Source organism: Dermacentor variabilis, chromosome 10 (genome assembly GCF_050947875.1).
Source record: "Dermacentor variabilis isolate Ectoservices chromosome 10, ASM5094787v1, whole genome shotgun sequence".
Classification (NCBI taxonomy): domain Eukaryota; kingdom Metazoa; phylum Arthropoda; class Arachnida; order Ixodida; family Ixodidae; genus Dermacentor; species Dermacentor variabilis.
The window spans coordinates 20,122,151-20,398,081 of record NC_134577.1 but is presented as its reverse complement, the minus strand read 5'-3'; the positions used below and the strand labels follow the sequence as shown (position 1 = coordinate 20,398,081).

General features: G+C 45.0%; 12 protein-coding genes and 1 long non-coding RNA gene across 20 annotated transcripts; 5 read left to right on the top strand and 8 right to left on the bottom strand.

Moving 5' to 3' along the window:
• Window positions 1-6,417: 6,417 nt before the first annotated feature.
• Window positions 6,418-40,076, top strand: LOC142560089 (uncharacterized). 5 transcript variants are annotated; one of them, XM_075671891.1, is made up of 10 exons: window positions 6,418-6,631; window positions 6,722-6,810; window positions 21,311-21,358; window positions 23,292-23,383; window positions 24,446-24,618; window positions 27,712-27,962; window positions 29,685-30,013; window positions 33,421-33,550; window positions 36,034-36,362; window positions 39,478-40,076. In XM_075671891.1, coding segments are annotated over exons 3-10 (1,596 nt in total). In that variant the 5' UTR covers window positions 6,418-6,631; window positions 6,722-6,810; window positions 21,311-21,357; the 3' UTR covers window positions 39,769-40,076. The 5 variants fall into 5 exon arrangements, with proteins under 5 accessions (XP_075528006.1, XP_075528008.1, XP_075528004.1 ...); XM_075671893.1 differs by having other exon boundaries at window positions 6,418-6,810; window positions 29,862-30,013; XM_075671889.1 differs by having other exon boundaries at window positions 6,418-6,810.
• A 4,602-nt stretch (window positions 40,077-44,678) lies between these two features.
• Window positions 44,679-49,374, top strand: LOC142560087 (uncharacterized). Its single transcript, XM_075671888.1, has 3 exons — window positions 44,679-44,796; window positions 48,233-48,483; window positions 49,119-49,374. Exons 1-3 carry the CDS (start codon window positions 44,774-44,776, stop codon window positions 49,166-49,168), a joined length of 324 nt encoding a protein of 107 aa, XP_075528003.1. The 5' UTR covers window positions 44,679-44,773; the 3' UTR covers window positions 49,169-49,374.
• Window positions 47,919-60,081, bottom strand: LOC142560088 (uncharacterized). The gene is made up of 3 exons (XR_012823304.1): window positions 59,930-60,081; window positions 58,096-58,228; window positions 47,919-49,017 (listed from the first exon to the last, which is right to left on the bottom strand). It is a non-coding gene; the product is annotated as an uncharacterized LOC142560088 (long non-coding RNA).
• A 7,223-nt stretch (window positions 60,082-67,304) lies between these two features.
• LOC142559931 (mutS protein homolog 5-like) lies at window positions 67,305-71,185 on the bottom strand. Its single transcript, XM_075671628.1, has 4 exons — window positions 71,018-71,185; window positions 69,660-69,797; window positions 68,421-68,494; window positions 67,305-68,328 (listed from the first exon to the last, which is right to left on the bottom strand). Exons 1-4 carry the CDS (start codon window positions 71,183-71,185, stop codon window positions 68,232-68,234), a joined length of 477 nt encoding a protein of 158 aa, XP_075527743.1. The 3' UTR covers window positions 67,305-68,231.
• Window positions 71,186-72,431: 1,246 nt separating this feature from the next.
• On the bottom strand, window positions 72,432-100,165 carry LOC142560083 (mutS protein homolog 5-like). The gene is made up of 17 exons (XM_075671883.1): window positions 99,723-100,165; window positions 99,537-99,619; window positions 99,089-99,134; window positions 98,001-98,139; window positions 97,041-97,103; window positions 90,794-90,874; window positions 90,633-90,689; window positions 88,981-89,053; window positions 88,790-88,899; window positions 85,954-86,019; window positions 85,726-85,771; window positions 85,602-85,643; window positions 85,069-85,165; window positions 83,503-83,592; window positions 80,951-81,077; window positions 74,816-74,965; window positions 72,432-72,699 (listed from the first exon to the last, which is right to left on the bottom strand). The coding sequence occupies exons 5-17, from the start codon at window positions 97,092-97,094 to the stop codon at window positions 72,610-72,612; spliced, it is 1,083 nt and encodes a 360-aa protein (XP_075527998.1). The 5' UTR covers window positions 97,095-97,103; window positions 98,001-98,139; window positions 99,089-99,134; window positions 99,537-99,619; window positions 99,723-100,165; the 3' UTR covers window positions 72,432-72,609.
• Window positions 100,166-100,896: 731 nt separating this feature from the next.
• On the bottom strand, window positions 100,897-103,470 carry LOC142560084 (mutS protein homolog 5-like). Its single transcript, XM_075671884.1, has 6 exons — window positions 103,258-103,470; window positions 103,053-103,179; window positions 102,907-102,987; window positions 102,766-102,843; window positions 102,572-102,693; window positions 100,897-101,500 (listed from the first exon to the last, which is right to left on the bottom strand). The coding sequence occupies exons 1-6, from the start codon at window positions 103,336-103,338 to the stop codon at window positions 101,390-101,392; spliced, it is 600 nt and encodes a 199-aa protein (XP_075527999.1). The 5' UTR covers window positions 103,339-103,470; the 3' UTR covers window positions 100,897-101,389.
• An 82-nt stretch (window positions 103,471-103,552) lies between these two features.
• PolE4 (DNA polymerase epsilon subunit 4) lies at window positions 103,553-104,262 on the bottom strand. Its single transcript, XM_075671886.1, has 4 exons — window positions 103,993-104,262; window positions 103,839-103,923; window positions 103,717-103,758; window positions 103,553-103,633 (listed from the first exon to the last, which is right to left on the bottom strand). The coding sequence occupies exons 1-4, from the start codon at window positions 104,191-104,193 to the stop codon at window positions 103,620-103,622; spliced, it is 342 nt and encodes a 113-aa protein (XP_075528001.1). The 5' UTR covers window positions 104,194-104,262; the 3' UTR covers window positions 103,553-103,619.
• A 137-nt stretch (window positions 104,263-104,399) lies between these two features.
• On the top strand, window positions 104,400-105,480 carry LOC142560086 (SOSS complex subunit C). The gene is made up of 4 exons (XM_075671887.1): window positions 104,400-104,505; window positions 104,624-104,702; window positions 104,794-104,815; window positions 105,214-105,480. Exons 1-4 carry the CDS (start codon window positions 104,475-104,477, stop codon window positions 105,364-105,366), a joined length of 285 nt encoding a protein of 94 aa, XP_075528002.1. The 5' UTR covers window positions 104,400-104,474; the 3' UTR covers window positions 105,367-105,480.
• Window positions 105,481-105,743: 263 nt separating this feature from the next.
• On the bottom strand, window positions 105,744-147,309 carry LOC142560082 (protein Hook homolog 3-like). 3 transcript variants are annotated; one of them, XM_075671880.1, is made up of 23 exons: window positions 147,172-147,309; window positions 146,856-146,941; window positions 141,692-141,764; window positions 141,554-141,604; window positions 141,310-141,442; window positions 139,958-140,025; window positions 137,374-137,517; window positions 136,367-136,461; window positions 133,503-133,582; window positions 133,226-133,290; window positions 132,421-132,504; window positions 132,271-132,313; window positions 131,287-131,372; window positions 130,448-130,612; window positions 129,853-129,922; window positions 129,023-129,107; window positions 124,789-124,806; window positions 122,760-122,900; window positions 121,098-121,288; window positions 118,358-118,458; window positions 115,599-115,769; window positions 112,172-112,296; window positions 105,744-106,568 (listed from the first exon to the last, which is right to left on the bottom strand). In XM_075671880.1, the coding sequence occupies exons 1-23, from the start codon at window positions 147,202-147,204 to the stop codon at window positions 106,550-106,552; spliced, it is 2,127 nt and encodes a 708-aa protein (XP_075527995.1). In that variant the 5' UTR covers window positions 147,205-147,309; the 3' UTR covers window positions 105,744-106,549. The 3 variants fall into 3 exon arrangements, with proteins under 3 accessions (XP_075527995.1, XP_075527997.1, XP_075527996.1); XM_075671881.1 differs by lacking the exon at window positions 105,744-106,568 and adding an exon at window positions 107,084-109,532; XM_075671882.1 differs by lacking the exon at window positions 124,789-124,806.
• Window positions 147,310-147,501: 192 nt separating this feature from the next.
• On the top strand, window positions 147,502-149,723 carry LOC142560081 (uncharacterized). The gene is made up of 2 exons (XM_075671879.1): window positions 147,502-148,544; window positions 149,408-149,723. Exons 1-2 carry the CDS (start codon window positions 147,617-147,619, stop codon window positions 149,617-149,619), a joined length of 1,140 nt encoding a protein of 379 aa, XP_075527994.1. The 5' UTR covers window positions 147,502-147,616; the 3' UTR covers window positions 149,620-149,723.
• A 2,752-nt stretch (window positions 149,724-152,475) lies between these two features.
• Window positions 152,476-177,185, bottom strand: LOC142560079 (pleckstrin homology domain-containing family F member 2-like). 2 transcript variants are annotated; one of them, XM_075671876.1, is made up of 9 exons: window positions 177,142-177,185; window positions 174,253-174,317; window positions 173,509-173,646; window positions 171,842-171,905; window positions 168,347-168,475; window positions 168,015-168,121; window positions 167,077-167,239; window positions 159,607-159,755; window positions 152,476-156,434 (listed from the first exon to the last, which is right to left on the bottom strand). In XM_075671876.1, exons 1-9 carry the CDS (start codon window positions 177,155-177,157, stop codon window positions 156,234-156,236), a joined length of 1,032 nt encoding a protein of 343 aa, XP_075527991.1. In that variant the 5' UTR covers window positions 177,158-177,185; the 3' UTR covers window positions 152,476-156,233. The 2 variants fall into 2 exon arrangements, with proteins under 2 accessions (XP_075527991.1, XP_075527990.1); XM_075671875.1 differs by lacking the exon at window positions 177,142-177,185 and adding an exon at window positions 176,749-176,824.
• A 22-nt stretch (window positions 177,186-177,207) lies between these two features.
• On the top strand, window positions 177,208-182,775 carry LOC142560080 (ribonuclease kappa-like). The gene is made up of 3 exons (XM_075671878.1): window positions 177,208-177,364; window positions 177,516-177,675; window positions 182,545-182,775. The coding sequence occupies exons 1-3, from the start codon at window positions 177,293-177,295 to the stop codon at window positions 182,604-182,606; spliced, it is 294 nt and encodes a 97-aa protein (XP_075527993.1). The 5' UTR covers window positions 177,208-177,292; the 3' UTR covers window positions 182,607-182,775.
• Window positions 182,776-186,084: 3,309 nt separating this feature from the next.
• On the bottom strand, window positions 186,085-262,806 carry LOC142560078 (bone morphogenetic protein 4-like). Its single transcript, XM_075671874.1, has 2 exons — window positions 260,682-262,806; window positions 186,085-190,082 (listed from the first exon to the last, which is right to left on the bottom strand). The coding sequence occupies exons 1-2, from the start codon at window positions 261,034-261,036 to the stop codon at window positions 189,289-189,291; spliced, it is 1,149 nt and encodes a 382-aa protein (XP_075527989.1). The 5' UTR covers window positions 261,037-262,806; the 3' UTR covers window positions 186,085-189,288.
• Window positions 262,807-275,931: the final 13,125 nt, after the last annotated feature.

Below are 275,931 nucleotides of genomic sequence, written 5' to 3'. Positions count from 1 at the left end.
TTATTTTCACAAGCACCATGGTTCCCATGGTGCTTGTGAATACGTATACCATGGTTTGGTTTGTTACATTGTGGACTGCAAACGTAGTGACTGGCAATATGTCAAGCTGCAACATTGCGTCCCTCTACAAGGCACATTGGACTGTCGTTATCCGATCAGTGCCAGGATTTGCGTGTTTTCAGCAGTCTCTTGCGTGTTTTCGGCAGTGTTGATTTGACGGTCGACCGCCTCAGTGTCGCCTGGACCCTGCGGTGCGCTTTAATTTACGCGGCTCTGCCTCTGCACGCCCTGCGTATAGTTTGTCCGCTCGAAATATTTGCATAGTGTTTATTTTTCAGAAATTGTAGCAACGTACTGTTCCGTACCTTGAACTTAAGCTTATCCAGTTTCCCCGCGCACAATTAAAGCGCACCGAATGGTCCAGGCGACACTACGGAAGCAGTCGATCACATCAACGTTTCCGTATCCGCCGCCGCAGCTTTGCAACTGCCGTGGATTTGATCCCAACCACGGCAGTCGCATTTCGGCGGGGGCGAAAAAGAAAAATCACGCGCACTTAGATTTTGGGACACGTTAAAGAACGTCACGGTGTCAAAATTAATCTGGAGTCCGCCACTACGGCTTGCCTCATAATCCGAGTATGATTTTGACACGTACAGCCCCATAATCCAAGTTTAATACTTCTGCCACAATGCGATGTGCCATGTGAGTAAATTACAACGCTCAACTCTCTCAGATGTTATAAAATATGGCGCACAACAACGACTCAAGCAAGCACCTCTCCCTGTGTGTTCTGTGTACTACGCCGATAAACAGCAGTGGTGCATGCAAGGTAATGTTTAACATCAACTCACCACTCCCGTGTTAGCCTAAATGGTGAAGAAATTGAGCTTTAGCCGTCGTCACCGCTAATTATCGTCAATCAATGGATCCAGCCCGGAAAGCTTCGCTTACATCGATTCCCACACTGCATGGGATCTGCATTTTTGGTTCGCTTCCGCCGCTTGCCGTGGCCTCCGTTGGGCCCACTCCCCCATTACTAAAACCCCACAATTATTAAAAGCAGCGCCATCTTTGCCATCATCCCCCGCTTCCCGCTAGTTTCTCCTCGTGCGCTCTTGCTCCTCGATGGTGGCGCCCCCTTGTCCGATGCAGCGTAGCAGACGACGCCACGCGTTAATGCGAGCGGGATGACAGCATTTTTAGTTCGGCGCTTTTGTTCTAGCTCCTACTTATTTCCTGTCGCGTTTAAATTACATGAGAGAACCTTATTTCAACCCTCGGAAGAAGAAAAAGCAGTACTAACGAAATTTTAGGGGGGAAAACATGTAAAAAGTGTGCTTCGGAGTCACAAGGAGGATAGCGTGGAAGCACACGTTCGCGTCTGTGTAGAGGTTTTCGCTGGGTATGGTTTGTGAATGGTCGCAAGTAGCTGTGAAGCACGGCTGCCTCAAAGTGTTGATCAGAAATAGAAAACAGAAATCTGTTTTGAGTACCACTGACTGTAACTGCTTAGTAACTATCCACGTCAAGGCAAGCAGAAGCAGCTACTGAAGCCACCTCATGCATTCGGGCATGATATGGCTGTACAGCGTCTGGCTCCAGATTCTTTTTGTCGAAATCGCCCATAATCAACGGCTCAAACTGGTCATCCAAAAAATGATACTAAATATTAAACAAGACAAAAACGTCCTACATGAATTAAACATCATGGGCCCCGAAAACGATGCGTCGTGGACAAACATTGATAAAGAACACACAGTAAGGATATCGCAAATTTTGATTGAATGAGCAGCGTTTCCCACACAATTTTCAAAGCTGAAACAGCATTTTTTGCTAAACTATTATTGCGTGCAAGTTTGCTTTGTTTCTAGAGTATTCTAACAGTTTAACTGATGCTGCATCCTTTTTTTTCACGGCTAAACACACATGCTTAACAACGCAATGTTTAGTCTGGGTATGACTTCATTTTTCTTATATCAAAAAGCATGCAGAAATTGCACTGGAGTTATCTAAGTATGCGTAAGCATACCCTCGAATTTCAGTTGGTCCACCCCCAAATTTCAAGTTCGCCCAGCCTCATATTTACTTTGGCCCACCCCCAAAAGTCAAGTTGGCCCACTACTCTTAGCATCCCCATGCATTTTTTATGGAGCCCTATGTCCTATGTAGCCGCTATGTATCCTATGAATAGCCCTATGTATCCTAGGGCTATTCCCTCTGATAATTTTCATTTCTTTTTTGGTTTAAATTGTTCCATATCGCTTATAAAGCTACCAATCGTCTACATTTACACTATTATAACGACTATGTGTCGGAACTTTGCAAATTTTTTTCGCCGCTACAAGGCCTTACACTTTTCACGTGACGGTCAATTAATATTTTTGTGTGTGATATTTGGCAAAGAATGATTACGGATTAAACAAAGTGCGCACTACTGCTCACGGAAGAGAAATTGCGACGACGTTGTGCACAACGAAGCAGCGCACGACATCCATGGTAAGATCGCATGGTGTTAAAGCTTGGAAATAAATAGCTCTGATGCAATTTATTTAGAAACCTCCTACTTCACAAGAGCGCGTGGGCGGCAGCCTGTCAAAGTTTACGCGACCAATCCGGTGCATTCATATCTATCTTCGCTCCACATCATGCTTGCCTGATGGCAGCGCAAGAAGCTTTTTTTTTCCTTCATTAAAGCGATTACGGCAACCACAGGCACAGCAACTCATGATGAAGAGTAGAAACACTGCCAAGGAAGCGCGCTGTTCTTAACGACGCGCTCACGACGGAAGCTACCGTCACCATGCGAATCACATAACACGTACACTACGGCGCGTATTCATTCATTGCATCGAAAATGGCGCCAGAAAAACATCTGGAAGCAGGCGCTTTCTTCTCGGGTGAAAAAAAAAACATAGAAAAGCGCTCACTGTGACTTGACGGCGGTAGTCCAATCGGAAGGGGGAAACGGGCGGGCGCGGGTAAGGGAGAAAGGCAGAGAGCCCGCGCGGCGGTGGCAAAGTTCAAAGGACGCTGCTACTTTCAAACATTGAGGGACTTTACATGAGCCACGCACTCGCGTGTTCCCTCTAACACATAGCACTTCCACTCTTGTTACGCCTAAAGTGCCGAGAAATTCGCACTAAATTCCGAAATTGGCAGAGGCATGCAAAGCTGCAATAGCATCTGGCCCATGCGAAGTTTGTCCTAACTATTTCTTTGCATATAGCGTGGTGCCACTTACGCTATACTAGAACTTCCTATTTCTATATTTTTGTAAAGATAACAGTCAATTTCCTTACGCCTTCCTCGATTTCATTGTCTGTTGGCTTCAGGTGGTCATGCACCAAAGGTTATCAGATCAAGTTTACCTTGGCATATGTTATCGAGTTGAGAGCATTTATATGCATCACTGTGAGACTTTTGAAGGATCAGCTTGAGAACTTCTCCAAGTATTCGTGAAGTATTCTAGCTGCCTCCAATGCAACCAGATTTATGCAAAGTTCATTAAAATGAGGGGTGGTGGCCAACGCCCTAGCTACTGCTTTTGTTAGTTTTTACGGTTGTAAGAAGGCCCCAAATGTAATCTTTAAAATGCTTGAGCTCTATCATATACGGGCTGCCGCTTGAATGGTCTAGCGCAGGAATGCGAATGCGAGTGTGTTGGCAGCTGGGCTGGTAATAGTTATTTTTCCTTCCTTGCTTCATTAAGCTCAGCACTGTCAGGTTCTTCATCAGCTTACATAGACTACGTGAGGCACACTACATGATGCAGAAGAAGGAACTGCGACAAGTTCACAAGAACATGGATTTGATTAACAACGGTCGAACAAGATGTGTCTTAGCATGTCAACGTTCCGACAGGGAGACTTGTCCAGACAAGTCCTCTTGTTGAAATGTTGGCTCCAGCCTGACACATTCCTTGTTCAACCATGGTTGATAATAACAAGAAATTGCACTTTCACCCCTGAGTGCAGTGAAGTAAGGCATTAAAAGTAATAGCACAATGTTGCATGGAGTAAATGTGTAACGTGTACTGCAGTGTCATTAGCATTTAATTATTGTTTATCTTGTTTAGCATGTTATTACGCATGGTGGTCCGATTTCTCAAACCAAAGAAAGCATCGCCGACATGTAACTTTGCAGTGGCGTGCTCTCTTGCATTGCAGTTCTACCCAGAAGGGGACCAGAAACCTGAAGTCATGGTTGAAGGTTGGAATGTATGGTTTTTTGATGACATTGAAGTTGTGGTAAGTTTTAGGCTTGAAGTACTGGGCTGCCTAGGGAAGGAAAGAAAGGAAATAAGAACTTAATGGTTGTGCAGCTTTAAAGAAGCATGAAAGGGAAATATAATTTCAGCTAGGTCGGTATATTACACATTTAGTCCCTGGCACACTCTCTGTGAGCAGACATCTGGTAAGCCAGAAAGGAGTAAAAAGATAGCATCGGATGTCACCTTGAAATTCCTATGTCAGCTCCACAATGCGTCCAGGTTTTCTTGGGCCTTTTGCCATTTGATTTGCTTAGTTAATCAGCTCACTTAGATTTTATTTGCCTAGTTTATACTCGGTTCCAGTAAGGCACAGAAGCAGGGTTTTCTTCGTCCTGCTACAGGCAGCCATTGCTTGCTGGTTTGCTTGGGACATCCTTTGATCTGATCAAACAGCTTGAGGAATCATTCAGTCAGTAAAATGCTTTTCTCTTGCAGAAATCTATCTGGAGTGAATTTGGGCACAACAACGAGGACGTTGGTAAGTTGTGGCTAGGCATGCTCAGGTTCTACACAGAGTTCAACTTCCAGGAGCATGTTGTGAGCATTCGACAGAGGGCGCCTCTAACCAAGCATCAGAAGACTTGGACGTCAAAGTATATAGCCATCGAAGGTAAGTCTCACTTAAAGGGACCCTGAAACAATTTTGACGATTTTGTACAAACGTACTGAGTCATTAGAGTAGGTCCTTCTGATCGTTCATTAATTGATGCATCTAAGTGCTCCACGTAAAGCGTGTAATTTATTATAAGGTTTTAAAAATGTACACCGCTACCGATCGCAGCACACTGCTTAGCGCAATTTTCAGCCGTCCCTACCCATATGACGTAAATCACCCAAATGACGTCAGTAGGGCGAGCTATCCGATTGGCTGCCCAGGAGACGTCATCGATAATGTTTCCACCTTTATGGTGAACAAATGATGTTTGTAATAATTGGAATGTTAGTTAATTTGTTTCTATAAAAAGAAAGTAGCTGAAACAGAGTACACAAGAACAATGTTTCACTACACTTAAAGGGACACTAAACGTTAATATTATGTCAACGTGAACTGTTGAGATACCATCCCAGAAACCGCGAAACGCTTGTTTCATGCGAAGAAGAGACTTATTTTAAGAGAAAATGCGTTCTGAAGCGTCCCCGTACCTCTAGCGCAGTTCAAATCGCCCGCCCTCCGATCGAGGAGTGGTGAGGTCATGGTCTCATAATGACGTTGCGCCGTCGGTGAGTAAAACGGCGCCCGCAGACGGCGCTACGGCTTTTCTGCGCAAAACGCAAACGCGCGGCCAGAAACAGAGCCAAGACAGAGCCGAGAGCAGCGCGAAAGCGGAACCATGAGGTCTCCTCGATTTGGCTGCACTTTTTGCACTAGTTCAGAAAAGTGTTGTGCCAGTGCAGCGCCAGTTCTTCAAGTGTAAGTCTAGCGCGACACTAGCGCTCTCAGTGCAGCGGTCAAATCGAGGACAAAAGTGCAAGAACGTACAGGCCTTCGTCTGCTGCGACTGGGCGACTGTGGCTTTTCTTTTGTTGGTGTGTGCCGCGAGCTTAAACGTGTGCGCAATGCCCTTTTTGGTCCTGTGGAAAGAATTTATGTATTAGTACCTAGAAATTAGTTCAACTTCGGCATCATTATTCAGAAAGCATGACCGAGCGCGGTTTCCACACATTTCTGAATCATATATGGCACAACGTTTCAAACGACTGACCGATGTGGTTTTTAACGTCGAGGTAGCGGTAAGCTCGTGAAAATTAATACAAACGACTGTGACCTGAGGGAAAATCCCGGCCTTTAGTGCACTTAGCAATAGCTGAACCCGGAAAGCGCCCTTAACAAGATGCTGCGTACACATTCTGAAGAAAACTGGCGTCCGTGCTGCGTTACTAATAACAGGCGCCGTCGATGCCTTCTACCAACACCCGCATGGCCACGGAGGCGCATGTGTCGTCTGCTATCAAAAGCCTTGCACTACGTGCACGAGAAAAGAACTTGCGGAGAATCTAGTGCCGAAGTGTACATGAACTCGTGCAGCACGACGTCAAATCGAGTGCCGAAGTGCAGGTGGCGCTAGCTGCACTGGCAAATCGAGTGCTAGTGTGCTGCACTCCCTGAACTAGTGCAGAAAGTGCAGCCAAATCGAGGAGACCTATGGTGGCTACTGGAAGGGAAAGCGCGCGACGATCAGCTGGTTCTTTATTTGATGACGCCAACTTTAAAGCTCGTTGCAATGGATGACCCTGACAACGACACATTGGCTCGCGATGCTGGGCTCGACATCAGCGATTTAAGCACTGATGAACGTGACCTGCTGCTGAGGGCTCGCGCTGCAGGGGTCGTTGCGTACTACTACTACGACGGCAACTGTATGTCATGGTTGTGCATATTCGCACATTTGTAGCTTTTCCTTCGTGAAAACCAAATGCCGCACTCACAGCCCCGTCTTCGACCTGCAGTTGTTCTTGCGCTTCGGAGAATGCAGGCAAGACCGACGGAACAGCGCTACGGGAAAGCATTGCTTTGAAAGGCACTCCCCACGACTTCAGTAAGTCGGCGTTGAACTCGTAATCCTCTGGAAGAAAGTGCAGCGAGCACACTATGCGATTTTTTGGTTCTTTGCCAACGCGCTGTGGCAGAGGTACGGCACTTGACCACTTCGAACGGAGAGGTTCACTCGTTGGCACACAGTGATAAGTAATTGCCATTTGTTGGGCGTGTTGGTAAATTGAAAGCATATTTAGCACCAGCAAACAAGGACGGAAGGGAGATGACAACACAATGCGCGTCTCCCTTCCGTCCTTGTTTGCTGGCGCTAAATATGCTTTCAATTTACCAACACGCCCAACAAATGGCAATGCTACAATTTATTTCTAGTACATCGGGCTCTTTTCTGTGTTCATCGTTAAAAAAAAATAGCGCATTGTGTTGTCGTCTCCCTTCCGTCCTTGTTTGCTGGCGCTAAATATGCTTTCAGCTTAGTGATAAGTAACGTTCGATTCGCCGCTGCAACTGCCCTTGGCCAAGTTCCGCGGACCGTTCGCGCATCCCACGACATCACATGGACGTGGCATTCTCGCTGCTTGTTCCAAATGCAAGTTTCGCGAGCCAGCAGAACCAGCGCAGCACGACGCGATAACGAAACAACTGAAACTCCAAAGCGCGCGCGGTATAGAGTACCCCAAAGGGTGTAACTTTGCCTGAGAGTACACTCTCGGGCAAAGTTACGCCCTTTGGTGTGCATCTCTGCCACGCAACGATAATCGTCATCTACCTTGCTTGCGTTTCCTTTCTTGAAAACGCCGCGCCCGCTACTTTCCTGTCGGGAATGCTATGTCATGTTGATAACGCGCATCCATGGCGTTCGTTACTGGAAAGTACCGGGCTCGCCGCGTTAAATAAAGGAAATGCGGACAGTATTAAGTATTAGATCTAGTATTAACCACTGATCCTGACGTGTGCTTCGACTTGACTCATCAAGATGGGCTATCTGACCATGATATCATAACAGGTAGTCTTGCAGTTTCCCTTCCAAGACGTCCGTGCTCTGATAAGTACATCCGATGTTACAATAGAGCGGATTTTGACAGCATAAACTCCGCGCTATCTGACTTCTCCTTACATTTCCTCAATAGATGCCAATTTCAAACCATCGAACATAACTGGGCTGAACTTAAAACCACTCTTACTGAACTAATTAATCGATTCGTTCCTCTAACCAAAATAGCCTGCACCCCGACAGCCCCGTGGTTTACCGTAAAGCTTCGGCGCCTTAATAATAAGAAAAAGCGTTTATATCGTAAAGCCGATAAAGCCCGCGGCTCAGATTCCTGGCACCTGTTGCGATTCGCCTGCGACACGTGGTTTTGCCGGCGCGACTGCGGCGGGGCGGCAGACAATTTTGGCCCGATCGTCGTCGCCGCAACACTCATCGCCAGGTGTTTCCAGGCGCGACTGCGGCGATGCGACCGCATAGGGATCATCCTCGCATTCCAGTCATTGTGCCCGAAACAGGCGATGCCAAAGCAGGGACCATCCTCTCATTCCAGTCATTGTGCCCGAAACAGGCGATGCCAAAGCAGGGACCATCCTCTCATTCCAGTCATTGTGCCCGAAACAGGCGATGCCAAAGCAGGGACCATCCTCTCATTACAGTCATTGTGCCCGACCGGCAGCGCTACAACAGGGTGCTACGAGATCGTGCTCGACAGGGTGCTACGAGATCGTGCTCGTCATGGTGCTACGGCATCGCTACGACAGTGTGCGTCACCATTAGCCCATTGTACATTCACGTGCTCGTCTTTTGAGGGGTTCCTTCTTGCCCTCAACTGCGAGAGTATAAAAACAGCTGCCCCCGGACGCAAAAAGGAGGGCTCCGATTTCTTCTGTTGAGTGAAGTGCTCTCCCGTCTCTCTACTTCGGTCAACCTGACCGCCAACTCTTTGCGATGTTAAAATAAACAAGTTGTTTCGTTGTTACCAGTCGACTCATGCTTTGCCGGGACCTTCGGATGCTTCCAGTTGTACCCCAGGCCGCCAGGCCAACGCTACCCTTGGGGCTTGCGACCCAGGTACAACCACGGGCGTCAGCGCCGAGTTCCCAACAGATCGTACCAGCAGTCCGATCCAAACATCTGGTTGGCAGCGGTGAGATCGCCTCCGACTTCAAACAACTGTCTGCCAGCGGTGAGATCGCGACAACGGAGGCCAGCAGCGAAGAGATGCAGTTGACTGTATGCTGAGCAGCTCATCGACGATCCGGGAGCAGTGCAACGAGCCCTGTGTGACGACTGGTTGCCTGCAGCGGAACGACTGCGCGGAATTCCTGCCTGCGAGGTTTGGTGAGTGCGGGACTTTCTTCTTCTGAGCTTTGCCAGGCTTTTGTTAGTGTCAGAAACAGAGCTGGTAATTGTGGTTGTCGTTGCTGCCGGGTTAGTTTGCGGCAAGACAATAGTAAGCAGTAGAGAAAGCAGCATTCAGAGCAGCCATGGATTTGAAGTCGTTGCGCAAACCGAAATTGTTGGAGCTTGCAAGAGAGTTGGGTCTGGATGTCTCAGACAAACTAAGAAAACCTGAACTGCTAAAGGCTATTCTTGAGTTAGAGGCTGAGGATGACGAGCTGTCGGAATGCCTTGAGACTATTGAGGAGAGGTCAAAAAGACAGGAGCGCGAACTTAAAGAGCAAAAAGAGAAACAGGAGCGCGAACTTAAAGAGCAAAAAGAGAAACAGGAGCGCGAACTTAAAGAGCAGAAAGAAAAAGAAGAGCGTGACCGTCAACACGCTTTGGAAATGAAGCGTCTTGAGGTAGAGATGGAACGCGCTCGTAATGGAAGTCAGGCACACGGTGCAGGAGAACGAGTATTGTTCAAAATGACTGACCTGATGCGGCCGTTTAAGCTTGGAGAGGACATTGGTTTGTTCCTGGTTAACTTTGAGCGAACGTGCGAGAAGCAGGGGTTCTCTCGGGAAACGTGGCCACAGCGCTTGCTCACTTTGTTACCCGGCGAGGCGGCCGACGTAGTCGCTCGCTTGGATAGAGAGGAGGCAGAGGATTTCGACAAAGTAAAATCGAGTCTGCTAAAAAAGTACCGGCTGTCGGCGGAGGCGTTCCGTCGGAAGTTTCGGGAGAGTGAGAAAGGCAAGAGTGAGTCATATACAGAATTTGCCTACAAACTTATGTCAAACATGCAGGAGTGGCTCAAAGAAGAGAAAGCGTTCGGTGACCACGATAAAGTTCTGCAGTGTTTCGGGCTAGAACAGTTTTATAGTCGGTTACCGGAGAACGTGCGATACTGGGTCTTGGATAGGCCAGACGTTTGTACGGTGGCTAGAGCCGCTGAGCTAGCCGAGGAGTTTGTGACGCGTCGAGCTCGCGGAGCTAAGGACGGTCAAAAGGGTGAATTTGGCTCGAAGTTTGAGAGGCCGAGGTTCACGCCCATGAGATTAAAGGGGGACACGCGTAGGGAGGATGCGAGTGAAAGCAGTCCGACCAAACGTAAAGAGACGGTGGCAGCCAAACGCAGAAAGCGGTTCGAGATGAGGCGAGCGGGCGTTTGTTATACGTGCCAGAAGCCGGGTCACTTTTCGGCGCAGTGTCCGGAAACAACACCAAAAGTTGTGTTTTTTTCATTAGGCAGCACTGACGAGAACATGAAGCTTCTCGAGCCTTACATGCGAGACCTCCTCGTGAACGGGAAAGAGTGCCGAGTGCTTCGCGATTCCGCAGCTACGATGGATGTAGTTCACCCGTCCTACGTAGAAACCGATATGTTCACGGGCGAGTGCGCATGGATCAAGCAAGCCGTGGAAGCTCATAGCGTGTGTCTGCCGGTAGCAAAAGGGCTTATTGAGGGACCTTTCGGAGCGCTTGAGACGGAGGCGGCAGTGTCATCTATGCTGCCCCCCCCAGTACCCGTACCTATTTTCAAACAGGTCCGATCACCTCCTGCGCGAGAAGGGGCTTTTGTTTGGTGAAGCTAGTGTTCAGGCCTTAACCAGATCGAAGGTTCGGGAGCTCGCTGCAAAGGCGGTAGTTGCGGGGCCGACGTTATCAAACAACGAAAAAGGGTCAGAGGCGCAGCAAGCTGATATTCAGAGCACGCCCGAACAGAATAAAATTGAGTCTGTAGCGTTGAAGGCGCCAGATACTGGAGAGGAAACGCCCGACGCGGGAAAGTTAGAAGAGCTATCTACTGATTTGCTCATCGCGCCTACGTCAGACGGACTTGATAGGTTGCTAAAAGTCAGCCGGACGGCTTTGATAGCCGAGCAAAAAAAGGATGGCAGCCTGGAAAACGTGCGCTGCAATGTCAAAGAAGGTATCGCCAGGAAAAATGCGCGTTTTGTGGAAAGAGGTGGAGTCCTGTACCGGAAGTATCTAGACCGAAGAGGAGTGGAGTTCGATCAGCTGGTCGTGCCTCAATGCTATCGTCAGGATCTGTTGCGCTTGTCACACGGGGGTTCGTGGTCCGGACACCTAGGAGTTAAGAAAACTAAGGACCGTCTCTTGCAAGAGTACTATTGGCCAGGGTGTTTTCGGGACGCAGACCATTTCGTGAGGACATGTGACACTTGTCAGCGGGTGGGCAAACCAGGGGACAAATCGAGGGCGCCGTTGAAATTGGTACCTATCATTACGGAGCCTTTTAGACGGCTCGTTATTGATACTGTGGGACCTCTGCCGGTAACAGCCACGGGGTACAGACACATTTTGACTGTGATCTGCCCAGCGACAAAGTTCCCTGAAGCAGTGCCGCTTAAAGAACTCAGCTCAGTTGAGATAGTTAATGCACTACTGTCCATATTTGCGCGAGTTGGTTTTCCTGCGGAAATCCAATCAGATCAGGGCACAGTGTTTACTAGCGCTTTGACGACAACTTTTCTCGAAAGGTGTGGGGTAAAGCTGTTACACAGCTCAGTGTACCACCCACAGTCGAATTCCGTTGAGAAGCTCCACTCCGTCATGAAGCGCGTGTTGAGAGCGTTGTGTTTTGAACATCGAACTGACTGGGAGCTGTGTCTGCCTGGGGTGATGTTTGCTTTAAGGACCGCGCCGCATGCGGCTACGGGGTTTTCGCCAGCTGAACTGGTGTACGGTCGCTCGCTTCGATCTCCGCTTCGCATGCTTCGAGAATCATGGGAAGGTAGGGGCGACGACCCAGTCGTGGTGGAGTACGTACTTAAGCTCCTCGAACGCTTAAGAAGGGCACAGGAGTTGTCAGGTGAAGCAATGACAAAGGCCCAGCAGAGGGCCAAGGTTTATTATGATCGGACAGCCAGGGCCCGTCGTTTTGAGGTGGGCGATGAGGTCATGATATTGCGCACATCGCTAAACAACAAACTAGACGTGCAGTGGGAGGGCCCAGCGCGAATTGTTCAGAAACTGTCGGACGTTAACTACGTGGTAAGTCTGCCAGGAAAGCGGAAAGCACAGCAAGTTTACCACTGTAATCTGCTCAAACCTTATAGACAAAGGGAAGCAGTGGTGTGCATGATGGTAAACGTTCCTGAAGAGCTTCCGGTCGAGCTTCCGGGACTAGGCTCAGTGACGAACAGGGAAGACACCGGTCAAGTCATTAGTGACCTTATCAGTAAAGCACCGCTGTCGCCTGAGCAGAAAACCGAACTACACCAGCTATTACAAGAGTTTCAAGGTCTGTTCTCTGAGAGGCCTGGTAGGACTTCTGTACTTACTCATGATATAGAACTTACCTCCACAGAGCCAGTACGATCCAAGGCGTATCGGGTGTCACCCCGCCAGAGCGATATTATGGAGGCTGAGGTAAAGAAAATGCTACAGCTCGGTGTTATTGAGGCAGGTGAGAGTGATTATACCTCCCCTTTGATTTTAGTTGAGGTACCGGGCAAGGAACCTCGTCCTTGCGTCGACTACCGCAGGCTTAATTCCATCACTAAGGATCAAATTTATCCGATCCCTAACATCGAGGAGCGCCTTGAGAAAGTTAGTAGCGCTCAGTTTATTTCCACCCTAGATCTTGTCAGGGGTTATTGGCAGGTTCCACTTACAGAAGAGGCTAGTAGGTATGCGGCGTTCATTTCACCAATGGGAACATTCCGTCCTAAAGTGTTGAGTTTTGGTTTGAAGAACGCGCCATACTGTTTTTCAAGCCTCATGGATAAAGTGTTGCGGGGACAGCAAGAATTCGCTTTACCGTATCTAGACGACGTAGCGATATTCTCCGCATCCTGGTCTGAGCATATGACACACTTGCGGGCAGTGCTAACCCGCCTGCGCGAAGCGGGCTTGACAGTAAAGGCTCCTAAGTGCCAGTTAGCACAGGCCGAGGTTGTCTACCTCGGTCACGTGATTGGTCAGGGTCGTCGCCGCCCCTCTGAAATAAAAGTGGCCGCTGTGCGAGACTTTCCGCAACCGCGCACCAAGACCGATATTCGGTCGTTCTTGGGTGTCGCCGGCTACTATCAGAGGTACATCCCTAGGTACTCTGATATCGCGGCTCCCCTGACGGATGCTCTAAGAAAAACAGAGCCTCAAACAGTCGTCTGGGACGAGACAAAGGAAAGAGCTTTTAGCGCCCTAAAGAGTGCCCTAACAAGCCAGCCTGTGCTACGATCGCCAGACTATACAAAAGGGTTCATTGTTCAGTGCGATGCTAGTGAGCGAGGCATGGGCGTTGTACTGTGCCAACGGGAAAATGGAGAAGTAGAACACCCCGTCCTGTATGCTAGTCGTAAGCTGTCCAGTCGTGAGCAGGCGTATAGCGCCACCGAGAAAGAGTGTGCGTGTCTCGTGTGGGCCGTTCAGAAATTGTCATGCTATCTAGCCGGCTCGAGGTTTATCATTGAGACGGATCACTGCCCTCTCCAATGGCTGCAGACCATCTCTCCCAAAAATGGCCGCCTCCTGCGCTGGAGCCTCGCTTTACAACAATATTCCTTTGAGGTGCGTTACAAAAAGGGGAGTCTCAACGGTAACGCCGATGGCTTAAGTCGAAGCCCCTAACGTAGGAATCAGCCTCAAAATTGTTTGTTACTGATGTTTTTCTTCCTGAGGCAGGATTTTTTTTAACATATTGCTTTTGTTTAGTGTTTCAAAGTGATGATATGCTTTCTAGTGCAATTTTTCAATTTGTGGACGCGTTCTGAGTGATGCTAGACTACTGTAAGGAACTAGGCAGTGGTATAAAAAGGGGAAAGAGCCTGGCAGGGCTTAGTGAGGGTTGTGCCGTGCTTGCTGACTGAGCGGTTGAGTTTCAGCGTAGTTCTAACGCTTACCGGGAACGAGAACAAAAATGTGAACTCTCCCGAAGTCACTTTGCAGTGTCCCGTGCGAACCTGAACAAGAGAACGAGGCCTTCTCTGTGCGCTGCGCTCAAGAAACGTCGAGGGACGCCCGACTTCGGTTATGAGCATCATCGAGCGACATCCCTCCGGACAGCGGATGCAGTCCCCTGTCCATCGGGATCTCCTTCCCCCGGCGGGGCGGTCTGTTGCGATTCGCCTGCGACACGTGGTTTTGCCGGCGCGACTGCGGCGGGGCGGCAGACAATTTTGGCCCGATCGTCGTCGCCGCAACACTCATCGCCAGGTGTTTCCAGGCGCGACTGCGGCGATGCGACCGCATAGGGATCATCCTCGCATTCCAGTCATTGTGCCCGAAACAGGCGATGCCAAAGCAGGGACCATCCTCTCATTCCAGTCATTGTGCCCGAAACAGGCGATGCCAAAGCAGGGACCATCCTCTCATTCCAGTCATTGTGCCCGAAACAGGCGATGCCAAAGCAGGGACCATCCTCTCATTACAGTCATTGTGCCCGACCGGCAGCGCTACAACAGGGTGCTACGAGATCGTGCTCGACAGGGTGCTACGAGATCGTGCTCGTCATGGTGCTACGGCATCGCTACGACAGTGTGCGTCACCATTAGCCCATTGTACATTCACGTGCTCGTCTTTTGAGGGGTTCCTTCTTGCCCTCAACTGCGAGAGTATAAAAACAGCTGCCCCCGGACGCAAAAAGGAGGGCTCCGATTTCTTCTGTTGAGTGAAGTGCTCTCCCGTCTCTCTACTTCGGTCAACCTGACCGCCAACTCTTTGCGATGTTAAAATAAACAAGTTGTTTCGTTGTTACCAGTCGACTCATGCTTTGCCGGGACCTTCGGATGCTTCCAGTTGTACCCCAGGCCGCCAGGCCAACGCTACCCTTGGGGCTTGCGACCCAGGTACAACCACGGGCGTCAGCGCCGAGTTCCCAACAGATCGTACCAGCAGTCCGATCCAAACACACCGTTATAAGACCTGCGATAAGCAATATCAGTCACTGCTAAAATCATCTAAACGACATTTCTTTGCCCATGACCTATATTCTATGCTCACTAACAATCCTCAACGTTTTTGGCGCGTAATAAACCCGAAGAGCTATCCCGATTTAACACTAGTTGATGAGCACGGTGATATGGTCCACCACTCGGAATGTGCTGATTTATTGAATAGCGCATTTTCATCTGTATTTACACAGGAAGACACCATATCTTCACCAACCCTTGACAATCTCATTAACATATCAATGCCAGAAATAATTGTTAGCGAAGCAGGTATTTCTTCTTTACTAAATAAACTTAAACTTTCTTCCGCCTCTGATCACACTGGCATTAATAATAAAGTGTTAAAACATTTGTCACCTAGTTTATCACCTATATTATGTGCACTCTTCTCGCAGTCTTTATCAACTAACACTATTCCGCACGATTGGAAGGTGGCAAAAGTCATACCCATTTTTAAGTCCGGAGACCGAACTCACCCATTAAATTACCGCCCCATCTCCTTAACTAGTACTATTTGTAAATTACTTGAACACATCTTGTATACTGAAATCATTAACTACTTAGAAGAGCACAAAATTATTGTTGATTACCAACATGGCTTTCGTCGTGGTTATTCATGCGAAACACAGTTAGCCGGCTTTTTACATGACATACATTCATACCTAGACCTAGGCTTTCAAGTTGATGCTATCTTCCTGGATTTCTCGAAAGCTTTCGATCGCGTTGCTCACCATAGACTAATACTGAAGCTAATGAACCTTAACATACACTCAACCGTTATTGGATGGATTAAGGATTTCCTCTCATCCAGAGTACAACATACGTCTGTTAACAGCAGTACTTCCTCCTATACCAAAGTAACCTCCGGTGTTCCGCAGGGCAGCGTTCTTGGCCCTTTACTTTTCTTAATCTATATTAATGACCTGCCTAACTGTGTGTCTTCCCACATCAGACTTTTCGCCGATGACTGCGTAGTATATCGATTAATTTCATGCAACAATGACAAAGTTATTCTTCAAACCGATCTTAACGCTATTAACACATGGTGTTCAACATGGTTGATGACTCTTAATACAGCTAAAACGAAGTTATTATCATTTACTAGGCGCAACCACCGTATTCCAACATCGTATGTAATATCTAACAACATAATTGAACTTACAACTTCATATAAGTACCTTGGTGTTCACTTACAGTCTGATCTAACATGGCATCATCACATCCGCCTGACGTTGGCATCAGCTAACCGCTCTTTAGGCCTCCTCAAACGCAACCTTAAGCATGCTCCAGCTAAACTACGCAGACTAGCGTACATCACATTAATACGCCCCAAAATCGAGTATGCATCAGCCATCTGGGATCCTTTTCAAACATATATCACCCAAGAAATCGAATCACTGCAAAACCGTGCGGTCCGTTTCATTTTTTCTGATTATTCACCCTATACTAGCATTTCAGCACTAAAAGCTCGCGCTCAGCTTGACGACTTATCTCATCGCCGCAGAATTGCCCGCCTCTCACTGCTGCACAAACTTTATCATCATCCGCACCTTCACCATATCTTCGAACCAGCGACAGCCTTCTTTCCACGCACAGACCATATCTTCAAGATAAAACGCATCAGTTGTCGCTCAGCTAACTATGCTAACTCCTTCGTTCCCCGAACAATTGTTGCATGGAATAACCTACCATCACACATTGCTACTCAAACCGATTTCGCAACCTTTCAGGAACTTTTACGCAATAGTTACATGTAAATATCCATTATGTACCGTTTCTTCATACGTTGTTCAGTGTATATATTGTTTTGATCATTGTCTTACCATTCTGCGTGCACATTGTACAAGTGGATTCATGTCTCATTAATTTGTTAACGTGACAACTGAAGCAGTTTAGAGCAACACCCCGTTTTACTTCTTTTACATTGTACCTATTTAATTCCCTTAATTTATTTTCTCTGTCAGTTTTGTATTTTCTATCTGAGTTTCACTTGCCTAATGTATTTCGTATATTGTGTTTCGTATATTGTTTACTTGTGTATTTTGCTAAATATCGTACTTTTGTATAACTTTTGTGTTTTCTTTTGTAAAAATTTTGTATAACTTTTGTGTACTTCAGTTGTTTTTTCCGTAACGCGCAAAGCTCACATTTTTTTCATGTATCGGTACCCCCTATGTAATACCCCTTCGGGGGCCTTTAGGGGTATTATGAAATAAATAAAAAAATAAAAAAGACAGCTGACGATTATCGTCGTGTGGCAAAATGGTGTAATTTTGCTTAAGAGTGTACGTCTACACTCTTAGACAAAAGTACACCCTTCGTGGTGTGTGTGCTGTTATCGCCTGCATGTGTGCGGCATGTGACGTCACGACAGATAGTTGGGCGGCAACTGCGAGCGCCAAGCTACTTGTAACACGTGACGCTCCCTGAGTGTATATTATCGGCCAGCACAATAAACGAGGAGCTCTTTCGTTTCCTGGAGCGCGGCTCGTCGAGTGTTCCTTCCGACACGCATACGCGACGCGCACGCGTATGCAGTGTCACCATGGTGTCACTACACGGTGTCAGAAGTGGGCGGTGGTCAATGTATCTCGCTGAGGCCGTGGAGGGCAGCATTTCCCGAAAATGGCGAACAAACCCGCAACGGTAATCCCGGGGCTCCAGCAGCCACCACCGCTGGACTTTGACAAAACGTCAGAATGGCCGGCGTGGATCGACCACTTCGATGACTACCGCTTCGCCACCGCTCTCAGCGAGCGTTCGGGAGAGGTCCAAGTGCACACGCTACTTTACACAATGGGACGCCAAGCCCGCGAAGTCTTTGCTACATTTGAGCTGACCGACGACGAAGCAAAAAGTTATGATGTCGTCAAGCATAAGTTCGACAGTCATATCGTCAAAGAGCGGAACATTGTTTATGAAAGTGCCTGCTTTCACAGACGCCAGCAATGGCCAGAAGAATCGGTGGATTAGTTCGCAACCGCACTTCACGTGCTGGCAGACCGCTGCGACTTTGGGGATATGAAGAAGACTCATCCGGGACAGGTTTGTCGTCGGGCTCCAGGACGTGCAACTATCCGAGGCCTTGCAGATGGATCCGCAGCTGACCTTGGCTACGGCGCTGGCTAATTAAGGCTCGCCTCAAGGAAACCGTGCGTCAGCAGCAGCAGAGCCTTCGACCGGAGGGTGTCCACATCGGGAGCCCGCCAGAACTTCAGGACCAAGGCGCCATCGTGGACGCCGTGGGCCACAAGAAACGACCGCAGCACAAAGAGAGACGGTGCCCCTACTGCGTCGGCGACGCGCACCTGAGGTCGACGTGCCCAGCCAAGGCTTTTAAGTGCCACTACTTTGGTAACAAAGGATATTTTGCGAAAGCCTGCCTCAAGAAAGTTTGGTCAGCGCAAAGAAAGGTACGCGTCTCGGCTGTCGAACATGGTACCGGAGAAACTTTCATTGGCGCGATTGACGCGGCCGGGAAAGCGCGCTATCCGCAGGTTCTGATAAACTCTGTGCCTATCCTTGCTAAAGTTCATTCGGGTGCAGAAGTGTCGGTCTAACTTCTAAATTTCCAGGATTGCCCACCCATTCGGATAACGCAGACGAGGTACTACAGACGAGGTACTAAAGACGGGGGCTGGCGGCAATAAGCTCAATGTGCAAGGCAAATTTGTCGCAGATATTGCGCGGAAACAGGACTGCCCAACAAACATGCTATGTCGTTAGCCCTCTTCGCGACGTACTTCTCGGGCTGCCAGCCTTAGAGGCTTTAGGTATGGTTAAATTTGCCGACTCACTTACTATAGACAAACAACGGTATGAGACACTTTTTTCCGCGCATAGGTCGTAGTCTAGGCACTATCCCAAGAGAATACACTATCGGGCTACAACTGGGCACAATTCCACATGCCATAACCGTTCTGCGGCGAGTGCAGATTCCGCTCATGGAAACGCTAAAGCGCGAAATCGAGAGACTCGTGCGCATGGGAATAATTAGAAAAGGAGACGGCCCCACGGATTGGTGCGCAGGAATAGTCCTGGTAACGAAAAAGTCGACCTCACAAAGTTAAATAAGTGCGTCGTTCGTGAGCGCTTCACGCTACCTACGGTCGATCAAGCATTAGGCTCTCTGGCGGGTGCGAAATGGTTTTCGAAGCTTGACGCCTTCTCGGGGTTCCATCAAGTCCGGCTAAGTAGGGACTCTGAAGAACCAACTACGTTCCTGACTCCATTCGGGAGGTACTGTTTTACCATACTACCGTTCGGAATTACGTCCGCTCCGGAGTATTTCCAGAAAAGGATGTCCGAAATCCTATGTGGTCTGCCAGGTGTTGTCAACGTCATGGATGACATTTTAGTGTTTGGCAATACGAAAGCCCAGCACGACGAACGTTTAGCTGATATGTCTCGACGGCTCGTCGACTGTTCCTTCCGACATGCATACGCGTCGCCCTCGTATGCAGTGTCACCACAGTGTGCATCTGCCACACAACGATAATCGTCATCAGCCTTGCTTGCGTTTCCTTTCTTGAATTAAAACGCCGCGCCCGCTACTTTGATCTCGGGAATGCTATGTCATGCCGATAACGCGCATGCCGTTCGTTACTGAGAAGTAACGGGCTCGCAGCGTTAAAGAAAGGAAACGCAGACGATTATTGTTGTGTGGCATCATCACCATCATCAGCCTGGTTACGCCCACTGCAGGGCAAAGGCCTCTCTCGTACTGATTGCATACATGGTTGCATCTTTACTAGTACTTTACCACTCTTTACAGTACTTTGCCAAATTACTAGGAGCCAGCAGACGTGGTTAAAATGCCCGAGATGGTGGGTGTGGGAACTTCAAGACGTTCTTGCTGCCTGTCTAGTTTTTGCACCCTTTCTAGCTTATCATGCCTCCTCTAAGGATCAGAGTGTCTTATCTGGTAATGCTTCGTATGTTTACTAATAAAAATGTTCTTTTTCCTTATTGTCTGTCTAAGGATTGAGGGGACCATAAACCATTTGTCAGAAGTAACAAATCGTAACTGATAACGGTTTAAGTAGGTGATGATTGTTGAACAAAAACCTATATCTCATTCTTCATTGGTGTAAGTGGCTGCTAACACATTTGTACCTCTAAAATGGTGTAGAGCATGACAATGACATACAAGTAAGCTAGTGAACACAGAAGAAATACACAATGCATTTAACGATTAGATTATCAATTCTATTGGTATAGTACACTAATTGACCCTGGTGAAATTGTTAAGCCAGAATATCGCACAGGTGAGTAAATGAATCAAAGCAATCAACACACCAACGAGAAACATGATATATTGGTGAAACACTGAGGTGCTAATTTAGAAAATTATCATAGCACTACAAATCTCGCCAACAGGGATTTGGACACAGAGACCAGGGGCCGTATTCTGAAACGTTCGCCTTCCGCGATAGTTTCTCCGCCGTGATAATCACGTTCACATAATCGAGTGACTGCTTACCCATGACGTCAGCGTGCACTATCAACACGCGCAGTCGAACGCTTCACATCGCACGAGAGAGCGTACCGTGCGAGTGCAGAGTGACTTGGGTGTGTTGTTTTCGAGTGTAGTGGCCGCAGTACAGGTTTTGCGCACTGACTATGGTTGGTTACGGCCGCTTTAGGTAAAATAAATTGAATAAGGAAGTGTGAAATGCTTTACTTTAAATGAATCGACAGATATCGCCGCGAAACAACGCGCGTAAGATGCCGCCAAAAAGACTACTATAAACTACCACCTATCTTATTTCTACTACACTCCGCCACCAACCGAACGCCAAAAGACGCGTTCGTTTATTCAATATATGTCGAGAGCACCCATCGGCACCAATTGCGTTAAAATGATGCAGGCCGAAACTACTAGATGGTGCTGTTTATTTTCCGGTTTTGCTAAAACCGCCAATCAGCCCGCGCCGCTGGTGGAGGCGTGGCCAAGGAGATAGTTTCGCGGAAGGCAAATGTTTCAGAATATGGGCTCAGTTGATGCGAGTAAGGCAACAAATATTTTCAACAAAGAGAGTGCATTTGTAGCGCTTAGAAGTGACAAAAATGCTGTTAAATGTACATTTTTGTGTTAGGATGCTTGGACAGATTTACTTGAGTTTAAACCTTGTAATTATTGTGGTCTCAAAATATATTTGTCAGAATTTCTTGAAGATTAGTCGCACTGCATCGCAGCATATGGCTCGTGTTTTTAAATGACACCCTGTGACTGGTTTTGTTTGCAGACCCTTTCCACCTGGACTGCAACCTTGGTAGCGGTGTGTATGAGAAGAGTAGGTCTTGTTTTCATTTGACGAAATTGTATGTCGCTTTGTAAATTCAGCTACCTTTATAAAAGAAGTCTCCATCATCGGTATCATTTCTTCCACCTTTTGTACTGTAGTTGGGAACATTGTCAAATTAATGTCATGCCACACATTTTCTTTAAAGCTCTTCAAATATTTTTGCAATATGTATTTTTGTTTGCAGATGACTTGCAGTAATGTGTCCTCTGAATTTAAATAAATAAAATGACAAATAATTGTTATAGAATACTTACCTAATAAAATAATTTTTTTAAGCCAATATGACACGAATTATGAATCCATGCTGTGAGGTGTACACTGCCTCAATGTTGAGAGTCTTATGATGACCTAAAGCAGCACTGGCACAATCTTACTATTAAACAGAGTATCCAACGGCCAAGACGTCCCGTTAAATTCTTTAGCACCGCCAACCAGCACAAGGCGTGGTGATCAGTAACGACCGTAAAGTGGCGGCCGTGAAGATAAGGCCGAAATTTTTGGACGGACCAAACAACTGCAATACACTCTTGCTCAGTAATCGTATAATTTTTCTCTGCAGTTGTTAGCATGCGACTTGCATATGCAACCACACGTTCTTCAGAATTTTGCTGACGTTGCAATATATACGTATAATATGTGTGTGTATATGTGTGTATATATGTGTGTATATATGTGTGTATATATTTTGCGGTACATTCAAGCCATTTATACCATGGAAAGTGTACTGGCAAATGTCAAGTCACAATAAATAATAGACGCAGTGCTACGTAACAATATTGCACTTGTTTCTATTAATCAGTTTTAGATTGATTTTAGACTGGTTTAAGTGGTTGTTAGCCAGCCAAAAACACGACACCAATTATGGCTTATTCATAATGACGCAGTGGTTTTTGGAAGTACAGGGGTAGTCAAAAGTTCCCAGGCCACAGCAGCCTTTACCCTGTTTGAAAAAAACCTTCGGGCTCTTATAATCAGATAAATGACACACCACATGGGCACGAAGTCAACTTGTTCAAGCAAGCTGTGGCCTAGAAACGTTTGACCACCCCTGTACGAGCCCACAGATTATTTTTATTAAATCAACAAACGAATTTTCGGACGTCCGATTTTTCGCACATACCCAATAATTCGGATGCCTTCGTGGCACTGCCACGCACTCCATAGAGTATAGGAACGTCTGAAATTCAGGAGGCAAAAGCCCTCTGCCGTCCGATTTTCCGGAATTTCTGCCGTGACTGCAGGTCCAAAATGGCATTAATCGAAGCAACCACCGCCACCACTTTATTTCACAGCCTCGAAATGGCGCTCTCACTTGCAGAGCTACAAATGCTGGCTACGTTCGCTACAAAGCTTCTTGCTGTACGCAGTTGTTTTTCATTGAAAGAATCCACCAATGTCAGCAATGGTGCCTACTTTGCCTTTGTAATTCTCACCGATGGCTTCAAAGCTCGGAAGGCCAAAGCATCACACAATGCCTGTTCCGAAAAGTGAGCTTTGCCGAAATACAGCACTATTAGAAGTTAAGCACATCAAGAGAGGGAATGGGCAACTGTCACGGGATACAGCTAGTATTCCTTAATTATGCATGCGTGCACCCACCGTCCCTTGCCAAAGTATGAGCACACATAAGTACAATAAGTGAACTTACAGGCCTTCACAGCTATTTCAGACATGTTTGTTGCGACTTGAGCCTCTGGAGCAGTCGTAAAAGGCATGCATTCATTTTTCCGGACGTCGCGGCCCCTAGGGAATCCAAAAAATCGGACGTTGAATTTATTTGTTTTGCAATGTGCGCCGGCTGCTTCCGCTGGTTGAAATTTCATGTTGGTGATGAATTAAGTGTGCGTGTGGATATCCTTCTGCTTAAATATGTGTGGCTTTTCCACAATGGTTATTTGCTTCTTGTGCACCTCATTTGCAGTGGACACACATATCAAGAATGCCTTCATTAAAGCATTGTCCCACTTTGAAACACCCATAGACAACGTTCCTGAAGGCTACTGTTCGTTCCTGGTAAGATGCCAAGTTCTTAGCTACGCCTGATGTTGCATTGGGCGTAAAAGTACGTTTTTATTAGACAATTGACTATAATTGGGCAAGGGCGGGTAAGAAATGCTGAGAACATGCCTGCTTACGATAGCACAAGGTTATTTACCTGCAGTGATGGCGTAGTGGCTTCACCATTGCACTGCTGAGACTGTAGGCGTGGGATCAAATCCCGGCCACTGCGGCTGCATTTCGATGGAGGCGAAATGTGAAAACCCCCTTACCATGCACTGGGTGCATGTTAAAGAACATCAGGTGGTCAAAAGTAATCCGCAATCTTCCCACTACGGCATAACTCATAATAATATTGTGGTGTTGGCACACAAAATCCTGGAATTTTTTTCGCAAGGTTATTTCATGTTTGGTGCAATATTAAGGGTGAGAGAAAAGGCTGCAGTGGAGTGATTTGACTGGGCTCCCACTTCCTTTTGCATGGCGAACAGGGGGCCACATCGTTTTAAAAAAAATAAGAGGATCACGTAATGTAGACCTATGTGGGATTACTGCACATCACTGCACAACATTGGCATAATCAGTGGTTACCTATGTCTGATGTTGAAAACCAGCTATAAACCACAGTGTAACCTCATTGCTGTAGCTTTTTATGTAGTAAGTTGTTTGTTATAATAATCAGTGGTCCCAGTCTCAGCCAAATTGTGAGAATTCTTATTGCAAGAAGGAACCATTTTTAAGCTACAATGCCAAGGAAATTTGCAAACTTTGGCACCCTGAGCATCTCTCTTTATCACTAATGACAGGCCTTGAAAATTAAAGTATTAAAAGCAAGCTGTCAACAGGAATATATGCAAAGGCACAGGTAAAACAGACCTGGCAACACTGCTTGTCCTTTGCCTGTATCATGTTCATAGCGTGTTTTTGCAAGTTCAATGTGAATTACCAGCTCATGCAAGTTTGTGTTAAGCTCGACATACTCAGGGCAATGTCATTTTTCACTTTGCTGTTTAAGGCAGGGACAAATGCAGCAAGCATACGGCTTGTAGTACATTTAAGGACTAAAGTTTTTTGCAGGAGTACTGCTTTGACTGCCAGCATCTTGCTGACAAAATCCCACGGAAGAGTCGGCGATGTCACCAGCGTGGCAGGAATGGCGACTCCAGGAAGGATCAGAACAAAAATTTGGACAAGGAAAATGATGCAACTGCTGGTGGCAATTGTACCATGGAAGTGCTGCAGCACCCGAGGTATGTATGACAAAAACTTGTACGAAACCGTAGCTGCACATAGCACCATTTGCACAACTGCATAATTTATGGCCATGCTGCTGATCTGTGACATCCAGCGCACATGAACAATGTTAACGGCAGTAAAGTGACAATAGAGCAAAACACTCATTGAGATAAGACTGACTAATTCTCCATTCAAAGCTCTGTATCAATTAATTTTGTGGTGAGAAACTGATTAATTGATGAAAAGAATGAAGGCTTCACTGCAAGTGGGACGATGCCCTCAGCGACGGACCTCCCGAGGTCCTCCGAGCTGTGATGCAATGGGCTCGAAACATCGCCGGAATCATCTTAGGGACCCTGGACTGAGGGTTCCTCCCACACTGCTCTCACCATTCAAATATTAATAAAGATGTTTTACTCTCTACTCACTGCAAGTTTTTAAATTTTGCACTGAAACCGCAGCGTTGGCACGTTAATGTGATGCAGATTTCAGAGTATTTTGTCACATTTGCCTTGTTCAAATTTGCTCAAGAGAAACCCGTCCATTTTCAGCAATTTTATGCTCAAGCCTCCGCTTAGTGAAAAGTGAAAGCAAGCATTACAAAAAGGACAAGAGGCCTTTTCTGGCTTTATTGTATTCGTCTGCAAGTGCTAGTTAACCAGTGAGGAGCTACAGTGCATGAATTATGGCATAAAATAAGAAAGTAATTTGGCTAACTTACTATATGTACCTGAACCTAACGTGCCAACGAATCTAATGTGCACCCAACTGTGGTGGGTTTTAATTGAGAAAATAAAAGTGCATCTAAAGGCGATGCGCAGCTGGTTTGTAGAAGAAAATATAGCATTCAAATATATTTCACCGAAAAGAAATTATTTTAGAATGAGCGTTCAATATAAAAACCGTGCATTGTCGCTATTTTCGCTTCATTTCCCACCGATAACAAGCACTGTGGGATGGTTTATCTCGACTGATCACCTTTAGATATATGGTGGAATCATGTTAATTCAAATCCGCTTAATTTGAATGTCTGTCAGTCCGAATAAACCAAAGTGGTCCTGTCAAAATTATGTCCATTTCCATGTGCAAGAATCCCCAGCACTTTGTATGTGTAAGCATTTGTGGCTGTTCATTTTAACACACCACACCCCGCCAACTCACACAATCGCGCTTCTGACCTGGCAGTGCTACTGCTTCTTTCTTATAGATCGTATTTTGACGTGCATAATCTGCACCAAAAATCCATAAAAGTTAGCTGTCAAGTCAGAATGTGGGTTATTTGTATATGTTTTATATAGGTGATTTGGTGCCTTGAGGTGCAGCTTCACAGCAGTACAGCCATGTGGTTTCATGGCAGCAGGAACCGCTCTGTCGTGAAGCCACACTTGCAGAACTCGAGCAGGAACCGCTCTGTCGTGAAGCCACACTTGCAGAACTCGTCAATTATGTTAGTTTGTGCACCGAGCTCCGCTATTCAATGAGCTTTCTCTAATTTGAACACTGAACTCAAATTTTTGGCCCCCTTTGAGTTCGAATTATCGATATTTGTAGTCCTATGACTTTCACAAGATTTTACGTAACTCTGCACCGAACTTAGCGTAATATGCAGCTGACAGCATTCCTGGCACTATATGCAGGTATTGCTATCAATGCTTGGCACAGCGCCAGAAAAGCTTGGGCTCGTATACAATGATGCATTGGGTGCTGAGTTGTGTGAAATTTCTCAAAATTCATTGATCCAGAACACTGCTCCAGATGTAGTAGAGCACAAAATGAATATACAGCAACCACCACGAACATGCGGCCTCCGATGATAATTCAGCACAATGCGTTGGCGGGCTAGCTGGTGCGAATCCATAATTACTTTGTTTAGCGCGAAACAACGGAGCAGTTGAGAGTAGTTTAAACAGCAGTTGAGAGTAGCGCCTTGTCCTGGTCGTCTTTCTTGTGTCCGTTGTTTTGTGCTAAACAAAGTAATTATGACTGCGACGATATGCTGTTGCCAATGGCATGAGCACAGCCTTGCTTTCGTATTTAACTGTAACGGCACAGGTAATCTTCGGATGCATTTTTGCAGCAGCAACGCTACGTCTGTTAGAGTGTGACTTTTCTCAGTGTCGACCAAAATATTGTGCATTATATATGAAAGATATAGGTGGCTTGTAAAAAGTAATATTTCGTGCTTCAGTGCTGCAAAATATGACGTACGTATTACATGGAAAGTATCGCAGACCTGAACCTATCTACCACCAAACATGCAAAATGGCACATTTCTGAGACCAGCAGCTACTTTGCACCACTTGTGCTTGCCACCAAAACATAATATCTTGCATACAGGAAGCAGAAAAGTGCACTAGTAACCCAGGATTTGACGTGACATTACATCTACAAGTTGTAGTTATAGTATATGAAGTAATTAATCCATAGAAAGCGTTTCAGGCCAAAAGCAACTGCCCTTCAAGACATGCTGAATGTGTATTCTATCACTGCACATCTTGCTTATCTTCCTTAGTGCTGCCTGCTAAGTACGAAGCGGAGCACTATACTTCTGTGCTCTACTCTATTGGCTCCATTTGTTGGCTCCATGTGGTGCCCAATATGTGCTGCCCTTGAACTAAGAAGTGGTGGCAATGTCTGCAAGATGCCTTTTTAGACTGGTGCCCACGGTTCCTGCACTAGGCAACCTGACAGAATTCCGGTACTGTTGTGGGGGCACTTGTAGATGACATTCTTGGAATAAAATGTATGCTTTTACTTAATGATTTGGGATATATTCTGGATTCTGCATTGTGACTTAATTCCAGTTATCTTTATTTTCATCCGAAATGACTCAAAATGCTTCAAAAATTTAAAGCTCGTGTGACCCCCTAGTCCCAACTGGAATATCAAATTTTGCTTCGCTGCTGAAGCATGTAGATTTGTAAAGCATGTGCAGCCTTCTGGCTAGTAGCATGGTTAGACATTGCTGTGACCCACTGACAGTGTTTAAAGGCTGCAAATGTTGTACGGCCCATGTACAGTTGTTAGTCCCATTGTGGTCCTTTCCTATTCTCTTGACTGGTCGAAGGTGCCTCGAAGGTGAGCTAGCCGACCGCTGCCCTTTGCAGTGGTGGGCCTAGGCACTTCAAGTTTCGGCCGCAGCAGAATCCGCAGAATCTGGACCCAGAAAACATGGATTCGGAGATGCTGAAACCTCTAAACCCACAGAGGCCGAATCTGCCGCAGCTGGGCCCAATGTTGCACCAGAGGCTACAAGCCGCACAGGGAGCGCGATTGCGTCAGGCCAGAAACCAGCGGCATTCTTCGAGTCACCAGCAACAGGCACAGCACCAGCAACAACAGGGTGCTCAAGCAGAGGGTAAGCTTGCTGGCCGAGGCCATCTTGGCTTTGGTCTATAAAGGCTGCTGTCTTGAAAACGCTGACCTCATAAAGAAGTGCTAACATGCCATTCTGAGAGGAATAAATGTCTCAGTTTTTCCTGCAACAAGATCTTTCAAGCAGCCTTTTGTATCCCTGCTTTCCCATGTTGAGCAAGGCGCTGGGCACTACAAACAGTACTAATGCCAGCCACTGACACACCACCCCGGATGAGTCATAATGGTGTGGTCAACAGTAGAAGTTTTGGTGGGCTCTTGCCCCACTAAAGATGATGCTGGTGTAGCTAGTGAGCACTGCTGGTATTATCATCTTTTTGTCTTGGTGTAAGAACACACAGCAGGATCTACTCCTCTCTGAAATATTTTATTCCACTTTCTCCTGCCTATCCAGAGTAGATTGTGAGCAATCATATTGTTACGTGGTACTGACGGTTTAGGACGCAGCAACAAAACTGCAAATGGCAAAACTAACTTTACTGGGCGAACCTGTGCCTAGAAAAAACAGGGTATACTCAATGCTCAACAAAAGTGGCGAACACAGTCGGCGATCGCCGAAAATCTGATCAGCGAGTCAAGCACGTCGGCTTTTATACATCAGTGGTCGAATATTCCAGCGTAATCGCTGGGACCTGCGTGTCTTCCACAAAGTTCTACACCATTCGCGTCGGGCCTACATGCAATCAGATTACTCAAGGTTCGGTGACAGAGAGTGAATGGAACCATCGATAACATTCCAGAAACTTCCTACACATGCAGGCACGTCCTGCGCTGTGCGATAACATATTGTTAGGCAGTGAAACACGGTCACACGATAAAGATAAACGTGTCAATATGTATATCAGCTGAAATTTCTGCCTTCCTATGAAGACATATGAAGACTTTTCCTTTTTCAGTGGTAATCACTAATAACTGCCTGTGAATCTCTGGCCTTGTTTAGAAACTTGCGTTTATGTTATATACAATGACAATAAGGATGAAACTAAGGACAAGAATGACGACAGTGACCAAGATGTGAAACATGCCCTTAGGCTTTCCCTTGTGTGGGCGGGCGCGCTACCATTTTTCTTTCAGCAATAAAAAAATTGGCTCGCCATCCCGGCCCAGCAAAAGTGGATGTCCATCAAAGCTGTTGAAAACCACCAATATGATTGCTGAGGGGGGTACGCAATGCTTTATTGCTTTAGAGTAATGGATAGCAATGGTAATGTAGAGTAATGGGAGAAAAGACAACTTTCAACAGCACCCCGCCACCCACAGATGTGCCGCAAGATTGAGACTGGTTACTAGCCTGGTTTGATCGTTTATATACAAAAGGCTAAGGATCTCACTCTCCACGTCGCAAGCTGCCATCACTGTGGTAGCTTGCACAACAGTAAACTTTACCGGGAAATGTATATGGGGAGCACTACATGCTTCACATTGTTAGCAGGGGTGCCTTATCAATTATGTGGTTTGGGTGATTGTATTGTGCTTGTTTTTTATTGAAAAACCTGCTGTTCTGTATGTTGTATGCATGATTCTAAAGAATATATATGCACTGCTTGGTTAACTTTGCTGACTGCTTGAAGCCTCTGTCCTACGGGGGTATGAGCCACTCCTCCTGGCCCTGCATTGCCTCAAGTATCGGCTACAAAAAATGCCAACCGACTAGATGCTAACAGCTTTGCACTAAAACATATGGGCACATCCCCACATTCTGCAGGTCAATCAGGCCATCCCGGTCTCGCTCCTAAAGTGCCACATGAGGGAACTGCAGTACTGGGGATTACCCAGGCACAGTTCCAGAGGGTGCCACAGAACATGGGAACGGCAGGCCTCCATATGGGAGCTGCCCCCAGCTCCTTTGTCCCGCCTATAATCGCGCCTACGCCATTTGCAGTAGCACCGCTCTTTCGCCCACCGAAGTCCCCGGGAAGCAGCATCCAGACGGCACCCCACCCTGATGTGCAGGCCCGCCTGCTGGGGCTGCATCAACAGCAGCCAGCGCAACAGCTGTCAGAATACATGAGACACCAGCGATATGGCCAGGGGGTGAGTGTGAATCAACTTCATCATTGACAGTCTACTAAAATTAGCTCCTTTGCACCACAAAGCTTACTACAGAAATTAATATACTGAACTCTAATGAACAAGAAGGGGAGCCAATTAGCCTGATTTTTGCTAGTCACAATCATATAAAGCCAACAGACAATGACACCAATGAAAACATAGGATAAATTACTTGTTTTCAAGTGAAATTAAGGAATTGTTAAAAATACGGAAATGAAAGGGGATTATAAAGCAAACCTGTGGGAGGTGGGATACAAACACATGTCTTCGCATTACACGTGCAATGCTCTCGCCAACTGAGCTACTGTGGCACTACTTTACCGTCCACTTCCTCAAGTATTATATGTGTATTAGATGTAGGCCTGGGAGTGTTAGCCAGCGCTGTCGAAGAAGGAACTAGAAGGAATTCCGCCACTAGCCTCTATGAGAGCTGCAAGTGTTGCAGTTCATCCAGCATTGGAAATATGGGTAGTACTGCATGGGCTTGCCAAAGCTCTGTCCTTCTAGCTCCAAGCGATTTTGTGATTTAGCAAAATGACCATCTTCAGCAAAATATTGTCACGTTGTAGAAAATAGCAAGAACCACACAGCGCCAAAACTTTCAGTTCCGAATATAACTCTTTATTTGGCACACCTGTGCCCAGAAAAACAAGTAACGTATGCAAAGATGAGCACAACCAATTGCGATGAGCACAATGCACATGCATAGGCTTTTAGAACTTGGATGTTAACCTGTGACCTGGAAGTTATCGGTCAAATCACCAACGCTGAAGAGGCATATACAAAGTTCATAGATATAATTTTTGGTGTATACGTACCAATCTTTAAAAAAAAGAATTACCTTAGGCAAAAAAATTTGTAAACCTTGGATAACGCCTGAATTGCTTGCAAAAATACATCGCAAAAACGAATTGCATCATAAATTTATTAAATACAAGGACCCAGATACACTGAAACAATTCAAACTATATCGTAATAAACTGAATAAGGAAATAGAACTAAGCAGAATGCGACACATTCAGTCTGAATTTGAGTGCTCTACACCAAAACCTGACTTCTTATGGAAAATGTTTAATACTGTCCTAAATCATAATAAATCGCATTCTTGTATAGAAAAGCTGAACATAAATGGCAATGCGATATCTGGCATCCCTCTCGCTGCTATGTTTAATGATCACTTTGTTAGGAACTATCAAAACAGTTAATCTGGGACATTGTTTAAGTTGAAGCCTGTTGCTAGCCCCTTTATATTATTTCTTGAGCCTGTCTCTGAACATGACGTTTTCTCTGCTTTTATGTAACTGCAAAATAGTTCCTCGTGTGATTTTGAAGGAAAATTAGACCGGTAAAGCACGTGTTAGATATTGTCACACCGTACCTTACATATATATTAATTTGTTAGTCCAGTGCAACTTTTCCAAAAAGAATGCAAATCGCTAAAGTGAGTGTTTTATTTAAAAAGTGAGACAGAAATGATATACAAAATTATAGGCCTGTATCAATATTGCCTATCTTTTCTAAGGGTTTGGAAAAAATCTTACATCACCAATTTAATAATTTTTTCGATAAGAACAATATAATATCACCTGCCCGATTCGGCTTCAGAAAGCTTAACTCCACCGAATATACACTGTTGGAACAAAAGGAATTCATTTTATCCCAGTTCGAAGAAAGAAGACTTGTGCTTGGCATCTATGTGGATTTCAGCACGGCATTTTATAATATTCACCATTTAAAGGGACACTAAAGCGTAACAATAAATCAGTTTAGACTAATGCAGCATTGTTTGAGAACCCTGCAGGCAGTCATTTCAAAAAGATAGTTTGATTATTAGATGAGAAAATTAAGTTCCAAGTATCAGTATTTGAATTTCGCGCCGAAACCCCAGCGCCGGTACGTCAGCGTGACGTCAGCGATTCCAAAGTATGTTTTCGCATTTGGGCGGCGTTGGCTTGATAAAGGTTCCCGAAACTTGCAATGTTTAATATTTGGTTCCTTTAGAACACAATGTAGTCAATCTATACCACTATATATAATTAGTAGGCCCTAGAAGATGCCATCGAAATCCAAGACGTCACAGCCCCGAGGTGCGGGAACTTAAGTAGGCGCCGCCACCCGTATTTCGTTTTTGCGCTTTTTCTGGCTTACTAAACGTCTTATCATTGTAAGAGTGGTGTTTTTCGTGTTGTAGAACGGTAATTTACTGATGCAGAAGAAATCATTTTTCACTTTAGTGTCCCTTTAACATTGATTGAAAAACTTGATAGCTATGGCATTTGAGTTCATTGTTTAGCACTAATTAAACCTTACCTAGCAAGCAGAATGCAATTTGTTCAGATAGATATGCATTGCTCAAGTATGAAGCCAATTTCGAAACGATTTCTGCAGGGAAGTGTTTTGAGGCCCCTTCTTTTTAACGCTTATATCAATGATGTAACGAATATTTACCTAAACGCGAAATATGTCCTGTATGCCGATGACATCAGTATATTTTTTTCAGGAACAAACTGTACAGATATAGAGTATGAAACAAACCTCATGCTTTCTAAGCTGAGGGACTGGTCAATAACGAACCAATTAGAAATAAATACAAAAAGAAACAAAGCTGCGCTCTTTAGGCCTAAAAATAAGCCAGTAAGTTCAAATACTAACATTATGTATGGGGAAAAAAACGATAGAAATGGTTACTAGTATGAACTCTCGGCGGAACGTTTTCAAGTAATATGCTTTGGGACGAACATATTGACGCAGTCACAATCTAGTTATTTAGGGTAATTGGCATGACGTGGAAATGTAAATCACTGTTGCCGTTTAAAGTTAAACTTCTCATTTATAACTCACATTTTTATTCATATCTCTATTATTGCTTATTGGTTTGGGGCACAACGACTTTTGTTAATTTGCATAAATGACTTGTCTTGCAAAAGAAGCTTGTTTGGCTGCTCTTTAATGTTCCCTACAACTCCCATACCATAAACTTATTTCAGGAAGCCAACATCATTTCTGTGCTAAAGTTATACCAGTACAAGTTAACTGCATTTAGGCGGGAAGTAAAACTGAACTGCTCCTTTCTACGAGAACTTTCCAACCTTGAACTCAATGACAAATTTTATGTTACCCGTCAAAGAGATATGGCGGGTGGTCACACCCAGAACAAATTATTTAAGAGAAAAGCTGTCATACACAATGCCAGTGCTGCTAAATAAATATAATAATCTAGGCTTTGATGTCACGCAAATAACGGCCCAACAACTGAGAGACTTGTATGTGCAGGATTTTTAAATTACTGGTTAAGTGTACATCCTCTCGGCTAGTATGTAGATAAAGTGTGTGTATATATGCTTCTGTATATCTGCGTGTATATATGTAGGTATGCTCTAAACCCACAGAGGCCGAATCCGCCGCAGCTGGGCCTCATGTTGCAACAGAGGCTACGGGCGGAACAGGGAGCGTGGTCGCGTCAGGCCAGAAACCAGCAGCATTCTTCGCGTCACCAGCAACAGAGTGCTCAAGCAGAGGGTAAGCTTGCTGGCTGAGGCCATCTTGGCTTCGGTCTCCGGTGTCTTGAAAATGCGGAGCTCATAAAGGATTGCTAACCTGCCATTCCGAGAGGAATAAATGTCGCAGTTTTTCCTGCAACGAGATCTTTCAGCAGCCTTTTGTATCTCTGCTTTCTCATTTTGAGCAAGGCGCAGGACACTACAAACAGTACTAATGCCAGCCACTGCAACACCAGCCCAGATGAGTCAGAATGGTGTGTTTTGCAGCAGGAGTTTTGGTGAGCTCTTGCCCCACTAAACATGATGCTGGTGTAGCTCGTGAGCACTACTGGTATTATGATCTTTTTGTCTTGGTGTAAGAAGTACCGACGCACAGAGCAGGATTGTAGTGTGTGCTGGAATGTTTGAGTTGGTTCATCATGGGGCTGCACTGGTCGCATTCCAAATATCTCAAGTTTCGTACTATGTTCATCGTCGACCTCTTTGTCATTCTTGTCCATCGTCTCGGGCAATGCTGAGCCACCCACTAGGTGCTCAGCAAAAAACAGATGCCGGTAACGAATTCCAATCTTGCACTGTTCTAGGGAAAAAACTGTATTTAAAGCTGTTAGTTTTGGCGAAGAGGGGAGCAAGTGAATGCTCATGAACGCTCAGTCCTTCGCACTAGGACGCTTAATGCACTCTGGAAGCTGGAGCTTATTTTTTCTGTTCAACTATTGAACAAGAATATCAATCTATTAATCTTTCTGCGGGTTTCTAGTGCAGGAATATTATTTGAGATCATTAACTGCAAGGGAGAGTCTTCCCTTTTGTATTTTCAGTATATAAACCTAACCGCTTTCCTATTGACTTTTTCAAGGATCATTATATCTTTTTTCGTGTATGGGTCCCACACTACTGAAGCATATTCAAGTAAACACCGCACACAAGTTTTGTAAGCCAATTTTTTTGTGTGTAGGGGCAGTTTTTAGCTTTCTTCGTAAAACTCATAGCTTTCGAAATGCAGCTGTAGAAATGTTAGTAATGTGAGCCGACCATTTTAACTTATTGTCAAGTGTTATACCTAAATATTTATATTTCTCAACTTCCAAAATCATGTTGCCGCGAAGAAAGTAAGGAAGCAAACTGGGAGACTTTTTTCTAGTTATACGTAAGAGAACAGTTTTTTCACTATTAAGTTCCATAGCCCATTTCAGACACCATTCTTCAATGGCAAAAACTGCTTTTTGTACAGAGCTGTGGTCATGTTCTGATGAAATTTGTTTAAACACAACACAGTTGTCTGCGAATAACTTAACAGACATCTTCAGGAACAACCGTAACTAAATCATTTAAATATATTAAAAACAATGGTCCCAGCACACTTCCCTGAGGAACTCCTGAATGAACATTAACAACACTAGAAGCAGTCTTATTAATTTCCACGTATTGCCATCTGTCTGTAAGGTAGGCTTGAATCCATCGAATGGTAAAAAATGGTATACCCATACATTCCATCTTATAGAGAAGTTTGCCATGTGACACCTTATCGAAGGCCTTGCTAAAATCAAAGAAAACGACGTCCGTTTGCCCGGACATATCAAGCACCCGCGCAAATTCATGTACAGACAAAACAGTCTGAGTAACTGTGGATAACCCCTGCCTAAACCCGTGCTGATTATCAGACAAAAGATTCTGATCGCTCAGGAACTTTTGCAGGTAACCAGCTACAATATGCTCTAACATCTTACAGCAACTGCATGTTATGGAAACAGGCAGATAATTTGAAACTGACAATCGATCACTTTTCTTATATATGGGAACCACACGTGCTATTTTCCAATCTGAAGGAATTTTTCCATTTGCTGTATGTAAATGTATGTATTTATAACATATACAGTTACAAGGTTGTAGTTCAGTAGTCAGGGTAACACCATTTACCGATCGTTGATACGCTTCAACCTCCTCCCAACATCCTTTTGTCCACAGCGGCACAAACTCGTACGTAGCAGTATTGTGATGTTCTGTATGTTGTATGCGTGATTTTAAAGAATATATGCACTGCTGACTTCACGCGAGTTAATGACATCTTAGTTGAAATCAAGAAAAAGAAATGGGCATGGGCAGGACATGTAATGAGGAGGGAAGATAACCAATGGTCATTAAGGGTTACGGACTGGATCCCAAGGGAAGGGAAGCGTAGCAGGGGGCGGCGGAAAGTTAGGTGGGCGGATGAGATTAAGAAGTTTGCAGGCATGGCATGGCCACAATTAGTACATGACCGGGGTTGTTGGAGAAGTATGGGAGAGGCCTTTGCCCTGCAGTGGGCGTAACCAGGCTGATGATGATGACTTCACTTTGCTGACTGCTTGAAGCTTTACAGGCCTTGCAGGGCTCATGCCTAACGGAGGTACGAGCCACTTATCCTAGCCCTGCATTGCCACCGAGATTACACTAGACTAGACCAACTAGAGGCTAACAGCTTCGCACTAAAGCATATGGGCACTTCCCCATGTTCTGCAGGTCAAACAGGCCATCCCGGTCTTGCTTCCAAAATGCCACATGAGGGAACTGCACCACCGGGGATCACCCAGGCACAGTTCCAGAGGGTGCCACAGAACATGGGAACAGTAGGTCTCCAGATGGGAGCAGCCACCAGCTCCTTTGTCCCGCCTATGATTATGCCTCCACCTTTTGTGGTAGCACCGCCCTTTCGCCCACGGGGATCCCCGGGAGCCAGCAGCCAGACGGCACCACACCTTGATGTGCAGGCCCGCATGCTGGGGCTGCATCTACAGCAACCAGCGCAACAGCTGTCGGAAGACATGGGACACAAGCGATATGGCCGGGGGGTGAGTGTGAATCAACGTCATCATTGACTGTCTACTAAAATTAGCTCTGTTGCAACACAAAGCTTACTGCAGAAATTAATAGACTGCAGAGCTCTAATGAACAAGAAGGGGAGCCAAGTTGCCTGATTTTTGCTAGTCACAATCATATAAAGCCAATAGACAATGACACCAAGGAAAACATAGGATAAATTACTTTTTCTCAAGTGAAATTAAGGAATTGTTAAAAATACGGAAATGAAAGGTACAGGCACAGCTCATCAAAAAAGTCAAGGATAAGTGAGTGTTGTCCAGGGGGGGTATTCTGTGAGAGTCCACCTAGTGGACTGTCCATTTCGGCCGCTACTAATTGGCTAGGGCTGCTCGTCTCCTCCTCTCTCGTACAGCTGCAGCTAATAAGCAGCGGCCGAAATGGACAGTCCACTAGGTGGACTCTTACAGAATAGCCCCCTGCACTGTCATTTTGTAAGCAATCTTTGCTCGCTTGTTTTGTGTCAATGGGGTTGCATCAAGGTTAACAGGGCACCCAAAGGCTAATGTTGAGGGAGGCTAAGGTTATAGGTTACTGCCTCAAGATGTCGAAGAAGTCACTTTTAAGAAGACAGAGTCGTGAGAAAACAATGCAACTGGAGGACAAAATTGACGCCGCCACCACAAATGTAGGCACGAGTGTCTAGTATGATGCACTGTCTCTTCCAGGCTTGGTGCATCATAGCCAACCAATGATAATACATAAATATGATAACTAGGTCACATTTGAAGATGAAACAGTATTAATATGAGAGTGTGGCGCCCGCTCTGTGTGAACTGCAAGAGAATATTGCAGTTTCCTCTGTCATTTCGATGTCATTGTCGACGACTCTGCAATTGAGTCATCGCCTAGCCTGAAACAATTGTAAGATTTCTAAAAGGGTAAGCCTGTAATAGAATGCTCTTACAGATCGAAATAAGCTTTCCTTTCCTTTGCTTTTGCATTCAACCACATGTGTCTGCAATGAGGAATCTGCAAAACAAACAATTTCTTTGTAGCCTACGGATCCAGTCACAAATTTAGGCATAGGCTCTGTGCACTTTTGTGTGTGTACTTGTGATATTGCAATGAAAATAATTTGTCCTAACCTCTTCGTTTAACAAGATTCTGATACTAGCTGTAAACCAATCTACTCAGTAACTTGAAAACAGATGTCGCAGTAGTCTTTACTTTAAAGCAGTGTCATGCTACCGAAATTACAGCCTGACTGGCTATGATGAAGTGCCATAACCTGAACATGCAGTCCGGTTGCACTGTGTGCACTGCAGTGGCATTCTGGGAGAGCGCTGGACTCGGATTATCACATTTCATTCATTTTCTATTTTCATAGTAGATGAATAATGATAGTGACCGAAAATCTTCTGTTGTTCACTCAAGAGATGCTGTTATGCAAGCATCACACCACTTGCCTTTGCTTTCAGTGCCAGCATCTCTCATATGTAGTACAGTGAAACCTCAATATGGTGTAGTCAGTAAAGCAGGCAATTTGCTTAGTTATATCGAAATAAGTCATATTGAAAAAGTTATATCGCCTGTCGACTTTTCATATGTGGAAGGTGCTGTAGAATTTTATCTATTATGGGGCTATCGGAATAGGGCAACTTTAACGAGAAAAAAAAAATAATTTTGTTGAATGTGAGAGTCGGTGACGAAAGATGTAGTTTTATGCCACATCAACGATGTCTTCGAATTGGCGGTATGAAGTGAATCATCCACTCTGCACCCCCCACACCCCGGGCTAATACTTTCACCCGCAGTACGACAACGCTATCATGAAATGCGACGAAAGTTGGGAGCGAACACTTCGCTTGACTCGAGGTTACGCAACCTCCAGAACTAAACATGCGGGAAGACAGCGCACATGATGCACCTCATCTCGGCACACTGACTCTTTGAATACGCGGCAAATAACCTCTAAAACAGGACGACCGGGCTGCAAATGCACTCAGCCATCATGACAACCATGCACAGCCATGGCCGCACTAGAAGCGACCTCCCCCGCCCTCGCGCTTGATTGCGTTACTGCAAGCCCACCTTTCCCCTTACTCGCAGCCTTCGTCAAGCCACCATCCTCCTCACTTTCACTCGCACCCAAAGGGAACAGCAGATGGAGCAGGGTGGAATGTTATCGCACTTGAACATATGGAACATGACGCTGCTCTGCTTCGGCGGTTGCTCTTGGTTGCGTGGTTGGTCCAGTTGGTGAACAGTTGCGACGTGCAATTTGAGAGGTGCGCTTGCGGGCAGCCGCCTGTAACTCAATCACTTAACCATCTGCGTCGGTAGAAGTTTCCATTTATTGTCCCGGTATTCCTTCGAGATCGCAGGGAAACTTCATTACAATGAATTCGTACTATATTGTTCTAAAACCACGGTGTTCTATGGACAGAAACTTGTAAAGAGACATATACTTTGTTATCTCAATTTCGTTATATTGAAGTTTGATATATCAAGGTTTAACTGTATGCACTATATCCTTTAGCAATCTAAGAGTGCACCAACACCACACACCTCCATCACCCGCAAGTTTGCACATGTACACATGCACAATAAGCATAAGTATACTGGATAGATACACAATCGAAGATCGATATAATGAATATGGATATAATATAAAGAATTATTGATTATACCAAAGTAAGTTTAAGATGTTTCTCACGGATATCATAGTGTAACAAATACTATCAGAATAACAAAGGTATTTTCGTCTTAAGTCCAACATTGGTGTAATGAGTTTCTTTTACAGTGTGTCAGCAAAACATGAACAAGGTAAAAGCGGGAGCCAACGTTTCAACAAATGCACTTGTCGAGACATTGGCTCTCGCTTTTACCTTGTTCTCGTTTTGCTCATTGTCTTGAATTTCCATCTCCCGTCTTCCCCGTATCTACCCTTGATTTCACAATCTGTGTATGGTTGTAGTTTGACACCACTTAAGGAAGTGACATCATTAATTTCGATCTGCCTTGAAACCACTGTGAATGGTCAAAGGTGGGACTGTCAAAATTATTGGCTCTTGCCCCCAAACTGGCCGAACTTCAAGCTTGAACGATACTTTTATTTCTGGCCCCACCCCTTTCCTCACTTAGCCACAGCCCATGGGTCCACCGTCATGGCACATGCCGTCATCGTGGCACCATTTCAGTGGCTTTCTTGGACCGAGGGGGCCCCACAACCTCCCGCCACACCTGGAAGTAATTCCCTCATCACCAAATCAGCACCAGCCCTTCCTCTGCGGGCCCCCTTCGATGCCGCCGTTCATTACGATGCCAAGCCAGCCAGTCTTCCCCAGAGCACTGTGCAGCGACCATCCATCACAGCAATGGGACCCCTCACCACATGGGAGCCACGAGGTTAAGTCTGTGCCACCGCAAGATTAGGAAATCTCTGAAAAAGCTTTTCTTGCACCCTACATTTATTTGTGAGAAAATTCTCCCTCCTATCCCTTTCCTGTGCTTGTTCGCAAAAACTGATGCAATGGGCATCCATTGACAAGCCCCTTAACTCGCACATTCATCAGGATTCTACGATGGACATCTGTGTGCCATGATGGCAAGAAAAGTGTGTAATTGCCATTTCTTGTAAATATGTGCAGAACTGAAACAGCAGATAAGTGGCCTAAACAATTTTCGCCCTGCCCATAGCTCTGTACGATTGCAGTAAAATTTGTAAGTAAAGAGAAATTCAAGCATTATTTGTGTCCTGCCTCGTTTTTGTTTTTGGAAGTATGTTCTGATGGACTTTTGTTATCTTAAAGGGACATTAAAGCAAAACGCTGAATAAGTTTAGATGGATAAAGCATTCTTTGAAAACTCGGTTGTCGTTAGCTTAAAAATACTAGGTTGATCGCGAATTTCGAAGAATTTCTTCGTATTTTGCTGAGCCAATATGGCCAAAATATTGGCTCAGCAAAAGCCCACGAAGCTCAACACCGCTGAAGAAGCATCATACCCTAGAAGACACTTTCAAAATTTATGTCACAGTGAGCTGGTGCAGGAAGTTAAAAAAAAAAAAACGAGTAACAGCACTGAACAATGGGATCTGGCTGATACAAAGCACTGATTTTCAAACAATATTTTATTGCGCTCACAGCATTATGTCGACATACACCTTATGCGGTTCTTTGAGTACAAGAAACAGGAGGCACATGCTTTAAATACTTCTGCAGAAGCAGCAGCCTCTGAAAAGAAGCCGTGCTACAGATCACTTGGGTGAAGTACACCAGCACTCTTTAAAAAAGCTGAGCGTGATTTAACATTAAGAGCAGGTCATTGCCTAATATTACCAGATGTAGTAGAGGTTGTTGATGGTGTGGTAAATGAAAACTTTTCTTTCTGTGAAACTATAATTCACGACATTCCACCAAAACGTGGGGGATACAACATGCCACATTTACCACAGTTAGGCGGCTCATCACCAGTCAAAAGGTAAGAGTGTGTGCCGTAGGTGCATCTAAGTCGACACATGATAACCTTGGTTCACCGAATTTTTTATATAAGTGACCATTTTTCTAGCAGTGGTTTAATGACATGCAACCTTTTGGATTTTTCAGTGTCCCATAAGCACTGCCAGTAGCTCCTAAGCTTTCTCTGTAAGAAAGGTTTCAAGTCTAATGTAGGAACAGCTACTGAGAAGTTCCTGGGTTTTGTGAATATGGGTTTGTGGGTTTGTGAATACCTGTATGTCCAGGTACCCAGCATATTGTAGTATGCTGCTTAGAGATATAGCTTGTACAAAGGAGTGAATAAAGCCCAGTAAGTACAGATTCGTATGTTAAGTGGGTACATAGCATAGTACAGTACATAGCTCTTTTAGTCTTCGTTTTCCAAGTGAGTTTAACAGCTGTCAATACCACGCATGGCTCGATCCTCAGATTCCTCACACGTAGCAAGAAGGGTTTTGATAGAGCCTGGTAGAAGTCATATCATTTATGCTTGCATAGAAAGGGTGGTCACTGTTTGCATATACTGTAACAAAAAATTGGGGTTGATCCCTCTTTCATAGGAATCGATAGAACACGAAAGTGAGACGTGTCTTCACAGAAGCTGCTGCATGTTTTCTTTGAGAACTCGTGGTCCGCCGTGACGAAAGGTACACAATTTAGGGGGCAGTGACCGTGTTTCAGGCTTCCTTGGCGCTCGCGATCCTGTAGGCGAGTGGCATCCAGCTTCGGTTCGACTCCGTAATGTTTTGGGCAGCCAGTTGAGTTGCGATGTGCTCAGCTTGAACAATGCGAGTGGTAGAGTGCGCCACAAATGCACTACTGTGCACCACACAGTGCCAGAACTTTCAGTTGCAAATATAACTCTTTATTTGGCACAAGTATCCCCAGAAAAACAAGTAACATGCAAAGATGAGCACAACAAATTGCGATGAGCAAAATGCACATGCACTGTACATTCATTGTACATTCCAGAATGAGCACAACTATTAGCATCGCACCCGTAATCTGACTATACAAGATGCTTTGAAAGCAGAATCCGCGGCAAAATTCGAGAAAGTTTAGGTACGTGAAGGCACATCTTGAACAGAGCAATATATAACTTTGTAACAATGGCTAGCTGGTGAAAAACGGTCATTGCAAAAAAGAAAATAAACAGTGATTGTGGATTTGATGCTTGCTTTGCTGATTTGATTTAATGTGAAGTCTAGGAAGGTAAGGCGTAATAACACTACAAAAATGTATAAAGCACAAAGATGAGACAAATTCATGTAGCAGTACATGTGATTTCCAGGTAGCTTGACGAAGTAGTGTTTTTTAACGCTTAATGCGTCACACCCATTCTGTGAATGCATCTTTGTTGCTCTTGGGTGTTTTTGTGGAGCACCATGATTGAAATACTGTAAGAATGGCACCACCGTAAGAGAAATGGGTTTCCATGGTCCCTTCAAATTCTCAAAGTAAGTCTTCTATGACTACACTGGATGTTGCATCGGGCGTAAAATTATGTTTTATGGGACATTTGACTATAATTCGGCAAGGGGGGTAAGTAATGCTGCAAACATGACTTTTTACGATAGTATACAAGGTTATTTACCTGCCATGATGGCGTATAGGCTTCACCATTTCACTTCTAAGACCGTGGGTATGGGATCAAATCCCAGCCACTGTGGCTGCATTTCGATGGAGGCGAAATGTGAAAACATCGCTCTACCGTGCACTGAATGCACGTTCAAGAACACCAGGTGGTCAAAAGTAATCTGCAGTCCTTCCACTATGGCACAGCTCATAATACTATCGTGGTGTTGGCACACAAAATCCTGGAACTTTTTTAAAAAGGTTATTACAATCTTTATGTAAAAAAAAAATGAAACAGCGCAAACACATGCAACCACAAAATAACAAGGACCAGACACAAGCGCTGTGTCTCGTACTTGTTATTTTGTGGTTGCATGTGTTTGTGCTCTTACAATTTTGATGTCAAGTATGCACCAACTCGCCCAAAAAGAAGTTTTAATGAAGGTAATTTTATGTTTGGTGAAAATTAAGCCTGAGAAAAAAGGCTCCAATGAAGTGATTTGACTGGGCTCCCACTCCCTTTTACATGGCCAACAATGGTCCACGTTGCTTTTAACAAAAATAAGAGGGTCATGTAATGTACATCTATGTGGGATTACTGCACGTCACTGCACAACATTGGCATAACCAGTGGTGACCTATGTCTGATGTTGAAAACTAGCTATAAACTCCAGTGTAACCTCATTGCTGTAGGTTTTTATGTAATAAGTAGTTTCTCATAATAATCAGTGGTCGCAGTCTCAGTTAAATTGTGACAATTCCTATTTCAAAAAATGAACTATTTTTAAGCTAATATACCAAGCAAGTTTGCAAACTTTAGCAGCCTGAGCGTCTCTTTTTATCGCTTATCGCAGGCCTTGAAAGAAAAAGTAGCAAAACCACAGAAAAAACAGACATTGGTAACGCTCCTTGTCCTTTGGCTGTATCATGTTCATAGCGTGTGTTTGCAAGATCAATGTGACTTACGAGCTCGTGCAAGTTTGTGTTAAGCTTGACATACTCAGGCCGATGTCATTTGTCACTTTGCTGTTTAAGGCAGGGGCAAATGCAGCAAGCTTATGGCTTGTAGTACATCTAAGGGCTCATGTTTTTTGCAGAAGTACTACTTTGACAGCCGGCATCTTGCTGACAAATTCTTACGGAAGAGTAAGGGATGTCACTTGCGTGGCAAGAATGGCGACTCCATGAGAAAGAGTCCGAAGGATCAGAACAATAATGGGGACAAGGAAAATGTAGAAAGTTGTTTCTCATAATATTAAGTGGTCCCAGTGTCAGTTAAACTGTGACAATTCCTATTTCAGAAAAGGAACTATTTTTAAGTTACAATACCAAGGGACTTTGCGAACCTCTGCAGCCTGAGCGTCTCTCCTCATCGCTAATGGCAAGCCTTGAAACTAAAGGTAGCAAAACTACGCTGTGGATAGGAACGTAAGTAAAACAACAGGTAAAACAAACCTGCTAACAATGCTTGTGCTTTGCCTGAATCATGTTCTTGGCGTGTGTTTGCAAGTTCAATCTGAATTACCAGCTCATGCAAGTTTGTGTTAAGCTTGACATACTCAGGGCGATGTCATTTGTCACTTTGCTGTTTAAGGCTGGGGCAAATGCTGCAAGCATAAGGCTTGAAGTACATATAAGGGCCCATGTTTTTTGCAGATGTACTATTTTGACCACCGGCATCTTGCTGACAAATTCTTACGGAAGAGTCAGGGATGTCACTCGCATGGCAAGAATGGCGACTCCATGAGAGTCCGAAGGATCAGAACAAAAATGGGGACAAGGAAAATGTAGTAAGTTGTTTCTCATAATAATCAGTGGTCCCAGTGTCAGTTAAATTGTGACAATACTTATTGTTGAAAAGGAACTATACTTAATCTACAATACCAAGGGACTTTGCAAACCTTAGCAGCCTGAGCGTCTCTCTTGATCGCTAATGGCAATCCTTGAAACCCAAAGTAGCAAAACTATGCTGTGGATAGGAACGTAAGCAAAACCACAGATAAAACAGAAATTGGTAACGCTCCTTGTCCTGTGGCTGTATCATGCTCATAGGGTGTGTTTGCAAGTTCAATGTGAATTACCAGCTCGTGCAAGTTTGTGTTAAGCTTGACATACTCAGGGTGATGTCATTTGTCACTTTCCTGTTCAAGGCAGGGGCAAATGCTGCAAGCATACGGCTTGTAGTACATCTAAGGGCTCATGTTTTTTGCAGAAGTACTACTTTGACCGCCGGCATCTTAATTGCTGACAAATTTTTACGGAAGAGTCGACGATGTCACCTGCGTGGCAGGAATGGCGACTCCAGGAAGGATCACAACAAAAATTTGGACAAGGAAAATGATGCGACTGCTGGTGGCAATTGTACCATGGAAGTGCTGCAGCACCCGAGGTATTATGGAAGAGTCAGGGATGTTACTCGCGTGGCAAGAATGGCGACTCCATGAGAAAGAGTCCGAAGGATCAGCACAAAAATGGGGACAAGGAAAATGTAGTAAGTTGTGTCTCATAATAATCAGTGGTCCCAGTGTCAGTTAAACTGTGACAATTCCTATTTCAAAAAAGGAACTATTCTTGAGCTACAACACCAAGAGACTTTGCAAACCATAGCAGCCTGAGCGTTTCTCTTCATCGCTAATGGCAAGCCTTGAAACTAAAGGTAGCAAAACTACGCTGTGGATAGGAACGTAAGTAAAACCACAGGTAAAACAAATCTGCTAACAATGCTTGTCCTTTGGCTGTATCATGTTCATAGCGTGTGTTTCCAAGTTCAATCTGAATTACCAGCTCGTGCAAGTTTGTGTTAAGCTTGACATACTCAGGGCGATGTCATTTGTCACTTTGCTGTTTAAGGCAGGGGCAAATGCTGCAAGCATACGGCTTGTAGTACATCTAAGGGCTCATGTTTTTTGCAGAAGTACTACTTTGACCGCCGGCATCTTGCTGACAAAGTCTTACGGAAGAGTCAGGGATGTCACTCGCGTGGCAAGAATGGCGACTCCATGAGAGTCCGAAGGATCAGAACAAAAATGGGGACAAGGAAAATTATGCAACTGCTTGTGGCAATTGTCTCATGGAAGTGCTGCAGCAAAACTTGACAAAAACTTGTACGAAACTGTAGCTGCACATAGCACCATTTGCACAACTGCATAATTTATGGCCATGCTGTTGATCTGTGACATCCAGCGCACATGAACAATGTTAATGGCAGTAAAGTGACAACAGAGCAAAACACTCATTGAGACAAGACTGACAAATTGTCCATTCAAAGCTCCGTATCAATTTTTTGTGGAGAGAAATTCATTACTTGATGAAAAAACAAAGGTTTCACAGCAATTTTTAAGATTTCGCACTGAAACCACAGTGTTGGCATGTTAATGTGATGCAGATTTCAGACTATTTTGTCATATTTGGACTGCTAAAGTGAAATTTGAAATTTGCCATGTTCAAATTTGCTCAAGAGAAACTCGTCGATTTTCAGCAATTTCATGCTCAAGCCTCCACTTAGTGAAAAGTGAAAGCGAGCATTACAAAAAGGACAAGAGTCCTTTTCTGGCTTTACTGTATTCGTTTGCAAGTGCTAGTTAACCAGTGAGGAGCTACAGTGCATGAATTATGGCATAAAATAAGAAAGTAATTGGGCTAACTTACTATATGTACCTGAACCTAACGTGCCAACAAATCTAATGTGCACCCAACTGTTGTGGGTTCTAATTGAGAAAATAAAAGTGCATCTAAAGGCGATGCGCAGCTGGTTTGTAGAAGAAAATATAGCAAGTCACCACATTCGCTATCAGACTCTAAGATGTGGAGAGTTTAACTTCACTGAAGGGAAATCATTCTAGAATGAGCTTCCAATATAAAAGCCGCGCATTGTCGCTATCTTCGCTTCATTGGGCACCGATAACAAGCACTGTGGGATAGTTTATCTAGACCGATCACCTTTAGAGATAGGGTGGAATCATGTTAATTCAAATCATCTTAATCTGAATGTCTGGTTTATTCTGACTGACAAAGTGGTCCCGTCAAAATTATGTGCATCAACATGTGCAAAAATCCCCAGTACTTTGTACGCGTAAGCATTTGTGGCTGTTCATTTTAACATAACACACCCCGCCAACTCACACGGTCCCACTTCTGGCCTGGCAGTGCCACTGCTCCTTCCTTATGGATCGTATTTTGATGTGCGTAATCTGCACCGAAAATCCATAAAAGTTAGCCGTCAAGTCAGGATGTGGGTTATTTGTATATGTTTTATGTAGGTGAATCTTGCCTTGAGGTGCAGCTTCACTGCAGCTTCACTGCAGCATAGCTGTGTGGCTTCATGGCAGCAGGAAACGCTCTGCCGTGAAACCACGCTTGGAGAACTCGTCACTCATGTGTTAGTTTGTGCACAGCTAACACAGGGCCTGCACGTAAGTCCTACATTCAATGAGCTTTCTCTAATTCATACAACTTTCAAACAAAACTTTCGGGCCCCTTCGAGTTCGAATTATTGATACCTGTAGTCCTATCACTTTCATAAGATTTGACATAACTCTGCACCGGACTTAGCGAAATATGCAGCTGACAGCATTCCTGGCACTATTTGCAGATATTGCTATCAATGCTTGGCACAGTGCCAGAAAAGCTGCGTGCCATATATGCCGATGCATTGGGTGCCGAGTTGTTAGAACAGTGCTCCAGATCATAGTTGAGCAAAAATTGAATACAGAGCAACCATCACGAACCCGCCACCTCCAACATTAAGCTGTTGCCAACGGCGCGAACACAGCCTTGCTTTTGTATCCAATTGCAATGGCGCAGGCAATTTTCGGACGCATTTTCTCAGCAGGCAACGCTACATATGTTAGAGAGAGACTTCTCTCAGCTTCGACCAAAAAATGGTGCATTACATATGAAAGATATAGGTGGCTTGTAACTTGATGTACAGTTATATTTTGTGCTTGTATGCTGCAAAATATGGTGAACGTATTACATGTAAAGTATCGCAGATGTGAATGTATTTACCATCAAACAAGCAAAGTGACATTTCTGAGACCAGCAGCTACTCTGCACCGCTTGGGCTTGCCACCAAAACATAGCATGTTGTATACAGGGAGCACAAAAGTGCACTGGTAACATGCAATTTGACGTGACATTACATCCACAAGTTGTTGTATCATATGCAGTAATTAATCCATAGAAAGTGTTTCAGGTCAAAAACAACTGCATTTCAAGACATACTGAGTGTGTCTTCGATCACTGCATATCTTGCATATCTTCCTTAGTGGTGCCTTCTAAGTATGAAACAGTAGTATACCTCTGCGCTCTGCTCTACTGGTGCTGTTTGTTGAAATGCGGTGCCCACTATGTGCTGCCCTTGAACTAAGGAGTGGTGGCAATGTCTGCAAGACTGGTGCCCACGGTTCCTGCACTAGGCCACCAGACAGTATTATTGTGGGGGCAGGTGCAGACGAAATTCTTAGAATGAAGTGTATGCTTTTTACTTAATGATTTGGGACATATTCGGGATTCTGCATTGTGATGTAATTCCAACTAGCTTTCTTTTCATTCCAAATGACTTAAAATGCTTAAAAAATATAAAGCTCATGTGACTCTAGTCCCAGCTGGAATACCAAATTTTGTTTCACTGCTGAACCACAAAGAATTATAAAGCATGTGCAGCCTTCTGGCTAGCAGTATGGCTAAACATTGCTGTGACCCACTGGCAAAGTAAACAGGCCGCAGATGTTGTACAGTTGTTAGTCCCATTGTGGTCCTTTCCTGTTCTCTTGACCGGTCGAAGGTGCCTCGAAGGTGAGCTAGCCGACCGCTGCCCTTTGCAGTGGTGGGCCTAGGCACTTCAAGTTTCGGCCGCAGCAGAATCCGCAGAATCTGGACCCAGAAAACATGGATTCGGAGATGCTGAAGCCTCTAAACCCACAGAGGCCGAATCCGCCGCAGCTGGGCCCCATGTTGCACCAGAGGCTACAAGCCGCACAGGGAGCGCGATCACGTCAGGCCAGAAACCAGCAGCATTCTTCGCGTCATCAGCAACAGGCACAGCACCAGCAACAACAGGGTGCTCAAGCAGAGGGTAAGCTTGCTGGCTGAGGCCATCTTGGTTTTGGTCTATAAAGGCCGCTGTCTTGAAAATGCTGAGCTCATAAAGAAGTGCTAACATGCCATTCTGAGAGGAATAAATGTCTCAGTTTTTCCTGCAACGAGATCTTTCAAGCAGCCTTTTGTATCCCTGCCTTCCCATGTTGAGCAAGGTGCTGGGCACTACAAACAGTACTAATGCCAGCCACTGACACACCACCCCGGATGAGTCATAATGGTGTGGTCAACAGCAGAAGTTTTGGTGGGCTCTTGCCCCACTAAAGATGATGCTGGTGTAGCTAGTGAGCATTGCTAGTATTATCATCTTCTTGTCTTGGTGTAAGAAGTACCGATGCACAGAGCAGGATTGTAGCACGTGCTGGAATGTTTGAGTTGGATCATCATGGGGCTGCACTGGTCGCATTCCACATGTCACATGTTTCGTACCATGTTCATCATTGTCCTCTTTGTCATTCTTGTTGTCATTCTTGTCCATCATCTTGGGCAATGCTGAGCCACCCACGAGGTGCTAGAAATCAATAAAAATTTATAAATTTCAGTTCATTTTTTTCGGCAGCAGTGGTTGCGGCGTAAAGTACGGTCCTAACTATTGCCCGAATTCTTGTGCAGATCACGTAGCATCTGAGCTCAAAGAACAGCACAGCAACAGCACCTACTGACAAGGTGGACAAGTGTACAGCTGGCTACCATTGCATCGTCACTACTGCACGACAACTGCGTACATCGGAACAATGGCGCTGCGTGCGGTGACTGCCGGCGGAGACAAGCTTTCTTACGCGGCTGACTCTGCACGGTGTTAGTGCTTCAGTAATTTTTCATAACCCTTCACAAATAACCTCGGTGCCGCCACCACTGCTGCCTTTTCGCTCTGTGTTTTACTGCTTGTGTTTTTTGCTCTGTGTGCTTAACTGCGATGCCGACTAACGCTGAGCTGGCAAGAGAAATTGAAGTACTTTGTTATGAAGTCGCAGAGATGCGCCAAAGCCTTATGGCTTTTAACGACTTGTACGAGTCTGTGAAATCAAGGAATGACAGTCTTGTGCAAAAAAAGAAATCTCTGAGGGATGAGAACAAGCCCCTCGTGGATAGTAACAAGAACCTTACGCAAAGAGTTGGCGACGTGGAGCAGTACTCACGGCAAAACAATGTGGAAATTAAGGGCATCCCAAAAACAGACCGAGAAAACTGCCTGTCAATTGTACAGGTCTTGGGCGAAAAGATTGGCTGTCCTGCGGCTGCTGCTGATATAGATATTGTTCACCAAGTACCTGCTAAACAGGGAACCAACATCATAGCCCGATTCTGCTCTTGGACAAAAAAGGCCGACTTTGCATCCAAAGCGCGAATGGCCTGACTCACTACGACCGCTATTGGGCTCTCGCATAAGCCACCGACATCTATTTTTGTCAACGATCATCTAACACCGGAAAATAAGTGACTTTTCGCGCAGGCGCTAGAACTTAAGGAATCTAAAGGTTGGAAATTTCTGTGGACCGACAACTGCGCTATCAAAGCCAGAAAGTCGGAAGACAGCCGTGTGCACCGCATCTCCAGTGTGACTGACCTAACTACACGTAATCACATGACATTTTCTTAGCACTCTTATCTTTACAATTAATCATGGCAGAGTCTTTTTTTCACTTGATCAAACTAATTCTCTGCTGAAAAAAAAAAAGTAGCCCACGTTATCTTTAGTACATCTTAGCATCCGCAATATTCGTATATAGGCACCATGATGATCTTGTCACGTTTCTTTCCTTTCTGGACCACGCTTTCTCTTTCATTTGCCTGTCTGAGATGTGGTTGTCGTCACATGACAGAAATCTGTATGGTCTTCCCGGTTATACTTCTGAATACCGTCATCGCGAAGGACATCGTAGTGGTGGTTCGGCCATATTTGTAAATTCAAAACTGTCATAAAAATGCCGTCATGACCTCATTTTGTGCATGTCTCTCTGCGAATCTGTTTGGTTAGAAGTAGACCAAAGTAACCTTCAGTCAAGCGGTAACTTGTTGCCGACCAATCATAATATTATTATTGCGTCCATCAATCGCTCACCTTCGTCTTCTTATAGTGAGTTCTGCAGAGAATTCAAGCAGTTACTGAACAAGTTAATTGACGAGAACAAGGATATTATAATTTGCGGTGACATTAACCCTAACAGTCAGTCATGCTCAGAGTACATTAGCACTTTCCTTAGCTGTGGATTTTCTTCACTAATTCATACTCCAACTCAGTGCAAACAAGGCGGTTCTAGCACTCTAATAGATCATATCCTTTCCAGCTTACCTACTGATAATACCACGGCCAATGTAGTAAACTATGATATAACAGACCATTATCCCATATTTTTTAGCACAGGTTCCGTAACATCTAGTCTCTCTGGAAAAAACACCAGGTCATTCTTTGGTTCAAATGAATTCATTCACCTAATTCATGCAACTGACTGGACTGACGTGCTTCAGGAGCAATGTGCAGAAAAAGTTTTTGCATCTTTTTCGCTGAAGATATCAGAGTGCACTAATTTATGCATGAGTAGCTTCACTGTGACGCACTGGTTCAGTACACCAAGAAAGCCTTGGATCAGCAACAGTTTAATGCGGTCCATAGTAAAAAAAGACAACCTTCGCAAAAAGCTCAGCCATTTAATAACACATTGTGTTCACGATTCAAAGCATATTCAAATGTTCTTGCAGCCACTCTAAAATGTGCTAAGCTATGAAAACAAGATTAGACAAAATGGAAACGACACCAGACAAAACAGGCAAGTTATTAAAGAATTTTTAAACACTAATACCACTGATAATGGCATATCATGCGTCAGCTACAATTCAGTTAACGGACCCTGAGGACGTCGCTAACGCTTTCAAGTAACCATTTTACTGCTATAGTTTATCTACAGCATGAACCGCCCTTACCTAGTTTACCACGCAGTCCCCATTCATTTTACTTATACCCTACAACTTCACAAGAAGTTTGTAGTATCATAACAGCACTCAAAACAACTGGGCCTGGCCTTGATCTCATACAACCATCGTACATTAAGCTTGTGCATAAAGAAATTTCACCGGTACTTGCCGACGTAATAAATAAATTATTTAACCCTTTTGCTGTCACGGACGTACCGGTACGTCATTGCGCTTCCCCCCCACAGTGTCACTGACGTACCGGTACGTTCTCTACCGTGCATTCAAAATTTCGCACCTGAGCGCAAAGCTGGAGCTCCTAAACTGGCCACGCCATCTGTTGAATCTTTCTACAAGTTCGTATTTTCGCCCCGACCTGTGTTAATCTATGTGTTGAGTGCGGTGCGACTGCCACTCCCCACTTTCTCTTTGCTGAGTGGCGCAGGGGCTCCGCGTTCGCTGGATCATGCGTCGCGCTTGTGGTTATGGGTTCAAGGGTTGTTCTGCCATCTCCGCTGTTTTGAAGGTTTTTATTTTTGTTCTGTTGGTGTGTCTGCTAAGCGCGGCAAGTTCAGACGCACATGCCGTTGCCTCTCCGAAAAGGGTGACTCAATTGCTGCTTTCGCTCTCTCGCCGCACCCTCGCTTCCGACTTGCAGCAGTAAACGTAAAGCCCTTCAAACTTTGTCTTAGCCTCTTTTCATCCCCCTCTGTCTTCTTGATCACACAACCTCCCATTTCTCTCAGTTGTGCGGGCGAGTGAAAGCGCATCCTCCCTGCGCGCGGTTACTTTCGGATGGCTGCGCGCGCGGGACCTTCGTCTGCTCTTTGGAGCGGTGGCTCTTCCAATTCAGAATGCGAGCCGAGCTCGGATTTGGACTTGGACAGCGTCTCACGCGAGGAAGAGATGAGTTCCGCATTGTCAGATTTGGATGTTGAACGGATGTTATAGTCAGGCTGATGATGATGATGTTTACTAACAACATCTGCAGAGCACTGAAATGTGCATATTGCATTGACTATGTTATTTGTATACCAATCATAATCAAAAATAAATTGCTATGTCATGTTATGCTCGTTCCCTGAAACCAAGCCGACACTGGGGGTGCGTCACGGCCAGAAAGGTCCGACAGCGAAAGGGTTAAAGATGGTGTCTTTACCAAAAGCCTCAAAATGGGTAAGGTAATCCCAATTTTTAAAAAAGGTAATCGTGAGTGTTTGAATGATTATCGTCCTATTTTCAGTTTGTCTTTCTATAGCAAGGTAATTGAAAAACTTATTCACAAGCGTTTAACTAATGATAATAATAATAATAATAATAATAATAATAATAATAATAATAATAATTTAAGTTATTATCTCCTTATCAATTTGGTTTTAGAGAGCATTCCTCAACAAAACTTGCACTTATTACGTTTACTGACAAAGTTAAGTTAGCTATAGACGAAGGCCTCTTAGTCGGTGCTCTCTTTATTGATTTCACTAAAGTGTTCGATAGAATTAATCACCTCATCCTCCTACACAAACTACAATCTTATGGCATTTCTGGCCTGCCTTTGCCGTTAATTCGTGACTACCTAACAGACCGACCACAAATAATCCAAGTGAATAGCTCCTTCTCTTCACCTAAAATTATTAATAGAGGCATCCATCAGGGATCGATACTTCGGCCATTGTTATTTTTATTGTTCATTAATGATTTGGCACAAGTAGTAATGCATGCCCATTGCCTTCGCTATGCTAATGACAACCATTTTCATATCCGACAAAAATTCAGTCACACTACTAAACAAATTAAACAATGATCTCGCTAATGTTCATGCATGGTGCCTGAAAAGCATGTTGTATATCAATCCATCGAAGACAACATTTATGGTATTTCATTCCCCTCAAACAGTATTCATAGATTCCTTAGTTGTATCCCTTAATAATTACATAATTACAAGATCTGGGTCAACCAAATTTCTAGGCATTATCTTAGATGAGCACATAAAATTCAACTGCCCCCCCCCCCCCCCCATGCCCAATCTCTTGTTCAAAAAATTTCTTTTGGCATTCATGTCATTATCAAATCGCACTCCTTTTCTGAACCAAGTATTTTTTTCTGTTTGTATTACGCATATATTTACAGTCATCTTTCATATTGCCTCTCCCCATCATGGGGTAATACATAATTCACTCATCTCCACCAACTAGAAGCTTTACAAAAGCAAGTGGTACGATTGATGACATTTCAACCTTTTACGTCTCGCTCTGCTCCCATTTTTCGTTCCCTAAACCTTCTCCCCTTACGCATGTTATTCAGCCATAAGCTGTCGCTAATAATGTTCCGCCTCATAAATATGCAGCTAGGTATTGAAAGTTTCAAACGATTTAAAATTCACACAAAGAGAAATAAAAATTGCTGGCTCTCCCTTGATCGAGAGTAGATGTAAGCATCAAATGGCAACCAACAAAGCAGATTAGTTGGAGATCATATTAACCACAATCTTAAAATGGGCATAGTGCATGTTCACAACAGCACACCTCACCCGCCACACCACGCCACACTGTGCACTGGTCCATATGGACACTGCCCAGCTAGAAAAAAAAAAAAAAAAAAAAAGGTTGAAAGCTGCATGACAGGCGGCGAAAGATGCCAGGGAGACAGAGCTCACTGCCCAGCTGGAAGAAGAATGAATTGAATTTTGGGGTTTTACGTGCCAAAACCATGATTTGATAATGAGGCATGCCATAGTGGAGACTCCGGATTAATTATGACCACCAGGGGACCTTTAGTGTCCTCCCAACGCACGGGACACAGGTGTTTTTGAATTTCGCCTCTATCAAAACGGGATTTGATCCCTAGACCTCATGCTTAGCAGCGCAACACCATAACTGCTAAGCCATCGCAGCGAGGCAGAAGCGCCAGGAGGCACCACGCGGCGTGGTGCCATCTCTTGAGGCGGCACAAAACCCGCACCACAGAACTAGTATACCGCTGGCGTTCAGCACCAAAAGAAGCAAATGAAGCTTATGGCATGCCCTGTATCTGATCTAGCTAAGGTCAGAGCTAATAGCCGTCTATTGTAAGCTGTGCTCTAGACCTAGACAAGCCAGCTGGTAGCTCAGCTAATGCTCCCTCCACTTACGACTAGTAGCCACATTGGGAGGAACTGCTGTAGCTGCAGTGTAGATATTCAATGTCCAGGCTTGTTCCAGCTTCACAGGTGCTATAGTTAGCTCTGCTTACCATGTTTAAGACCCTGGAAGGTTGAATTCTTACTTTATGTCACTACGAAGGCACAAGGAAGGCAATGATCACAGTAAAATTCTCACTTTGACAATGGTCAGTAATTCTTGTGCCAATTTCTAACCAGATGAGCTGTTGTCAAGCCCTTGATTTCATGCTACTGTAACACTGCACAGATATCAAATTGATAATCATTCAAAGAAGTAATAAATAGAGTGCAACAAAATACTTTATGTGAATACATAGCACCAGTACCAAAATAGTTATCTCAATGTTCATAAAGAAAGGTATTTGTGCTCTATGTATTGTTCTCCTACTCCTTGTAAACTGCTCCTTGTAAACTGCAAGACTACAGTTTTCACTTAAGCTCGGGCAAGTATATGCATTTCTAGTGATCAAATGGTGTCAGCACTAAGAAACTTGGATGTGTACCAAAGTTGGTAATGAAGCATTATTGGAGGTTTTCATACAAAGTACGACATCTGCCACTATGCATGTGCAGGTCAACAAGCAAATTTACATTATTTCCCCTTTATTTTTAAGAATTTAAGATACAGCTTAAAGAAGTGCAGCATTGCATTGCACTCATTTTGTTCAACAATTCGCAACGTTACAGCACCATGCCTGTAAAATAGTTCTGCATTTTCAGAGTCAGAAAGGAACATTGTTTTATGATACTAGTGGATCAGTATTAGCCTACTATACCATGCATGCTGGCTATAGCAGTGCACTTTATGAGCATGTCTGTCTGACATAGTGCAACAAATTCACGATTCTATTTCCATTGTTCCACAGGCCATGAGTAGGTTCCACTGCATGTGCATGTTATGTGCCAGTAGACTCGCACTGGCATGAAAATGCATGGATCCATATGCAAAAACCACATATACCATTTCCACGACTGAATACAGCCAATAAATACCACTATCACCTCAGGTAAACTGCACTCTAAGTGGTTGCATGTAGTACTAATGGCAGCACAGCTGAGTGCTAGTGGGTGGACAGTGCATATTAAGCAAGATAAAACGGCACACCAGAAAGGCTGCTTCCTGTCTCTACACAGACACAATCTTGCATAATTGCTCACAGACGCATAAGGAAGCAGTAAAAAAAATGCTGTTTCTTTCACAAACACAAATATCATTCAGCGTGGTTGCTATAAGTATGACTTATGGAGCAGGTCCTTAGTAAATGCAACTTCTTTACAGAGAAATTAGAAATCGTAATTATAAATGCAAGAAAAAATAAAAATGTCTTAGTTAAAATGGTAATTCAAATGTTTATAAAATGGTTACAGGGACCAATTAGCTTTTTTGACAGCGTCACTAAATGTAGCAAACTTTATTTTCAAATAAAGCAAACAGTGCAGAGAAAGATTGGCTGGAATTGTAAGCTTAAAAGGCAGCAAAGGTGCATTCACAATGCTCTCTTGAATTCATTCATTCATCTTTCCAGTAATTTCCAGTAATTATTCCAGTAAGCAATGTTCTAAAGGATTTATTTTACCGAAATCATGGCTGCAAAAGCTATACCATTGTCACACCACACACGCACACAGACAAAACTGATTTGTGGTGCTTTCAAAAGTTACCAATTGGAATCGCAATTGGACTGTGGCTAGCCCACCACAAAGAGCTCGTTGTGGGCACTGGAGCTGTGTTTTGATTAAGAGGTCCACCATATTTCTTTTTTTTTTTCAGTATCCCACTTTGTGCTCGACAGCATTTTTTATATTGATAAATGTTTTTACTGTGCATGCGCTTAGTTCCTGCGTTTTTATCATGCCCTACCGTTGTGCGTCTTTGTAACAGTGCCAACTGTTCCTGCGCCTAGCATACGCATATTTGGCTATCTTTGGTTGCAGTTTCTTTCCTTTTTACTGTCGTCATTGTGATTGGTATACTTTATAGTTCTTGTGTGCAGTTTTGTCATATGTATAATGCCAGACCAACATTTTTTCTTTCTTTCGTGCTATCCTTTTTCCTGCCCAACCTTATATTTGCCGTCATACCACATTATCATAGATTCCTCTCGATTTCTTTGTGTTAAATTGCAAATTTGAGCCGTATATTTGTACACTAACGAGTTACTTTGCTGCACTTTTATTACCCCCTTACTCAATGCCCTGTCAAGGGGCCTGTAAGGTATTTTCAATAAATAAATAAATTTCTGCTAACAGGGAAGGCTCGATTTTCACCCTGAAATATTGTTGCTGTCTTCTATGGACAATTGGGACTCTCATGCAGAAAGTTGGTCAATGAGATGACACCTATGGAATGCGCTTCTTCATGCCACCTCACGGAAAAATGCAGCTGCTTGCACAGGAATTGGCGGACTCAATAGTTTCAAGTATTGTGCACGAGTTAAAAGAAGACACCAACAGAGTAAAACAAATTGTGCATCAAAATTATTACTCTCTCTTAACATCAATCAATGCACCTAGGAGAAATTCAATAAGGGAGAGTACAGAAACAAAAATTTTGTGCCCCACTTCTGTGCTTTTTTTAGGTAGCTGCCAACCCCACAGTTATGACATGGAGACCTAATTCCTTGAGCAGTACAAATAATTATTACATCACATTTTATTCAGCTAGATTAAGACATACTCCAAGCGCAGCACTATTTTATACGTGAAACAGGAGACTATTCACATCACTGAAATCACAGTTGGAATTCATGCAGTGTCACAAGCAGCTCAAGCATGAGACAGTTAGCTCAATGCAGTAGTTGACAGTAATATAATGACCTTGTCGCTAAAAGCCATCACATTGGCCCTTCCGATTGCGCACTTCTTTTTGAAATGCAGGAGGACTCTCTCCCCTGTTATCCTGTCGAGTGTTAAATGATCTCCGTTTTCGCAGTACGGCCATAGTGTATGTGTATACGTCAGTTGCGTCTGGTACCACAAGACCACCACATCGAGTGTTGATGACATGAATAGACTTCTGTTTCACGCCCAAAGCCACATACACTTTGCGCGTGTTTTGAGCTGTAACACTAAAACGTAATGGAATTATTCATAATATTTCTCTATTATTAAACAAGTAATTGAGGCTTCATAGCATAATTACCGAGTTGACAGATATCCATTCTTGGTATAGAAACGAGACAAAAATTTTGTGGTAAACTCATAAAAAAAAAAAAGAACTAGGTACTCTCTCATCATCACAATCAATCACAAATAAACTTATTATTTTGATGTCAAATTCACATTGTAAATTTCAAAATGGAAAGGACATTTAAGGAAATGACATTTAACAAAATGGAAAGGAAAGCATTTAAACATTGCAATTTGGCAAGCTAAAGTTGAGACTTACTGACTTTTATAACTATATTAAAAAGCCAGAGGTTACCCGCCAATAAATGCAAGCACAGCTCACTTTCATATATGCCAGAAAACACAGTAAGAATTATACGTAATCAAGGTTATAAAATGCATCACATTTACCTTTGAGGCACAGATAATGCTCAAGCATCAGTGTTGTCAGCCAGTATACCACTGTTTTGATGGAGTGTGACAGCATATTAGCTCATGTTGAGTTGTTTGTAGCCGCCTCCAAAATTCAGAAAACATTGATCTGCTGATGCAAGAAACATAAACAAATAGTTAAATTAGAATAGCAAAATAACAGCACATTGATAAGCTGCACCGGCTTAAGTGAAGGAAAGTTTATATGTGATAGCTCACTATTCAACAAACAAAATGGACCTTGTTTCATGTTTCTTGTCTCACATTTATTGTCACTGCTTTCTCCCTGCAGCCAAATTAACCATACATTACTTCAAGCTCATATTCCATGACAGCAATGAATCACTTCATCCAGCTAAGGTATTCCGCTTACAGTGAGAAAGGCAGAATGTCATATGAACAGTGGTAGCTTACACAGAACTTCAAATGCAACCTCCGAGTGAAGACAGGTGCTACAAAATAAAAAAGATTCATATGCTAGGGACAACAAAAATGGAGAAAAGAGGTGCAGACTACATATTGCCTACACACTACTTTGTGACAACACTGCAAGTGACACAGTTGTCTTGAGTCACATAGGATAGCGCAGCACAGAAACCATTCAGTAAAAACAGAATAGAGGCCAACTGATGCTTAAGGTATCTTACGTAAAGACATTTCTAAAAATAAATTATGCTTATTCAACCAAAACAATACACGCAAGAGTACTTTAAAGTTCAATGAGTACTTTAAAGTTTAATGATTTACGGAAATGCATTCTACAATTCACACAAGAACATTGAAATTGCAAGTTTCATTTAGCTAATGTGTAAAAGTGATAATTCTTTCATTCAGAATAGCATGCAGCGCCCGACAGATTTTGAACTGCTTTAAATGTTCAATTTTCATGAAATTTTGCCCATGCATGTATGCTTATGAGCTGCTGCTGATCTTGTTTTGCTCCCTTGTGGCTTCCCTTGAAACCGCACCATAATCTTCTGCTTTTTACTGTCATCATTGTACAAAAGATACCTCAGCTGCAGACGGCTGTTATTTTCGGCGACGGTACTTGTTTGCTGCCTGTCGGTGTTATTTGCATTGCCTTCATGTCTAGTAGTGGAGTAGACACTTCCACGAGCTAAATGGGGGTGGGGGGGTGGGGGGGGGGGCTTTAGCAGTTTTTTCCCGTTTTGGAAGGCCAACGAACGGTGCTGAGGCAACTTTCATGCAATATTTTTGGGGGGTTTCGCTTACTTTTCCTCAGTAGTCACAACCTGCGAGTGTCATATATTTACGCGATCATGTTTAATTAGAGCGCACAGTGATTAATATAGTAGCGCAACTGCATATCGAGTCGGTAACGGAATTGCACAGTTCCCGTCATAACCCGAAAGCCAGTACCATAGTCAAGTTGCAAAGAGGCAAAGGGACCCGCTTAGTGGCTATGGCGTTGGGCTGCTGAGCACAAGGTCGCGGGATCGAATCCCGGCCACGGCGGCCGCATTACGATGGGGGCGAAATGCGAAAACACCCGTGTACTTGGATTTAGGTCCACGTTAAAGAACCCCAGGTGGTCGAAATTTACGGAGTCCTCCACTACGGCGTGCCTCATAATCAGAAAGTGGTTCTGGCACGTTAAACCCCATAACTTAATTTAAAGAGGCAAAGGGAAAAAAGTGCTGCTAACAAACCTAAAAAAAATAGCACTCTGAAACAGGCTCCGTCAATAACTGCATGAACACCACAATCTGAAACGTTAAGTGCCGTTCAAGTAGTGCAAGTACTGGTTCCAAGCAAAGTGGGAACCCTTCAATTATATAAGAAAATCACTTACCGAATCGAAATAAAGAGGTGTTGTTGCTGCCATTCTTGCAAACACGATTCAAAGTTCTACACATGGAAACTCGGTGTCACTTTACGCAAGCGAAAGCGCGAACAAATCGCTGCCACTGCTGTCGTAAGTTCCAGAACCGGCAAGGGCACAAAGCGGCACCGTTCTTCTGGCGCGGCTGCCGCTGCGCTTGAATAAAGCTGTCTGTAATCCCTTTCTCATGCTTACACATTTTCCCTTTAAAATAACTTTAATGCACAGCTATGTTTTTAAAAGAGGATAAGTTTTATTTGTAACTCGCTCTTTATGTTGATTTTAAATTGCCCGCCCCATTTGTCGGCTGCAAGTCGGAGCATGCTATCAATGTGGCGCCAAATTTGAATCGGCATAGGTGCGCGCTTCAGAATGTGCGCAGGAAATCTACGAATAATGTTTCCGCGCGCTACGTTTGCGGTGCTAATTACGCTACAAGTGGTTTCATACGCCCTGTCAATGTAACTATCCCATACCTATGGCGTTATTTCCTCACCTTTTCTGAAGCATGCCGGCAACATTTAGGTTTTTAGCGCACAAAAAGGGACGAGAGGCAGAGGTACGTCGCGGACACAGCGCTAACTTCCAACAACTGTTTCATTCTACGAAGAGGTACACATATATATGTAGGTAACAGACAACAGCATACGCATGCGCATATGTACTGGTTTCTAATCAAATGATACAGCAACGAGACATGTGTAATGGAAAGATGATATCGAAGATGAAAAAGCGACTATGCATAGGCAAAACATTTTTTCGTAATTGCAAGGTTAAAATGCCATCTCCGTCAAGCCACCCTCTGTGACACGTTTAAAAAATCGAATTCTTTTTTTTTTTTTTTTTTTGAAAGATCGATTGAAGGCGCGCTAACACAAGCGTTCCCCAAGATAGCGATCTTCGCCGCTTCAATAATCTCACGTGTTGTTTGCGTTGGGCTACTTCCTATCATAGTGCAACCCGCCGTGGTTGCTCAGTGGCTATGGTGTTGGGCTGCTGAGCGCGAGGTCGCGGGATCGAATCCGGCCATGGCGGCCGCATTTCGATGGGGGCGAAATGCGAAAACACCCGTGTGCTTAGATTTAGGTACACGTTAAAGATCCCCAGGTGGTCGAAATTTCCGGAGTCCTCCACAACGACGTGCCTCATAATCAGAAAGTGGTTTTGGCACGTAAACCCCCATAATTTAATCACAGTGCACCGATTATAAATGGGACTGCACCCATCTTTTCTGCAGTGATGCCCCACTCCCAGTTCGCACATTTGCTTGTTCACGCAACCTATCATTTACGGAACTTCCCGTTTGGCCGATGTACTTTTTGCCGCACAACAGGGGCAGTTCATACACGATATTGTTCTCACAAGGAACATAGCTAGCCTTCCTTGTGATTTTTGCGGCAACTGGGCTTCTCAGAATCACAGTAGCTGGCCTTGCACAAGTTGGACAGCTTGATTGGCGCTGAAAATATGACGCTTACATTTGCGTTATTGCCAGTATGTTTTCTTCAGTCTGTGCGAGATATCGTGGATGTATGTACGGTATTATTGCGCGTTTCTGCTTCACTCGCGCAATTCTCGGTGAACTGCTCATCCTGTCGCCCGCGTTTTGCAGTCTTGGGGAGACCTTCGGCCACAGCTGTGATGATATGCTGCGGAAAACCGGCCTGTTTCAGGCGATCCACTAATTGCGCCATAAAACTGGACAAACACTTGCGAGGACATGAGCGGCGAAGCGCATTCATTAGGGTTGACTGCGATGCCCCTCTTAATCAACTTTTTGAGGGACACCAGGTGTGCTGGGCACATGAACCGCGGACGAACAAGCCGCTACTGCCACTTTCATCGGGCCACTCTAAGTTGGTTAAGAGGGGCATCGCAAAGTCAACCCTAATGAGTCAACCCTACCTCACATGTAGTCTTCATATACCCTACAGCAGCATCATGCAATACAACCACATGCGTAGAAGATGCAGCCCGGGTTGGCTATTAGACTTCTATTTTTGAACAAAATAGTTCAGCTCGTATACTGCAACTAAAGCCCCTCCATACACGTTTCCGCCGATCAGGCGCGTGGATGGAGGGGCTTTAACTGCAACAGGCTAAGTTCTCTCGTGCATATTAAGTGAGGACTCTGAAACGAGCAAGGCATGCTTTACCTTTTGTGCTTTCTAACTTGGAAGGACTTGGCGTTTCGCACCACTGCGAGCAGCCAGGCGGAGTCTCTATTCTACTTGCGTCTATGGTTGAATTCGTCCGAGGTATACCCGGCGGGGCACGAAGCTCTCCAGACATACCACAGAATACCGCCACACACGCCAGAGCCAGTTTGCTGCATTATCTCGCTCTTCACGCAGGCTGTACGCCACGGCAAGAGCAGACGCTGCGTCATTGCAAATTACTAAGAACGGACGAAAGGTACTGTCTTAATAATTCGCTTTGTAGTAATTCACTTGCGGCACCTTTCTGTTCCGCTGCGGTTTTTTTCGTCGCTCTCGAGTCCCGTCAACAGAGCAGTCGTCGAGAGCGTTTCCCGCCAAGTCATCGTGACACAGCGCCGCCGCTGTGGCCGACGGTCCACTGTACCTACTGCCTGCTGGCATCTCAACGGACACTCGTTCCGCCTGCGCGTCCCCGCTTCTCGCGGCAGCATTGGCACAGGTGAAATCGGTCATTTACTGTACTCACGTGGTTTCGCTTCTGCAGTTTCATCCTCCAAGAGCGAGTCATACGTTCTGCTTGCGTGCTTGTCCTCAGACTTCGAACAACGCCGGATTTGGAGGCGACCATGTCAAAGATGCGATTAATGCGCATGAGAAAACTGAAAGCCTCTTGAAGTATCAGGCGATGGGCAGAACTACTTTGTAACTAGTACGATCGCGCTGCATTTCCTGAACCCAGGTGGCTGGATTCCAGGATGCATGATGACGTGCATGCCGTCGTTGGCATGCCGTCGTTGGCCTGCGAGTACCGGTCATGCAGTGCTAAATAAAGGTACGACACGGAAGATGACTCTTATTGTTTGGGGACAAAATAAAATAAACAAATTTCACTGAACAGTGGAAACTTTTCTTAGAGCTGTTCTTCCAAGCTGTCGCTCATTCTTATGTCGTCTCTACTAGTTGTTTTGCGCGTTATATGACAACAGAGTAGTGCCTACTGATGCACGAATTTTGCGTGCCGGTCCGACGTGGGTGCCACCGCTCACTCTCTTCGGTTCTTCCTGCAATGGGTTTGGCCCGGTGCAGAATGACCTCGGCGTTATCCTCACCTTGGAGAACAGGGCACATGCCAGGGTGAGCTGCTGTTTAGCTCAGCAGGCATGAGAACGACCGGTGAAACAGCGTGAAGTACGCAGACAAAGGAAATCATAGAAATGTCGCCATGGTTTGTTCCTGTTTTGCTGATACAGTGAAGCTTCAATTTAATGAAGCGGGTACATTACATTTGCCGAGTTTGATGTGTGTAAAATTTCGAAGCAATGAAGTGAACTCAACGTTCTGGGCAACCTGTGCGACAACCCTACATGCCTTTATTAGGAGTGATGGCTTCATCGACTGCAAAGAATTCAATGGAGTGCTCTAGGTCGCACTGTCAGAGAGATTATGGGTGACAATCCATGCAGTAAGACGTTCCATATGACCAAGGAATGCTGCGACCGGGCTAGTGGTTCAAACTATTGAGATTGGTGACCACACCCTACACATTCAATGCTATATATTTGTAAACATATTTGTGACTACTAAATTTCACTGTTCCTATGGCCACTCAGTGGCCGTGGCTTCTGTGGCAACTCACTTTGGTTCCATTTTTTTTTTCTTTTCTTTACAACAAAGCAATGTGCAGATTCTCCAAGCTGCACACAGGCTGGGATGAGTGAGCAGAGTGAGTAATACAGGAAAAACTAATTTTTGGTGAGTGTTGGGCTGAACAACGAAGCTATTATTTATTGCATGATCAGTACTGACCAAGTAATAAAGTTGGTGATTAAGCAGGCCAAGGCAAAGATGAACATTGAATATGCGAAATGACACTTCAGCAAACCCAGATAGCTTGCTGGAGTAGAAGACAGCTCAGCCCAGGCACAGTGATGGCTACAGCACAAAAAACATGCAGAGTTGCATAACCTACAAGCTCTGAATTAAAAAAATTAAATCATGGGGTTTTACACGCCGACCCCACGAACTGATTATGAGGCACGCTGTAGTGAGGGACTACAGAAATTTGGACCCCCTGGTATTCTTTAACGTGCACCTAAATCTAAGTGCACGGGTGTTTTCGCATTTCAGCCCAATCGAAATGGGGCCGCCGTGGCCGGGATTAGATCCCGCAACCTCGTGCTTAGCAACCCAACCCCATAACCACTAAGCAACCATAACGGGCAACTCTGAATGCTAAACTTTTACTGCAGAGACACTTGAAATAAATATGTTTGTGACAGACAATTAGAAAATATCAAGAAACGAAAGGCACAAACAGCTAATCACATATTAAAATGTCCATTATTTACAGCAGTTAGCTTTAGGACTAGTATGATATTTTCCTATCGGTTTTTAGCCTCATAGCACCTCCATATTAACATAACTGTTTACAGACTACAGGAAATGTAGACAAGAAGCAGCACTGGTACCAATATCTGGTGATGCTTTTTACGATCGGACCATGTATTAGCGCAATGACTGTGTTGTCTTTAGCAACAGTTGTGAAGGCTTTGGTAGTGATATATATCACTGTCATCAAAGCATACGGGATGGCTTTCTTTTTTGTTCCCACCAACGAGAACACCCAACACAATGTAGTAGTTGAATACATAGCTGCAAGGTGTAAACCCCAGTGCTGCTCCCCTCTATCTAGTATGCTGCAATCACTAATACATATACTGAAAGCTATATCAAGGAATGCTGCGCAGGTTTTGTTATGTAATTATTCACCCGGGTAGCCTCCATGTCTTTCAGCACCACAGCGTGTATACAGGTTCTTCTTCATTCTCTCTGTGTTGTGCACAGTAGTCCAGATGGCGTTAGGCATTCTACTACTGATTTACTGGGCACTGAGGGCATGCATTACTCTGGTTCTGTGGCCTCAAGCGAGCCCAAACTATGGGAGAAGTTCAATCACAGAGGCATCGTCGTGCTGCTGCTAAATGTTGTCACACTGCAAGGGAAAACAAATAGAGAAAACAGAAGCTGAAAGCAAAACGAGAATGGCAGTGTGCTCTGACCACTGTCAAAACGACAGTAGAGTGAAAACATGATGCTGCCAAGAACATACAAACAAATATGTCTTCAAGTGTTGTCACTCACACATCAACATTTGGAGTTCTCACATTTCAAGCATCGTTCAAAATATGTTTGGCGTGGTGTCGTGGTGTTTGAGCACTCGCAAATTACTACAAGAACACATAACTGTTGTTGACATGAGTAAAAAAACAGGCAATACACAAGTGAAGGACATAAAAAATTAGAACATCCAATTCAATCATATGCAGCTGAATACATTACATTAACATAGATTACCATATTGTGCAGGATCTGTGTAACGGTATTTTTGTATCTCAATGGTATGCTGGTATTTTCTGCTTTGAAGAATTGTGCAACTCAATGCTGCAGCGTGTTAAAGTCAAAACCAATTTGATCCAAATTAAGCTCTTTTTTTCAACTCATTTATGCTTTTCTTTATTAGAAGGAGGTTAATTATGGAAGGGAAAGAAACACAAGCCGAATTTCCGCTGAGTTTTGAGGCCGAATTGCAATACTTGATGATGTCAATGTTACATGATAGATTTCACAGTATTTTCACGACTCTGGGCCCTTTCTGTGCATGAAAAATGCACAAATGTTGCCAGGTTATGTTTTGGTTTGCTTTCAAATGCAATGTAAATCCCCCCCCCCCCCTTTTTTTTTTAAATCAGCAAGCTGTTAATTGGTGTTGCACAATGCTGCCAAAATATTGCTTTCTCAGGCAGGTGATGGTAGGATTCCAAATTGACGTCGCCACCAGTACGTATCTTGTATTCTTTCTGGCTTACCAAGCCCCTGTGAGCAAAACTGATAGTTGAACCTCAATTAAACGAACACAGATCTGATGTATTATTGGCCATAACTAAGTAAAAAAGGAAATTTGATTGACCATGCCTTATTTCAGTGGAGTATTTTACTGCTATAACGAAATTGAAGATGCATCTGACACGGCATTGATTACAGTGAAGCAAATTTTTGTTTGCACGTGCCTCAAGATGTATGTTCTGGCTGCAAAAATGTCAAATACAGTAGCCGATAGATTTTTCATACACCTGATCTTCCGGATCTGCGCAATTCCTGCAGCACCACCACTTACCCCTAGTACCAATGTAGAGGGAGATAATTTTTAAACTTTTTGGAATTAAAAAAAAATTGCCTGTGGCAGATAGCATCATTCTTGTCCTTGACTGAATTATTAAAAGGGGTGGACATTACTAGCACAAGAAATTGAAATGCATATTCAACTAATTTACAAACATTCACTAATTAACTCCTTAATTTCTTTACGGCACATATTGCAATTTACGAACTGTAGCAAGTCAGTTTGTAAAACGTATCCACCTAAAATGAATCTCCAGTATGACACGAATTTCGAGATATAATTTCCGAAAGTGTGGGACAAAATACATGGGCATTTTAGTTACTTTTGCGCTTCAATACATAAAAGGGTGTTTTAAAAAAGTAAGTGTAACAACAGTGCACTTTTATGGCAAGTTTGATGGCGCATATCTCCTGATTGGCATCATTCTGGAAATTTATTCCAAGTGGATATGCCTTGCAAGCTAGCCAACTACAATTTGTAAATTGCAATATGTACTGGATAGTAATTCATTAGGAAGTTAATTAGTGAATATTTGTTATATTTGGTAAAATATGTGTTTCAATTTCTCGTGCAAGTGATGTCCACTTCTCTCAATAATCCAGCTCAACGACTGAAATTGTTACTTTGAAACGGGTGACCTATAAAAATACCAGAAAACTTGAAGATGGTCACGCTGTATAATGGCAATAACTGAAATTTCAGACACTGCACAGTCCTTTGGGCAATGTTTTCTTTGCCACAAACATGGTGGCCATGAAAAGAAAGTTGCTGGCATTTTGACTGGCACAAAACCACAACTGTGGTTGCCAACAAAACGGCGCTGATTAAGCCTAGCGGCCCAAGCACTACAGCCAGCAGAACGGCACAAGCCATCGCAGGAAGCTCGCCGCCAATATGTTCATACTTGTAGGCCTTATTGACAATCGAGCATGGGATCAGATACACAGGGTAGACTGACAGCCGTAGCAGCAGAGTATGAATCCCTCTGTGTCCTAAAGCACGGAAAGGTCTGTCGGCAGAGTGCAGGTTTTGGCCAGCTGCTTGGCTTGGTTGGACTGCATGCAGTTGGCAAGACAATGTGCCAATCCCGCGTGATAACACTGATCACATGATTATGTATTTGTGGAAGTGCAGAGCACGTGTACATAATTTATTGCTGTTCTCGTGCCTTGAATCCACATGGCATGATGTCAACGAGCCACCAAAATCCACAGAAGGCCCCTTGCTGGCACATCGGAGGCACTCCAGTTGCGTTTCTTACACACGGACTTGACTGCGATTTTGTTTTTGCAGACACTGGCATATCTGCTTATAAAGAACATCAGACATAACAAAGGTATCTTCACGTATGATGCGACTTCGATGTATTCGCATTCCATAAAAGAAATCTACTATTAGCTTAGGTGAGGCTATCAGTACTTTCCAGTTAAATGAGAAACCTCAACACTGCCCTTAAAGAAAGCACACAATCTTGTTGAGACTTCATTTATCATGTACAAAGCAATTAATATATTAGATACTATGCCAGCACTGTTTACTGTGCAGCAGACTTTATTGAGTGAGATTTGTTGGCTGGAAAAAAAAAAAAAACACATACTGATTATATAGTGCGCATTTCTTGTGACATCATGTAGGGGCAAAAATAGGTAAGGACCACTTGTAAATGTGTCACAAAGCACATGCAAATGGCCCAAACACTGCTGTCCCAATACATTGAAGGATTATTGTCCAATGGGTATTAAAAGAGAAAAGAGAAAGTGAAGCAGTTCCCCATGTCATGTTCGAAAACACCCTCTAATCCTTTTTCACGAGCATACTGCAAGCACGAAAACATCCTTCATGCGGTTGCCAACAATAACTAACATGATGTGACTCCGCATCTTGTCAAAGGCCATGGCTACATACTTCCGAAGGATATGCAGGTCTCATTGAACTAGTTGAGAGCTGTGGCCATATTTTTGAGGAGCTCTTCAGCGCCTTCTTGAGTAGAGAGGTCAGCATCCAAGAGCATCTGGACCAAAGGCAATGCCCTGCATATAAGATGAGATAGAGACAGGCACAGGTTGCAGTGAGCCGTTTTCACTACAAAGATGCAACACAAAACTGATGATGTTTCACCAACTTGTTCCACACAGGCTCCTTCCGATTCATCAGCTGGGGTAGCAACTTTCTCTTTGAACTGAATGCCTGCATGATCTGCGGGGAAACGGAAGAAATCTGGGTATTCCTGATCAAGAAGCCATATATTTTTGTTCAATGTTACTGGCATGGCAGTAGAAAAAAACAAATTTCGGTGCATAAGATATGCCTGCTCACTTCCAGAGCTTCTGAGGCAACCTTTGTGGGACAATAATTCGTTGAGTTCCATTTCATTAAGTTCAGACATCTTTTTTTTTTATTTCTTACTTTGATGTGCACCAATCAGCCAAGCAGTATTACCACAATGACACTGCAAATGAACATGCCCATCCTGAGTGTACAGTATGAACCTTTTAACGGGAACACCTAACTGGAAATAAAAGCACACTAGCTGCAACATTCCCTTCTCAATGATGGGTAAAAATGGCTGATACATTGCACTGGCCAGACATCCATGCAAAAAAAATATTCCATATGTGCACAGAGTGAAGTGCGACTCAGGATGTCGAAAAGGAGACTCACCATGGCATCAAAAATGAAGGTGGCGGTCATGTGGTATCACAAACAGCTCAAGAACCCGCCAGTCTGCCTGATGTGGCGTTTGAAGGCTATATAATGACCGCACTGCTGAGCGCTGTCATTTGAAAACGCACGGGGGACACGCTATACCCTCATGTCTTGTAGATTGCTGAATGGACTCAGCTTTTCGCAGCACACCCATAGTGTGGATGTATGCACCAATGGTATTGCTATCACGAGACCGCTGCAACAAGTTTCAACAATGTGATGAGTCTCCATTTTCATATCCTAAGCTGTGCTGCTGCTCGTGCATGTTTTGAAATGTTTGCATTAAAAGGTGATGTGAATATTTGTTGCACTCTCAGGAAATTGAGGCTTCACAGCATCATTACCGCGTTGACAGCTATGCAATAAAGCAATAAAAACAAGACAAAAATTTCCTGTCAGTACACCTTTAAAAAACTTGGAATGAATCTGCTCGTGACGATTCAGTCGTCTACTTGTGATGATTCAGTTTGCTTGCGATGCAGCTTATAATGTGCCAGTAAGGGGGCAGTATACTGGCAGCCAGCGCCGTAAGAGAAAATCCGGCCAGGTGGTAACCCTACTTGTAGATTTTACCTTGAGTAACCCTTCATCTATACCAAGCTATGTTCATACAAACTGAAACAAGGACATATCGAAACGCAAGGTTGCTCCTCACCTGCTGCTGTCGTCGAACAATGTCATTTGAGAGGCCAGCTGCTTGGCCGACCAAGCTGGCATAGCTGCTGCTAGCACGGCCTTCCTTGAGCTGATACAAGTACACCAGTTCACCTTCGTGGCGAATGCTTTCAAAGGTCTGCACAGATTGTGAGGTACATCTGGCTGTGGAAGATCAGTTCTACAGAAGCCCACAAGGTGGAGGAAGGTTCACAAAAGGAAAAAATTATCATCCGCCCAACTTCAGCACGAAACTACAAAGGAAACCCAATACGGATTCCTCAGAAATAAAGCTTCATAGCTGGAGAATCAGTTCTGCTTCCATGGAAATAATGCACCATATTCAGTGTCCCTCTGCGTCAAGCTACCGAGTAATTCGGCCTTGCTCCGTGCTCTGCTAGCCTTCTGGCTATCTCATATGGTAGAGCGATCACGTCGGAAAGGCGCTGGTTCCAAGTTTGATCAAGAGAGCTAGACAAATTTTTGTTTGACTATGACGATTTCTTTATAAGAAGCCCATATAAGGTTTCCTTTGTAGTTTCATGCTGTTATATATTGCGTGGATTACAATTTTTCCTTGCATACACCTGGTGGTGACTGCATCACAAACAGCTTTGCGGTTGTATACGAGCATGGTCCACTATCATTGTGCATAAACAAGCAATTTCTGGAAGTCAGAAATGTCTACACACAAAAGACCAGGCAAGGGCAAGCAAACATATGGAAGTATTTTTCGAACACATGAAAGCGAAGGTACAACGAGCAAGAAAGAAATATCAGGATGCTTCCTAGAACAAACGTTAAATCCAAATTATTGTCAACTCTTCTTTTAACATCCACCCAAGTTCAGACAGCAGTAGTTGCAACGATGGTGCAGCACCATTATCAACAAGAAGCATACTGTATTTGGTGTGGAAAAAAATGAGTCCGAAGTAAAATGAACGCACTATGGAAACACATATGTGCAACTTCCGTAAGGGTTTTATACGAAGGGTAAACTGAATAGTGTATACAAATGCATGTACAGAGGCACACAAGTATGCAGACATACGCACATCGTGTGCGCCCTCGTGTTGTTAACTGTTATATACCTAGTGCCTTACATGTAAAACAATTATTGCTTGTGATAATTTTGATCTTCCTGTGCCACTTAGTGTGTTTTAAGCACTTCTTATTTTTCCTACAAGAACTTCTGTTACTGTGTGGCCAGTGTTTGCCACACTTGGGTCCCTGAAATTTTGCAGATTGATAGCCAAACAAATTAGTTTAACCTTCGACAAGGCATTGGTGTTGCAAATGCACCAATTTCCACGTAATGGTGCAAGCACTTACTCCCACTGTAAGACATGACAAACTCACCAGATACATGATGTGTGGTGTGGCTGGAAGGTGGTTGTGTAGTGTGTGAAAGTGGGTGGCCAGCAGGGTGTGGGGACAAGTGGGCGGGTCGTTAATGAAGGCTTGGATCGTGCCAACCAGAAGTCCAATGCCATTGGCCTGCAATGATGAGGGTGTGTAACAATGCATTTTAGCTACACATCTATGCTGATCAAGCCATCCCCAGAAACAGGACATGAGGCACATGAGACGTCTAACACCTTCTTTCAATGGACGTCCACTCGGTGCAGCGTAACTGAATGGACATCACAGTTTAAAAAAAGTGAACATTCCCAAATGAATGAATCATGAATCACAATCATGAATCACAATTTGATGAATCAATGAAAACGACCTACTGAGAAATATCATTGGCAAACTTCACCTATGCAGTTTCTACGCAGCTTGTTGATCTGAAATATCTGCACAGGAATCTAGAGATTTAGTATTACAATATGATGATGAATGTGGTGTTTTGTGGTGCAAGGGCCAAATGTGGCCAAAGAGCGCCAGGCTGGTGGTAATGCGTTCGCAATGGAGGTATGAATAACGAAGGGCAGACGTTACGGTGGCTGTAAAGGGGCCTAAAAACAGTCGCTCTAAAGTGCATAAAACCTATACAAGATAAGACTATGCCGATGGTTAATGGGCTGTACAATGGACACGAAATACACATTGTGAAATAATGATGATTTAGTGATATATCTCACAGATATACTTTTTCCAATAAGCACTACTGCCTTAACAGAGTCCTTGGGATGCAAGGGCCTGTAGGCATGTGCTATGCTAGACTACCGTCACAGCGGCATCCTCTAGAAAGAGGATGTGCTATGAATTTCTGTAGCTAAAAACTTGCAAGTCGACATCGTTCAAGAAATTTAGAACTGCTTTGGTGTCAAAGAACGGTTCTTCACCAAGAAACATTGTTGGATGGAGAGGGGTGTGCTGGCGATATACAAGGGGAAAATCTCTCTCTCTCTCAGCTTCGGCTTCCTGACACTCGAGGAGGACGTGGAGAACGGTCAGCCTCTCACCACATCTACCACACGTTGGAGGTTCATTTCCGGTCAGTAAAAAATTGTGGGTGTCATAGGTGTGTCCTATCCTGAGTCGACAGAAGAGGACATCAGTTTGTCGTGTTTTCGTTTTCAGGGGCCAGAAACCTAACTTTGGCTTAATCAAGTGAAGCTTATTCGTAGCTTCTATGTCCCACAAGCGTTGCCAATGGCTTCGCAGATTCTTCCGTAAGAGAGGCTTCAGATCTGTGACAGGGACAGCAGCCGTAGGAATAATAGCTTGCGAGGTGATTGATGTAGCCATTTCGTCAGCTAGTATTCCCCTTGATGCCTCTATGGCCAGGTACCCAGCCAGGTACCAATGGAATGTAATAAAAAATAACGAGTTTAGAAATTTTGGGGGATTTACTTTTGAGGGCCAGTCCACAGAGAACTGTCACATTATTACGGCCGACTATTAGGGAGGCAAAGTCAAGAGCTCAATTGGTTTTTCTCTATTAGTTCTGCCTTTGAGGTTTCATGAATCATGATACCTGCACTATAAACTACAGTATTGCTTCAAATGCCACTTACCACTTTGGTTCCCTTGCCAAATTCATCCATAATGACAAGTGACTTCCCACTTCTTTCTTGGAAGATGTGAGACATCTAAAAGTAATTTGGGAATCAAAAAAAAAAAAAAAAGGAATGTCCATGCATAAAATTACTCTGAGCCTAAGAAAGCAAACAAGTGGGGGAAGGGGTGCACAGTATAATTTATGTTCAGAATAGGAGTAGACAAATGCAGAAGCTAAGGGCTTTCAGATTGCTTCAGATTGGTTTCTGTGAACCAAGCTAACGGTAAAAAAAAAATTCAAAAGTGCACAGCATGGTGTAAAGCAAGGGGCAAACTTTAATATTGCAATTGTACATGTGTACAACTACAATGGTAAGTTAATTGCCATATAACTGAAAAGCACCCTTTGCTGCGCCATATCAGCCTAAATCACAAGATTCAAGAACGTATTGACAGTGTTCATATCAGTGCATATCAGCAGAATCTGAGACTAAGTTGGTGGAGTGATTTGCTATAAAGTTTTGAGTCAAAAATGCTTTTTTTACAAACACGTTTACAAGTGGTAGTTTGTTCACACCTGCTTGAAAAAGGAAGGCATCAGAGATGCCTTAGGCTGCAGATGCCAGCTCAAATCTGTATCGGGTGGAAGGTAGTGTGTAAATATGCACACACACGCGCACACACACGCGCGCACACACACACACACACACACACTGTACACACAGACTTGGTTCGTCAAGCGGTGAGTGCAGACGATAAAGCAGTGAACTTGGCAGACGGCTTTCAAATGAACAGTGCCTGAACCCTCCATTTTGGAGTAGTGGCAGTCTGGCTGATGAATGTGTTGCCTTTTTCTTCAAACGAAATGCTCCCAAAAGTTTGAGTGGAATTGTAATTGCTACCTACAATACTAAGCCCAGAGAAGTATACCCCAGACTTCCGTCAAATCGACTACGATTAATTCGTTTTTTTTTATTAATTTGATCCCGACCAAAGGTCCCGGCTGCTGCCTGTGCATTTCGAGGGGCCCTGCCTTTCATTATTTCGATCCTAAAATTGGCCTCCGTCAGAGAATTCGAACTTGACCCATCAGCATGCATGTGCTTGACCCATATGGTAACCAAAATAGTGACTCATTTAGTGGTAGCGTCTGTCGCGGCGGATCTTACGGGGACAGTGAATGCATTGAACACGCGTCGTCTCCCGTCGAAAACGCCTATTTTCGGCCTGCCCTGGGAAGCTTTTCAAGCAATAACCGTAGCTCACAATGTCTCATTAAAGTATGTACTCAAATCTAACGTGTACCTTTCTTTTGGTCAAGCAAATTGGACCGAGAATTGCCTGCATGGTGCAATCAGACACGAAACCAAAACCCCCTTCGAGGTGTTCGTGTGCTTTAGCACTTAACACGCCTGTATTGCGGCGAAGCTGGCTTTAAAATATCCTGCAGAGAAGCTGACTTTAAATATCGGGTGCACGTCAAATTTCAACTTTTTTTTTGCAAGCTTTATTGTCCTTTCTACATTGGGTTTTTACTTTGGACCCATAGAAAGTGGGCTCACGTTCGAGTCAGGGTCATGTTAGAATCAGGCAAATACTGCCAAGTGAATCAGCGGTGCATTTTGGCATTTCTTTCTGCATTGTGTTTAATTTGACCCGTCGGGTCATTCGATCAATTTTGTCAATCCCATCAGGATCAAATTAACGGGAGCCGACTGTGCATACATTCTGCCTTAGGAACCCATTTGCCAGATGTCACCACCTTGTTTAGAGCTCATTGCTGGATGAAGACATCTTCCAGAGATCTGTTACTAATTACCAAGTCCTATGCCAACTGCAGTTATGCTTATGCTAGCAATGATCTTGTTACTTCCTCAAATTCTCTGCTTTGCTAAACCACACTTCCCTTTCCTTGCTCCACAGTCTTACAATCCTTGCCCCACAAACATGAGACCACCTGTTATCTGCTGTATGAGTTACAAGACCATAACATCTGGTATGTCTGGCAACGATTCTGTACTAGCAGGTATGGTACCAAGGCAGTACCAGACTTGCCTAACAGAAACATTTGTGACTTATCAAATGTGTCACGCAGGTGGGCATTATTTCAAATACCTTTTGGCTTGTCCTTAGAACACGTCAACAAGCACAACAATTTCTTTAACTGAGCTCTCCACCCTGGTTAAAAGTGCTGGCTGCACCATGTACCTGATTGAGTTGCATCCCAAAGGATGACAACCCATGCAGCAGTGACTCCTCCAAGTACATGCAAGTGAGAATGGAATCCACAGCGCCAATCTGTGCGGACTCAGCCGGGACAAAGCTTCCGATGTGAGCCATGTAAACTATCAAAGCAACCTGTGAAAAGATAGATATCGAAGCCTTATGGACTCTCGTGTACTGAGCACTGTTATACTCTACAAGTAAAGAAGCTCATTAATGTCATGCAAACATTCTGTCTGGACTTTGACCTTGACACATAGTAAGCATATTTCTAGGGCGCAAAGACAACATATATTTTCTTGCACATAACTTGCACCAAACAAGTGTTCCCCAGGCCTGTACAAACTATAGATTGTACATTATACATTGTACTAACTATACATTGTAGATAGTCTCTTCATGCACTGATATCACAGTATCTTTTTTTTTTTCTTAAAGACCTCATTTAAATCACAGCCACGACAACAGATTGCAGTTTCAGCACATTTGTGCTTGGCCATCTCACGCATGACATTGCTGTGACATCCAGCAGAAGCAGCTAACATAATTTGAACGGCATTTTACATGCCGCATGTTTGTCTTTCACATGACATTTTTTTAACCAGTTGACAATGTATTACACAAATTACAGCTGAGTATGCACTGGTTTGTGGCGATTTGTACCATCCCATTGCATGTTGCAGGAGTAGTTTCAGGGTAGAATGATCTCACAAACAGTGGAATCGGCTTCTAGTCTTTGTCAAGGTGAGATTAAGTTTCTTTACAGCCCATGGCCGACGACAATGCTGAGTGCACAGAGGCAATGTGTTAAAATTTATGCTATATTACCCAACTGTCAGGTGCAAATATGTCAAGTTTTGGAAAAGGTCCCTTCTTGAGAAAGTTTCATTAAGTTTACAGAATGTGGCGTCCATGTGAGAACTCTTTACAAGAACGTTGCATATGAAAACAAACTATTTCGCATATAGATTACTTGAAGATCATGTCCAGCCACTTGAAAAAATATGGCTGACACAAAGCACAGGGTAAAACAATGAAAGAAGTGAGCCCACTAAACGATGACACACTGACACCGAGAGCAAACAGCCCGCTATCTACCTTCCAACTAATTTTACTGAAACGCTTCGCATAGGTATATTGTTCAAACTTGCAGCACAGCTTCAATCGAAAGTGATTTATGCAACACATTTTAAATATCCTAACTTTCATCAGTGCTTTTGCTTTTGATGCACTACTACTCACTTAAAACCAATTTAGGTAGGGCTGTGCAAATATCAAAATTTTCAAATATGAATCATATCAATCAATAGGTGTCCTCTGTTTTTAGAACCTATCACCACATTGGAAAAGTTGTTTCAGCACTCCTAGAATTGAAGAATAGCACCTCATGCAATGCAGACAAAATACAGATACATTTGGTTAAGCATGTCATTCATGCCATTTTGGTACCTCTCGAATATATTAATAATCTATGCATAGAAACTGCCACTTTTTCACAAAAAGATGCGAATAGCAAGAGTTGTGGCTCTTCATAAAAAAAAGGTAACAAGAGCATCTTAGGTAATTATAGGCCTATTAGCATTCTTCCAGTGTTCACAAAACTTGTCGAAAAGTTCATTCTAACATTATTCAAATGGTTTTTAGACAAACAAAGTGCTATTGCCGACACTCAGTATGGCTTCAGAAGAACCAATCAACAGAACTGGCACTGCTACACCAAAAAGAATATATAGTAAGTAATTTTCAGCACAAGCAGATGGTACTAGGGACATCTCCAGATTTTACAAAAGCATTTGACTGCACAAAACATAATATTTTGTTTAAAAAGTTTTAGTATTATGCAAAAGAAGCAACATGTTACTTTCAATGATGTCCTACTTGTCATGCAGGCAGCAATATGTACAATTGAATAAATACAAGTCAACAATGCGAAATGTCTTATGAGGCTTACCTCGAGGGAGGGAGTATTCTAGGCCCACTATTGTGCACACTAAATATTAATGACATTGTTTGCACGAACTCTAATTCTAGTTTTATCATTTATGCTGACAATACAACCTTGCTCCTTTCTGGAGATTCCGGCAGAGATCTAACAATTAATGCAAATATTTGGCTGGTACAGCAAAATGTTTGGTTGCATGAAATTCATGAAATGAAGCTAGAAGGTTGCATGAAAATTCACTTACAGTTAATTTCGATAAACCCCGAAATAATAAGTGCAGTGAACTTGGTTCTTCATCTTATAATTCACAGAAAATTGAATGCATAATGTCATACAACTCATTCAGGGTAATATTCTCAGAAAATATGCAATAGAATGACCACAAAACCATATAGCATTGAAATCTTATCAAGCCATAGGTTTCATGTCATGTTATAGAGATATTTTGCCACAAACAACAAAGTTGTTACTGCATTATGCTTTAGTCTGATCTCATATGAATTAATATAGACCACTGCTATGGGGGACTACTACACAAACCAACCTTCGAAAACTAGCTGTCCTTGAGGAACATGTTCTTTGCATTGTTTTTCATTTACCCTGGAGACACTTGACAAAACAAGTCATTAGAGACCAAGGAATTATAACCATATTTAACTTGCACACATTTAAGTTATTACGCACAAACAGAAATGAACAAAAGAGGCACTTGAAAAATATTTGTCACTTAGCTCTGCTGTATTTGTATGAATGGCTGTACCCACACTGTTACAAACCAGTGTTCGTCTTGTCCACTTCTCTTGTGTACTGTCTGCACGCCTCACCTTTTTTGCATAATACTACAAACCACACTGGTTCTTACCAGCAGTCAGAACAAAATATGGATACCAAAAATTACCACTAGCATTAAACAAATTATATGAGGCACACATTATTATAGACAGCATCAGTAACTCAGCCGTGCACGAATTCTTTTATTTTATAAGGTTAGCCACATCAGTGTCCCTTTGTTAAGTATTGTCACCTTGTAGCGACATTGAAGAACAAAATTGTGAATCACAAAATTAACTACTTATCGGGCGAACTTGTGACCCCGAAAGCAAGTGACACTCGAAGCATGACAGTGGCGAGCACAGTCCGCGATCGGCGAAATCTGATCAGTGCGGCAAGCATGTCAGCTTTTATACATGACTAGTTGAAAGTTCCAGTGTAATCGCTGGTGCCCGCATGCCTTCCATAAATTACTATACAAGTTGTGTCACGCATACTATCACATTACAAAAGATTTGGTTACAACACAGACAATGGATAGAACTATAAATAACATTCAAGAAACTTTCGATACACGCAGGCATGTTCTGCAACAAGTGATCACATTTAAAATTTGTTAGCCAATGAAAAGCAGTGACTCGAGAAGGATGAACAAGTACACGTGCCAATATAATCAGTCCAAAATGTTATTAATCTCCTTTATAAACAATGTTCTTACCAATGCTCTGCTTTTCAACTATAAGCTAGCCATATGTCTTCTTCGTCTTCTTTTTTCTTTTTGTCAAGTATGCCAGCTGATATGCAGTTTCCTTTTTCATTATTATCGTATACTGCGCAATTTCAGCTGAATTTACTTTGTTATTCACAGAGAGAACGCCAATTGCCACCTGCTGCTGCCTGCTGCAAAGGGGGTGGAAACCACTTCAAGCAGCTTTTTTTTCCTATCTTGTCTATCTTAATATATTGATGAAAATAAATAGTGTTGTATCCTACATACGAATCTTTAACATATAATACTGATTTGAATATGGAATAGTGACATGCAGATGCATTTACAGCAAGTTTCTTCAACATTAGAACACTGCAATTATGTAGCGAACAGTAAAAAAAAAAAAAAAAAAAAAAAAAGAAGGAAAACTAGTAAGCCAATACAGTAAAGTCCTGTCTATTTGACCATTGTTAATTTGTAAAATTGTGTAATTCACACAATCTGCCTGGTCTTGCCAACAAGTGTGTTATTGTACAGCATCGAATGCCTGTCAACTCAGAGGCATTTGCCTTTGTGACAGCTGTTACTTAGTGCATTTGTTGTCAAGCAATAAGCTCAAGACGGATGGAGAACGCTGAAAAAGTAACGAAAAATTAGCGAAGTAGAAGTTGTGCTAGCAACCAACCAAAACGAAGTGTAGCATTCGCTACAATGATTGTCTAGAAAAAAACTACGAAAACACTTCAAACGTTTGAAGGTTGAGCACCCATTACGAATTAGCAGGCTCGAACACAGTGCATTTTTCTTTTCCTCATTTTTTATGTCACATGCATGCCGTACGGTACGCATGGCAAGCCCTTTCTATACTGTTTCCTTCAGTCTGAGACATGCTACTCAATGTTGTTGAAATAATTCATTTGCAAAAATATAATGCAGCTACGAATATAACACTGGGTGTGAAATGGTAGGCAGTACTTAAATTGTGGGAAGTACACACACACACACACACACACACACACACACACACACACACACACACACACACACACACACACATGCACGCATACACACACACACATGCACTCATACACACACACACACCATGTTATATGTGTGTATATATATATATATAAGCACACACACACGTATATATATATATATATATATATATATATATATATATATATATATATATATATATATATATATATATATATATATATATATATATATATATATATATATATAACCTGAACAAAGAATGCACAATGCACATGTGATCGTATGTTTACATAACAGCACCTTTTTAGCTCAGTGTGATGCATGCGAGCGTCATGGTAACGCCCATCGCAAGTTGCCCATCACTTACTGGCAACGTTACCATAGTGAAAATGCACAGGCGGGCACCGCAGCAGTGGACTGGCCAATTGGACCTGTATTCCTTAGAAAAACTTTCTTATTCCAGTTGGACTCATTTTAACAGTCACATCTGCTCCCTTTCGTTGCGCTAAGTTGTGCCCCCACTCTTCGTAAACCCGTGCTACATGCCAACGAGAGGTTGGCTTTCCCAAAAAGCTTTTCCCATAGCTTGGTTGTCTGATGGTTGAGCTTAAATTAAAGTGCTAAATTTCGGCATGACAGGAGCATGCTATGTACACAAGATCGAGCAGCCCTTCACAGGTCAGGTAAAAACAAATGCAAAATGTTCTGTATGTTAAATATAGATTTGTTTTGAATAGTTGGCTTTTGAATTGAATATGAATATTAAAAATATAATATTCAACTGATATTTCAAATTTTCAAATATTTGTGCACCCATAAATTTAGCCAAAGTGAAATTTCGTTGCAGTTCGCCTTTCCTTGTAGAGCTTGAAGACCTGCTTAAAAATATTATGGAACGTCTGGTTAGTTAACTTACACCTCTTTACGGCAAATGGCAGAAGCCATTTTATATTTCTAATTGCACAGTTACTGTCACATAGATTACATTGAACAAGAGATACAAAGCCATTCAACACAAGTCGTAAGCACTACCATACGCTGTCACATGAAAAAAGAAGTATGCAGGTGGGTACGTAATGTACAAAAAAACTGTTGACTTTGTGAACTTTTGTCATAGAGTTAACAGAACTCAGATGGCCGATGGACAAGCAAGAAGCATGGTCATCCACCATCAAATCAAATGACAAAGCTTACAATCAGACCCTATTTACTGGGTGTAGTCCAGTGCTTAAAATCAGGGGGGGGGGGGGGGGGGCGGCCCGGGGGACCCGGGCACCTCTTCCATTTTTTAAGGAGGGGCTCGAACCTCCTCTGGCAGGTCAACTGTAGCACTGCAGAACCCATTCGATAAGCGCTGGAAGTTATTTTATTGCCAGTAGTACCATTTGCAGGGCAGTTAAATTTCTCCAAATTTTCGAATAATGACTTAATCACGATTTGTGGGTTGATATATACACATATACAAGCATGCGTGAGTACATGCGCACTATATTGGTCACCACCCTGTGAGCTCCCACCCCCCACTGAAGGGAGACTTTGCAATGTAGGTTAACCAATGGTCCTCTTGACAACTCAAAGAGATTACTAAAATAAAACAGTATATGCACAACAGTACCAAGGGATGTTCAGCTGGTGAAGCAAGGGAGTATTCATCAGTCCAGCATTTGCTTATCCTCAGGTGAATGCACACACAAACCTGCTTGAGGTAGATGCTCTTCCCACAGTTGTTGGGACCAGTGATGACCTTGATCTTAGAGTGAGGGCCACCACTGGAGAATGTGTTTGGCACAAAGCTGTTGCCTGCACTCTCAACCAGAGGATGCCTGCACGAAATAAAATAGAGCTACGGGGCTGTTATCATGACGAGCGAAAGAAAATACACTGGCATTAATAGCCAACCTATATTTATCGCAGCGTATTTCAAGCCTCCGCATCACAATGCATTTGACTTGGTGTGTTCTTCTTTCTTTTTTCCCCAGTACTTTAGGTTTGGTGTTTAGTTCACACTGTGTGTTGGCTATTTGGTGGCCACTTCAAAAGGTGCAATGAGTTCATACTGGCACACAAACATTTCTTATTGTTTCCTGGTGACCATTTTTCACCAGCTAACTACTGTTATAAAGATATTGCTCAGCACAAGCTGTGCCTACATGCATCGAACTTTCATGAATGTTGTTGTGGATTCTATAGAGAAAAAATCTTGTTTAATCAGATTGCATGCACAAAGTGAGTGGGAGAGTACATTCTGGAAAGTATGCGAGTGCCAGCGATAAAACTGGAATGTACACTTAGTTGTGTACAAAATAGCTGACGCACTTGAACCACAGACGATGATCAATGACTGTGTTCATCACTATCATTGCGCCTTGAGTGTAAATTGTTTTTCTGGGCACAAGTTCGCCTAATAACGAGTTAGATTCGTCACTCAACAATTTGGAACATCCCTGCTCTGCACCGCCACCGCACTGCGACAATACAGTTCTCGACGACTTCTCACAGGCACTGTGCTCTGTGCCACCTACGCTGCCGAAGTCTTGGCTAATATTGGCCACCACCATTTGATAAGCTTGTGCGAATATTAATTTCTTGGTTCAAAGCGTCGTCCAAATGAATAGTAATAAGTGTTGACTAATTTCAAAGCGAATAGTTGGAATAGTAGTGGGATTTGCATACAACCTTGACATAAGAGCAAGATATTAACAAAACTAAACAAAGTTGGTTCTTTGCTTGCAAAACAGTAAACAATTTCATCTCTGTTTTCAAAGTGCCGTTATCACTAGAACAATATTTTTGTGCAGAAATGCAAGTTCGACAATTCTGACAACTCCAGCTACACACAAAATTTGTTTGGAGGCTTTTGCTTACTGTTGTGCTTCAGTCTACTTAATATATAGTGATGGTTGAGGCTGCAGGAGCATTTCACGCTTGCCCGCTGTGTGTCATTGCGATTCTGTGATTTGTGACCTTGACTGCACAACAGTGAGTTTATGTTGCGCTGCACAAATTCAGCTTTATGCTTTCCGTGTACATGCGAGCTTAACAAGTTCTTCAAGAGCACAGACACACATTTTTGATTAAATTTAACAGTAAAATCTGATTGCGAGTCATATGCGAATTTCAACTTGGGGTGTCTTTTTACAGCAGCACGGTCCCCACCGATGTGAAACCACCTTTAGGCCAAAGTTCTATGCCGTCAGCGTCACCAGAGAGGTGGGAAACAGAGTAGCTGGCTGAAAATATGACGTTGGCAATTTGTGCATCTGAAATTGGGGGCTGCCTTTACAGAGATTCAGGTGTTGCATGCAGTTATTCCCGTGTACGCGCATATTTTTAAATTTTTTTCGGGTAGGTGTAATTAGAGGTGCAGCTTATACGTGGAAAAATATGTAGATTAATTTGTTTCAAACTTTTCTAAACTTCGAATACTGAAATTCAAGTCAAAGCGAATATCGAATAGCATATTATTCGTATGGATATTCGAAAACATAGAATATTCGCACAAGCCTGCTACTTGCCCTTCAACATCTTGCAGTGCCTGGCAAGATGTTTTTGCTGAGCCCCTACATAAATGCACTTTATTTTCGCTACTTCCTTCAATAATGAATACACTGCAGACAATACATAGCAAGCATATAGCAAGCAGGCTAACACTTTATTTCAAGGTACCAGGTGTAGCCGGCTGTGACTTGTGACATGCAAATATTTCAAGGCACTTCCAGGAAGGTTATTTTTCACTCATTGGTGCATACAGTCAAACCTGATTACAACGAACACTGGTACAGCAAATTATGCTCTATATCAAACAGGCAAAACATCTTAAGCGATATTCAAGCGAAGAAAATCCACTAAAACAGAATGAACAACATTAGACATATTGAAAATTTAGCGTATCACCCCCGACTACTTCTTCATTTTTCTGCATGTGCTTTTTTTTAACATGACTTGTTCCATTCATGCAGTCGAGCATGCTTGTCAGCATGTTCGGATTGAATCTGCTAACATGCAATACTACACAGCCCGATGAAAAGGTAGACCCTATCGGAGTTGCTGCGTTACATGTGCTGTTGCGAGAGATAGGTCACCCCGGGGTGTTTCAGCACTGTCACGTGGCTTTGTTTTATTCAGGTGTAATGGGCTCCTTATAGAAGCTCGATATATCAGAGTTCAGACAGATCCAAATTACTTGATATATCAAACTACCCTAGTGCACGAACTTGTTCATTATCACAGAGTTTGACTATATCTTACCTTCCGTTATTGATGATAATGGCAGTTTCGCTATTGAGGATGGGCCGCACGTAGTTGTGCTCACGTGCGACGAGAGCAAGGGAGAGCAGTCTGAAAATTTGAAGGGTAATGACTGTTGGGTTTAACATATTAAACGTATGCCTAGGCTACCAGAAAATCTGCAGTAAAAGGCTCCAAATTATTTTTAAGTACCACGCGTTCTTCAATCTGCACCTACATCTCAGCGCACCATCTGCATACTGGCCCCAACAGAATGTGGCTGTCATGAGAAAGAATTGCTGCAACATTGCAAACTGAACAGCTGAACCCACCGGCCACTGCACAAATACGGAAATGCTAATTTAAAAAACAAAACATCCAGAGTGCTGCGTAAGCAGCATGTACCGTATGTGTTACTTCAAATGTACATCAGTCAAGAAATATTTATGTGGCAGGCACCTTATTAGGTCTTGCTACATTCTTATAAGGTTTGACCATGCAGAGGAGGCACAATCAGAATTTCAGAAGGTGGCTGATACGGTTTTACAGTGATGCGATCACAGTGCATTTGAGCATGCTCGTTATGTAAGCAAGCTACGGTAAAAATAACTGAAAACTATACTTTGCAACTTAGTGAAACCATGTTTTACCAAAAGTGTGGCACACCACTTCCAAGTGCATTCAGTTGAACATGGTACAGTGATTGCATGTATTGCACAGTCATCATAAGTCACTTGAATTTAATGCTTGCCACCTTTGTAATTAACAAGTATGGTTACACAACTTTGTCAACAAATTCTTAAACAGTCGCATTTCAATTCCTCAATGCCTCTGACATTTTTTTATCTGCTTAAGATAGCGTCAACCGTGGCACTTACTTGCTCAGCAAATCACTGTATTTTCCCTATTCGAAAATGAAACTGAATATAAAAGTGACAAGCTATCAGTGACACTAAAATTTCTACAATCCAATCCAATACACATGTCCCTACAGATGTGTGAGCAGCAGTAGATCTGTGCCTGTATGAGTTTATTAGGACATAATATATTCCAGAAACTATACATAGGCTGCCATGGTGCACAGAGCATTTAAAAAAATATAGTATTTTAAACGTCACAGATGGCATCAAAAAGGTCAGCATCTGGACAGTTGACAGTGATATGCAATCCTTTGACAGTGACAATGAGTAACGCCCAGTCTACTGTTGCTCGGATACAATAAATTTTCCTTTTAACAGCGAAAGTAAATTGACGTAACCCTCACTCTCATCGAGAAACTGTTAAGTAAATAATCAAGGGCATTGCATCTATAATGAATTATGAAAATCGGGATGTGTGTTACAATCAAGGACATAAAATGTTTTTATTTCTGGCTGTAAAAAAATTGGGTGCATGTTTCAATAAAGATCACGCCAGAATCAAGTACTTGAAACAACTAAAAACTCCATTGGAATGAAGCAGCTTCGAAATAAATAGTACATGGTACTTTGAAAACATAGTGGACAAAACAAAATTTTGAGACTTGCATGAAATAACTGCAGTACAGGGTGGTTGCTGCAAAACAAGCGAAAGCAAATGGCAACATACGCATCGAGTTCCCCACAGACGGAGACGGCCTCCAGGAATGACTCTGCAACCTCGAGGATCATGTTCTGAACTTTGTGCATGATCTCTGTTTCCCTGTCTGCATAGCGACCAGATAAGGTTAGCCATAGCCATTAGAGAGCATTTTAATTGACATTACAATGTTCTGCCACAATATACAGCTACCATGCATGCGTGGAAATAATCTTTGCACAGTTTGCTGATAGGTGAAAAAAAACCTCACTTAAATGAAGGTGATTGTCTTGTTTCTTGTGTTTGTTTTGAGTTAACTTGAGTTGTTTCATAGCAATCGCAACAGATAATTCAGTTCCTTTTATTGAACTACATAATAAAACAGCAGGTAAAATTGAGTGCTATCATAGTCTGAAGTATTACAGTTATCATATAAGTATAAAGTATCATAACTTGAAAGGACCTTGCCTGGAAATTTGTTGAAATGCTATCTATAAAGTTAGTGCCAAGGCAATAATCATTTTAAAGACACAGTGCAATATAATGAACTACCAGACACATACCAATTATCTCATAAAGAGTATCACCCAAGAGCCCATCCAGAGCTGCGAATAAAAAATTCATGCTGTAGGCCACACAAACAAGGAAGGATTTCTAGGCAAGGAAAAGCAAACAATGCCAACTCACTCTTCATTGTTCCTGTCTTAAAGTAACTTTTGTTGTCACACGAAAACTGCAATGAAGTGAGAGAAGTGAATGCATACGTCTCCTCATTGCCTTGCAAGTAGTAATGCTTTTAAAGCGCACAGCATAGTACGATACCATACTGCATAGTGTATCAAATAAGTTACAATTATTAGCTAAAGTAAAAAAGCAAGGCAACATCAGCTGCAATGATGTGTTGCATTCGCATACCATGAACTGGAGACCAGGCTCGTGAGTTCCTGGTGCACCTTGGGCAATAGTGAGCAGATAGCCAATCTAAATTAAAGGAGATGGGGGATTGTTTAACGTGACGAAGAGCATGCTCTGGATGAAATTAACACTGTTGGCTTCATTACACAAGCTTGAGGTGAACTCTGCAGACTGCACATGTTTGTGGAGTAAGGCGGGTCATGTGGAAAGTTGGACTGAATGCAGAAAGGCACTCGAGCAAAACATCTACAATAATAAATTTCACACTAAACAGACATTCAGTGTGTTTGCAGACTCATGTCTGACATTGAGACAACGGCAGCAGTAGATGGCATTTGCATTAGGTGGCATTAGAACACGAAGAACTAAATAAGAAGGCTTATCATAGCAGGCCCTTAATATTACTTCCCATTAGCACATCACTGCTGTGTGCCAACAGTGCCTGTACACTACACAGTGACAACTGTATTTTTCCATATTCAGCCAAGTGCCTTGGTCGAATTACGGTACACAGAAATACTACATGAAAACAAAATAGTAACATATACAGTGGTTACTAAGCAAGAAAAAAGGTCGCTGCAATAAAACCAACAGAAAATCAATAACATCAGCATCACAGAAACCACACTAATAGCCAAATAGCCATGACAATGAACTCATGAACTGCAGGAACTAGACTAATATTTCAGTAATAAATTGTTTTATGGGAGAAGGAATTCGCAAGAAAGGTTTATTCTGCACTTATATTCCCACATATTATGCTTCATACCATTGCAGTTTATCACCCACAGCCCTCGTGCTGGGAATTAATTAAAAAATGTGCAGTAATAGTCTGTACAAGATGTTCTGAAACAAAGTGCGACTAAAAAGTGCTTATCAAGAAAAGAACTACTAGGTTATGCACAAGTGTTGCTACACAGTGCCCCAAGCAATGCCATGTTCATTAGTCAAAATTCAGCCTCACTGGCCAAAACTCAAACTTGGAACACTAGCTCCACAGAAAACTCTGCAACTTTGGATGGCAGGAGCTAGAGGTTTTGCTATGTTTTGATGCAACTGTACTCTGAAACCACTGTCCATCATCTTACTCACTCAAAGAAAAAAAAGAAAAAAAGGAAAATCGTGCAACACTTGTGGAAGTTACAAAGCTTACAGAAAGTCTCTAGAGTGCAAGAGATGTGGAATGTTTTGGCAGCACTTATAGATTGCAGAGTTGTGTTCAAATCATCGAAAGGCATTGAAATATCATTTGCTGCATCTCACGCTGTAACATGCTTTCAGTGAGGTCCTACATTTATCAAACAATTGCACCAGCATGGAACGTAGCTAATCATTTGGCATTGTGCCAGTGAAATGCAAATATATGCAATGTAGGTGGTGAACTGTGTAACACTAAAGAAAGCCACGTAGTTAATTTTGTCACACTCACTACTAGCTGACTTTAGCCAATCAATGGGTACCAAAAGTGATACCCTCAATATTGATAGTTCGGGAATACAGCCCTAAAGCACACAGTGTGATTGCAGATAAGTGCATCATAGAGTAACACACTTCATTTGTTCAAAGACCAATGGCAACAAAATTTTACTTTGACTAAATGAGTTCAAAGTGAGCAGTATATTCTATTGAAGCAATGTTCGCAAAGTTGCAGGGTTGGTAATTGTCCAATTTTCTTATTAACAGTCTTCAAATGGCATCTAAGAAGATTACACAAGCACTTGCTGTTTAGTGTATACGACGCAAATCTCAGACCGTTGCCTCTGAAGTTTTTAGCACAGCAAAAATGTTACCTCATCTCAGAGGCAACCACACTGGATGTCACCATTCCAGGTTCTGAGCCACTTACAGCAACCAGCAATGGCAGCATTTTATTTTATTTATTTATTTTTTGCCTGTTAAGATATCAAAAATGTCTACCATTGCAAGATCCTTGTGACACATCCACATGTATTTCAAAAACAAATTTTTCATGCAGTCTGCTCTATAGATTTACACTATACGAGTCTAGGCTATTTATGCAATCCGAAATTTCATAGCAGTTTGGCAGCAAGACAGCACAGAGGCTCAAAATGCATCCTCTGTTGAAACAAAATGTCACAGCCTTGTCCGAAAGGCAAAGCACTGATAGCCTTAGCAAGTACTAGACAACTACATGAAATAAAGTTTGTAGTCTTATCGGCACTACAAACTGCAGTAAAGATTCACTTACTAATTAAATAAACAAAGCAGGGTGCGATGCACGCACAGGCAAACATGAACAAATCTCACTCGATGACTGCAAACACTCGCTGCCATAACACTGGCGTGACGAAGAGTGCCAGCCTCAGGGAGCAATCGCTTCAGGCTGCCTCTTGCTCCAATGCGTGTCAGACACTTGACATTATGCTACCTCCAAATTCAGCGCTATGTGCACGAGAAGACAGCACATATGAGGTGACCAGATCTCGGCTCGCCCAACCTTTCCACCCGCTGCTGATTACCTCCAAGATAGAGCGCGTGACCCATGTATGGACTCCGCCCCACGACCAGCCATGCGCAGCCACAGCCAGGGCAGAGGAGAAGGTGTGCGCTCACCCCCGCACCCCAGTACGCATTTGATCACGTGACCTCCAGCACCGGGCATTCGGGAGGACAGCACGCATTAAGCCACCATCCTCCTCGGCTCACCCTCGTGCGCTTTCCCTCACACCCACAGCAAACAATGCGCGAGGCATGATCTTGTCACACTTGGACTTTACATGGAATCTCACGCCTACGGCGAAAATTTGCTTGGAATTTACATATAAATGCTATCGAAATAAAACACAAAAGCCAGATGCCCATTAAAACCCAGTACCTGTGGCAGGTAAACAACCTGGCAATCTGTGATCTCAGGGTCCAATTTCTCCAGCTCTCCATAAGCAATGCGAGTCAACAGGTCGGGAAGGCCATTGTAGACACGCTTCTCTGAAAGATACGGAGGCTTCAACAAAGTGCACTATTAAAGTCTGCAAGCATTGCACCCCTTAATAGAAACATCACACTTACTCTCGTCAAGTGTGCTGTCAATGCCCCTGTTGACAACAAACCGCTCTGCGGCCTGCGACTCTGCAAAGTCAAGCTGGGGTGAAACAAAAAGAAGGCCAGTTGAATTTTGATGCCACTAACATGGAATCATGCAGCATCATCCACCATTGACAGTGCTGGTTACTGTTAAATGAAACATTAATTATTTTTGCCACAAATTTTGAAGACACTTCTCAAGACAGGCTAAGCACAGGATTTTCATTGAATGAATACAAGTAATGAATACAACATCATACTACTTGGCTTGAATTCTGCTATTGTGACATATGCTCTAAAGTTACTAATTACAGAGTTAATTAGTACAGTTTTGTTAATTAGCTAACATCCCTATGCATTTTGCCTGGCACGTAGTGTCTGCCGTATCAATCCAGCTGATGTGACCAAACTGTGACATCTACCACAGGAGATCTTTAATAAGTCTATTTTCCATAAAATAGATAACCAGGTATAATGCACAAATTGCACCTTCACTTGTACTAAACTGAACATCTAAAAATTCATCGGAAATGTTTCACTTCAGCTGGATTACTTCTTCGACAAGACATTGTGCTTATCTGGGTATGTTTTTATGTTTTCAGAGACCTATTTATCTGTCACATAACACCATAGCCAGTAAAGAAGCACCCAGCCTGTATAAAGCCAGTAACACAAATGCAGGTGAGCTTGGAAGTGCACTCACATAGTCTAGTCGTTGTAGTTTTTGACATTTTAATTTATGTTGATAGTACATGTGATTTTTCGTGTATTTAGAATGAAGTATTTAAAATGTTGCACTTTTACCAGTAATACAACGGGGTGACAAGAGAGCTGGCACAATATTATGTAGAGTAAGTCTTGCAATGTTTCGTGCTCACAATTTCCTTTTGAAAGAAGGATACTTTATCCAGATACAACTCTAGTTCAAGTTGGACTGGCACTTTTTGGTGGGGAAGTGGAGAATATAGATTTTTCTTAATTCTATCCTGCCTCTCACTTCATACCACTGGCTTCGTTTCAATTCTTTAGCCTTGGTGCTGGTTTACAGATAAACTGCAAAGCACGGCGTCAGCCAATCATAGCGTGACAATCAGTCACAGAGTCTGGCAGCTCAAGTTCTCTAAGCTCAGTATTCTTCTGTGCCATACCATCAGCAGTGGCTGAAAGGTAAAATCTTAGATCGCCAACTTGCAAGCCCCGAGTTTGAACTCTTGCAGGGCACTGGGATTATTTTCTTTGTCTTTTAAATTCCTTGCAAAGCACTTTGAGATTCCTGCAACATACACCGGCAAGCACTGACAACTACGGCAAGCTTCAAGATGACTAGAAGAGCAAGCCCCTAATAGCTATTGCTGTAGAAAGTGCAGCGCAACTGGATGATGCTGTCCATGTGCCTAAATTACTGGGTTTTGCATGCCAGAACCACAATCTGATAACGACGATGAGTAAAACGAGAACAAGGTGAAAGCAAAAGCCTGCTTTCATCTTGTTCTCGCTTTTCTCATCATCTTAAATTTTCATCTCCCGCCTTCTTCGTGTTTAATGTGATAATGAGGCACACTGTACTGGGGGACTGGATCACAGCTCACGCTTTGCTTTAGCCAAGTATGCCAATGACAGTGAGCTTGGCAACCTACTGTTTTCTTGATGAGGGCAGTGATTCTGAGAAGGTCCTCGACTTGTAGAGATGTCATCTGCACAGAAAATGATGCAACACAACAGTGAAACAAGGGCCCTGCCATCCCCACGAGACTAAAGTGACACAGTAGCGGTGGCAGGCCAGCAGCAACGCACTCACCTTCACAAGGATGTCGATGCTGCTTTCAGACGAAAGGCTGGAGTGGCAAATGCCGATGAGGGCCACAACATTTACAAAAGTCTGCAACAGAAAAGAAAGGAAAGGTGTTTTCTATCGTTACAAAAGCTGCTTGATGTTATGTTATTTGAAGTTTATTATTATCATTCTTATGAAAGTCGAAGAGATCTTCTACCCTTGTTTGAAGGTTCAAGGAAACATATTTTTAAAATATTACCACTTGGTACATAGCAACATGTCCAATCGCAAAAAGAATGCATAAAATTACAAACATGATTAACACAGAAAAATAATATTATTTCACAAATGCAAGTGTGCATGAGAATTTAACTCTTTTGTAACAGCGCCTATAGAAATCGATCAATTCAATCCTAGTATTTCTACGCATTGTTATAGATTTCTGTTGCAATTCTTCTACTAGCAACACAATGCAACCTCTCAAATGATGACTGAACTTTAGCTATTTTTCAGATTTCACAATTTTGGTAGATCGGGGAGTCTATAAAACTTCAACTGGAGGTACCGCCGAGATTAGCCTCCAGTGCTCCTAGCACTCGTTCAATAAAAAGACACAAAATTGGCACTATGGTCGACTCTGCAACATAATTTTTAAGTGACAGCAGCAGTGAAGACACAGAAGCTTCTCTCAGGTTGACAATTTTCTGATCCTATATACAGGCTGTTTTAATGATGTCTCATACAATGGTAATGCTCATGAGTACGTGTTATTTTGATAATTGTATTTGACTATTATCAAATGCAACTTTATGTTATTCCCCGTGGGCTGCTTTTATCCATCAGAGCTTCAACAGTGCGTGCTCAAATTACTATGAGCAATCTTTCCCGTCATGTGGAGTTTTCATTCACACAAGAGAATGCAGTCGATTTCAGACCAACCTTCAACTGAACCTTCACTGGCTATCTAAGCTCTTATTAGTCATTACTGTTCACTACTAAGCATCTTTAATCATTTGTAATCAATTGTGGTCATTACATGCTATTGTTAGACAAGTTAATCATATCATAGTCATCAGTAGTCCTTAGAAGTAATTTCAGTGATTAGTAATTACTGCTCATTACTAAGAATTTTTAGTCAATTCTAACCAATTGTAGTCATTACAAGTTGTCGTTAAACATATTGGTCATTTCATAGTCATTACACGTCATTTCAGTCATTATTGCTCATTAGTAAGCATTTTTAGTCATTTGTAATCAATTGTGGTCTTACAAGGCTTCGTTAGACATATTGGTCATTTCGTAGTCATTAGTAGTCATTTTAGTCATTACTACACATTACTAGATATTTCTAGTCATTTCTAATCAATTGTGGTCATTACAAGCCATTGTTAGACATATTGGTCATTTCAAAGTCATTAGTGGTCATTACTAGTCATTATTAACCTTTACCAATCTATATCATAACGTTATCATTCACTAACTGTCACTACCAATAATTTTTTATTCTTTAATCTGTCTTCATATGGCGTGACAACGCTTAGGCGGACACTCCGGCGGTCATGTCTGCCAACACAAACTTCACCATGAGCCTAGAAAGGCATTCGCCTTAATAGAATGTTAAAACATAAAAGCACTCAAAATGAGCACATTTCTCATGGTAACGAAAGAGTCATGAGACTACTTTAAAGACACATTAAATTTGCTTTTAAGTTTGATGATCAGCTACAAAGTTCCAGATGAGAGCATTGGCAAGTTCTAACTATATTCTGTTGGATGACTTTCTGGCCCAAGGAAAATTAAAACATGTATTGCACACAGCATAAATATATTGAAGTGTAATGGATCATTATGCACCATTGTTGAATGCATCAGTCGAGCTATTTCTAATACACATGCGTCAAGTCCGATGGAAGCAGGTGAATATACTCAAATAAAGGTCTGCGGCATTTTGCTGTTGTGTTTAACATTTTGAAGCTGCACATTTGGCTATGGGGAATGGCATAGCCACAGATTAATTTTGGCCACCTGTTGTTCTTCAAAAATGTACTCACATATTTTTGACTCTTCACTCTTTTGCATTAAAAGAAGGTCCGGGACCTCTACACCCCAGAAAAAATACTGGCAAGCCTCTGAGCACCCTAACAATTTAATGCAACAGCTTTTCTACAGCCCCAATTTCGGTTTTATTTCTACTGTATCGTGACATCATGACGCAGAAAGTGGTCATGGGGGGAGACGGATATTGTGACATTTTGACACTCGCTGGGTCATCCGCTACGCTACTGAGCGAGCCAAAGCGAGTGTTAAAACATCACAATGTCCTGTTTCAACATGACCACCTTCTGCATCGTGACGTCACGACACAGTAGAAATGAAACTAAAACTGGCTGTAGGAAAGCTATTATAATAAATTATTTAGGGTGCTCTGAGGTTTGCAAGTATTTTTTTCTGGGTTTTAGAAGATTGGGATCTTCATTAAGAGGAAGGTTTAGCTTGAGGGCACCTATCTAAATACATGGAAATGCAAAAATAGTTTCTTTTTTTTCAGCAACCACTGCTCCGAATATGATGTGGTTTGTTGCATCTAAAAGAAAATGTTAACTCTAGTATCCGTTAGAAGTGGATTTTTTGTTTAGACTGGCAGTTCTTTATAAAAATTCTTGAATACAGCAATATTTTGAAAAATGTAACTATGTAGTTCCCAACTCTAACTCAGAATTGAAACACAATGTTACAATTCTGAAAACTACACATAATAATACATTTAAAGCCAGAAAAATTGATACATTATACACTGCTCTGGAATATACTAATTTGTGAGTAAGACTTTTGCAAAACCACTGTAAACTTAACAACAAATTCACATAAGCTGCAAGTTCATATATTAAATTCACTAACGAGCTATTCACATACATAGACAATGGTTTCCAGATTAATAGTATCGTTATTGACTTTGCCAAAGCCTTTGATCGCATTCTCGATTGATAGCCAAACTATCATCATTACACTTAGACAGCCTTACAATATCATAGATAAGGAACTTCCTCACATCCCGCAAACTGTTTACGTTTACTGACAATCATTCATCTTCCTTGACCAATGTGTCATCTGGTGTACCTCAAGGTAGTGTGCAGGCTCCGCTATTGTTTCTCATCTACATAAATGATTTGCCGCGCAACATAACATCAGCAATCAGATTATTTGTTGACGATTGCGTAGTTTATCGCCCAACTAAGACCCCCGGCGACCACATTGCTCTTCAGTAAGATCTAGATCAAATTACGAACTGGTGCACGCTATGGCAAATGTCACTAAATACAGAAAAATGCAAATTAATTATCATCAGCCAAAAGAAAAACTCTCTTTACACTTACTCACTTAATAACAATGCTGTCACTGTCACCACCTTGTACAAATATCTAGGTATCCATATTACAACAAACTCATCATGAAAGGTACATATAATACATGTTACAGCAAAAGCATCTAGCACACTTGGTTACCTAAAACGAAACCTGCGTGAAACCCCTTCAGCCACTCGTGAAATAGCATACAGAACCTTTGTTCGTCCTCAGCTCGAATTCACTTCCGCCATCTGGTCACCACATCAGGAATATTTAATAAATTCTCTCGAATCTATTCAAAACCGTGCCGCACGTTTCATCGCGAAATATTACAGTACGCATTTTAGCGTTACTGCTATAAAGAAATCACTATCACTACCATCTCTTGAATCTAGAAGGATGATAGCTCTGCTTTGCTTACTGCACAAAATCACTCATAGTTAACATGCAACTACATTGCCCCTTTCCCGCCCATTTCGCACATCTCGATGCTTATATAACGCATACAGTTTCACACGTGTGTTTGGCCACACAAATGCATTTAACAAATCTGCATTACCTCTGGCAGTAGCAGCTTGGAACCATCTTCCAAGCCACATTGTTGAAATTAATAACCTGGAATCATTTAGAGAAACATTTTAAAAAATGATTCCGTAGTCATGTGCACACGTTGTTTCATTGGTACCATGCGACTTAACTGTCGTCATTCTCGTTTCTTGCAAGCAGTTTATAGGTATACATGTGTTTTGCAGTTCTTTGCCAGGAGTTCGATGAGCCATGCGCATTTCTGATTGTCCAGAGTGTCAATTGTTGTTGTTCTTCATTTCCTTACTGTTAGACGGCGTCTTTTTCGTCTCTCTTTTTTTTTCGATTGTTTGATTTATTGTTAGTTATGTTCTCCTGTTTTCGCTACATGTTGTTTCTTTTACCCCCCTCACGCAATACTCCAGTTGGAGCCTGTGAGGTATGTGTATAAATAAATAAAATAAATAAATAAATAAATAAATAAATAAGTAAGTAAATAAATTTGCCCGCTTTAGATATTCTAACAGATGCAGTTTACAGATATGCAATATTTGTTTCTGATGCTGAGTTACTTATTTGTAATCATGCTTCTATTTTTTTCAAACTTACAAATTACGAGCAATCCATTTTTTTAAATTTGAAACCCTATACCAAGGTTGTGCTGGCTACAGTCACTAGAATTTAACTTTCTCTCTCAAATGCAACAAATGTAATTTAGATCGGTCCAGCGGCTGTCTCATAAAAGCATTTGCGTATTTTACATGTATTTGAATAAGCAGCATCGGAGTTATGTTCGGGCCGAACCCCGATGGGTGCAACTCTAATAAAAGGAAGCTAAGGATAAAATTAAAAAGAACTATGTGGTCCTCATTTTCGCCTTGCACAATTCTACCTAAATGAAATTGAGAGTTACATTCTATTCGGTAGTTTATACAGTGCCCAAAGGAATAACCCCTGCAGTCTATACTCTAATGTTTAGTCTTTTTTTTTTGCTTTTGAGCGACATTATAATTTGCAGAATTAACGTGAAATAAACACATCACGCAGCCAATTAATACATACGGAAATATGGCCATCAACATGGCTGTACAGGAATGCTGCACTAAGGTACCCCACTTAGGTGTCCTTTGAATGCAAAATTTACAGTTGAAAAATCTGTAGGGGTGTGCAATTTTCGAAACTTTTGAATATCGAATCAAATAGTATCCCATTTGATTCAGTCTTTGAATTGAGTAGCCACTTTTCGTAAGTGCGAATATTTCTGGAATACTTTTTGTAAATTTGAGACTGTCAACAACACTCAGGTAAACATAAATTTGGAGCAAAAGTATGGCACAATATCACCCCGCAGGTATCAAAAATGACAAACATGAGACATGAGTGTAGACATAAAACACGAGAACCTGCACAGAGGAGCACGCTATGTCACTTAGGCAGCCATACTTTACAGTCTGTACAGTGATCATTCGCACTTCTTGACGAACACTGTGCATGTGAAGAAACTACTTGTTCACTTCTAATGATCGATTTGAGCTTTTTATTAACAACGCTTCATCACACAGAGTCACACTATGTAATGACAGGAACTTGCTTGTTTGGAACATTGTTTTCAATTGTGATAATGACTGCTCATCATTCAAAAACTATTCGAAAAGTATTCCATATTTGATTGATTCACTTCTTGTGCTATTTGACTTGTATTCGATTCGGTTTCAGAAATCACTATTCGCACACCCCTAAAAGTTTGTGCTCGTCCAAGGGGGAATGTAACAATATTTCCCTACAAGAAACTTCCTCCAAATTGCACATTTCTGTGGAACTTATTTGAGCAAGGCATCAAGAACAACCATTTTGCCAAACACACAAGTATTGGTTGCAAATATGGCTAATCCATGCTTATGCTTTATATATGCGGCTGGTACCATATGCCATGCGAGACACCCCCAAGTTGTTTCCATAAAACGATATTGTCTTTGTTACCTACTGTGTGATCTTCCTCATTGTGAATCTCCCACATACAAAGGAGATTCTCAAGCCTTAAGTCACTAGCTGCTTCTTATTTAACCATTTACCAGAAAACTGTCATGTCATCACGCACACACCTGCTTTGAGAGAAGGATTGTTTTACACTGCACTTTTATGAGGAGTGCAAGGGGGGAGGGGGGTGAAGACAGCAGCAATACACAAACACAGTCCTGTTGGTTCCTCCAGTGTTTGTCTCCAATGCATTATTCGTCTAAACCAAAATGGATTACTCAACAAGTCCAACTTGTAACATCTTCAAAGCACTACTCCCATGACATTTGAGGTCACTGTGATGCATGCGTAACACCCAGTATTGCCAAAATGGGTAACCATTCTAACAGAGTGCATTATAGTGTATCAGGAGGCTGATTTCACACCTTGTAGAATGCCTTCCATTCATTGACAGTGGCAGCTGCTTTGCTCATCCGCATGAGAATCCCCTACCAAAAGAAACAAAAGAAAGAAAACAGTGTTAATATTATTTTTGCAGTAAGCTCTATTCTGCAAAAACAAAGGCCTAGACATTTGAAGGTTGTAATCATGGAGCACTAGCAGTGTTTAACCATTTAAGAAGCAGGATTGAACAAATACACTGACTAGACTGTTCACACAAACAGCGCTGACATTCACTGAAGCTTACTGAGAGAATGCATACGAGTTTGCCACAAAAAGATTGCTGAAAGAGCTTGAACCCATGTCCTCAAGTAACGGAAGCATTGCTACATAATGTTCTTTATCACTGTGAATCCTGTGTACAGTGCTCAGCGATTGAAACGCGATACTCGAACAGCATGGCAGCCGGTGATCCTTGCGCCACCGGTGATTCTTGCGCCACCGGTGATTCTTGCGCCACCGGTGAGCACTGGGTGATCACTGAGGGGGCCCAATTGCGTCATGATGACTCTTGTTTTCATGTGACACGAAAGTGCACAAGCTCAATGTCCCCAGCAACCAACAGTGCCACAAAAAAGTGCCGGTCGCCATGCTGCCTGGGTATTGCATTTCAATCGCTGAGTCCTGTATTCATATTATACCTTGAATTGCGACTTATGTTTTCCAGTCTTGGTGACTGGATCTATTTTCGTCCCATTTGCATCTTTCTGATCATAACAATCTTCAGCTGGCAGAAAGCACTTTGCGTGTGACCCTCCAATCTGTCTCTGTCCTCACTGTTCCTTTCCATAAATTCAGTACGGTTGAAACTGTTGTGGGTTCATACAAGTGCACGGCAATTTCTTGCAATTTGTCTTTTCTGCATATAGTCTTGCCCCCAAGAAAACAGAGAGTTACTGACTATTGCATGCAGCATGTACAATAGTTAACTGAAGCAGACATACCGACACATCCTTGACGTTCGCCAAGCACTCTCGCAAGCTGCTGACAATGGGTTGGTTGTGTGGAACAGTGAAATAGGCGACAGTAGCCTGCCGTGACTGGAGTATGCTTAGATCTCTTGTGGGTCGGCAGAAGAGCTTTCTGGTGGCCAATACAAGCAACAAAGGTTACTGTATTCCACAAAGCCAGGAGCTTCTAGGAAGTCTTTCCAGCCCACTCCAGCACACAAGAACTGATTTTTATTTTATTAATAATAGCAAAGCTTAAGAATCACAACCTCACAGCTGTTGAAATGAAGAACCCACACTTTGGTTCTTATGTCTTTAGGTGGCAGAGTATATAGACAGTGCTATCAGAAGCTAATGCCACTTGTAATATAAATGCATCTTTATACTAAAATATGTTTCCGGAAGAGATGTGCACACTTTTGTTACATCTATACATCAGATATATGAAGTTTGTCTCGCTTAATAACTAAAGACTGCTCTGAGAAACAAAGCATGGTAGAGCAGATAGTGCATGAAAGAAGTGAAAAAGATCAGTACAAAGTATGCCCGACAACATTGCTACAGCGCTTGCTAAAAGTAATAATTAGTGCCACCCTATCCAAAATAAAGTGGCACCTCAATGATAATCTCAGCTAGGCACCTTTTCTTTTTTGTCATCTTATATCCCATGAAATCACGAATTCGTCATTTTGCAACTTCAAGCAATTACTACTTTTCTGCACTGAAGTTTTGTGAAAGCTCAACAATCAGGATGGCCATATCCTTGAGCAAAGCAGCAATGCCCTAATGCGCGACTAGCTTGATTGATTCACTAAGATGCAACAATTTTCCTAGTTTGCAATAATCCAGTAATAAACAGTGCTTAGTGTAACTGTACTAGTACGCACCAACCTCATACAAGTACCTCATACAAGTAGGTCATCCAAGTACTTTCAGGTTCTGCTATAATTCTTTAACATTGCTTTTAGTATAGATTAAGATGCTTTTGGCACTTCCTTGCTTTGTCATTTCGTCTCATGAAAGATTTCAGATAGCTAGCTGGACAAACAACATGACAAAACAATTCTCAGTGAACTCCTTACCTCAGCTCCCTTGCTCCAACCTTTGACCTGCAGTGGTTGAATAACCCTGTGAGAAAAAAAAAAAAAGGCAAGTTAAAGTGATCATGCTCTCGAATGCCCAGTGTGGAACTTTTTCCAAGAATAGAGCTTTCATAGGCGAGATAAAATTACATATACGAGCTCCCATGATGACTGTAACATTATACTCAATTACTGATACTAAAAATATTAATCTTATTGCACTCCAGCACGAAATAAAATGCAGTTGATCGAAATTATAAATAGATTTTGGTACAAAACTGCTTCCTCATGCAGTATCCTCATGGCACGTTGCCCATCACTACTGCGCTGCAGAAGTAAGACTTCTATTACCACAGTACATGCATTGCCTATCAAGTACACAACAGAGTGTAGTAGTCATAAGTGTCCCTTTAAGCAATACCATGATCAGAGTACTACAGTGCCTCACCAAACAAGGAAAGACCTTCCTTGCCAGCAATGCCAAACTTGTAGACAGAAGGGTGCCACTCCTCCTTGAATATCTGCAGGCAGCTGTTGGTTGTAAGAAAGATGAAAGGCACAGTTGCCAGCGAAACAAATGGGAGAGTGTGGCACTTGAATTAAGACTAACTAGTCATAAACTGTTTCACCTTACCTGAGTGTTGTTTGGCTGATGCGAATGCGATCTTTCCTAAAAGAAAATTTTGTACTGAGAAACTCTTGAGATTTATTTGTTTATTTATTTTCAATACTGCCAGTCTCTTTCCAAGACCATAGCAGGTGGGCGTACAGATTGTACGTGCAAGTATAATAATACATCAGCACCACACAGCAAAACAGAAAGAGGAATCCAATGCAGTGACAGTCATCACAAACGTATGAGAGCTAAAGTTAGACACAGTTAATTTCCTTAATGATAATTAGGAATGAAATGCCGAGCTGAAATTTTATGAACAACACACTTGTAACGCTCATAACTTATACGCACTTAAAATAGAAATCATATACAAAGCAGATGTTTTTAACCTCAGATAACACAAAGTGACCAACAGCAAAAGATAACAGAAATTATACGTGAAATGGAGTGGTACACAGGCAGATAACAGCTAACCTGAAAACATTGTTGCGAGCACTCAGCCAGTAATATGCTTCCAATGATGGCGAAATGCCTCTGGGGCTGAGAGCGTTATTGCATTAACAGATGATATTTTCTATTTTTGAGGAATGTTCGATAATGAATTGACATTAGTAATCGAGGGATCTAAACAATTCCATTCCCTGACAGCAAATGGAAAAAAGGAGTGCTTGAAAGTGTCATTGTGGTAAGAGTACTCTTTCAGTGTGTACGAATGTTCGTGCCGGGTTATGCAGGATTCTGACGGACGGATGTGCAGTCATGTGTCAATTTTATAATAGTTGTGAAGTAGCTGAAAGAGAAATTTCAGGCACGCTTGTTTTGCTCTGATCGCCAGTGCTAGGAGGCCAGAGCTTGTCAACATATTTGTGGGAGAATCAGTGTGCTTATATTTGTTGCAGATGAATCTTGCAGCCTTCCTCTGTACATTTTCTAGTTTTTTAATGTTGGTGACTGTATAAGGAAACCATACTGTGTTAGCGTATTCTAATACCAGTCTAACATAAGAAGCATAGGCTAAAAGTTTGGAAGATTGAGGGGCCAGCCAGAGGCATCTGCAAAGATAAAACAGCTTGCGCACAGCAACTGAAGTAATATTAGAAATGTGTGCATCCCATGTGAGGTTTGAAGCAATCGTGACACCTACATATTTTTGTTCACTTTTTGAAGCCTAGTGCCTTTAATGCTGTAATCACACTTGATAGCTTCTTTCTTTTGCATTCTCATCACAGATACAGCTTTTTTTGGGGTGGGGGTTAATCAACATTTGCCATGTGTCATACCAGTTCGAGAGATGGCTTAAGGAATCGGTTAGTGCAAGGTGACTTCAGTGACTGTTAATTTCTTTGTAAATAATGCAGTCATCGGCGAAGAGCCTAATGCTGCAAGATATTGTCTGTGATATGACAGTGAGCAGCTATTACCCAAAATGTTATTGAACTTCGAATAAGGAAGTTACAAATACTTCACAGTGTGTTATGCTTAACTTGAAGGCTCAATGCAGAGAAACACAATTATATGAAAACAATAATAGTGATTCATAATTATGGTCTCTAGAGCCACTAATTCAGGGGCTCTGTGCAGATTCTACGGAAGATTGCTGCGATTTCCAGGCATAAAAACACAGGAATTTAAATCGGCGCGGACAGGTACTGCAAAATCAAGAAAATGTCACACTGCCCCCTCACTTACAAGCTGCATGTCACAATGCCACGAATCAGATGGCCGTCCTGGGAGCTTTGGAGACAATCAAGTTTGCATTGACCAAGATAGTTTATCAAGGCCCCGGCAGACCTAACCTGCAATGGTCGAAGCAAATCCCTTTAGTTTTCATTTGAGCCAAGAACAGCACACAAAGTGATTTATTGATTGACTGATTGTAACACGCTAAAGCAACAGTAGAGATGCTGTAATAGAAGGCATTGTAATAATTTTACCCCCCCTCCCCTCAAGGTTCTTTAGAAGTTGACTTGAACTGGCGACTTCATGTTCAGCAAAAGAGTGCCGTAGCTATTGAGTCATTATGACAGGTGAAGCACACAAACTCGTGATGTTTAGATAAGGATAACGTCCTGTTGTATTTATTCCGTGGAGTGTCAGAATATGCTTATTGTATGCTAAATACTATGTAGGACAATGCGCTATGTGATAGGAGCCCAGCGACACTCACTAATTAAATTTTGACACTTCAGAGATGAAAGTGCACTATGTCGTGAATCTAGTGAAAAAATTTTACCGATGCATTTTTGCATCAGCAGAGCCGCAATGCTTCTTTTATAAAATGGCTGTCCTCTATATTGAAGGCTTCTCTAATGGCAACTTTGGCTTTCCAATTACAACTAATGGCAATGCCTCACGCAAACACAAGGTGTCACATTGCACTTTTGCAGCTTCTGTTGCCTCAGCCCATTCAGTTGGTTTCTTCCACTACGATGTTATTTTTCGGACGTATCCTACCTCCTGCATGCTACTTGTCAGCAACATTTGAAATTAACCAGCCAATAGCCATTTGGTGGTGGTTTTACATTAGTCCATAAAATGAAGGACGTTTTTTTTTTATTTATTGAAGGAAAACCTCTTTTTCAGCATGCAGGAGTGGTAATTTTCAGATGAACATAAAGGTACACTTAAGATTTTTCTGATGCATTCATGACAACATTAAGTAACACATGCCCTAATTTAACACATTCACACAGTTTCCTGGATGTCCCCTCGATTATAAGTTTTAAGCACCAATCTTCATATGTGGTGCTGTTTGACAAGCACTTGCAAAACGCACGTGTAGCATAAACTTGCATGCTGCTTAAGAAAATTAGTTTCTCTTAAAGTGATTGAGATACCAACCATAATTGCAAGTAATGAAGCCTTACCATAGCAATGGCATTAAAATCAACTAAGGATGCCATGAAGACATAGCGTGCCTCGTCAGAAAGTCCACTCGGCATGTCGGGTAGTGTCATATACAGGAGCCTATGCCTGCTGGGTTCGTATGCTGTTGGAAGCAGAAGGACTCAGTACACAGGCATAAGTGATGCCATTAACGATTAATAAATTAATTTCTCACCAAAGTCCTTGAAAGGAAGAGTACGAATAACCTCCTTGTCATAGGACCTCCTGTCCGTTGAGGTATTATCAGATGACACTATGAAACAAATTGGGCATTTCAGTTCATACTCATTGCTGTGAAAGCTGAGCGGGCACTTACAGAAATCATTAATGGCTTTCATCAGCTTCTCATCAGATTTGGCACTTAGCAGAACACAAGACGGTCTCACTTCTTGCAGCACTGGGTGTAGGAAGTCCCATTAGTAAACAAACAAAATTTTGTTAAAAGTAAAGCAACCTGATTACCTGAGAACAAGAGGGAGTGTACTGGTGGCAGATCATCTTGGTCAGGAATAAGGTACATTTTGCATGTGCTGCTGTCATAATAAGCAGCTCCAAACCTTCTTGATGACCACGCGAGGCTGAGTATGACCTAAAAGCGGGTAAAAATGGTGGCGTGAGTGCAGAAAACGACCAATCATGGGATACAAATCAACGGGCGTAACCATACCTGCGAAGGGTCATCGTCACTTGTGCTGAATTCATTCCGCCGGTCAGCAGTTGCCACAGTTGACAGTGTCGTGCTTTGCATGACATTAGCGAATCGAAATGCACCATAGAATTCTTTTATGATTTAACCATTACAACAATACAGCACGCGCTACACAAACGTGACCCAGCTGCTACATAGAGAGCGCTATCTCGATCTTAAGTTGCAGACGAAAAAAGACCAGAATCGGCAAGCATGAAAGATTGATCAAATTTGTAAGAATACTGTAAGATATATTTAAAAATCATACTCGAAGTTTTTCTAGCGTTAAAAACTGGCAATTTATTTACAAAATGTTCTGCAGCCAGAAGTGCGACGGTCCATCAGTCCAGAGTCCCTGAAAGGATCGTTAACGCAAAATTAGAACTTTCGCTACTGTTACCTGCATACAACTTCAAAGACTACAATGTTGACACCAACCTTCCAAAAAGGCGAATGCTTCGACGGCTTCGACGGAAGAATCTGCGAAATATGAAAACGACACTTGGTTTAGTACATTGCTAACTCTCACCGCACTGATGCAGAACGGAGGTTGTACGCACCGACGTCTTTCTTCTGAATAGTTTTCTTTTTTGCTTGTCGCGTATATGTGTAAGCTTCTTTTGCCAAGGCGGCGACAAACATTTCCTGAAATTACCGAATGGCGGTACACTACAAGTGAGAAACGTGTCGAACGAGGGAGAATCTATAACTCACTGTAGCTTTTGAGACGAGGAACACAGCCTCTTGACTAGCGAGCACAACATCGGGATCGAGCTTCATGATGTTCTTGACTCGTGACAAAGGGAAGCGGCATAGTTTCTCTCCTTTTTCAGCGTTATTAGCGCTGTCTTGCTCGGTATTTTGCTCGGTTTCCATACTAGCGGACATCTCTTTAGCGCGCCAATTACACACCATGGTTAGCGACACGTCTTTATTTCAATGCTCCGAGTCTAGCCATCAGCAAGAACAGTCAGCTTTATCGGTTTTATCTGATTTTACCCCATAATATAATAATTTTGCTTTCAAAGATGAGTTCACTTATGTGTCTCTAAACTCAGTAATGCCCTGTAATGGTTGAAACGGTTAATGAACGCGCGAGTTCCTTGTACGCAGCGTAAACATGATCACTTCATGAAAGACGGCAAGCTTACGCGTTCGCACGCTCGCCAGCGACATCAAACCGAAAACAGCGCAAGATGGCTTTTCAACCACCGACCGCACGGCAAGGTATCGCAAGAACTAAAACGTTTTTCAGCGTCGCGTCTAGCAAATAATCGACAAATGTCATCGTCCCATCGAGGCGTTTTTCAACTGTTGTACGACCGTTGTTTTTACTCGATTCCAGAGCTTCAGAACCGCAAGATCATCGAAGAGCTTCAACAGAAGAAGCAGCTGCTCCTCAAGCAGGGCCAAGTGAACGCAAGGTTTGCCCACAATTGTACGCTCGGCAAGCGAGTTTTATTGTCCCATGAAACATGAGAATGACAGAAACATTTTTTCCTTTCTTTATTACAGCCCACCGGCGCTGCCTTCCGCGGTACGTTTGGATAGAAGACGGCGTAGCTGTTAGCGCGTCTTTCGTCTGTAAAACTAAACGCTTACGTCCAATACGTTAACTCGACTAAGGACTGCTGCTAATAGATCAAACAGGAGAAGCTGTAGAGGTCTGGTTGATTTATACTCGGCGCAAACCACTCTTGGTGAAGATGGTGGTACGTCAGCGATAGCGTTCATTGGTAGAAAGCAATATCAGAACGATGATGTTTTACAGTAGCTTGTGTTTGCGGCACCGAACTACTAGACGTGAAGCATATTCTTTGAGGGCCGAAAGGACTACGAGTAGCCAGGCAGTAACAGTTCTATTGAACTTGAAATATTAATTGTTCTAAGTTGACTTATTTATTGAACGGCCGTGTTTACCCGTACGTTTTCCAGACGACCGCCAATGCGACGGATGCCCATGCGCTGACCACTTCGCAGAGGACAGCACTTCAACACGCACATTCCAGTTCCGTCGGTTTCTTCATACCCCAGGACTCTTCTTTTGGCAACCTAATACTGCCCGTATTGCCGCGGTTCGACAAGTGACAGTCGTTCGCTAGCACTACAACTTTCAGGACAGGTGTTTGTTTTTGAACGGCTTCTTTATTGTCTGGGATTGGAATGCAACATCGCACATAACTGATAAACACGTGTGCTGCAGCGTTGCCTCTTCATTCCGCTGTGGCACTGCAGCCGAGATTTAACTCTTTGGCACTCCTTGCTTGAGTGTGCTCTAAAACAGTAGTCATCATGCTCCATACTCACAAATGTTCCTCGACGCTAATCTCCTTTTCAGCTGTACCTAAATTAAAGTAATCGCTGCTCTTCAGTAATGCTTCTCGCCAATCCACAAGTTTTTTTGTAACATAGCACTTCCAGGACCTGTTCGAAGACATTGGTGCGGAGGGGTGTTTTTGAAGCAACTCCTCACAACAGGAATTGCCGAGAAGTGTTGCCGAAGCATAGCTAAATTGGTCAGAGAAGTGCAGAGTCGAGGTTGTTTGTAAATCTAGGGAAGTAATAGCTTTCTTGTGACTAGCGAGCGAGAGTGTTCACTGCAGCTACACTTATCGAGTTCCCAATTTCCTGTGCATCATAGCCCTCAGCTGCACCACAACCCACTGGTGAGTTGCAAACCTTTGCAACTGTCTAGTGAGCCGATGCCACCAGATGTGCAGTCTGGAAAAAAAAATACATTTCGCCGCAGTTTTTGCATGCATGGTTTCTGCGCTGCAGGGAAGGCCTGTATATTTAAAGCCACACTAGAGAGGTAACTGCTATGATGACCCGCCAGTCTACCCAGGTTGCAGTGAACAATTTCGAAATGCCTGTAATGTTAGGCTGTGAGCATGCGACAGCTTGATGCACAGTTGAAGCAGTACAAAGTTTACTTTTCTAAAATAAAGAAAAGAAGCTTCCGTGTCTGTTCTTTTGTTTCTGTGCATGTGATAAGCAGAACACGAGTGCGCATGAAAGATGCTTACACGTCCAGGTGAATGAAGCTTATTTTCTAATGCAGTGAATGAAATGTGAATGAAAAGCTCAAAACTAAAATGTTTGTATAGCACAGAAAGTGTGCAGCTGGACGTTGTGTCCTTGAACATGCCAATGCAACAGTGGCAGAGATCTCCCCATTAACCGTATTTGTACTTTCTGAACATGACTAGACTTTGCAGAAATGCTAACGTGCACAACCAGTGACTTGGGCACTACACACAGCGAACCAGCATCAGTGTTGTGCCCGAGGTCTGAAAGGAAAAAAAAAAAAAAACGTTTTAAAGCATTGCAAAGGGGGGTACACACACAAGTTATATCTGGCATCACATACAAAAAGAAAAGCAGCTTTAGAAAAGTTTTTATTTCTCTCCATAAATATTGCATACACAATAACCGGGCAAATCACCCCATTCAGAAGCTAAATATCTCAAAAGCAATGTAAATATGTACAGATATGCATAAGCACTTTTCACCACTGCAAAGCCTTATGCTATCATTATGTCTAGATTAAGACCAGTCGCTTAAACAGAGAAGGGCATTGTGAGGCACAACGTACAGGCAAAATTGAAGCCTAACGTGAAAGAAATCCTTACGAGTGCAGAGACACATCATTCATTCAATTGCACTTTGGTAGAGAAAGCACTGCGTCTCAAAAGTACAAAAAACACTGGCAGTGGTTGCTGAAACCTCGTCTGCGGTTTCTAATACAAGAACACCAATGTAGATGAATTCTGCGCATAAAACAGAGGAATACATAGGGAACATGAGTGCTCTTCCCTATGTCTGCCTGCTTATGCACCATATTTTTCCGCATTATTTAAGATCAACTACCTCAGTTCACTATTCTTAAGAACGCTAAAGATCGTATACATAAAAGCAATGATTCAGCCTTCAGCGAATATAGACTGACGATATTCTCAGCAGCTTCTCGGATGACCCGGACTGCTTCGGGCAAATGTGTTGCCTGGACACGCAGAAAGATGCTATGTGCCCTCTCGCCAACTCTACGCAATGAAGCAAAAGCTAAGGCTCGTGTCAGCCAATTGGCTATGTGGGCAGCTGTGTGTTATAAGAAGTGAAGGAGGCCTTGCCCATTGGAGCCAATGATCCTTTCATAAAATGTTGCGTAGACAGTAGAGGAGTACTGGTTTAACAAAGACGCTGGGCTAGCTGGTTCATGGCATAAAGTTAAGTTCAAAGATAAGTGAGATGAATAAAGTCCTGGTTCTCTATTCTAGTTGGCTGTCGTGACCTGTAGCTTTCACTGCAATGCATGCAGTTAGCGAGATGCAGTACAGTAAGAACTGGTAACATTTTAAAAGCTATGCCTCACTTAAAATGGTTACATCACCAAAGATACTGTGTACAATTTAACAATGGAGTCTCGAGAATATGAAGACCAACAGGGCAAAGAAGGGGACAATGTGGGCGATGTTTTTTTGAAATGTTTGCACCAGGGTGGGGCTTGTTTTATTTGCCCACTGCTGTGCCATATAGTATTATTGCACAACTAAAGAAAGACAGCACCTGGAGTACTTTGTTGTGGATGTGAGAGATTCGAGTACTATAAGTGAAATCCTTTGCAAGTGAGCAATTTTCCACTCTTATAAAAAGACAAGGCCTTCAATGGCTGGGCAGGTTCAAACACATTATGGACATTTGCAATGACAGCCTGAGCTCCAGGCAGAAAAAGATTACCTCGCAAAATTGGGGGTACAGCCAACACAAGAATACTTTCACCCCATAGTGGTTTTACCGCTGCTTGACTAAACAGCAAGACTGAACTAGGAAAATTAAAAAGGCTGGGGTCATATTTACATGCTCTGGAAATGTCAGATGGGTAGCCACTGTGGCCGTATGAAAAGACACACACAAAAGTTGTAGAGGCTGCTTCTGCCCAGTGAAATGCTTTGCACAGTAGCGAGGGTTAAATGTTATGAAGGCAATTTCGTGCATGCGCATGACTGATGGCTCAACAAGTGCCCTTTGCATAGACCAACTGCTGCTGTGTCACACAATGTGCGGCACAAACCTCCTAAGGTAGTGAATATTTTAAATACCCGCAAGCATTGCTGGGAATAAGGCTCTTGGAGATAAGCCTCGTGTAGTAAGGCGGGCTGTGCGGGTGACAGACAAGGACACAGGTGACACGACATGTCCCGTGTCAACAGCTGTGACAAGGCTGCCAACACAGTAGAACATTCCCAAACCCATCACAACGTACTCTTTAACTTAAGAGTTCAAAAGAAGCTCCGCAAACTCAAGCATAAAATCAAACATCAGCATTCCTCTATGCTCCAATATGCTCTAAAACATATTCTCCGAGATATGTAAAGTGTTTAAAAGAAAATTCACCTTGCCTGTGCCATCATGGAAATGAGCTAATCTACTGTATTTACCCGACTGTAACACACCCTCAATTGTAATGTGGACTTTGATTTTCATACTTAAAGGAAAATGCAACACACCTGATTGTTCTCTCACCACATTTTTACGGTAAAAGAGGAATAGTGATTTGCTCTCCCTCGGAAAAATAAAAATGTGTTGCATTTCAGACACACGGGACCAGGCATCACTCAGAGGCGCCATCCAAGGCTTCCAGTTATGATGAACTTCTGGCGCTTGCACGAGCTTCTAGCAACCACAGTACCACAATGTTCAGCCTTCAAAAGTGGGAGCTGGTGTTTGGTCACTACCTACAGCAGCTTTCGTTTCCATCTTAATTCCAACTTTCATACCATATTTTAGTTAATTTCCCAGAAAACAAGTTCACGTTACAATTGAGCAAATGTGGTAGTTAGCTGGCACATCTACAAAAATTACCTTTGAATTGCAGCTATGTATCAGCCACTGCATTCTTAGGTTGTCAATGACTATAGGCACAGGTCGCCAATCAAGGCAATGGAATGTTGGTACACGCAAACACACACCACGTACAGAGAAGCAGCGGCGGTACTGCAACAAAATGGTGTAGTGGAAATAAAAAGAAGGATGGGGTAGGGAACTAAGAAGCTGCGCGATGACGTAGGTATGTAGTCTTCGAGCTGCAGGTCATCATGCCGAGCAGAAGGCGTGGGACGGGTGGGGGACCGAGCACTTGCAGTCGCTATGGTGTGTCGATTGCGGAAAGCGCTCATGCTTTTTTTTTTTTTCCTCTGCCTGTCCGGTTATGTCGAAGACACACAGGCTGATGACATTCTCACTCAAAGAATTCACTGCAAGCACAGAAAAACAAAAAGAAAAAGGCGCTATGGGGCAGGATGCAAAAAATTAAAAACGCGCAGTTGAATATGAGAGCCAGAAGCCTACTTTAATGCACATAACATGCAAATTTAAAAAATTAAAATGGAACAGATGCTGCTGTACAGTTTGCATGACATTAAAGAATACATGATAAGGGGGGGAACAATGAAACAGTATTTCTGCCTATCGTGTCGAGGTGACAACTTGTCTGAGTTTCTAGCAGTTCTTTTAGCACAATCAGCACATTTTTTTCTCCTGGCCAACTCTTAACGTTCCAATATAACATGAAAGAAAAATGAATGAATCCAAGCCAATTAGCTCAGCGTAGGTAAAAAGCATGGAGACAATTTCAAGAAATCTTGAACAGATTTCTTGAAGCGCCCTGTAATTTTGCCCATACGTATGAACTGGACAGTTCATTGCAATTCTTCCATGTCCCACAAAAGGCGCACACATGAAATGGACTTAGTACAGTAGAACCTTGTTGATACATTTAGGTGAAAAAAAAAAAAACATGAGAATAAACATACGAACCGGGAAAACATGTGACCTGAAATCACTAAAAAATCTGGCAGACTCGGCTGCAGTTGGCATTTATGTAATGCAAAGTGTTGCACAAATAGTCTCAGCACGAGCAGCCAGAGACGCACGTTGTTGTTTTTGCGGCTTCGGCAAGCTTATGTTTACACTCCTCGAATTTGGCCTGGGTGATGGGCGTCTTCAGGTGGCGTATTTTAGAATTTGATTTTAACAGCAAGTTTTGTCGTGTCCCCTCGGTGAGAATAGTTGTGGCACGAGATGCTGACACACGTCAAGCTGGCGGGTCCCAAGCAGCCCAAGCTGTGGTCCCAAGCTATGGCATTTTCTTATTGTGTAGCATTCTAAATGGTTACGAGAAACCGAAACGAAATTGAGCTGGTAGGCAATGGCATAATACGATGCTGTCGAAGCGAAACATGGTCCTGACTTCATGCCACCTGCAGCAGGGAATGGAGGCGCATTTGGGTTATCACCTATTACCAGTGCACAGCACGCTTCCAATGGCACTCCGTGAAACATAGGGGAAGATGCTTACCGCAATAGGTTTGACAGAAATAACTGTGAATGCTACGCGGAATGACGCTTCAAGACGTTTCTGACGCTTGAAGACGTTTGCTGGTGCTAGAAGGGCAAACTGAGTATGTGCCAACATTTTTATCTGAGGCAAGCGGGCGAATACTGCAGGCAAGCTACTGTGGTGGGCACCTACTGCTCTCGATCGTGCATGCCTCGTTCCTTTTCTTGTCTCGACAAGAGATCTAACGGTTGGAAAACGTAACATAAGATCGCAGCTTAGCGATGCACGGAATGTTGGTGCTGAAAGATTGTGTATTTAGGGAATGTATCAATGTTAATAAAGAAGAGTAACTGTATTTGGTCTCTTCTGTGTTCTCAATTGCAAGTATTGGTGCTGCGAAATCGTATGAGATGGGATCATATCAACGCAGTTCTACTGTATTATGTGATCATAGCTCCAGTAAAATGGCTTTTGGGACACAAAGTGCAAGTCGTCATGCACTTGCCTTCATGCAGCACTACAGCACCTAGAATAAGCATGCTAGCAGCACGGTGTTATGCAAGGCTAATGTGGCATGCTAACCGTACACATGCAAGTGACAATGATAACTTTGATAACACAATCCATGAGCAAATGCAAAAACAGCACATTCAGAGACATGGATACAAGCTGTCTGGCATCATGGCACTTTTGTTAACAACTGTACAGCCATTGTGGTCGAGTTTTACTGGATCTAGAGGATTTGAGGCTTGTTTAGTGACAAATTAAGTACTTTAAGGATACAGCAAATTTTTCAGCGGGTTTCCAATGTAGTGCATCATTCCATCTGCCCAACAAGCTGGTTCTAAGCAATGCCAGCAGTAATTATAGCTTGATGAAATGCACTACTTGAATAACCAGAACAACACAAAATAAAAGGAAAGAATGTGTTCATTGTTATTCTAGTAGCACACGTTAATCAACATGTGCAACCAAATAGGTATCAAACCCCTATCTAGTTACTCTCGGCACTTTCATTCTTATGACTCAAGCTATATACATCCTTTGCTGCTCATGTTCAAGGATGTGGACTGTTCTAAGTGAGAAAGATGCAACTGATTTTTTGCAGAATCTGAATGGCAATACCCTGGCCAAAAAAAGAAAGAAAGGAAGAACGATAAATAAATCCATTAAATTTAGGGCTACATGCCCAAGCTGAGAGGAAAGTCAAGCTCTTTGCTGGTAACTTGATCCAGAAGCCTCTTGACAGCTGTTGGGTGAACCTGTGTGAGTAAAAGACTGGCACGGAGTGAAAAACCTGTCTTTTCTTAGAAAACCTTGACCAACCCCAATGCAGTGAGCATGAGCAGCAAGGAATCAAAGGCGTAAAACAGTGCAAATAAGTACAGAACATGAGCTGGAAAAGTCGTGCCCCAGTTAAATGGTCTTCAAGCCACACAACTAGACACAACGAAGCCACTGAAAAAGACAGAGCGGTAGGCAATGGCAGAATACGATGCCGTCAGCGGTAATGCAACTGTCTAATTTCCGGAATGGGTTACTGGAGACTCTTACCTTGTCTGAACGCCAGGCAAATTGTGGCGCTTAGAAGTGGCCTGACGTTGCCTTGCCAGGAAAGACTGGCCGCCAGTCAGTTGGACGATGCGTTCCTCGGCTGACCTCTGCTGTGACTTTGCTCCCTGCAATACATAAGGCCGGTCACGAAATGTTGCAAGGAAAACATAAGGATTGTGCATGGATACTTCTCGTGCAGCTATTGTAGAGATTTGAATGCAGCCAATGTATTTATCTTTCTTTGTATACCTGGCTTTTCAGCAGAAGTGTTAGCACATCTCTCACCAACAAAACATGATGCACTGTATGGAACAGGCTGAATACAATGACATCTTTAACACGCTGAAAAAACTGTTTTATTTTACGGCAGTGTTTTTCACAACACCAATAAGCGAAGTTGAGTGTGCCATCTGATGCACAACCAGGGGCCGTATTCCAAAACTTTCGCCTTCCGCGAAAGTTTCGCTGCCGCGAAAGCCACATTCAATACACCAAGCGACTGCTTACCCGTGACGTCAGCATGCACTACCAACATGCGCTCTCGAACGCTTCACATCGGATGAGAGATCGCGCCCGGCGAGTGCAGAGCGGCTCGGGTGTGTTGTTTTCGAGTGTAGTGGCCGCAGTACGGGTTCTGCGCACTGACTATGTTTGGTTACGGCCTCTTTAGGTAAAATAAATTGAATAAGGAAGTGTGAAATGTTTTATTTTATATGAATCAACAAATATTGCCGCGAAACAACACGTGTAAGGCACCACCAAAAAGACTACTATAAAATACCACTTATCTTATCTCTACTATATACACTCCACCACCAACCGAACGCCAAGAGACGCCAAAAGACATGTTCATTTATTCAAGATATGTCGAGAGCACCCATCGACACCATGACGTTAAAATGACATAGGCCGGAACTACTAGATGGCACTGTTTATTTTCCGATTTTGCTGAAATCGCCAATCAGCGCGCACCATTGGCGGAGGCGTGGCCAGGGCGATAGTTTCGCGGAAGGCAAACGTTTCAGAATACAGGCCCAGTATTCCCAAAAATTTCCTTTTGTAAGTTCTGTATGCGACTGGTGATCATTGGTGCCATGATCACCACGTTATAGCTGGCAGTGGTGGCATGAGCCCGAATGCTGGCCAACAGGGAAGCACTCTTATGTAGGCAAGTTTTGTGAACATGGACTCTGATTGAAGGCCCTGATGTATTTATTACCCTCAAATGTAACCACACAGCCACAGGTTTTCAAGAGACCTTTTATTTAACTCCTGGAAGCAATCCTGATAAAATATATAGAATTTCCAATGTTCCAAATAACATCTATCATTATTAAGTATCATTAAACATGTCATGAATTACCAGTAAAGGCCCTTTCAGCCAATACTTACACTCCTGATCATGCAATCACGCATGGACTCTAATATTAGTGTGGGGACGCCGCAAGCTCTGGCAAAAGCAATAAAACACAAAAACATCAGCAAGGCCAGAACTATCTGGGTGCTGCTAACTTCTGCTGCTACAATGGCTCAGAAGGGATGACACCTGGTTTACGATGGTAGCAGAGCTGTTCAAGAAATCTTGAATATCACAGCACAGAGGACGACATGTTGTGGCCCAAAGCAATAAAGAGCTGAGAGTGATGATAATGGATATTGAGTGTGAATAAATTTCTTGTAAAAGTAAACTCTGCACGTTTCACCTAGTGTGACCTTTCTTTTAATTGTGAGAATCAGTTCCAGGATACATTTTTCTTGTTATAAAATTGGGTGTGCATTACATTTGGGTGCACATTGTTTCCTACTTTTGAACTCATAGCAACTGTGTGCAGATGAGATTAGAGAGCAGTTAAAATTGAATAAATATTGCCTCTTCTTTAATTTTGACCGGCAGGATAATCCGATCAATTCCGTCAGTTGTGTCAAGGTCAAGCTCATGAAAGTTGACTGCACATATAACAATACTGCCACAATAGTACAGCAGCACATTCCAAATGCCGACTACTGTGGCTGGCTTTGAAACTTACGCTCCATGGTCTTTGACCGAAAAATTGCACATTCGGCCTATCCCGACGACCCTGATAAGCCGACAATAGAGAAAAGGATAGAAAAAAAGAGAGAGAGAGAAAGGTTTTACTTTCTGGCTGATAGCTGCACAACAGTAAACAAGATGAGGCAGATGTTTCTCTACAACAAGAGCATTCCACACACAGTAATGCAGCCGGACATTGTAATGAATCGTCAATTAGCCCAGCATACAACACTGTAATTAACTGCTGTAACACAGCATTGCAGGCAAAACTGATTTGGTTCAGTAACAGATAAATGACTACTATCTGGATTCAAGAATGTATACACAGACTCTACAAATAAAACCTAAAAGAAACATCAATTAGTAACACTGCTCAAACAGAATACACTTGAACCACGTCATAACAAAGTCGCATCCAACACAAAGACCTTTGTTATATTCTATATTCATTATAAGCACACACGCCGTTATCGACCAAACAAACAAACAAGCAAAAAAGGCAAGCATATGTGACACTTCCCAAAGGCTAGCAAAGGATATTCTGTTAATGCTGATGACCTGTCAGCAGCTTGCTGTGCTGACACATGGCATGCGATCGCTAAATTGCAAACACTCTTTCCACTATTGTTAATATGCAGCCATGCAATTGGTCTGAACGCACAGGACCAGCATACTGGCTCACTGGCTACTGGCCTACCTCACTCATATCCAGAATATGCTGTTTCAAGTTGCTCATACTGAGTATTTTGACACTCTTGCTACTGGAACACGTACTTGGAGCTCCTGAGGAAATATTCGCTTTGCAGCGACCCAAATTGCCTCCCGATTTTGCATTTCTGGTTTCGTTATAGCAACAGAGTGCTCATTAAAAGAAAGAACGGCTAGCTAAATTATACATTTACTTTATTATGTACAATAATTCGTTATGCTGAAGTCAGACTAGTGATCGAATCCTTGTGTTCCTTTTAAACTTTCATGGCAAGAGTCCCTCGTCATTTTCTTTCTTCACAATCCCTGCTTTGTAATCAGGATAGGTCTCTTTCGAACTTCCTTAGACTTCAGTGTGCATGCACCCAAAGAAAATGTCACTGATGGAAATCTTAGCAGTGAAATGTGTTTCACTGTTGCGGTGACAAATGGCATCACCATTCCATCACAGCAAACTCACCATTCTTCTGAGTAGCATCGGCGCAGATGACGCACACTTTGACTCTATTTTGACGGTAACGAGCAATGCTTGCAGATGTGGTATCAAACAGAACCCATTGAAAAACACCACCTCTGAGTAAAATTTGAGTGACAATCAGCAAGCAGTTTAGGTCTGGGATTTATGCATACCTGGAACTCCTATTATGCAGCATTCGATATAGTTCATGAACATGGCCAGCGACTCACAAAGTTGTAGAAGGCAGTGCTGATGAGGCGCTCCTCCTTCTCCCACTGTGCCTTGAACATCTCCAGCTCCTGTTGCAGCTGGCTAATGTGCTTGGCCTTGTCCTGAAGCTGGTTACGCAGTGCAACCACCTCGGCGCTTGATGGTGATCGTGTGTCCAGCGTGCGGATTACCTGTGAATAAAGTTGAGATCCTGGGAAATGTAGTTGCTATTCAAGCCGTAATGATGTAAGCAAAAGAGAGAGAGAGAAACGATGCCAACCCTTTGCAAAACTTATCGTTATGAAAGCACATGACTAAAAGCTGCCTTGGTACAGAGACAATGACATTCATCCAAACTCAAAATACTAGGACTGAGTGCTTCAATAAAATGAAACTTATCGAATATGCCAGTGTAATATAGCAGCATGACATTTACCAAGGGCAGGGTAGAACAAGATATATCATGCACATTGCGAGATTTTTCTTTAGATCACTCATGTTCAAGAATGTGAAGAGTTTATGCTTTAAGTGCAAGCCACATGAAGCAATTATTTCCGATGCAGCATAGCTGTACCTATTTTGCTCCATGCAATGCCTACACCATAATCATGACTGAGTTGCAATCTGTGTTGAAGCTGCTAAAAGCAGCTAGCAACTACATAGAATACATTCCAGTTGTGACTAAAACGTGAATATTGCATGGCACTAAACATATATGTGGCAATGCAGTGCGGAAATTACGTCAGAAGTGTATTCTGTGTTATGGCTGCTATACATTACACGAAAGTACGCCGAGAGATAGGCCTGAAGCCATTTATAACAGCCCCACAAATGATCCACTAGTAACAGCTACCAGACTTTAGTTACGCTACGAGTTCAAGAGCCAACTTACTAAAATATACATAGAGATACAGCAAGCCATATTCCAAATCGTCGTGCCATTGCAAAAGAGCTACAGGCCAGACAGTTTGAAAAAGAGCCAAGAAAACAAGCATGTCTGGAGAGACTAAGAAAAACAAGCTCCTGGAAAAATGCTCAAGCATCCTTAAGGCATTTACCTTGATGCATAGGGTTTTCTACAAGAATTATTAGAAGGACATCTAGCAACCTGTGTTTACGAGAGGTTCAAGTACGGCAGTTCAGCCAGGGTGGAAATGATGGCTAGTACATGTTTTTTTTTTTTTTTTTGCCTAAACTTTGTTCTTTTTGCTTCCGACTTTGACTTGCAAGTTTACAATTTTCCACAAAATACTGCATTATAGATGTGACAATTCACAATGATTATGCATGTACTCTAAGTCTTAGTGGTTTCATGCATTTAGAAATATGTGACTCGTCAGAAGTTTAGAAAGGCAAAAAGGCACAATAGACAATGCCACAAGAACATGCCAAACGTACGAAGATTAGACAAATCTATGTATGAGGGACGTTCCGAAAGTAAGTTTCATCATTTATTTTCACGTGGAAGCTTTATTGCAAAAAAAGAAATAACACCATAGCATCATGAACTATACACCTAGCACTATTTGTCCACATAGTCACCACCGATACTGTGACATTTGTCGACGCGTACAATCAGTTTGAAGAAGCCACTCTGGTAAAACTCGGTGCCCTGCGATGCAAGGCCTGAGGCATGACCTTTTCAACGATCTGCAGGCATTCATGGATGATGGTCACACTAGTCCTATGTGCCCATTCATATGGGATAACAGCACACACTTCCACTGGCGACCATGCGGTCAGCACACATCTGTCTGCCATCTTTACTTATACTCGAATAACCTCAGGCACACCGGTCTGCTGCTACTCCCCCTCTTCTTGGGCGGTCTTTGCATCATTCCTCCTCCACTGACGCTCCTTGCTATGTTGAATCAGCAATGGGCATGGATTCCTATGGCAATTGTTTGTTTCACCAGGTGTACCATCCTCTCTTCCATAAAAATCACGAGACTTACTTTCGGAACATCCCTTGTACTAGCCACCATTATACCATGATAGCTGAACAATCACAGCACCACAGTTCCCTTCAGTAATTTTAGTAGGAATGTATGGCTTCACAGGCCTCCTTCCGTAAATGTTTTCAAGGGAGAGGATTAAAAAAAATAATAAAGACATAAAATCTATGTCCTGCACATGAGGGTTGTGCATCTGACTTGTTCAGTAACTCAGTTATACATTAGTGCAATTATTGTCTCCAACTGAAATAGGAGCAGAAGCACTGCACCTATCGTGAAGACTGTGCTGGCTACACACACTACTATTGGTTCACTGATTGCGGTGTCTGCTATTTATTTGCTTGGAAGTGCTTGCATGCCCCCTCCCCCGTTTTCTTTTTATGAGGGGAGTGAGAGCCGTTAATGCAAAATGCACCCTTATGACAAGCTCCACTCGCAATTTTGGGGCAGCTATAGACATAAGATTGTATCAAGTACTGGGACAAAATGAAAAGGTTTCTGGTAAATTTTTAAGCCATGACACAGTGATCACAACTCTCTTTCTGCCCATTATAAGCAAACACATCAACAGCCAAAAGAACATGAATGCACATTGCTATAATGAAGAATGGCACACATTTCCCCCTCTACCAACATTAGCACACATTGGGTGAGATGGTGCAAGTTTTACAACATGTTAGCTTCAGTGCAGCAAAGACAAGAACAATAAAAATACAGTGCATCAAATTGCTGACGTCTCTGTCTTTGCCTATGTTGCTCTGAAACATGTTTCACATGTTAACTCCACAATCACTATCATGCATTGCCATAAATTCACTACGTACGTTCTTGGCCTTTTCAAGGTACTTCTGATATCGCTCTTCCATGACCCTCGTCTCTTCCGCTTTCTTCTCAAGCTGCTCTGTCAACTCGGACTGGCTCTCGCCTGTGGAGAGAACCATATTTGGTTTTTTAAAGCTGCTCGCAAGTTGGTACAAACATTAAGTTATATTTAAAGATTGGCAGTCTCGCACAAAAAATGAAGCATTGAAAGTGATATCAAGGTTTAGCATTGTGCTGCAGCTCCTCGGACGGCATTCAAAAATATGTGATAGCAACATGTTGGTGCAACACGGCATGCAAGGCAACAATGCCCTGGCAGGTACCAGGTGTCTCACAACACTGGCCTTTCTAGAAGATGACTGCCAGCGGCGCTCATCATCGCACCAGTGCCTCATCGTCCCCTCTGGTAGCTACCAGGCATCTCGCAACACTGGCATGACGAGCGCCAGCAGCTGCGTTGCAGGCATCACACATTGATGGTGCATGAGATGAAACCGAAAGAAAAAGAAACGCCGGCATTTGTAGTTAGAAGTTTACTGTCGGCTCTCTTCAGACTACCGTGAGCACCGCTGTGTGGTACACACACAGCTTCCCAGCAGGAATGCTACCGTTTGTGCGCACAAAACTCATGGCAGCAGCAAAGGGCAAAGCGCTACCCTACCTCCACCGCCAAGCTGATTGAGCAGAGTGCGACGGTACGTCCATTTGGCTTCGTTGTTTTTGCAGCCGAACGCATTGCACATTTCTACCATCTCTGGAGACATTATAAACCTCTACGCACAGGCCACACATGCACTGTCGATACTGTGACAGCATGAAAGCATGCCGACAATGCAACCACGCCTCGAGTGTCCACATCATTGCTGTGGCAAGAAAGCTTCACAGAAGAGTGAATCATGGTAACAACAAAGTGCTCTCTCACACAAACTCAAAGTGCCAGAGAACTAAATTCGTAGTGCAACACGCAAGTCAACAAATGCCAATCCGGAAGCCCGCCCTACTGATCATTCTCACGGTAACTCAGCAATTTCATTGCCGCACGCTTCACTCCAGTCAGAGTTTTTCATCAAAATTATCAGAAACAGACCTGGCACTAAAATCATTCAGCTACCATGGCAATGATGCTTAGTGCACAGATTTGTCTAATCTTTGTACTTGTGACTTCAGATGTTCATGTGGCTTTATTATGCTTTGTTCCTAAACTTCCAAACAATCATAGATTTTTAAAAGGACACTAAAGTGAAAAATGATTTATTCTGCATCAGTAAATTACTGTTCTACAACACCAAAAACACCACTCTTACAACGATAAGATGTTTGGTAACCCAGAAAAAGCATAAGAATGAAATACGGGAAGCAACGCCTACTTAAGTTCCCGCACCTGGGGGCTGTGACATCTTGGATTTTGATGGCATCTTCTAGGGCCTACTAATTATATATAGCAGTACAGATTGACAACATTGTGTTCTAAAGGAACCAAATATTAAACATGGCAAGTTACGAGAACCTTTATTCAGCCAACGCAGCCCAAATGCGAAAACATGCTTTGGAATCCCTGAGGTCACGCTGACGTACCGGCGCTGGGGTTTCGGTACGAAATTCAAATACTGATACTTGGACCTTTATTTTCTCATCTAATAATCAAACTATCTTTTATTTAAATGACTGCCTGCAAGGTTCTCAAACAATGCTTCATTAGTCTAAACTGAATTATTGTTTCGCTTTAGTGTCCCTCAAGTACATTAAGCATCTGGGCACATGTATAATCATAGTGAATTATTGCTAGGGCTAAACATTGGAACTTGGGGCTGGAAATTAGATGTTTTAACTCAATTAATAGGCACTTTTTATTTTATTAATTAATCGATTAAATAGGTTTGTGCATTTACATAAATAAAAAAAATCAAAGCCGTTGATTTGTTACGATACATACACTTATAAGAAAAAAACATGCTATACAAATTGACAGTTGCCTTTATTGTTGATTGAACGACATTCTGCTCAAATGGACGTTCACGCACGTCAAACTCAAACGCAATCACAGGTTCAGCTGCAGAGGCAAAGAAAAAGAAAACGACACAGCCCCCAATGTTAAAAAGTCAAACAAGGCAGCGTCTGTTTTCGTTCTACGCCATGCCTCTCGTCTTGTTCAAGCACCAAAAGAAAGTAAGATGCCAATGGCTATCTCCCCTTTTTCTTGCTAAGAAATACTGCTGCACAACATGTGATACAAAATGGCATAGGAAAACGAGAAGTTTTGACATAGTTTTGCCACAAGTGCAGCGCGCCATGTGTGGGCGCAGTCAAAACTCGTTCCCAATATCTTCCCGCTGAGAAAAAGAAATTAGAGGCATCAATGCTGGCGCTTGCCAAATTTTGGTAATGTGAGCTCAACTGATTAATCCTTTTCAGGAACATTAGCTGCAATTAACTTTTAATTGACTATTTGGCAGGTTACTCAATTAATTGTTCAGCCCTAATAATTGCATTTACAATGTTACATTTTGTCGAAAATTATCACTCTGCAAAGTCACAAAGTAGTTTTAGGCCAGAAGGGCAAAGTTAAGCAAATCAATGTATTACTACCCATCAGTCTCATGTTGGCTGGACTGCAACACTTGCAGCCCCCATAGATGGTAGCACCAGACATTCCTGTAGTAATTTTTGTAGGAATGCTACGACTCCAGTAAGCTTGCATGAGACTCTACCGACTGAAAAGGGGAAGGGGAGGCCTGCACTCACAGGACTCGGCTAGGCGTGTCGCCATGGCCTCGAGGCTGGCCTCACGCTCGCGCAGCTGGCCCTCCAGCTCCTTGCAGCGGCGCTGTGCCAGGGCTAGCTGCTGTCGTGCCTCGGCCCCCTCGTGCGCTGATGCTGCCTCCCGGCTGTCCTCCAACTGGCTCTCCAGCTCCAGGTTGCGCTGGCTCAGAAGTCTGCACAGCAACCCCGGTGGACCATCAACAACGGCACTGGAGTTCACTCATGGAGTTAGAATGCCAAGAACGTCGGGTGATAAAGCAAGGGATGTCTCAGGCTGAAGCAAACATTTCGAGAAGGGCACTTGTCTTCAGCAATGTGTTGCTGATACCATGATGAACCCTACCCACACATACTGTGCAGAGGAAAGCGTATGTCGTCTTGAAAAAGCCAAGTACATTGTCGAAACGATGGCTCCTGCTTTTACCTTGTTCTCCTGCCTTTCCCGTGTATTCCCTTGAGAAGAAACTTGTCTTCCAAGCAGCACGAGACTTGTCCCCAACGCAATTTGACAGAGAGATTTGCCTTCAAGCAAGATTTTTTTTGCTGGGCTAGTTGGTGCATAGACGTGATGGAAAGTAGCACAAAAACTTAGGAAAAAAGAAACGATTGAACAGAGCGTTATGAAGTGCTCTGACGTGTCATTCCTTTTTCCTCATTTTTTTGGCTACTTTCCATAAGATTTGCATTCGTCAAGGCAAAAACTGCTAAGAAGCTGTTCACCAGTCTACCCTTCACACCCCATTGTCTCATCACACTCCCTCTGCCTCCAGATGCTAGATACAAGAGTATGACACTGTATCCTGTTCTAACATTACATGTTTTCTCTATTTAAACAGTTGCTAAGCAGGCAAAGCAACTGCTACGCAGTTGTTACCCTGTCTGAGACAAGTCCACTAGTGAAAACATTGGCTCCAGCCCTCGACAACCCTTGTTAAGCCAATGTTGATCACTTAAACTGTCCAGCTGTCTGCAGCACTGTGCCTTACTAGGGTGCCTAACAGTAAGATAGCTTGCCAACAGTGACTGCAATTTGCTACAGAATCTCTCTGCACAAACAAGCATGCAAACAATGAAGTTGCAGTAATTCCTGAAAACATGTCCCACAGGAGCACACTACATAGCAGCAGTTCGGGGAGTTTAGTACGTTGCCATTTTCAAACTCTCTGATTTCTCCAGGTTTTCCTTGAGTTATATCATGAAACTTCTGGGCCATCTACGACAGTAGAGTTTCAGGCATAAGCTAAATTTGGTGCTTCATAGCTTGCCACGTTACTATGGCAGTCTATCATTTTCAGCAACAATTACTAGTAAACTGTAATTCAGTTGGAGCACACTAATGTGTTTCACGACCTTCCAACCATTTGGCAAGGCCCACACTCTCAAAACTAGCAAAAGACACCACTATTTGAGTAGCTTTCTTCTGGCATACAAATAGCTTTGTCACAAACATTACAGTGACTAATCTCCATTATTCAAAGCAACCAGAACTAAAATTCCCAGTTTTCTTCCATTAAGTGCTCCACAAGTGACAAATTAGCTGAAAATACCAGGTTTTTTCCTGATGGTAGACACCTTAAGTTCAGTCATGCAAAGAGCACCTTTGTAACCAATGTCAGAAAATCGTGGGCATTGCGAACAACCCACCTGACTTCCGTTTCCAGGTCGTTCTGGCGTGACTGTGCATCTTCAAGCATGGTCTTCAGCAAGGTCACTTGCTGGCCCTCACTCGAGCTCCATTCCAACTTCAGCATTTTGTTTTCATGCTGAAGCCTGATGAGTTTCTCCCTACAACCATGCAAAATGCAATCTTGTTTCATATGCACACACACAGACAAAAAAAAAAAGAGCGGACGTACAGCCAACCACAGAAGTATACAGAGCACACGGGGCCTATTCCGCAAGTGTCCACCTAGTGGACTGTCCATTTCGTCTCCTGCTAAAGTGCTGATTGGCTGGGCTAGGATAAACACGAGAGCGAGACAGGTACCCTCAGCCAGTGACTTGCTCACACGTACAGCTCCAGTCAATCACTGACGGCCAAAACAGAAAGTACACTAGATGGACACTAGGCACACTAGCAGAATAATCCCTGAAGTCACGAAAAAATAAATTTCATGGCACTTGTCTACTCGGCTAGGAATAGAGGTTAGAAATATGATTGTATGAAGACGTATCCACTAAATCTTTTTTATTCGTGGATAGACAATGTTTGTTACAATTTTCGCCCTCGCATTTTGTGCTTTCGGATTTGTGCTCCGTAAACCCTTGAAGTGGAGATACAAGGTGACCCACTCCAAGGAGGAATAACTCATCTGTATTCAAAGTCTGACAGGACCATCAATTTGGAATGAAAGCTGGAGAATAACTTACTGTTAATTATGTGCCACCATTATGCATCATATCTGCCACATATTTTTTCCCACAGAGTATAAGAAATGTTGAGATTACATCCAGCTGAATATTATGTGTTCCCCTTAAAAGTAGGCAACCTCATACGTTAAACTGTTATATGAGTTTACTTTCTTGTACATGTCAGCAACCGGGACAAAGAATTGTTTTGGTCATGCTGGTGTAATCTCCTTAAACATTCCTTATGCAGCCCTCAAAGAGGTCCTGAAACACTTTTGAACATTAAAGGAAAATGTTGGTGACTGCAAGGCTCCTGTGAGCGTGCAAGCCAAATGTTATCGCACTTCATGCAACAGGGAATTTACAATCTCGCGTCATAAGCAGTACAAGATTGCTTGCACTCTCCTTCAGTGTTTGTCAGCAGTTATGTCTCAAGCAGCCAAGCAGTCAACCAACTGGTATTGGCGAATCATGTGATTGCAAGAACCTTCTCAATAATACTATAATTGCTAACTTTGAGTTAAATAAATGAAAAGTACACATGTCCATGACATAAAAAAGACCCAAAAGTATGTAATCCTTGTACTTCCGGTCTACACATGATGGTAGCACGTAGCTGTGTCTGCTGTGCATGGCCTCCATGATGTGCTACACAGTGTAGATACCGAGGCTACCAATGGGTGCTGTGACAAGAGCTCTTGCCAGCGAGACGCTTTGTAACTGCGTGCTTTGCCTGGTCTCTATAACTGACATAGCTCTAAGTGCCTGAATGCCAATCTCACATCGAGATAACGCTGCGCACACTGTAGCATTGTAAAAAACAAAAACAAAAAAAAACATATTAAAATGCCCAACTTTTGAATGGGGCCTTGCCCCTTTGCCGTTCCCCCTGTGTAGCTTCCAGTGTGCTAGTGGAGACAAAAGGAGAGATCACATCAGTGTTATAACTACTGCTACCTCCATTTATACTTGGAGGATTCTAAAACGTTTTGTGGCAGAAGATTCATGAGGCGATGTTCTTTAATAGTGAGGCCTTTGAATGGGTTAGTTATAAAAGTTTTTCAGGTCCCCCTTAAAGTAAGACAGCCTATAGAGATACACAAACATGAGTACATCCCTCTATGATGAAAAGTGCAACCCACATAAAGTGCAATAGCAGCAGTGGCACAAAACACAAACAAGCGAATGCCACAGAAAATGAGTGTGGAATGCCGAGATGCACATGCAAGCCCAGTAGTGCACCTATCAATGCATCGAAAGGACAAATCACATTGCCAAATCACACCGAGAGTCTGTCAAAAAGTCATGCACACTGCATACTTACGTCGCCATCTTCGTATAGCTGAAAAGCAAGCATCTGTACATAAAATGGTATGCAAGGTGATGTGTAAATAAGCCTTGGATATCTATGTTATTTCAACCCTTCACTGAGTGCCTTAAGCCATAGAGTTTCCTACAAAAATTACTGGAAGGAACTCCGCCGCTAGTGTCTACAGGAGCCGAGAGTATGGAAGTTCAGCCAGAATGGGAATAATGCCGAGTGCATGTATTTGCCTTAACTTCTTTTTCTGAACTCAAAAGGTGTTGTGGCTCAGCAAATTGATCACTTACAACAAAATATTTCTATATAAACACAATGATTGCACATGTGAACAGAAACTGATTGCCTTCATGTGTTTAACAGATATCACGAGGGTTGATCCAGAAATAAGGTTCCCATCAATTTTAGAAACAGACAACATTGTTTATTCTCATAGAAATTTACATAATCAGAAAGATGAAACTTTGCTCTATTTTTTCTACATAATCCCCATCTTTTTCTACGCATTTTTGTAGACGGTGCTCCAATTTCTGTATCCCCATGTCGTAAAACCCCGCTGCCAACCTGTTGAGGAAGCGTTGCACCTCTTCTTTGGCTTCATCGTCGCTCTGGAAACATTGGCCACTCAAATGTTCCTTTAACTTGGGGAACAAGTGATAATCACTAGGCACGAGGTCTGGACTGTATGGTGAGTGGGGCATGACAGTCCACCCAAAGTTTGTCAGAAGTTCTTGGGTTTGACGGGAGACGTGACGTCGGGCATTGTTGTGAAGCAGTGTTACACTGGCTGCCAGTCGTCCTCGCCGGCGGTTGTGGATAGCTCGCCTGAGTTTTCTTAGTGTTGCACAATAACTGTCAGAGTTGATTGTTGTCCCACGTTACACGAAATCGATCAGCAGTATCCCCTTGCGATGCCCAAAAAACACTGGCCATGACTTTGCCAGCAGAAGGAGTTTGTTTGAACTTCTTTGCAACTGGTGACTCTGGGCGGTGCCACTGTTAGCATTTTGTTTCATTTCGAGAGTGAAATGAAACACCTGCATTTTGTCTCCTGTAGCAATGTAGTCCGACAATGCTTCCTTATCTTCTTCACACTTTTGAAGAAACTGGCGAGCACAGTCAAGGCGTTTCTCCTTGTGGTCTGATGTCAATAGCCACGGTACCCATCGAGCAAAACACTTGTGGTACCCCAATTTTTCAGTCGAAGCTTTTTCCACTGTATCGAAAAAACTCCCAGGAACCTGAGCAACAAGTTCACGGACGGTGACCTTCCTGTTTTGAAGCACTTTGCGTTGGACCATCTCGATAACCACCTCCGAAACTGATGGTCTTCTACACCGTTCTTCATCGTGGACTTCCTTCTGACCGGCACTAAACTCCCTGCACCACTTTCGGATGTGTTGAACGGATATACACTTGTCGCCATACACCTATGTCAACTGACGATGAATATACGAGTCTTTTTGGCGTGCAAAAAGCGAATTACGGAAAGAATCTCACACTTGGTGGGATCAACAATGGGAACCTCCATATCAGACGACTGCTGAGCCAAAAATTAGCGGCGCAGTGAAGCGCAGCCAGAGGGAATTGAGGGTGGGGGAACAGCCGCGCAGCAGTGTAGCCGGATTTCGCCTCGGACCTTCCTATGCGGCTGGAGTTCTTTGGAAATCTTATTTCTGGATCAACCATCGTATTTCATTAAAATTTAGAAATACAGTAGACTTTCATTATATCCGAATCCAGTTAATTCGATTTTTTGGTTAAGTTAACCCTGACCAAAAGTCCCGGGTGATGATCATGCATTTCTATGGGCTCAATTTTTCCTTATTTTGATCCTAAAATATGCCTTTGCCAGATAATTCGAACTTTACCAGTCAGCATTCACCTGCACGACTCCTATGGCAACCTCAATAGCAACCCCTTTTATGGCAGCATGACTCGGCAGAGCTTTGATGACAGTGAATGTGTTGAATAGCACATGTCAAAAAAATTTTCTATTGAAAACACCTATTTTCAGCATGGCTTAGAAAGATTTTCAAGCCCTAACGGTAGCTCACAATGTTCGATTAGGGTACATGCCCGATTCTAACGAGCACCTTTTGTTGTCCAGGAACATTAAACCGAAAACCATGTTTTTAACATTTGCATGTTTTACTGCATAAATATATTGCAACAAAGCCAACTTTAGGAAATTGGCCACAGTTTCATTTCATTTCATTTTTATTCCTTAAAGACCCCGTAACGGCGTATTACATAAGGGGGACACATATGCAACACATATTCGGCCCTTGCTCATTTTTCTTGGTAAAAAATTGGGCGCGCATTAGAATTTTACCTTGTTTAGGAGCTTGAATGTAATTTCTACGTTATTTTTCTACTGTGGACACGTAAAAAGTGGGATTAAGTGCATTTAATCCTGAGGTTTGTTATGATCAGGCGAACACTGCCGCCAAATGATTCAATGGAGTGCTTTGGTGTTTTTTCTGCATCTTGTTTAATTCGACTCACCGGATAATTCAATCAAGTTTGTCGGCCCCATCTGGGTGAAATTAATGGAAGTTGACTGCATAAAGCATAAAAGGTAACTCCACAAGAACATCTGAGGCCACAAGCGCAAAGATTAGACGTATCCATGTACTAAAACCCTTCCTTCCCTTGGCAGCTGAATGATCACTGTGTCAGAGCTCCCTAGTATCTTTATTACAACAACAATTACATGGACAATCTAGGTGCATTTTTGCCATCGGAATCGACAGCGGTGGTGCCCTGAGGGTCGGTATAATGTGCAAGGGCAATAAAATTGTCACCACATGCTGTGTGCTGTATGTGCGAGTGAAAGCGTGCTAGGGTAAGCCAGCGATCACGGCTCCATTTCGCACACGCAACAGAGAAAAGCGGAAAGGAAGCACACAGTCTTCTGTCGCGCGCAAGGCTTCCGGGGGAGGGTGAAAGGGGGAGGGGGGGGTGAGGCGCATTCTACTCTGGGCGGCCCAAGCGGCCATGCGCACTCGGCCAGGCCACTGTACCTTGAAAGCCTCACTACAGCACTTTGACAGCGAGTTTACGTGGTGTTTGAGTGAGATTTGTTCATGTTTGCTTGTGCGTACGACACCATGCTTGCTAATTTAGTTAGTATGTCTATGTTTACAAGTTTATACGCCCGATAAAACTACTATTCCTACTTCGTATAACTGTCCACTAATTTGCTAACACAATTGATGCTTTGCCTTTCGGCCGAAACTGCGACTTATTTTTGAAAATCTATGCCCAACAAACATGTAACACTAGGTCCTCTTGTTTCAGCACCAGGTGACAAACTGCAAGCAGAGTTTGTTTTCCAGGCAAATTCAGCACCTCACAATAGAATCAAGGCAGAAACTGCTGTAGAGGGCAATTATGATATGAATCTCTCAGCTCTTTCCTATTCCATTCTTATCGTCAACTGCTTGGACAAGCCTATTCTCATGGTCATTTAAACAGATTGCCACAAAATACATGTCACCTCAACGTAACTTGGCACACAGAGAGGACTACAGGCTACCATGGTTAACACAAATTTACTAATTTAAGAGCAAGATTTTACGTGAAAGGTATTTCTTAAATTACAGTTTTCAATAGAGCTCTTTATTTCGGCAGTTTTATATAATTCAGCTCCCTTTTAGCACTGGGCGTCATCCTTCTTCTGAATTCACAAACAAGCAAGCTTAAATCATGCGTAAGCAAGCCAATATCATAAGTTTCCTTGTTTGATTTAGCACTTCTGCATTCGCTCGAAGTTAGGCGCATAATGCAACACACACCTCAGCAATAGTTCTTCGCACCAGTTCAGCTAATAGATGCAAGAATCAACATGCATGGTCTCGCATTCTGTTCTAGCAAAAGCAGACAGAAAACTGGGCCGCTATCTTGTACACGTTCGAAAAGCCGACGTTCGGTTTCGCCTCACGCAATTGTCCAAGCTGCGCCAATATCGCAGCCTAGGCTAATCTAGTCTAATCGCATGAGGCAAAATTGAACGTCGGCTTTTCGAACGTGTACAAGATAGCGGCCCTGGCTGAGAAAGGAAAACATACGAAGACGCCGCTTGCTTTCACCTCATGCACATGCTAAGTTAATTTGGAAGCAGTTGAGCGACCATTCACCGTACCCTCACTGGCTTCCCCTGCTCGTAACTTTCCCAGTCCTTTAGCCTGCAGCGAGCTAAAGTAAACAGCTATGGGTGAAAAGTATTTCTCACTTGATTTCGGGCGGAACTGTCTCAAGCATGTCAGAGTCGGAGATCGTTCCAACGGCCTTGGCACCACTCTGCACGTGGGAGCTCTCTGCACCAACAGCAAAAACAAAAAATCAGCCATCAGGACAATGCATGCCTCAAGTGGAAACAGTACAATGCCTGACACAGATCTCAACACAGATTCTCAAACTGTTTGACCCCATGGAAGTCCACGCAGGTTCCATGAAATTCTGAGATGGCCGTGTCTTGATTCCCTAACATGCAGTCAAATGTGCATAGTGTTGAATAAATAGGAGCGCCAGGTATATGTGAACGACTACTGCAGCTAAACTGCTTGCTGATTTCAACTAAAATTTTGCAAATAGCGTTTAGTGGTGGATTTAATTTAATACCACGTCTGTGAGCATTACTTGCCTGTTCCGTTCACAATAAAGTCGACACGTGTGTTGTCTGAGGTGACGGCACTAAGACAATGATGATTTTGCTGCAATGAAACATTGACAGCATTTGTCACTGCTGTGACGAAACGTGTCTTACATTATAGCTGTGACAGATGGCACCACCATTGTGATTGCACCAGAATTGATCTTTTGTGTGTGTGTGTGTGTGTGTGCATGTGTGTGCATGCGTGCGTGTGTGCGCGTGCATGTGTGTGTGCGTGTGCGCGCGCGCGCGCGTGTGTGTGTGTGTGTGTGTGTGTGTGTGTGTGTGTGGTTGCCACAGACAGGCTTGTTCTAAGTTGGACATTTTGCTGTGAACATAAACGAGTCATACAAGCTCCATCCACTACACTGATGCAGCAAAAATGCTGGAATTGCATCTGCGTAACTCGCCTTTTTGGAGTTGAGAGCAGCGCAAATCTTCCAAGCCTTCTTTCAAGGAGTCTCGTTCAGCAACAAGTCGCTAGGAAGAGAAATAAGAAGTCTCAAACAAGGAATTATTATTATGTCTAAATTTACTTATCGGGATCAACATCCCCGAAATTCAAGGTAATGGGAGGCTCCGGATTAATTTTGACCACCTGGGGTTGCTTAATATTCAGCTAAATCTAAGCACATGAAGCTTCTTGCAAAACGGCCCATCAAAATGCAGCCACCATGGCTGAGAGTCAAACTCGTGACCTCGTGAATAACAACACAAAGCAAAAGACATGAAAATTATAAAAAGGACATCTAATTTGAGCAATGACATATGACTATGGCTATAGCTTGACATAGCCAAGCTTGGCTTATCACTCACTGCACAATAAGATGGTGAATTTCTCCACTCAAAAGTCACGGTCATGGCTTGTATGTAAGCAATGTCTGAAGATACTTTTTTGAACTAGTGAAAGTTGGGAGCCTGGCTACTATGCGAGTTCATGCGGTTAAATTTTCAAGAAATTGCTAGATTTTGAAATGTAGGCAATGGCTCAAACGCAACAGGCACCTCCTTCTCAGTCTGCAGTGAAGCCAACTTCTCGTGCAGCTTCTTGGCCTCAAATTCGGCACGATTGGCCTTCCGTGTCTCATCGGCCAATTGAAGCCGCAGCTCCTGCGTCTGCTTCTTGTACAGGTCTGCTTGCGACTTGAACGCTGCCATTTTTTTCACATCCTGCAAAATAAAATGAAATGTGGTGAGAATGAAGAGTGCCACAAAAAAGAGGTGATCTTCATTTATCGTATGACACAAATCAGTTAGCACAAAGTGAAGTAGATTAGGTAAAGAAAGAAACAACAGAAAATATAAGTATGAGGTACACAGGAAAAGGAAAGAGAGTCAAGATTGACTGATAAAAAAAAAAGGGAGGGGACGAGAGAAAAGAAACATACAACCTTGTGCACAGCATTTTGGCACTAGAGCTATACATAGTTACTATGCCCACACCAAGAAAGTAAACAAAAGCTAAATTGCTAAAAGACTGTTAACACACGACAAACCTTAAAAGACAGCCAAGGCTGCATTGATAGAGAGATTAGATGACCAGTTCAATGCAACTACAAGTACTTTAAGATTTTTTCAAACACTCATTTTTAGTGACAACTTTGAAGTCAGACTCGGAGAAGATATTATTTAGGTTGTCGATAGCAAAGAGATACTCCATTATACCTGGACATTAAGGGGAGTTCTTGGATAAGAAGTACTAAAAGAAAAGAAAGAAGACAAGATCACCTCATATCTTTGAACAAGTGAAAGAACAATAACAGAAAAGTAAGAACAAAGACAGAACAGAATGTGTTGATGGCATTTCTTGCAAATGAGTTCAATGGCCAAAGAAGGACACCAACCTCCTCAAGCTCGATGTTGGTCTGCATGTACGAGGTATTCTTTTCCTCCAGTAACTTGAGCTGCCTTTTGAGGTCACTCATGTCCTCTGAGAGCAAGCAAAATGCACAACCTTCAGTTGTCAACTCTGCCGCTTAGAATGCCTCAAGCTCCTTCATGCACGAATACTTTGTTTAGCGCAAAACAACAGACACAAGAAAGACGACCAGAAGACAATGTGGCTCCACCGCATGGTGCTCACTGCGCATGTTCCTCTAGTTTGAGCGGTCTATAAAGGAGTGACGCAATAAAATGATGTCAGTTGAGAGTAGCGCCTTGTCCTGGTCGTCTTTCTTGTGTCTGTTGTTTTGCGCTAAACAAAGTATTCGTGGATTCGAACCAAATAGCCCGCCAACGCATTGTGCTGAACTATCCGTCATGCAAAAACCTTATTCTGTCCAAATTTTCTTTCACAAATGGTGCTACTGCAAGGCATACTGCAACAACAGGACGAGTTGATGTGATCCTCATGTGATCTCGCTCTCTGCCGCTTTCTGTGAATAAACCAGTGCTGATGTCACTAAGTCCAAAATAATGGGCATCACTCCAATTTTCCATTTCCATCATTTTCCCACTTGCAAAAGCTCTGTTCTCACTACAAATGACGAATTCATTATTGCATAAGCCATTATTTAGTCTAAACCAACTTTATATTTTCCTTTAGAGTCCGTTTAAAGTTTGTGCGACAAGATGGAATTATAAACTTACTATCTGATTGCCTGGTATTTTGTAAAGGGTAATATGCATACGTACAGACCAAATTCTCTGCTACTTCTCCATTTCAGTTTTTAAGAACACAGTTAAATTCCTTCATGTTTTTCTCGGATTCATTGTCTGCTGGCTTGACGTGGTCGTTAAAAACTAAAAATTCGAGCCCCTCAGTATGATTCCTTTCTCTCACACAAAGAATTTCAGTGAATTACGTGCAACTAATCCCTTCTACTCACCCAACTTCTTTTTGTAGGTTTCGATTGCAGCTTCATAGTGCTCCTATGCAGTAAGAACAGAAACACAAGGACCAAACGTATCATCATCAAAGCACAAACACTATACAATGTGCATTCAGGAAGCACCAATGGCACTCTGCGAAAGCGTACCACTTTGTCTGATGTGTGCCTCAAGACGTCCAGTTCATCTTTCAACGTCTGAGCTTCATTCAACGTTTTGTGCAACTCTTCATTCTGAAAAAAGAGAAAAGCAGCTTTGGAACATGCACAAAACAATCTGAATGTGTAATGCGGATTCGTAAATCCATCATAGCCATGCACAAGGTTAATCTGTATCCACGCTAACTATTTAGTTAATGTGAGGGAAACAAATATTCAACTTTGAAACTGTAAATTTGCTATATATGGTGCATATATTCTTTTACTTGACATAGCAGCAAGAGGTCATGACACGTTTTCTCACTCTGCAAACACAAATACTTTAGTACTTTGATAGCATTAAGGAAACGATAACCACTGTCCTAACTACTGACTGTAATAGCACAAACACGCTGTATATTCGACATATTAAATAAACTTAGGCTCACAGATTAGATACTTTCAATTAAATTTGCAGGTGCAAAATATTCTTGAAAAAGCATGTGAATTGTTCAGAACGTTCAGTGCTACAAGCTCCTTGGACTGGACTGCAAACACCATTCTTATCTCGGTATGCTCCCATAACGCAGTCTTTCCCTTAGCACCTTAGTAAGGCAGCCAAAAATTTGTTACAAACTGAATAAGACGTGCATGTTGTGCATACCTGCAACTATATAAATATACACTATATAGTGCTATGAAGTCAAATCAAGCCACAAGCTCCCACTGCAACAACCTAGATTTCCTGTATACCTGAAAATGACTGCAACGAACATCAACTGCATACTTGTAAACTCTGCAAAGTGGCGCATCTCACCTTTTCCTGAAGATTCAGAATCTCCTTCTCTTGAAATTCCACCTTGATTCGTAGTTCATCTTTCGCTGTTTTTAAAATAATGCAAGCAAAACTTAATACAACTCGCAGGTGGATGGCACCAAGTAAGAATAATGTAGAACACTTTAATAAAAATTCAATGAACTAGCCTTCAGAACACAATAAACACTGCAAAAGCTCTACAATGATAACAGTGTGATCAATACCATGCTGTTTACTCATAGCTTATTCTGTTATGTATAGACAGATGTGCACATACCAGTTTCCAGCTTGAAGACTTCAGCCTGCAGTGCATCTATCCGTTGCTGGGATTGCTGATATCGCCTTCCTGCTGGTGTGCTGAAAGTTTCAGACTGCATGAGAAAGCGCTAGTGGGCTGCCTTCGTATATTCAGTCCCAAAATGATTAAATAAAAGAAAGCGCTGGTCTTCTAGGATGTGGGATAACGTCTATTGTTCGAAAACTGTGGACTAAGTGCGTGTTCCCTATTGCTTATCACCACTGTATTCAGCAGTTCTTGCCACTGTTGTGATATCCTCTAATCAGCTGCTGACCAGGGTCACTGTATCAGTGTGGACCAGAGGAAGAAAAAGGACAGCTAAGAAACCTTCAATTTTAAGTTTTTCACTAGGGTATTTAGAATGACATGCTAGTTGGCTCACAGTTATATTGAGAGAAATTATTCAGCTTGCAAGACATATGCAAAGAAGCAGACGTAACCTGAGCAAAGCCAGTCAGAATGCAACACGGGCGCAAAGGATGAAAACAACAGCAAGGCCAGCTTTTTTCTATACTCTGTTTCAGTAGTTCCTCACAGCACAGCGAAGGCTATGCAACTTGCTAGTGCAGATTCTTGCGCAGCAAGATGTAGCACCATAGTTCGGAACCTATTGCATGACTAAATGAACAACAGCACATAGCATACATTGGCTTCTGTAACTGGTCCAAAGCATGGCAAATGAATATCAACTTTTCCAAAACTGTCTCCATGTCCTTTACATGACGCTCATGCCCTTCCTTCTTTGCCTGTGCCTTTAACCATATTACTTTAAATAGGGACATCGAATTCAAATATTTAGGTATCCTACTAACACAATTTGTCATGGTCGAAACACATTGATGTCACCTGTAACAAGGCCCTTAAAAGACTTGGTTACTTGAATTGCGCGCTGCATCTTGCTCATCAAGAAACTGAACTTCTTACACATAAAACCCTCATTCGCCCCATCCTCGAGTATAACTGCCCATTGTATGGAATCCATACAAACACTGCAACGTCAAAAAACTAGAATCAGTGCAAAAAAAGCAGTGCGCTTTGTTTGTTGGATTTATGACAAGGAATTTTCACCACCTAACTCTCTTCCCCTACTCGGTCTAACTCCTCTTGCAGAACGTTGCAAACTTGAATGCCTAAAATTCCTTCACATGTTAATCAATTCTCCTCGTCTCTCCTCTCTAGATAATATTTGACTTCTTACAACCCCTCATGGACGAGGAGTCACCATGCTCTAAATATCTCAACATTTTGTGCCCGCACTGATTTCTTTAAATGCAGTTTTTTTCCATCAACAATTGAAGTCTGGAATTCATTACCAGGCAACACCCGTTCACTACTACTGAAACAATTCACGCAAGCTTGCTTATAAATGTTTGTATGTTTGTTGTTCATTGAGCTCCTGCAATAGCCTCATTGAGGCTGCAATATGTATAAATAAAATAAATAAATAAATAAAATAAAATAAACAAGTGGTCTTGTCAGCAGCTCATTACTTGGAAGCTTCTCTGCAGGTCACAGCTGCGGTTTATTGCATGATCTTGCTTCATTTTGTTAAATAAAATATTTATCGAGGCTCTATGATACTGAAAATCGAGTTCTTCATTTGTTCCAGTGAAAACGGGGCAAACAACAAAATTAATGCAATGCTGCTGTATAAACATTAATTTGCATTTAAATATTACAGATGATTATTTGCTACAACAGTGCTTAAATTCATATGCGCAGTCGGCACAGCCACAACACCGCGGAGGACTCCCTCCTGGGAAGTACTTCGTCTTCCACAAAAATACCTTCCACAGAATTGCTTGCACGGTATTGTTTCAAGCTGTTTTTTTACACGAAGGGAACAAATAAGATGGCGTTGAACATGCTTGGAACAGTGCAAAAGGAGAGTGGTAAATGCGCAGGAATACTAATTAAGAAATCGGCTGCACTTGTGAATGTCAGCCAGCACACCAAGTACAAGTGGATGCTACAGGAGGTATCAAGAGATGGCGCCACCATCATGTGTGACACGCTGGCCTAGTGCTCCTTCCGAACCCTCCGCTTCTGCCGCCTCTGCAGCCCTCCTTCTCCTTTATATCTCGAAATATCTTGAAGACGCATGCCTGCTCAGTGTTGGAGCAAATATGGGACATATTTTCTACCGCCGCTATCACAACAGTTTATCTTGCGGCACAGTTTCAGTCTTCGTAGATGTTGCTGCCGCCTGCGCTGCAACACTTCCTGTTAGCAGACAACAGGGCACAGAAGGGCACATTTAATATGTGTTGGCCCTCCTGATTTGTCAAAGAAACCTGTAGCTTCTACGGTGCTACAGTTCTTTTGCTGTTTTTTTCATTTTTTCGTGAGCCCCCTGAATTCTGTTTCATGTTTTGTGTGGCAAAACCTTTCATCTGCTGCGTTTTAGTGCACTTGAAAAAAAAAAAATACTGTGCAATTAGCTGCTGAAATGCAAAACTGTGCATACCTTTATGAAGCTGAGGAACGAGCAGCTTGAGAACATTTCTATTACTGTTTTGCCTCTTTGGCTGTGCCCTGTCTGTATCCTGATGGCAGCTAATCAACTGATAGCTGACTGATTGAGTCATTGTTTAAAAGCTGCACTGGGGCTACGAATTTTGCCCATGTCGGATTCTTTAATGCATTCTATATCTACGTACACAAGTGTTGTTGCATTTCGCCCATTGAAATGGAACCACCGTTGCCGATAATTGAACCCATGGCCTCGTGTTTGGCAGTAAAATTCTGCTGAACAAGAGGCATAGCGCCACTACAGCAATCCACTGATTAATCAACTCTCAAGAGAGAGGCAGGCAGAGTGAGGAAGAAAGTGCTCGACAAACCTGGGATCCTCCAAGTTTTCAACATGGTTGAGCTTCTCCATCAGCTTCTCATTTTCCTGCATCAGGCTCACCTTCTCGTCTTGAAGCATCGTAACCTAGACAAAACATGATGGGCGTCAGTAAGACCATGTGTGGGGTTATCATATGGCCCTATGTGAGCCCTGGCAAATGCATTTTAACACACAGCAGTGCAAGTTAGCTGTATGACAAACGTTCTGCACATAAGTTATATCACGTTGTCCTCCTGACCTTGCCTGCAGTATTTCAAAAACAGCAAGGAAATAAACAAACAAAAGAGCTCCAAGAGGCAGACCTGGTAATGAGGCACACAAGAACTGTTCTTGCTGATTTCAGAGGGCTACATTTTTCAGCTTGTGCAGTAAACTATGCAATGAGTTATGGATATGTAAGGGCTCAGCTAGCAAAACAAGTCAAGCTTATACGAGGGTCAGCTAGCACTACATTTAAAAAAAACTGCATTTTCGCATGCAGATTTAGCTGAGACTACCTATATATTCTACTCATTTAAGTCACTCTTGGTTGATGCTGAGTAAAAAAAAGTTTGTTATTATCACCATCACATTTCTAGAAAACACATCACCATAATGATGGCATAATTATCAAGAAGGATACTTTTAAAAAGGCAACACAGACCTCCCCCAATGAAACTACACTTCACTACACTCATACTCAAAGCAATACATCTTGGCTGCAAATAGCCAATCAATGAAGCTTTATGCCCTATGAAGCTATGAGAGGGGTGTGATTGGGCTATGAGGGACAATATACATCTAGATTCATTTCACCACCCAGGTTTCTTTATAGTGCACTTAAATGTAACTACACAAACACTTTTGTATTCAGCTTTTATTGGAATATGGCTACAGTAGCAGAGAGTCAAATGCCCCCCAATCTTAAAAAAAGCTCAACAGCAAAATGCCCCAGCCAGTAAGCCAGTGCAGTGAGCACTTGCAACAGCAGCTGCGCGCAACTTGCTCCCCGCCTACCTGCAAGTCCAACTCGTGGCACCGTTGCGTGATCTGCTCCTTTGCCTGCGCAGTTGTGTGCAGTTCATCCAGTGCCTTCTTCAACTGCTCATTGAGCTCGAAGTTGTCGCCAGTGTAGCTGCTGGGGCTTTCCTTCGTTATAAGCTGGCAGGATGAAGGCAGGACCGTACTGTTACGGCAGTGAAGCCAAACAGGGATCTACATATCATCCAGCCTTTAAGCGGCAAGATGCACAGCTTTCAAGGTTCAAGGAGAGCAGAAGCACTCATTTTGTGTCTTGCATATCAGTTCAAATCCTGCCCTTAGCCTCGTGTCACAGTGCAACATTCCACCATGTGTTGATTGGTTCAAGTGCCCTGAACTCTTTTTAAACTACTTCATAAAGCAAAACAAGGTGTGTATTCCAATTGTGGCCAGCATTGGAGACAGTTGACAGCTAAGAAGACAGTTTCAAGCCCCAGTAATGGAAAGCATTTTGAAGATGTCTCTGCGACGTGCCACCAACTCGCGCGGACAAAAAAAAAAAGGCTAAGAAAAGCACATATTGTCACTATATTTTAACCCTTTGAGGGTCAAAGATGTAAATATATGATGCCGCAAACAAGTCCCAAATGATCGATGCTGTATATTTATGATGTGGTCTGTACATTTGAAAAATGTGCCAGTTTTTCAATACTCTGTTGCCCAGCAAGTGCTGCCACCCCATGTATATACAAAGAATATTTTTTGCTCCACAGCCTCTTGGTTTTCATTCCACAGCTTCTTTATGCCAGTCCGTCAGTGACCACTCACACATCTGCTTGCGTGCGCGACAGTTAGTTTTGGTTTAGTCTTGAGGGCTGTTTTCGTTTGTTACACTTAAAAAACTGATGTCTATTTGGTTTCTACTTTCTCAAAGGGTCAGTGCTAGATGCTCCCTCGTTTATTGCTGACAGGTGGGTGCTGGCACATACAAACAATTCTGCTATGTCTGCATTTCTTAAGACTCACGAAAACTGACAGCCACTCGTTGGCGATGGGATGAAGGATTACCGCAAGTTTCTGACTCGTATGGTTTTCTGACAGGTGCACAATCATTGAGTTTTCTTGCATGCACTCATATAAACGGTTGATTACGCTATGGACATGCGTGCCAGTAGCTCTTCTGCAAGTGAGTCGAGTGACGATTCCTTCAATGCGGACTACTGCCCAATTGTCAAGGCAGAATATATCTATTCCAGTGTATCTACTTTTTTAATCTTATTATACATATGAGGAGCAGTCAAAATATTCCCAGAATTACTTTGCCCACGCCAAATTAGCGATAAGATAGTGTGCACATGCTTGTGTAGGGAGCTGGGTATGTTTGCATGCAGGCAGAGCAGGTCTAGACAGGTTTCAGGACGTAGTTGTGTCACTGCGCCATGTGACGAGGATGTGCATGGTGGGCAGTTGGTGCAAATGTCACAGTTGGAACAGTGTTCGAGCATCAAGTTCATGTGCAAATTGGGAAAATCAGCTTTAGAGATGCTATCGGCCCAGTAGTAAGTGTACAGAGATAATGCACTAAAGAAACCCACACTTTACTACTCGTCTGCACGGTTTAAGAAAGGGCAGGAGACGTTAGAGGATGACGAGCACAGCGAGAGACTATCGACATCCTGAAACGACAAAATAATTGCTAAATTGGAACAACTAAATTGCTGCGATCACAGAATGACAATTGTGGAGTTAAAGCAAGAAGTGGCTATCTCACATGGATCATGCCATTTTATACAATGATTTGAAGGTGAGGCACATCAGTGCAAAATTTGTTCTGAGGCAGCTGAACATGGACCAGATGGGATGTTGCATGACAATCGTTGGTGAGCTGTTGGAGATGAGTACGTAAGACCTGACGTTGCTCTAACTGATTGTCCCTGGTGATGAGCCTTGAGTGTTCGCCAACATCCCGGCGAGGAAACAGCAGTCACCGGAGTGGCATACACCAGCATCTCTCAGACCAAAAAAATCATGCATCGTCAGATCCAAAGTCAAAATGATGTTAATTGCATTCTTTGACATCGACAGTTTGTTACCTGGACAGTCTGTTACCGGCCATTTCTATGTGCAAGTTTTGCAGAGGGTGTGTGATGTGGATCGAAGGACACGATGGGACAAGTGGCAAGGCCAGTGGTGTCTGCATCACGATAGCACACCAAGCCACACATAGCCAAGAATAACATTCCGGTCGTCCCTCAACCACCGTACTCCCTGGATCTCGCTCCAAGTGGGTTTTGGCTGTTCCCTACTCTGAAAATTCACCTCAAGGGGACATGCTTTGCAACTATGGAGGACATCAAAGCAAATGCAATGGCTAAGCTCCGACAGATTTCAAAAGAAGCCTTCTACTGCTGCTTCCAACAATGCCAGGAGTGATGGAGCAAGTGTGTGTGTGCGCAAGGGTCCTACTTTGAAGGTCATTAGGTAAGCTTCGAAGGTAAGATTAGGTAAGATGTTGCCTGCCCCTTGTATTTATGCAAGCCCATCTGCATTCATTAATAAAAAAAATGCATGCTTACTGACAGGAAAAAAAAAAAAAAAGAAACTGGAGATGTTCACAAACCTCCTGAATAGCTTTCATCACAACATGCTGGACAGCCTCCTCGAGACCCATAATGACTTGAATATATTCTGGAACGAAACACAGAATTTAGCACCACACCTACACATAATTTTCTTGTACCTTTATAGGAACAAAAGGAAACAAGCAAGTTCCACAAGATCTCCTTTCTGTTGCACAAGTGGCAGAATTTCATACCTATGTACTAGTGTACTGAAAAGCAAAAAGAATGCCAAAGGCTATCAGAATGTGTTTCACAAATGCATATAAGTTCACTGCAATATGTTAGGCAATTGCTATATGTTCAATAACAACATACAGTCAATTGCACTGATAACAAACAAGACCACGCCATTTTTTAATATTAGCCGTATTTTGGGTAACAAATGCTCCATGAACAATCATTGTTCACAGACCACGAGATATGAGAAAGCAGTGAATGTTCTTGACTAGCCAGCAAAAAAGCACTACATTATATTGCCCTCATATGCTGGCATTAGTGCAGGCGGAACTTGTGTATATCAGGCAGCTTGCACAGAGTGCAGAAATATTCAGCTTTCTTTTCAAAACTTTTGATGCTAACTGTACGTTGTCTACAGAGCTTATTCTCATGACAACAGCTGACACAGCCTTGCTCAGGGAATCAAATTCAGAGACTTCATTGAATTAACCAAAAGCTTTGTTTCAATTAAGCAGTCTTAAAATGTATAACCATTCTTGAGAGGCGACCAAAATACTTATTTTGTTTAAACCAACTAGAATTGTGATGTCTCTGGGCTTAAAACGTCATGAGTTGACTACAGCTGTGTGCTCAACGCGCACATCTGGTTCAATTTCAGAAGACTGAAATTGAATGTGAAATTTCTCACATTCTCTTCATTCACACCTTCATTTGTTCATTCACCTTCAGACCTTGAAGTGAGACGACCCTACGGAATGATTCTTGAGCAGCCTCTCACGAGCAAGCAAATGCAACACACAGAACAAAGTAACACCTAATAATATTAAATCAAACTAAAAGCACAACGTACCAGTATACAGTTAAACATGGTAAATACACCAAGAAAGACATAAACTTACACAACGATGACACGTGCTCAAGAGCTATCCCTGGACTCAGGAGGGTGAACACCATACAGAGGCTTGCTTCCTACAGCAGTCTCCCTGCTGAGCTTTTCCACTGTTCACATATAAAGACTCAACCATCGTGCTTTCGTTGCAATATTCGTAATATCAAGCAATTGGTCCTTTGACAAACATGCAGCCGCTGGATTATGCATGCTCGTAGGCATGTCACAATGTGGTGATGTCGGTGATTCCAACAAACTTTTAGGTTATTTTAGAGACTAACTCACCCTGTTTCCTGGAGCAGTTTACGGCACACCCAAGGATCAGTTGCAGGAGGCGTCCCATTTCGTCTCGGCTTCCCCGCTCCGCGATGGCACCGACGTCCGGAAAGCGGAACTCTGTGATTTGCTGGAACAGTACCTGAAGGAAAAATGGTTTTCTCCGAGAACTGCTTCCAAAGGTCTTCTTTTTTTTTGTTTGTTTTTTACAGTACCAAGCACCATAATTTCCACATAAAGTGAGCCAACGTACCTCATTGTAATAGTCGATAATCGATTTGAGAATCTTCTTCAGGTTGCTGAACTGAAAAGTTTGAAAAAAGGAAGTGGACATCCATCTTAAACTTCCACATGGAATTAGTATGTTTGAAGATTGAGCACAAAGACTCACTTTGAGTCGCCAGTTACTTCCCACGTCGGTTTTGACCTTCGTCAGCCAGGATGAGTCGAAGAAGTCTGGATCACTGTACGACATGGAGTGAAGCATACCTTTGACACTCCACTCAAGCGTTTCAGCCATTAAGAATTGTATCCATCTACCATCACTAGAACTTAGAAGAAAAATTTCCAACATGTTTTCACAAACTTTACCATAACCCAACTAAATATACAACATGATTAATACAACCAGTGCACATTACATTTTGCTGCATTGATCACAACCACAAGGTTCAGCACCTGTTGGTGCAAACAGATCTTAAGCGCTTTACTTAACCTGGCCATTAAAGGGACACTAAAGGTTACCAGAAACTCAAGTTAAAGTGGTAGAGCAATGTTCTAGAACGTCTAAGGCGTCAATATAATCGCGAACAGAGCTTTAGTAACCGAGAAATTGAGGTAAATGCATGACACGATTTGAGACCCCCCAGCGACATTCCGGTACTAGCCCGATGACGAAAGGTCTCCTCATAATTTGTGTTACTAATACTCAACTACTCGTATTAAAAATATCATTTCATTCGATTATAAGCCGGAAAAAATGCTACTTGTCTACGTCTATTCGATTCTAGGAAAAAATAACATTTTGACGTTACCCTTCAGTAATATGGGTGTTCGAAAGGTTTCGTTTTCGCTCGACTCTGCGCCGCGCACGCTTTGGAGTTTCAGTAGTTTCGTTATCGCGTCGTGCTGTGAGGGTTCTGCTCGCGAAACTTTCATTTGGAACAAGCAGCGAGAATGCCACGTCCATGTGATGTCGTGGGAAGCCCTCGTTGCTTTCCCGCTCCGGAGAGCCGGTGTCGAGGCCGCCGTCGTAGTACGCAACGACGCCGGCAGTGCGAGCCCTCAGAAGCAGGTCGCGCTCGTCGGTGCTCAAATCGCTGAAGTTGAGCCCACCATCGCGAGCCAATCTGTCGGTGTCAGGGTCCATTGCGACGAGCGTCGAAGTTAGCGTCATAGAATGAAGTACCAGCTTATGGGCGTCTTGCGCTGGAGTGTGAGGTATAGTAGCGGCACCTGGTGGCGGTGCGGGAAACGACATCTGGGTCGTGCCAGCTTGGGTCGTATTGAGCCCTGGCTGTGGCGAAGCACGTTTCTAGGCCGAGTTTTGCGTCGATTCGCACATTTTTATGCCCTGTTGCGAGTGCGAAAAGGCTCGTCGCTTCTCATAGACCACGCCGACCACGCTGCGAGCTCGCTGCAGCCTATAGTTTAACGAAAACGGACTCTCCGTGTGCCGTGGGACGTAACGTGGGACGTAATTCGTTTCTCCTTCCGCTAGCCACCATACTCCCGCTTTCGCTCTGCTGTCGGCTCTGTCTTGGCTCTGTTTCTGGCCGCGCGTTCGCGTTTTGCGCAGAAAAGCCGTAGCGCCGTCTGCGGACGCCGTTCTACTCACCGATGGCGCAACGTCACTATGAGACCATGATGTCAGTTCTCCTCGATCGGAGGGCGGGCGATTTGAACTGCGCTAGAGGTACGCGGACGCTTCAGAACGCATTTTCTCTTAAAATAAGTCTCTCCTTGGCACGAAACAAGCGTTTCGAGGTTTCTGGGATGGTATTTCAACAGTCCACGTTGACTTAATAGTAACCTTTAGTGTCCCTTTAAAGAGTGGAATTCCTTTCCAGGATGTGTAGCCTCTATAAATGACCATTATGCATTTGTTAACAAACTTACATTGGCAATAACAATTAAAACCACACCTGACGAAGTATAGAGAAAATACGGGGAAGGCGGAAGATGAAGTATGTGTGCCATCCGAAAATTTGCATGAATTCATGCATAGCAATTTGCATTTGTTTCCATGTACTTACGACGTGGCATTTACTTCTGTGCATTTGTATGCATAATTTTGATTGGAGTGCTTCATATTTTGCTATTATGTCATTACTGAATTGATATGCTACACTTTTCTGTATATATAAGTCCCAACCTTATGTAAAGCCCCCAGGGGCATTTAGGATAAATAAAATGAAAAAAGTTGCCACTTTGCATAGTGTGTGCAAATGAAAGAATGCCGAGACAAGAGCCCATACTCATAAATCTTTTCTTATGTGATCCGAACAAGACAATGTATTCACATGAAGATGAAGAAAGGGAATATTAATGCAGAAACTCCTCGGGTAGTTGTCTAAGCGTGCATAAGTATTGTGCCACTTGATCATCTCCACGCAGCCTATTGTCATTATCAATGTTACAGAACTTGATCTGACCACCATAAATCCTTATCAACCTACAGCTTTAATTAAGATAGAGTTCACTACGGCATTCAAACCCATGACCATTTGTGTTAATTAAGGTGAAGTTAATTAGCTACAGTTAATTGGGATATAGTTAAGGCACACAAACTCACTACATTTGGTGGGAGTCGAACCCACAACCATTGGTGTTAATTAAGGTGAATGAAGGTTAATTTAGCGAAGCCGTTGCAAAACCACCACTACATTTGCTGAGGAGAGTATGTAATGCTTTACTGATGGTTTGGATGCTTGTTTTGAGCTTGTTCTTTATTGAAACGTATGCTGTTCTGTGTGTTGTGTGGGCAATTTCAATGAATGTATGAACTGTTCATTTTACTTTGCCGAGCGCTTGTAGCCTCTGCCTTGCGTGGGTATGAGCCATTGCGTTTCAGCCATTCATTGTTTTGCGTGACCAACAAATTTCTCATTGGGTAGGCATTGAAATGCTTACACATTTAAAAAAGAACCAAATAGAAGAAAGGTACAGATTTTAATCAGAGTAACCATCCAGTTGGCTATTCTGCACTGGGGGAAAGGATAGAAGAGATGAGAAGAAAAGAAGAGAAAATATGAAGAGAGTTCATAAACACTAACATGAAGAAGGTGCCCAACAACAATTACAGTCTTTCATATATTCCCTACACTTTTGAAGAACAAAACAGTGCTCATATCGGCTGGGACAGGGGGGTCCAAGTATTCGGTTTTCTGTAAGGGGACAGTTGTCGAATTTGGTGCTTGTCTTGTGTCCGCATGTTTTCTTTCATGCTTGGGCTGTTTCTTACGCTCACTAACTATGTCAAATTTGTCAAGAAAGACTGAGACTTACATCAAGAGTGGGCAAACCAGAGAAACCTCAGCCTGGAGCCAACATGTCAAAGATGGGACTTATCATCACCAGAACAATGCCAAGTAAACTTTTGTTCAGCCACTGTTCCCCACATCTCTCATGCAAAGGTTTGCCCATTGGTCAGCATTCAGCTACCTGCTACTCATGACAGTAATTGGCACGATAACGGAACAACCGGTGAAACAATGGCCTATCTGGAAAGGCAATTAGGCTGATGAACAGAGAGCCATAATATTGTGTTTTTCCATGAAAAGCTACCTAAGTTTCTAAGCTATCAGTGGTGTTCTTTCGATATTGACAAACAGGATGCACATTGCTGCCGCCAGGGGGAGGCAGAGAAGGGCAATGTTTTATTCATTGCCAGCACCATATAGCTCCACTATCCGTTTTGTCCATTTCATGTGCTAATTGTTGCCTATGTTTCCAAGTTTGTACACAGTTTTCTTGTCTTTATTTTTTCTTTAACGCTTTATCATGTATTAAACATGCAGTAGCGTGCCAAAGCCTATCGCTTGGCTAACCCCTCCAATTACCGCTAAATGTTCCCTCACTGGCATTGGCTTAAACGTACATATTTTCGGACATACTGGTTGATGCATTACAGCTTCCTTGTGATACAGAGCTGGAACATGAAAATTGAGTGTACGATGGGTAGCCCACGCAGTGTGAATAACATGGCGGTGTAGTTGTGAAGAGGCCGTTGTCCAACGCTACCAGTCTGGCATAACTTTCTGAGCATTTATAGCTCAGAAGACCAAAAATGCAAAATACTGAATATTTTTGTCCGCTACTATATGCAAAAGAAGTTCTGCGAATAAAGCCAAGGTGGCTGCAGTAGAAGAGCAGTTGCTTTCTGTTTTGGCAGAAGCAGAGGGAGAAAAGACTACCGCAACAGTCATCTGCTTGGTTTTTGATAGGTGAGTGTGGCTTTTAGCAGGCAAGGTGCTGCTGGCTATCGCATTTTTGCCAGTTTTTCAGACTATGTCACAAGAGCAATAACTGGTTGTACAAAGCGAATCAAAAGACCAAAGTTAGCTGAGTAAGCTAAAGTTCTGTGCTCTCATACTAATTTCAGCAAAAATATGCCATGAAGCATTTTTTTCTTCTTTGTACTTAGTAGTGCTACTTAGTGTAAACATTCTTGTACTCTAGTGTGTTTGCTATTTTGTAGTGTTCACAACTGCAGTGCACATTGTATGCAGCTTTTTGCATAATGTTACTAAAATTTCTCGTTCTCTGCTGTTATACTAGAGAAATTGGTATACCAAGTTCCATATAATGTATCCCAGGTTTGTTATTTTGCTTCCACTGAAAAGTTTGCTTACATGTTGACAACAACGTACGCAACTCTAGACGTCGGTACTCACTCTTGTCGTTTACAATTATTTTGACGGAAAAGGGGAGCAATTCGATTATTTCGGACAATTAGGGTCATTGCAAGCTTGTATTGTAATTGCGGGAGGCAATGAAACTGATGGCGTTCGAGCACCGTTTCAGTTTCGTTACGGGCGACAGCGGTTTCGTTTTCAAGTTTTGTACACAAATGCTCTTGTTTCGGTGAATATGAAATGAATTCAAATTATGCTGTTCCTTCTTCTTGTTTTTGATCACTTCAGCTTTATGGCTATATTGTTATTAATACTGTTGTCATTACTCATCAAGTCAGGTTTACTGTTTATATTTAATGAACAAAAACCAAGCTTTGTTTAAGAACTTGAGAGGAACATAAACGCGAAATGCTCTAACTCGGTAGCACTTTGCTTTGTCACTCACTACGACATGACACATGATCATTACAACACCGCGCTTCTGAGGAAGCACGCAAAGTTAACGTAAAGGGCAATCCGGAGCGAATGCCGCTTCCTTAATTCGGTGCAGCAGAATAGCGTCATCATAGCTAGAACCTCCGCAGTGGCCGCAGACGTGAAAGCCATACGCACTAGAACCAAATTTTGCACAACAGGAAAGATAACTTAAGAGATTACTGCGACGGTGTACATGCCAAAAAATTACCTCCATCAACTTACATTTTGTGCAATACTTGGGCGAGCGCAACTCCATCGGACAGCTGATCGACGGTCTTGTGCGGGGCAGAAACGTTGAACGTCTGAAGCTGCACAGAATTTCACGGCAAACGCATCAAAAGTGAGGCGTGCGTTCAGCGCTGTGACAAGATCGGACACTGGACGTCAGCTTAGAAGTTAGACACGCCAACTACGTTGGCCCATATTAAACAAGGATGTGTGCCACAGGCCCCCATTCAACCTTAAAACGGGATCTGTTAACGGATGGAAACAATTACAAACGTGCAAAACAGCGATAACGAGAGCGTGTGCTACGTACCCAACTTATCAGACTGTCGGTGATTGAGTTCATGGCTGAGTTAAAATAATAATAACACGTTAAAAGCCGACGTTCACATCGACGCCTTTGCCATTTTTTTCACACTCTCTTCTCTTCCTTGACGTTTGACACTGTTTTATTCGCGTTTCTAGAAACCGCACTTGACGTAAATAAACTGTGTACTTACGTAACAGCAGAGATTAAGCTCTATAAGAAATCAAAAGTTATATTTACACATTGCAAAATTTATCCAGAATTTTAGGTATGTGTGACGCTAGTGACACGATTATGACACCGTTGTGCGGGTATACATTTCAACTACGGCTACAGCTGATTCAACACTAAGCGCGTGTGAGTCTGCTAGCAATAGCTTTCGTCCGTGTATATTTGTCGCGCACTTGGCGGTAGGCGGTAGTGATGATCTCTGACCATCAAAAGAACTGCCATGCTCATCATAAGGCCGATATGTACCGTTCTTAAGCACACCAACCTTTTCAACAGCCCTGTCATTGACCGGGTAAAGTGGATGTTGTGTCTACGACTTGCGCACATCTCCACCGCAAAGCACAACAGTGAAACGACTCACGAAAACGACAGCAGCTCAGAGAGCATAGCCAGCAAGAGGAACGCTCACTCTAACTCGGCACTCTCGCACGAGCAAGAGTTCTGCGACGCGACCGTCGACGCCCAAGTGCTGCAACTGCTTAAGGCATTGCGACTCGCCGACGCCTTGGTGCTGACCGTGAAGTCGTTCGCCGACCACCGCAGGTTTCCGAGCTCTAAGACAGCGACGGCCCTGATTTCCGCGCTAGCCCGAGAGGGCGACGTGGTAGGTGTGCGCAAGACGCGCGAAGTCGTCGACGTCCTCTACCCGAGAGTCTCCGCCGAGGAGCTCCGCTTCGAGCACTACCACGCCGAAGCGCTGTCACGCGCGGGCCGCGCGGACGAGGCGATCCTCAAGTTCGAGAGGCTCTTCGTCTCGCACAAGAGTCACCGCGCCAAGATATGCTCTCTGCTCATGTTTCTGGCCGCCTACCTCGCGAAGAACGACATGGTCGAGGAGGTCGCGCTTCTGTCTCAGATGTGCGAGAGGCTGGCCGACCGGGGCTACTTCCATCCGCTGACCAATGTGTGGAAGGTGCTGTTTCTGAATGAGAAGCGACGCTACCACGTAACGGCCTCGGAACTGGTCGAAGCGGCTCGCCTACGGCCCGCGGCCAAGCCTTTCTTCGAGAAGAAAGTCAGTTCTGTCATCTCGCACGCCGTGGACAGGTGCGACGTGGACGTGGTGCAGAGGTTGCTGAACGTTGTTCTCTACTTGGGCATGCCGGAGTGCTGTGGTCTCGTGCTCAGCTTCCTGCTCGAATTTCACTGTGAGTTGCCAGAGTTGTCCTACTACGCGCTTTACATAAGGGTCTTGACTGAGCTAGTTTTCACAGAAGTACGAGAAACTCCAATAGGAATTCTAGTTGTGTGTTGTGGTGGGAAGGGAATTAATGCAGCCTGTTATGCCAAAAGGGCACAAAAGTACGTTTAGGTGTTTTTAGAGCCTTGGTGGTTACTTTACAGTGTAAAGGTATCACCTACGTGACTCCGTTCCGTTTCACAGTAAAACGTGACGACTCGGTAAAAGTAACGTACACGTTTCTAATGCATCTAGTGTCGACTTTGATTTCATCGGCGAGAGCATTCTGTTTGCTTCTATCGCGTGCAGAAAAAGAATGGCCTGCACAGTTTAAACACTAGCGAGAGCCACCTTCGAGCAAAACACTGCCAAACATGGCTGGAAAACCAATTCGTTACATGCTTTCTATGCTGCATGAAATAGCAACAAATGTCCTTAAACGGTGTACTTAAGTGCCGTTTCAAGGAATGGCAGCAGCACGTACATGATCTCTTATGTGGACATAAAGAGTTGTAAATTTTCTCAATGCTGAAAGTTTGAAAAGGCTTTACTGCATGCAGTAAAGGCAATGAAATATTCCATGTTGCTTGTCAAACATGCAGCCCGTGTATAACAGCTCAGAGCTCTCAAATGCATTGCAAAGTTTCAGTATCAAAATTAAAACTTGTTTTTCTTACCATGTCATCAGTAATGGCCCTTGAGCAATGGACTGGCTTGACGACTTTACACATTGACTTGTGTATAGGCTGGCCGGTCGCCTTACTTTTACTCAACCACATTTTTACAAGCGTTGTGGAAGAATGTAAGGTTACCTGCCGTTTCTTCTTCCAGGTGATGCAGATGACCTCAAGAGTGCGCAGAAGACATTTGAACACTCGGAAGCTTATGGCATTGAACTGAACCCAGTAACCTTTTACCGTTACACATGTTTTTTGAGTTCTCGAGGAATTCAAATACCACATGACATGCTGCTCAAGAAGTACAAGATGGACCCCAGAAATGCTAAAGATGCTGCAAGGCATAACGTCAAGTTTAAGTTTTAGCAACATTACATGCAAAGCATGCTTTCTGATAGTTCTTGGAAGCGTGCATAAGATTAAAACATGACACTGCAGGGTCATTAAACTTGATTTTGTTGACAAGAGTGGATGCTTGGGTTTGCCCGTATTGCATTGTTAAAACCATAAGTGCAAGAACAATACACACACAGAGGCAGAGATGGACACCACAGTGCTCTATTTTCCCCAAACATTTGGGGAAAAAAAGGCAGTACATATATTAATCATTCCAGCCGTCACACGTGTGTGGGATTTTAATCAAAATTTAATTTAACAAAATTAAATTTTTTTTTTTTCATTGTTAGATCTCATTCACATATGTGCCAGCTGGAAGGATACAGTGTGTCCATGTGACCCACATAACTTGTGGCAAAATTTAAAAATATGAAAGCGCCATGTAGCTGGACAGAACGAAGGTAATGTTTGCCGTTGCTTAGAGCAAATTACAATTTTTTTTATTTTGCCTAATTACGAAAGTAGTTATTCAATCAACTGCTCAAATATTATATTCATTTCAAAATTGTCAAAGAGAAAATTGCACGCCATGGTGAAAAATTTCCAATCCAGCTTTCTGCTGCTCAGTACGTGTCACTTTTTCATATTTCACTGGCTTTCTTTCAGGGTTGGAAAAAAACATGTACCACGTATTGAGCAACGAAAACCTGGACCGGGAAGATTGCAGAATGGTCTACGATTTTCTCATTGACACTTTTGCTCTGAATATGATCTATGATAAGTTGATTGATGAATAATAACCAATTATGTAATTGGGAAAAACAAAACATCTAGTCAGACTTGTTCCAAGTGACGGCAATAACATTATTTTGGTTCTGTCCAGACGTGGCACTTGCATATTTTGGCACAAGTTATGTGGGACACATGGTACATGTAGTGCCATTATTTCCAAATAAAATGTATTGGAAGTAGAGCGCTGTGACATTCAGATCAGTCTTTGCACTCTTTGTTTTAGTAGTGATTTTGTCGTTTTTAGAGCCAGGACATAGGTAGTGGTTTCTCTCATTAAGTTTCTCATTTCAGAAGTGTAAACATGATATTATCATACTCATCATCCCATGTTACGTTCACTGCAGGACGAAGGCCTCTCCCTGCGATCTCCAATTACCCCTGTCCTGCACCAACCGATTCCAACTAGCGCCCACGAATTTCCTAATTTCATCGCCCCACCTAGTCTTCTGCCGTGCTCGACTGCGCTTCCCTTCTCTTGGTACCCATTCTGCAACCCTAATGGTTCAACGGTTATCTAACCTGCGCATTACATGACCTGCCCAGCTCCATTTTTTCTCTTAATGTCAATTAGAATATTGGCTATACCCGTTTGCTCTCATTCTGTCTCTTAACATTGTGCCTAGCATTCTTTGTTCCATCGCTCTTTGTGCGGTCCTTAACTTGTTCTCAAGCTTCTTTGTCAGTCGAAGTCTCTGCCCCATAAGTCAGCACCAGTAAAATGCACTGATTGTACACCTTCCTTTTCAATGATAATGGCAAGCTTCCTGTCAGGACCTGACAATGTCTGCCATATGCGATCCAAACCATTTTTATTCTTCTGTGAATTTCCTTCTCATGATCAGGGTTCCCTGCGATTATTTGACCTAGGTAAACATACTCTTTCACAGACTCTAGAGGCTGGCTGGCGATCCTGAGCTCTTGTTCCCTTGCCTGGCTGTTCATCATTATCTTTGTCTTCTGCTATTAACCTTCAACCAGACTCTTGCACTTTCTCTGTTAAGGTCCTCAATCATTTGTTGTAACTCATCTCCAGTGTTGCTGAACAGAACAATGTCATCGGCAAACCGAAGGCTGCAGAGATATTTGCCGTCGATCATTACTCTTAAGCCTTCCCAGTTTAATAGCTTGAATACTTCTTCCAAGCACACAGTGAATAGCATTGGAGAGATGATGTCTCCTTATCTGACCCCTTTCTTTATAGGTATCTTCCTACTTTTCTAGTGCATAATTAAGGTAGCTGTGGAATCTCTGTAGATATTTTCCAAGATATTTACATAAGCGGTCTGTACTCCTTGATTACGTAATGCCTCCATGACTGCTGGTATCTCTACTGAATCTAAACAGAACGTTATCTACGCTGTTATAGAGGCACACACGAGGAATCAATCAAGGTTGTCAGATTGACTCGCCTACTAGAAACCTAATGTTTGTTTTGTGCCATGAAAGGACTTAGTTGCACAGAAAGCAACTGAAGGACTCGCAATTCTTTAACAATTCAAATGGCCCTTGAGGAATGGGCTCGCCCGAGTAGCTGCGGAACCGATCTCGGAGTTAATGATATGGGAGGTTCTCTGTGCTATAGGTGGTGGCCAAATTGCAACGCCAACGACGACTCCCTTGTAGTAATGGAAGCCAATCTGGAAGGCCATGCTTTTCTGCACTTCAAGCATCGAAAGTGATTGCCGGAGCCAGAAACAAGTCATGGTCACCATGTTTTGATCCCCACCTATCGTTAGTTTGAGGTCCACACACACTGGGTGCCACAGGCCTATAAAAAATTGCTGATAGAGCAGTGCATGGAGGTAGCACAGAGTTATTTCGTTCCAGTGGGATTAAATGGGATTGGCCAGTCTGCACTTGTATTTCATGTTGAAACGCAATACTCTTTTAAAGCATTATTTTATGTAATTCCACATGCCCAACAAAATGTTAATTCTGATCCTCTCTATTTGAATTTTAAACTATGCTAAAGATTCCACCATAAATTTTCAGTCAAGCAGTTCTTTATGCTTACACAAGCAGGATCTGCGACGACTCTGCATAAAGTCTGCAAGTGTGTGTCGCTGCATGCACTAAAAAATTCAAAGACTGAGGTAAGACCCATACACGATTTTATTAGATCAAAAGTTATGTGGTCAAGAAAAAAAAAAAAAAAAACAAGAGTCTACCCACAAAACAATCGATCTTCCCTGTGGTCACACTAGTAAAAAAATTTTCTGTAGCTATTTACATCACACTCACTCAACACATACATACACAAGTGCTGTGCTTTTCAGAACCTATGTAATCTCTTTCTACCAGTAGATGAGTGTCTATTCCCTCATAGCAAAGGCACTTGGAGAAAAACTTTTTGAGGGCCGTGCTTACATTTACCCACCATGAAGCCCAGCCCCTCAATGTAATAGCTTTAGCATAGTGTAGTAAAGGCCGTGTTCTGCATCAATCACTTTTCAAGATGTCGCAGAACACTGACATAACCCCATTGAACTGGACACATCGTCACGCTGAAGTATCCCCAAAAGTGACGAGTCAAGAATACTGGCCCTGGATACAGGAAGCCATATCAACACAACTGGTGGCAACATGCGGTGGTGCTGTATGGAATCAAAGCATGCAAAACTACTGCTGTTATGTGCAGTGTTCTGCTTCTGGGATAAACATTTTGGCATTGAATAATCACAAAGGTATTTTCATATCTGTTTTTTTCCTATACAGAAGTTTCTTGTAACACGTTTTTATCTTACAGTAAAACTCAAACACAACATCATATGTCGCCACCAATGCTGCTATTCCTGTTCTACACTGTCTCCCTGTATTTTAATGTACAGTCAAACCTCGATAAAATGAACACAGATATAACGAAATAAATCTAAAATATTTCTAACCAGTACCCAGCATGTAACAAATATATGCTTATAACAAAAATCAGATATATTGAAGGTATTTTCATGTCTGATGTGACTGTTATAATGAAATTTGATTCTATGTCTCCACTAGGCTAAAGCTCTGGTTATAGCACTGACAAGAAAAACTGTGCAGGCAAGCATCACCAGCAGACAGGCACCAAGACAACGAATTATTTCTGAAAATCTAAAACTCCCTTTCTTTTTTTCTATTTTGCCTTGCCATGGACAGCAGGCAAAGCTTTGAACCCACATTCATAATTTAAGAAGGCAGTGGACGACACAAAAAAACGAGAGGCTAGTAAAAGATACAAGACAACTTTACAACGTTGGTATCTGCTGCTGTAAATTAATCGCATATCTCAACATGAAATTCAAATATCAGTTTCAATTTCTGTCAAACAATCATACATGCCCTTTTCACACACGGCAATCAATTTCAAGGAAATGTGCACAAAACGTTACACCTTGATTTCAGATTGTCCGACTGTGCAGTACAAAATTGATGTTTTACCCAAGCTGAAATTTACATTCCCGATATGAATTACGTACTTGACAAGTTTGGCCTTCTTAAAAAGTGTGAGCAATGACTGTCATGATGCATCTTGTACAAACAGTAAACATTGTGCAGTGATGAGTTTTCAAGCACTTGAAAACAGCTTCAATTGTATCCTAAAGCTAGACACATTAATAAGCAATGCAGTTCCATCTGCATTATGAAAAAGACCTGGCAAGAAATGCTGGACAGTTCAATTTGGATTCTCTAAGCATCTCCGTATGCATTAGCTTCACACACACAAAAAAAAATGTCAGCAAACCAAGTCTGAAAGCAGTTGTTCGAGAAGCAGCACAGCACAACTAAAAATGCATCAAGCAATACAGCTATAAATTAATGTCTAACGGGAAACAAACACCCCCCTCCCCAATTGGGAAATCCCCTCTACATAAAAGTTGGCCTGGAAAAGGTGTGAAAGCGCAAACACAGTGCAATTGACCAGCCAGGCAAAGCTAAACTTTTCCATGGCTCATGCTCCGCATGGCGCATTTCTCAATAGTGGCATATTGCTGGCCCCCACTCATGGCCTGGACTAACAAACAAATGCTAGCATCTACTTTAAGCACAACTGGAAACCTTGAACATTGTTCTGGGATCGAATAAAAATATGCAGCAGTGGCACCCCTGTCAAGGCATACAAGCATTGCATAATTTTTGCTCTGGCACATGTATACACTAACAGAAAGCACCACTTAACATGCATAAAAAAACAAGGAAGATATCCCACTCTGCCAACGTGAATGGAACCTGAATGGCAACTTAATATCGGTTGCAGTTCTGTAATCTTCTCACGAACATCTGCTGATAGCGGTACTATCCCTGCTTAATTGTCTTCGCATGCACACAGCCTCTTCAACAATGTGCAGCTACAAAGTCAACTCCGTCCTAGTCATGTCAGGACGAAGCTCTGCTCAGCAGGCACTTATGACTGGCAGCAAATGATGAGTTTTGGTGCCAAGTTGTGCGTAACATGACAGCACGCTGCCTATGTCGTTGCCCTATGATGTGTCTCAGATGAAGTATGTTACACTCGCTGACAACTGTCAAGCGAGCTTCACACAGTTTTTGCCATGTAAATGGTGCTATGACAAGAGATTTTTTGCATAGCGCAGACCTGTGTCACAATACTGGAAGACCTAGATGCGAAAAGCAGTACAAGCAGAAACATCCTATGACGCCGTGTTCAAAGCGTACACAACGCTTATTGCAATGACCGCTTAAAATTTCGTGGCTTAAACATGTCAGCAAGCTTGTACTTAAGAAAGTAATCGCGCACCTTTCGTTTGTCAAAAAGAAAGGTAGTGGAATACAAGAAAGCAAGCTTGTAGCACATTATAAATTGATCATAACGTCATTACTGGTCTCGGAACATGTCTTCCAGTATAGAACATCCACGCTACGCTAAAGCACGCTAATACTGTTTTAGTACTGCTAGAAACAGGTGGTCACCTTTGATGCACCGTACCAAGCAAATTTCTTCCAACAGAGGCTTCCAATGACTACCCCCCCCCCATAACAAGCTCTCTCTCAACTGACTGTCACGAATAGGTGTAACACACATTGACACAATCCTGCTTATTTGCACTGCGAAGTGGTCCCATCTTATGGACATTTGAAAAATGCAACAAGCTATCCACTGCTTTAAAGCAGAGGCTTGCAAGTATACCTTCAGTTCAGACAGCATAGCTTCAAGATTCAACCTGTACTATACTCACGGAATGAGATGTTTTAACGCAGCATCTAACTAATGTGCATACTTTCATTTCCACCATCTGCCGTTCGTGCGAAATCAGTTTAATTTTGGCTCGTTCACTCAAGATCACAGTCCGCATTACCTTTAATGACCAGATTCGTAACGACATGACACAGCACTGTCAAGTAACTGCGTATATAGTGTTATACTTTGAAGTCTCCCTGTCACGTTTCATTCCGCAAGTATTGTACAACACAGCAATACTTGAAAACGCCACAGGCCTTATTCAAAATTACGAACTGAGAAAGGAGCTGCATCGTCAAGTATACTAGAAGGACCGAAGCAACAATAAGTCACACCTGTAGACAGGCCACGCACCATCAGAAGCACTAGACAAGTATTCTATCTGCCTTAGAAGAATGCAGTTTGAAAGATCCGTGCCGCATTGCACAGATGCAACACTGGGCTTTCGTAAAATGGGACAGTTTCTCAGTGTGATGTTGCAGATATCTCGGGGGAAAAAAAATTGAACCCCAACCCTGGATGGCCCACATCAAAAGGCAGCCGCACGAACGCAGGAAACTAGCACCACACGGCAACAAGTGCACGAGTAATCCCAAACAGTGTAGAAAGCACCTTCGAACAAAAGATGCCCTGGGGGCAAAGGATTTCATCGCATGGACAGCAAAAACAGGCAGCCTCAGTGTCCGTCCGGGTGGGGTTCTCCTCCAGCCATGGGGTCCACCGCTGGGGCATCTCCTTTTGCATTCTCGTGAGTGGGCAACACGTCTTGCAAGCTGCTTGACTCTTCCAGATGCGTCGACACCGGCACTGCTTTGGCTTCTTCGGCAACCTCCAACTCTGGGCTCTTGGCTTCCATCATGTCTCCATAGAATGTGGGCTGTGGAAAAAAGAACTGCAGCTTCAGGCTTACGCTCCACAAAAAATATGCACCCTTGAGGCTTATCTTGTCCCCAAACAAGAATCGTCATCTATCGTGCACGTATTTCCTTGACTATGTTCCCAGTACTTTCAGATCATGGCATGCACGTATCATGAAGAAGGGTTATCCAGGGGCTTTATTTTTGTTAATACTAACAATCATATGAAGCCGACAGCAAATGAAAACAAGAAAAGCATAAGATAAATCACTTGCTTTAATTGAAACATGTAAATGAAGTAAAGGGAAATGAAAGTGGACAAAAAAAGCAACTTGGGGTAGGTTATTTTGTCATCCACTTTCATTTCTCTTCATTATGTCCACATTTCATTTAAAACAAGTAATTTACCCTATGTTTCCCTTGGTTTTAACCTTCGTGTTTGCAGTGCAGACTTAATAAACACTCATACAGGAAGAGACAAGTAAACTGGACGAGCACGGGTCCAAGACATAGAAACCTTGGTTTCCTTGGTTTCATATATGCCTATCACTGCAACAAGGCGTTCCTGACAGGAAATTAACAAACACCGAGTGTTAAATGAAGGAGGTGTGTGCAAGCTTGACAACAATTTTAGCTTGGGTACAAGATAAAACCCCAAAGAATATATAAAAAAAATTTTTTTTTGGTTTTTAATAGAAATACTGATGACACAATCAGCGTGGTATTGTAGTTCCTAAAATCTAAATGCTCTCATTTTCTTTTCATGCCCATCACAGTCAAAGTGTATGAGCACGGTTGTAGCCCATCTCACAAGAACTGTGAAGTATACAAAGAAAGCTGTGAGTCACGTCAGCCAATCATACACAAGAGCCAGCTGCATGTCGCAGAAAAAGGAGGAAAGGCTCATCCACTGTCTGCAACTAATCTTGTCTGTGATGATGCTGAACAGAAGGCTCACGGAAGGATTAGCTGTTCGCAGTGGACAAGCTCTGCTCTTTTCTCGCTAACATGCAGCTAGCTTTCATTCCCGATTGGCTGATGCGACACAGTTTTCAGTGCACCAATTTGAGTCAGTGTGGTAGAGCAAAGCTAATAAAGCAATATTATTACAGAGTGTGGAATATACTCAGCTTACTGATACCAACCAAGACAAAAACCGGCAAAAAAAGACTCATACATAACAGGAATACACAGTACCAAATGCTGGACTAATAACACTTGCGAGTCCAGCAACCGTCCTCTGTACTCCTTGTAGAAGGTTTTTGTCTTCGTTGATCACGTGCTGATTCGTCCAGCACTTGATCTCATTGAAAACAACTCTCTCGGAGGTAATCATAATTGTAGGAATAAACTACGGTCATCTTAGTAGATTACTTTTTGCCATCGCTGCATTCATAATCACTCCAACATGCTTCCATCAAATAGAAAGTCTTTAGCACTATTGCTCAAGCCTTGGCTTGAGATGTACCTTATAGTATCAGCATGGGATAGTATGATAGTACAGTGAAACCTCGTTAAACCGTACCCGCTTAAACAGTAGTTTGGTTTTAAAAGTAGTAAAGTCCAATACCTGACTCAATGGCCATTGAACATAATGTGTTTTGTATCTGCATAAACCGTACCAGCCTACTGCATATGTATCAGTTAACACGTAGTGTTTCCACTTTTCGTCGCGCAAACACGGCGATGCGTCATCTCCATCGGGCGGCCCGGCAGAACAACAAGCCTCAGAGATCAGCACAACGGCCTTCAAGCGCCCTGTGCGTTTGCACGTGAAGCCGCGTCAACATCAATAACATTTCAGCACTGTGCCAGAGAGCGTTGTGGCTTCATGCAAGCGAGGACTTGCGTCATGCCGAAGCTCGGATGAAAAAGACGCCAGGTGCTTAGCATAGAAGAAAAATTAGACATCGTTTGTGCTATCGAACGTGACGCGAAAAGTCGGCGCTGGCACACAACATGGGTCTACTGTTAACTATGGTGTGTGGCATTTGTAATGCGAAGAAGTTGCTCAGCAGCGCTGCTGCGACCGCGAAGAGATGTCGGCTACGAGGTCCGACTTTTCACCATCGTTGCCTCTGTCGTTACCGAAGTGTCGGCTAGCGACAGTGATAAAGACGACACGGAAAGCGACAGCACTGGTGATTCAGGCCCAACAGTGGCAGAAGCTGCACGTTATGTCACCCTCGTGAATGCAATCGTCGCGACGACAACAGCACCCCGCAATGAAAAGGTGCCCAGCGACTTCTGCAACGCTACCGCGCCTGTGCACGGAGAATATGCAACGCCAACCATGCCATGCGAGTGTTTGCCGAGAAGAGGGGGCTGGCTGAAAAGCTGGCTCACAGCTTCAGCAAGTTTGAGGCCGCTGTCGTCACTGCTAGGCCGTCAAGGCATCAAACGAAAATAACACATTTGTCGCGCGAAGTAAATAAATACTGCATGTTTTTTTCCCTTTCATCGCACTCTCTCAGAGTTCCGTTTTTGAAAGGTAAGTGGGCGATCTCATGCGATTTCGGTTAAGCAGTACTGCCGTTTAGTACATACTTTTTCCGAGCTCCGGCCAACTACGGTTTAACAAGGTTTCACTGTACAATTAGTATGCCATAAAAGTCCTCAGCTACGTCGAGCCTGTCATCCTTTCAAGACAAATGGGAGGATGCTGTGTAGCTCACACTCCTGCCGCCCATCAACAATAGCATCTACAATGCCATCAGGAACTTTTGTTATAAAGCTACCGCATTCTGTAGGCATTGGTGGCTTCCAGAAGATAGCATGTAATGAATTATGAGAACAAGTCAAGCTCTGTCTGCTTATATTCTGCAACTGAGGCCCTAGCAAACTGTATAAACATGCCACACTACACAGCCACAATCCTAGAATTAATCACCCTGGACATACTGCTCTGTGTAGGAGAAAGCAACGTGAATGAAATTTGAAAATCTATTTAGCAAGGAGGGAAAGAGGTGCGATACGTTCAAATATTATGTATGGGATGTACACGAATGTCAGAGCATGCAATGTTTTGAACGTTTGCTCGAGACTAGGCGCTCCTTCAGTGTCATCATTTTGTTGCGTGCTTGTTGGCATTGCCGACCAAATATTCCGAGACAGTTAGGGTAAGATTATGTCTTAAACAAAAAGGAATTCACGTGCGCTTAAAAACGAAGTTGCCAAAAATCAAGTGGGTACCTTCTCGTCAAATGTCAGGCCATCTATGTCCTTGGACAGCCCATTGTCTGCAGAACCATCTGCCCGTCTGTTGTCATCATCGTCATAGTCAGAGTCATCCTCTCCGGAGGAGTCAGCACTAGTGACTGGCTTGTCCATCTTTTGTTGAACTGCAAAGTTTAGCAGGAAACCACTTGAATGAGTACAGCGATTTACAGCCACTGCAATTTCTCATGTTTCGCATACTCGAAGAAATCATATGCTCGTAAACTCACGCAACTTCCAACATAAGAACACCCGCTCATTTGTAGCTGGCTTTATTGCACTAACACTTTGTAATGAACTACACAAATGCGCATGTCATTGTTACAGGTTTTGCCACCCAAATGCCACCCAAATAATGATGCTGCTGTAGGACAGCGAGACTAAGGAAGGCGTGCCATTACCTCTACATTTATTCAGGAAAGTGAAGGAGAAGCTGCATTGTCTGGCTGGGCTGAGAAAGAAAGCAAAAGTTCTAATTCTTGTGGCTTGAGAGCTGAGCTACCTAATATCTGCGGTAGTGATTATGAAGGGTGATGACGATGCTACATCACTAATACTCGGCAAGATGACAATACCACACCAAAGAACACCCACACATTTGTAGCGAGAAACAACAGCCTTTGCAAGGATCCTCTATCTAATGAAAAGGCTGGAGGGCAATGTGGCTGCACAAGCTAAAGGACAGATTGGAATACAGTCAAACCTCGATACAATGAACACAGATATAGCAAATTATCATATAGCATAATGAAGTAAATCTAAACTGTTTCTCACCTATATCAGCATGTAACATGTATATGCTTATAACAAATATCAAATATAATTAACAAATATCCTGTCGGATTGAACTACGTAAAATATATGCGGATCCCACACACTGTGGGAATCCACAGTCCAATTAGTCCACGTTTGGTCCAATACGAGAGTGGTGAGTTGATTTTAAAAGTTACCTTACATGCACCACTGCTGTTTGTCTGCGTAGTACACAAAACACACAGGGAGACATGCTTACTTGAGGTGTTGTGCGCCATTGTTCATAATTTCTGAGGCTTGAGCACTATCATAGCCTCACATGGCATATTGCATTGTGGCAGTAATGTAAAACTTTAATTGAATAATGGGGCTGTTTGTGCCAAAACCACAATCGGAATATGAGGCATGCCATAGTGGTGGATTCCGGATTAGTTTTGACACCCTGGTGTTCTTTAACGTGCACCTAAATCTAAGTGCACTAGCGTGTTTGTATTTCGCTTCTGTCGAAATGCAGCTGCCACAGACGGGATTGAACACGCGACCTTGAACAATGCCATAGCCGTCAAGCTACCATGACGGGCACAGAAGTGCTGATTTCACGTGTGACCACTTCCATAGTGTCGCATAGACCCAAGGGTGTTTTAATGCAGCTTTGCATCTGCATGCCCTGCGTCAGTTGTCCACTTGACAAATTTGCTTGACAATTGTTAAATTTTCAGAAATAGCAGAAGCATACCATCCCATACCTTCAATTTACCTGCAACTGCCTGTTTGCTTCCCTTCTCAGGTCATCTTTTCCCTCTCCCACCTGCTCCCCAGGTATGGGAACTGTGAGAGCAGCAAGGCTGTTATTCACTCTTTTCACGACTGTGTCCATTCTCTGCCTCTTCTCGTCCCTCCTCGCTACAGTTCTACTTATGTCCCCTCTGGACTTTCACATTAGTAGAAAAGTAAGCGCTGCAGTTTCCGCATTGCTTTTGAAAGGGGGTTACGGAATAATAACAGCTGTCAAGAGACTAAAGTGCCACCATTCAGGGAGCTCCAGAGGGCATTAGGCACATGTGACACAATGGAAAGGTCCAAATGAGTTTCTTGCGTCTGATTTCCTCTGTGCCGTGTTCCTGCCATGTATAAACATGCTCGGAACCGCCCCCTGAGGCAGCATGCAAGACAACAGCAGCAAGAGTGCAAAAATCGAATGAAGAGAAAAAGAAAGCTTTGCTTTAATAACAAGATTTCACAGTATGTACTTTCAAAGGTTCAATAAGGAGGCTATTTGGTTGAATCTTGCCCTGTCCAAATGTGTTGAGTCGCCAGACGACGCACCAGATACTATTTCCACGCACCCGATCACCTTTCAGTGAGAAATTTGCATCGGCTGCTAGGAACGCACTGCCTTCCATCAAAGCATGTAGGCTCAAAGAGTTGCAGTGTGCTATGCTGTTACAGCTCCACACTGGTTGTGCGCGGACGGTGGCTTGCCACCACAAATACGGTTTTAAGTCTTTGAGCACTTGTCGCAAACGCAGCAAAAAGACGTTTGATCACCTCCTCAGGTGTGCGCATGCATCACAACGAGGTGCGCAGAGATTCTGAACACCTTCCACAGTTTGGGGCTCGCAATAAATGGAACAATGACACTCCTCTTCCCAGAAGACAGCCAAATAACAGGCTGTGTGCGTAAAAGCCTGGCAGCCTTTCTAGATGGCACTCGAATTACCAAACACCTCACATCCTATGGCACACGAACATGCAACTGCAAGCAGAGTTTATCAACACAACAGGGCCATGAAAGGGCCACCAGGCTCTTTCATGGCCCTGTTTGACCATCGGGCCAACACTGCACTTCTGCTCATTCGTAGCTCCTTTTCCAACAATTTTCTTTTGTAATCCGATGTGCATAATCTAATTTCATGATCTCTTTCTGTTAATCTAATACACATCACATGCCAAGAAGGAACCCGACTGTAAAATGCGTGAAATTTCTTTTAAGGGTCCCACTTTCCATTCATTTATTTTATTTATAAGATTTGAAATTGGAAATCGCTTGCACATTAACTTGTTTGTGTTTCATCAAATAATGACCTTTTTCATCAGTTAGATAGCTCAAACACATTGTTAATTGTTACCGAGTGACTTCATGTATACCCCCTGCTGTAATAATGCCTTGAAGGAAAAAGGAGATGTAGGTGCCTGATAAATAAAATAAATGATACATTAACAACCTTAGTACGCCTAAATATGACTACGGATATAAGACCACCTTTTCACTAAACTACTGCATTTGTTAAAGATGGCTTCAACTGTATATACAGTAGAACCTTGCTGATACGATCCTGTTTCGTACAATTTTCCAGCGCTAACATTTGCGACTGAGAATGCAGAAAATGACCCAATACAGTTACACTTGTACCAGTTAATACTGTCACGTTGCGATGACGGTGAAGAATTTAAATGTGGCACAATGGCAAGTCGCAAAACTAACTCTTTATTGGCTGAACCTGAGCCCACAAACGCAAGTTACACATGGGCTGAATAATAGTGACAAACACATGCATTGATCGTCAAAAACTGAACAAAGAGGCAAGCGTGTCAACTGTTTACACATGACTTGTCGAAGATTCCAACGTAATCACTGTCGCTCGAGTGCCTTCTGAAATTTACAGCACTATTCGCGTTGTGCATGTGATCTTATTGCACAAGGTTTGGCAACATCGACAGCACGCAGAATCAACGACAACAGTCAAGAATGTTTCCATACATGCAGGCACGCCTTGCGCCAAGTGATAACGTAAACAATCATTAGCAAGTGATAAAAAGTCAGTGCAAAATGACAACCAAGTATGCACTTCAATATGTTCCCGGAAAAGACTGTTTCCGCAAGAACATTCAGTATAATGGAAAACTGCGATCGTATGATACGTTTTCCGGCTGCTATATCCCAGGTGAACAAGAAAAAGCATGAAGCACACAAAATTTAGAGCAGTAGGCACCTGCAACAACAGCTTCCTGCAGTACTCGCCCAGTACTCACACCGAAATCCGCCACACCACTTCTTGTTCCCGTACCAGCAAATATCGCAGGTCGTCAGTCGCATGTCATCATTCATAGTTATCGCCACCAACCCTATTGCGATAAGAATCTTCACCAATCTGTTTCACAGCGCAATGTGGTGTAGGAAACGTACTGCACCTTTTTATAGAATTGAGTGTCACATTGTGGCACTGTATTCAGGTGTTGCCCACCAGCTAGATTTCATTTCGGTTTCCCATCACTGCCTTAAAACAAAGCGAGCCACCCAAACACCACTAGCTCAAAGCATGTGGGTTCACATCTCATGTGGCAGAGAATCTCACCAAGGAGGCACATCAAAACTTCCTGCCAAAATGCTCCGCCTAAAGAAGCTGATGATGCAGGCCACATTCCAGGAGCACAAATGTAAGCTTGTCGAAGCCACAAAAACGAGAACATGCGTCTCTGACTGCTGGGGCCTCACCTGATTGGCATGCATTGACATACGATTCATGCAACACTTTGCATTACGTAGGTGTCAACTACAGTTGAGCATGCAGAATTTTTTTAAGCGAGTAGCATTCTTTGCCTACTTCAGCCAGTTTGAGCCTATTTATCTATCTAGCCTCTTATGCCAACCCAATGTCCCAGGCTGTCTACCTACGTGAGCCACTAGGTGTGAGCTCTCCTGGTCGTGGTGCCGTCGTGGTTGTTCCATTGTCTATATTCCACCTTCGTGATATCTTACTCTCATCATGCTGTCATCATCGTGCCTTCTACCCCAGCCCAGTGGCTCAAGTTGTCTAATAGCTCGGGCCACTAGGTATAAGTTCGTGGTCATGATGCCATCGCCGTCAGGGAACAGTGCGAAATGATAGACAGAAAAGAAGGTCGCCTGTCAAGTATGTACCGACTAGCCCAAGCCGCCACCGTGCCATCATTTTAGCTTTGTCATCCGACACTTGTCATAGTGTTGTCATGCAATCATTGTCGCATCACCAGAGTGATGCTGTCATGGCCATTCCAGGCCATCATCGCCATTCCAGCTTCATGGTTCAACTCTCCTCATGCTGTCATCATTACACTATCGTCACACAGTCGCCATAATGCCGTCATCGTGTCGGTTTGTCATTGACATCACTTCAGTAACATCCCATCGTCATCATATCGCCTTCGTAGTTTTGTCAATGTCAACCTTTCTTTGTCATTGTATTGTAATCATGCTGTCGTCATTTGATCATGATTATGCAACCCTTGTCATGCTGTCATCATAATGCCGTCGTAGTAGTGCCATCATCGTCCCTCCATCTTCGTCATACAGGTTTTGCTATACAATCATCATTACGCATGTCATCAACACTCAACTTCCACTTATCATGCTGTTGTCATGCTATCGTCGTCATACCGCCACCAGGGTGCCGTCACGTTCGTTCTATCGTTGTCATTGTAACATCGATATCTAACTCATGTCATACCGTTGTCGTCAAGTCACCGATGTCACGCTGTCGTTCCACCATCGTCATTACTTCAGTATCATCATCTGATTGTTGTCATACCACCTTCATCAACCCACCGATGTTATTTTTTGTTCTTCATTCTCTTGTTATCAAGATGTCACCATTCAATCATGATTATGCCACCATCGTCACTGCGTCATTGTCACACAGACGCTATTATTCATCTGTTGTCATACCATCATCGTCATGCTGCCTTGATCATGCTATCTCGTCATTGCCCCTCTTCATCTGGTTGTCGCCATAACCTCATTGTCCACACGTTATCATCGTCAAACCATCGTTAATTAAAGAATAGATATCTCATTATTGCCATGCCATCGTCATTATATGCCTCTGTTGTTTGATCTATATATATCCTTCCTTATCATTCCATCGTCAATGCTATGGCATTATATAGTCGTCATTCCCCATGTTCACGGGCTACCTCGGCAAGTGAGTGTCACAGCAAAGTGGGACGATATTGGAGTATGCAGCATATAGCTGAAGCAACGAAAGTATCAGAATTACCACTACAGTGAAACCTCGTTACTACAAAAACCACATTAACAAACTTTTCAGAAATTCCCGGGTGACTTCTTATTGTTTCAACATAACATTTCAGTACTACGAACTTCAGAATACCCAACTTTTCAGAATAACGATTGTTATTCAGTTTCCTGTGATGTTAACAACGCCTCCGTACTATGAATATTCCGAAATCTGGAGATTCTTAGATTTCCGTGTATCCTTCATGGCAACCGAAACAGTAGGCTAGCAGACAACAAGGCGCAGAGAGCGGACGTTGCAGCGCATGGGCTCGAAAAACCTGAGACGGCGCCCAAGAAAAAAAAAGAATGTGGGCGAACAGAGGCAACAGAGCATCAGGTTTTGCGAGCGCATGTTCCGCCCAGAAAAGTGTCACCTACCAACGAAGGCATGTCTCTTCCTTTTTTCACACTTTTTTCTGCGCACGCCTTTTTCTTTCACTCTTCTTTTTGTGGTCGTACTATACTTGCAGACAACTTTCTGCGGCTATGAAGGGAAAGCTATGGGTGCGTGGCTGTTGCACATGTGTTACCGCATGAAGTAGTCCGGCAGCTTTGACAGTGCTTTTGGTTGCTCGGAACAAAGGCTGAATCGACGCAGCCTCCACATGCGACAGTTTCACATATGCCCCAACGTGGAAGGGAAAAGCCACTAACTAAGTAAACTTTTACACTCAGTAGTATGTTCTGTCTCACGTAACTGTTGCTAATAAGGTATTTACGCTTGCTCTTCCTCAGCCTAACGCAGATTAAAATGCAGGACTCTTTTCAGAAGCGCTCTCACTTGTGCGCACTTTGCCTTCGTAGCTTTTCTTTCATAGCCACAGAAAGTTGTTCGCGAGTATCGCTATAGGCGCAGTGAAATGTAACCTCCCTACGTGTGTGGATGCCACATGGTCACACTTTGCACTTTGCCATAGTTCAGGTATCCGCCTCGAGCAAGACAGTTGCGATGTCCATGGCAAGAAATGTGAAAAATAAACAAGCAAGAAACACTGCACTTTGGAGGCGACATGGTGCAACCTTTTTGACGGTAGTTTTCTTGGCGTCGGTGTCTGTTTCGCGCACGTCACTCTTATTAAATAAAACGGTGCTTCGGTGGTGCATGGCAGCAGAATCTATGGAAAATAGCAACAGCGCATGTTGAGAGCCAACAGCGACATTTTCGTGGTTAGCTCATATGGTGACAACTTATGAACTGATGGGCGGAATGGTTCATTTTGGGGCTTTCACCATAACGATCTTTCAGAATAGCGAACAATTTACCACGGTCCCCTGAAGTTAGTTATATCAAGATTTCACTGTACTCGTGGTAAATAATCATGACTTTGGAAATATGGTCTGTCGCTACACTGCTCGACTGGTATTCGCATTACCATTGTCAGTCATCGTGAGACAAGTTCTGCCGTAATTTTTAGTGACTTCTGGCGGTACATTTTTCTGGTGAGTGAGTTTTTGCTTTTTTTTTCTCAGAACACATGAACGAGGCTCCACCGTTCTATTTGCTGAAGTTAGTGCTCGTGTGCGGTATACTAGATGCGCTTCGTCTTCACCTTTTGTCTTCACCTTCAACATTTGAGCTAGCCTTACCAGAAGGCTGAAGTGCAATGTTCTCCAAGATAAAGAAAATGTGCCCTCACCTCTCGCCATGCCACCCGTGGTCAACTCCAAGATGGACGCCCTTGACAAAGCGTCATAGCAGGTGAGGCAGACCCGCAGAGGCTTGGTGGACTGCGCTGGCAGTAGGAACTTGCGGTTGGAGCACGGGCCACAGACCACGGTACCACACTTGCGGCAGTGGTGCTGCAACATGTGTGGAACAAGCAGGCCAAATGTGTGACAAGGCAGTGGAGTTTGGTAAACCACTGCCATAGCTGACATAGTATTGTAGTAATAGTCATGGGCATATGTAAGTGATATAGGTCCATAAGAAGGCTACAGTAAAGTCAGCAGTGCTTCCTCCATGATCCACCAAATTTACAAAAGATTACAACGCTACTTGCCTCCTCCTCTCTGGCCTTTCAATACACCTAAATTTATTTTTCCAACTTTTAACAAGCTCTTTTATTTCAGATTCAGTTCAGCTCTCCACCATCTCGCCATTATAAAAATAGGCACATCTTCTTCCCCAGAAAAAGCGTACGGACCAAGGATCCTGTGATAAAGGCAATTTTCATCTCCGCCTACCAATGTAAATTGATATGGAGAACAGCAGTCAAAACTTGGTATTGCGAACTTTCCAGCGCACTAATCAATTTCAGTTTGTGTGGGTGAATTACAAACACATTCAGTTTTTTTCAGTGAGCCTGTGATCTGTACGCTCTTGCTCACCAGAGTACATATGCATTGCTTAGATCTGATGTGCTATCTATCGCCAACCTTTTCCGCGGAATGAAAATTTATCAAGTATAGGTAATATGGGAAGCCAGCTGACAACACAAATACTCTCACAACACTGAGGACTGTGCGCAGAACACATTCCTATAAAATTGGACATCAACTAAAGAGGAATTTAGCAGCCTTCTCAAGTGATTGTACTGCAACAAAGGAAAATGTTTCAAGAATGCGGCAAACATACCCGACGGTTCAGCATGGTGAACTGGGTCTTTCGACAGTGCATGCAGTAGCCGGCCTCAGCATCAGGAACCCACACAGCAGCATGCTCCTTGGTTGGGTATTTTCCAGCTATCCAAGTACAAGTGAAACACAAGCAAATAATTCATACACTGCGAAATACAAGCATTATGCTACAGTAAATACATGGCTGTAGCTATAGAATATAAAATACAAGTGCAGTAGCATTGAGCGTTTAATGTCATGACATCAGGGAACTATTTTTAATCTTGCAGGCCAAAAACAGAGCACACTGATTGCCTGAACAACAGCAAGCACAAGGGCAAGTTTACATACTTTTCCTGATAGTGTCCTCAACACATTTGTTGATGTGTGCCATCCACTCTGTCTTTTCTGTGGCAGTTGCTGCATAGACGGCAAAAGACTTGGTCGGGGTCCTGATGAGCCAGCCATTCTTCAACCCAGCTGAAATGTTGCGACATTTAAGGGTCAGACAACCTTCTGCAACAATTCGCAACTGAAACTGCCAATAACAACTCCTAAACTTGTATATCTTTGTTCAAAGAACTTGTCGAAGACAGAAGGGTCACACGAAAATTGAGACTTGATTCACTTGTGACCCCAGTCACACGAAGCACTTTCACTTGTGATCGAGCGTGATCTAAACTGAGTTTCTCAATCTCAATTGGCTTTTTTGCAGCTTAGCACGATAGATGTGACACAAGAAATATAAGCACTTTGTCAGATGTTGCCTTCGCCTTGAGTCAAGTCTATTGTACTACAGTACAACATGTTCAGGCTACTTTGCATAAGCTGCAGAAGGGAGTAAATCGAGATCGAGAAAATCAATCCCAATCGAGCTCAATCGCGATCAAAAGTGCCTTATCTGACAGGGGTATTAAAGTGGGCAAGCAAGGGAAGACAGCCTGCAGCCAATGTATCAACAAGGGAACTTGTTTTCATTGTGGTCAATGTGTGTTGTCCACCAATATGTGTTACCAAATGGCAATCTAAATGAAGCAGCTATATTAAATGCACTCTACCGAGTACATGGCAAGCAAATATATATGCCCACTCCGTACTCAAACTGCAGTCAACAACCTGAAATTTTAATCAATCCACCCACATCTCCAAGCTGATATGGGCAGACTTGCTTGCATACTGTATATTATGACATATTGCATATTAAGACAAACTAACCTGGTTTACCTCAAGTTTCAAGCATAGTCGCTCACATTTTTCTTGGCATATACACAACTCCAAACTTATGCATGTCCTGCAACATGCCCTTATGGTGAATTCCACTAGTACGTCTGGAGCAGTCGCCTGAATTGTTAAGCAAGCCTTTATTTTGCATGTCTGAATTTGCCAGTGGAAAACAAATTGTTCCGTGCCAGATTACAGTGGAAGCCATTGTGCGTGCACAACCCATTCTGGAAATGAAGCCTCACTTTTATTCAATGCGCTTCCCCACGGTTTTATTCACATGAATCAACACGAACGCTATCATGGAAGTGATGCTGAATCTGTGCCCTGTTTCCGTTTGGAACTACTGTGCACAGCCACCACTTCTGGCAAAACCAAACTCCTCCAGCTCCTCTAAGCAGCCGAAAACAATGTGTGACATGCCCTTCAGTTCCAACAAAATCCATGCCCCGATGGTGGAGCAAGACAGCACTCTGCCACAAAGCAAGTTGATCCAGAACTAGCAGTGGAACACGTGAACCCGCTTCAGGTCTACTAGTGAAATTTAATATCAGTTATTTATATTTTATTTATTTGTAAAATACCTTACAAGGCTCCTAGATGAGGATTGAGTAAAAGGGGCATAGAATCAAGTACATACAATCTAGTAACAATAATAATAAGAAAAAAACACGAGTCAAGTGCACAGCATAAAAGTAAGAGAAACATACTATATAGCTGCGTAAAGCTGCATATGAGTACAATAAAAACAAACTCCATAAGTTTGTAACAAACGTATAACAGTGCAAGGAAAACGTCGAAAAAATAACACAGAACAGCGAGTGTGATATTAATGGTTAACAAGGTTTAAGCGAGTTGAGAGAGTGCTTGAATTTTTCATGGTCAGTTTTCGCAACTATGTTGCCGGGGAGGTTGTTCCAGAGCCGAATGGCACGTGGTATTGCAGATGAGTTAAATGCTTCTGTTTTACCATAGATACGCGTGAAGCTATGATGACTGTAATCTGTGCGATGTGTACGATGAGGTTTCTAAGTGTAGGGAGCGTTTCTTTAGTTTGGTGGGCGTATTTATGAAATAATGACAAAAGGGCTATGCCGCGACAATTACTTAGCAGCTGAAGTGAGAGGTGAATCTTTATTTGAGTTACGCTAGAACGGTAGTAATAATTCCGGTAAATGAAATGTGCTGCTCTATTTTGGATTGATTCCATCATGTTAAGTAATTTTGGTGGGGAGACCAGATTGGAGCGGCGAACTCAATTCGAGGGCGAACAAATGTTTGAAATGCCAGTTTGCGGATAAGTGGAGGTAAGTTCCGAAGGTTACGTCGCAGGTTAGCCGAATATCTTTGTTTTTCCATTCTAATGAGTGAAGGACTCCAATCATGGGAGTTTGCACCAACCCAAGCTGCTGTAACACCGTTCCCGTTGCTGTCTATTCATCACGTTTGTTATTTGTGCATGTAAGGACTACCATATTTACTCGAATCTAACGTGCACTTTTTTCCTGACAAAACGGGGCCAAAAATTATGTGCACGTTAGAATCGAATATGAGCTTAAATCTGCGTTACCATATCGCCATCGGCATTTCAAAATGGCCACCTCGTATGCGCTTCAAGCCTAAGGTAGCTGCCGAGTAGCTTCCTCGATGTGCTATAGTACGTGTGCCGAGTCCACCGTCATTCTTCCCGGTTTCTGGGTTTGCTTTATTGGCATTGAAATACCAACTGCAAAGACACGCCGAGTTCACCACAATGCCGCAATTAAAAGAAAAGTGATCGCGTGTGCAGAGACTGACGGAAATCGACCCGCATCACGGGTGTTCGGCGTTCTCGAAACTTGCGTGCAGGACTGGCACCAACAGGAGGGACGTTCTACTCCGACGCGGCTGCTGCGTAAGGCGCGGCCGCATGGCCTATATCTTGAAAGCGATCTGCGATGGAGACAGTCTATGTATCTAGGCACACCATGCTGTGTTGTGGTTGCTTAGGTTGCGTTGAAGCGAGAGGTTGCACAAAGGTCAATTCGCTCGCTCCTGATACCATACTTCCTCATTCCAGCATTTTGACAGAGTTTCCACGGTCATTGAGTGATAACTGCTTGTATGCCCGTGACACCATGCTCATTAATTTAATTAGTAAGCAAATGTTTAGAAGTTTACACAGCCGATAAAACTACTATCCTTACTTTTCATATAGCTGTCTACTAATTTGCTATCGCAATCGATGCTTCGCCTTTGGAACGAAACTGACTTTGTTTATGTATTGCAACTTTAATGTATTTGGAGTAAATCTTTGTTTTTTCAAATGAGAGAAAGGTGTATTTCTGTATGAAAGAATAAGGTGCGCAATATTGTAAAGGACTTTTTTCTTAGGTCACTGCAAAAGGGTGCACATTACAATTGAGGGCGTCTTTTTTTTCCCCTTTTCTTGGTCACATTTTTTGGTCATGGAGAACGGGTGCGCGTTACAATCGAGGGCGCATTACAATCTAGTAAATACAGTAAGTGTCACCACAAGAGAGGGCAATTGCATTGGAGCATAGGCACACATTCCTGCTTTGCCAGCAGGCAGTGTAACCTGCATTAGGCATGCACAACTAAATGAGTGAAAAAAGATTCACTCACTTCCATCGTCCCCTAGGTTCTCCAGCTTGACTTCTTCCAATGGAATAATGTGCTGCTTGTTGTACTGTTCAGAAGAAGAAATGCACATTTTCACTCTAAGTAATCAGTAATGTTTCTGCCAGCGTGGGACATACCGGAAGAGGATTAACAAGCAACACACTTTCGCAGCTCAAGCACAGATGCCTACTTAAGCAACTGCAACATTATGTGTTAATCCAATCTCTACTCCCAACTTCAGTACCAGTAGCTTCTAAAGCGACAACTATGCCTTTCCACCACACACTAGCACACAAGAAAAAAAAAAAGCCTCAAGCATCACAAGGACAGCAGGAAGAAATCTAAAAACAAGATGTGTCAATCCTAAACCAGGACATTTGGCCACTTTATTTAGTCCAGCGTATCTGGCAACCAAATAGTTCCCTCACAAAACACAGACACACTTCTTTCAACTCCGCACATACAACACTGCTCTGCAAAAATTGAGAATCACTACATATAGATGATTTCATGCGGGGATTAACAACAGCAAGCCTGTAGCTCCAAGAAACTGCCACTCACATGCCTTACCAGGCTAACATGGCAGAATAAAAAGCATGTTTTCCAGTTGTTTCAGTGCATGGAAATTCTCTTTGTACTTTGTACAATTTACAGCAAACTTGACTTGCAAATCTGTTATTCTGTGCCGGGGAAAAGTGTAGAAATTCTGCAGGCTTCTGCTTTGATGCACTCCAGCTAGTTGCCCTTATTTATTTATTTATTTATTTATTTACTTATTTATTTATTTATTTATTTTGCCCATTAATTTAGCAGGCTATGTCGTGGACAAATCTGGAAGCTGTCTAGCGGCCTATCTTGGTAAAAGACAAAGGGGTCAACAGCACCAGCTGGCTAAATAGTGCGGAGTTCTTAGAGCGCTAAGGTGACCCTTACAGCAAGTGAACTGAAAATGGCATTCATTTTGCAGTCACGTTAAAACAATCGTGTACCATAATACACAGTACAAGAGCTGGCATGCTCGGAGTGTGATACAAATCTTTGCATATATGGCATGCCACCTAAGTTACACACTTGGCAGAAATCTGGTTGTGCACAACTTGTACATCTTGGTTTCCGTTTGTAAGGATGGGAGTGGTACTTATGCATTCAGATGAGCACCGCTACAAGTGACATTAAAACTACACTCAAGCATCAGACCAGGCCTGGGGAAAGATAGTGCAAGCATCTCGCTTTTCGGACATTTGCTAGTCCTCGTGATTGGCCAGCATTGTGCTTTCGTAAGCAGTCATCGGCATGGTGAGGAGGGAGTACAGATTGAGCACTGCCTACTCAGTGACATAGGAGGCAAAGCATACATTTGGAAAGAGGCATGCTTGCACAATCTCGCCCCTAGTACACAGCTCGACATGAGCTGTGCAGCAGTGGGTTCATTTCTGGCTTGGATGCCTGACTACAGGTTAGGCAACTTGACAGCTGAGCTGGGTACCCCGAAAACGCCACATGAGCCAAACAGAGAGCCACAAGTCAGACAGCCTGCAGTCCATGCACTCTAGCCTGCCGTTGCACGGTAACAGCAATGAGAAACGAGGGCAGTACAGACAGCCTGCAGTCCATGCACTCTAGCCTGCCGTTGCACGGTAACAGCAATGAGAAACGAGGGCAGTACTCACTTTCTTCTTGTTGATCAAGATGTTGCCGTAAACAAGTATGTCGTTGAAGAGGAAGAACTGCCTCGGTTTTTGCTTTTTGCGACACATCTTTGTGAGAACACCCTCTCCCACAAGCACACGACCATGGGAAGCCAATGGCTGTGAAAATAAAAAGATCACTCATAATAATGTGCTGACAATAGCACAACAAGTACATATTACGCTTTTGCACTAATGCTACAAAAGTTCAGAGTCCGAATAACTCGTAACAAGACCAGGTACAAAGCCTTGCTGCAGTTGCCGGTACTCCGCTCACTAATCTAAGAAGATAATAATAGTTTATTTCCTATCAATGTGTAGGCTTTTTTTTAAGCTTAGCAAGCCTTTCACTCAATTGAAACTTCCTGGATTCGGAGAGCCAAAGCATAGCCGGCAAAAAGGTCTGACAAAAGGGCATTCATAGGGCATGAACTACATTCCAGGCATGCCTATATCTTATATAATTATGCTGGCACATGCATCAGCAGGTACCACTACAAGATAGTGCTACCGATATGCTTGCATATATTACACACTTGCAGCTCCAACATTGCCTATGTGCAGAAGTTCTCTCTACCTGATTTCACTCAAGGTTGTACATAAGAAGCCAAGAAATTCTCTTCTGGGCCACATTTTACCAGACAATTCAAAGGTACCTAATGTGCTTGAATAAATGCAAATCAGCAGAATGCACACTACACAAAAAAAAACAAGAGAAATTCATACCTGCCCGGAGCTTCCAAAGCAATTCTCGATGTTTGCAATCCGCTTGGCATTTGCCCGGGTATTGACTGTAGAATGGAAAGAACGCATAGAATACATGTTGCTCTTTATACTGACACACTGGTGCACACATGACAGGTAAGAATAAACATGAGAAATGACAGCTTACATGTTGCAGACTACAGGGAAAGAGGAAAAGAAAAAAGAAGCCTCATCATGTTCTTTCACACAGCATTTGCAGTTTTTTAAGGGTGTGCGAACAGTGATTTTTGAAATTGAATAAGGGTAGCGATAACACTGAATTTAATCATTTTCTAAGGGTTTTGCAGTGAAACTTTCCAGATAGTTTTGTAATTATGCTGTCTGGCTATCTAAGCGTCTCTAGCCCTGGTCAGACTACTTTGATTTTGTCGAGAAGATAATGCACAGTTGTTTCGAACTGACATGTCAATCATCTCATTGTTGCATGCAGATTATTGAAAATCCTTATGAAACTTTGAATGGCAGCTATTTCAAATGAACACCGAGTTCTGTAGCAGCTACTATTAGAAGCAATATAGCCCTTTAATAAGTGCTATTTGGTTAGTTTTTGACTAATAGCTATTATTAATATAGAGTCCAGAACCTAATAAATATCAGCTGTCTCAGAATCAAACTGACTAGTAAGACAGTCAATTCGCTTTTTGCAACTTTCTCACAAATGGCTACTCGTAAGATCTGTTCTGCAAGTGATATACGTGTGCGCAACCTAATGTTCAAAGTCATAATTTTAAAACACGCATAACAGTCTGCAGGAAGCATCAAAAACACTTATGCAATGTAATGCCATAGTTGGAGGCAATGAAAGAGTGCATAGACAAGTACTCTACTGTCCAACTCAAAGAAAATTTGTAAACATACACCAGCCAATTACGTTTACTCATTTTTGTGACATCATAGCAAAGGCAAATTTCAATATTGGCATCTCAAGAACTGTTATGAAGCACAGAGACACAGGGGACAGCTGTAGCATGGTTTTGTGGGTGGAGCTCGTACTGAACTCTTTTAGCCTGTCACTGAGCACATTTAATTGACTTACCATATATGCTTCATTAGCATGTGTGAATCTTGGTGAATTCAATTTGGTAAGTAAGCAAACTATAATTATTTCAGACTTGTTCCATAACAATACAATGCAAGGTATACAATCTTCAGTTTCACCGTAACTACAACGTCAAAGTTTTAGACAAGTTTATTTTACTAGCATGTAGGTTTAATTTGGTGTAACTTACATTTGACGCATAATTAGCTGTAATACGTCATTCAGCAACCAAGAACTGAGCAGCGGTTGCACCAAGCAGCTACCAAGGCACAATGAAAAGCACGCCCCCACGTCGCAGAGAAGTACGATTACAACATTGATACTAAAAAATTTTCAACCACTTCGTTGGACTATTGTAGAGTAAAAGACACCCCGTGCGTTAGATTCTACTGCTTCGAATCAACGCGGCTCCAGCTTCAGCCGGCAACTTACTATACGAGCCGCTTTCAAGAAAAGCGAACAGTTTCCGTGAAAGGTTTCGCAATATAGGGTAATAGAGCGCGGTATAGCTCGTTTGCACCGACTCGACTCTGCTCAAGTAGAAGCACGAGATTCGTCCACAAGGTTTATTTTGCGCACGTGACAATGACCCTGAATTCAATCAGCTGTGCCCCTCGAAACGCACAACGCGAGATGAACATACCGGCCAAGAAAACTGAAACATGGCCATGAACTCGCAGCGAGCCTCGGAAGGAACCGAAATTTGCGTGTACCGTTTACTCCAAACGCGGCGTGACGAGCGCGTAACTGCGGTAGCTCGTCAGTCACCACGCACGACTACTGCCCCCCTTTGCGACTTGCGATAAGACAAGCATGTCTTTCGATAGCTGACACAAGTGCTGCGCTTCGTAGTACGGAGTGAGTCATAAGGAAGACCGCTGCGTTACAGCGAAACAACGCTCAACAAGCTTGTCTGTGCCGTGTCAACAACGGAGGCGATCCTCCTGTTCAGCAACGCGAGCTCTGACACGAGACCAAGGAGGCTGCCTTATGTTTTTGCTTTTTTTTTTTTCTTTCCCGGAGCGGGTAGAGAGGATGACCAGTTCCATTCACTGTTGCACGAAATAGCTTCCGTGCCGTAGACAGACGTTCAAGGTTTTCTAGCGTGATGTTCTTACACTGCTGTAGTCGGATATGGAAGCATCGTAATCGCTCAACCGCCGCATTTTTTTTCCTCTCGGCAAATAAGTTATTTATAAACTCGCAGGCAGCGGACGATACCACATTCGCATTGTGGGCGTACCGCGCATACCTTCAGACCATCTACTGCACACCGACACGAGAAAAACCGGAAACGGACAGCAAATGGCTGAACGCTTTTCCAAAACATCAGAATCACGAATGGCGATACGGCACGATCGTATGTCGGGGGACAGTTTCTTAGACATGCAAAACAGTGAGGACCAGCAGTGACTTACCGAGGCTGTCAACCATCTTGAAGCTCACAGTGGTGAGATAATCTCAAACGCAGGTCACACTCAGTGTGCTACTCACAAAACCAGTGCCCGCTCACGCGCAAGAAAAAAAGAACAACAGCTAAACCAAAATAATAGTACACAATTTCCATAAAAATTGTTTGTTTAGAGTAAATTGACGCTCATGAATGTTTTTGTTGCCAAAAATAATGTCCCACTTGAATGGAGCCAGACATAGAGTTTGAGCCAGAAGTGCAGAGCCAAACAGAGCGACATCACAGAATGATAAAGTGCACAGAATGTGAATTTCATGATATGATTTGAGGCAGCAATAATAACAAGAAACATCTGCAATTACCGTCAGTGAAAAATCGAAAACAAATCAATACAACAGACCAGTGCCACAGTCCATGGTGGAGCCATGCACTCTTTGACGTTGCCTAGAGGGCGGTGGTGCCGCTAGCGACAGTTTCGTGACGACTATCAAAGCCAGCTTATTCACCTATCAGAAAGTGGACGTCGCTCTGCACCGAGGCAGAAATAAGCTATGATTCGAATTTGTGGACCCAAATTTTCCATGTGCTGCTCCATTTTGAGTGTATGGGGCATCATAATGTTGGTGAGTTTACCTTTTGGCTCGCACGATCACTCACCGAAAACGGGAATCGAAAGGAACGGTGGCTCACCCGATGCATCGAGTCATATGACTGCAAAGCGCTGCTGTACTGCCCATCGGGTTGCTTCGCTCGATATTATTCTCTGTTTTTCAGGTCATTATGGGCATCTTCTTATTCACGCACAGCGTAGCTTTCGCGGAAGACCTGGGGATTGAAGCCGAACATATGAAAAAGCACGAGTTTCTGACCGAAGCCAACCGGCGGTTCACCCAGGCCGCGTACAACTGCTGGATTGCGGCTTGTTTGTATGTCGGTAAGTACCGGTACGCACATACCGGCTTAAGCGCAACTGCCTTATTTAGAATGCGCTTCCGGATTTTGAGGTAGGTTTTGATTTCTGCATGCCAGAGAGCTGGGCTTTGTTGCCCTCCACCTCACTATAGCCTGATTTCGCTTTGGATTTGCATGCATAGTAGCAGTTGAACGCTTGTACACGTACCTGTACCCCTTGTCTTAATATATTACACTCTGCAGCGGAAATTGGCATCGTGCCTGATGACTTGTAATAACGCTTACAGAATGCCCCCCCTCCCCCCCTCTTCCCAACCCACCCTGTTTACCTGCCTCGCAAACACGCGCAAACCATTTTGTCTCAATTTTTTTTCGTCTTTTTTTTCTTTGCGACAACGTAAATTAGCTGTAGGGATCTGTCTGAAGCGCCGAGTGTAAAGGCCTGGACTTCGATTCCGAGCTCAAGCACTCCTGAGTTTTAGAGGTTATTCACGTAACATTAATAAGCAGGGACTAATAAGTGTGCCTAGTGCACAACAAAGCTTATGTAGCAGTCTCAGACTCGTGGTTTGTGTGCTTACTAGGCCGTGTAGGAGCATCGTCGTCATCTAAACCTGCCACAAAATGTTCCTGCCTAGTGTTTTTCGTCTGATACATTTTAGTGCTGTTGCATGCTCGTGAGACCCAGGCTGTGCAATTCATACTCAACAAAATTTACCCATCAATGCACAGCACTACAGCCAATTATGCTTGCCTAGGGATTGTAAGTGCTGTGATTCTGACTTCAGCAGAGAGGTGTTTATGAACAACTGTGGACTTGATGTCTCTTATACCAGCGTCACACGGCCACTTTCAACCGTTATCGAGCCAATCCTGACCTAAATTCTCGACCTTAATTGGCTCCCTCCTGCAGCTTGCACGTAAGGAGCCAATCGAGACCCGAGAAATTCTATCCCGACGGCATTGGTAAATGCCCTAACCATGGTTTGAAGCTTGCCATTCACACATATTATACAGAGATTCTCAGAGCTCTGTAGTAAGTGTCATTATCTTAACTAAATACATCGCTTCAATTCGGCCCAATATTATGGCACAGTCGAAACAGGTTTGAGTGAGAGTACTTCAATTTACTCACCTTGATAATCACACACCATTTTCAGCCCTCCATTATATGTTCTTCGATCATGCTTCCACACCATAATAGCGGTACTCAACTGGTCACTGCAATGTGGCAGCGCTGTTGCTGTTTAGACACCTTTCTGTGCATGTTCTAGCAATTTTCACCATAATATCAGTTTGTGTAGTAGCATTTCCTGCAATTGCTCACGCTTATATTACCAGCCCTAGTGGGCAACCATACATATCTTGTATGTACTCGCATTTCTTTTTTACAAGCTTATACCATTTTGTACATAGCAGGCAATACTGAAGAGGCTACACGAGTAGTGCAGCCATATAAATCTTGCATTATGCATACAGCACTTTCCACGGAATAACTACTTCATATATTACAACTACAACTTGTGGAGCTAAGGTTGTCAGATCTCGTAGTGTAACAGCACTCTTGTGCTTCCAGTATTTGACACACTGTGATGGTCGCAAGCACAAGTGATGCATTGTGACCGCTGGCTGCAGAAATGTGTCACCCCACTCATTCGGCGGTGCATGAGTTCAGATCTGCAAAGCCTTCCGTGTAATAACTATGTCATATTTTGTGACATGGGAGTACGAAACTTTGTTACATCAAATTACATAAGGCATGCATATATCTTTCATTCCAATCATATGCGAGTCACTATTCTTTTGGTCATGAATGCAAGCAGTGAGAGAAGACTAGCCTTCATAGCATTGCCAACTATGTATGAAACCGAATATGTAAGGATCCACAAGTTTCAGACTACATGAGACCTTTAAAAAAGATGCACACCTACTGAATCAGTCAAGGCACTCTTGTGCATATTATTATTATTGTTGTTGTTGTTGTTGTTGTTGTTGCTGTTGTTGTTGTTGTTACACACATTATAAGACCATGAAACAATAACTACCATATTTTCCATACTGTAGTCCACGCCCAGTGTATTGTCCACATGGGCTAATTTGGGCTTAAAACAAATATTTTTCTTATATATTCTGCACCCGCTCTATAGTCCGCAGGGCCGAACTTCTACAGAAATTAAGGGTTTTCGCTTGTCTGCAACCAGTAAACAGTAGGGAAGCAAGAATTTTATTGTCAGACAGTAAAATGCTGAATCTTTTATTAGGCTCTATATTGGGATCAGTACTAAAAGCTGTGAAAACTACTCTTGTCGAGCCTGCCAGAACAAAGCAAGTAAAACTGGTCGGATTTTACGGACAGCTCCTTGATGTCTTCATCATCTTCAGAAGCAGAGTTTTCATCTAGGCATGTTAAACACAGATATGTTATCTTTAGACAATTGCTGAACAAATTTGAATGAAATTTGTTGCAATTAAGGGACAAACTTGAACTGTATTGACTGTAGCAAGCAGAATTTTGACTTGGGGCCTGATAGCGTTCTTTATTTTTTATCTGTTGTCTGTATTCTGAAAGCTTCAAGAAAGTAGAGCGCAAAGTTCACAAACACATAAGCTTCCATTGAAAACAGATATCGCATTTCTGTAAACTGCGTCTGGTAGAGTGTCTCAAGCTGACAAATGAGTTTTACGAGTTTAAGCTTTCCATGAAGTTGTTACAATGTATACGAATGTTTTACAAAACCTGTGTTGACAGATTAGTAGTATATTTCAGAGCAGTTTCATCATCAGCCTATTTTTTATGTCCACTGCGGGACGAAGGCCTCTCCTAGTGATCTCCAATGTCCCTTGTCTTGTGCTAGCTGATTGCAAGTTATTCCTGCAGCTTTCCTAATTTCATCATGCCACCTAATACTCTGCTATCCTCAAGTGCATTTCCCTTCCCTTGGCACTCATTATGTAACTCTAATGGACGACTAGTTATCTGCCCTACTCATTACATGGCCTGCCCAGCTCCATTTTTTGCTCTCTAATCCACACCGCTATATTCCTTCCTGTCTCTCAAAGTCGCGCATAGCATTTTTCTTTCTGTCGCTTGTTGCATGGTCCTTACCTTGTTCTCAAGCTTCTTTGTTTATAGCAGAGTATAATACAATAAGTTTGTCCACATTACTGGTCTCAATATGTATAGTTTATGTGATTGTCATATACTTTGTTGTCATTAGGTCATGTACGTTGTCGTCATTATATGCGATACTTTGTCATGGAGTTGTAAACTTAATACCACAGTTAGAGACAGTTCTAAACTTATGCTTCAGGTGTTTGAAAGTGTTGGATCTTCAGCAATTTTTATATAAGAATGAATGGCCTATATAAATTGTCTGTTTCCTATAGTTGGTAGATTTTAATGTTTTTATACATGCGACAAGAGATAGCTTTTTTTAAATGCAACGAACTCAAATTTCGTGCACTAGTTGCAAAGCAATATTATTTCTATGTTGCTGTGTATTCAGAAAAGCAGGCAGGAGCTTAAGAGGCATACTAAATGCAAATATTAAGTCAAGCTAAAAAGATAGATTAATCTTTGAAATGTCTAAGTCGTCAATATTGTCGATAACAGAGTAAGCGAGAAATCGAGGTAAGTGTAGAACATGATTTGAAACTCTAGGGAACAGTCTTGTACTAGCTAGATGATGCAACGCCTAAGTGTACATAATTGCGTCACTGGTACTGAACTACTGATAATAAAAAAATGATGCTTGTCCGCATCTGTTCGACTCTTAGAAGAAAGAACTCATTGATGTTGCCCTTGACAACGATGCAAGTGGTAAAAAGTTCTCGTTTTTCTCTCCACCCTGCACTGCTCATGCTCTGACATTTGGTAGTTTCAGTATCGTGTAGTTGCTGTGTAGATTTTGCTGATTCGCGAAACTCATATTAACTGCAAGCTGCAGAAAATGCAGCAACCATGTGATGTCTTTGCTCTGTTTCTGGCAACGCTGTCACATATTATGCAAAAACATGAAGACAGTAGCACCAGCTCAGGTGTTTCACTCGCCGATGGTAATTAAAGGGACACTAAAGTGAAAAATGATTTCTTCTGCATCAGTAAATTACCGTTCTACAACACCAAAAACACCACTCCTACAACGATAACACGTTTGGTAAGCCAGAAAAAGCGCAAGAACGAAATGCGGGTGGCGACGCCTACTTAAGTTCCCGCACCTGGGGGCTGTGACGTCTTGGATTTTGATGGCATCTTCTAGGGCCTACTAATTATATATAGCGGTACAGATTGACTACATTGTGTTCTAAAGGAACCAACTATTAAACATGGCAAATTTCTGGAACCTTAATCAGCCAACGCGGCCCAAATGCGAAAGCATACTTTCGAATCCCTGACGTCACGCTGACATACCGGCGCTCGTGTTTCAGCGCGAAATTCAAACACTGATACTTGGACATTCATTTTCTCATCTAATAATCAAACTATTTTTTTTTAAATGACCGCCTGCAGGGTTCTCAAACAATGCTTCATTGGTCTAAACTGATTTATTGTTTCGCTTTAGTGCCCCTTTAAGGGCAGTGATGCCATATGCAGTGTCGCATAGCCTCGCTTGTGGAGGGAAATTCGATTTGCGCTGGAGGAATTCGGCCCCTTCAGCCATGATATTCTCGGAAACTAAGTCTGCTCTTGGCACAAAATGGCATTATGAGCTCTCTGGAATAGCATTATAACAGTCCATGCTGATTCAATATTTGCCTTTAATGTCTCTTTAATTCTTGTTCAAGATGTCCATGTCAGCAGCCGAATTAATGAGATCACCATTTATGCCATGTCCAGGAGGAATTCCCAGTAGTGTTGACATTTTCCAATGTACCCTTTTGTTTGTTTCAGTGACACTGGCAGCATCTGTGCACCAGATCTACATGAACAGAAGAGCACAGCGCTCCTACTAGAAACGTAGTTCCTTTCAGTTTGTCACTGGTGTCATTTAAGTATTCCCCTGAAAGCTGCCTCAAATGTTAATGTGTTTGTGATTAATGCAGGTCATATCCAAGAGACCCCAGTTGCTAGTCTCCCTTGTAAATATGCAATAAAGGCTGTACATATGTGTTTTTCGTTATATCTTTGTTTCCTGTTTTCTCACTTTACATTCACAGGTAATGCAAGGCACCACTGAATTTTGCGTATTCAGTGTGCTTTCTTATTTTTAAAATTCTTTTTCATAGAAATGGTTTATGGCCTGAGTGATAAATTCGCTACCTTGCCTCACGGGGGAAAATTCTGTTTCCGAAGTACTTACCAGCTGGCAGTAGCTGACAAGAGAAGGGAAGAACGTGTTCGTGAGGGGTCAATTTCTGAAATGCAACATTTGTCTACCATGGTGGCTGATGGCGCTCTTCCACGGAGCACAAGGTCGTGGGTTCGATTCCCGGCCCCGTTCAAATGTGGACAGAATACAAACACACTGGTGTGCTAACCGTTAGTGCACACATCTAAGTAACTCCAGCTCGTCAAGTTTATCCAGAGCACTCCACCATGGTGTGTGTCATCAATACTGTGTTGCTTTAAGATGGAAACTAATTTGCAACAGCGGGTGGAAACACTGTGAAGCCATCTGCCCTCTCTGGCACCTGTTGGGTCTGCAACACCCAGCTGCTTCGTAACCCGACAGGTGGTCGCCAAATAATAGTCACTTGCTATGTGCAAGTGGGGACCTTTCAGTTTTCCATATGTTTAGCAGAGTAATGATGTGAATTGTGGCAGCTACTCGAAGTGGCCTATAGGTAGCAATTTGCTGTGCACACCCTTTGCGTGCTGCGTGGAACATGGGCCAGATTAAATTGGTGCGCCAACCCCCGCACGCCCTCTCCCCTCTTTAATCCGTTTGGAGGCTAAGGAGTCTGGCTAAACGCTAAGAACACGCAAATGCTACCGTTGCAAAACCGATCTGTTGGGCTCTTATCCTATAAGAATTCGTAAAGGTCTGTCAAAACGGCGACCTGCATCGGCCCTATATGGCATCAGCTAGAAAGAATGGAGAACGCCTTTCGTATGCACGTGAAAGGGCAAAAGGCGGTTATTTTTTGTGACGTGGCATGAGGTGAGACCGACAGTGCAGTGACTATCAAATCTTCATCTTGTTAGTTCTGATTGACTCACAGGATTGCTGTGGCTTCTCATATTGGCTTAAAGGGACACTAAAGTGAAAAATGATTTTTTTCTGCATCAGTAAATTACCGTTCTACAACACCAAAAACACCACTCTTACAACGATAAGACGTTTCGTAAGCCAGAAAAAGCGCAAGAACGAAATACGAGTGGCGACGCCTACTTGAGTTCCCGCACCTGGGGGCTGTGACGTCTTGGATTTTGATGTCATCTTCTAGGGCCTACTAAGTATATATATAGCGGTAGAGATTGACTATGTCGTGTTCTAAAGGAACCAAATATTAAACATGGCAAGTTTCGGGAACCTTTATTCAGCCAACGCGGCCCAAATGAAAAAAACGTATTGGAATCCCTGACGTCACGCTGACGTACCGGCACTGGAGTTTGGCGCAAAATTCAAATACTGATACTTGTACCTTCATTTTCTCATCTAATAATCAAACTATTTTTTTTAGATGACTGTCTGCAGGGTTCTGAAACAATGATTCATTAGTCTAAACTGATTTATTGGTTCGCTTTAGTGTCTCTTTAAACACACCAACATGGCAGAATTTGACAGTGTCCAGAAGAGCTATTGAGGTAGGCCTCGAGGACCACCTGACTGCTGGCGAAGGATGAATTAATATCGCAATTTGCTTGAAGCGGACTCCTGTCGGCATTCTACGAGAACAGCCAGCACGTGAGCATGAAAAGCGACACGGAACATGCGACTTCAATGCTGACAAAGTTTTGTCCTTGTGTCAGGTTTGTCTTCATACTCTTCGGGCTGTTTGTTGCTCAGTACTGGTACCTCGTTTTTTTGTACGCTCAGCAAGTGCTGGTAGGTCTCTGGTGAAGGGGAGGGGGCACTAGACTCCAAATGTATGTCGGAGAATTAAACCACCTCATTAAGTTGAGAATTTTGGGAAGTCCAGTTTTGTTCAGTCGAGCTTTGACTATATACAGTATACTCTTCGTGGCGGATGTATTCAGTGGATGTATGCTGTTCTTTCCCATCTTTCCTGCCTCCTTATATCGCATATATATATATATATATATATATATATATATATATATATATATATATATAGGGTGTACCAGCTAACTTGGACCAAGGTTTCAAAGGTACCGAAGAGCTCTAGAGAAATCGTACCTACTGCATAGTAGCCGTAGTCGTATGTACTTACGGCCATCATTTTTTTCATCACAGTCTTAATTACATTTAATTAGTGAACTATTTAATTATTGCTTGAATCACAAACATATCAATTAAACAGTTGTAGGGCACCTTAACCTCCGAATCAAGCATTTATTTCGTGCTAAACTGGTCCTGGTTGTTTTTTCCAAGAAAAAAACAAAAGCGAGCGAAATACGAAATAGATGTGCACTGCCCTCACACGCCGCTACTCAAGCAGCTACAAGCAACCATTGAAACATATACGGCTGCATTCTCTTGTCGCCGCATCGTACAAGGCTCCGCAACGCTTATCAATGCGTCAGCGGCGTGTTCGCTTGCTACCGCGACCATCACATAGCGTGAAGCCCTGTATCAAGCTGCCACCGCTAGTAAAGCCGTGTATCCGTGATGATGATGACGAAAAGCTTTATTTATCCCTCATTAAAGGGAAGGGGGCAACGGAATAGAGGGTGGGGGGAGGAACTTCCTCAATCCTCTCAGCCCACTCCAGGATACCCTCCTGAAGGTCGGGCCTCGAGCTGCGCAAGGCAGCCTGCCACTGCTCCTCACTAGGTATTAATTGCTTGAGGAAAGGGGGAAGGGGGTGCTTAGGGCAGCCCCACATGATGTGGTTTAAGTCTGCTTTGGGAGAGCTGTTCTCTTGGGAGCACTTGAGTAGCTGCGCGCGAGAGCCTATCTATTTCATATTTTGGATGTTTCGCGCGCTTTTTTTTTTTTCTCGGAAAAGCCAACGAGGCAAGGCTGAGCATTGAACAAATGCTTGATTCGGAGGTTACTTGAGGTGCCCAACAACTTTGTAATTGATATGTTTGCGATTCAAGCAATAATTAAAAAGTTTGCTAAATAAACATAATTAACACTTTGTGATTAGTAAAATAATGGCCATAAGTACATACGACTACGGCTACTATGCAGTGAGTACGATTTCTCTAGAGCTCTTGGGCATTTTTAAAATCGTGGTCCAAGTTAGCTGGGACACCCTGTGTATATATATGTACGCACACACGTTTATATATAATGTGTGTGTGTGTATATATATATATCACTCATATCTTAATAAATGTGAGGCAACACTTGTGTTTAACATGCTTGAGATACTTTTATTGATACACACAGTCTTCGGGGAAACAACATAGACACTTTTTTTTTCGCATACTTTATATAACACAAAGAGTACGGGGCTTAAAGCGGCTCCGTTGTCCAATACACTTTAGTTTCTGCTTTCTTCGTGTGGTGATACCTCGCTCACCTCACTTGTGACGTCACAACACTGTAACATGAACGCCCGACCGCACTGCGCGCGTTACTCCGTCTCGCGAGATCCGTGCAGTGACGTGAAAGTCCCAAGGCGCGAAAAGGCGCCGTGTCCGAGCCTGTGCGCAGGAATGTAGTTCCAGACTGGGACAGGCCTATAGGTGGCACTCCGCGCAGTCGACGCCAAGCGGCGCTCGTGAATGTGGGGAGAGAGGGGGGGGAAGCAGCTTCGAAACGTCGTCGGGTTTTCGACGCGAAAGCGCAGCGCGACGATGGCTGAAGACTGCACCAGATGGCGCGGGGACGCAGAGTGTGGATGTGCGTCACTACGTCGTCTCTCGTTCGATTGGTCGAAAGCCGCGGCTGTGCAGCGCCACTGCGTTGAGCTGGAGAGACGGAGTCGTGCGCGCGTTGATACTGGAGAGAAGTGTCGTGGATGTCCGTGTAGAACGCGATGACTGAGGGCTTCCTCCGACGACGTTGCGCTTTCGCCGAGGAAAGAATATAGCAGTCGGGGGGGGGGGAGGAATTATGCAGTGCCCGAGCACACAGTGTCGGTAGGAATGGAGGCCCCACTTCACCGAGGCGAATCCGCTGTCTATAAACGTTGCGCGCGTCCGAGCGTCCCGTCGCGACGTCCCAAACGGACAGCGCTTTATCACAGGTCATTTTGAACACTAGAAGGACGGCCGCGTGACGCGCGCAACTAGGAAAAAAAATTGAAGAAACTAGGAGGCTCTGAGAGGAAATACGCCTCGGAAGGAACATGACACCGTACCCTGGTGCGCGGACATTTGCTTTCTCTTCTTTAGGTTGTCGTATTTGTCTTCTTACAGTCCTTCAATTGCGCACACTGACATCGACAATGACGACAACAAGGATGTTCTTTGGCAAAGCGAGGCGAACCCTGGAAGTGAGGCTGAGCCGACCGACGAACGTACGCTGTGCATAAGACGGCAACTGTCCCTTCAGTAATACCCTTGTCATGCGGGATTGTTTGACCCCCGCCTGAAGTCGGATTGGGTCGACCTGCGTCGGACTTTTCGAATACGATCGAAGTAAAAGCCCCGCAGTGCAAATAAAGGCAAGCGTGTTTGAAAATCACACTCTTCGCTCGATATGTGTCCAGTTCTTCATGGGTTTAAATCAAGCACTCCAAAACGACGTGGCGTTGGGCCAGTGCGCACGAGTTACACCACAAAGAAGACGGACAACGCTCTGTCGTTGTTGGTCCTCATTATGATGTTCTTTCTGCGCACAACGTGTTTATTTCTGAAAATAAAGCTGGTTTGAAAGTGTGCGTGTGACAGCAGTATATATGAGAGATCGATGGGACAGCTCTCAAGAGATGCTTCACACTGTTCTTTCCTCGTGTGGCTAACCTTCCTTCGTGTGACCTTCGTTCCCGACGAGCTTTTTGAACCGTATCTCTGGTTATCGAAAGTATGGACTTTCTTATTAACTCGTATTAGTCGTGGTACTTTTTCCTTCTTGGCACCCTGACGTCAAGGCAAGCGGGTTTGGCGACTTGAGTCTTACCTGAGACTAGCGGCGCGTATGGCACCAGTAGGAAAGTGCACTGACGAAGAATGCAACGCTTTGTTTTGGTTATCTGGTTCTCCCTAAACTCTGGTCTTCTCTGTTATCTTAAGGATAGACATCGTATCAGTGTGTACCAGTATAGGCCTGGTGGAAGCTTGCCTTCCTTATGTTGCACACAAACCTCGACGCCGATCAAGCCAGTGCATGACGTCAGATTTTGTTGTCATTTTGCCCTTTTGGCCCTTCTTCTAAAGAAGCTGGGGAGGACTGCAAGGTTGAGGTTGCAGTGCAATTGAATTAATAAACGACAATTACCGAGCCTCAGGGATCCGTTACCGCGACCTATTGTGGCGTTGCGAAAGCTGCTGAGAAGACTAAACGGTGGTGTCGCGATCCACGTTTTACTATTGCGTTACTTTCTGGAATACCAAGCTTTTGTTCTTGGTGAAAGTGGCCTCTTGCTATTTGAAAAATGCAACCTACAAGTTAAGTTTGGCTTGCTATCTTCCTCCACTGTCACCTAAACCTAACATGAGACCCGTCAAGCCTAACTTTAAAACAGTAATCGTGGAAGCGAGTTACGCTGTGAAAGACATCCTCACTGAAACCCTTGCTGGATGCTTCTTTAATGGTCTGTCTAATCGCTGAAGCCGCGTCGTGGTCTGCAGAATCCTGTGCCACTATATTCATTCGTTATGTCATTGATAGTTATAGTACAAAAACCACGTCAGCTTTTTACTTCCGAGAAAGTAAGTTATTCCGTCCTGCATGCCTAAGAGCAAAAATACAGTCGTTTGCTGCGGTGCTTTCCAGAGCTTCTTTGATTTGTATCCCGTCCATTGCGATTCGCGGTCGTTTGTTCGTGCTTCACGAAGTGCACTTAGAACGCTCCCGAAAGCTGCCAGCTCTATTTATAACTTAAAGAGATAGTTTCACATCGACCGAAGCAATTTCGTTAGACGAGCACGAACTGCCTCGAGGAGCGATCACATCTAGAGTTACGACAGTGTCGAACGACCGCAAGCCTATTGCTAGTGTAAACATGGCGGCAACGTCGCATTTACGAGTTCCACTGCAAAGGCGTATAAACCATTACTGGCATCGGAACGAGCATTGTCAGTTATTAGGTCGTCTTGAAGCATTTCACTAACGCATCGTCCAACGTAACGGACGAGTTATACACGCACGTCTGTTGTGTCTTAAGCCTAACATGGCACGTTGATGTGGGCGAGTTGGAATAGCGAATACGCCGGAGGCAACCTTTGCAATAAAATAAATTTAAAAAAACAGGCGAAGCCTCACAAGGACAGCGTATCATCTAAGTCTCAACACACGGCATCTCGAAAACGCACAGCGTTCTACTCTCTACAACATCGTTCGCCGTCGCTCCCAGGGCCCGCCGCGTCCTTGCCCTGATAGCCATGTAGTAGCCCGTGGCTTCACGCACATTGTAATCTTTGGTTCGCGCCCTGGCCGTGGGCGGGCCATCCTGCTCAGAGGCAAGCGCATTCCTCGACCACCATGCCCTGCTGCGTGGCCACGGTATAGAGGTCCGAGTCGGGCCCATCCTGGTACAAGAGGCTCAGCCCCTTGAGCGACTTGGGCGCGCAGCACGGGCTCGGCACGTCGGCTCGCTCGCTCATCAGGCTCTGCACGAGCGCGTGCGTGCTGTTGAAGTTGCGGTTGTCGTTGGGGCAGCGTCCCTTGCACATGTACGCGTCGAACTCCTTAGGCTCGGCCACCCAGTGCCAGCCGATCTCGGCGAACGACACCTTGAGCGAGTGGCGGCAGCACAGGTCCGTCTGGTTGTCCGGCCCGTGAGAGCAGTCGATGGCGCGGTGGTGCTGCAGGAGCACGCCCGCCGGCCCGTTGCGGTAGCTGCGGTGCGACCGGTTCAGCACTTCGGCCACTTCCACGTCCAGCGCGGAGTCGCGCGAGAGCCGGCACGCCGGCTTGCACTCGATGTCCAGGCCGTGGTTCGACTCGGGCTGGTCGACCCAGGACTGGACCGCTTCGGCAACGTCCATCCGGTGGCGGCCCTTGCGGGACAGTCGTCGGATGTTGATGAGCCGCCGCTCGCACGAGGGGCAGCCGGGCTCCAGCAGCTGGTAGATGCGCACCAGCGTCGGCCGCCGGCTCATCATGCGCAGCCTGAGCCGCGCGTACCGCACGCTGTAGCTGCGCGCCGTGGCGTTGGCACCGCGCGACCGTCCGCTGGCGATGTGGATGGGGAAGAGGAAGTGCTGCAGTGAAGCCCTACCCTTGCGGGCCATCTGTAGTGCCTTCCCTGCGAATGTGCGAGAGAGAGGGAGTGGAAGTTGTGCAGGTTAATAAGATATCAGAATATATATATGACATTTCCACACTACGATCTAAGTCTACATTTACATAATGACTCGACGCTTGGTTGAGGAAGTGGGAGAAGGGAATGGAACAAGGTGTCCATGACATATAGTTGGTGACATGGCTTATCATAGCGAAGGAACAACGGAAAGACGGGACCACAGCTTGCGTACTGCGCCCTTGAGCTATTGCTTCAAGAAATGGAATTAAGGTAAGGCCTGCGCATACGGCTCGTTATATATGAACGCTGTCACATGAACGTCTCTATCGTGGGTTCACTAGCTCTTGTTACGGAGTGAGCCCCTCGGGGTTTGTTTTACGTCTGCAAATAAGAGAATTCCCTGAGAGCCACCATATATACTGTAGCGAGCGTGCCTGAGCACCTGCTCAAACGCGCTACCAAGGGTGCAGGACCCGCAGTCTGAGCCTGCTTGCAAATGTCCAGAAATCACATGTTTTGTTGTCCGACTGTAAACATTGGGAGGTCTATTAGGACGTAGGATAAACCGCCCTTACGAAGCGATCATGAGCCAGAACTCTCACGCCCTTCGAGAGAGAGAGATAGAGAGAGAGAGAGAGAGCTTTATTTATCCCATCTTAAAGGGAAAGGGGCTGCGGGAAGAAGGCGAGGGAGGTTATCCTACTCGCGGTAGGCCTTCTCTACCACCTCAGCCCACCTCAGGATAGCTTTCTGAAGTTCGGGGTTGTAGCTGCGCATGGCAGCCTCCCACACCTCCCTATACTACTTAAAACACTACAAAGGTTAGGGGGAGGGGAGTGGTTCTTGCATTGCCACATAATATGGTTAAGGTCCGCTCTGCTAGCAGGACAAAACTTGCAGGCTGAAGTAGGGTATATTCCCGGGTGAATTTTGTGACGTAAGGCAGGAGATAGAAAAGTGCGAGTCTAGTTTACGCCATCTTACCTCGTGTATGCGTGACGACCGAATCATTAAAGGAGGGAGGGTTAGGCGACCTAGGCGGTAATGCCCGCAAATGTCGTGGTATGTAAGTAATCTGTCCTTGGAGGTGAATGATGGAGGGAGATTATTGGCGTCTGAACCGTCCCCTCTTGTGTATTGTGTCGCACATATCGGGACAGCGAAAGGCCGATGAAAGATTCACACGTTGTCACACGTGATAAATTGTGCATGTACGCATGCTCTAGTATTTTTTTTTTTGCATTTCTTGTTGCTGAACCACGAGACGGTTTGTGCTTACTCCGTAATCAGCGATATATAACAAACCTTTCTTTTCAATTTTGTTCAGCTGCTTTTGAATTCACGGCAAGGCTCTTCTTTTTTTTTAATGAGCTTTTGCATTTTATGGGTATAGCATCCACCCATATACGGTATTTCCGTGTCGTCATAAGGAGCGTAGTGAGCAAAGTCGGGGTGTCCAGTTCCTAGAACGACGGTTGCACAAAGCGATAGCAACCCATTTCAAATCGAACAAGCCTTGCCTACACAATCTACAACCACCACCGACTACGTCGCCGAGATCGGGGGCAGGAAGGTTATCGTTCAAGCGAGAACTTCGCCCAGCCTCTTCGTTGTTCTTTCTTGTAAAGCACCAAAGTCGCAACAAAGCGTCAAGCATGCGAGCGATAAGAGATGCCAGGATTAATTGCCAATCGCCTTCATCTCTCCTTAGTTTAGTAACGTTCAGACAGCAGTCACAACTATTCGGGCCACGCATTCGTATGCTCTCCGCTGCGCACCGCGAGCATCGAGAAATGAAATTCCGAAGTTAAACACGACGACGACCTCGCGGGAGTCACGTTATAGGTAACTGCGTTGGCGATTGAAGTCGTTGCCTGAGGCATAAAAGTGCATTAGCGTCGTCAGCAAAAGAACCCAGAGTACGTAGGCAAAAAAAAGGAAGTTTTTTATTGCACTCGTTCACCGCACTCGCGGCCGGCAGATGGTGCTGCGGACACTAATTACTTTGCTGTATTTTAAGGATTTAGATTCTGTGCGTATCGGTTTTTGCTAGAAGGCACGTGCTCTGAAAGCTTCGGTATTTGCAATAGAAAAAGCCGTGCAATACATGGCAAGAAAGACGGGAAAGCGTGCAGTGTGTGGGGGGTCCCTCAAGGCAGACGAGAGGACGAATGAGAATGGCGAGGAAATCGAGTAAATCGGCAGACACGGTGATGTCGATGCTAGGCTGAAGAAAACTGAGGCTTTTCAGGATGAGCTCGTCAAATAGGTCAGCTATAAAATGAGCTAAATAAGGAGCGTGATCCACGGACGGCGGTGGAAAAAAACTTCAAGCACCCGAGGAAAAGCTGAACAGGGCCGCCATTGTGATCGAGAGTGGTCGTGACAGTGGAACGCAGTCTACCGACGTGACAGGAGAGGGAGTGTCAGCAAAGCAAGTGGAATGCGTGCAACGTGGGGAGGGGGCAGCTGGAAAGAGCGGCACCTACCTTGAGGCAGTCACACACAAAAAAAGAGTGCAGGGGTCAATTCCCCTTGTCAGATCCGAATCACGCGGAAAAGGACAAAGGAAAGCAGGGAGTAGCCTCGGCAGTAGGAGAGAGGGAAATGGTGATTATCGCCGGTTACTCAAACCATATTGTGGAGAGGGTAAAAGTCGATAGAAGAGTGGCTGTAGGGACATTTTCAGGGCGGACACTGGGTTCTGTCATGGAACAAGCAAAAGCAAAGCTCCCGGAAAATGTCTACATGCGCAACCTTGTCATAGTAGCAGGTGGGCTAATAGACGTCCTAGACAGGAAAGGGACAGGACTAGCCCAACGCTTGGCGAAGGGGGTAAACGACTTGCGCGAGCTGTACCCTCAGGTGCAGGTCGTGGTGTGCACGGTGCCTGAGGTGTCTGTACGAGACAGTTACGCACAAAGAGCCGTGATGGCTGCTAATGAGGCGACATACGAAAACGAGCCGAGAGAAGGGTTTCGAGGTTGTCGAAGTAAACAGGGAAGTGAGACGGTGTGGTGGTTTTGAACGAGACTGGATCCACTTTAATTACAGGCTTGGACGAGAAGTGGGCTGGCGACTTGTTGGTCACGATGTTGCTTTTTTAGGGGGCCTACGGGCACTCAGGAGGCCAGAGTAGGTAGTAATGAAGAAGGTCCCCTAAGGGAACCTCAAAACAGCATCGCCGTCAATAACAGGAAATGTAGGAAAACAAGAAAGAGAGCTCGCCTTGCAATAGGCTACATAAACATGCAGGGCGGCAGAAAAAAGAAAAAATGGGCAGAGACTGAGGAGCAGTTAAATAGAGAACAAATAGGGGTGTATACGGTTACAGAAACGCACCTTAGAGACTCGGAAGAGCCGCCAATGATTGAGAATTATGTTTGGGAAGGGTGCAACAGAACTAAGTCGGAAAGAAAGGGAGGGGGAGTCGGAATGCTCATCCATCAGGGAGCCAAATGGAAAAGGGTAAATTCAAAATGTCAAGAGCATCTTTGGTTATCAGGTACAATGAGTGGAAAGAAAACTTGGTTGGGCGTAACGTATTTGTGGACCGGAAATAATTGCGCAGAGAAGAATCAAGATTTAGTGGAATGCCCTAAGTACTGGTATTAAGGGTTTCGGGAATGATGCCGAAATTGTGCTATTAGGTGACATGAATGCCCACATACAGGGTTTAGATGGCTATAACGACAACAACGGGAAGTCACTGCTAGATCTTTGTGAGCAACATAACCTCGTTATCATGAATACAGGACCTAAGTGTGAAGGGCAGACCATGTGGGAAGTGGGAAAACGGCAATCTACTATTGATTACTGTCTGATGACAGAAGGAATTCATGATAAGGTGAAAGAAATGGTCATTGACGAGGAAGGGTATAGCAGCATTAGAAGTGCACCACAAACGCATCATTTGGAAATGGGATATGTAGTTGGGAAAGAGAGCAAAGGGTGCAGAATTGCCGGTCCAAATTTGAACGCTGAGCAAATAACAAATATAGTTACAAGAGTCGAGGAAGAACTTTGCAAATGGTCAAGCAAAGAGTGGAAATATAGTGAGCTTCTAAGTGTAATAACGACAGAAACACGGAAAGAGAAACAACATGTTCGCTGGAAAGAAAAAAAGAAACTGAAAGGCTGGTGGAACAGGGAGATATTAGAAGCGATCGCCGAACGACAGAAAGCATCCCGAGAGCACAGGCAGGCAAAAAAAGCACAGTTACCGCAGGATGAAGTAGACAGTAAATGGGAAATATACAGGGAGAAAAAAATCTATGGTTCAAATGCTGGTGCAAGCAAAGATAAAAGGTGAAAGTGAACGTTGGTTGTCAGAAATACGTGAGAAAAAGAAGGCCGCACCTATAATATTTTAGAACCACTTAAAGTTATTAGGCATGAAGTCCCTGACGAAGATGGAAACAAACTGAAAGAGGACGCGGCATTAAATTACACCCGAAAAATAATAGCCGAATCTTTCCAAGGCAACGGCGAGGTTGTACTTCAAGAAGAAAAGAGCATGAAAGAGAACCAGGTGGAAAAGGAGCTGGTGCTGACAAATTTCAACTGGAAGGAAGCTGAAGAGAAAATTCCTAAGCGCACAGCCACAGGGTTAGACGAGGTTCCCGTTAGGCTGATTAATGAAATAGGACGAAAAAGTAAGGAAGCTCTGGTGAAAGCAGTGGAAAAAACTTTAAAGTATAGACGGATACTAGACAGCTGGTGACAAAGTAGAATGAATTTAATTTATAAAGGTAAGAGGGAGAAAGATAGAATTCACTCGTATAGACCGTTGACAATTACATCGGTAATATACAGGCTAGTAATGCAGGCAATTAAATTAAAGCTGCAAGTGTGGGCAGAGAATAATGGCATGTTGGGAGAACTTCAGAATGGCTCCAGAATAAGTAGCCGTTTGGATGATAACTTATTTGTTTTTACTCAGTGTATTGAAATATCAAGAGTAGAAAGCAGATCGTTATATGTGGCCTTTTTAGATATTACAGGAGCGTATGACAACGTAAACCGCAACATTTTGTGGGGTTTCTGGAAGGGGAAGGCTTAGGCGACGATTGTCTGCAGCTTTTGAGAGAGATTTACCTAGAAAATGCCGTTTGCGTTGAATGGGAAGGGATGAGGAGCGAGGAGAAAGTTGATATCAACAAGGGACAGAGGCAGGGATGCCCTTTATCCCCACTGCTGTTTATGATGTACATGGTGAGGATGGAGAGGATGTTAGAAGGAAGTAATATCGGATTTAGTCTCTCATACAAACAGGCGGGTACAGTAGTAGAACAGCAGATTCTAGGTTTATTTTATGTGGAAGACATCGTGTTACTAGCTAACAAGCAAAGTGATTTGCAACGTCTGGCTAATATCTATGGTCAAGAAGGCAAGAATTTAGGTTTGAAATTTAGTGTTAGAAAATCAGGTGCTATGTTATTCAACGAAAACAGTGAATAGACAGTGGCGATACAGGGCCAGGAAATACATCGGGTAACAGAATATGAATATCTTGGTATATGGATAAACGAAGGCAATAGATATATGGAAACACGGGAAAAAAATAATAACAGTGAAGGAGAAGAGAAATGCAGCCACAATGGAAGCACAGAGCGATATGGGGATACAAGAGGTACGAGGTGCTCCGAGGTATGTAGAAAGGTGTAATGGTTCCAGGACTTACTTTTGGAAATGCGGTTGTTTGCTTTAAATCAGGGGTACAATCAGCACTCCATGGCAACCAAAGGTCAGTGGGATGCGTCGCATTGCGCGCTCACGGGAAGACTACAAATGAAGCTGTGCAGGGTGATATGGGCTGGACTAGTTTTGAAGTGAAGGAAGCTCACAACAAAATTGATTATGAAGAACGACTGAGAAATATGGAAGAAAGTAAATGGGCTGGGAGAGTGTTGAGGTATTTGTACAGGAAAACATTGATTCACAGTGGAGGAAAATAACTAGGAAGCTTACCAACAAGTATGCGGCCTGTAAGGAGGGAGGGGGGGGGGGGAACACAGCAACAAAGGTCAAGCGTAAAGTCAGAGAGGCTGAAATAATCTCATTGGTGGTGGCAATGGAAAAGAAACCTGCCATGAGTAAATACTTAAGAGGAAAAAATGGAATCATGAAAGAAACAATTTATAAGTCAAAGGGAAGCTCGTTACTTTTCGAAGCGACATCTGCTTATTTCTGTGTAATCCACCCCTTATGTAATACCCCGTTACGGGGTCTTTAAGGAATAAAAATGCAATGGAAAAAATGAAATGAAATCAGTGTGCCTTAGAACACCCGATTATAAAGCGAGATACATGAAGGATCAAGAAGCATGTGCTTGCTGCGGTAAGGCTAGGGAAAAGATGCAGCATATTTTATTAGAATGTGAAGATATCTGCCCAGCGGTCGATTTAGGCACCACTGGCCTCTTTGAAGCCCTTGAGTTCAGCGAGAGCAGAGGGAAAGTAAAAATGTCCGCAATAGAGATTAGTCAGAGGCGATCGGAAGATTGGTGGAAGAAAAGTAGGGATACGACAAAAAACGTAGGCATACAAAAACAAAGTTCATACTAGGGGGTGAGAAAATTTGGTTACGGGAATTCATCATGTTCTTTTTTCTTTTCCTTCTTTATTTTTTTTTTTTACCTAGGCAGGACATTATGCAGTATAATAGCAAGGGCTTGGTGGCACAACCCACCGCCCCGTTCCGAAGGGAACGCTCATAGCATCCATCCATCCATCCATCCATCCAACCTAAAGCCCCTTTATTCTGGGCTTCATGAAAACCGCCAACCGGCACAGAAATAGTCGTCCGAGCAGGTCGCCGGGACATTTCTCAGCCATTAACACCCGATAACGAAAGAGGCTTGTGGAGGGAAAAAAAAAATGAAATGACATTAACATGGAGAAGGCAGAAGATTTACACTGTGGAAGACAGATGTGGAAATAGAGGTGATGAAAGCTGTGAATCAAGGATTCCCGTGGGATATGCCCGGTCGGTACTCGATTTCACCTTTATCTAACCGTTATCCTCCTCTTTCGCGGACATTGTGGCCATGGCTGTCGCCTACGATCAACGACATCTCGGAGTGCGCGCACACCGATCGCGATGTCGGCGGCGAACGAGCCGGCGCACATAGAAATTATCGTCCAAGGACACACGCTGTGGTTTTAAGAGCTGCGGGGAAAAAAGAAAAGAAAAGAAAAGGAAGAGAGACAGAGAGAGAGAGAGAGAGAGAGAGAGAGAGAGAGAGAGAGAGAGAGAGAGAGAGGTACGATTTATCTCGCTTTCTCTCGCGAAAGCGCCAGAGACGCGGGTAGCATAAAGGCCTGCCTCCGCGTGAAGTAGCCCAACGCCGATTCATCGAAAAGTACTCCAGGCATTTCCGGCGCCGAAAGTGTGCCCACAAGGAACGAGAGGAGCGAGCGCGGTAAATGCACTTAGGTGCAGTACATACAGGTGTGATATTCATACACACGTTCAAGTAGAACCCCCGCATATGCTACACAGGGACACTAAACTCAAGTAGCAAATAATTCGTGCAGTGCTGCGTAGGCTATAGGGCTCCTTTCAGCCAATGAGCAACGAGATCCGGCCGCGTGTTCCAGTGGAGGTGGAAGGGAAACTTCCATTCAGTCGGCGTCGCGCGGAGGGCGATCGGATCTCTTCTGCTTCTCTTTTCTGCTTGGCTGACGGGACCCGTAGCTCTCGCCGCACTGCACGCAACTGGTGAGATGGGGCGTAGAGGCGCGTCCCGGACCTGCTGGGCACTGGCATTGTACTACACGCTACGCACAAGTGTATGAGAAGAAGCGAACGGGGCGCGAGCTTTTGATTCGATACTTGCACGTCTAGGCGGCTCGAGGGCATCTTGGACGTTTCGACATGCGAGGCCAACAGCACGTGACCCGAATGGGAGATCTCGTTAGGCACAGGGCTGTAGCTATATGCATTCCGGCGACACGTTCGGTGCACGTAAGCCTTTCTCCGAGACCGTTCATCATCGACCTCGCCTTCTTTGCAGTGCCGTGCCACGTACGAGGCGAAGCTCGTTGCGGAAAGAGCGATTAATCTCTGGCTCCAGAATTAAACGATGAAGCGCAAGCGCGACGAGGGAAAGAAAGAAAAAGCGAAATAAAGGAAGAGAAAATTCGGCGAAGCGTGGAGAATGTCGTGGTGGATGTCAGACCTGTGATGCAAGCGTTTGCCGCGTCAGTGGCCAATAAAGAAAGTTGAGATTATGTGCTCTTTCAAGTGTCGAAAGCCTGTATCTCGAAAACTGGAAATTCCAACAATTCAGACTACGACTCCATCGATTCGCCGCGCATTTTTATTGACCATACCGTGCCGACGGTTTCACTTGATTCGTCTTACAATGTGACACAGTCCCACTCGAGCCTGATTTACAGTGTCAGGCATCTACATCCGTGAGCAGTGTGAAAGGTAGCACCCGGATCTGTATTCAACAGGCCGTAGCCGCTCAACATATCTGCCTAATATATCTTAGACGCTCTAGAGGCTGTCGCACTGGGTGATCAAAGGTTTCTTTGGATACGGAGCCATTGCACAGGAGATCCATTTTTGTGAAAACTGCGGACGGTCGACAGCTCCACCTTGCGGGAGGCCACGACAGGTGGTGTGCCGCAGGGCGGGTGGAGTTCTTAGACCTACTCTATTCCAACTTGCAATCATCGGCCTTGTTGAAACTCTGCCAAAGACAGTCAACATCACCGCGTACCCTGACGACGTCTGTATCTGGGCGTCTGCGGTGGCGCGTCCCTAGGTCCGTGAAAGTCTCCGACGGGCAGCTACACTGACGTCATCGTAGCTTCGCCCTCAAAAGTCTGACCATTTCTACAGAAAACTGCGCGTTAATGCCATTTACCCGCAAATCAATGGCACGGTCCCAGTGTCGATCGACGGGCGATCTATTTCACGCAGAAAAGATCTCCGCTTTCTATAGGCGGCATCATCGACAGGGATCTTTCACGGAGGCCCCCTTGTGCCCACTTAAAGAAGAGGCTAAGTTCCATTGCGCACCTGCTCAGATTTCTCGGCGGGAAAACGTGGGGCGCATCAGTGAGATCCATGTTTCAAGTATGCAGAGTGCTATTTCTGGGATTTTTCGATTTTTACGATACAGCCTGCCTGTCATGTCCAACATCGGAAAAACCATCCTTCGTGCTCTTCAGAAGATGCAAGGACAAACTCTTCGCACGTGTTTACGTATTCCTTTGTGCGTGTTTTAGCTAGCTGGTCACAGCTAAATTTCGAACGTCGCCTGTGACCACGTCCGCCTGATCAGAAATTCCCGCTCTCTGTGCCGCTGTTGCATATATTGAAGAAGAATCACGATGTAAATGGGAAGTGTTCTGTGGTTCTGAAACAACCCTACAATTAGCCTCATGAACAGGTCATTATGAATAGATGATTTAAAACATAACAGGAATCTACGATCACGCTGTTGGAAAAGGACACATTTTTTTTCCAATGGCTACTTGGTCATTGCGGCATTTTCGGCAACCACCTTGTTGATGAAGCTGCTAGATCAGCCCAAGATAACGCTTAGACAATGATCACATAGCTCTTAAGAACTGACACAGCCCGGGTGACTTCAACGAATTGCTCACGGCATCACGCTGGCTCTTTGGACGCCACCGGGGAACTACAACCATCGTTTGTCCACACCTGATCTATCGCTGCAGCTTCGAGCGCCATCAAAGCGACGGCAAGTAACAATACCTTAGTTCTGTCCAGCTACGTGGCATTCACACATTTTTAAACTCCGGCTAAAAGTTATCTGGGACTCCCTCTATATATTTATAACTCAAAACGCTGTTTTGTCGTACTTCTCCAGCCTTCGGACATTTTTGCGCAATAAGTGTACCTAAAGCATATTGCTACCCGCAAGCTCGTGGCCTAACGCTTTCTCTGACTATAAAGCTTTCCTTCTTTTCTTAATCTGCCTACTTGCGTATGTGTGTGATCGTTCCTAAATAAAATAGCTGTGTCGCCAATAGGCGCAGTGCCTCCCCATTTTCTTCTTTTCGTCTTGTAGTTATTCTTAACGCTGTTCAAATTAAAAGGAGTTTCTCACGACGGCTTGTCGGGCGCTTGCCAAAATGTAATTGACAGGATGCCGCGATCTCGATTGGTTGGCCGCACAAAGTTTCCCTCTAAAATTGCTATGCCTTAAACTATAGACATCTGTTTTAGACCAGAGGGCTTGTCAATATGACATTGGCGTGCTTGAACACTCCTCCCATACCTCTCAAACGCGCGCACGCGCACGCGCACATAGTGTGTATGTTCTTTTATTAGAGAATTTTAGCCTGTCCGCTATTCCGGTAAACGGGAGCGGTTTGGCCGGATTGCCGAATTTGCGGAGGCGTAAACATGAGTGGCCAGAGCGGTGCAGCCGCCTGGTAGCGTAGAGTTCAGCCAGACAAACACAGAGCTAAAACTGCAGTAACCCACTATATCCTGCTTCGCTACTGGTGCAAACTGTTGGCAGCGGCGTAATTGTGAACACGACTACGCCATTGTCGAAAATTTACCCCAGCAGCTACGCAGAATATAGTAATTAGCTTTGTGTTTGTGTGGTTGCGCTTTGCGCCACCAGCTGGCGCCACCAATCTGGCCGCTCACGTTTACGCCCCCGCTAAACCGGCAAACCGCCCGCGCTTGCCGGAATACAGGTTCGCAAACGCTACGGCCTCCCTGGGGACAACTGCGCAATGTGTACTAGCGGTATAAGTTGTCGCTCCGTATCCACAAAGAACGCCGCGCTTATTCGAAGTCATCGCGAGGTTCTAATGTGTTATTTGCCCTCTTTCAATAAAATAAAACACATTCGTGTTAAAAAATGTAAAGCGCGAGCTGTTTTACGAGAGGAGGAAAAAGAAATACCGACTCCTAAACGATATCGGCGATGGTGCGCCTGCTGATCCTCGTTTTTACGAGCGTTTGTGCTCATCAACGCCCTGAATGGTTCTTTCTCGAGAACATCGCTCAAACGCTCAGGTATTTTTAAACGATCACTCGTCCAACTCCGCAAGCTTTTGGAGTCTCTGGTGGGGAGCATAAATACCGCACATTCTGGAATCGTAATTACACCAACGCGGCCTATGGCAACTACTTGGAAGTCGGGGATGACGCTGGCGTATATGCGAACGACCTCTTGGAATTCGTGGCCTCGGTTCCGGCCGGAAAACAGTCAGGTCATAACCGTTTTACTTTATCCTTTTTCGCCCTGTTCGCACTTCGAAGACCACATCACATAGAGCCCCAGCGCAATCAAACAGTCACTTTCCCTCCAGGTGATGACGAACGGTACAAGCATACAACCGCGCGTTACTCTGGCGCCATCTCGCAGCCGTCGTCGCCCCACCATGCTTTTCTTCTCGCGCTTTCGCCATACGGTGGCTACGCTTTCCTCCTCGCGTCTTTCATCCTCCGCTGCGGTCCGCGTTCACTCTTTCATCCTTCGACGTGCGCGTTCGCTCGGTTACACCGACGCCGACGCTGCTCATCGAGTCACGCTGACGCCTTGCGGTGAAGTTCGCAGATGGCCGCAGGGGCAATGTCCAAAATTTCTGGTTGTGGAGAGAGACATGGAGAAAGTAAGGTGAGGAAATGCAGGGGGGTCAACAAGAGGAGTGCCCGGTTTTCTACCCTACAATGGGGGCAAGGGAAAGGAGGGAGAAAGTGAACACCGTGCGCACACGGGAGGATGTGCAGGACTGCAAACAATCACTCAGGCCGGCGTTGCACAAAGGCCTGGCGTAAGCAGACCTTCGTAGTTGAGCGGCGGCCTTGCGCAAGACCAATGTTGCAAAACTGTAACGACATTAGGAATGCACATCGCGTTTCCCATTTGATCCTTATCGCTTTAGTTTCTTCTCACTGTTCCGTTCATTATTTTAACTGACGGTCTGGAGATACGTTAAACAGATTATGTGGCTCTAGGTGCCAAAACCGCAATGTGGTTATAATTTGTTGACTGTTTGATTGATTAACTGCCTGGTTGACTGATTGATCGATCGACTGGTTGAGTGATTGGGTGCAACGTTCAAAAGCAATACAAGGACTATGAGGGACGCCGCGTAGTCGAAATTCGGAATTACCACCATGTACCCAAAGCATGGTTCACGAGAGCATTTGATTCCGCCACCATCGGTTTACGGCCGCCGAGACCGGGAGTCGAGCCCGCGACCTCCTGCTGAGCAGCAGAAACGGCGAGATAAATTTTGGGGGTGATTCGGAGTGACGTCCGCGAATCTTCACTGACTGTCAGCTGTGTCTGATATGTACGTTGTCGGCGTTATACGCAGCTTAACAGAGGAAGCTGTTAAAGCTGTTTTCTACTGTGGCGTCAGTCTTTGTAATCACTATCATCATTTATTTCAATGTTACCACCATCAAGTTCCCCTGCGCAGACCTTTAGCAACTTGCACGTCTTAAACACTGCAGCGAAGGTGTCCCGCTTAATTCTCCGATTACCCTAATTCTTCGCGGCCTTGTGAATAAAATCGCGATGGTGACTGCGAGCTTTTCTGGAAAACTGCGCTGTTTCGTATACATACGCATGACGAGCGCACAGCCGACGACAGACTCCCTGCCTGTCGTCTTACATCGTCCAGCCTGTAAAGAATGCAACGGTACCAACTTGGCCAAACTGTCCATACTCTTGATGTCAGCTATTCTCACATCCTACACGCGGAATTTAATGAATCTGCTGATGGGTTGACTTAGAAGGTTGTCTGGAGCTGCGTACTAGAATGGCTCACGCGGGCGAGCATCCCGCACCTATATTGACGCTTTGCTGTTACTCTGCGCTTGCATCGTAAGCCATGTGCGTTGACTTAGAAACACGTGAAGCGAAGAAGCTACCCTAAAAAACGTTGGGTTATGGTAAAGTGGTGGTGTTACTTCAAGGCACACAATATGGTATACCTGCGCGAGGCGCGAACACGCACGCACACGCACGCACACACACACACACACACACACACACACACACACACACACACACACACACACACACACACACACACACACACACACACACACACACACACACACACGCACACACGTAATCACTGCACGTAGTGATTACTCCTCTCCTGCACAGCATCGGATATAGTTACGTGCGGCTCGCGAAGTACTCCACAAAGTTCACATGTAAGCAAATCAATAGCCGCAGTGAAATGCGATGTCCTACAAATGGTGTTAGCGCGATTTCATTGAAAGCGAACGAGTGCTTTCAGATCCAAGGCAAGTGCTGCCGATCACACGCTCGTAAAGAGTAAGCAAATCGCGCGGATTAAACGTACGAACCAGGCGCATACACGTATATAATATATGTCGTCTATCAAGTCAGAACCTCAGACTTCCGTCTACTAAAAAGTTCACGAACATCGACAGCCCGCGCTCGGGCTGACAATGCCCCTCGATGTGGACACGATAGATAGTCAACATGGCGTCCTCCCTCCCCAACACACACGCAGAAATGGCTACGAGACAGACCAGCTCCAAACAACATCATTTCTCCTCTCTACACACATTAAACTCGCGGAAGGTAGATGCGGAACTGCTCCCGATGGCACCGGAAGGAACACTTCGAACAGCAACAAACGAATATTTAATCGGCCGAAGAACACAAAGCAAGCTTATCAAAATATTCATCGTATCCACGACCGCAGAATAACTTCACAGAACATCCATAACGATGAGCGAACCATCTCCATGAGCGAACGCTCCTGTATATAGGGAATCCATGGTCGTGACATCAACGTCGCGGCGGACCTAACGGTGCCGGAAGCCCTGGCCGCGTCGCCTTGTCCCTGTGCTCAGGGAGCGCGCTGCGCACGGTCATTGGCCTGGACGTTCGGCTGCTTTGAGTGCCGTGCGCACAGGCACACTCTAATTGGTTGAATTGCGTCACTAGGCACGGTGGTTCCCCAGCAGACGATATTTAGTTAGGATAGGTAGGGATAACCGAGCAGTCCCGTGGGCGCTACCGAGGAGACGGGATGTGTGCTCGGGCGCATTGACCCTTTCGCGCTTCCCGCCAAGCTGATTTTTGGCGGGAAGATAGAGTGGGGAATGGCGGGCACCGTCTCCTTGGCTCGACGAATGTTTTCGGTGACGGCGTGAGTGGCTCTGCCTGTGTTCTTCGGCGGGTGGCACGTTGGTGTGTCGCAGTTTCCCGTGCTTCTTCCGGACAATGCGATGCCCGGTGGTTGCGCTGGAGAGCGGATAAAATGGTGAGCCTACCGACGAACCGTTGCACTGTTGGCAGTCCCCGTTCGCGCGCGTGTTTGTCACTGGGAAATGTCCTGTAGCGCAGTCATCTTGTTTGTCGTTGATATAGATAGCGGTAAACAGCAAAAAAAAAAAAAAAAAAAAAAAGAAGCTTGACCTAACGGACTGCACTGGTAGCGCCGTGGTAGCGCTCGCGTGCTCGATCAAGAAGGCAGAAGCACTGGCAGAAGTGAGTCGACGTATTTGGTGTTTATTTTAGCTTTATCGGGACAAAAGGTTTGTTGTAAGAGCTGGCAACGGAAGGGGCTTTAGGAGTTAGCTTACTCATCGGGAGGCAGCCGCTTTTCGTGTGTCCTTTTTTGCTTGTCCTTATTTATTTATTTGGTTATTTATTTATTTATTTATTTGTTTATATTGCTTTTTATTTAACAGCTTGCTCAGTAGTTTGGTACGACGGGCGCTATACCTCGTCTTTCACCCCGGCCACAGGCGAGCACCAACAGCATTACAATGTTATGAGTAGTAGCGTTTATTGTTTTTTCTTTCTTTTCTTTAACTTTTTGTTTACTTCATATGTGTACGGCAGTATGTTGCCTGCTGCAGGAGTATACATTGGTGTGTGATTTTTACGAGCTACGCTTTTCCTCTAAATGGGCTAATTGCAAGCAAGTGAAACCCGCAGAAGACGTCTGGGCGATGTCGCGTTTCGCTAATAGCGTACTACTTGCATAAAGATGTCGAGTAAAGCTGATTTTGCAGTGTCTAACTTTCGCTCCATTTAACTTTCAAGCACATACGTCATAAGCGGTCAATGCGTCGGCGTACCTGCCAACATTAAAGAATATATCGTTGGATGCGTGATGTTTACAGCTTGTTTTCGATTGTAGTGACTACACCAATAATTATATTATTATTTATTCGCGTCCGGTGCAGGGCATATCTTATTTTAACAATACAAACGTAGTTGCCGACCGATTATCCAGCTCCTTGGTTTTGTGGACCCTTATTCAGAGCCCTGTCGCCCACCTAATGAAACGTGTAACGGCAACCGAAATTTCGGCCACCGCATGCACGAATATTCCGTTAATAAATTGTGAATATTTTCGTCTCCATGTGGCGCGGATCATTACAGCTACGAATTTAGAGCCGGTAGAGTGCCTCTTCGCAGCATTCCTACTGGACATTCTATGCATTATTTAAATTAACAATCTATATACTTCTCGAGTAATCAAGTAATTGTGATTATTTTCCCCCAAATTTTAGTCTTTTTTCTTTTTTTTTTCTTTTTTTTACTTCGAGTGTAGTATTTTTAGGATCTTAAGGTTGTAAGCTCTGTGTTCGGGGTAAGGGGACCTTAGTTCTTGATGAACTACGACAAAACGAGAAGTTTGCCTGCCAAATTACCTGCCTGTCCATAAATCGTAACCGAAAACAAAACTCTTCATCCGAAATCACCGAAAATAGAGAGATAATTTTGCCAGTGGGGTTTTATTTTTGATTGGATACGCATACAAGCACTGCTTTTCGGTGCTAATATTACATGAATATTACTGCCTTTCAACGCTCAGTTGCGCCAGGTCCTTTGAAGTGCAGCTTGATTTATTTATTTCTGTACTTAGGTATACTGGCAACGAACAAGTGCGTGAAAGGTTTATGTTCGTTTTCAGTAACGCACGTTAGCGCGTCGAAATTACCCGATAGCTTGAAGCTTCGCTGATCTACCACTGTGGAAAGCCGTTTCGGTGGTGCAAACTCCAGTTGACAACGTCTGCTGCTTGGGCTGTGTGGTTCTGAAGATTCTCTGACATCGCGGACCACCTGACGCGCTTACGCGAGTTGTTCGATGACCCCTTATTATTATAGAGCTCGCGTGTTTCAAAACGTGTCACCAAATCGCGTTGAGGGCTTATGGTTTTACTTGGAGCGGTGCTGGTTGTGTTTGTCATATGACGTTAAGTTCTGGCTCCATACGGCACGAAATGTGTGTGTGTGTGTGTGAGAGAGAGAGAGAGAGAGAGAGAGAGAGAGAGAGAGAGCAGGAGGAGGAGGAGAACGAGGAGGCACGGAATAGAAGACATTTGCGCAGTTTGCTCCGGGTATACCGTATGGCTGACGTCCTGACTTTTAAGGCTGTGAGAAAATCTCGCGGTACGCGAGAGCGAGCTCCTACTATACCTGCGATATGAAAGAAGACCACGTACTTAAGAACTATGGAGGTGCAGGAGCGCCGGAAAGCAATATATATATATATATATATATATATATATATATATATATATATATATATATATATATATATATATATATTGCGACGACTGAATGGAGTGAAGGCGAAAAGTGAAGCAGGCGTTAAGCACTCCCCGTAGGTGCGCCGATCCCTAAGATAGTGCAATGCCGGGCCGACCCGCGGCGGAGGTACAGTTCGCCCTTAAGGAGCCCAAATACACAGCTTCACTGGTCATCCTTCTTCACATAGTGGATAGTGGAAGGGCACTGAGTTATTTTCCTGAGTCCAAGTGCAACTTCTATACTGCCCTCCGATACGCGCTTTTTGGCGGACACCCTCTGCTGGTGTTTATCACGTCAGCTGGCGCGGTCAGTTCGAGCCACGTGAGCGAAATGGGCGAAAACGTTTAAATATGTAACACAGTTTATATAAAGCCTTTGAACAATTTGTACCATTCATAGTTTGTACTCGACGTATCGCCACTTTATTGAGTATTTTTACATACGGTAAAATACTGCGAAGCTGTATACGGCTACGGTTCTGTATTTTTCGCGTGCGTCAACAAAAACTATCACCATCAATGGCTCAAACAGCACTCATAGCCCATATAGACGAGTGCTTGTAGCCTCTGCCTTACGGGGCTATATGAGGCCTTGCATGTTTTGCTTATAAGCAAAACATGCAAGGCCTCATATAGCCCCGTAAGGCGGAGGCTACAAGCACTCGGCTAAGTAAAGCAAACAGTGCTCACATTGTTTCTAATCACGCATACAACATAAAGAACAGCATGTTCTTTATTGCCCACATGCCTAAGTATAATCGCTTCTGGAAAGCATGGAATTTGTTCTTTCCCATCATAGACAGCTCATTCGCGCACGAACGAAGCGATCGTGCCAACTTATGCGAGCTGAACGATCGCGCAGAAGCCTTTCGCGTCTTCGCCGTATGACTCGACACCACCGTTCGCCAGTACCACGCCGTGCCCCGAAGGGTTCAAAGCGCTCCTCTTCCAGTCGTCAGCCGGCGGCAGAATGCGGATCACGCCGCGATGTCGCCAACTGATATGACGCTTACTCAAGCGACGCCGTTTCTAGCTTGTCTTAAAAGAGGCTGCGATGGGTGCATTCCATTAAGATATGGCGTGTAATCAACAAGTCTGGCTGGCTGGAGGTGGGACTACTTTTCTGCGCGGAGACTCGCAACGCGCGTCTGGAAAGACAAGTAGTTCGTGCTGAAAATTTCGATTCTGGGGGCGATCGTTTTTACTGCGGCCTTTACCTGCGAACGCGTTTTATTTTCGCGGTACTTTGAACCGTTGCTGCTGTCGGCGTTCTTTCTCGTCGTCACGTGCTGGGATGGAACGAGACGCCCGTGTCGGCGGAATCTAAAACGAGGCAGCTAGAACTGCCCGCCTTGGTGTGACGCGATAAACACCTTCGATGACAGCCGATGGCGAAAAGTCCATGCGATTCTCGTTGGCCCCGTTTCGTGCCCCCTCCTGTGTGCCATAGAAGTGAGCATGATAACTTTCAGGTAGTTAAGGGCAGGAAAGAAAGCGAGATATTGCTCCCCAATGTGTCGGTTTAAAGACGTGCACACTCGTTGAATTCCGTATTATTAATCTGTGCTACACTGGCGGCGTACGACGAAGTGCTTTCAGCGAGATGAATTATACTTCAGCTGGAATCTGAAAGTATACGGGGTCTCGCTTCCACAGATGGTGCCACTTTGATAAGGCTACATGCATATTGCGTGTTTCTTTTGGATATATATATATATATCGTCGCGGCCGCCCCGACGAAGACGACGAACTGTTCCTGGGTACCGAGCTGTCGGCTGCAACCGCCCGATTCTTGGCCAATCCCCCACTGTGGGTATGTGCCACGGCCACTCAGGACAACAACAACAACAACAACTGCACTGGCCATTCGTTTTTCTTTCTTTTTTAGAATTTATTTACTATTTTCTTTCATTTCTCAATCGTATTACCACCCGGGTCGTGGCCCATCTCCCACAGCGGGTTTGTGCCACTGAGGTTTCATCATCATCATCATGAACTGACCAGCACCTGCAGTTGTTTTTAGAAAGATACCCTGTAAATAGTCTTCAGTGTTTATTCCCTCGTTCGCGTAACAATAGCTTCGTGCGATAGCGCTAATGCACAGACCAGCGGGATTTTTATTTATTTATTTATTTATTTACAAGCCTTAACTTCCTCAATTTAGCGCCAGGCCTGATGCACTGGAACGCTCCGGGTTAATTTTGTAGCACACTCAAATTTCTCGACTATAGCTCTCTAACGTGCACGTAAACCTAAGTACACGAGCGGTTGTTACTCCGTCGGAGTTAGGCCTCCGTGCAATGGGGCCAAACCTGCGGTCTCGTATGGTCGGCAGTCGAACGCCATTTACGAAGGGAAACGGGCAATTTGTCCTTTCGCGCGTAACTCACCTGACGTAGCCCTACAGTCGGCGTTCACGTTGGTACAGAGATAATAGCAATGAAGCCGGTTTCTTTTCTATACAACTGCAGTCCCATTTCAGCTGGCGAACTCGCAGGTCAGTAGGAATCAGTGTAAACGAGGAGCTCTATCCTTAGAGAGATTAGTAAGGAAAAAAGTAAATTTAGTAATTAGGGCGTCATAAGGTGGAAGTGTCAGTGTAGCGCTATAGATGGAGTGCGAACGAGTGCAACCCATTCTGAGTATGCGTCAAAGCATGAATAAAAAAAGTATGAACTGCGCTCCCCTGTTTGCGGGCGCTAATAAACGTATAACGTCGACGTCGAAAGTTTGGCGCGGGGTGATGCTTCTGCGCAAAAAAAAAAAAAAAAATAAGAAGCCAAACTTCAACCCGGTTTTACATCTCAGCCAGGGAAACCCGCAATTCTCAACAATTTTATTTTCGAGCAGCAAACAGTTGTTTCAAACGTTTGTTCCAAAGCGTTTGCCCCCAGGAACCGGTGCATCTGCGTTTCAACCTCGGCCTTTCGGCAGCTGAGCGACTCGGAACCGTCCCCGTCACATTTTTTCTTCTCCCTGCAGACTTTCACAACTGTTGTTATCCTTCGCACTCGAAAGTAAACGAATATTCGACTGTTTAGAAAAGTGACCGACCTATCGAACCGAATAGGTATCGAACATAGCAAGCATTACTCGATTCGTATTCGAAATTTCGAATATTCGCTTGAGCAGTCTCACCGCGCATTCAGGAAACGCACATGTCTGAGCGAACTGCATGACGATGTCTTTGAGCGCCGTACACTGTAAAATTATTTAACCCTTAAATGCGAAAAAAGGGTGTAAATGTGTCGATAACTCACACCCTTAGGGCGTGAGATATAGGCACATTTACAACACTTTTCACTTTTAAAGGTGTGAATTATTTGACACTGTACTTCGGGCTGGCGTATAACTCAGCCACTCTCGACGAGCTTAAATCGAGATGTCGCTTCGAGCTGTACGCATTCGCATACCGTAGCTTCATGAAGTTTGCGGCCGACCGCATGCATACGGGCAACTCGTAGAAAAGGCGCGCACATTCGCTTGAGATCAGCTGCGGGAACAGAAGTAAATAAATAAATAAAGAATAGAACTAAAAAAAAAGAATGCACCGATATTATAATGCGTGGCTGCAGGGGAATTCGGACATTGCCCCGGCTCTTCTTTTTCTTTCTTTTTCCACACAGGCTTGCGTGCGTTGAAAATAAGTACGCTGGAATGTGTTGCTGTCCCTGACGACGGCATGAGCAGTGTGTATTTGCACAGAAAACGCTACATAGCTTGATTTGTGGCGTCCAGTGCTATGCATACCATTTTTTTCTTGCTTTTTTCAAGTATAGTTGAAGATGCGCTGTAAGTCTAGCGCCGCCGAGCTGCATATGCATCATTCCCTTACCTATGCTGCGTGCATACTTTCTCGGAGGCTCGCTTGAACGCAGCTGCGTGCGACAAATTTTAATTCTGACGAGAAAGAGGTGTACTGCGTTGTCACAATGCAGCGTCCGAGGCACAGACCGCGCATAAAAAAAAAAAAGAACGAAACAAGGAAGAAGAAAGAAAGACGTTATCTTTATCGATTCTCCCTGGCTGTGAGCTCTATTACTGCGACAGCAGCAGGTTCTCAAAAGCGGCACACTGTCATCTTCTGCGGGAACGACTTCCTTACGATGCGCGTAACTCCTGCAACGCCGCTGGCAACGCTATATACTCGTAACGCCATGTGCGTTTTGAGGCGCCTGGCAGGACGATGTTCCTGCTGCACAGCATATCATCTTGGGACCGTATAGCCTTGCGTTCTGCGTCCCGCTAACGTGCCGCACTCGTGGATATAGATAGGACATCGTCCTTGCGGTAAGTCAATTGCTAGCGCTGTCAATGCCAAACTGCCGAATTTTTCCCACACGGATTGCGCGGTAGACGTTGAAATGCGCCGATGTAGTAAGGCACCATTTTCTCGCCTTCCGTCGCCTTCCGCTACAGCGTTCATTTTCGTTTAGCTCAGTAGCACCTTGAAAATTTCTCTCGCCTCCTGCACATGTGCGGTGGAGCCACAACCTACATGTTTTTGCACGTGCCACGTTTTTAAAAATCGGTATTGTTACTCCACTTAACTGCGCAGTTTTGTTACACTGGACAAGACAAGCCCGCTGACTGACAGAGAATTTAGTGTTTGGAGTGCCCGTTTTAGTGCCATTTTTCACCGGCAAATCAGTTCCGTGAAAGCCCGCAATGCGGAGGACTATCTACGAATGAAATTGTCATCTAGCTGATTTCTAGCAAGAAGCTACGAAGATATAGTTGCAGAAACTATTCAACATGACTGTTTGCCAAGATGGGGAGAAGGCAAATATAACATAAAAAAAGGTGGTTTCGCCCGAAGGGCGAGTAACTGACACCGATTAATTCGTTGCATCCATCTGCTCTCTCTGCCAATTCTCCAGGCTGTGAGTCGCGCCATGCACCTATGGATCTATAAAACATGTGCCATGTGGTTGTCCTCAATACATGGAACATAAACAGACGTTGGCTAAACCTAGCTTTGCCCGTCTCCACAGCCAACTGTTGCCAGAGGCCTGTATGTTGGGCCTTCGGCGTGACTGTACATGACTGTAAATTCAATTATTCAGGTCATCAATCCACTGTGGCCACATTCTCCACAGTGGTCACAGGTCACCGTGGATGGCCTGTGAAGGCCTGCGGGAAGAGGAAACCATCAACCATATTCTGTGTCAGTGTCTGCAGTATTGTGCGCAGACGCGCCCTTTGTCGCTGTGCTCAACAGGTTCGACGACCTAACTCTGTCGGAAGAGACAATGCTCCAACGTAGACTTTGGTATATCCTATCAAAAGACTGTTAAAGCATTGTTGTACTTTTTGTGATACACCGGACTTGGTGAACGCTTATAAGACTAACTTTCTCTTTCTTCCTTTTTCCTCTTCCTCTCCGTTCCCCATTTCTTTTCTAACTCCCATTTCCCCTATTCACGTGCAGGGTAGCAAACTGGTGACTTGCTTCTGGTTGACCTACCTGCTTTTCCTGTATCTCTCTTTCTGTCTCGCTACCGTACCGTATATGACATTGGAGAACTGGCACACACCTAGTTCACCCAGCATTGAATGCATTCCGTCGACACATCTATGCAACAGCGGCTTTTACCTTCCGCGAAATTAGGAGACAATGCCGTGCCGCTTACGCTTGGGCGTCGCGTTCATCAGTGCATGTACGTGTTTGATTGGTATGGCTGATAGCGCTGAGTGCAATGCCTGCGGTGTCGAGAAGACTGGAAAATCTACTGTGCTTCTGCCCATCTTTTGAAAATGAAAGGCATGACCTCTGCACAGCTCTAAATCAGAAAACAGTTCACCTTGACCAAGATCTTGGGAACATGGCCTCGCATATCGCAGCTACAAAGGCCACAAAAGCAATGCTGTGATATTTCAAAGCTACCGGAGTGAGCGACCGTCAGCGGATATAGAGCAGAAAACTGTTACCACGTCGGCGATATCCACAGTGGACTTTCTCTTCTTCTCTTGATCTTTGCCTCCCCTTTCCCCTTTCTTTACTGTAGGGTAGCCAACTGGGCTCAGTCCCGGTTAACGTCGCTGCCTTTCGTTTATCATTTTCTCTTTCTTCTGGCGGCCTTAAAATTGGATAATTATAAAGAGTACAAGTCTGGGGGCACTACTGATACTGTATTTTCCAGCTTATAAGTGGTGACTATCTTACAAAATATCTGTTAAGTTATGAGTAAACCTGCCCGTTAGGTACCTTGCCTTTTCCCTCTGCCCATTTTGTTGCTCTCTCTTTCCCTCTTTCCGCAGCGCAGGGCTGCTGGCTGGAGGAATGCGTCTCAGGACGAGATATCTGCCTTTCGTATCGTTAAAATATTTCTCTCTCTCCCTCCGCGCACTTTCATTGCACCGTCCCTTACACGTCGTCTTCTGCGCGGTAAGCTGCGGCGCCCAATTTGTTTACAAACACGCAGCCGCAGAACAGCGCTATGCATTCGCCGTGCTTACTGTCTGATACAGCTTGCACGACAGCGACGTTCCTCGCAGGCTTTAGTGGGGCAGCGTTTGATCCGCTTCGGCGCTGATCGTGACCGCAATTGCAAATCACGCCTCGTAACTGCAGATTTCACACAAACACACACACACACACGCACACGCACACGCACACACACACACGCACACACACACACACACACACACACACACACACACACACACACACACACACGCACGCACGCACGCACGCACGCACGCAATGCACTTTGCGCTCACTTTGCACGCCTGTACACGCCATGAAAAGGAAAATCAGATTAGGAGCCGAACGATTGCCCCGGAACGACTCCGAGAAGCAGGCACGTAAGCGCCCAAACATGAGCGCTCGGTATATACTGCGGATGGGGAACCGCAGTATCGCGTGGACCGGAATATTGGGGTTACTTTAATCTCGTGAACTCCTACTCGTCGTCTGTTGTTTTGTCGTTGTTTTCTTGTTTTGCGTCCTTGCATGCCTTTTCAGTTGGTTTGCGGTGCTTCCGCGTCGCGCGAGCGGGCGCGCATATTACACTGTTTCTAGAGCTCGGCTGGAATTGCGCACAGAGAGAAATCGGGCCACCCATGGCTTGCCTATGTTCCGAGTGCTGTGGAATTGCGTGTTGCACGCCTTTCCTTGGAGCGAATATCGGAGACAGATTACGATCTGAAAATGAGCTCGCGCCGCGGACGCCCTGTAATCGCCGTCGGTGTAAGTCCGCGAAATGCCGATCGCTCGTATAGATGTCCCAGATCAAGTTAATGCGAAGCGAAGAGCCGATATGGCGGCGACGTTGGCTGAGCCAGCAAGCGTTACGCTGGGCGAGTCGGAGTATAAAGAGAGTCGTCAATGCCGAATTCATCCCGCCTGCTTTACATGGCCTCAGTGACCGGTGGCTACAGTCACATTCGCCTGTACGGCAGCCGTGCGTGGTCTCCACGTGGAGGCTCATGCGCGCGTTGTCTGGCCTTGTAAGGAGGGATCAGGAGGGGTAATTCGTTCTCGTTCCTTGCGTTGGTCTATAGTCTGTAGTTTCGTGCCAGTTTGAGCGAGCAAAGGTTTGCGTGAGCCATAGCACTCGCTTGCTCACATACATGAGCCCGATACTGAATGGATCGGAGTCCGAGTGAGATACGTTGAATCTCGATTACTATGTAGGAGTCTGAGCGAGTCCGTTTGTTGCCCAGTGTGTATATATACGAACGAGCGTGGAGTGCGACTCCATGCAAATCTGAGCATGAGTACGAACTTGTGGCGTTGACGTCCTCCAAAAGCAGCACGTGGGCCGCGGTGAATGCCGTAGCCTCTGACGCAGCCGTAGTTCTATAGCACTACAGCTCGGTGCACTGTAGTCGGGTACAACTTTAAAAGGCAGCGGCATTTGCCCTTCAAAGGCGGATGCACACGAGCCTCCACAATTGGGCGTGCACTCTAGACTGACGTCATGAGCCGGACGGCCGGTGACCCCGCCGACGGAGAACATGGCAGCCCGCGCTTCGAACTGGGCCAGCCGCGACAGCGGGACTATTTTTTTAGTCGTGGAGGCAATCGGTCGCCGCGCTTCGGTAATCTGGGCGGGGCCTCTCCTGTCTTATTAAGTTGTACCCGACTATAGTTCGGCACAGTAACGATTTTTTGTTGTACTTTAGCCTCAGCTGAATGAGTCCGCTGAGGCAGGGAATATGGAAGAGAAGACCCCGTTCTCAGCGGCAGAACGCCACACTCACTGAGCCACACATATGTTTACTATACACGCTTCGTCGACACTCTTTACACCCGAAAACGCGTGAAACCTAGAAAGTATGATGCCCGATTCCAAGAGTGTAAGTATATATATATCGAGCGCATCGAATTGAGCTTTTAAGTCTATACAATATCGGCGAATGCAAATCAGCTGGTGCCATCAAGCCATCGACGGGACAGATGCACAGCTGCCTCCGACAACGTGAAAAGAAAAAGGAGCAGCTCGAAGAAAGCCACGCCACCCAACGTTGAACACTTGTTACTGGACTCGTACGTGGTTCGATACGATTTGGTTCCGGCACCATAGAGATATAGCTAAAGGCACCATGGCAAATGAGAGAGGCGGACGGAATCCATGCCTATGAAAGCCAGAGTTGTCCTTGTTCGTTGGTTTCATCCAAGGTTTCAGGTCCAGCAAAGATGACAGCGGAAGGGGCGACCGTGACGGAAGCAGTCGTTCGAAGAGCGCTACCAAATTATATATCACTTCATCCACGGGCGTTAACAGAAAATTCGATGCAGTGACATCAGGAAATGTGCAGGCAAATGGCGGGTATGCGACAGGTTCGGTTGGACGCTTCTGGAAGAGGCTTCGACCATGTACTAACTTGAGAAGGGTGCTGCAGCCGACGATGATACCTGAGCAGGAGGTCGCGGGTTCAGTGCGGGGCCGCTGCGGACTCATTGCGATGGGAACAGGATGCGAAAAAAAAAAATGCTCGTGCACTTGGATTTTGGTGTATGCTATGAAAGATCCCAGGTGGTCACAGATAATCCACCACCACCACCACCACCACCACCACCACCACCACCACCACCACCACCACCACCACCACCACCACCACCACCACCACCACCACGGCGTGCCTCGGAATGAGATCGTAGTTTCGGCACGTTCTAATTTTGAATTTTCAGTCCACTAAAGTCATGAATTTCAAAGTATCCATCTCATGCTTGCGCCGTTTCGGCGCAGACTTGAGTATACTTGAGTATACTCATGCACTTGAGTAGTATACTTGAGACACTCTGCAGTAAACAGGTTGAGTCGTTTGTTCCTGTAGACACGCGATGATGTTCTTCTTTATAGTTAAAACCAATGCCTAGGTCTGAGGGAGCCCCACGAATAAAGCTGATGGGAGGGAGGACCACAGCGGTGGAGACAGCAAAGCCGATCGGGGAAGGCCGCGAACGCCAGCGTTGATTGAATGGAAACATCACGGAAATAGATTGCAGCGCGGATTCCCCTCTGGGAGGCCCGCTCTGAGTTTTTTCTTTCGACGACGTCCTGATCAGTACCCTAATCGGTGCCATCACGGAGCTGTACATCTATGTATCCACGCCGTTCCTTTCTGCGATGCTCAGGGGTCATACAGAGACGCGGCGGTCACCAGACGGTCGTCGCACGTGGCAGCCTAATTAAAGGAGGGCCCGCGCCTCTTAATGGAAGCAGCCTCTTAAGGGGAAGAAGCCGGAAGGCACGGCATGTTTCACTCTCCCGTGCAAACAGGGCGGCGCGGTCGTTAAGGCCCGACGACGTGTCTGTCCTCGCCGCAGACGTGTCTGTCCTCGCCGCAAGGCGGCAGTGGCGGCGACACGTCACGAATACCTGCGGCAGCATGAGGCCGGGAAAGGGAGCGGTCCGTGCAGTCTACGACCTGCACTCGTTGCGTGTGTCTGTGTTTGTGCGTGCCTGTAGAACCGTACCTTAAGCTACACATCCCGCATTCGTCGGCGAGTAACTTGCGCGCGCTTATTAACAGGAGACGCGCGCACGGCTAAACAGCGCGCAGTCCGATTACGCCGCACGCGAAGCGTCTGAAACATGGCTGCTTCGAGTGGCGGAGAACTTAAAAGCCAGGGTTGCTTTTCTGTAAAAGGGGAATCTTTAGCCAATCGGAGAGGCCGTAGCAGCCCCTTCCCAGGCCAATCGGAGATGAGAAGGTGGAGAATTCTACAACATGGAGGGAATTTGTCAATGTCCAGGACATCACCCCAGATGGAACTTGCTAGACGTGGCCGTCAGTACGACAACTCGGGTATACGCCGCGTGGAAATAGACACGTCGTACCGTTTGCATCGCAATCTAAAGGATAGGCAAAAAAAGTCCAGGCTTCCCTTCTCAGGCAAAGTGTGTATAAGTATATGCGATGCCGGTGACTAGCTGTTTTTAATTCCGCTTTATACGTACTGACCGATAAGTGCACATGGTAGTGCAGCGTAGGACTGGGAGGAACATTAGCAGAATGTGGAGCTTAATTGTTAGGTTGGTTGGTGGCTTGGGCGAGGTGGCGGTGTTCTACGTACCGCGCCAATAAATCGTTCAGTTGCGAGCCAGCGTACGAAGTCTGTCCGCAGCCAGCGCACCATCCATATAAGGGCCCCTCCTCCTAGATCTTGATGACGCTCGCTGGGGAGTCGACTTCGCTTTTTCGATATCCTACGCGGTATAAGACGCCGTACAATGCGAGGGCAAAGGGGTGTTGGATTACCAGCTTGTCCAACTTTAACTCCATTTCGAATGGCTCACGCATCCCCCCCTCCTCCCCCCCCCCCTTATAGCCTTCCTTTACCTTCACTGCAGCGAAGTACGTTCAATTTCACTGGGTGCAAGAGAAGTAAGCGCAATTCGTCCGCATGTACGAACACTCAGGAAATGGCACTTTTTGCAGGCGCTGGAGCACAAGTTACTTTTCAGCACTGCACTGTTTCTTCTTTTGTAAGTGTATATTTGTATAGTGCCTAGTGTGTTCTAGTGGATGTTCGTGTGTTTATTGCACACACAAAAAAAAGTTCTTGAAAGCTGGTCGCGCGATCGCTTTGCCTATGTCCAATGAGTATATCCTTCTATATACTGTCCCAGTAGGTGTGCTCGCCTGTAACAGCGTTGTCGTGAAAAGCTTGGATCATTTATTTGTTCTGCGAAAAATTGTTTTGCGCATAGACCACGCCGCGTGAAAGCCCAAAACGCGTACGCTATTTTCTGGAAAATGCGGTACGTTGTCTGTTTCGAACCCGCAAGATTCCTATCGGCTTGCGGCACGAGCTCATGGCGGTGGCGGCCGCTCACGGCTAATCTTGAACGGCGAAGCATTCCGGCCCAAATCGGGGCAGGACTCCCTCTGATTGCGCGACGGCCACAGCTATGCCTGGCTGGCTAGTTTGCAACAAGCGGGCGTATGCGCCCGCCAGGAGTACGGCCGACTAGCGCATAGCTCTCTCTCTCTCTCTCTCTCTCTCGTCTTGCCTTTCCCTCCGACTTCCCCACTCTCCAATTTCTCCCGCTCTCTTTTTCTCTCAAGTGCCGTTGCGACAGTTAAATTTTTCTTTTGTTTGTCTATTGATTTATTTAAATAACGAATTACTACTACTACTACTACTACTACTACTACTACTACTTAATGTTATATGGCTGTTGTTATTGATGTTGCTATTGCTGCTGTTGCTGCTGCTGTCTTAGTTGTTGTGAAAGCTGTATTTAGCCGAGCACCGAGCACTATCTGTAACTGTTTTACATTCTTCCACTGCATACGTAGCACGTATACTTAGCCAAACGCTACAGTATACGATAATGTGGCCTACGGTATTCGGCGAACAGTCCTCTTCCGCCACCAGGATAATTTTTTGTACCAGTTGTCTGGCTAATGAGACATTTTAATTAACGAACGTTATAATTTTTCAATGGTGTGGCTTCCTATGGGGACACCGTCATTGCGTCGTACAACATCCCATTCGGTCATCTTCAGCGGGCTATGTTCTGCGCAACTTTTTTTTTTTTTCGCACTTGACTCGCAGCACGTGAAATACAAAAAGTTAACACGCTTCGCGCGATGAAAAAAAAAAAAAAAAGGGGGGGGGGGGGGGGGTCGTCCACCGCGCGATGAAGCGTCCGCGCTTGGCGACACCCGCCGACACCAGTGGCCTCTGACGTGATTCGAAGGAACTAATAACTCCGCTCGTCGCCTGACTCGGCAGCCCACTGGAAGCGGCAATATGTTGGTGTTTTTGTTATATGGCTTCCGCTCGTCGCGAGTTGACGTGTTCCGCGATGACCAGGAGGTTGCCGAGTCCGGAAGGTTGCTGAGGTGGGGGAGTGGGTATCACTTGAGCCCGGCTTGGTTCTATTATAATTCGGCCAGCATGAGTCTGAGTCCTCAGCTATAATGCTTGTTTTGTGAGTGAGCGAGTGAGCGTGCGTTGCCTGCGTGAGCTCGGAGAGACGAGGGGGCCTGGCCATTCTTTCCCCTCTGCTATACCAAGTTCTCTAGAGGGTGTTGGCTATACCCGTGATGCCGTCCAAAAAAGGAATCTGCGTAAGCATGTTCTTATTACGCTAAACTGACTTCGCGATGCTCGTAGATTTAGGTGCACGACAAAGAACTCCGCGTGGTCAAAAGATTAATACAGAGCCCTTTACTACGACGTCCCACGTAATCGATTGTACAGTTTCGGGACGTTCAATTCCACAGTTTACATTTTAGGCCTTTGCAATGCAACCACGATTGCGTACCGTATACTGCGTGACCACCACCAGGCGTGCCGACTGTCGGGAATTCGCGTGTGTCGAGCCGTGGACATTGCTTACTTACCGGCGTGTATTATATATATGTGCAGAAGCTCGCGCAGCCCGCGGCAATTCAAGGGCGGCCGCCGTGTGGACACCTTCTTTGCCTTACGTTCACCAGGAAGCTTCTTGCGAAAATGCGTGCATGCGCCGATAACAGCGGTGGGTATGCGACGTTTGACTTCCTCTGCACGTGCAGGCATTCGGCAAGTAGCCCGTGCTGCGCGCAACGCGCGCATAAACAAACAGCGGACGGTGGCCTGCCGCGACGGTTTGCCAATTATGCCTATAGCTAGCTTCGGTCGTTTCTCTGGGAGCGCGTTCCGCTGCCATTCTGTTGTAATGGGCGTGGTTTCTCGGCTTCGCACACCAACGACGTGCACTCCAAGGAGGTAATGAGTGACGAGGTCAACGTCCTGATCTGTATATAGAGTTCTCACCATCACGTCGTGGGAGCATACGCAGTATGCAGTTTCGAGACCTGGAGGCGTGCATGGCTGAAAGGCACCGGATGACGGCGTGGCATTCGTATATCTATATTTCTCGTGTGGCTGTACCGGCGCACCTGTAGATCCCAGTATACATCGTTGGGTTATAGGTTCATCAAAGCGGAATCTCCTGAAAGCTCGCTTCGAACTTCCCGTCGGCGTTAACTGAGTGAAAACAGGTACTTTATAGGCACGAGTGACCACGATTTCTGCATGAGAGCAGAAGGGTGGACAGGACTCGGGACGTTTATATCTGCAAGCGTTCCTAATGTGAACTCAATTTCTACGGGTGTTCTAGGCCGGTCAGCGAACCGGTTTTCTTTCATGTCGGCGTATTCTCAGAGTCGTTGCTGACATTTTGGAAGCTATTGCACAATATAGTGTAGTCTGAATTGGTGTTGGTTTGCGCTGCGCATGATTGCGTGCTGCGATATGGTGTGCGGTTATAAATCGTGACCGACTGCAATCCTTTCAGTGCACTCTGTGTCTCTCACTTCTAGCTCCTCCGTCCTCAGTTTAGGGTAGCAAACCGTGTTTTCTGTCCCGATTAAACTCCATGGATTTCTCATTCTCTCTCTCTCTCTCTCTCTCTCTCTCTCGAAAGAGGCAATGTGTGATCGAAGCACTCTATACATACTGCTCCATTGTGACTATACACTTCTGGTTGAGGAGAACGGTGGTTTCAGTTCGACCCGGCGACTCCGCGATGGTATATTCAGTTTGCGGGGTGTAGGCCTGAGGCAGCGCAGTGCTGATTCAGAGATTCTTGGCAGAGATACGTCGGTGAAAACGCGGCAGCGTCGCCGGCGTGTCGGTCTCTCGGTGCGCCGGGCGCTTGAACCGTCGCCAGCAGGTGCGCACGGACGGCGCCTTTGTGACGTTCGCGCCGAACCCATTCATCACGGACACCGGGGAGGCATGTGCGGATGAAACATCCGCGGCCTTTCGCCTTCTCCTCCTGAGAGTGACGGCCCCGCTTGCCTTGGGGCGAAGGGAGGATGCGCTGCGACGTCGTCAGCATGACGTCACGGCTGCAGGACGCTGTCCGCATCCCGCCGCTGTGCCAGTGCACGAATGCATGTGGCGCTTGAACCTCCACAGTTTCCTCAGAGACATACGTGAAATCTGGCGCTCGTATACAGTGTCTTCAAGTTTATTATGTCTTCAAGTACGTTACGTTATATTCAAGTACCGTGTCCGCAAGTATATTATGTTTCAGCCGGTGGTGCTCCTCGGGAAATTGTCAAGTTCCGCCATGTTGGCGTACTGAGCCAATCAGAGAGGCCCGTAGAATCCCTGTCGTGCATGTGGCTCAATCGGAACTGACGCGATGACGAATGTGACAATATGGCGCAGTCTTGCAGCGTTAAAACAAAACAAAAACGACAACGCCGTTGTCGTGCATTGGGTCCCCAGGAGGTCAAAAATAATCGGTAGTTCCTCACTATACGGCGTGTCTAGTAACCGGATCGTGGTATTGCACATAAAACCCTATAATTTATATTGATTGATTAATTAAAGATTCATTTACGCTGTACAGTAAAAAAACGCTACTGATATGTGTAACGCACGAATGTAATTTTTTCGAGTTTTACTGACATCAGACACTCAATTTACAGAGTTTATAGAAATCTAGGAATGAAACCAAATTTGTTTAAGATCGCTATCTACGATAAAATCTCGTGGGAACTGTCAAGACACGTCTCTGTTTAACCGGGCATGGTCTTGAAAATGAGCCGGCTGTCGGATCATATGGACAGTCTACATATGAGCAAGTGTCACAGCCGGAGCTTGTCTTCTTTTTTTCACGCGGTGCAGAAAACGATGTTCACAGACCACGCCCAAGTCGTAAACGGTGCACTAAACGGTATCTAACGTGCGGTCAGTTTTTATGTTGACAGAAAACTGTTGAGCCTCGAGTTGCTCGTTAGACCACATGCACGAACATATTCGGACAGTTCGTATATAGCGTATACAGTTCAGTATACAGTATACAGTTCGTATATAGCGTCACCGCGGCGTCTGTGTTTCAGTTCGCGTTCCAACGCACGTGACCAGCAAACTCGGCGAGAAACGCGCCTACCTCCGTATTCAGAAATGCATCTTGAAGCCCACGCTTGACTTGATATAAGTGACGCCTTGTATGAACGCGCCCAAGGCGCTCATTGCGTTACCTTTGGTGCGTTCATGACAGGCGTCATTTAAATTAAGTTACTTAAGATTCATTTCTGAATGTGGTGGGGCGTCCTGGTGTTTGAAAATAATAAGGAAGCCAATTACCCGCAGGGCTAACACCAATAGTCAACAGTGCAGTGGCACCTTGCAAGGACTCGTACGCACAGACGTGACGGCACTCCCACTCTACGCATGGAACTCAAAGTCGGTTCCACGCGTGCGCAGTTCGTGCAAAAGCACGGCCCTGATTTTTAACACAACCCAAACTGACATAAACTTCAGAGATTAACTTGCACATATTACATAAATTACAGGCAGTAGACGAGAGCGAATAAATAAATCCAGAGAAATTCACTGCTGATGGTGTAAAGGGCTGCAAAGGACGCAGCTGAATGCGTTTACAGACACTCCACTTATATACTTTTACTGTAGACATTGGGCATATATAGACTGCAGTCTATATTAAATGTCCATAGAAACAGCTACGCTGTAGCTTAGTTAGTGCCTGTGGTGGTGTGCTTCTGAACTTGAAGTCGCGGGTTGGATCCAAGCCGCGGTGGCCGCATTTCGATGGGCCACCCATCGATATCTCATTATATTTGAACGCTGCAAATTATCATTTGTCTCTACTCCAGGTTCTGAATAATCTGGTTTACGCAGTCAACAGCCATCAATACAGATCAGTTCAGATTATTTATTTATATACAGGGTGCCCCAGTTAGCTCTGACCAAGATTAAAAAACAAAAAAGAACAAGAGCTCTAGAGAAATCGTACCGACTGTACAGTAGCGGCAGTCGTATGTACTTACAGCCAGTATTTGTTCATCACGAAATATTAATTAGTTAAGTGCATTTGTTTAGTGAACTTTTTAATTATTGTTTGAATCGCAAACATATTGATTACACTGTTGTAGGGCACCTTAAATAGCCTCCGAATCAAGCATTTATTTCGTGCTGAAGTGGTCCGGGTTGTTTTTTCCAAGAAAAAACAAAAGCCCGCGAAATACGAAATAGATGTGCACTGCACTCACACGCCGCTACTCAAGCAGCTACAAGCAACCATTGAAACATATACGGCTGCATTCTCTTGTCGCCGCATCGTACAAGGCTCCGCAACGCTTATCAATGCGTCAGCGGCGTGTTCGCTTGCTACCACGACCATCACATAGCGTGAAGCGCTGTATCGAGCTGCCGCCGTTCATAAAGCCGTGTATCCGTGGCTATTCGTTTGGGAGCGCTTGAGTAGCAGCGCGCGAGGGCGTATTTATTTTGTATTTTGGATGTTTCGAGCGCTTTTGTTTTTCCTCGGAAAAACCAACGAGGCAAAACTGAGCACTAAACGAATGCTTGATTCGGAGGTTATTTGAGGTGCGCTACAACTTTGTAATTGATATGTTTGCGATTCAAACAATAATTAAGAAGTTCGCTAATTAAAAGTAGTTAATTAAAGAATACTTCGTGATTAAAAAAATACTGACCGTAAGCACATACGACTGCGGTTGCTATGCAGTCGGTACGATTTCTCTAGAGCTCTTGGGTATTCTTAAAAATATTGGTCCAAGTTAACTGGGACACCCTGTGTGTGTATATATATATATACATAAATAGATAGATAGATACTGCACAGGCTTGTCCATAATTCCAGATTCACTTTCCATGAACTGGCCATGTTAATTTATTTATGGGTCCGTGGCCATTGCCATTGGCAGCCTTAATTGGATGACCTGCTCACGGCTATCATATAGCGAACCGTCCTATGGCCTGAGCTACTTTGTCAACACCTCCCGATAACGCGAGACGCGTCCTGTTTCTCCAACCCTGCGCGGCTTCAGCGATAAGGTCATGAAAGGGAAAAATTGTCATCCACCTGTCTGTAGCACGAAGTTACAAAGGAAACCGATGCGGGTTTCTCAGAAATTACACTTCCCAGTTTAAAAAAAATTGGCAGCGGCTCAGCTCGGCTATGCCAGGATATACGTAGCGAAAGCTAAGGCATAGCATGGTTAGCCTTGGTTAATCTTGATTGCAAGTCCAGGTTAGTGGGCGATTCGTTTCCTCTTCATCTCGTTCCGATGTCGATTCCAGGCCTCCTCCTGCTTAAGAGAATTGTCGCCGTCCATACTGCCCCCTCAACTGTGGTTGCGGCGCACGCGAGCTCTTTCAATCATCGGACAATGTTATCAGGCATGCGACGCAGCTGGCGAAGCGAGCGGAGGCGAACGCAACGACGAGGAACGCTGTGACGTCATGTGCCTCCTCGGAGCACGGCCACGGCGAAATTGCAAGTTCGCGGCCAGTAAAGCTTTCGCTTTAAAAAAAAATTGTTGTGGTCCGAACCCAGGAACTACGCCTTTCCGGGGGCGGTCGCTCTACCATCTGAGCTAACCGGTGGTCTAGTAAATAGCAGCGCGAGGGCGAATTGATTGACAACTCGAAGCACAGAAACGCAGAATAAGGCAAATGAGCTGTACGGAAGCCCGCAAGGTGGAGCAACTTTCACGAAAGGTCCACCTTTCAGGAAGGAAGGTTGCCCTTTCATTTTAATTCATGATCTCATTTGCCTATGGTTAGGTCAGTACCTTGTCCGACTGGTCGGCGATTTCTGCCCAGAAGGCAAAGGCACAGCGCAGAGGAAACAAGCCTATACATGCAAGCAGCATCGTTCATGCGTCCACCTTGTTCTCCGCGCCTGCGTCCTTTATACTCCGCGGGGCAGTTTTGCTTTCCTTAAAGGATTGCTGACAATCGTAAAGGCTTTCTCTTGCGCGCGGTAACCCATAATGAGCTTAGATGTTATCGTCGGCGCGATTCGGTGCAGCCCTTGTAGAAAAGACCGTCGATTACCTATTTATTACCGACGGAGATCCGGTGTCATGCTCCATAGACCAGGTCGTGACACGACCATTCATCACGGGTTGTTTATCTCACACACACACACACACACACACACACACACACACACACACACACACACACACACACACACACACACACACACACACACACACACACACACACACACACACACACACACACACACACACACACACACACACACACACACACACACACACACACACACACACACACACACACACACGCACGCACGCGTGTGCGCGTTGCCATTTGCTGAGCGTGTTGGTAAACTGACTTGGAAAGCATATTTAGTGCCAGCAAGCAAGGACAAAAGGGAGGACAGAAACACACACCTATTTTTTTTTTTTGAATAGGTGTGTGTCTCCTGATAGTGCATTGTGATGTCGTCTCCATTCTGTCCTGGTTTGCTGGCGCTAAATATGCTTTCCGACACACACGTTGCTTCCCACAGGCCCGCACCTATGCGAGCTATAAACTCGTATTGCCATGCGTTTTCTACTATATGGCTACCATAGCGAACTCCGGCGCTGCGATTCGTTCAGCTTGCATGGGAATGGTGGTTAGTATAGCAGATGGATTTGTCCGATCTTCGTACTTGTGGCTTCAAACGTTAATTCTTGCGGCTTTATTTACTGCGCTTTGTCTGCCTTTATCGGCGCGGGGAAGGACTGCGCGCTTTTGTGAGTGGAGCTTGCTTGCAATTTTTCAGGTTGTCACCGACTGTTGAACAGGAAACCGCGGAACGGGAAAACGTCGTCGAGGTTGCTACCTGTGGTACCTTGCCAGAATTGCTAATTGGCTCGTGCTTTCAACTCCGCCGAATAGGAAGAAATTGTGTAATATCAATACACCCATCTATAAGATAGCTTTGGGAGGTACCGCTCCACAACTCTGTATAGTTCTAGTCATTCCTTTTTTCTTTTTATGCCGCGTTGGGCCAACGTAGGGTCGCACTCACTTGGGGCACGGTTACTACTAACTATTAATGTCCGCAAACAGGAGTGCATGCGCGCAAAAATAATAGAAAAAACGCGGTGTTCCTTGGCCTTGTACTTTAGGATGACTTGGAACCGAAATCGCACGAACCCTTGAATGCTTAGGCTTGAAGACTCTTCGCAAAACCTGTATACGTATAGAACTTGACGTCCGCGATCGAATAGCATAAAAAATATTTTTGAACAACAAAATCCCTGCGTGGTCAATGCAGTGCGTTTAAATGAGCATTAAACTGCTGGTATATGAAGTACCCCAGCTTTTTTCTAGTGTGTGTGTGTGTCTTTAGTAGTACTGCTGTTGATCAGCGAATCGTTGCCTAGTATACGTGACATAAATCTATCGGAAACTAGCTCTGCTTTAGTGGACACCAAAATGAACTGGTTTTACCGTTCGAAAATGTAGGCGGGATTGCGTCTCTCGAGCGCTCCGTGCTATAGATGTATGGCCTGCTCCTCGCTCGTTAGGCAGACTCGCGTAATATGGAAATTATCATGCGCCGTTTATTTGTGAATCACAAACCGCTACTACCCATATATAACCGCTGAGCCCACATGAATCTTATCTCTCGAATCGCGAGAACGGGTCAGCGCGGGTACCGTAAACAGATGATGTACGCTGATAACAAACACATCAGCAGCCAGAGGAAATTCGACAGGCCTCACCGCCACGCGGGTATGCATGCGAGTGCCTTCGCACCCAACATCGCATTGAATATTCAAGAGATAGGAGTATCTGCGAGTTTTAATTAGCTGTCAGAGCTTTTGCCCGTTCCAGCCCGCCGTCGCACATACCTGCGAGTATATATACTACCGAAAAGCAGCCGTGAAGGCGCGAAGCCATTCTTTGGCTTTCAGCTTTTTTTGTTTTGCAGGCAAGCCCCGTGCTTGTTTACAACCGCGGCCTTAAAGAGCGGCCAAACGCGGAAGAGGTAAACAGACGTGGTGCAGAGTGGACAAGCGAGTTAATTAATCAGCCCGCAGGCGAAAAGAGGAGGGCCTGAACGAGAGTTCTTTTTTTTGTAGCACTCGTGTCGGTATAGGTCGCGCGGACACCATTATTTACGACGCCCCACCGTGGCTTTTTTACCACGTCGGGTGCGTTGTGATTGAGAAAGAAGCTCGCGTAAGGTGGGGTTCATCGGTGCGAGGCATGTGACAGCGTGTCCTCGAAGCAGTCTTTTCGGCAGGTCGCGACACTTTCCTCGGGTGGCAGGGATTCACTGCTAGCGGTTGCTTCGACGACTGTTGCTTCAATGTTCCCGCAGAGACAGGCATATAACTTCGCAGCACGGCTGAGGTATGGACGAGTTGATACGCATCCGTGCATCACTATTTAAGGGCATGCAGTGCGCGCTGAAGATGACAGCGGACGAAGAAACAATGAATTACGTTTTCACAGATTTGCCTCCTTTTTAAAGCAATGGCATCCTTTGGCGGTTTCCTGTTTTCGTGGTCGGAATTTCGGGCTTCTGAGGAATTTTCCCTTCGCCGTACGTCACCCGATGGCATTCCGCGGTCGTCGTGCCGTCTTCGCATGCCGCTGTCATCGCACCGTCGTCGTCGCGCCATCGTCCTCGTCACGTCATCGGCACGCCATCGTCACGCCATCGCCATCGTCGCGCTGTCGTCGTTCCATTGTCGTCATGCCGTATTTGTTACACCCGCCGTCGTTGCCACGACGTAGTCGTTCGGAACGTTGCCGTCGTGCCGTCTCCATCGTGTCGTCGTCGTCACACATTCGTCGACAAACCGTGGTCGCAGCCGCCGTCTGCCGTTGTCGTGACACGCTCGCATCAGACACGCAACTGGACGTCTCAGCAATTTTCCACCGCGAAGCTATCACTGAACTATCTTGGACTTATCGTCCCCCGATGCTTTCTGCCGAATTTCTTTGTCCTTTTTTGCAGCCGCGCGGGACCCTTAAACTTCACTAAGCAGCCTCGCGTACGTGTTCCATCCCGTCGCACGTGAGTGCCGACAAAGCTAAATTGTCTTGCACTGCATAAGAAGGCGTTTTGTGAAAAAGTAAGTATAGTGACAGTGCGTTAGACAACTATCGCAAAAGTGGCGCTTGTTTCAACATTTGTTCCAAACGGGCGCATCTTGCGAACTCCCCCGCTCCTATGGATCGATCACTTGCACTGTGGTTGTCAACATTGTTTGGTTATTAGATAAATTAGTTAACATGATTTCTCATGCAATTAATGTATCCCCTTCCTGGAGTAACCTGCCTTAGGCAGTAAAATTGCGCTCAGCACAATCACCTGCAACTGATTTCTAAATATTCCGTTAGAAAAACGAAACACATGTTATAAGAAGCCAGCTTATGATTTTATTCGCATGTTACTCTGATTTCCGCAACTGCTACGCGTCTTGGCGAGCAACAATTATCATTTTAGTTTTGAACCCTCTGTGTTCTGGAGACATTCGAACGTTCGGTACATGTACGCCGAGTGTCACATCGTAACGAAGATGCTTCCCCATTTCACCGATTCGCTCTTACTCAGAATTGACAGAGTTGCGATGTGATGTTCCGTTTGAGCACAATGCTTAAGTTGGAGACAGTAGTATATTCGTCTGCCTATAGCGGAAGTGAAATTTAAATATTAAGGTGTCAACAGCATGGCCAACGCAGATATGCGCATAAAATTTATCGATGCAACTATGTATCTGCTCGTCACTGCTACGCAGGCAGGCGAGAAGACGCGTGCTGTCTTCGGGTGGCTTCGTTTTAGTAGCACGCCGCCTTGCTTCCTTCCACTGCTCACATTTTTTTTTATTACTTTAGAAAAAAATATCTATTCGCACATTGCTGCTGCTGAAACGACTTGCAGTAGCAGGTCGACGCTTTTATATGGCACACAGTGCTACGGGCTACCTCTGAATGGTGAGCACAGGATTTGTTTTGGTTCTCCAGGGCGTCGTAACTTACGACATGTCACAGGAACGCCCTTACATAGCCTGTAGGTAGCCCTCCTGACTTTCGCAGGTAACGTAGCCCATATACTTCTGACAAAGAGCGCACGTGCAAGTTCTCATCAATGGTCATCAAGTGCTCACTGACGAACTTGCGCTAGCGAAGCGCAGTTATGAGTACTGATGAAGCGTCCGAGTTTGAGGCGGCTGCTGCCGTCGCTGCTGATTATGATTTATTGACGTCCCCATTGAAACGGGGCAGTGGTAATTAAACAGTCACCTAGCCTGCTTGAGTTAAACAAGTATGTCATGCTTGCTTTTTATTCTGTCATTTTTGTATACATCTCGTTCATCTTTTCTTCTTTTACTCAAAACTTATTGACCTAGTACCACTACCTATGCCTGTAACGGATCCTACCCGCCGTGGCTGTTTAGTGGCTATGGTGTTGGGCTGCTAAGCACGAGGTCGCGGGATCGGATCCCGGCCACGGCGGCCGCATTTCTATGGGGACGAAATGCGAAAGCACACGTGTACTTAGATTTAGGTGCACGTCAAGGAATCCCAGGTGGTCCAAATATCCGGAGTTCTCCACTACGGCGTGCCTCATAATCAGAAAGTGGTTTTGGCACGCAAAACCCCATAATTTATTTTTTTAGTTTTGTAACGGATCCGGTCGTATACAAATCTCTTCCCTGCTTTCTTTCAACTAATATTCTGAACGTCTCTCGCTGTTCCCGACTGCTGATCGGCTGACGCTTCCGCGAACTTTATATCCAAGCGACCCCGTCTTACCTACGGGTCTCATTGGGTGAATCCCTTCGCTTTCCATTAGGATGTGTAGAGTGGTCTGCCAATAACGCTATTATGGCACCACCTAGCACCACCACCAGGTCAGTCTGGCTCGCACAGCCTCGCGTCTCGCGCAGCCTCGGGCGATCGCTTAGGATATACACCCCTCACCTAGAGCGATATATATGTGACAAAGTCTAGAGAGTCGATGTATACGGGCTGCTTCGAGCGAGACCATCGGGGGTGGTCCAGCAGGTTATGATATACGATTCGCATCCGTGACCTTATAGCTTCCATATCCCCAGCACGCCATTTTGTGTGTTCCCTGGCAAAACGCAGGGTTAGCCATGCCGCCGCGCTCTAGTCGACGTTGCTCTCTCGCGACAATCTTTGAATCAGGCGCGGCGAGAAGAAAAAAAGAAAAAAAAAAGTTTTCGCAGTGTGCTCCGAGCTATTCGTGGCAAACGCTCTCTTATCCTTTATCAACTCCCCTCGCTTTGCTTTTTTTTAAACCATGTTTGTACAGTTTTCCTAAAGCTTCATTCATCATCAATGAAAAATGACTTCGTAATGTGCCGGACACTTCTCTTTTTCTCGCGAATTCCTATACGCATGCGCTTGCCTATAGACGAAGGGCATGCTGCTATAGAGCGAAGTCGCTGAATTATTCAAAGACGTAAACGGCACGGCGGGCAAAGTCCGCCCAAATCGTTGTCCTTGGTCGTTAGTTTGGAACGCACGCTTGGTGTCGGGTACGGCTTTGTTCCTATACACAGCTACATAACAGGCTACATGGTAGCAAAATGCTGTGGTGTCGAAAGAACGTTCGGATGCCTCCAGTAAGTTATAGGCTAAAGGATTCAGGGAAGCCTTCGATATAATTTGGCGGCCGTAACATAGTCGGATAACTGCCATAGCAAAGTAAACAAGCAAGGAGACACCGAAGCTGCAGATCAGATGTTGAACATAAGCTTCCTTTTTTTTTTAGTAGCAGTAAACACGTCTTTATTAATGGGATGGCCTCTAGGCCTGCGGGATAATTTTGTTTAAAGTACCTAGTAGTCGTAAAGCAAGAAGGTGTCCGACAGATGGAGTAGCACACTGTGGTATAAAAGTTACAAACGGGGATAAGATGTTTATCCTGTTTGTAACTTGTATGCCCTATAGTAATCGCAGGGTATTTAAGTACCCTTTCTATATTCGTGTTAAAGGGACTATAAATACAAAGACAAATAAAAACGTAAAGGCAATTTTGTGTTTTCGTGAGAATAAACGAAGGTTGCGTGTGTCTGACGTCACCACGTGTATACTTGGCGTGACGTGGAAGTAGGAGTATCCATCAATGCTCCATTGAGTCGGGTGTCGCGGAGAAAAGGTGCCAGACGTATGATTGCACTTTCTGTGTTCAGAGGGAGTCCAGCCGGCGAACATCCGCCGTATGCTGTTCGCGCTCCCCCATCCTTCGGACAGCGCTGATCTGGACCACAACCTCGGTCTTTTTAAGGAAACATTGCGTGGTCTTCGGTTCAGGCCAAATAACGAGGTCCAGCAAACGGCGCAGACATGGCTTCGTGAGCAACCGAACATTTCTTCGCGGACGGGATACAGAAGTTGATCGCACAATACCAAAAGTGCACTGATCTGTAGGAAGAATATGTGAGAAAAAGTTATATATGTGTAATTCTTTTTATCTCTGTCTAAAAAAAATTGGAAATTGCGTTTACTTCTTGATTTACCCTCGTAGAAAGTGGAAGCGAAGACAGCTTGTCGCCAGTGGATGCCAAACCCTCAACCTCCATACGACGGTCAGTCCTCCACAAATGAACACGTATATGTGCTTCCATTACATTAATTTAAACGTATTTTAAAAAGTTCGAGGACACCTAAGTACTTCTTATGAGTTGTAATTGCGAAAGCATTAATATTCAATTGAACGCCGCTGGGCGGTCCTTCGTGTTATGAACTCGCGGGCAAGCGAGCGCGTTGAGACGTTTGACCAACGCTTCCTAGATAGCACAAGGCCGGTGTGCACCTTTATCCGTGATGTCATGATACATTGCCCGAATGCCATATAATCTAATGGGGACGATCGCGAGTAAGCCGCAGTTATTTTGCTTAGTAACTCAGGGGACCAATAGCAATGCATGCTCACTGACCTGGAGAGGCAAAGCAGAAGGGTGGGTCTAAAAATTAATCTGCAGAAAACTAAAGTAATGTATAACAGTCTCGGAAGAGAACAGCAGCTTACGATAGGTAGCGAGTCACTGGAAGTGGTAAGGGAATACATCTACTTAGGGCAGGTAGTGACCACTGTTGCGTTTCGCCTGCGACACGTGGTTTTGCCGGCGCGACTGCGGCGGGGCGGCAGACATTTTGGCCCGATCGTCGTCGCCGCAACACTCATCGCCAGGTGTTTCCAGGCGCGACTGCGGCGATGCGACCGCCTAGGGATCATCCTCGCATTCCAGTCATTGTGCCCGAAACAGGCGATGCCAAAGCAGGGATCTCATTCCAGTCATTGTGCCCGAAACAGGCGATGCCAAAGCAGGGATCTCATTCCAGTCATTGTGCCCGAAACAGGCGATGCCAAAGCAGGGACCATCCTCTCATTACAGTCATTGTGTCCGACCGGCAGCGCCACGACAGGGTGCTACGAGATCGTGCTCGACATGGTGCTACGGCATCGCTACGACAGTGTGCGTCACCATTAGCCCATTGTACATTCACGTGCTCGTCTTTTGAGGGGTTCCTTCTTGCCCTCAACTGCGAGAGTATAAAAACAGCTGCCCCCGGACGCCAAAAGGAGGGCTCCGATTTCTTCTGTTGAGTGAAGTGCTCTCCCGTCTCTCTACTTCGGTCAAACCTGACCGCCAACTCTTTGCGATGTTAAAATAAACAAGTTGTTTCGTTGTTACCAGTCGACTCATGCTTTGCCGGGACCTTCGGATGCTTCCAGTTGTACCCCAGGCCGCCAGGCCAACGCTACCCTTGGGGCTTGCGACCCAGGTACAACCACGGGCGTCAGCGCCGAGTTCCCAACAGATCGTACCAGCGGTGCGATCCAAACACCTGGTTGGCAGCGGTGAGATCGCCTCCGACTTCAAACAACTGTCTGCCAGCGGTGAGATCGCGACAACGGAGGCCAGCAGCGAAGAGATGCAGTTGACTGTATGCTGAGCAGCTCAACGACGATCCGGGAGCAGTGCAACGAGCCCTGTGTGACGACTGGTTGCCTGCAGCGGAACGACTGCGCGGAATTCCTGCCTGCGAGGTTTGGTGAGTGCGGGACTTTCTTCTTCTGAGCTTTGCCAGGCTTTTGTTAGTGTCAGAAACAGAGCTGGTAATTGTGGTTGTCGTTGCTGCCGGGTTAGGTTGCGGCAAGACAATAGTAAGCAGTAGAGAAAGCAGCATTCAGAGCAGCCATGGATTTGAAGTCGTTGCGCAAACCGAAATTGTTGGAGCTTGCAAGAGAGTTGGGTCTGGATGTCTCAGACAAACTCAGAAAACCTGAACTGCTAAGGACTATTCTTGAGTTAGAGGCTGAGGATGACGAGCTGTCGGAATGCCTTGAGACTATTGAGGAGAGGTCAAAAAGACAGGAGCGCGAACTTAAAGAGCAAAAAGAGAAACAGGAGCGCGAACTTAAAGAACAGAAAGAGCGAGAGCAACAAGAGCGTGACCGTCAACACGCTTTGGAAATGAAGCGTCTTGAGGTAGAGATGGAACGCGCTCGTAATGGAAGTCAGGCACACGGTGCAGGAGAACGCGTATTGTTCAAAATGACTGACCTGATGCGGCCGTTTAAGCTTGGAGAGGACATTGGTTTGTTCCTGGTTAACTTTGAGCGAACGTGCGAGAAGCAGGGGTTCTCTCGGGAAACGTGGCCACAGCGCTTGCTCACTTTGTTACCCGGCGAGGCGGCCGACGTAGTCGCTCGCTTGGATAGAGAGGAGGCAGAGGACTTCGACACAGTGAAATCGAGTCTTCTAAAAAAGTACCGGCTGTCTGCGGAGGCGTTCCGTCGGAAGTTTCGGGAAAATGAGAAAGGCAGAAGTGAGTCATATACAGAGTTTGCGTATAGGCTTATGTCGAACATGCAGGAGTGGCTCAAAGAAGAGAAAGCGTTTGGTGACCACGATAAAGTTCTGCAGTGTTTCGGGCTAGAACAGTTTTATAGTCGGTTACCTGAGAACGTGCGATACTGGGTCTTGGATAGGCCAGACGTTTGTACGGTGGCTAAAGCCGCTGAGCTAGCCGAGGAGTTTGTGACGCGTCGGGCTCGCGGAGCTAAGGACGGTCAAAAGGGTGAATTTGGCTCGAAGTTTGAGAGGCCGAAGTTCACGCCCATGAGATTAAAGGGGGACACGCGTAGTGCGGATGCGAGCGAAAGCAGTCCGACCAAACGTAAAGAGACGGGGGCAGCCAAACGCAGAAAGCGGTTCGAGATGAGGCGAGCGCGCTTGTGTTATACGTGCCAGAAGCCGGGTCACTTTTCGGCGCAGTGTCCGGAAACAACACCAAAAGTTGTGTTTTTTTCAATAGGCAGCACTGACGAGAACATGAAGCTTCTCGAGCCTTACATGCGAGACCTCCTCGTGAACGGGAAAGAGTGCCGAGTGCTTCGCGATTCCGCAGCTACGATGGATGTAGTTCACCCGTCTTATGTAGAACCCCATATGTTCACGGGCGAGTGCGCATGGATCAAGCAAGCCGTGGAAGCTCATAGCGTGTGTCTGCCAGTAGCAAGGGTGCTTATTGAAGGACCTTTCGGAGCGCTTGAGACGGAGGCGGCAGTGTCATCTATGCTGCCACCCCAGTACCCGTACCTATTTTCAAACAGGTCCGATCACCTCCTGCGCGAGAAGGGGCTTTTGTTTGGTGAAGCTAGTGTTCAGGCCTTAACCAGATCGAAGGTTCGGGAGCTCGCTGCAAAGGCGGTAGTTGCGGGGCCGACGTTATCAAACAACGAAAAAGGGTCAGAGGCGCAGCAAGCTGATATTCCGAGCACGCCCGAACTGAATAAACTTGAGTCTGTAACGTTAAAGGCGCCAGATACTGGAGAGGAAAATCCCGATTCGGGAAAGTTAGAAGAGCTATCTACTGATTTGCTCATCGCGCCTACGTCAGACGGACTTGATAGGTTGCTAAAAGTCAGCCGGTCGGCTTTGATAGCCGAGCAAAAAAAGGATGGCAGCCTGGAAAACGTGCGCTGCAATGTCAAAGAAGGTATCGCCAGGAAAACTGCGCGTTTTGTGGAAAGGGGTGGAGTCCTGTACCGGAAGTATCTAGACCGAAGAGGAGTGGAGTTCGATCAGCTGATCGTGCCTCAATGCTATCGTCAGGATCTGTTGCGCTTGTCGCATGGGGGTTCGTGGTCCGGACACCTAGGAGTTAAGAAAACTAAGGACCGTCTCTTGCAAGAGTACTATTGGCCAGGGTGTTTTCGGGACGCAGACCATTTCGTGAGGACATGTGACACTTGTCAGCGGGTGGGCAAACCAGGGGACAAATCGAGGGCGCCGTTGAAATTGGTACCTATCATTACGGAGCCTTTTAGACGGCTCGTTATTGATACTGTGGGACCTCTGCCGGTAACAGCCACGGGGTACAGACACATTTTGACTGTGATCTGCCCAGCGACAAAGTTCCCTGAAGCAGTGCCGCTTAAAGAACTCAGCTCAGTTGAGATAGTTAATGCACTACTGTCCATATTTGCGCGAGTTGGTTTTCCTGCGGAAATCCAATCAGATCAGGGCACAGTGTTTACTAGCGCTTTGACGACAACTTTTCTCGAAAGGTGTGGGGTAAAGCTGTTACACAGCTCAGTGTACCACCCACAGTCGAATTCCGTTGAGAAGCTCCACTCCGTCATGAAGCGCGTGTTGAGAGCGTTGTGTTTTGAACATCGAACTGACTGGGAGCTGTGTCTGCCTGGGGTGATGTTTGCTTTAAGGACCGCGCCGCATGCGGCTACGGGGTTTTCGCCAGCTGAACTGGTGTACGGTCGCTCGCTTCGATCTCCGCTTCGCATGCTTCGAGAATCGTGGGAAGGTAGGGGCGACGACCCAGTCGTGGTGGAGTACGTGCTTAAGCTCCTCGAACGCTTAAGAAGGGCACAGGAGTTGTCAGGTGAAGCAATGACAAAGGCCCAGCAGAGGGCCAAGGTTTATTATGATCGGACAGCCAGGGCCCGTCGTTTTGAGGTTGGCGATGAGGTCATGATATTGCGCACATCGCTAAACAACAAACTAGACGTGCAGTGGGAGGGCCCAGCACGAATTGTTCAGAAACTGTCGGACGTTAACTACGTGGTAAGTCTGCCAGGAAAGCGGAAAGCACAGCAAGTTTACCACTGTAATCTGCTCAAACCTTATAGACAAAGGGAAGCAGTGGTGTGCATGATGGTAAACGTTCCTGAAGAGCTTCCGGTCGAGCTTCCGGGACTAGGCTCAGTGACGAACAGGGAAGACACCGGTCGAGTCATTAGTGACCTTATCAGTAAAGCACCGCTGTCGCCTGAGCAGAAAACCGAACTACACCAGCTATTACAAGAGTTTCAAGGTCTGTTCTCTGAGAGGCCTGGTAGGACTTCGGTACTTACTCATGATATAGAACTTACCTCCCCAGAGCCAGTACGATCCAAGGCGTATCGGGTGTCACCCCGCCAGAGCGATATTATGGAGGCTGAGGTAAAGAAAATGCTACAGCTCGGTGTTATTGAGGCAGGTGAGAGTGATTATACCTCCCCTTTGATTTTAGTTGAGGTACCGGGCAAGGAACCTCGTCCTTGCGTCGACTACCGCAGGCTTAATTCCATCACTAAGGATCAAATTTATCCGATCCCTAACATCGAGGAGCGCCTTGAGAAAGTTAGTAGCGCTCAGTTTATTTCCACCCTAGATCTTGTCAGGGGTTATTGGCAGGTTCCACTTACAGAAGAGGCTAGTAGGTATGCGGCGTTCATTTCACCAATGGGAACATTCCGTCCTAAAGTGTTGAGTTTTGGTTTGAAGAACGCGCCATACTGTTTTTCAAGCCTCATGGATAAAGTGTTGCGGGGACAGCAAGAATTCGCTTTACCGTATCTAGACGACGTAGCGATATTCTCCGCATCCTGGTCTGAGCATATGACACACTTGCGGGCAGTGCTAACCCGCCTGCGCGAAGCGGGCTTGACAGTCAAGGCTCCTAAGTGCCAGTTAGCACAGGCCGAGGTTGTCTACCTCGGTCACGTGATTGGTCAGGGTCGTCGCCGCCCCTCTGAAATAAAAGTGGCCGCTGTGCGAGACTTTCCGCAACCGCGCACAAAGACCGATATTCGGTCGTTCTTGGGTGTCGCCGGCTACTATCAGAGGTACATCCCTAGGTACTCTGATATCGCGGCTCCCCTGACGGATGCTCTAAGAAAGACCGAGCCTCAAACAGTCGTCTGGGACGAGACAAAGGAAAGAGCTTTTAGCGCCCTAAAGAGTGCCCTAACAAGCCAGCCTGTGCTACGATCGCCAGACTATACAAAAGGGTTCATTGTTCAGTGCGATGCTAGTGAGCGAGGCATGGGCGTTGTACTGTGCCAACGGGAAAATGGAGAAGTAGAACACCCCGTCCTGTATGCTAGTCGTAAGCTGACCAGTCGTGAGCAGGCGTATAGCGCCACCGAGAAAGAGTGTGCGTGTCTCGTGTGGGCCGTTCAGAAATTGTCATGCTATCTAGCCGGCTCGAGGTTTATCATTGAGACGGATCACTGCCCTCTCCAATGGCTGCAGACCATCTCTCCCAAAAATGGCCGCCTCCTGCGCTGGAGCCTCGCTTTACAACAATATTCCTTTGAGGTGCGTTACAAAAAGGGGAATCTCAACGGTAACGCCGATGGCTTAAGTCGAAGCCCCTAACGTAGGAATCAGCCTCAAAATTGTTGGTTACTGATGTTTTTCTTCCTGAGGCAGGATTTTTTTTTAACATATTGCTTTTGTTTAGTGTTTCAAAGTGATGATATGCTTTCTAGTGCAATTTTTCAATTTGTGGACGCGTTCTGAGTGATGCTAGACTACTGTAAGGAACTAGGCAGTGGTATAAAAAGGGGAAAGAGCCTGGCAGGGCTTAGTGAGGGTTGTGCCGTGCTTGCTGACTGAGCGGTTGAGTTTCAGCGTAGTTCTAACGCTTGCCGGGAACGAGAACAAAAATGTGAACTCTCCCGAAGTCACTTTGCAGTGTCCCGTGCGAACCTGAGCAAGAGAACGAGGCCTTCTCTGTGCGCTGCGCTCAAGAAACGTCGAGGGACGCCCGACTTCGGTTATGAGCATCATCGAGCGACATCCCTCCGGACAGCGGATGCAGTCCCCTGTCCATCGGGATCTCCTTCCCCCGGCGGGGCGGTCTGTTGCGTTTCGCCTGCGACACGTGGTTTTGCCGGCGCGACTGCGGCGGGGCGGCAGACATTTTGGCCCGATCGTCGTCGCCGCAACACTCATCGCCAGGTGTTTCCAGGCGCGACTGCGGCGATGCGACCGCCTAGGGATCATCCTCGCATTCCAGTCATTGTGCCCGAAACAGGCGATGCCAAAGCAGGGATCTCATTCCAGTCATTGTGCCCGAAACAGGCGATGCCAAAGCAGGGATCTCATTCCAGTCATTGTGCCCGAAACAGGCGATGCCAAAGCAGGGACCATCCTCTCATTACAGTCATTGTGTCCGACCGGCAGCGCCACGACAGGGTGCTACGAGATCGTGCTCGACATGGTGCTACGGCATCGCTACGACAGTGTGCGTCACCATTAGCCCATTGTACATTCACGTGCTCGTCTTTTGAGGGGTTCCTTCTTGCCCTCAACTGCGAGAGTATAAAAACAGCTGCCCCCGGACGCCAAAAGGAGGGCTCCGATTTCTTCTGTTGAGTGAAGTGCTCTCCCGTCTCTCTACTTCGGTCAAACCTGACCGCCAACTCTTTGCGATGTTAAAATAAACAAGTTGTTTCGTTGTTACCAGTCGACTCATGCTTTGCCGGGACCTTCGGATGCTTCCAGTTGTACCCCAGGCCGCCAGGCCAACGCTACCCTTGGGGCTTGCGACCCAGGTACAACCACGGGCGTCAGCGCCGAGTTCCCAACAGATCGTACCAGCGGTGCGATCCAAACACCACGGATCCGGATCATGAGACTGGAATAATCAGAAGAATAAGATTGGGCTGGGGTGCGTTTGGCAGCCACTCTCAAATCATGAACAGCAGGTTGCCACTATCCCTCAAGAGAAAAGTATATAACAGCTGTGTCTTACCAGTACTCACGTATGGGGCAGAAACCTGGATGCTTACGAAAATTGAGGACGACGCAGCGAGCTATGGAAAGAAGAATGATGGGTGTAACGTTAAGGGATAAGAAAAGAGCAGATTTGGTGAGGGAACAAACGCGAGTTAATGACATCTTAGTTGAAATAAAAAAGAAAGAAAGAAATGCGCATGGGCAGGACATGTAATGAGAAGGGAAGATAACCGATGGTCACTAAGGGTTACGGACTGGATTCCAAGGGAAGGGAAGCGTAACAGGGGGCGGCAGAAAGTTAGGTGGGCGGATGAGATTAAGAAGTTTGCAGGGACAACATGCCCACAATTAGTACATGACTGGGGTAGTTGGAGAAGTATGGGAGAGGCCTTTGCCCTGCAGTGGGCGTAACCAGGCTGATGATGATTTTGAGCCCACTGCTTTCGTCACGGTGGGCTTATCAATAGGAATTTCGGTCCACGTAGCATGATGCTATGAAGCGGAGTGCACAGGCCTGCTATCTGGGAGGCGCAGCTGGTTTAGCCCAATGGCTAAGACACTCGGTTTATGAGCGTGGTGTTGTAGGTTCGAAATTGACTACCGCGTACTTTTTACAGCGAAGCTGTTAAAGGCTACTTTCTCCACTATCGTGTCCGCGTGTAGAAAAATATGCCGAGGATAGTGCAAGGTCGGGCAGACCCGCGGCGGAGGTGACGCAGGCGTTATGCACTCCCCATACGTGGGCCGATCCCGAAGATAGTGCAATACCGGGTGGAGCCGCGGCGGAGGTGCAGTTTGGCATTAAGGGGCCCACATACACAGCTTTTCGATGGTCATCCTTCACAGAGTGGAAGGGCGCTGAGCTTTTTTATTTCGAATATATTGTTTTCGTTTTATACATTAGTTTATAGCCATTACAGAGGCGAAGTTACAACACGGGCGAGCGCTTGCGCGGACAAGGAACGCGCGGATAACACGTGGTGACGTGGCGTCGCGGTGATGCCCTCTCCCCTCGCGGTGATGCCCTCTCCCCTCCCCTGGCGCGCCAGAACGGCAGCTGACGTGCCCTGTCGGCTGCTCTGCTACGTCGAGGTGCTCAAGTGACGTATAGTCGCGGTCAGTAGGAATTTAGGCGCCGTTTAGCTGCTGCAGGCGCCGGCTTTTTCGCTCAATGGGCCATGTGATATGCTTTCGAATCAAAACACTTGTAAGCTGTACTTATACAACTACACATGTGTAGGTCACGTAAACACGCACGCAAATAGCCGATAGAGTGAGGGTTGTGGGTGGTAGCAGCAGTTGTAGCTAATTATTGATGGAAATGCGCCATGCTGGAACACAAAAAGACATGTCCATAAAGAAGAATGACTGAAATAACAAGGAAAAAACATGTTTCCTGCGTAATCTTGTTCTTCCAGTAGCACGTTTTCGTTAGGGCGTACACAACCAAACAGATCCAACCGTTGCTTTTCCAGTTGTAGCTAAAAGGAGAGACCAAACTGCGGGCTGCTTCGAGATGGGATTCGAGATTCAGCAAGACGAGACAACAAACGCTTCTCTGAAAGCTACACGCCGACTATATAAGGAAGCACTCGGGGTTTAATTATCGTGAGGTATCACGCGTGCTTACAATAGCTATTTGTGGAGTTCCAAGAATGCGCACGCATGTAAATCGCTTGTTTTGGATGGCCGTGGCTGCACGCGGTCGCCAGCTAAAGGTATGACGAGTACCTGGTTTGGTGAGGTTATTGCAGGTAAGGCAGCGGAACGAGCGCTGATTCGAGGTTAACGAGCCCCACGAGAGTGCGCGTAATTGCAGCTTGCGTGCGAGTAATCCTAGCGCCCTCAGATTTTTGCAGCAAAGGGGGAGGATGCAGACACTTTGCACGTGCCCCCATTACGTCCCCACAATTTGTGTACCAGGATGCATCCTGACAAGCCGCCCCCTCCTCCTCTTTCCTCTCGTCCCCGGTCAAGTGCGTGTCGATTCCCCCTGCCTTCTAAAAAAAAAAAAATCCTGGCTAGGTTACTGCAGGCCCAGTATAGCTCCAGGCTGTTCACGGATCCTTTACGGCTTTCGCACGTCTTGTATCTCTGCGAGAGCTGCGCAGCGGCTGCAGCTGAAGGGAGGAGGCGCGTTCAAGACACGAAACGCGCTCAACGCGTGCGCTCCAACGAGGCATCACGCAGTATTCCGGATCCTCGGCATTTTGCCGGAGTAATTGGTATCCAAATGAACAAAAAATTATAAGAAAATTTACTGACGATTACGATACTCCCTAACGCGAAATTTGAGCGCAGTTCTATACTTATTTTTATTTCTCGGTATATTGGCTGGCGCGGAAAATCTGTCTCGTGCGGCACATTCCAAACGAAGCAAAGTGTGTCGATGCGCCACACTGTCGCGATCTTCCGATTAGCGAGGCAGACGCTGCATCGCTTATCGCGAGATAGCGATGGGCGGCGCGGCACGTTGGTGACGCGTGGGTGAGATTCACAGCAGCAGCCGCAGACAGAACTCTGCTCATGCAGCGCTTTGTTTCCATATAGACGACGCCTGCTACTCTTGCGCCATATCGTAGCCATCGTCTGCATACAGCCCGTCTTGCACGGTGCTATTTCGTTCCACCAATGACGAGAGCGGCCCTTCGTCGCGTCAGCGGCGATGTCAGCCGCCAGTGTCAGCGGCGACAACACCCAAGGGATCGTAACATGCCACACGCCATCGCCCATAGCAGAAGCAGTGATCCCTTCACACATGCTGGTAGCGCGGACTGACCTTAGCAGCAGACCACCTTGCCGTCAAGCGTTCGCCGTCGCACCCGCTGGGCAGCACAGATGCTCCGCGAACGAACCTCGAGCGCGTAATTGCAATGCAAATACGCGGACGACCGCGAAAGCCATTGGCGCCGAGCTGCCGCCTTGCACAACGGAATGCGCGATTAAAACTGGCTAATCCCGGCTCTTCATTTCGCAACATCGTTGAGTGTGAAGGTGGTGTCCGCACGTAGCGCTGGAGTCGTGCTACAAAGTATAGACAGTTTTCTCGCGCGTCATTAATCTTTTTCTCCCCGGTGTTTCCGAGAAGTGAGCGACGTGGCTGCTTTCACAGGGGCACGGGTGCTGTGAGCGATGAGCTTCTTTCGTCAGCTAGGCCCCCCATACAATGACATTCCTGCGTCCTGTCTCATTCTCGTCTCTGTCCTTATCTGTTCGCGCTCTATGTACGGTTTGGAACAAACGTCCACAGACACAAGGACATCAGGAAAAAAAAAGTTTCATTCTTCTTTTTTAGCTCAGCCGTGGGATGTGTAATTATTTCAACGCAATTCGTTGGTCGAACAGGCGCTCGTAAGTTGTAGCGCTATGTATATGCATTATGCAGGCATTATGCAATAAGCTAAGAAATTATTTTTTTCGTGGCAACTGACGGTTTGAAGACTCTTGCTCGCAGCTTTACTTGCAATGTCCCACGAACACGCCCAACGGATCGCGTTATACTCACCGAAGGAGTTTTAATCGTATAATTTGCGCCTGCAGGCAACTGCGCCGTGTCCAAGATCTTGCGAAAACCATCTTGTATGTGCGTACCTGCGTGCGTGTCGTGGGCAATGGCGCGGGGAGGGCATGCCCTCTATAGTGCATTGGCGCACATTTTTGGTTGTGGTCTTATCGCCTGCACACGCATTGCCTGCTCAGCCAAGCCATTTCGATGATTCAAGTATGCTAGAGCTCTGCGGCTGTTGCATCCGGATTATAGGACAGGCATGTCGATGCATATATACGTTTGATCTCGCTATAAGAGGTAAATTGAATGACATGCGCGCTCGCGACTCCCACGACCTTGTACAGATCGGGTAGTTGAGAGCCGCCCTTATCTCTCCAGGGCAGCAAAATAACAGAGTAGGGTGTGCTGTTGCAACGTGCTCAACTGTGTGTGCAATAGCTGTTAAAACGACGACCTTGAGATCGATACACCAGAGGGTGAATTCCAGGGAGTTGGGTGTAATTTACACCGTTTAGGCTGAAAGGTCGCCTGTAACTCTAACAAGGACATACGCACCCTCTGGCAATGTGTATGAGCCAAGCAAAAGCCCTAAAGTAAAATATTGTGGAGGCGAGAGGGAAGGTAGTGGTAGGTCCGTCATGTGGGCTTGTCCTTCTGTGAATTATTTTTGTAATTATTTTCCACATATGAGAGACAGCAATCATATTTTACCATTCAATAATTCTTTGTGATGAAGGCTTAAAATGTCCCCGTAGTAGAGAGGGGGGGTCTCTCCAATGGCGGCGACCAGTATAGCGCGCTCTCACACGTTCATATACAAGGATGTCCCAAGTATCATGCACCAACATTTAAAAATATATGCGAATGCCACGTAGCTGGACCGAACCAACATAATTTTGTTTGCTGTCGCTTGGAGATCCTCAGAGTATGTTTCATTCCGCCTACTTACATAATTAGTCCTAATTAATAAAGTTCTCAATTATTATAATTCCATGAGAAGTGTCAGTGATAAAATTGTAGAGCAACATGAGAAGACTACCGACACAGCTTTCTGTCGTTCAATACGTGCTGCATAAAAGTTTTTCCGAGCGTGAAAGAAGCCCGCAAATACTTGGAATTCGTTCCAAGTGGATCCGCCTTGCGAACTCCCCTACTAGAATTTGTAAACTGCAATATGTGCCATAAGGTAGTTACATTTAATTTGTGAATTAGCGGTAATTATTCGATTATGCATTTGAACATATTGTGTAAGTGATGTCCGCCCCTTCGAGTAGACAAGCTCATGGACGAGAATTGTGCCACCTGCCACAGGCAGTTACAAAAAAAAAAAGAAAGAAAACTTTGAAAGTGTTCGCTCAAACACTCGATATATTGAGGATGCCTTAGTTTTGTGTTTGTCTATCCGAGGAGATGATTTCAGACAGTGTGTGTGTAGGCGTACGCGGCGTCTCTGCCAGTCCCAGGCAGTCCAGGCCAACAAATCGAGATCGCGAATTATCGGATCCAGGCACAGTATTTGTATTTTCCGCGGCAATGTCAGGAATTCGCAGTGAAAGCTTGAAGTGTATTGTTTGAAGTGTATTCGCCACTGACGTACAATCCCGCGCATTTCTTTAGCACCAAATCGAGGGGGAAAGCCTCTCAGGCCACGAGGGTGAATCCAAATATGTGTACATTGGCGTTGCCAGCTAGCAGCTGGAATGCTTCGCGCCGTAACGCGCAGCATACAAAGTCGAATCTCCTTATGAAAAAGTTGCGTGCGACACGAACACACATTCGTTGTATCCGATATTCGTTGTAAGCGTACACTCGCTAAGCACCCATGTCTTCCAGAAATTTTACGTTTACTTCGTTATATCTGAGATTCGTTATAAGCATATATTCTAGACACTAATACCGGCGAAAAACAGTTTAGATTTACTTCGTTATATCCGATAATATGCTAGAGTAGGCAATATTGTTTGGCTCCCGTGCACAAAGGAACTTATCACAAGAATGAACGAGGTGCAGAGGAAGGCAATGAGGTTCATTTATAATAAATAGAAGCGAGCGGATTCTCCGACTGAACTAATAAAGAATGTTGGGTCATTAACAACGCAAAGTGGGGCAAAACTAGCGAGACCAAAGTTTTTGTTTCAATTAATATGGTGACAAAAATTGACACGTGCAGACTAATTTCATACAATCGTTCTACGAGGGCAAATCAGAAAGCCTCTGTCCCTATTTCTTCTTTAGCCAACTTGCGGCTGTAAATGCGAAGTGAATAAAATCATTCCCAGCGTTGGACCTTTCTTGGACCGGCCTGGCGTTATCTGCCGGTAGCTCCGCAGCACGGCGCTGCTGTCAGTTGTTGGAAGATGGCGGTTGTGTTTCACATGTCCACGGAGTACGAGCAACTAAGTGTGATTCGTCTTCTATGGAGCAAGGGACGAATGCCCATCGAAATGCACAGGGAAATACAGCCCAGGTGTGGTGAAAGGTGTCTCGCTTTCAGAAGTGTGAGGCGGTGGTGTTGTGAGTTAGCAAAAGGCCGTGAAGACTTACATGACAAGAAGCGTTCGGGGAAGCAGCGTGCCTCGCTGGCTGACGACTGTGATGGGGCAAACTTAGTGCTGCGATGGGACAAATGGTCTGGGCCGGTGTGGGTACTATGTCGAAAAATAGTATGAGGTACGTAGACTAAAACATATATTTGTAGTTACCTGTACGTAGCTTATTTTGGCTAATGAAAAATAGGGACAAATAATTTTTCATTTGCTCTCATACCTAAAGTGTGGTTACGCTGCCATTGCGTGTGTTCCGTCGGGTCACCCCTCAGTGTTCGAAGACATGAGATCAGCGTGGTTTAGCGGCAATTAACGTAATTAACAAATCCTCTCCTCCACATCATGCTATATAATCGCCGCGTTCTACCGCCGTACCACTTGAGCAGTGGCCAGCAGTAAAATTCATAGTTTCGCCATAATGGCGAAGCAGCGAATGCGATAGCGACATGTTCGAATATTACACGAAGTGTAAGACTCGTACCTGTAGTGCAGTATGAATTGAAGCAAACGTAAGCTAAGTAAAAACGAGCTGTTGTGCTGTAAGAGTCCTCTGTTCGAATCCTGCCATCGGATAATTTCATTTATGTTTGCTTATTAAAGCCAACGTGGTAGCGACTTTACCACCACTTTTCCTTATCGCGTATATATGTTTCAAGCCTCTTTCTTGGGCTGGTCACGGAGGGAGTGCACAGACGCGCCAATAAAATTACCAGTGCGTCTACCACCCGGGAATTCTCAGGGATATTGAATTGTCTGAAAATACTCAGGGAAAACTCAGGGAATTTGTGCTTCTCTAAGGGAAAATGAGCTGTAATTTTATTGAAAGGGAACGAAAGTCGCGGTAATGTTGGCTCGAGTAACGATGAGGGATCATAACGAATCATGTTTGACGCCGTGTCCGTTGAAGGGAGTTGCCAGTGTACAGTCAACGACCGACTTTCCGGACGCCCGATAATTCGAACGGCTTCGCGGCACCACCACGTACCCCATAGAATCAATATATAAGAACGTCTGGAATTTCGGACGCAAGAGCCCTTCGCCGTCCGATTTTCCGGACCTTTTGCCGTGACCGCAGATTCGAAACTGCATTAATCAAAGGCACCACCGCCACCATTTTGATTGTCTCGACGCCTCGAACCGGCGCTCGCACGCAGATCCGCTGGCAGCCGAAGGCCTAGATACTTTCACGTTCTCTATTAAGCTTGTTGCCGTTCTGCGCCGTGTTTTTCATTGAACGAATTCGCCGCTGTCAGCGATGGCACCGGCTCCGCCTTGGTGATCCTCGCGATTGGCTTCGAAGCTTGGGAAAGCACGGCGCGTTGCGTAATGCTGGTTTCCGAAAGTCAGCTTCGCCTCAATATAGGAACATGAAGCGGTGAAGCTTAACTAGCGTGGGAAGGGGCAATTGTCACGGGGCACAGTATGTATTCCTTAAATATACACGCGTGCACCCGCCATCTTCTGTCACAGTACGAGCACCGATATGCCTAATAAGTTTACTGGCAGGCCTTCAGAGCTTTTTCGGAATGCCTGTGACGATTTCAGAACTTAAGGGCGGTAAAACAAATATTGCATTCATTTTTTTCCAACTGACCAATTTTTCGGACGTTCTCGTGGCCCCTAGAGAGTCCGAAAAATCGGAAGTTGACTGTACAACTGACCAAGAGGATGCTTCAAATGGTCCATGGGGCGAACGCGCGGCAAAAGGAACACGAAAACAGAAAGGACCTACGCTTTGAGGAATGAACGGGACAGGAAGCGTGCCGCCGCCGTGTTGAAGGAGCTTGAGCTCAAAAAATGTGTTGGCTGACGCCGAAATGCAGGAGTCCCTCATCCAAACAAAAACAAACCGTTTAAAGCCGTGAAACACAACACTGATGCGTTGTGGGCAGGCTGAGAGTATGTCGAAAGTCTCAGGACAATTGAGGTTGACTTACCAGCTGTTGACAGAGAACCTCACTTGTGACAAAGTTCGGATTTCATACCAATGAGCTTGCTATCAGCTGATAGAAATAGCTCATATTCGAAAATAGTTGTTTCTGTATGCGCCCGTTTTATTCGTATTTGAGAATGTTCGACTTGATCTGCAATGGTTCTCACCATTTTTTTTCGAAGACGTTTAATTCGCTGTGAAATTTACTAACTGCTCTCTTTTGTTCTGTTTTTGAATAATATAGACGCTACTCCTTACTATTCAAACTGCATTAAGTCGTTTTTTTTTCACATGCTTACTAGGGAGTCACAGCATCGGGTGATATGGTGTCAGCCCGTCTTGACATAAAACGAGGTTCTCTGTCACTGAGGGAATTTTGCAAAGAATCCCGGGAAAAACCTGGAAAACTTAGGGAATTTGGAAATGTCAACTTGGTAGACACCCTGTAATTACACTATTTCCTGATTTCAGCTCTGTTGTTGTTTCTCACTTTTAACATTTAAGTCTGAGAAGATTAAAGGTAAGAGGCACGCGCTGTCGGTGTTTTGTTTCATGACATTTCTCTGTAGGCTGCCATTATCAGAATTCTGAGTAATAATTTCGTCAAGAATGCAAGACCTGGTATGAGCAACTTCAGTGATAGAATGGTGTAGCAATATAACCCGCGTGTGCCGCACGCCATATAGCATGGAATTCTAGCATGCCTATACCTAAATTATAAGGAACCTCACGGCGACGCTGATGCCGACGGCAGAAATTCGCTTGGAATGTTCATATAATTGTTGTTGCAACAATAACAGCTGCAGGCTCTGCGCTACCCGCAGCAAGTGAAACGGTCAACACTGTAGACATTAGGCGTTGTGCGCGGACGGCATCCGGGAGTCAGGAACTTTGTAGACGTGACTTCGCAGCAGAGCATGCCGTGCAGAAGTGCTAGCAGCAAATAGCCTACATCCCGCGCTCCTTTCTTCTGTGGCCTTGTCGCTTGTGCGCGCTGAAATGTACTAGGAATTGAATACGCACGAACTCGCACAACGTTCAATTCAACTTCGTGATTATTCCCATGTTGGCTGAACCGCTGTGCTTGCGGTTCCCGTCAATACACTAGCGCCGCATGTTCCCGCAGGTCATTTACGGAGGAAACTCTTTATGCTCCGTTTCATACATCAGGTTCAACGCTGTGGAGGCTAGAGATACGTTTTGCAGTGGCTACGTTCGCACTTAGAAATAGTTCGGTGTTTCTTGACCCGATTTCTGTGAATTTTTTTTTTTTATATAAAGTCAGTTCTGAATGAAAATAAGAGTTTACCCTTAGAAGCAGACAAACCATGCGCTTATTTGGCTGCTAACACGCTGTTTTACATCAATTTGTTTTTCGTAGTTTCTTTATTTGCATCCCGTCGCGGCAGCCTCCAGTGCATGCTCGCGCGACCGAACGCCGCTGGCGCCTAGCGAAGCATAGACGGAACGCGCGGAGTGATAAAATTAGGAGACCGCACTACTTGCGTAGCTTCCACAGTGTTGCACCTGATGTATGAAACGGAGTGTAGGTCCTGTCCGAAAACATGGCTGCCAAGACGAATTGTCGGCTCCCACCGATTGCTTCCTGCGCTTGCAGAGCAGAAAAGCATGGCCTTCGAGATTGGCTTCCTGTACTGCCAGGAATGCCGTCGCTGGGGCTGCGATTGAGACACTACCGATGGCGAGGGACGACGATGTGGCCTTCTCTGTCCCTGCTGGCCGTCTCCTCCGCAGGCAATAGGGCACCGGCCGGCGTTCGACAAACAGATGAAAAAGAAGAAGAAAAAGCAGCCCCGCTGATAAGGAACGATACCATCGGGGAGACCGGCGTCGGCGCTGAGTGCGTCGCCGCCTCCACGGCTGCCCCAGCTTTCCGCGTCGTGTCAGTACGTCGAGCGCGCTGCGGGCGAAGACTCAGGTATGCGCGCACCCTTATCGATGCCCGACATCGCTCTGCGCAGCATGCCCGCACAGCGCGACCGCCCCCCTCCACAGTGCTGGCGAATGGTACGCACACACTCTCTCCCTCTTTCAACCAATTCTTCAACCCCCCGCCCCGCACCCACCCACCAACAGCGAGGACACCTCCTGAAAAGCCGGAGCGGTTGCCTTTAGGTGACTTTAGTCACCCCTCCTCTCCCAACCTCCCGAAATATACAAGCAAGGCCTAAGGAACGCGTGCTCTCTCCCTTCTCTGTCGACCTGTGCCGGCGAGAGTGAAGACCAGGGTATTTTTTTTGCCGTCTTTCGCGCTCCGTTATTTTGTTTCTTATTTTTGGTATTCCGTGTGGCTATCGACAGATTTTATTGCTGGCGCTGGAAAGAACGAGCGAGCTCGTTTTCTTCTAAAAATGGGTCCCTCCGCTATTACTACAAGCCCCCTCCCTCCGTTCTCCCCTCGCCCTCACGACCCATGTAGCTGCGACGAGCCGTACTGAGGAAATGCCTGTCTCCTGTTTCGGGCGCGCCTTTCTCGCCTCCGTCCTCGACCTGTTGACGCGCGCTGCCGTTGGGGGCAGGGCGCCCCGCTACCGGACCCCTTCTCCTCCCCCCTCTCGAGAAGAAGCCGAGTACTGCCAGCGACGCCCCGGTTACCGCACTTAGAAAAAAAAGAAAAAGGAAAAGCAAACACCGACCTGTAGGAAGGAGACAACGCTGATGCGCGAGAAAATGCGGCGTAGTTTCTCGCGACGAAATTCCAACGCTTCTTGACATTCTTCGGGCAGCGGGCCACGCACGTGGAACTGCGAGGGACTGTCCGTGTGACGGACACGTGGGAAACTGGGCGTCTGGAGCAGGACAGGGACGGCGGAGGAGGCTTTGCCTCGGTGCAGTAAGTTGGCGTGAAGTCAAGGAGGTTACGTGGCTGAGACCCCTCGATGACGAAAAAGAAAATAAGAAAACGATAGGACAAACATAATTAACGCTCGCTGGCGTCGGGCAGATCGACGACGTCGCGTTTTGGGTCTCGAACGGAGAACGGATATCGAGGGTTGCTACAAGGGCGGTTTTTAGGAAAGTAAGCGAGCAATCAGCACCAGACGGAAAACAAGTCAAGTGTCCGAAGATTCAATGTTATAGAACGTGACTACGCAATACCGTGGCGATTATGTGCTGCCGACGTTTAAGCGTAAGTGTGGCTAATTATCGATACTTGTCGCTGTCGTTGGGCAGATACTATTACGACAGCGAATTAATGGGCGAGGCTAAGAACAAGGACGAATTATCACTGCCATTGCGAGTGTTACGAGTACCTTAGAAAATGGAGCCATAATGGAGTCATAAATGTGTCACCAACATTCCTTTTGTCCTCAGAGCACAACAAAAAGATCGCGTATCGAATGAAACTGATATATGGTGTTCGATAGACCGACCACGTGTAGTTAGTGTTTCGAAGCAAGCGGCTCCAGTCTGCGCATTTAGTCAGTTGCTTAATGGCCGCAACCATGCAGCCTCTCTGTGCTATACTCAACCGCTGAAAGTTGAAACTCTGTTTCCCGTGACCCTAACCGGTCTTAACAAGCAGTATAAGCTAAGCTTAACTCTAACCTCAGAATTTGATGTGCTTAGAGATGCCAAGATACGGACAGACCAGCCCACAGACCACGAGCGGTTAATTATGGACAATCAGTTCCGCTAGCCACTTGTGCAGCTTCTTTACAAAAGAAGGCCGACGCCCGTTTATTTAATATAATATGCCGTTTGGCAGCCCGTGCGGAGAAAAAGAAAGAATGGTAGCCAGGAAACTCCCCGAGGCCCGGCGAAGCAAACTCGTCAAATGGCGATACAGCAGCGATGTTTGCGGACAACATAAAGAAAGCAAGACCGCTCAATTTCACATAATGCAATGGAATTACGTGCTGAGAAAACTGCACGAGAGATTCAATAACGAGACGATAGCTTAGACATGCAGGAAAAAAGGAAAGTTACTTGGTTACGACAATGACTGCTACGAAATCATTCTGCGAGTCGAAGCAATGCAACAATGCAAAGTCGCGTTGCTGACAACAGGAAATCTAGCATAACAAGTCGCACTGCTGGTGGTGCACGAAGTTATGCCACTCTGAAATACGTCTAATACGGTGGGTTTTGTAACCGAGTCACTATTGATGACTTGAAGTGTACACCCTTCTGCGCACTTTGGCCTCGCTTGCGGTTCTTTCGGGTATTTACTATAGCAGAGAGGAGAAAACCTGCGCAATGTGAGTAGTGTCGGGCCCTGCGCGAAGCTCCGTTGGTGAAGGAAGTATGTTTGGGAGTCCCGGTGCTTATTTGCATGCCTTGCACCGAAGGACAGAGCGGCTGGTTGCACTACGCCGCACGTTTCCTACAAAGCAGGAAGTGGCTGGCCATTGACTGCGGCTTCGCCTCTGAACGGCTTCTCCGCAGCAGCGCATTGCAGTGCATTTGTTTCAGTTCAGTTCAGTTTATTGTCCTTAAAGACCCCCGGAGGGGGTATTACACAAGGGATGGGTTTAACGTAAGTTCCACATTTGGTACACTTCATTAGTTATTTAGTGATCAATCACACGCTGTAGGAATGAAGACAGGCAAGTGATGCTAACAATGTCAGCAGGAAGGCCGTTCCAGTCTTTAACTGCTCGAGGAATGAACGAGGCGGAAAAATGAGTGGTTCGGGCACGCGGGCGTACGACTTGCTGCGGATGACTGGTGCGGTGAGAGATGCGTGCCGCAGGAACGATGTATGGCGCATGACGAAGGGTACTGAAAAAGAACTTGTGATAGAGCTCAAGACTAGCAATGCGTAGGCGATTAGATAGTGGTGTTAGTCAGGATTGTGTTTTAAGTGCGGAAATACTGACATCATATGAATATTGTGAGTGAATGAACCTAGTAGCGCGGTTCTGAACAGATTCAAGTGAGGTGATGAAGAAAGATGAAGAAAGAAAAGAAAGTCGGAGGTCCCTGGACTGTTGGGTCGATTAGTGGGCCTTTCGTTAGTAAATTTCCAGCTCACGGAACTACGCGCATACCGCGCCTACGAGTACGGTATACGCAAGCGCGGATACCTTAGGTGTGGAGTCACAGACGCGGTATTATGATGTGCGCGAAAGGTGGACGATTCTGTGACTGTCCTGCGTGGAGAACTTGGACAACATACGGAAATAATAATAATAAACATTCACACAAAGTATGACACGCTGTGATTTTTCGCAAACGAGATAACAGTTGATGGTTTTTTTTTCTAAACCTCTGTTAATGTAAAGTCACTTCCGTTTACTTCCTTCATACAGTCGAAGACTCTGTAGCGCCGCTGAATACCAAAGCTTCTTCTAAATTTTGTTAGGCATTGAACATAGCACAATGAAAAAAAAAAAACAGGAAACAAAGAAACCATGAAAAATATTCGTAGTGAGTGAGAGATAGCTAGAGAGAGAGATAGCAAAGAGAGGGGAAAGAAGGGAGGTGAACCAGACGAGCGTCCTGTTTGCTACTCTACAGTGGTGGTAAGGGAAAGGGGGAATAGAAAGAAAGAGGAAGTGATTACTGTGTGTGCAGTGAAGCGCGGTGACACCAAAGGCAAGTTCCATAGCTGGTGATCTACGTTGATGACATCTGGGACGACCACGTCTGTGACTATTAATGCAACTTCTATTAGCCCACACGTGTCAGCGAACTCACCGCTAATTTCATTCTTTGCTTCCCTCCTCTCTCTCCCTGTCATCTTTGTCTTCCCCTTTCCCATTCCTCCAGTGTAGGGTAGCCAACCGGACGATATTCTGGTTAACCTCCCTGCCTTCTGCTTTTCTCTTTCATCCTCTGAGACGACCAAAGGTCCAGTGGTCGTTGCGCGCATAGGGGGCTGCGGGTGAGCCACGGGGGCTTACTCGAGACTTGCAAGCACTGGATTAAGAGTATCCAGCGCTTGCACTGCCCTTCGCGCTGACGGAGCATGCAACTTGGTGGAAAGTACACGAATGTTATTCACGATGTACCGAAAGAAGGAAGTGGCGACCACACATTTTGAAGCGCTGGATATGGCTGGACTAAAGCGTTGGGCAAAAGTAACGGGCTCACACCGAGTATCCGCAAAGTTGCGAATTCGTTTGATTCCGCGCGCATAACGTAGCACACGCAAGCACAGCGCGGCAGCTGGTGCCACGGCCAACGCACCTGCGCATGTGCTCCTTCGACCGCGCTTTACGCCCTAGCGCGCTGAATGAGTCCCTGCCATCGCGACAGGTTATCGTTCTTTACGCAACCTAGTTCCTCCAGTAACTGTCGTGGTTTTCCGTAGACCGCCCACGTTGTCTACGTCGCTACCACTCCACTTTCTCATCTGCCTTTCCGGACTCCTCGCGAAAGCGACCTCCTGTCGCCGCTAGAGAAAGAAAGGGGAAGGGAGACGAACGGCGGCTTCCTTCGCAGCAGCCGCGAAGGAAACGCAAAAGTGCGCGAGACAAGGACGTTTCGGCCAGCTCTGACCCCTCGTTCAGCCACGGCTATCTCTTAGACAAGCACAAATAGACAACAAGATGTCCTTTCCCGTTCTCTTTGCTGCATTTCGATAGTTACGTTCAGCGTCGCCAAAGCAGCAATGGTGTAACGAGGGGGTGCCGAGTCGGTTCTGTCACGCATCGGAAGACGTCATGGCAGTAGTAATTACGTGCAGACTGGCGTGGGTAACGCCGCTTTAGCAATAGTCTCTCACTATTCGTATGCTTCTGCGGCGTCGTCAGAGAAAGTGACCGCTGCCCGGAGAGCGTTTATCGATGATGATGATGATGAAAAACGTTTATTTGCTCTATTTTGCAGTGATTTTTGCGGCTTCAGATGGAGTCTTCCATCTTCTCTCCAGGGTCGGTTCCCCTAGTCCAGGGCTCCGCTGTGGGTAGCTGCCCTGCGTGCACGCCTTACTAGTCCTTGTTGAACTTTCAGGATGTCGCTGGATAGCATCCTCTCCCACTGTTCCGCACTCGGGTGTTTTTATTATGGCTAGCCCTTCTGTTTTCTGGCAAGCCCATGTGGTATGGTATAGGGTTGGTTTGTCTCCACACCATGGGCACTTGCTCTCGTACTGCGTGGGGTAGATCTTGCTTAGCATGTTTAGGCACGGGAATGTTCCCGTTTGTAGCTGTCGCCATGCTACGGCGTCTTCTCTATTTAGTTGTTTGTGAGGCGTCACTTAACTGTAGAAAGCGGAGCGGCTACGTGCAAGCAGCCCAGCGGACCACCATCAGTAGCGGTTCGAACTAATTACCCCGGCTAGACGTCATTGAAACCAACCTGCACATATGTGTATGCATGTGCAAGGCGCACCATCCTTTTTTGTGCCGCAGGGCTAACTATTGCATTTAATCAAGGAGAGAGAGAGAGAGAGAGAGAGTACGTTTCAAGCAGTCACTCGCAGATAAACGTACTTATCGTTTCTCGATCGAAACGTCGATACTTCCGCGACCATCACGTTAAAACGGTGTGCAGCAGGCGACGATGCATACGCGTGATACAGGTTTTTCGCGTCCCTTGTGGTTTGAGGCGCTGTCACGTATCGCTTCCGAAACGCTGCAGTCAACTATACTACTGAGGCCGGCCCGGCTGTTACCCTCACCCCATTTCTCCCTCCTCCTTTTCCTCGGGTGAAAGTAACGAGCGCACAAGGACGCGCCGCCGTGCCGGGTTAAAACTACCGGGGCCGTTAACTTCACGGTGACGGCGGCGGCCACTGAAGGCGTAAGTGGGGAGGACGGGAAAATAAGCAGCGGGGTGAGAGGAGGAAGCGAGACGGAAGAAATGGCCCCTCGTTCATCACGATTCGGGTGCGTACGCTAAGCGGGAAAAGGTGCGAGTGCGCCACGTGGGACGGTCGGCAATAGCCGGAGAAAGAAAGAAAGAAAGAAAGAAAGAAAGAAAGAAAGAAACAAAGAAAGAAAGAAAGAAAGAGAGAAAGAAGAGTGGGTGCACCGTGCAGGGGATGCGCGCATGCCGAAACGCATGCAAATGGGATTGCGTCAGCAGCCGAATCGGCGATCTGGCTACGATGAGACCTTTTTGCGAAACAGACACTTCCAATCTCGAGCGGCGATTCTTAAGGCTCGAATCGCAGTTTTCCGAAAGCGCAGCAGCCTCGAGTGAGGTCATTGACCTATGGAGCGACCAAGGTGCTGCGCGAAGCATAACTGAGATGCCAAGGGATCGGAGTAGCCGAAGTCCTTCGCGAGAACCGACAGCCATGTCGGATAGCCATGGTGGACAGCAACCTTGTGTGAGGCACCGTACTGTACCTCACAAAGATCCTTCAAAGCTGCAGTTATGCAGCTTTTATCCTGCCATCCCTACCGCTTTGTATATATACAAAAAGATATCCATCAGCTCCATGTAGGAAGGAACTTTTGAGACACGGTGCGTTAACGATGTGTGCTTGCCTCTGCGACTCTTGTCTTCGCTACCAGTTCGTACCCTGTGTACGGTTGACGTCAGAACCTGCTCCAAGAATTTCCAGCGCTTCTGTCTAGCGGCGAAACTGTCGTTTAACTGGCTGGCCTGCTCGCGTGCCCTGTCGCAGCGCTGTCGCTGCCCACTTCGCTGCTTCGCGCTCTGCGCGGACAGTTTTTGCGTGCGAGAACGTTCGCGAATCCTGGGCCAGGATTCGCTAAAATGTTTCTCCTGGCAGCGCTTCGTGGGGTTTGTCGACGGAACAGCACCCGTTAATATTACAGAGGCAGAGTCTCTAACGAAGTGATGGACATGGCCAAGCCACTTTGAAATCCCGACGTGAATTTAATAGGTTTCATGAATGAATGAATGAATGAATGAAAGCCTTCGTGAGAGAAGCCTGGGAGTACACGCAACGTTGCCGCGCGACTTCCCGCTGGAAGCACTTTGCGTGTATTCGCAGGCTTCTCTCATGCTTGGACGAAAACATTTACGTAGCACGTATTAAAAAACAGGAAGCTGTATCGGGAGTTTCTCATGTTGCTCTACAATTTTCTCACTTTAACTTTTCAGCTAAATATAATAATTGAGAACTTGATTAATTAAGGTTAAGTATGTAATTAGGCGGAATGTAGAAATGTATCTCTCCAAGCGACGGCAATATATATAACCCTGTATATGCATTGCTATGCTGATTTCGTTATCCCAGAATTCATTCCGCTTTACGTAAAGTACATAGCACGTTAGTACGTAATGTACATTACGTACATAACGTACAGCCTATAGCACCACCCAGGACGCTGTTGCGTGACTCCCGGCGACGGCGTGACCCCTGATCAGAGATCTGCGCGGCCTTCGGGGATTAAGATAAGCGGAACCAGTCGTGGGGGTGTCGTTTACGTGTTCGCGTGGCGGATCGCGAGGGCCCAACAGCCTACATGCACGCACGATTCGCGAGTCAGTTTCAAGTAGCGCCGCGTGTGCAGCATTGCGAGAGCTAAGGCGGCAACCACGTGATGCGCCTTTCCGATGCATATCGGGCGGAGAGGCACGATATAGAGGAAAAAGTAGGTTGCGCTGCTTTCAGTAAATGAGCGAATCTACGACACTGAAGAAGAGCCAATATAATATAGACAATGCGCACTAGTTGATCCTTATCTATCTCTTTCTTACCGCCAGAAGAGGCTCGGCCTCTCTCAGTTACTCTATTTCCTAGCCGTGAATGGAGTAACTGTATACAATACGCCCCCATGCCGACAAGCCAAAACTCTCTAATGACAACGGTCGACTTGCGGTATAGTCGGGCTGCTGGGAGCGTCATTATGTGTACGCACGGTAAGCGTGCGCAGGCAAGCTCACGCTTCTCCTAGGTAAACAAGGCACGTTGTTTATACAGGGTAGGATGGGGGGGGGGGCAAGGGGGAATGTAGGTTGAAATTTCCCGACGCATCGAAGAAGAGAGCGAGGATGGGGACAGCGGCGATAAGTGGCGTCGATTGCAGAGCAGATGAAGCTGCGTGCGATGCAGTGCAGGCGGATTTCGTAGCGGTCGGTTGGCCCAGATATTTCACCCGACGACGCTGAGGGCCTTGCGCAGGTCTTAATGCGGTGCAGCGGCCGATAACCAGCCGGTAATGTGCGTCGTGTACCGACGAGACCGTGCCACTTCTGTCTTTGTCTGCGTATTCCGTGTCATAGAGCGTCATACGATAATTGCTAGAGGTAGCTCTGGCGCTAGTGTCTACGGGATGACGGTTCAGCCAGCATCGGAATTATGGGAAGTGCATGGATTCGCCTAAACTTCGTCCTTCCGGCTTCAAACGGCTCCGTGACTTCGTAAACTCGTCATTTTCAACAAGCTGTATTGCGGAAATAAAGAATTAAATAAACGTTAATAAAATTGTCTGACGGCAGGATTCGAACACGGGACCTCGAGCCCCGATATTGAAACCATTACGCCACGGACGCTTTTTTTTTAATTTTACGTCACGGACGCATGTATCGAGAAGCGACGTACAACGTCCTTATGAATCCAGTGCCTCGGGACGCTTGCCGTGTTTCGATTTGGCCGCGGTGACAAGCTTAACCTTTGCGATTAGTAACGATTGTGCGTGTTCGCAGCGTCTCCTGCACTTCGAGAAGTACGGACTGCTCTGCAATTTGCGAGAACAAAGTCAAATGAAGCGTAATGAACAAAGTCACAAGAACATCCCAATCCACAAACACGAAGATCAGACAAATCCATGTGCATCCCATCATTCCGGTGGTGGTTGAACGGTTGCAGCGCCGGGGTTCCCTCTAGTAATTATTGTAGGCAACTCTGTCCCGCGTATCTTGCGTATACATCCCCCCCCCCCCCCCCCCCCCCACACACACACACTTCCTGGCTCGGCGTTATATAGTTGTGAGGCCATTCCGGCAGGTAATCGGAACACGTGCATAGCAGTTAATGGTATTTGTATGGAGGCACCGTTTGCCTTGCGAGGGCGCCACCCAACGCCTGTTTCTTTGTAGCGTGTCGTTCTCAATTTGCGAGCCGTAAAGGAAAGAAAAAACTGCGAGGGAGCATTGCGTATCGAAAGTGAAGCCGTGAAAAGTCGGCCCAACACGTGATCGTGCCGCGTTGTCCTCCACCGCCGTGCACGGCGCTTTTGCTGCCAGCGCCATGATCTTGTTCGAGTAATCGTGATACGAAACTGTGGCTTCGACGATGGCGTCGTCGTCGTCGAAACTGTGGCGTCGTAGCGCGTACATAAAAAGGTTGTTTTGACTTAGCTTTAATTCGGCCAATGTTAAAATCGTCCGTGGCATAACAGCACAGCTTTGACTAAGCAATTTGGTTTCGTAGGAAGGTCTTAGTCACTTCGGCAAAGCACATCTCTCTCACTTGTGTAGTGAAACAGTGTAAGTTATTAACCTCTACAGTTAATTTACCATACGCGTAGCAGTAGCAGTGCGAGTCTGGTGAAAGCTGCTGCTGTTTTTCATCTTGCAGACATCGTGAGACAGCACCGGTTCACTGTAAAATAATTTACACCCTAAAAAGTGAAAAAGGGTGTAAATGTGTCTATAACTCACACCCTTAGGGTGTCCGTTATATAGATAACACCCTAAGGGTGTGAGTTATAGACACATTTACACCCTTTTTCACTTTTTAGGGTGTAAATTATTTTACAGTGTTTCGAGATATCCATGCTCAAAACTTCCGACGATTTGCGCTGGCTCTGCACGTATATTACAGTTTTATGAAGGTAGTGCGCTTTTCACGCTGCAGGATAAAGCTACGGAGAGCGCGAACGTATATACATTATTAAGTGAACTCACTTCGAGCACCGTCCGGCTTCAGTTTTCTGGTGCGATGTATGCCGTAATGTAAATAATCAGTAATTAGCAAGGTTGCTAATTACGGAAATGAATACTTCAATTTCGTTCCATTTCAAATTAATACTTCCTATGCAAGCAACCGAACTGCATACGTGGAATTGTTGCCATATCTGCCTTAGGAGATGTTTAAAAGAATGTTTAGCTAATTAACAATATATTCTCTCGCTTGTTTACTGTCTGTGGGTTTAATGAGTAAGCTTTTGGTTTTACTATATTCGTGCTGTATCCTCTCTGGGTAGTATTACTGTAGTGACGTATTGGCAATACCATGCAAATGGCGCAGTAGAAAATACTCGAAATAATTCTCTGTGAAGTACAATTAAGACATCCGAAACTGGAGAAAAGTGTCGGGAAATCGGGATTCTTGTGGAGCTGGATAAACAAACGTTCGTATCAAAGAACCGAGGGTTTTTTTAGAGTAATGGCGGTGGCTGTGGAGCCGTATTCCTCAAGTTTCAGCCAAATGATTAAGGTGAGCGAAAGAAACCAAAGCTCGGATCGCTGAACCTGTTCTCTTGGAGGAACGACACTGCGGGGAAAAACAGCCTCCGCGGCTTTATTATTATTTTTTTTTTTTTGCCGTGCCGGAGAAGCTGAGCGGGCCGCTGTTGTTCTAAGCAGATTAACGCTCCCTGCGCGCGAGCCGTCGAGCTCAACGAACTACGTAAGCGCGCGACACACCGATCGCGGTGTTCCTGCTTCGTGGAGGAAAGGCAGCGATTCCCGCTGGGCTTCGGAAAACAAGGACAAATGAAGTCTCCGGAGCCAAACGCGCCACGCCTCGAAAACCAACGAAGTTGCTGCTTTGAATGAATTGGGATTGTAACCATGTGCCCCCTTCTCCCCCCCCCCTCCCGCCATTTCCTTTTGTTTTTTCTTGCAATCTCGTGATCTTCCTTTAGCTGTTCCTTTCTTTCTTTTGTTTTCTAATTCTTAGGCCGAGCAACAGCGGCTTCGAAAAAGAAAAGGAAACATTGCACATTTTAATGGAGGAATTCGACGCCGGCACTGACGTGCATCGTGCCCTCTTTGGACAAGTGACGTACTATCACTCCTGATGTCCTGTTTCACGTAAATGTATGCGCCCGGTGTTTTGTCGAGCAATTCGGAGAGCGATACTGATGGAACTACTATATCCTGCTTCGGTCGCCAATCAGACGCACTCAGTCACTTCTTCGCTCGCTGTTACGCATGTGGTATCGGTGTTTATAAATGACCAAATATGCGCTGTCAGCGCTGAATGTAAGGATCACACCAATGGTCGTATATGGCTAGAACCCAGCCGGCGATTTCACGCATCTTTCCATCCGACGTATTGGATTATTGAGGCGTCGCGGCTGAGATAACTCACCGTTCCTTGCAGAGGCGGGGCCGTACTACAGCGTGAGCAGTTATACAATCTGACTGTACGACGGACCAGCAGCCGAGCGCCATTGGTCCGTAGCCGTAGCGCTCGCAGCGGCCTTTATCGTCTATCCTTGTCGATGCTGTACATAAGCTGGCCAACGTGACGCACAGAATGCTCATACACGATGGGCTTTAACAGAAAGACTCCTCCAAAGCATTTACTCTGAGCGCTTAAACGGAGTCAGTGGCGCACGTCAAACCAGCGTCTGTCCGGCAGCTGTATAGACTTTCCCACAGTTTACATAGCCAGAACACGTGCAAGAAGTTGCAAAAAAGGCAGCCCTCTTACACACGCACAAAATAAAAGAAAAACTCGTATGCTAGCATTGTTCGTAAGAAAAAAAAGTCGAGCCAACAGCAAGGAGCACTTACGAACAAACAACAACAAAAAAGGCTTTGTGAATTCAGTTCCAGGTACTCTTCTCTTCGTGCTCTAGAGCACGTGCTCACGCGTGCGCGCATTCTAGTTCAACACCGGTTAAGGTCGTTGTGGAAATCTACACATATAGAACGAACTGTCGTGCCGGGAAAGGTGTGCGCGCTGTGCGACGCGCCAGCTTAGCCGGCCTTCCAAGGACTCACCTTCGCTCTTAAAGCTGTAGTAGTGCGTGACCTCCTTGGCGGCTCCGCGGGCGAGGCCCTTCCTGCCGCGTCCGCGGCTCCGTCCGCCGCCTTCCTCGGGCGAGCGGTGCAGGCTGCGCCGGTACACGCGCATCATGTGATCCAAGTGCAGCTTGTTGGAGGCCGCGCGGCCGTGGCCCGTGGGCGCGCTGGACAGTCCCAGGTCGGCCAGTATGCGGCCCTTGATGAGTTCGATGGCGCGGGCGCGCTCCGGGTCGTCGCCGCCGCCGCCCGTTGCGGCCCTGGCCCGGCACCCGGAGGGAAGCACCGCCGCCACCAGCAGCGCCCACGACACCGCCAGGACGGGACACAGCATGGACGCGATCAGGCCGAGTTGGGCGCCTCCGGCCGATTGCGCATGCCTGCCTTTTGCCGCGGGTTTATTGTCCCCGATTTTGGGTGACGGTCGTTCGCCTCTACTGCCCGTCCGATGGTGCCCGTTTACGTGGGAGACTGCGTCGCAGTTACCTTCTTCTTGCACTGGCTTCCGCAAGGTTCGACGGGATTCCTTCTGCGATGCAACCGCAGGTCACCGGTGGCACACGATTGGATATGCCGCGCGAGGTACACGTCCAGGTTCTTGTTGCTTGTCGTCCTCAGTCGAACGCACTAGTTAGTCCCCGAGAGAGAGAGTATCCTTGCATCCAGAGCGTCTTGTCTCTAAGGACTGGGGCGCGTGGTCGTCGTCTTAGATGGGTCAAGATTTCCCTCTAGGATTTGATCTGCGCTCACTGTCACCAACCCTAAATACTTTCCAGGAATGCCCTAGAAAAAAAAAAATATCCTCCGCGTAGTCAGTCTTGCTTGCTGTACGGTCGACGCGAATACGTGCTCTGAATCCCAGGGCTGATGGCGCCGCTCAAGTGTGGGTGTAGTCGGCAGTCGGTCGCTGCGGCTTTCCGCGTGTTCGTCGACTTACCGTAACCCGTCACGCACGTTATACTGCAGTAGTAGTTTTTGAAGTTTCTGTAAGGCGCGAGTTTCCGCTCCTGGTTTCTTTGCGCAAGCTCAATGGTTGCAGCCAGAGAAATTCTCACACCGGTCACTCGCCACGACGCGAGCTGTACTCGTACTGGCTCCGTCGTACTGGAGAAAGCGCCTTAGAGCGGGAAAGACGTGAGATGCGAACAATCGACCTAACTTTCACAAAGTTTTCCTTTTCCTATATACACATAATGGTGTTCACTGGCCCGTCACTATTCTCGGCACGCACGTCACAAAAGCGGGAGAAGGCTCCACGTCACCGAAGGTCTCACAGACACTCAACGGTCGCTCGTTCTCCACGGTGCGAAGATCTGGGCTCGACGTCGAAGCGAAGCGGAAGAGGAGACCGACGCGCGATCGGCTCGAGCACAGTCGCTTTTCTCACACCAGTCGGCAACTGCAGCACGGCGGTTACTATTCCTCCCGACGGGCGACTGCGGCGGCGACCACCAGCCGATGCGACGACGAAACCGCGCTCTTCGGGAACGCCGATATAGCGATGCCGTAACGTAGCGTCCCCCGCAACGCACATTGCCCGCGGTCCCACTCGGAGTCACCCCACTTTCTTTCTCGTGAGCCGTACGCCTAAATAACAAGAGGATGGAGCGAGTCTTGCGAACCAGCTGGAGGGCTCGTCCGAGAGTCCCGCCTGGTGATGCACACAGACGGTACGAAGCAACGCGGTGACGCTGCGGGCATGTCTTCACGGAGGTTCCGCCGGCGCCGAGGGGCAGGAACCTTGCTGTTCAGCAGCTGTGCATCGCAGAGCGGTTTCGAGGAGCGAGACGAAAACGCTCCTTCGTACTCCTGGCTCGAGCTTCTGGGCCGTCCGTGACTCACCGGTGGTTCAGCGGCGGCGGTGAGCGAGCCCTGCGTCGTGTTCGCGGAGGCCGACCGGCCGACCGGGCGCTTGTCCCGTACTCGCGAGACCGGTCTGCGGCGTGTCGGCGACGACGGCTGCTCCGTCCGGCGTGCGTGCTCGCAGTGGACGAGACGCGAGACGACTTTGGCACGTGCCGAGACGACAAGTTTTCAGGTAGAGCGAGGCGGCTCTCCTCCTCGCCTCTCTGCTAGCCCTCGTCCCGCCACCGCCACGGTCCGTGCGGCGGCAGTCTCCTGCCCTCCCACGAAGAACACCTCCTCTTTGCCCGCCACCCCGTACCCTCTCCCCACCTTCTCTCTGTCGTACAACGGGTGCTTGCTCGTCGCCACCGCCGATGCTGCCTGTTTCTTCAGAGCACGCGACGTCAGGCGGAGTGCAAGGGAGGCGTCGCCATTGGACGGTGCCGCAAGTGACGTTTGAACTTTCCCGTTCCTCTCCCGTCGTGCCTCCCATTCTTCTTCGTTCTCTGTTTCTTTTTCTTCTCGTTCTCCGTTTAGGCGACGAAAAAGAGGTATGTCGACTCGAAAGGACCAACACGGAAAGTGGGAAACGCCGGGAGAGGGAAGACGCCGGACAACGAGGAATTGACAGTTGGGACAATTTGTTTTCCCTCTGGGCGAAATCGTAGCGTTCGACGCCAGTGTTTGATTGTGCGCGTGCGCGCGCGCCCACGCTGTGGTTGGGGCCCGCCCTCACCCGCCGCAACATGGCATTGCACCACCGCCACTTCTAACGTTCAACCTGTTGCGACGCCTTTCGATACGGAAATAGCGGCGGTCCGCTGCATCAATTTCCTGTACGCCACGTTTGATTGCTCCGTCGTCAATTTGCGGAGCGCAAAAATTCCTAAGCGTCCATTCGCCTGATGACCCCATCACCGGAAGGCTCGGGGCGCTGAGTGCTTGAAGTCACGCCGTGAGATATCGAATGCGCTCGACACTCTGTCGCATCCACAGATACCATCGAAAGGTTGCGGAAAGAGATCGTTCTCCTGCAAGGCACATTTTTCCGGGGTCGGCCGAGGATTGCACGAACGTTTGAAGGAGGCTTCGTACCGTTGCCACGGGCAACGGGGCGCAACTTTGTGACGCGCCAGTGACGCACATGAATGAGTAGTATACGGCCCGCGGACAGCCGCTGTATGGGACGAGAAATTATGAGGTTATGAGAGGTCCGTTTGGCCTGACTAGCAGTTTTGTTTCTAATGAAAGGTAGCGGTGCAGCTTTTTAATGGCTTCGCACGACGACGGTGCGAAAAGCGTCACCGGTTGATGACGTTGTGGCAATACTGAGCGCTTGCTTGAGCGGCTGAAAGAACTCTTTGGAATGAGGCTACTTTCCAGCAAATGATTCTCTTTTGCACCATTAACATCATAATTCACAAAAGGTTAGAAGCTTGTACTTTCAAAGTCAGAATGTTTTCTCGCACCGATTGTTTCCTGTCTTCCGTCAGCATTTCTTTCTTAAACAAGACAGCATACCTGTTCTTCCTCTTCCCAGTATATATGCTGTTTCTTATGCTCCGTTGGTGCTTTTTAATATGGCTATAAGATACCTTTAACATATATTTAATTCTACGTGACACTATACTCTGCATTTGTGTTCCTCCTCTGGAACAAAACGTTGCCAATCGCCCGTAAGTAACAGTGATGGCTTCTAAATGTCATCTTACAAAAGCTTTGTCGTAAGCAGCTCAGTAATTCACTCGCATGCGAGTTGCAAGTCGCAAAGCTCGCTGCTGGCGAAACGCGAGTTCGACTTCACGGCGTGGCTGTTCAGTAGTGCGGCAAAGAAAACTTTAGGAATACCGCTTCCTCAGTGTGCCGGCTGGGAAGCCGTCTCGCGTCGCCCTGGTTACGTGAAATGGTAAGTCTAGGTGGTTTGCAGAGCAAAGTGCCAAAAAACGTTGTTGTCGCGCGAGGACCCGTATGTAATGCTCACTGGCTGTTCTCGTACGCGCACGCTGTTGTCCGACTGAGATGACGTACGTTTAGACTTGGTTTCGCGTTTTCAACCGTAAAACACGAAAAGGCCGAATGCGCACAGAAGCGGCGGTGCGCCAGACGGCGATAAAAGAGAAATGAAGAGTTTAGATAGTGCAGTTTACGAATAGAAATTGCACATTTCATATAAACGACCTTGGAAAGGTCGAATATAAATATTATTTTTCCTTTCTAAATCGGGTGTGGCACCAAAACCGAACCAGAACCGAAAACCGTACCCGAACTGTAATTTTGGGTGGAATCGAAGCCAAATCCGAACCGATATTTTGGAACGTATCTGAACCCGCACCGAACCTGAACCGAAAAAAAAAAAGAAGTAACAGTTATCGGTTTCGCACGAAACGGTTCAAACATATAAGGCGACAACAGGTGCTCAGCAGTTTGCACGATTGTTCGAATAGCTACTACTTCGGTCGGCACACCCTGCTAGCAGATTGTTACGGCTTACGTGTTACGTTGTGTACAAGAATAGGGACAGACGACAGGTGTATGTACTGGTAACTACGGCCTCCTCGGCAGAGACGCTTGCACTTCTGAAGTCGCTCATGACACTTGTGTCCCGCCGCCGAAAAAGTTGTTTCGGGGGCTCGGCAGAATCAACATTTCTGGTGACGCTCCCGATTCCGCCGTTAGGTCAACTTGTTACCAAAACTGGATAAACACGGAGAGCGGAAAAGACGCTCTCTTAAGGGAAGGATAAATTGAGCTGCGTGACCAGTAAATGCCGTCACCTTCTCACTCAGCGGTAACCGCGGCTGTAAACGGCACACGAAATTGTTCAGCGCGCGTTTGGTGCATAGTGCAAGCAGTGTACGCCGATCTTCCAGTTGTATAAATTATTCGTGGAGCACAGTGTGCGTGTTCTTGAATTCTTCGTCCGCCCTCGGCCAGCGCAAAAAAAAAAAAAAAGAAAAGACTACGGGTCACGTGCAGATGCGCAAAGAAAGGTCGACGTATATATAGTTCAGCACAAACCGTCGTGTGCTGGCTTCTTTCTTTGCTGCAGCCTAGAAGTTTGAAGCTGTAACTTGTGCAGTACAATCTGAATTTGCGCCGTGTTCGACACCCCATAGTACACACGGCACATAATTCGCTAACCGCTGCAGTCCTGTATACATTAACAAGAGAAACCTGGGGCAAAGCGAAAATTAACTGTCAAAAAGTAACGAGTGTGGAAGCTAGGCCGACCTTACGCTGACACAGGGGTTTTCACTAATTGCCCCTCTCTCTAATATTTACACGAAAATTTCCCCAAGTCGATGGTGCTATGCAGCAAAGCACCATATGGCAGGATAAAATGAGTTTTGCGAAGCGGTTCGCTAACCGTTATAAAATTTTATTTCGCCCAACCGGAACTTAACGGGAACGAAAGAGTGCGTTGAACCCGAACCAAAGCGGTATTTTTTCTTCTGTTCGACACCCTGCTTCTAAGCCAAGTAAAACATAAATGTTTATGTTGAGGGCATTTGATAGTCGACGACTGATCCTCCTGCCGACTGATGATCGTGTAAATGAGATAACCTAAAGGTGTTCGTATCTCATCACGTGTGTGAAACCACTGCAGCCAGAGATCTTGTATCGGTTTGTCTCGTGTGATCATTCTCTCAAAAGAAAAAAAAAAAAAAACAAAGCGAGCCGCGTGCCAAACATCTTCCTCGTCCTATGTTCCCGCATTAAGCGCACAAATGACGCATGCTGCCTGTCATTCAGTGTAGCCAGAAACTTCGTGCTTAATGTCGAAATTCAGGAAGAAAAGAAATCTTAGTATGTTTCCTGTAGGCAATTAACACTCGTCCATGAAGGGTTAAAGGTGGGTGGATGGATATATGTTTACTGAGATAGGGATGACTCCTTAGCCTGTCTTGGGAAATGTGTAGAAGGGAAGGGAATAAACTGAACCGTGGTCACAGGGTTACAGTCTGCCTACGATGCCGCCCTCTCTGGCAAACGCCGAGAGAAAGTTGAGCTGGGGCTGTTGGTTGTGAGACGCGTTGGTCGCAGCCAGCCCTCTTTGCTGCAATCAGGAGTGCCCTTCTGCAGGGGAATTATTTCGAGCAGTCTCCGTTTGTGAAGAGTCACCGCTTGCGTCGATTTTCGTCCCGAACGAAGGTTCGACAGTTTCGAATAGTTATTTTTCGAATCGAATAATATTTGCCATTCAATTCGTATTCAGAAGTTCGGATGTTCAAGCATCCTTAAATGTAAGCGAAGCCCACGGAAACATGTGAAAGAGCATAAAAAAGTGAAAACCGTTTTTAGAGGGCAGCTTTTCCTTCGGTGAGCGTCGGCGCCGGCGGCGGCGTAACCGAGCAAACGAGCATAGCGAAAGATGAAAGCGAACGCGGAGCGCAACGGGGGGTGAAAGACGCGAGGAGGAAAGCGGAGAGGAGTGTGCAGCGGAACCATGATGCGGAAACTGGAGGAGCGTGAGAAAAAAAAAAATTGTAGGCGACCCTAATCTTTGACTACCTGTCTTTTAGCGGCACTCGCACTTTGGCGTCAGCTGCTGAGGTCAGTCCAGCGGTACCAGCGTGTGCGACGGGAACACTGCTCCCTGCAAGAGGTGACGGCGAGCGGCTACGAGTAAGACCAGATGTGACGCTCCCTTGGGTGTTGCCGCCGCTGGCACTGGTGGCACGACTTCCCCGAAGCGAAGAGCCGTGCAAGACGGGCTGTGCGGCGAGGATGGCTACAATATGGCGCCAGAGTAGCGCGCGTCGTCTGCATGGAAACAAAGTGCTGCGTGAGCGGAGGTCTGTCTGTGCGGCAGCTGTGCATCGCACCCACGCGTGACCCACGCTCTGCCTCTCGCGATCTTCCGATTAGCGAGGCAGACGCACCCTCTTGTCTCCGTTTGCAATGTGCCACACGAGACAGATTGTCCGCGCCAGCTACGCTACTCGCAGGGTTCTCTTCCTCATATAAACCATGTACAAAATGACAATGCAAAATATTGACACGCGAAATAAAAAACACGTATAGAGATGTGCCCAAATTTCACATTAAGGGGTATCCTAATCATCGTTGCATTTCTTTTTTTTTAACCGAGGTGCCTAGTCACCAGCAATGACGCCGCTATAAAACGTCGAGGAATCCTGCCAGGAACATATTATTTGCTCGCATCTGTAAATTTTTTGTGTCAGATGGATATTAGCAACTGCCCGAAGCAGTGCGTGAGATCACTTAGGTCGAAGGGAGAGTGAAGGGGAGGGCAAGCAGCGAAAAGTTTTTCTTTTTTTTTTTCGTGAACGACGGTCACAGCGAAAGAGATGGTTGGTGCCGGATGCAGCACTGATTGACTTCGTAAACCTAGTGCCGCGAAGAAAAAAAAAAAATTTTTTTTTGTTCGAGATAGGACGCTCAAATTAGCAAATGTGCATAGACTAGTATTATATTTTCGCACAAGAACCGTAAATATTGTCTTGACTGTTAAGGGATTCATTCGGGTGCATGATCACAGCGTGAATAATACGACGACTATATCACTTGTATATGTGTCGAATAGAGAGAGAGAGAATGAGATAGATAGATAGATAGATAGATAGATAGATAGATAGATAGATAGATAGATAGATAGATAGATAGATAGATAGATAGATAGATAGATAGATAGATAGATAGATAGATAGATACTTTATTGTTAGACCAGGCTTCTTGAGCCCAAAGGTGGTAGGCCTCCTCAGTCCAGGTAGCCATGGGTCGCTGCCGCCGCCCGAGCCCTGTTCACCAACCGCAGCTGGCTCTCAGGGTCTTGCGTCACCAGCAGAGCCTCCCACTGGTCTTCCAATTCTTCTTCTGAATCCGCCTCTTTCTGCATGTTATCGCCTAGTGGTGATGATGATGGTGGTGCTTCTCGATTATTCCTGCACCCAAGCACCATATGGCGCAAGGTGTTGGGCGTGTCCGGCGGGCAGTACTTGCAGTCTCGCCCGTAGGTGCCCGGATACATGGCGTGCAGCAGTGGGTGTTCCGTGTGGGTTGGTTGCAACCTGTAGTCTTCTCCAGGTTACCGCTTGGTCCCTACTAATCGTCTTATGCGCGGGCGGGTAGCGACGCCTCTGCTTCTGTTCGTTCGCCGGGAAAAGTGCTTGCCTAGCCAAGATATCCGAGTACTTCTTGGATATCCGTTCATCATCCTCGTCACAGTCGTTGGTCCGTGTTCTCTGCGTGTCGGAGATGGCTCGGCTTGCATGATGTCGAGACGCGGCGTGCGCCGCCTGGTTCCCCGCGAGAGACTCGTGTCCCAGCGTCCAGAGGATTTGTGCTGCTTCTATCTCGGTATTCAAGACCTGAAGTGTTCAAGATCTGAAGTGCTGCCTTTCCGATCCTTCCGTTCATATATATACCTTCTGCATGCTTCTTGCGAGTCCGTCACCATAAGAACGTTTAATTAATATTATTACCGTATTTTTCAATCTATAATACGCGCCTTCCGCCTCGCCCCCTAAACGACATTAATTTTTGCGAATACGTTTATTATAAGACGTACCTTGTATAAAACGTACGTCTTATACAATGTGCACCAGAACGCCCTTTACAGAGGTACATCACCACCAGAAGGTCATTATTTTTTCACGGAAGAAGCCTTTCGTTCGCCGGGAAAAGTGCTTGCCTAGCCAGATGGACATCGTCTGCTCGTCTATCCACTCTTTCGCATTAGCCCTGGTTTCAAAGCTTCTTGGGCATCGTCTTTACCAAAAACAATCATGGGTGGAAGCCTTTAGATGTCAGCACAACAGTAAAAGACAACTGTCAAGTGGGATTAGGGTAAATTTCATACGTAAGACGCGCCGTTGTATAAGACGCGCCGGCGAAAATAAATAAAAACACAACAAAACAACAAACAAATATAAAACGTGTGTTATATACAGTAAAATACGGTGGTTTTCTAGCGGAGGAGTTGTAGCGAGGGGGTGTGGTAGGGATGGAGAGGGCTGATCAAGAATCTAGATCACAAGTCGTCATCGACATCGTAGCGTTGAATGTAAACACATGGCGCTCTAACAATTTTCCTCTGGAAGTGCCGTCTTGTGGCTGCGGAGGAAAGTCCGTCACCTTAATCGCAATCTGCCGCAGCGTCCTTGAAAACACCTACAATTCTCCGAAACGATAGACGCAGCCGCGTATTTTTGGTGCAGCAACTGCTTTATTTATTTTTAGTCCAAGGTGAAGGGCAACTTTGCGGATACTCCGCGTTACGTTTGCCTCTTCGTGGGATATTATAACGTTCGATATCTCATCTCTATCTCGCCGCAGGTCTGTTTTTAGAAAATAATGAAGCGAACGCTTCAAAGCGATGATACCGATTTAGCAACTGGCGTGCAATTTTGGGCGTCATTTTTCTTTTACAACTCGATGTGAAGAAGAAACACAAGTTGGAGGCGAGGGGTAGTTAATTATTTGCTGCTTATCGTCTGCTTGTTAGATTCCTTTCAACGATGCGGCTGTCAACGCAGAAATAGATCGGATAATGACCATTATTGATTTCGGGCGAGCGCCTCAGTTCATCGTTCATTAACGTTGTGACGAGCGGAATACAGGAAAAAAAAAAAAAACCGTTGTGACCATCCCGGTTCATTTCGCTAGTTTGTTCCTTCTATAAGCTCCCCCTGTTCGTTGTACAGTTATTAAAAACGTTTCTTCTTTTAGCACCATGCCGTCCCAGCGCTGACGACATCTTAACCCCTTTTCCGTATCCACCTAAAAAGGCACTATAGAGAGCAACGCAATCAATTTTGACTGCTGAAATATTTTGGTTTTAGAGTTGTTTTCTCTCGTTTAGCGGAAGGAAGTTTAATATTGGGTAATACGATAGCCGGAATTCGATTACTTGGAAGTTCGCGCGATCGAGACCCCAGCGCCTGTACATCACTGTGGTGTCACGGACGCCAAATCCATTTCTTTTGTACTTGGGCCGTTTTTGGCTTCGGGAAAGTATTTGAAGTAGGTGGTTGAGGCTTTTCTTTCTTTTTTTATTATTGATGCTTCTAGAATTGCTGAGCCTAACGTACAGATTAAATTTTTGCCCTAGTGACTGCGTAATTTACGCTGTTGTTGCTGCTGCTGAGGGCCACCTTAAAATTAATACATGTTCGCAAGATGTAGGCATATGGTGTGTGAAACGGAGCGTGGAAATTCATTATAGAAAGCCAACGTGTACTTACATGACTAAAAGAAAGACATATAATGCTTTCCTTTATTGCATAGGTAACCACCTTTTGATAAATACATGCTGATTTAAGTACTTGGCAGTTACGATGCGGCACTACATAAACTGGAATGATCATATAGATAACGCTATTAAGACTGCTCATCAAAGAATCTGGCCCATTAGGAAAAGTGTGTAGCATGCAATATGTGGGATATCGAGCTTATTATTGCATGCGAAGCATTCATCAGCTAGGTATTCCAGTATACGCCTCGGTAGTCTGGAGTCCTAACCGAAAGTCACTTAAACGGAAGTTAGAATTCAAGAGATTAGCCGCGCGTCTTGTATGTTCCAGGTACCGACGGGTTGACTCGGCAACAAAAATCTTGTTTATAGTTTGGACCTGTCGGAGATGCGCAGACAGAAATAGCGAATAAAATAGATCGTTTCAGATAACGAAAGGTCAAAGTAAAATTGATAAATGCCAATATGCACGCGCCCCAGGAAGACGGAATATGCAAATAAATCATGGTTATGTTCTTCAGCCATATAATATGCCCATACTGACGCATTTGGATTATATATATATTTTTTTCCATATGCAATTGAAATATAAAGCCACTTGCCCAGGTCTGTTGTTGCTTCAGATGATGTCTTTGCTTTTGAACGCGCTGTGGAAATGTGTTAGCACAAATTTAAGGCTTCTTTTTGACATATGTGAGGGCCTTCATGTGAAGGGGCCTTCAGGCACATTCTTTCTCTTCCCCTTCTCCCATCCCCCAGTGTAGGGTAGCCAACCAGACTATTGACTGGTTAACATCCCTGCCTTCCCTGAATTCTCCTCTCTCTCTCTCTCTCTCTCTCTCTCAGGCACATTCAAGCTGTATGTCGCAGCTTTCTGCCTGGAGGACCCCCAACAAGTTTTGTTGGAAATAAAACATTTGAGTGGTTTGAGATAGTATCGGCAGTTAGTGCTCACCAACTTTCTTTGCTTTCTTATATTCTGTTTGCCTTCCCTCTAAGGACACCCAGTAGCGGTTTGACAGCATTGATTAAATAAATAAATAAATAAATAAATAAATAAATAAATAAATAAATAAATAAATAAATAAATAAATAAATAAATAAATAAATAAATAAATAAAAATTGACAGTTACTTCAGCATACGCTAAAAAGGATGAAGGCAAAAGCCTGCGCGCTCACGAGACATTCATTGAATTACTTTGACAGCCGCATTTCGATGGGGGCCAAGTGCGAAAACACTCGTGTACTTAGATTTTGGTGCACGTTAAAGAACCCCAGGTGGTCAAAATTTCCGGAGTCCCTCACTGGAGCGAGCCTCATAATCAGTTCGTGGTTTTGGCACGTAAAATCCCATAATAAAAAAAAAATACTTTCACATTTTCATTCGTATGCGTTTACTCCCAATTACTTTTTTTAATCTTTACTCGTTCTCTTTTTCGGTCACCTAGACATCGCCACTGGTTCTGCATGGTTAATGACACGTCAGAACGGTCGAGACAAGTCTGAAGACCATTAAGAGTCATGCCCAGGTTCACTGAATGACGAGGGCAGCTGCATGGGCTTGTACATATATGGTTCCTTACCCGCCGTGGTTTCTCAGTGGCTATGGTGTTAGGCTGCTGAGCACGAGGTCGCGGGATCGTATCCCGGCCACGGCGGCCGCGTTTCGATGGGGGCGAAATGCGAAAACACCCGTGTACTTAGATTTAGGTGCACGTTAAAGAACCCCAGGTGGTCGAAATTTCCGGAGTCCTCCACTACAGCGTGCCTCATAACCAGAAAGTGGTTTTGGCACGTACAACCCCATATTTTAATTTTTAATATGGTTCCTTGTACTTTCTTGTAGCGCAGGCAGAATGAGAGGAACGCGGAAAGGCAAATGAGACGAACACACAACGGCAAATTTTAACAACAGATTTATTTTCAGTTTTCCGCAGGCGTAGTTACTATATTCCTCAGAACGTCATAAGACACGTGTACATTGCTCGGCAAATATGAACGAAACCGGAAAAACCACACGCAGACTCTTTTGTGGCAACACTGATTATTTAGAAGGGTGTACGTTCAACGCGAACAAAGATAAACGAGCTCTTTGATTCATTGATAAACAAATACTGGAACTGGAAGTAAATCTGTTGTTGAAATTTACCGTTGTGTGTTTGTCTAATTTGCCTTCCCGCGTTCCTCTCATTATGCCTGCGCTACAAGAAAGTACAAGGAACCATATATGGTACAAGCAATTTTTCGACCCGTCAGTCATCTAAGGCCTTAATAAATAAGTCGGAGGACACCTAGGCTCTTTTGGTACATTTGAATGACACCTAGGTACATTTGAATGCCGGTGGCCTCTGAAGTTGCAGCCGCTTTCTCCAGAGCGTGCCGCTAGCTTTCTGCAGGCCGCGTTCGATGCCCGTAGTTTTTGGTCTCGATAACTGGAGACATTGCTGCCGTTGCAACGCAACACTGTAGTTGCGGTGGCGCAGGAAGTCTGGATTGCGTAAGTTTCTTGTCTGAGTGCGTAAGATTCAAGGTAGCGCCATTCTCCCTTTAACGCTCTCATCTTCCTCTGATCCTCCTCCTACATGGACGTCCCCAGAAAGGTGCCAAATATCTCGCCACGCGTGCAAAAACGAATAGCTTGTATATAGTTTGCGTCGTACCACACGAATTATCCGTACTCGTTTTCCAACTGTATTCCGTATAGTAAATTCTTATTCATCCGCGTGCTGGCGTAAAGCGTGCTTTGCAACCATTAACACAAAAAATTAATTAGTTGCAATACCACTTGACAGCGCTAAGCCAATCAGGCACGAGCAGTGTCAGGAGAGAGAGAAGATGAGGGTGACGGCGGCTGGATAAAGGAATAGCGCTACCTTGGAACTTTTTATTTAGGCACCTTAGGAGAGCGAACTCATCGACGGAACTAAAAGAAACGCCACGCGCCGTAGCAAACCACGTTGTAACCCTTATAAAAAGGAGTGAAGGAGTGTAATAGAGCGACGAGAGAGGCATCGTTATGTCGCGAACAAGGGCGAGGAAGCGCACCGAGTAAAACAATCACGCGGCGTTGGCATACGAAGGCGCAAGGTTCCTCGAGAGCGAGTGTAGCTGTGCTGCCACAGGAGCAACTTGAAGCTGCGTTAGTCAAGAAGTGTTCAAGTGGGACGGGATTGGCTTGTGATCCGGCCGGGGTTGGCTTGTGATCCGGCCTCCGGTAGATAGCGCAGCCCCATGTCGTCACTTCTATAACGCTTCGCAAAACATCGATTGCCTTAGCAAATGGGATGTGCGTAAGCGTTTTCCGCTTCAACCGCATTCTATTTAGCAACAGGAACCACTCTAAACAGCTTTCTTTCGCCACTATAGCCTGATTGTTTCGTCAGTGGCAGCACATGTCACGTCACCTCGCTGTCGTTTGCACGCTGGCTTCTGTGCGGTGCGTCGGCCTTATTCTGCGTGAGCCGCATTCGAAAAAAGTCGTGCGTGACTCTCCCTGTCTTTCGTTCTTTTTCTTTTCTTCTTCTTAATTCCTGAGCTCTTACTGCGTCTACCGACATCGGGAAACCGCCTGAAAGCGCAGCCGCTTTTGCCGTGGCTGCCCCGACGACGGTGTGCGCCAGCGGCCGCGTTCTGCGCGATCCTTTTTGTCTATGCAGTTTTCCGCGCTTTTCCTGTGTGTGGAGAATGCCCGTACGCGCAGTGTTTTAATCCTGACTTACGAGTGTGACGTCAGAGGCGCTGTGACGCTTGCGGTGAGGCGGAAAGAAAAGGGAACCAATGTATATGCGAGGCGGTTGGGTGACGCATCGGCACGCAACCCCGCAGTCTGTATGGTACAGCCATACAGACTATGTATATAGGAAGAATGTGCAGGTACGCGTGGCACAGATATGAAAGGAAATGTCTTCACTAACGTTTTGGGCGTGGCTCGACCTTCGTCAGATTTGATGAAGACAATGCCACGGCCGGAAGTTGAGTAAAGAAACATTTCCTTTCAAATCTGTGCAGCCTGCATAGTTTTCCAATAAGTCGATCATGACCATAATCAGCGTGTTTCATGTCCACTGCAAGACGAGGGCCCCTCGCTGCGATCTCCAATTACCCCTGTCCTGCGCCAACCGATTCCAACTAGCGCCCGCGAATTTCCCAATTCCATCGCTCCACCTAGTCTTTTGTCCTCCTCGATTCCGTTTTCCTTCTCTGGGTATCCATTCTGTAACCCTAATGGTCCAACGGTTATCTAACCGGCGCATTACATGACCTGCCCAGCTCCATTTTTTCCTCTTGATGTCAATTAGGATATCGCCTATACCCGTTTGCTCTGTGATCCAAACTGCTCTCTTTCTGTCGCTTAACGTTATGCCTAGCAATCTTCGTTCCATCGCTCTTTGCGCGGTCCTTACCTTGTTCTCAAGCTTCTTTGTCAGTCTCCAAGTCTCTGCTCCATATATGTCAGCACTGGTAAAACGCGCTGCCGGTACATCTTCCTTTTCATTGATAACGCTAAGCTTCCACTCAGGAGCTGAAAATGTCGGCCGTACGCGATCCAACCCATTTTTATTCTTCTGTGAATTTCCTTTTCATGATCAGGGTTCCCTGTGATTAATCGACCTAGGTAAACGTACTCCTTCACAGACTCTAGAGGCCGACTGGCGATCCTGAACTCTTGTTCGTCAGCCCGGCTGTTTATCGTTATCTTTGTCTTCCGCATATTAATCTTCAACCCCACTCTTACAGTCTCTCTGTTAAGGTCCTCAATCATTTGTTGTAGCTCGTCGGCTCTGTTGCTGAGTAGACAATGTTATCGGCAAACCGAAGGTTGCTGAGATATTCGCCGTCGATCTTTACTCCTAAGCCTTCCCAGTTTAATAGCTTGAATACTTCTTTCAAGCACGCAGGGAATAGCATTGCAGAGATTGTGTCTGCCTGTCTGAGCTCTTTCTTTATAGGTATCTTCCTGCTTAGACCTATATACCCGGACCTATACGATCTTTCCTTAAAGCGTATATATACTATGTACAAAACGTTTTCTTAGCTGCTCCAATTTTTTTAAAGATTGCCTATGGCAGACAGCACAAATTCTAACACATGATCGAAATTACGCGATGAGGCTGCCATTACTTCTACGAGAAATCGAAATGTTCAGTTGAATAACTAACGTAATCACG

Coding starts and splice junctions, on each gene's coding strand:
- LOC142560083 (XM_075671883.1), bottom strand. CDS start 97,094: ATGCGGATGAGCAAAGCAGCTGCCACTGTCAATGAATGGAAGGCATTC. Junction 90,875..97,040: donor AATGGAAGGCATTCTACAAG/GTGTGAAATCAG, acceptor TTTCTGTTGCAG/ACTTTTGTAAATGTTGTGGC. Junction 85,166..85,601: donor TACTCTTTATGAGATAATTG/GTATGTGTCTGG, acceptor GTCGCTATGCAG/ACAGGGAAACAGAGATCATG.
- LOC142560079 (XM_075671876.1), bottom strand. Junction 159,756..167,076: donor CACGGGTGGCATGGCGAGAG/GTGAGGGCACAT, acceptor TAAACTTTGCAG/TTCAACAAAAGATGGACAAG. Junction 156,435..159,606: donor GCCTGACATTTGACGAGAAG/GTACCCACTTGA, acceptor TTTTTTCCACAG/CCCACATTCTATGGAGACAT.
- LOC142559931 (XM_075671628.1), bottom strand. CDS start 71,185: ATGCATTGTTACACACCCTCATCATTGCAGGCCAATGGCATTGGACTT. Junction 68,495..69,659: donor TTGTTCGACGACAGCAGCAG/GTGAGGAGCAAC, acceptor GTTTCCCCGCAG/ATCATGCAGGCATTCAGTTC. Junction 68,329..68,420: donor AAGGAGCCTGTGTGGAACAA/GTTGGTGAAACA, acceptor TCTTATATGCAG/GGCATTGCCTTTGGTCCAGA.
- LOC142560086 (XM_075671887.1), top strand. CDS start 104,475: ATGGCTTTTCAACCACCGACCGCACGGCAAG. Junction 104,506..104,623: donor ACCACCGACCGCACGGCAAG/GTATCGCAAGAA, acceptor ACTCGATTCCAG/AGCTTCAGAACCGCAAGATC. Junction 104,703..104,793: donor CAGGGCCAAGTGAACGCAAG/GTTTGCCCACAA, acceptor TCTTTATTACAG/CCCACCGGCGCTGCCTTCCG.
- LOC142560084 (XM_075671884.1), bottom strand. CDS start 103,338: ATGCAAAGCACGACACTGTCAACTGTGGCAACTGCTGACCGGCGGAAT. Junction 102,844..102,906: donor GAAAGCCATTAATGATTTCT/GTAAGTGCCCGC, acceptor TTTGTTTCATAG/TGTCATCTGATAATACCTCA. Junction 102,694..102,765: donor TCTTCCTTTCAAGGACTTTG/GTGAGAAATTAA, acceptor TGCTTCCAACAG/CATACGAACCCAGCAGGCAT.
- LOC142560078 (XM_075671874.1), bottom strand. CDS start 261,036: ATGCTGTGTCCCGTCCTGGCGGTGTCGTGGGCGCTGCTGGTGGCGGCG. Junction 190,083..260,681: donor CTACAGCTTTAAGAGCGAAG/GTGAGTCCTTGG, acceptor GCACATTCGCAG/GGAAGGCACTACAGATGGCC.
- PolE4 (XM_075671886.1), bottom strand. CDS start 104,193: ATGGTGTGTAATTGGCGCGCTAAAGAGATGTCCGCTAGTATGGAAACC. Junction 103,924..103,992: donor TCCTCGTCTCAAAAGCTACA/GTGAGTTATAGA, acceptor CGGTAATTTCAG/GAAATGTTTGTCGCCGCCTT. Junction 103,759..103,838: donor TATTCAGAAGAAAGACGTCG/GTGCGTACAACC, acceptor CATATTTCGCAG/ATTCTTCCGTCGAAGCCGTC.
- LOC142560081 (XM_075671879.1), top strand. CDS start 147,617: ATGCTCATCATAAGGCCGATATGTACCGTTCTTAAGCACACCAACCTT. Junction 148,545..149,407: donor CTTCCTGCTCGAATTTCACT/GTGAGTTGCCAG, acceptor TTCTTCTTCCAG/GTGATGCAGATGACCTCAAG.
- LOC142560080 (XM_075671878.1), top strand. CDS start 177,293: ATGATTCGAATTTGTGGACCCAAATTTTCCATGTGCTGCTCCATTTTG. Junction 177,365..177,515: donor TATGGGGCATCATAATGTTG/GTGAGTTTACCT, acceptor TCTGTTTTTCAG/GTCATTATGGGCATCTTCTT. Junction 177,676..182,544: donor TGCGGCTTGTTTGTATGTCG/GTAAGTACCGGT, acceptor TGTTTGTTTCAG/TGACACTGGCAGCATCTGTG.
- LOC142560087 (XM_075671888.1), top strand. CDS start 44,774: ATGGAAGTGCTGCAGCACCCGAG. Junction 44,797..48,232: donor GAAGTGCTGCAGCACCCGAG/GTATTATGGAAG, acceptor TGCCCTTTGCAG/TGGTGGGCCTAGGCACTTCA. Junction 48,484..49,118: donor ACAGGGTGCTCAAGCAGAGG/GTAAGCTTGCTG, acceptor ATTCTTGTGCAG/ATCACGTAGCATCTGAGCTC.
- LOC142560089 (XM_075671891.1), top strand. Junction 24,619..27,711: donor GAAGTGCTGCAGCACCCGAG/GTATGTATGACA, acceptor TGCCCTTTGCAG/TGGTGGGCCTAGGCACTTCA. Junction 36,363..39,477: donor ACAAGCGATATGGCCGGGGG/GTGAGTGTGAAT, acceptor TTCCTCACTTAG/CCACAGCCCATGGGTCCACC.
- LOC142560082 (XM_075671880.1), bottom strand. CDS start 147,204: ATGAACTCAATCACCGACAGTCTGATAAGTTGG. Junction 137,518..139,957: donor TGATGAAAGCTATTCAGGAG/GTTTGTGAACAT, acceptor TCATCCTGCCAG/CTTATAACGAAGGAAAGCCC. Junction 131,373..132,270: donor AACCTACAAAAAGAAGTTGG/GTGAGTAGAAGG, acceptor GCTTGCTCTCAG/AGGACATGAGTGACCTCAAA.